Below are 254044 nucleotides of genomic sequence, written 5' to 3' on the forward strand. Positions count from 1 at the left end.
CGGGATTACACTGGCTGTTGCGTAGGTGGGACGATTTCGTCCCGCCTAGCCCAGAGAGGTTAATGACATCACAAAACAACAACTGATTTGACATTATTATTGTTTGGAGCCCCACCAACCATTTCCCATATTCTTTATGTTAGAAATATTGTTTCAATGTCCAATCTTTTGATATCAAAGTACTGCAAAGTCTCTTTCTGTTGTAACACTCATTCCATTCTCAATACTGCAAATGCAAGAGAGAGAAAGTTTATCGACCGGTTGTTAAGTCATACAACCAGCCCAACTTCCCCCACCCCCCTTCCTCTCTGGTGGGAGGGGGGGGCTCTCTTTGTTCCTCACCCAGGAGGGAAAGTCATAACAATGGGAATGATGATGTCTGCTCTGTAACAATATAAATGCACCATCTTGAGTTCATATGCATGACATATGGAAAAATAATATGCATATTATGAATAAAATGGACACACATTTTATCATTTGTTTGGGGTATTGTGGCCATTAACCTGTTGAGGACAGACGTTCCGCTAGCGGAACCCCGTTCCGCCTGCGGAACCCCTAGCAAACAGCCAATGGCATCGCACGGCGCGATATACAAAACCAACTAAAATACCACAATTCAATTTTCTCAAACAATCAACTATTTTACACCATTTTAAAGATAAGACTCTCATTAATCTAACCACATTGTCCGATTTCAAAAAGGCTTTACAGCGAAAGCAAAACATTAGATTATGTTAGGAGAGTACATAGACACAAATAATCACACAGCCATTTTCCAAGCAAGCATATATGTCACATAAACCCAAACCACAGCTAAATGCAGCACTAACCTTTGATGATCTTCATCAGATGACACTCCTAGGACATTATGTTATACAATACATGCATGTTTTGTTCAATCAAGTTCATATTTATATCAAAAACCAGCTTTTTACATTAGCATGTGATGTTCAGAACTAGCATACCCACCGAAAACTTCCGGTGAATTTACTAAATTACTCATGATAAACGTTGACAAAATACATAACAATTATTTTAAGAATTATAGATACAGAACTCCTTTATGCAATCGCTATGTCCGATTTTAAAATAGCTTTTCGGCGAAAGCACATTTTGCAATATTCTGAGTACATAGCTCGGCCATCACAGGCTAGCTAATTTGACACCCACCAAGTTTGGGGCTCACTAAACTCAGAATTACTATTATAAAAATTTGATTACCTTTGCTGTTCTTCGTCAGAATGCACTCCCAGGACTTCTACTTCAACAACAAATGTTGTTTTGGTTCCAAATAATCCATAGTTATATCCAAATACCTCCATTTTGTTTGTGCGTTCAGGTCACTATCCGAAGGGTAACGCGCGAGCGTATTTCGTGACAAAAAAAATCAAAATATTCCATTACCGTACTTAGAAGCATGTCAAACGCTGTTTAAAATCAATTTTTATGCTATTTTTCTCGTAAAATAGCGATAATATTCCAACCGGGCAACGTTGTATTCATTCAAAGGCTGAAAGAATAAAAATGGAGAAGTCTCGTGAATGCGCATCTCAGTCTCACTGTCCCCAGGCTGACCACTTACAAACTCTGCTGTTGTACTTTGCCCAGAGACTGCAGAGACTGCAGACACCCCATTCCACTTTCTGGCAGCTTTAGAGAGCCAATGGAAGCCTTAGAAAGTGTCACGTTACAGCACAGATGCTGTAATGTTGATAGAGATGCAACAGAAGGACAACAAATTGTCAGACAGGGCACTTCCTGTATGGAATCTTCTCAGGTTTTGGCCTGCCATATGAGTTCTGTTATACTCACAGACACCATTCAAACAGTTTTAGAAATTTTTGAGTGTTTTCTATCCAAATCTACTAATTATATGTATATTCTAGTTTCTGGTTAGGGTTCGTTTTTTATCCGGCCGTGAAAATACTGCCCCCTATCCCAAAGAAGTTAACTCAACCTTCCCCAAGGCAAACATTTGGACTATATTATCCCACACAACTACAAGGATGCACTTTCCTGCTAGGTGTAGGACCTCATATTGTAGCTTATAGATGAAATCAAATTGTATTTGTCACATGCGTCGAATACAACAGGTGCAGACCTGGAGGGAGAGGGGGGAGTGGGCTCTCTTTGATCCTCACCCAGGAGGGAAAGTCATGACAGTCCCCCTGTGGTGGGTTCAATCATGTGATTATCCTGCACGTTGCAACCCAACATAAAAATGACCACGGGATGTCCTGGTTGTGGATCACATTGCGGCCCCCTCTGGTGGTTTACTCTGGTAGGCTTTCTGAAAGCTGAAACACACCACAAGAATGGCCAGGGGATGTCCTGGTTCGTGATCACCATTGCAGCCCCCCTCTGGTGGTTTATCCTGGTAGGCTTTCTGCCAACAGAGCAGTCCACCACAAGAATGGGCAGCTGTAAGGCACCAGCTTAGGGCAGTCTACAGGGATGACTTATGGACCTCTGTGGAGAAACCTGTGAGTACTGTAGCTGTAGAGTAAAAAGGCCTTAGAGTAATTTGACTAAGGCTTGTATTTTGCTCGAAACCTTAAGTGATCCTAGCATAAATCTTCATTTGCCAAGAAAAAGAAAACCAAGTATCCTGGTAGGCTGCAACCTGTTCAGAATGAGTCTGACGTCATCAGATAATTTCCAGGTCAATGCCTGGAGGTCAGTAAGAATTGATGTCGACCTCAAGACATATGTGAACCACATGTTTTCACATGTGAAATGTCACGTGTGAAGTGTTCCAAAAACCATATGTTTTCATCATGTGAATTTCCTCATGTGAAATCATGTGGTTTTTCTGTAAGGGCTAAGAGTTTCCCTCCATAGGTCATTTAGAATCGCAACTGTACATTTCTCATTGTGAACAGTTACAACATAAATATGCTGTGAATGCTTCTTTGGAAAAGTCATGACCCTTTGACTGAAGCTGTTGGTGAACCAATGTAGCCTTTCAACTTAACCTTGTCAGGCTAGTAGCAGTTAGACCAGTGCATCCACAGCTTGTTGACGGTGAAAGCTTTCAGTTTCAAATTATTTGGTTCAGAGAATGCTATACAAACCCTGCAGCCCTACTGCAGATAACTGACAGTAACTATACGGGAGTAAACTTAAAGGGAGAAGTAGAAAGAATTAAAAGAGGGATAAATAATCAATAATGAAATGGAATCTTGTCTTGCATTTGAATATAACATAAAAAGAGATGCTGAATCTCAGAAGGCAGAACTCCATTTGATGTGCATTCTCGCTCTCGTGCTTGCTCTCCCTCTTTCTCTCTCTCTCTCTCTCTCTCTCTCTCTCTCTCTCTCCCTCTATCCCTCCCTTCCTCTCTTGTGATGAGATGGTGGATGGTGATGAGTGTGTGTGCGAGAGAATGAGAGAAAGAGAGAGATAATGTGTTTTGAATGCATGAGGAATTTAGTCAACAGCTTAGGCCGACTGAGGGCCGATCGTAGCTGTGCAGTGCACGGATCGTGCGTGTGAGTGAGAGACCGTGCTCACAGGCACTCCATCATCAGCTATACCCTGCAGCCTCTCTCACTCTCCTTATCCTCCTCCTGAAAAGAGAGAGAGATCACGCAACACGCCAGGGAAAAGACGACAAGAAGTGTAGGAGAGAAAAAGATCTGCAGAGGCAAAGACTCTCTCCTCTCTACATTGCTCTTTTTCTGAGTGTGAGAGGGAAGGGAAGAGGGAGAGACAGGAAGGCAGTGAGCCGCAGAAATAAAAAAGTGCTTCTTGTCATTCGTGCTGCTTTCCCTGCCGTGGCTCCAACCCACAGAGCTCTGGTTGTCAGCCAGCAAAGAGCAGAGTGCTAGAGCAGTAGCAGTGTCTCTCTCTCCACAGAAAGCAGCCTGAGGAAGAGAGGATGCTAAACAACTTGACAGACACCGAGGAGGGAGAGGGGGGACCCAACTGCCAGGGTGAGTGATGAAATCTATCACGGTGATGTGAGGGGCTGTGAGGGGGTGTGTGGGGGTGACTGTGTTTGTGTTGGAAGGTGGAAGGGGAGGGAGGTTAATAAGTGTGTTTGTGAGGGGGAGTATAAGGTGTTTATGGCAACAGTATTTTGGGGGGGGTGTATGTGTGTGCATGTGCTCATGAATGTGTGCTTGTGAGTACAGTGTGTGTCTTTGCAAGTTACAGTATACAGTTTGTGGGAGTGAGTGTGTGTCTGTTTTCAGGGATATGTGAGGGTGTGCAAACACTCGTGTATGTCACTCCACGACAGAGACAGACAGAGAGAGAGAGAGACAGAGAGAGAGAGAGAGAGAAAGGGATGGACAGAGGAATGTATCTGTATCTCTGCACTCCTCTTCTTCCACTGGCATTTACAGTGTTCAGCTGTAGCTGTTACTGCAAGGCTGCTGTGACAGGAATAATAATGGTGTTTCAGTGGGAAGAAGAGGAAAGGAGAGGAGCAGCAGATCTATTGTAGTCCTGTAGCCAGAGGACCAGTCTGCTTCATGACACTGTCACTGTCACTTGGCTCCCAGGCAGTCATGTTTTGGTAAAGGGACTGCCTGGGGATGCATATGTCAACCACAGTCCGTTTGCCAAGCATTCAGACCATTTCTTTTTTTTCTTGACTATAATCCCTCAGTTTTTTCTGAAGTTGAGAAAATACAGTGGCAGGACGGATGTCCCTCGACCCCTGCATCTTTGAGCCAGAGCAGTGCAGTAACGTTTCTGTGTACCTGCAGAGAAACTTCTTTCCTTCAGATGTGGCTTGCTGTGCTTTCAGCCTCTGCTTGTAGATTCTTGTATTCTTGTCATAGACATTTTCTCTGTTCTATGATAAGGCATAGAGTGAGTAGAGCAGAAAGTCAGCCTCTACAGAGCGTCTGGGGAATCCTGTCTTTAGATTCAACTCCAGGGATTTACAGAACTCATTCATGCTGATGGCTCACGCCATCAAGGATATTGTCCCAAGGGGGCATGATGAGCCATTCACAATGGTGTGAATTACGATAGCCTGATAGCCCCTGTTAGTGTGTGTCTGTGTGTGTGTGTCTGTGTGTGTGTGTGTGTGTGTGTGTGTGTGTGTGTGTGTGTGTGTGTGTGTGTGTGTGTGTGTGTGTGTGTGTGTGTGTGTGTGTGTGTGTGTGTTTGTGCATTGTGTGTTCACACATTGTGTGTTCACATTGAGCTCACGCTTCAGTCATCTTGGATCATGTTGAAAAGCCTTTTGATGGAGGTTGACAGTATGCATATGTGGGCAAAAACAGATTTTCCATGACAGGCTTGTTTGTGCTCCATCTGTGCATGCATGTACATGCATGCGCGTGCGTGTGTTTTTGCATGTGCATGCATACGTATTCATGTGTGCTCTACAACTCACCACTGCTGTAAGGCAGGATTAATTATGTGCTGATAAGACAAATTAATTATGAATCACAGGGATTTCCCAAAATGTATTAAGCTGATGTTATTTCTGAACACTTCAATTATGCTTTTGAACTACTTACATTTAAACATGTGAAGCAACACTTTCAAAGCCACTGCAGTCTTACTTCCATGGTGCAAGCATTAATCTTGGTATTCACACAGTCGCTGTCCGTGGTTCTGAATACTGTTGTTCTCTGGAACTATGCAATGCTGTTCCAGTCTACTGCATTTGTTAATACAGTGGACTGCACACATTGCTGGGATTAGACTCTGTCCATGGTGCTGAAATGAGGCTGTGCGGTAATCTCTCTCTCTCTCTACTCCTGCCCCCAGTCTGCTACAAATGCTCAAACTGCTTCATGTTCAATACCCAGCTGTGTGGGATTTTAGGATCTCACGTTACCAAGAAATAGTGAAATTCTTGCTAAACTATCTTTCCTAGAGTGTGTGCATTTGTGTGCACATTCTTGCATCCATGTGTTTTTTTGTGTGTGTGTGTGTAGGAGTGTGGGCATGTTTTTTTTTGTGTGTGTGTGTAGGAGTGTGTGCACATTTTAAACTCATTCTGAATTCTGCTGGGTTTCTCATTGGACTCTTGTGGTACAGTGGTCCTGGCTGGTTTTTGGCTTGTAATTGGTCATTGTCTGAAGTTAAATTATGACCCGGTGTTGCCTGGAATGGGCAGAGAACCCGAATGTGTGCTGCACAGGGAATAAAACATTAGGCAATTAAAACTACTGCAGCAACATGCATATATCAGCATATGAGCTTTCTGCATTATAAACGTTGATGTATTTCTAAAGGATTTTTTTGTTTTATAATGCATAATGCTATGTGATGCATTATGAATGCAGAGCCTAAAGGCTGTTAAAATACGTTGTGACCTTTTATGAATGCTTATAGCAAGTCTTATAATGCACCATGTGTGATAGAGGGAACTATAAATGAATTCATAATGCATTATACAGGTGGGTAATAAAAAGTGTTGCCGTAATCCCTGTCCAACTCATGTCTTTGTCAATGAAGGGTTGATCTGGTCTGTAATATTTTGGATTGACTGCCTGACTTGGCATTTGTCACAAGGTCTGCAGTTTGCAAATAGTCTGGGTAGCTATTTGACTAGATGTCTAGGAGTCTTATGGCTTGGGGGTAGAAGCTGTTTAGAAGCCTCTTGGACCTAGACTTTGCGCTCTGGTACCGCTTGCCGTGTGGTAGCAGAGGGAACAGTCTATGACTAGGGTGGCTGGAGTCTTTGACAATTTTTAGGGCCTTCCTCTGACACCACCTGGTATAGAGGTGCTAGATGGCAGGAAGCTTGGCCTCGGTGATGTACTGGGCCGTACGCACTACCCTTTGTAGTACCTCGCGGTTGGAGGCCGAGCAGTTGCCATACAAGGCAGTGATGCAACCCGTCAGGATGATCTCGATGTGCCAGTGGATGAGAGGGCACATGAGACATGGCTTAAGTTCATGTCAGGAGAAAGTTGACGCTGGTAGTAGGAATCAGGGAACAGGAGGGGACTACAAATAGCAGAAACATTCCATTACAGTGGCGTCATCATAGGTTTGGACAAATTTCTCCATGAGGTTGAACTCAGACATCTCAGAATTCACAAAGTCAAACAGGCTGTGCATCTCACCAACTCGACATGTCAAAGTAGCCCAAGAAATGGTCCTGAATAAAGCCCTGATCATCCACATACCTGACGATAACTGACAACTGCAAACAGACTGGTGGCACCACAGGTCCCAGAGTGGTGGGGCAATTTCTTTGCCCTGGGTTCTGCAGTTTTTGCTTATCTGGTAAACTAACCAGGTAAAACTCTGGACCCTATAGGATATGACAGTGATTCATCAGTTGAAAAAAGGTTTTATAACGGCTATGATGGGACCAGTTTTTCCTAATCAGGTCACATGGTTTTAAAAAAAACTCCTGGCCCTGGGCAGGATGAAAACCCTGTCAAACTGCACCTACCTTGTAATTATATTTAGACTAGACTAAAAGGGTTTCCTCTACACAGACACAGAGACAACAATTGATCGACAATAGAAATTACAGGCCTGAGCTTGCTTTATGCATGTTTGCGTCATGTAGACCTATGCAACTGTAGGCCTAATAAAGAATTTACTTTCGTTCCAGTGAATCATTTTTTATTGAAAATGTCTAGGCAGCATAGCCAGCCCAATTTGGAATATAAACAAAATTTGATCACATTCGCATTTTCTCCTGAAACAAACAAATGGACTACAGTATAAATAAGTAATGTTACCAATTAGTTTACCCTGACCAGATGGACAGGGTGCATAGGCTGAATGCAGCTGCTGTTGTTAGTATCATACAGTTGATCCAAATGTTGTTTTCATCCCATACAGCATGTCAGATCGCTAATGTTTAGTTGTAGCCTAGACTGCTGCAACATTTATATATTTCAAATTTACATTTTAACCTTTATTTAACTAGGCAAGTCAGTTAAGAACAAATTCTTATTTAAAATGACGGCCTATTGGGGAATAGTTTGTTAACTGTCTTGTTCAGGGGCAGAACGGCAGATTTTTACCTTGTCAGCTCGGGGATTCAATCAAGCAACCTTTTGGTTACTGGCTCAATGCTCTAACCTCTAGGCTACCTGCCGCCCCCCTAAAATGTTTGCTTGTGTCGGTCATGTTATCAGGTTTGCTAAATAAATACCGGAGGAAAGTGGAAAGTGCACTTGAGCACGTGTTGTGCCAAAAAACATGCTGCATCAACCTCTCTTGTAATCTCACTTTTAATGGACGATGCGAGGGAAACTATCAAATCATTCAGAATTGATTTCTACATCCCAGAGAAGACAGTAGAAACGGCCATATGCTCAGCAAGTAAAGCATTGTAACATGCAATTACCACTGCAAGCTCTTTGTAGTTGGCCTTGTTAGCAAAACTTTCCCTCTCATTGTGCCCCTAAGTAAAAGCCAACTCTTGCATACCCAAAAATGCAGTAGTGTCGATAAGCTGCTTGAGAACATCCCAATTCCTTCTTAAATTCTCGTTGTGTTGCGCAGTTTGAATACACAGACCTTTGTCCATTACATGAACTATACAGCTTTTTCCCCAGAAGCTGGAATCTGAGGTGGTCAATGAAAGGGCTTCTTCAACATAAAATCCACTACATTGTCATTAGAGTTAGCCATTCTGGCAGAGAAAATGGCACTCTGGTAGCTATCTATCTATTTGCTACTGAAGTTAGCAAAGCATATTGAAATAAATTACACTAACACAACACAAAAATAAAAACAAGCAAGCAATATATAATCCATCTCCTGTAGATTGAAGAACCAAATTTGAAGGTAATAATATCCTAAAAATTCTCAACTGTCATTATTCACGATCTCAATTTCAATCTTAATCAATCCAACAATGTCATCAAATCACCAAGTTTCTAAATCATAAATGTGTAGTACTAGGCTCATTTGCTGATCCTTTGATTGGATGGACAACATGTTAGTTCATAATGCAAAATCTTTGATTTGTAGGAGGACTTCCTCCAGAACTCATCATAATTACCATGTACAGTAGGTCTATGGAAAGGGGTGAGGAGCACGACCTCTTAGGTTTTGAAATCAATGTAGCCAGAGGAGGACGGAAAATAGCTGTCCACTGGCTACACCATGGTGCTACCCTAGAAGGTGATGCTGAGGCTACTGTGGACCTTTATTGCATAACAGTTTGTTTTAATCAGGTATTTAGTGATGTGAATATATTTAGTATAGTTTTATCTAAAAAGGATTTTAAAAATGTATGATTTATTATTTATGGTTCTCCGCATGGTCCTCTGCTTCCTCCTCTGAGGAGTTGCCACTGGCTGTAATGCTGAACTTCCACGATACGGATGGAAAAGAGCCCAAAGATTGAAATTGGATTAACAGCGAAGATGTGCTGTCTGTTTATTGACTTGAAACTCAGTGAGCATTGACCCTGCTGCGGTCTCCTGGAGTTGCTGAGAACACTGACACATTCACACACGTGCACTCACACACTCACACACACACTGGTCCCTCTGATGAGTTAAGAGGTTATGGTTAATAGTCTGAGTTATGGGACTGACACAGCATAAGATTAATGTTCCAAGAGAAGGTGCTAATTTGCACCGCTGTGACACAAAGACAGGACGACAACTCAAACTGTTAATAGCCAGCATATATACTAAACCCCCACCTCAGTAGAGCAAGCATCATTCAAACATTTAAACTTCAAATAGAGCTTCATGGCAAATTTGGCCCATTAACTTTACTGCCATAGGTGTCATGCAATATTATCACCTGTTTGCATGCAGTGTTGTTGGAAAGGCTTATTCACAATTAAATGTTGGCACCTGCTATTTTCAGAAAGGAACAATAACAGGCATCACAATAATAGAAACTGTGAAAAGAGCAGGTGCAAACTTTGCACTGACGCAAATGTTTAATTCAATCTCCCCATAGTATATTGCCAATAAAGGTAGAATATGGAGGGAAAATATATATATATAGAAAAACATCTTAATTATACAGCAGGCTCTGCCATCTACTTCATTGTAATTGCTTGGTGACTGTTTAAATATATAACTAGTCATTACTTCGGTTCCAACCTGTACTTATTCTATTTGACGGAAACGGCTGATGCGAGTCCCTCCCTGGTGAAAGAGTGAAATTTAGTTTTTTTATTTAGCAGTGTTTAAAAATGTTTTTGTAGCTCTGAGCTTAATATTAATGGAAGGTGAGGGACTGTGACTAGAGAGGTCCAGATCCTTATTTCTGAGTTTTATTTCTCCCAATCAGATCTGAAATATGTTTCAGAGACACAAAGAGAGAGATAGAGAGAGAGGCAAAATCTGATGACACGGGTTTAATTTGAAACATGTTTGTTAAAATGACTAGGGAGTAAGTGGACAGCCACAGAGGAATGTAATGGTGTAACGGCGTTGGTAGTCGTGATTAGGAATGAGGCGCAGGAAGCAACGAGCACAGGGAGTGTTGTTCTTTTAATAACACTTTGAGAAAGAAAATCAAAGTTCCCAAACACAGGGAAATAAATAAAGTGTGACAATGCCAAGCCGAACATGAACAAGACAGTCGGAAACAACAATTAATCCCGCACGAAAAGGAGCAGGCCAGCTAACCTAAATAGCCCTTCTAATGGCTAATTTACCACAGGTGTGTAAAATAAAAAAAAGGGAAAAGCAAAGGGAATCGGTGGCAGCTAATAGACCGGTGACGACGACCGCCGAGCGCCACCCGAGCAGGAGGGGGCGCCACCGTCGGTGGGAATCGTGACAGTACCCCCCTCCTGACGCGCGGCTCCTGCAGCGCGCCGACACCGGCCTCGAGGTCGACCCGGAGGGCGAGGGGCAGGGCGATGCGGACGGAGGTGGTGGAAATCCCTCAACATAGATGGGTCCAGGACGTCCTCCGCCGGCACCCAGCACCTCTCCTCCGGGCCGTACCCCGCCCAGTCCACGAGGTAATGCAGGCCCCTCGCCCGGCGTCTCGAGTCCAGAATGGCCCGTATGCTGTACGCCGGGGACCCCCCGATGTCCAGAGGGGACGAAGGGACCTCCGGCACCTCATCTTCGTGAAGGGGACCAGCTACCACCGGCCTGAGGAGAGACACATGAAACGAGGGGTTAATACGGTAATAGGAAGGGAGTTGCAACCGATAACACACCTCGTTTATCCTCCTCAGGACTTTGAAGGGCCCCACACACTGCGGCCCCAGCTTCCGGCAGGGCACGCGGAGGGGCAGGTTCCGGGTCGAGAGCCAGACCCTGTCTCCCGGTGCGAACACGGGCGCCTCACTGCGGTGGCGGTCAGCACTCCTCTTCTGCCGCGCACTGGCCTCCTTTAGTGAGTTCTGGACGGCTCTCCAGGTCTCCTTGGAGTGCTGGACCCAGTCCTCCACCGCAGGAGCCTCGGTCTGGCTCTGGTGCCATGGTGCCAGGACCGGCTGGTAACCTAACACACACTGAAAGGGTGATATATTAGTTGAGGAGTGGCGAAGTGAGTTCTGGGCTAATTCAGCCCAGGGAATATACCTCGCCCACTCCCTGGCCGGTCCTGGCAATACGACCTCAGGAACCTGCCCACCTCCTGGTTCACCCTCTCCGCCTGCCCATTGCTCTCGGGGTGATAACCGGAGGTCAAACTGACCGAGACCCCCAGCCGCTCCATAAACGCTTTCCAGACCCTGGATGTGAACTGGGAACCTCGATCAGAGACAATGTCCTCCGGCACCCCGTAGTGCCGGAAGACGTGGGTAAATAGGGCCTCCGCAGTCTGCAGGGCCGTAGGGAGACCGGGCAATGGGAGGAGATGGCAGGACTTAGAGAACCGATCCACAACCACCAGAATCGCCGTGTTCCCCTGAGAGGGGGGAAGATCTGTCAAGAAGTCGATGGACAGGTGCGACCATGGTCGTTGTGGAACGGGGAGGGGCTGTAACTTCCCTCTCGGTAGATGCCTAGGAGCCTTACTCTGGGCACACACCGAACAGGAAGAGACATAGGACCTCACCTCCTTAGCCAAGGTGGGCCACCAGTACTTCCCCCTTAGACCCCGCACTGTCCTCGCCTCACCAGGATGACCCGCAGTAGGTAGCGTGTGTGCCCACCGAATCAAACGATCACGAACACCGAGCGGCACATACATGCGCCCTACGGGCACCTGCGCAGGCGCAGGTTCCAACACCAATGCCCGCTCGATGTCCGTGTCCACCTCCCATACCACTGGTGCCACCAGCCTAGATGCTGGAATGATCGGAGTTGGATCGATGGGCCGGTCCTCCGTGTCATATAGACGGGACAGCGCGTCGGCCTTAGTATTCAGGGAACCCGGTCTATAGGAGATGGTAAACCTAAACCGGGCGAAGAACATGGCCCACCTCGCCTGACGTGGATTCAGTCTCCTCGCTGCCCGGATGTACTCCAGGTTTCGGTGGTCGGTCCAGATGAGAAAGGGGTGTTTAGCCCCCTCAAGCCAGTGCCGCCACACCCTCAGAGTTTTAACCACCGCTAGCAACTCCCTGTCCCACACATCGTAGTTACGCTCCGCCGAACTGAGCTTCTAAGAAAAGAAAGCGCAGGGGCGGAGTTTCGATGGCGTACCCGAGCGCTGTGATAGCACGGCACCCACCCCAGCCTCGGATGCATCTACCTCCACTACGAACGCTAAAGACGGGTCCGGGTGCGCCAACACGGGTGCGTCGGTGAACAGCGCCTTCAACCTCTTGAAGGCTCTGTCCGCCTCCGTCGACCATCGCAAACGCACCGGCCCCCCCTTCAACAGTGAGGTAATGGGAGCCGCTACCTGGCCAAAACCCCGGATAAACCTCCGGTAGAAATTGGCAAAGCCTAAGAACCGCTGCACCTCCTTCACCGTGGTTGGAGTCGGCCAATTACGCACGGCCTTAACGCGGTCACACTCCATCACCACCCCCGTGGTGGAAATGCGATAACCCAGAAAGGAGACGGCTCGTTTGGAAAACTCACACTTCTCAGCCTTAACATATAGGTCATGCTCCAGCAGTCTACCAAGCACCTTGCGTACCAGGGACACATGCGCGGAGCGGGTGGCGGAATATATCAGAATGTCATCGATATAGACAATCACGCCCTGCCCGTGCAGGTCCCTGAGAATTTCGTCAACAAAGGTTTGAAAGACGGCTGGAGCATTTTTCAACCCATACAGCATGACGAGGTACTCATAATGGCCTGATGTGGTACTAAAGGCGGTTTTCCACTCGTCTCCCTTCTTGATCCGCACCAGATTATACGCGCTCCTGAGATCCAACTTTGTGAAGAACTGTGCTCCGTGAAATGATTCCACCGCCGTAGCGATGAGAGGTAGTGGGTAACTAAATCCCACCGTGATAGCGTTTAGACCTCGGTAATCAATGCACGGACGCAGACCTCCCTCCTTTTTCTTCACAAAAAAGAAACTTGAGGAAGCGGGTGAGATGGAGGGCCGAATGTACCCCTGTCCCAGGGATTCCGTGACATATGTCTCCATAGCCGCCGTCTCCTCCTGTGACAAGGGGTACACGTGACTCCTGGGAAGCGCAGCGTTTACCTGGAGATCTATCGCACAATCCCCCTGTCGATGAGCTGGTAATTTAGTCGCCCTCTTTTTACAAAAAGCGATCGCCAAATCGGCGTATTCAGGGGGAATGCGCACGGTGGACACCTGTTCTGGACTCTCCACCGACGTGGCACCTATGGAAACTCCTAGACACCTTCCTGAACACTCCTCTGACCACCCCTGGAGAACCCCCTGTCTCCACGAAATACGGGGATTGTGACCAGCCAGCCAGGGGACCCCCAGCACCACCGGAAACGCAGGCGAATCAATAAGGAAAAAACGAATGCGTTCCATATGATTCCCCTGCGTTACCATGTCCAGTGGCACCGTAGACTCCCTGACTAGCCCTGACCCTAATGGTCGGCTATCTAGGGAGTGCACGGGGAAAGGGGAATCTATCGGCACGCGCGGAATGCCCAGCACAATGGCAAGTCCACGGTCCATAAAATTCCCAGCTGCGCCTGAATCGACTAGCGCCCTATGCTGGGAAGAGGGGAAAAATTTAGTAAAAAAAACAGGTAAAAACACGTGACCAACAGGGGGTTCTGGGTGAATCTGGTGCTGACTCACCTGAGGTGACCGAGAAGTGTTCTGCCTGCCATCTCGACTCCCAGACTGGCTCCTCCAGCACCGGTCGGCCGTGTGTCCTCTCCGACCACAGCTGGTGCAGGAGGAGCCACCTCCTCCGGTGCTCCCACCTCCATAGGGGTAGGAGCGGGGGTGCACGGGGGTGGAACGGGCAGGACCCTCTCCGAACGCCCGCGGACAGCCAGCAAATTGTCCAGACGTATGGACATATCAATCAGCTCGTCCAGGCACAGAGCTGTGTCCCGACAGGCCAGCTCCCTGCGGACGTCCGCCCGGAGACAGCAGCGGTAGTGGTTTATGAGGGCCCTGTCGTTCCACCCCGCCCCAGCAGCCAAGGTCCTGAACTCCAGCGCGAAGTCCTGAGCACTCCTCGTCTCCTGCCTGAGGTGGAACAGCCGTTCCACCTGAACTCTGGGTAGTGGTCCCTCGCCGAGTCTGGACCGTTCCAGACCGCATTAGCCCACTCCAGAGCTCGGCCCGTCAGGCAGGAAACGAGGGCACTCACGCTCTCCTCCCCCGTGGGAGCAGGTCTGACGGTGGCCAGGTACAGCTCAAGCTGGAGCAAAAACCCCTGGCACCCAGCCGCCGCCCCATCGTACTCCCTCGGGAGCGCCAAATGAAGCGCGCCAGAGCCAGACGTCATGGGAGGCGCAGATGGCTGTATCGGGGGAGGTGGAGGTGGAGAGAGGATACCACTTCTCTCCCATTGGTCCATCCTCTCCATCATCTGGTCCATGGCCGATCCGATGCGATGTAGGACTGTCGTGTGATGGAGCACGCGTTCCTCCATCGAGGGCAGAGGAGTGCTCGCTGCTTCCGCTGATTCCATACCTTTATGGTGGTGCTGGATTCTGTAACAGCGTTGGTAGTCGTGATTAGGAATGAGGCGCAGGAAGCAACGAGCACAGGGAGTGTTGTTCTTTTAATAACACTTTGAGAAAGAAAAAATCAAAGTTCCCAAACACAGGGAAATAAATAAAGTGTGACAATGCCAAGCCGAACATGAACATACAGTCGGAAACAGCAATTAATCCCGCACGAAAAGGAGCGGGCCAGCTAACCTAAATAGCCCTTCTAATGGCTAATTTACCACAGGTGTGTAAAATAAAAAAAAGGGAAAAGCAAAGGGAATCGGTGGCAGCTAATAGACCGGTGACGACGACCGCCGAGCGCCACCCGAGCAGGAGGGGGCGCCACCGTCGGTGGGAATCGTGACAAATGGCAACACAAATGGAAAATTATACCCTTGATAAATAAGCCTTGGCCTGCTGTCAGACCAGCAGACAGATTGTTATCTCCGGGGGTAAAGGATTGTTCAGCTGCGTCTCACCAGCATTCAGGCTCCTGTGGAGAAATACACATGAATCTCATATCAGGAGCGATTTGTGCCACTGTTTAAAATGGTAATGTACTTGAGGCTATTGAAGAACATACAGACATACCTCCGATTGTTCAGTTAGTATTTTTCATCTTCTCATAGAGATGAAGAGAGAAACAGGGGTATAGAATAAGAGAAAGACAGACAGGCAGATGAAAGGAACACAGAAACAGAAATGGGATGGGAGGGAGAGAGAGAGTAACCTGAGTCACTCCTTTCTTCACCTACCTTCTCCTCCTGTACTCTGATCTATGCTTTGGTTATGTCACAGTCTGACAGCATGTGGCTCCATTTGTCCCCTGCGTGTGATCCCAGATAATTACCTCTCTATTATTATTCTGTACATTGAGCCAGACATCAGCACAAACAGGCCTGGGAAAGACACAGCTAGCTGGCTGATTCACAATCTAGAAGGGCAACTGTGAAATTGAAAGTTGAAAAACCCCTCACACTTGAGGATAGGTCTTCAAGTTTGTGTCTCAACACACATCTCAACATTTAGAGTGCAGAATATGCATTTGAATGTACAGTGCAGAAGATATATGTGTGTCACATACTGCACCCACAACATACAGTGAAACAAAGTCAGTACAGGACATAGTCCTTGAATCCACATGCTTTTCACTGCCCACCCACACCAGAATTGTCCATTGTTTCCTGTGTAGATACGAGACTGGGAAATGCACCAAACTCTAATTGTTTGGGTGTCAGACACGGCTCACAGGTGGAGCGTGACCTTTTGTTTTCAATCCAACATTTGAGATACGTCATTATGCCAAACAGTGGGATAATGAGGCAGTCTGCAGTCTTAACATATAAAACACACATGCAGACACGCACATGCGCACATGCGCACACACACACACACACACACACACACACACACACACACACACACACACACACACACACACACACACACACACACACACACACACACACACACACACACACACACATAGGAGAGTGATCATCGGCCCCATAGAGGCAGACAGAACGGGAACATAATAATGAAATAGGCCTTGGAACATACTCTGATCGTCTTCAAAGACAAACTACGTAAAACAAAAGTCAGAATGTGAAAAATGGCCCATTCCAAGAGAAACTGAGGCTACAGAGTCCCCAGAGCCTCAGCTCACTGCCTGCCAAGCAGCAATACAAATTGACGCGTTGGGGGCTAATCAATAGTCTATCAATGGGACTGGCGTTAAGGTGAGGAGAGAGGACAGGAGGCTCTCTTCTGGAATGTGCTTGCACATCAGAAACACTTTAATTCACTCCATTTCTGTATCGACTGCTCTAGTACATGATCTTCCCTCTCCCATCCCACGCAACGGAGTTCTGATCAGCTAGCTGATACGTGCATAATGCAGCAACACTCGTCATTGGCTAATTAAACAGCATTGTGTTACATGTTTGCAGCTTTGAATTTATGAGAGTATGCATTACTAAAGAACTCAATAGATTATCTTATACTGGCGCAGTGAACCACATAGCAAAACATCCAATCAGGTTTTTAAGGACCCTATTGCCTATCTCTACAGAATTAATTATGTAAACTCATAAATCCAAGCTATGTGCATCCATCTGAAGGCCAAGTGTATTTTTTGTTTGTTTATCTATCTCACTTCTCGTAACCTCTGAGATTTAATTCCCTTAAACATCTTTCGGTCTTGATACACATTGATTTTCACCAATTACAGTCAGATGGAAAGGCTATTATCCTCTCCCTCTTTTTCAAAATGTTTCTCCCTTTTACTCTGATTCAGGATACGGAATGTGAACTACATGTTCTTCACAGTATACATCACCTTTCTATCTGCAGTGATCTAAATATTACACACCATTGCATATGCCCCAGGATACTGTATTCTACCTGGTTAACCACACCCGCAAACACACACACATGCACGCACGCACGCACGCACGCACGCACGCACGCACACACACACACACACACAGGTGGATGTGACTTGGAGGCCCAAGGCAGAGCCCAGTCTGAGGCCCCCATGTCTATTTAAAGAGTGACTTCCCCTAAAAAGCAACTTTTAATTTCTAAAATGGCCTATGTGGCGTCAATACGGGTCAGATACATTTATTAAATTGACGACAATGTGTAAAAAGGATCATTTCGCCATAAAGTCAGAGATGGTAGGAAAAAAGGGTATGTGGGTTGGCAGCACCCAGGCAATCATCAATTCGGAGCTCAGCTGCATGTGACACAATCGTCATGCCCATGGTCAATTTAGTTTGACATTCGATATCCCTATGGGGCTAGATGAAGACCATCAATAAATTCTACAATGTATATGGGCAATATTTTAAAATATCAATATCTCCAAATGTCAATGACTTAAAAACCCCAAACCAACTATAAATTGTAGAAATCCAGATACAAATATTTAAAGCTTTTAATTAGACAACAAAAAAATGTGCAGCATGAAAAATATTGTCCGATTTACATTGTGTAATTTATTGAGGGTTCCTAACTATCCCCAGAGATAACCAAAGTCAAACCAACTTTGCCACGGTCGCACACCGGCTGGCTGAAGCTAATTGATGAAATGATTTGGTTAAAAGGGCAGTTATTTTAAAATATAAGTTATAGGTCTGTCATGACTGTCCTGTGAGGATCAAAACGTGTCAGATCAGCTTGGCAATGGCTGACAATAACCAGACCCTCTCCAACACGCAAAGGGAGGGAGGAGGGAACTCTGGGGGTTTTGAAACCTCCAAACCCGGTCGTAAATTTAAGCAGGAGAGAACTCTCTCTCTACACTTTAGTATTTGCATTTGTATTTGCCAAAGCAGCAGCTACTTTTCATGAGGTCCAGCAAAATTAAGGCAAATTATACAATTTTAAAAACATTACAATACATTCACATATTTTACAACACACTGTGTGCCCTCAGTCCCCTACTCCACCACTACCACATATCTACAGAACTAAATCCATGAGTATGTATACTGCGTGTGTTATTGTGTGTGTGTGTGTGTGTGTGTGTGTGTGTGTGTGTGTGTGTGTGTGTGTGTGTGTGTGTGTGTGTGTGTGTGTGTGTGTGTGTGTGTGTGTGTGTGTGTGTGTGTGTGTGTGTGTGTGTGTGTGTGTGTGCATATGTTTGTGCCAATGTTTGTGTTGCTTCACAGTCCCCGCTGTTCCATAAGGTGTTTTTTTATCTGTGTTTTAAATAAAATGTTACTGCTTGATGTGGAAATAGAGTTCCATGTAGTCATGGCTCTATGTAGTACTGTATGCCTCCCATAGTCTGTTCTAGACTTGGGGACTGTGAAGAGAACTCTTGTGGCATGTCTTGTGGGGTATGCATGGGTGTCCGAGCTGTGTGCCAGTAGTTTAGACAGCAGCCGGTGTGTTCAACATGTCAATACCTCTCATAAATAAAAGTAGTGAGGAAGTCAATCTTTCCTCCATTTTCAGCCAAGAGAGATTGACATGCATATTATTAATATTAGCTCTCTGTGTACATTCAAGGGTCAGCCGTGCTGCCCTGTTCTGAGACAATTGTAATTTTCCTAAGTCCTTTTTTGTGGCACCTGACTACACAACTGAACAGTAGTCAAGATGCGACAAAACTAGGGCCTGTAGGACTTGCCTTGTTGATAGTGTTGTTAAGAAGGCAGAGCATCACTTTATTATAGACAGACTTCTCCCGATCTTAGCTACTACTGCATCCATGTTTTGACCATAACAGTTTACAATCCATGGTTACTCCAAGCAGTTTAGTCATCTCAACTTGCTCAATTTCCACATTATTTATTACAAGATTTGGTTGAGGTTTAGGGTTTAGTGAGTGTTTTGTTCCAAATACAATGCTTTTAGTTTTAGACATATTTAGGGCTAACTTATTCCTTGCCACCCACTCTGAAACTAACTGCAGCTCTTTGTTGAGTGTTGCAGTCATTTCAGTCGCTGTAGTAGCTGACGTGTATTGTGTTGAGTCATCCGCATACATAGACACTCTGGCTTTACTCAGTCAGTGGTATGTCGTTAGTAATAATTGAAAAAGCAAGGGGCCTAAACAGCTACCCTGGGGAATTCCTGACTCTAACTGGATTATATTTGAGAGGCTTCCATTAAAGAACACCCTCTGTGTTCTGTTAGACAAGTAACTCTTTATCCACATTATGGCAGGGCGTGTAAAGCCATAACACATCGATTTTTCCAGCAGCAGACTATGATCGATAATGTAAAAAGCTGCACTGAAGTCTAACAAGACAGCCCCCACAATCATTTTGCAATCAATTTCTCTCAGCCAATCATCAGTCATTTCTGTAAGTGCTGTGCTTGTTGAGTGTCCTTCCCTATAAGCATGCTGAAATTCTGTTGTTAATTTATTTACTGTGAAATAGCATTGTATCTGGTCAAACACAATTTTTTCCCGAAGTTTACTAAGGGTTGGTAACAGGCTGATTGATTGGCTATTTGAGCCAGTAAAGGGGGCTTTACTAATCATGGGTAGCAGAATGCCTTTAGCTTCCTTCCAGGCCTGAGGGCACAAGCTTGGCAATGAAAAGACATTCAAGTAGTTTGCAATATCAGTGGGCTTTGTGATGAATGAGCCATCTGATTCAATGAATGAAGGAGCCAAGTTGGCTTTTTTCTCCAAAATTTCATTTAAGGTGCCCCAAAGCTTTTTGCTGTCATTCTTTATATTATTTATCTTTGTTTCGTAGTGTAGTTTATTTATATTTTTATTTAGCTTAGTCACATGATTTCTTAATATGCAGTACGTTTGCCAATCAGTTGGGCTGTCAGACTTAACTGCCATACCTTTTGCCTCATCCCTCTCAGCCATACAATTTTTCAATTTCTCATCAATCCAAGGGATTTAATCGTTTTTACAGTCATTTTCTCAATGCGTGCTTATTAGTAACTGGAATAAGTAGTTTCATAAATGCATCGAGTGCAGCGTCTGGTTGCCCCTCATTACACACCACAGACCAGCAAATATTCTTTACATTATCAACATCACTACAAAACTTCTTGTATGACCTCTTATACACTATATTAGGCCCAGCCTTTGGAACTTTGGTTTTCCTAGATATGGCTATTATATTGTGATCACTACATCCTATGGATTTGGAAAGTGCTTTAAAGAAAATATCTGCAGCATTAGTAAAGATGTGATCAATACATGTTAATGATTTAATTCATGTGCTGTTTTTAACTACCCTGGTAGGTTGACTGACAACCGGATCCAGGTTGAAAGCACTGGTTATAGTTTGAAGTTATTTCCTGAGTGGGCAGCTTGATGATAGCCCATCAATATTTAACCTCCAGATGAAAAGCATGCCCAAAGTAAACTGCCTGCTACTCAGGCCCAGAAGCTAGGATATGTATATAATTAGGAGATTTGGATAGAAAACACTCTAAAGTTATTATTTTGAAATAGCTGTTTTTCCAATGAAAGCCTATCCACCATTTAAAGGGATAGGACCCAGATTCCGTTCCCTATGGCTTCCACTAGTTGTGAACAGTCTTTAGACATTGTTTCAGGCTTTTATTCTGAAAAATTAGGGAGAATGACAACTTTGAGTGAGTGAATAGTGGGATGACCCCAGAGCTCTTTTCTCCGTGCGACCGAGAGCGCACCTTTCTTGTTTTTCTTTTATATTGACAACGCTATTGTCCGGTTGTAATATTATCGATTATTTAGGCTAAAAACTACCTGAGGATTGATTATAAACATCGTTTGACATGTTTCTACGAACTTTACCAGTACTATTTGGAATTTCCGTCTGCCTGTTGTGACCGCATTTGAGCCATTGGATTACTGAACAAAACGCGCCAACAAAATGGAGGTTTTTGGATATAAAGAGGGACTTCATCAAACAAAACAAACATTTATTGTGTACCTGGGAGTCTTGTGAGTGCAACCATACAAAGATCTTCAAAGGTAAGTGATGAGTTTTATTGCTATTTCTGAGTTTCGGGACTAATCTACTTGGCTGGTAACTGTATGTAATGTTTTGTGTGCTGAGCGCTGTCCTCAGATAATTGCATGGTTTGCTTTCGCCGTAAAGCCTTTTTGAAATCTGACACGGCGGCTGGATTAACAACAAGTTAAGCTTTATTTTGATGTATTACACTTGTGATTTCATGAAAGTTAAATATTTATAGTAATTTAATTTGAATTTGGCGCACTGCATTTCACCAGATATTGGCCAGGTGGGACGATACCGTCCCAGGTACCCATAAGAAGTTTTTAAATCACCCAGAAAATATATACTGCTCAAAAAAATAAAGGGAACACTTAAACAACACAATGTAACTCCAAGTCAATCACACTTCTGTGAAATCAAACTGTCCACTTAGGAAGCAACACTGATTGACAATACATTTCACATGCTGTTGTGCAAATGGAATAGACAACAGGTGGAAATTATAGGCAATTAGCAAGACACCCCCAATAAAGGAGTGGTTCTGCAGGTGGTAACCACAGACCACTTCTCAGTTCCTATGCTGTCTGGCTGATGTTTTGGTCACTTTTGAATGCTGGCGGTGCTTTCACTCTAGTGGTAGCATGAGACGGAGTCTACAACCCACACAAGTGGCTCAGGTAGTACAGCTCATCCAGGATGGCACATCAATGCGAGCTGTGGCAAGAAGGTTTGCTGTGTCTGTCAGCGTAGTGTCCAGAGCATGGAGGCGCTACCAGGAGACAGGCCAGTACATCAGGAGACGTGGAGGAGGCCGTAGGAGGGCAACAACCCAGCAGCAGGACCGCTACCTCCGCCTTTGTGCAAGGACGAGCAGGAGGAGCACTGCCAGAGCCCTGCAAAATTACCTCCAGCAGGCCACAAATGTGCATGTGTCTGCTCAAACGGTCAGAAACAGACTCCATGAGGGTGGTATGAGGGCCCGACGTCCACAGGTGGGGGTTGTGCTTACAGCCCAACACCGTGCAGGACGTTTGGCATTTGCCAGAGAACACCAAGATTGGCAAATTCGCCACTGGCACCCTGTGCTCTTCACAGATGAAAGCAGGTTCACACTGAGCACATGTGACAGACGTGACATTCTGGAGACACCGTGGAGAACGTTCTGCTGCCTGCAACATCCTCCAGCATGACCGGTTTGGCGGTGGGTCAGTCATGGTGTGGGGTGGCATTTCTTTGGGGGGCCGCACAGCCCTCCATGTGCTCGCCAGAGGTAGCCTGACTGCCATTAGGTACCGAGATGAGATCCTCAGACCCCTTGTGAGACCATATCCTGGTGCGGTTGACCCTGGGTTCCTCCTAATGCAAGACAATGCTAGACCTCATGTGGCTGGAGTGTGTCAGCAGTTCCTGCAAGAGGAAGGCATTGATGCTATGGACTGGCCCGCCCGTTCCCCAGACCTGAATCCAATTGAGCACATCTGGGACATCATGTCTCGCTCCATCCACCAACGCCACGTTGCACCAAAGACTGTCCAGGAGTTGGCGGATGCTTTACTCCAAGTCTGGGAGGAGATCCCTCAGGAGACCATCCGCCACCTCATCAGGAGCATGCCCAGGCGTGGTAGGGAGTTCATACAGGCACGTGGAGGCCACACACACTACTGAGCCTCATTTTGACTTGTTTTAAGGACATTACATCAAAGTTGGATCAGCCTGTAGTGTGGTTTTCCACTTTAATTTTGAGTGTGACTCCAAATCCAGACCTCCATGGGTTGATAAATTGGATTTCCATTGATTATTTTTGTGTGATTTTGTTGTCAGCACATTCAACTATGTAAAGAAAAAAGTATTTAATAAGATTATTTCATTCATTCAGATCTAGGATGTGTTATTTTAGTGTTCCCTTTATTTTTTGAGCAGTGTACTTCTCTGTCGATATCACATATATTATCAAGCATTTCACATATTATACAGATACTGACTGTTAGCATTTGGTGGTCTATATCAGCTTCCCACAATAATGCACTTTAGGTGAGGCAGAATAACCGGTAGCCGTGTTACTTCAACAGCATTTAACATTAGATCATCTCTAAGCTTTACGGGAATGTGGTTCTGAATATAGACCGCAACACTGCCTCCGTTGGCATTTCTGTCTTTTCGGTAAATGTTATAACCATGTATTGCTACCACTGTATCATCAAAGGTATTATCTAGGTGAGTTTCATAGATAGTCAGAAAATGAATGTCATCTGTTCCAAGCAAGTTATTGACTTCATGGACCTTGTTTCTTAGGCTACATATGTTAATATGTCCTATCTTTAGCACTTTTCTGGGTTGCTTGATTGTTTTTAATTCTTTACTGGGAAGCTTATCAGAGGTAGACTGTTATATTATACAGAATGTTATTTACATTGGCGCAGATAGTGCAGGGTGAGCTGCATGAAGAGGGTGGTATGCACAGGAAAAGGAAAAATGTATGAAATGTATGCATTTCACTACTGTAAGTCGCTCTGGATAAGAGCATCTGCTAAATGACTAAAATGTAAATGTAAATGTAAGAGGTCTTCCCACTATTGCTCACTGCCTTTTTTTCACCTTTATTGAACCAGGTAGGCCAGTTGAGAACAAATTCTCATTTACATCTGCGACCTGGCCAAGATAAAGCAAAGCAGTGCGGCAAAAACAACAACACAGAGTTACACATGGGATAAACAAAGGTACAGTCAATAACACAATAGAAAATCTGTATACAGTGTGTGCAAATGAAGTAAGGAGGTGAGGCAATAAATAGGCCACAGTGGCGAAGTAATTACAATTTAGCAATTAACACTGGAGTGATAGATGTGCAGATGAGGATGTGCAAGTAGAAATACTGGTGTGCAAAAGAGCAGAAAAAAAACAAATATGGTGATGAGGTAGGTAGATTGGATGGGCTATTTACAGATGTGCTGTGTACAGCTGCAGCAATCGGGAAGCTGCAATGACAGCCGATGCTTGAAGTTAGTGAGGGAGATATAAGTCTCCAACTTCAGTGATTGTTGCAATTAATTCCAGTCATTGGCAGCAGAGTACTGGAAGGAAAGGCGGCAAAAGGAGGTGTTGGCTTTGGAGATGACCAGTGAAAGAAACCTGCTGGAGCGCGTGCTACGGGTGGGTGTTGCTATGGTGACCAGTGAGCTGAGATAAGACGGAGCTTGACCTAGCAAAGACTTATACATGACCTGGAGCCAGTGGGTTTGGCGACGAATATTTAGCGAGGACCAGCCAACGAGAGCATACAGGTCGCAATGATGGGTAGTATATGGGGCTTTAGTGACGAAACGGATGGCACTGTGATAGACTGCATCCAATTTGCTGAGTAGAGTGTTGGAGGCTATTTTGTAAATGGCATCACCGATGTCAAGGATCGGTAGGATAGTCAGTTTTACGAGGGTATGTTTGGCAGCATGAGTGAAGGAGGCTTTGTTGTGAAATAAGAATCCGATTCTAGATTTCATTTTGGATTGGAGATGCTTAATATGAGTCTGGAAGGAGAGTTTACAGTCTAACCAGACACCTAGGTATTTATAGTTGTCCACATTTTCTAGGTCAGAACCGTCCAGAGTTGTGATGCTAGTTGGGCGTGCGGGTGCAGGCAGGCGATCGGTTGAAGAGCTTGCATTAAGTTTTACTAGCGTTTAAGAGCAGTTGGAGGCCACGGAAAGAGAGTTGTATGGCTTTGAAGCTCATTTTGTGGTTTGTTAACACAGTGTCCAAAGAAGGGCCAGATGTATACAGAATGGTGTCGTCTGCGTAGAGGTGGATCAAAGAGTCACCCGCAGCAAAAGCGACATCATTGATATGTACAGAGAAAAGAGTCGGCCCGAGAATTGAACCCTGTGGCACCCCAATAGAGACTGCCAGAGGTCCAGATAACAGGCCCTCCGATTTGACACACTGAACTTTGTCTGAGAAGTAGTTAGTGAACCAGGCGAGGCTGTAATTAGAGAAACCAAGGCTGTTGAGTCTGCCGATAAGAATTCGGTGATTGACAGAGTCGAATGCCTTGGCCAGGTCGATGAAGACGGCTGCACAGTACTGTTTTTTATCAATGGTGGTTATGATATCTTTTAGGACCTTGAGCATGGCTGAGATGCACCCGTGACCAGCTCGGAAACCAGACTGCATCGCGGAGAAGGTACGGTGGGATTCGAGATGGTTGGTGATCTGTTTGTTCACTTGGCTTTCGAAGACTTTAGAAAGGCAGGGCAAGATGGATATAGGTCTGCAACAGTTTGGGTCTGTCTCCCCCTTTTAACCGTGGCCGCTTTCCAGTCTTTAGGAATCTCAGACAATACGAAAGAGAGGTTGAACAGGGTAGCAATATGGGTTGCGACAATGGCGCCGGAAAATTTTAGGAAGAGAGGGTCCAGATTGTCTAGCCCAGCTGATTTGTCGGGATCCAGATTCTGCAGCTCTTTCAGGACATGAGCTGTCTGGATTTGTCAGAACTGTCTCTGGATTGTAGGAGGGGTGAAGTCAGGCGCAGGAGACAAAACTACGTGAAAACACACGTTTCATGAATGAGTCCAAATATGCCACAACCCAAGGCAGGGTACAAACTCAAAAGGACAGGAAAAATCCTAACTGAGTTGGGGCGCAGCCCGGCAGACTCTCATGCCTAAGTAGAGCATAGCGGAGTAAAAAATAAAATACCCAACCTACTAAGGATGACACACTAACAATCCCACACAACCCCAAACAAAAAACAGACAGATTAAATAACCCCACTAATGACTTAACCCAAAACAAGTGCTAACCTACACAGACATAACCAAACGAAACAGAGAAGGAAATCAGTGGCAGCTAGTAGGCCGGCGACGACGACCGCCGAGCGGCGCCCGAACGGGGAGAGGCGCCACCTTCTGTGTACGTTGTGACAGGATTTGGGTGAAGGAGAAATGGGGGGGCTTGGGCCAGTTGCTGCAGGGGGTGCAGAGCTGTTTGCCGGGGTTGGGGTAGCCAGGTGGAACGCGTGGCCAGCCATAGAGAAATGCTTATTGAAATTCTCGATTATCGTGGATTTATCAGTGGTGACAGTGTTTCCTAGCCACAGTGCAGTAGGCAGCTGAGCGGAGGTGCTCTTATTCTCCATGGACTTTGCAGTGTCCCAAAACATTTTGGAATTCGTGCTGCAGGATGCAAATTTTGATTGAAAAAGCTAGCCTTTGCTTTCCTAACTGACTGTGTATATTGGTTCCTGACTTCCCTGAAAGGTTGCATATCGTGGGGACTATTCGAAGCTAGTGCAGTGCGCCACAGGATGTTTTTGTGCTGGTCAAGGGCAGTCAAGTCTGGAGTGAACCAAGGGCTATATCTGTTATATCTTAGTTAAAAAAAAATTGAAAGGGGCATGCTTATTTAAGATGGTGAGGAAGGCACTTTTGAAGAACAACCAGGCATCCTCTACTGATGGGATGAGGTCATTATCCTTCCAGGATACCCGGTCAGGTCGATTAGAAAGGCCTGCTCGCAGAAGTGATTTAGGAAGCGTTTGACAGTGATGAGGGGTGGTACTTTGACCGCGGACCCATAACGGACGCAGGCAATGAGGCAATGATCGCTGAGATCCTGGTTGAAAACAGCAGAGGTGTATTTAGAGGGCAAGTTGGTCAGGATGATATCTATGAGCGTGCCCATGTTTACGGATTTGAGGTTGTACCTGGTAGGTTCCTTGATCATTTGTGTGAGATTGAGGGCATCTATCTTAGATTGTAGGATGGCCGGGATATTAAGCATATCCCAGTTTAGGTCACCTAACAGTACGACCTCTGATGATAGATGTGGGTAATCAATTCACATATGGTGTCCAGGGCACAACTGGGAGCTGAGGGGGGTCTATAACAAGCGGCAACAGTGAGAGACTTATTTCTGGAGAGATGGATTGTTAAAAGTTGTAGCTCGAACTGTTTGGGCATAGACCTGGATAGTATGACAGAACTCTGCAGGCTATATCTACAGTAGATTGCAACTCCACCCCCTTTAGCAGTTCTATCTTGATGGAAAATGTTGTAATTGGGGAAGGAGAATTCAGGGTTTTTGGTGGCCTTCCTAAACCAGGATTCAAACACAACTAGGACATCAGGGTTGGCGGAGTGTGCTAAAGCAGTAAATAAAGCAAACTTAGAGAGGAGGCTTCTGATGTTAACATGCATGAACCCAAGGCTTTTCCAATTACACAAGTCAACAAATGAGAGCGCCTGGGGAAACACAGGGCCTGGGTTAACCTCTACATCACCAGAGGAACAGAGGAGGAGTCAGATGAGGGTACGGTTAAAGGCTATAAGAACTGGTCGTATAGTGCGTTCAGAACAGAGAGAAAAGGAGTAGACTTCTGGGCATTTTAGGATAGATTCAGGGCATAATGCACAGACAAGGGCATGGTAGGGAGCGAGTACAGTGGAGGTAAACCTAGGCATTGAGTGACGATGAGAGAGGCTGCATCTCTGGAAGCACCAGTTAAGCTAGGTGCGGTCTCCGCATGTGTGGGGGGTGGGGCAAGGGAGCTAACCGAGGCATGTAAAGCGGGACTAAGGGCTCCGCAGTAAAACAAAACAATGAGAGCTACCCTAAACAACAGTACACAAGGCATATTGACATTTGAGCAATTACGGGTGTTGATTGGGAGGGCTCAGACAACAACGGGTAAACAGCTAAGACAACAACAACGGGCAAATGGCGATGAATGGGCAGAGAGGGTCAGTTAGCTACACACAGGGCCTGAGTTCGAGGCTGGGGCCGACAGATAAACAAAATTAAGTACCGTGTTAATGAACAGTCCAGTAGGCATCAGCTGTGTAGCCGATCATAGGGTCCAATAAGCTGCAATGGATGAAACAGGGAGACACTCGGCAGTCGTCACTACGCTAGGCGAGCGGGAGACACGGTGCTCAGAGAGTTAGCGGGCCGAGGCTAGTAGCTGGGTCCTCACCGACATCAACGGTGCAGAGGCCGGTTGAGAGCACATGTCTGTGCTAAAGGTAAAGACTGATAGCAGTGGCTAACAAAGACTAAATAGCAAGTAGCTAATTAGCTCGCTAGCTTCTGAAGGCTAGCTTCTGATGGAGATTCCTGTTATAATGGCAAAAAAAATGGCAGATCCGTACCACGTTGGGTGAGGCAGGTTGCAGGAAGGTATATTTAATTTGAAAATGGAAAAAGAGATTGAAATGTATACAGAAAAATAAAAAAAGCTGAATATTTACAAGAGGCAAAACACAGGACAAAAACAAACACGTCTTGCTGCTACGCCATCTTGGATCATGCCTCATTGCAACTCTGGTTTATAGGCTCATGATTACTGCTTACAATACCTGTAGGATTAACAGATGTATTCGGTGCAATTAGGGGTACATAAATTAAATTACTTACATTGTGTTTGCCAATGCCCCTAAGATAATGTATATTTGATGATGCATTATGATGACTCATTGTCACATTAGTATCAACTAAAGGAATGCCTTTGTCTAGAGAGACTTTTGCCTGCCCAAAAAGTTAATGATGGGACAATATTTCTAACTTAACGATGTGGGAATTGGTCAGTGGGGAGATGTAGAAAACTAATGTCATATTGTTTTTCATTTTGTAATGTTATTAAAAACAGTATGAACCAAATACTGTAACTTGGAAAGGATACCCCCTTTATCTGTCAAAGTTTCATCCAATATGTTGTGAATACAATATGAAAAATAATGAAAGTGTTTTTGTTAAGATAATAATGTGATTTTAGGAGGGATAAGACAATCATATCCTTTGCACATTAAGTAGCCACGCCCCGAGTGAGGTCAGAGAGCTTGTCAGCATGACGGAATGCCCCTTTTGACCAAGAGTGCATAAAAAGCCTTGCCGACGAATTTAACATTAGACCAGGAAATGTGAGGCGAGAGCTACATGTTTTAAATGGTTTAAACTCTGAACCTCAACACGAGGTGTAGAAATAAAATCACCTTCCTTTAGACCAGAGAGACGAAGAGCTGCAGCTCATGTCCATCGTGGTCCGAATCCTGAATACCAACACGAGGAGGAAGAGGCGAGAAGCTCATATCAGACAATCACTGGTACAGCTGATTAGCTGTCTTAAGTCAGATATCGAGAAAATCAAATCTTAGTGAGACTATCCTACTACTCTCATCACCAATGGGAACCGTCGACATGGCTGGTTATCTTCCAGAGTGAACAACAGCTGAAGAGGGGAAAGAGAAGACCCCTTTCGGACAATCAAAGCCATATAGCTGGAAGGCCAACAACCTTCCAAAGGAGGGCTGTTCCGACAGAGATAAAACTCACACGTAAATACATTTATGATTTCTTATTCCAAACGGGCAGTGGTTCGTGTGAAAACTATATGATTAACGTAACTGTGAGAACAACTCTGAAATGTCTCAACGATAAGTGTGCCTTTTTCTCTCTCTCTTCCCCCCTCTCCATCTATGTTGTAACAAGTTGTCATATCTTGTGAGTCGACTAGGGACCTTAGTCTCATGTAAGTGTGTGTGTGTGTGTGTGTGTGTATTCTGTGTTATTATTTAGTTAGCTAGTAAGTAAATGATTAAACCAATTTGTGTAGTTCGGAATAATGCACAAGGCTGGGGGTTTTTGCAGATCCAAGAAGGTTCTGATCGTTCAGAATGAGTATTTGATAATGATAATTGATGTTATAGGTAAAGACCTTATAGACCTTAATTCGGGAGATGATAATTCTCTAAACAACTTATTCCATGGTGCCCCAAATCCTAATGAGTTAATTGTTGCATGATTAATTTAATTGTTAGTGGATTACATAAATAACAGTCAGTAGATTAATGAAAGTAAAGTCACGACAGGTCCATTATAACTTCTATCTGGTTTTAGTTAGTTATGGATGCACTGGGCCAATACCTACAGTATATCTGATATAAGAGATAAATGCTGATGTTGGTACGCAGACCTGCGAAAATCTGTGGTCCCTCATGCTGACTTCAGTTTTTTTGTGGCCCCCACCCCCATCAAAGTTGTCCATCCCTGTTCTAATCAATCCTGAAGAACATCTAAAAGGCTTTACGTTTGAAAGCTGGGTCACATGGCATGGCACAGAAACATTTGGGCACTGCTTACGTAACAACAGCATGTGGAGACAGCATGTTGACATGTCTGAGCACGACATAGGTCAGAGGTTAGGATATTATTATGATGGATAGACAGAAGCCTGCTAAAAATAAAACACAAGCACAGCACTGCCAAATCAACTAAATATGCCCTTAAATTGCTTTAAGCATGCTGAATACTACATTACTTCAAACGATGTGTAATGAATTTTTGTTGTTGATAAAGACTAAATATTATTATCCAAAGATTACACAGGAAAGACAAGTTGTCTTGGAAATGTAGATGTGATTTTCAAGTTCTGAGTTCAAGGCTGCATCATTCTTCTCTGCAGAAACAGCAAGTAGTTACAAAACATACAGTTGATGCCAGAAGTTTACATACACTTAGTTTGGAGTCATCAAAACTCATTTTTCAACCACTCCACTAATTTCTTGTTAACAAACTATAGTTTTGGCAAGTCAGCATGCCACAGTCATTTTTCCAACAATTGTTTACAGACAGATTATTTCACTTATAATTCACTGTATCACAATTCCAGTGGGTCAGAAGTTTACATGCACAGTCAACTTAGTGTCTTTAAACAGCTTTGAAAATTCCAAAAAATGACATCATGGCTTTAGAAGCTTCTGATAGGTTAATTGACATCATTTGAGTCAATTGGAGGTGTACCTGTGGATGTATTTCAAGGCCTACCTTCAAACTCAGTGCCTCTGCTTGACATCATGGGAAAATCTAAAGAAATCAGCCAAGACCTCAGAAAAAAAATTGTAGACCTCCACAAGTCTGGTTCATCCTTGGGAGCAATTTCCAAATGCCTGAAGGGACCACATTCATCTGTACAAATAATAGTACACAAGTATAAACACCATGGGACCATGCAGCCGTCATACCACTCAGGAAGGAGACACGTTCTGTCTCCTAAAGGTGAACGTACTTTGGTGCGAAAAGTGCAAATCAATCCCAGAACAACAGCAAAGGACCTTGTGAAGATGCTGGAGGAAACAGGTACAAAAGTATCTATAGCCACAGTAAAACGAGTCCTATATCGACATAACCTAAAAGGCCGCTCCGCAAGAAGGAAGCCACTGCCATAAAAAAATCCAGACTACGGTTTGCAACTGCACATGGGGACAAAGATCGTACTTTTTGGAGAAATGTCCTCTCTGGTCTGATGAAACAGAAATAGAACTGTTTGGTCATAATGACCATCATTTTGTTTGGAGGAAAAAGGGGGAGGCTTGCAAGCCGAAGGACACCATCCCAACCGTGAAGCACGGGGGTGGCAGCATCATGTTTTGGGGGTGCTTTGCTGCAGGAGGGACTGGTGCACTTCACAAAATAGATGGCATCATGAGAAGGAAAATTATGTGTATATATTGAAGCAACATCTCAAGACATCAGTCAGGAAGTTAAAGCTTGGTCGCAAATGTGTCTTCCAAATGGACAATGACCCAAAGCATACTTCCAAAGTTGTGGCAAAATGGCTTAAGGACAACACAGTCAAGGTATTGGAGTGGCCATCACAAAGCCCTGATCTCAATCCTATAGTAAATGTATGGGTAGAACTGAAAAAGCGTATGAAAGGAAGGAGACTTACAAACCTGACTCAGTTACACCAGCTCTATCAGGAGGAATGGGTCAAAATTCACCCAACTTATTGTGGGGAGCTTATGGAAGGCTACTCGAAATGTTTGACCCAAGTTACACAATTTAAAGGCAATGCTACCAAAAACGAATTGAGTGTATGTAAACTTCTGACCCACTGGGAATGTGATGAAAGAAATAAAAGCTGAAATAAATCATTCTCTCCACTATTATTCTGACATTTCACATTCTTAAAATAAAGTGGTCATCCTAACTGACCTAAGACAGGGAATTTTTACTAGGATTAAATGTCAGGAATTGTTTAAGACTCAGTTGAAATGTTTTTGGCTAAGGTGTATGTAAACTTCCGACTTCAACTGTTGGTTCATCTAAGTTTATCAACATGTATAATAGATGACATTAAGCCTCGCTACCTTATGGTGTACTTATGGTCTTTACAACATGTATTTGTAGGTCTACATGTTTATGCATAGTTTAAATGCAAACGTTCATATATTTGCAGTTATGGATACCCTCAAAATTGTATTTTGGGAGCTGGTGACAGACAGATGGTATCACAGTTGTGTTGCAGGTGTCGCTAGTCTCCTGTCTGCCTGTCCTTGTCTAAGTGGAGTGGGTCAGAATGATCACCAGGCAGATGGTACACACCTGTTGTTGGGTCTGTTGGAACTGACAGATTAAACAGGGTTTGGAACCATGGAACCATGTCACATGGAATGTAGATAAGAACACGCTATGGGCTAGCATTCATTCACCCCCCTAATGTTGAGTCTCCTTCGTAAGCAACGTGGCAGTGCGACCATGGCATCAGTGTGGTCAATCTGTGACACTCCATTTAGTATGATATGTTACGTTATGTTACATTATGGAGTAGCGGGCGTACAATATCATGCGAATTTTAGTATAGTATCATACATCTTACCCGGTTGTGCAATAGCATGCGAATTGGATTGTCATTTATAGTACTGTATTTTACTATATTTTGGAGGACTGGGAACAAACTGGTTGAATCAACGTTGTTTAGACGTAATTTGTTAACCTATTGTGACGTAGAATCAACTGTTGTTCGAGGGTGAAATTTCAATCACAGGATTATGTCACCATGGTAACCAAATGTCAACATAGACAAACCTTGTATAAAGTATGTTAAATTTAAAACAACGTCAGATCTTCAACGTTAAATCCACTATCTGAAAAAAAACTATAGGCTGGGCAGTACCTCCTACTGGAGAGTTGATATATCTACAGCTATCCATTTGGTCTACCATCCAGGGTTTAATCAAGCCCAGCCCTGCGTACAGTAGCTATGATATGTCACTGTGCTATCATGAGAATGATTGTTGAGAGAACCACACCTAAAAATGAAATAGATTCACTGTTGCAATCAAAGTCATTCCAAATGGTAGGTTTAACAGAGTAAAAAAATAATTAATCTACAATCAATTCTGCTATTTAGGCCTATATAGCATTTGCAAAGTCATAAACAGCCATTGTTTCAATTCAACCCAGAGATCAACAATTAAATATACAATAGGCCTAGGGTTTCAAGCTCTGGTTGATTTCAAATCATATTTTGTGATATTTAACTGTGTTTGGTGGTCAACACAACCAAATATCAACATTTGAAGGAGAGGTATCTTCTGCTTGGATAGTTCCATCTGTGCCACTAACTTAGCATGGGTTTAATTCCAGTTTGTTTACAAATGAGTAAATAATATGTTGGATTTACGTCTCCAACTCAACCAAAAATCTAAGTTTGAGAATAGGACTAAATCAAATCAAACTTATTTAAAATGGGGAGTGCAGGAAACATTCAACCTTAAAATGATTAGCACATCCAAGGACACATTTTGAGGTTACTGTAACTATACATTTCTTATTATGTAATCATACTGTATAAAGCATGCGTGTTCAAGATAGCATGCGCAGGTTGTCGCAGGTCTGTGGAGATCTTCAAATTTTTAATTGCTGTAAGAATCTGTGCAGAATCTCGAATGGCATTGATCACTTTCACCATTTACTTTGAATGTAATCTCAACTGCAATCCAGGTCATTTGGTTCTGCTATTAGATGAAGCACAGTGATAACACAGTAACCTGTTGTATAAATAAACAAAATCTGACATTTGAACTTTGCTGTACTTTTAAAATTGTTTTTTTCTTACATTGGATTTTTTTTTCTCCATCTAATTTTCTTTTAGATCATAGTGATAGCACATTGGAAATTCAACACACGTACATTACGAGGAAAAAAGAGCTCCGAAGAGGAGTGTGTCAAAAACAAACAATACCTCACAAAGATGGGGTGCAAAGACCTGAACTAAATAGTGTGATAATGACAGGTGATCAGAATTTGGGTGATTGGGATCTGGAGAGTGAGCTGCGTTCAGGGGATCTATGTGTTTATTTATTTCACCTTTATTTAACCAGGTAGGCCAGTTGAGAACAAGTTCTCATTTACAACTGCAACCTGGCCAAGATAAAGCAAAGCAGTGCAACAAAAACAACAACAGAGTTACACATAAACAAACTTACAGTCAATAACACAAAAGAAAAGAAAAATAGAAAAATCTATGCACAGTGTGTGCAAATGTAGAAAAGTATGGAGGAAGTCAATAAATAGGCCCTAGAGGTGAAAATAATTACAATTTAGCATTAATACTGGAGTGATAGATGTGCAGATGATGAATATGCAAGTAGAGATACTGGGGTGAAAAAGAGCAAGAGGGTAAGTAATGATATGGGGATGAGGTAGTTGGTTGGGCTATTTACAGATTGGCTGTGAACAGGTACAGTGATCGGTAAGCTGCTCAGACAGCTGATGCTTAAAGTTAGGGAGGGAGATATGAGTCTCCAGCTTCAGAGATTTTTTCCATTCGTTCCAGTTATTGGCAGCAGAGAACTGGAAGGAAAGGCGGCCAAAGGAAGTGTAGGCTTTGTGGATGACCAGTGCAATATACCTGCTGTAGCGCGTGCTACGGGTGGGTGTTGCTATGGTGACCAGTGAGCTGAGATAAGGCGGGGTTTTTACCTAGCAAAGACTTAAAGATGACCTGGAGCCAGTGGGTTTGGCGACGGATATGTAGTGACGGCCAGCCAACGAGAGCATACAGGTCGCAGTGGTGGGTAGTATATTGGGCTTTGATTATAAAACGGATGGCAACGGCTGTCAACTGTAAGTGCTGTTATTGTGAAGTGGAAACATCTAGGCGCAACAACGGCTCAGCCGCTAAGTGGTAGTTCACACAAGCTCACAGAATGGGACCGCTGAGTGCTGAAGCACGTAGAGCGTAAAAATCACCTGGCCTCGGTTGGAACACTCACTACCGAGTTCCAAACTGCCTCTGGAAGCAACATCAGCACAAGAACTGTTCGTCGGGAGCTTCATGAAATGGGTTTCCATGGCCGAGCAGCCGCACACAAGTCTAAGATCACCATGCGCAATGCCAAGCATTGGCTGGAGGGGTGTAAAGCTTGCTGCCTTTAGACTCTGGAGCAGTGGAAACGTGTTCTTTGGAGTGATGAATCACGCTTCACCATCTGGGAGTCCGACGGACGAATCTGGGTTTAGCAGATACCAGGAAAATGCTACCTGCTGCATTACATAGTGACAACTGTTAAGTTTGGTGGAGGATGAATAATGGTCTGTGGTTGTTTTTTATGGTTCAGGCTAGGTCCCTTAGTAGCAGTGAAGGGAAATCTTAATGCTACAGCATACAATTACATTCTAGATGATTCTGTGCTTCCAATTTTGTGGCAACAGTTTGGGGAAGGCCCTTTCCTGTTTCAGCATGACATTGGCCCCGTGCACAAAGCGAGGTCCATACAGAAATGGTTTGTTGAGATCGGTGTGGAAGAACTTGACTGACCTGCACAGAGACCTGACCTCAACTCCATCGAACACCTTTGGGATGAATTGGACTGCTAGCCATGCTTAATCGCCCAACATCAGTGCCCGACCTCATTAATGCTCTTGTGACTGAGTGGAAGAAAGCCTCCGCAGCAATGTTCCAACATCTAGTGGAAAGCCTTCCCAGAAGAATGGAGGCTGTTACAGCAGCAAAGGGAGGACCACCACCATATTAAACCTCCATTTTAATGCCCATGATTTTGGAATGAGATGTTCGACGAGCATGTGTCCACATACTTTTAGTTGACATCTAGTGGACAAATTAGGAACTTCTATTGACAGACAATGGGTGACTGAAAAGGTAGAAGGTAATGGCAAAGAATTTCTGTCCATAGCCATCTAGGTTTTTAATGTAAGTTATGTAGTGTATATATCAAGGTGACATCTAGATGGTTATCACTGTTAGTATTTTCTTGTGTAGGCTGCTATCCTACTTGAATAAAAAGTCTGTGAGATAAAAAAGAAATCCACATTCGCGCTACCGCTGGTGACACGACCGTGACACCCAGTAAGAAGCAAGTCGACAGGTCGGTCGATACACCAGTGCACTTATCGTCTCGTCGTGCAGACCAATTAGCCATGCAAAACGGTCTTGAGTGGCAACAAATCTGCCCAATTATCTAATTCGCTTTCCATACGCCCACTCACCTTCGACACACCCACTTGCCCATACTCCAGTGGCCGTATTGGGCTGCAGCTACCCATACTTGAAATTGCTCCCCAACACGTCATCTCTGCACACTCCAAGGTAAATGATGAATGGTGGCATCATTAGGTATTAGAGTATTAGGTTGAATAATGAAAATTAATGAAACATTTCCATCCCAAGGTTAGTGGGCCTGACCAGAGGCATCTGCCTGTCCTTCTCTGTCTCTCAGACTCTGTCCCTGACTCTTTATCTCTGTCCCTGTCTGTCTATCTGTGTCTGTGTCTTTGTTTGTGTCTTTGTCTTTGCCTTTGTCTTAGTCTCTCTCTCTCTCTCTCTCTCTCGCGCTCTCTCTCTCTCTCTCTCTCTCTCCCTCTTTCCCTCATCGCTCTCTCTCTCTGAATTGGCGTAATCTGCTTGCCAGATGTCACCAGCCCATCACAGTGTTTTGGATCTGAATCAATGTGCGTGATTGCCCATACACTAATGCAGAATGACCCCACTGTAATTATAATAATAGAGTGAGAGAGAGAGAGATGGCCGGTTGTCTTCAGACTCATCTGATCCTGATGTCTTTGCTGTCAGTCTTTTCTGTCTTTCGACCTGTCTGGTCTTTGGGAAGCAGCAAAAGTGCAGCACACTCTGTCATTCCACTGCAATGTAGGCAGAATTCCATTGTCTATCGTAGTATCTCATTGGCCAACCTGGCAGAGGTCAACTGTGGTCAGGTGCTCTCCCACAGTCTACAGTCAGTTTACCCCATCCCAATCCTCACCTCAACCAGCAGGGAGGCAGAAATTAAACAGATTTCAGGTCTGTGCTTCATGGTGCTGCTTCAACCAATATCATAATGTACAGTGGGTTCCATTACCCACCAGATTCTTCAGGTTCTCACAGTCTGTTCCTTGCCTATTGTTTCCAAGGTGAATATTGTCCGGAAATATTGTGTTGGAAAACAAGTCATGAAGAGTGGTGTGATGTGGTTTGCTTGCAAAAACAGGTTCACAGTAGATATGGGAGAACATTATATTTATTCAGTGGACCAAAATTGCTGCAAGAAGCAGAAAAGGGAACACAGTGCATGCAGTGCAGTAATGTTTGTGAATGTCCTGTCTTCCTTCTTTACAATGTCTATTCATTTAACTATCTATTCAATAGTGTGTTCATTCATTCACTAATTTGTGTATTTATCGGCAGGTTTTAGTGAGAGAGCTGAGCAGTCATTATATAATTGTGGAGTGTGTTGGGTATTATGTCATTGCAATAGAGTGATGCATTATGTAAGGCATTCCTCCTCGTATTACCATATACAGGGTTTTAATATCGCTGCTGCTTCCTGGTAATTCCACTGGTGTCTCAGTTGATTTACGGCTTTTGGAAATTGCCAGCTGTTTCTGGCTGGTTTGGATGATAGGATACTAGCCAACTATCTGTGTCATAACGATGGTGGTGGTGGTTAAATATCTCAGACCTGCTCCTACATCCCAGCAGGTGAAGGACGGCCAACTGATCTGATCTTGGAAGAACTGGAATATCAATAGGGAGGTTGAGGGTTGTTTAAAATCATGTGCTATGCTTGCTTAGTTTAGCAGTGCCTGTGCCCACTCTCATACTTGGGTGTCAGAAGCTGTCATTAATCTATAGCAAGTGAAAAGGTCATAATATCTTGTTCAGATAAAAAAAATGCTTCAACATCTTGTACGCATTAATGTAGATGCAGTGATAAGATAAAAAAAATGGTGATTGATGTAGCTCCACTCCAAAACAAACATGGCCTTGCCGTCTCCTCTATTTCTAGTGTTATACTGCATTTAGTATCATTCATTAGTATATTGCAGCATTGTATTACACATAAGTATCATCAAATAGCACCAGCATTTCAAACTATCACACATATTGATAGAAAAGTCACACTTATCTATTGATGCAATCAGGAGGCTTGTTGCCTCTCCTGCTGCTGATTGGAGCTGTATTAAGTCCCTGTTCTTTAACTTTGATCACAGGGATCATCGGGATGCCAGAAGTGCAGTGCTGGAGCTTTAAATCAGCTTCTGTTTTCTTTGGTAAGAGAAACCTCTAACAGATCTTTCACAACTAGGGCTTGCCTGCCTAAATAATGGGTAGTAATGCTCTGCCACTTGTCTCGGGTAGAAAGACCTATGGGTGCCATACTCGCAAAGTTTTTTAGAACCAAGGTTTATACCTGTGTGTATTCTAGATGGAGCCTGTTTATTCCTCTCTCTCTCCTTCTCCCTAGTTACTGTGCATGCCTAAAGAATTTCATCTCAGTATCCTCTTTCCCATCGCAAGGATCTAGAAATGCTAAAATATACAGAATATGCTGAATAACTACAACTAGATAAATTGTTCAGCTAATTCCTGTGGAGAGAGAGCGTTGTCAATAAGCAGATTAAAATGTGTGTGATGGAGTTGGTAAGCAGCTAATGTGGTGTGACACTGGAACAGAGTGAGCTGGTCACGAGAGAAGAAATGACGAGGAAGACAAACAGGAGGAGAAGGGGATTAGATGAGAACTATATTTCATAATCTCCAATCTAAAAAGACAGGGTGGGAGAGAAAGTTTCAGATGTATTATCTTAGCTTGAGGATTAGTGTTGTGTCTCTCTCCCTCTCTCTCCCCCTCCCCGCTTTTGTTCTCTCCCTCCTTTCTCTATTTCTCTGAGCTGTGCAAAGTGCTGTCAAAACAAAATAAAACAGAGGAGTAAACACTAAAGACTAAGAGGCCAAACTTGCAAACCTTTGGTCGTCCTCAGCATCATGGCTAATAGTGCCAGGTTGGCCTATGAGAAAAGCTAGCAGCTAGCCATTAAATAAACAGGCTCCATGGAATACAGAGGAATTATCTGAACATGACTCACTATTTCATGTTCATTGGAAGGCAGCCCTCCCCATAGCCGACCACACTGTTGTATACAATTGGAATAAATTGTAACTTTGACTGTCGTTGTCATGCCATTGATTGAGTAGTTGGCTAAAGTACATAGAGATCTGGTACCAGGCTAAACACACCAGTGTAGATACACCAATCTGAATATACCATACTTAAGGTAGCTGGCTAAATATTTACCTGATTGCTGTTACTATTGGCATGTGCCTATATGTGAGTAAACATGTCAGTCTCACAGCTAGCCCTTAAAGCGGTCCCGGTGAGAAGTGGAACATTAAATAAGTGTAACAATGCTTCAGTCCTGCTGCAGCGTACCGTGGCATTGCCTTGCTGTGGCGTACCGTACCGTATCGGAGCCTCCTCGCTGATTAGCTGTGCCTGTCAGCAGCGCAGGTTGATGATACGCAGGCAAGGTGTGATCACAGCGGCTGGTTAAATGTTTCCAGTGGGTAATGAAGTTCAAGAGCTGGCTTAGGTTTGATCATCAACATGGAGGGAAGGGAGGGTGACACCAGGCAGCTGTGTCCAGGGGAGACAGTGGGCCCATGTGTAGCAGCCCATGTGAAGTCCGGGTACTGGGAGCATACACAGGAGGGCATCTGTCTCCTCCATACATACAATAACATTATGATTTCTAGTAGGATAAATCCACTACTCAAGCAACACAAATGTGCGAAGGAGTCGTGCTTAGAAATTGGATCCATTTCAAAACAGCTAATAGAAGATTAGATGACAACAGTCTTTTTGAGTAATGAAAATAGTAGTGGATGTTGTCCTTAGTTGGATGGATGTGAGTGTACTTCCCTGGGGGATCGGTCAGGACCAACCCAGGTTGAGTTATTACGTGACTGCACTGAGGCTGGTGTTCTGATTGAGACTAGAGGCCTACTCATTCTCATCTCACTTGTTGTATCTCTCTCTGTTGGTTTCTTTCTTTCGCTCTCATTCTCCCTCTCTCTGCATCTCTCTCACTCTCACTATTCTCAACCACAGCATTGAAGCAAACACCAGAGGTAAATAGCTCAGAAGTGTTCGGTAGAAGCTAACGTTCTCTTAAGGGAAGTTGCACAACAGAATGCATTCAACAAATAAATGGTTTTAACACAACCACTCTGAATCCCAGAGGTGTGTGTGTGGGGGGAGCAGTTGTTGTGAGTTGACTGCCTTGCTCAAGGGCAGTACAACAGATTTTTCCACCTTGCCAGCTCAGGGATTCGAACCAACAACCTTTCAGTTACTGACCCAATGCTAGGCTACCTGCATCCTAATACCCACCGTAGAGGCTATGTCACACAACATTGAAGATCTCAAGCAATGGATGCACCTGAGAAAAGGTTGATGGGCTTTGGAGGGCTGTTTGCATGATGGCGCATCTGGCCTTGGGGTGCAACTTGTTTTCTTCCAAAAAGCCCATCTGACTCATCATCACACAGCCTCGGCTGGTGCTGGGTAGAGGTAACTTTTTCACTATTTGTGCAAAACGAATAAAGGCACAGTTATTGTTAGCAGGTTGAATTAAGCATATCTGAGGTCTGCTTGCCATTGTAGACATGTTTCCTCTACAGTGTCTCGCTAGCTAGCTCATCTCCCCCTACTCTCTGTTACTTTACACTCAGAAAAAAGGGTTCCAAAAGGGTTCTTCGGGCTGTCCCCGTAGAATCCTCTGTGGAAAGGGTTCTACATGGGACTCAAAAAGGTTTTACCTGGAACCAAAAGGGTACTTCTCCTATGGGGACCGCCGAAGAGCAATTTTATGTTCTATATGGCATCTTTTTTTTCTAAGAGTGTACTGCTCTGGAACACTCTGTAACAGTCAATAAATGGTTTAAGGTTCGGTGTTGAGATTCAATTTTGAAGGCGTATAGTGGCATCCAAATTTGGAAGCAGCCCTCAGGCCTGTAAACAAATACTGAATAACCACTTTTATCTTGAGCTTCAGCAAAAAAATGATAATTAAATACACTATTGTCCTCAATTAGGGGTAAACCATATAGTCAATTTGGTTTGTGCTGAACGCTGCCTCTGCTTGCAAACAGGCAAGATACTCTAAGTCTCTAGCACTAGGCTAGGCTTCCAGTTATTTGATTTTGGAAAAAGCATTTGAAAGCGTTACAAAACTGTCTTTATTGTTAACTGGAAGCAAGAACCGGCATATTTTGAATCCATTATTAGAGTTAACTGGGATTTTTAAGAGGTGTGGTTTGGCAAATGATTGCATTGATGAAAATCACTCTCAGTTTAACTTTACCTTTACCTTGTGCAGAAGCCAAAGCTTTGTCTCCCCTCCTCCCCTACTTTTCCTGCTAACGATCATCTCTCTTATGCAGGCAGGAACTGGCCTTAGACCCTCATGGGATCCAATCAGTCATTTAAGTCCTGTTGGTGGTTGGTGGCCAATTCCCCCTAGTGGTTCTGTCTCATTCCTCCCTAGTGGAAAATGAAAACTGCCTCTCTCTGCAGAACAGTCTTGTTTTACAGAATGAACAGGCTGCCTCCAAAGTGTTTTTGTTCATTCACAGACAGTGAAAATTCTCATCCCTGCTTCATGACATAGAGCTGAGGTTACATTTCTGTTCAATTTCAGTTGAATTACATTTCCAGGAAAACAGGTGGACATTAATATTCTGAAATGGAACTGACCCCCAACCCTGCTTATGGAAATGAAGCTGGGATGCAGAGATGTTACACAATACTATAAAGCGAAGTGCCATGCCAAGTACAATATCTCTGCATTTTTACTTGGTCAGAATGGTTCTCCTTGTCTCCAGTGTGAGCAGTACCTGCTAACTGCCCAGTAACATGGCTCTGAACCACTGTCATGCTGTCTCACCGTCCTGCCTTCCTGCTGTCCTGCTGTGCTCTTGTTGTTAGGCCTGACTAAGCCCAAACAGGAAGGACACTAATCTTTTTTTAACATAGTGCTCTGGGGACTAGAGGGCCAGGATTAGGACTAGCAAACAGAGGATTACTATCAGCACAGCAAAAAAGGTAGCTAGCCTCTCTTTTCAGGGGAATAGGCCCTTGACATTTTGTTGCACAACAAAAGGATGTTCTTTTGAACATCTCCAACCACAGTCACAGGGCCAATTGTCCTAGCAGGGATTGGAGGAGCCCTGTGTAATTTGGCTGCCGTGAACACGTCCCATAGGGTGAGTTCCGGAATGGCAGTAGGGTTCTGAATGACATCACCGTTGCATGGTCGCTTGTGTAAAGAGCAGGCCCATGTGGCTGCATTGCGGTTGACTGAGCAATAGCAGAAGAACTGGACAGCAGTCTAAGACATATGCCAGCCTCAGATCAGGCCTTTCTGTCTCACACAGCTGGGGATGGCACGTGTCACGGTCTGAAGCCCACTATAAGCCAAGTGTCTAGAGGACTCCTCTTAGCCTCAGCCCCGGGCACTACTTTAGCATGTGTGTGTGTGTGTGTGTGTGTGTGTGTGTGTGTGTGTGTGTGTGTGTGTGTGTGTGTGTACAACTGTCAACTGTATTGACCTGTATCTGTACACTGTATTCTCCTGCAGTGTGAGCTCATTCCGTTGCACAGAGACACAATCTGTAGCAGGGCTGACTGTGCAGCTGCCTGAACCATCGGACTCTCTCTGTCTCTGTCTACACTCAACTACTGTATATAGGTCAAACTGCAGACAGGCAGAGGGAGAGAGATGAAGAGAGAGAAAGAACGAGAGATACAGAGAGAGAGAGAGACAGAGAGCGAGTGAGGGTGACAATGAGAGGCAGAGAAAGAGAGAGGGACTGCCTCCACAGGTCCATGACTGTCATGGTCCCTTCATTCCCTCACCCTCTCCATCGGCTGCTAACGTGTCAACAAACAGCGGAACAGAGTGCGCTCATTATCGCCTGTGCGCCACAGAAAATCCATCTCCCCAGAGTATTGTCACCAGGAGCTCAGCGGCTCACTGCCACCCTCAGGGGACAGTCATGTTGCAAGCTGCAGCACCACAAGCTTATGGAGGTGTTGGGCTTTTTTTGTAAGGGGATTTCATGGATGTAAGAGATGATACTGAAAGAATGCCTCGGTGGTGAGAACATTGTTTTAGATGTGAGAAAAGCTGGGATCTGTATTCCTTATTAGTTGGTTCTTATACTATACAGCTCTGGACATATACTTTGTACTGCTACTAGAGATAATATGTACTGTGCTCTTATATAAGGTATTGTATGTGCTTCTGAGATCTCAGTTGTTCTTTTCCGTCACAAGCTTGGTTAGGGGAAGAGCTGGTTAATGAGAATCTCTGACTGGTAGCTATGCCCTAGGTGTAATCATTGACATGCTGGTGATGTGGATTCACCTGTAGACAGTAGGCAGTGATTTTGAACAGTCTCTATCTAGGTCATTTCACGTCCCCCTCCGCACACACAATCATGGCAGCTTCTACCGAGGATCCATCTCCGTGCTCTATGTTCTCTTCTCACAGTCTCGTTTTGAAGACACTCTGCAGATTTATTTATAACCCCATCCACAGGCAGATACCTGGGCTGAGTGAGAATACAGAGAAAGTCACAGCAACCACAAGAATCACTGCTCTCTCAATTCAATTCAAGGGCTTTATTGGCATGGAAAACATGTTAACTTTGCCAAAGCAAGTAAAGTACATTATCTTTTTTTTTAAATGTAACCTTCATTTTCTCTCGTTCTCTCTCTCTCTCTCTGCCTCTCTCTCTTTCTCTCTCTACCTCTTTATGTCTTCCTCTTTCTCTCTCTATACATCCAGTCCATAACATCATCTCCTACAGTCAGGCTGTCCGAAGCCTGTGCATGATGGCACTGATATGTACCCATTGGCCAAGGTGCAGAGAGAGAGAGAGAGAGAGAGAGAGAGAGAGAGAGAGAGAGAGAGAGAGGTTGTGAAGTAGAGAGAGAGAGAGGTTGTGAAGTAGAGAGAGAGAGAGGTTGTGAAGTAGAGAGAGAGAAAGGTTGTGAAGTAGAGAGAGAGAAAGGTTGTGAAGTAGAGAGAAAGACAGGTAGAGAGAGAGAGAGAGAGAAAGGTTGTGAAGTAGAGAGAGAGAAAGGTTGTGAAGTAGAGAGAGAGAAAGGTTGTGAAGTAGAGAGAAAGACAGGTAGAGAGAGAAAGAAATAGAGAGGAAGGGGGAGTGGGGGAGAGAGAGAGAAAAATAGAGAGAGAGAGCATGTAATAAGAGAGAGAGGGAGAGAGAGGGAGAGAGAGAGATCCCGTGCCAGGCGGAGCATTAATCTAAATTAAAAGCAGGGCCTGGACAATGGATGACCCCTTTCAGCACACATCTCAGCCCTGTCAGCCGCAGCCAGCCTGCATACCAAACAGCCTTCTATTTCATTAATATCTGGAACCCTGTAAATAGCTGTAGATGGCAACAGGGACGTCATTTCATTTGGACAGATCGGGCCAACTCAACGCTCTGTAACCCTCTCTCTCTTATCTTATCATCCCCACGCCATCTTATCTCTCTAGCTCACAGCAGCCACCACTGCCTCGCCTAGGGTGACAGAGGAAAGAGAGGGAGGGGAGGAAAGAAATGTGAGGATTACTAAGGATCTGACTTGCCTATGTGTCTTAAGTGCAGTTAAATGGTGGTGTGGACACAGTTAAATAATCTCAGTCAACAATCTCACTCTACAATCTCCCTTAACATTCTCATGCTGGCTGTTTATGTGGAAGGAGGAGTGTGTTTAATGATGTTATCCACAATGTAGAGCAGCTCATTTGGCAGTTTTGACTGACAGGTTTACAAGGCACTATACCTGTCGGTAGAAACAATGCACAGCATTTTATTAGAATAACACTGCATGGGGCATCTTTAATCAGAAACCCAATGATGCATGCTATTTCTTTTTTTACTGATATTTTGCAATATTCACCTGTCTCCCTTTGTTACATGAACAATACAGAGAGTTAACTTAATAAAGGGCGTCAGGATTATGCAACAGAGTTTTCAGGAGTATGCAATAGTTAAGCATCATTGTTACAGAGTGCCAGGTGCCCCAGCTTCTATCAAGGACACAGAGCTATGGCTTGCCATCAGTTGGCACAATGGGCTGCCTGCCATAAGCAAGTAAGCAATATGATACCCTGTTTAGTTAATTCAACTTGATCATACTGTAATTCACCCCATATATACCCTGCCTGCCAAGGGCAAATCTCAACTGTGTGACATTGAGTTCCCACCATCACATAAAATGAAGTGTAATTCTTCCATTTGTTATTCCCTCCACACTGCCGCCAGTGTAGTCACTTTTTACACAGCAATAAATCTGTTTTGATGACAAGTGGCAATGAAATGCACATTTGACATTTAAAGTGGATGTGTTGTTGGCAGATTGAGCTACATTTCATAGTCATCTGGCTGGGGTTGGGGATGTGAGGAGCACTGCAGATGGACTGACAGGTAGGCAGGCAAGCAGGCAATGCTGTCACTCAGAGACAAAACACTATCCTAAAACAAAACAGAGATAGGTATCTTAAAAGCAGCAGACCTAGAGTAATGACCTTTACCTTCTCAGATAGATTTGTGCATGTGTGTGTGTCCTTGTGTCCGTATGTGCGTGTGCGTGTGTGTGATGTGTGTGTATGTGTGCCTGTGTCAGATGGACAGAGAGTGACAGAGTGAGATCTCTCTCTCACATGCAGCGGTTAATTTCTTCCCTCCACTGTGGCCTCCAGCAGCTGTTGGATAATCCCCTTGAGCCAGCCTTCTATTAAGCTTTTAAAAGCCGGTATAAACTGTCCATTTTGTAATATCCATGTCACATCAAAGATACAATATGCACCACCCGTAGCTTTTCAACTCCGCTGCAGCAGCGCCTGCGTTGGTCGCAGCCAGACAGAGGCTGCTGCTGTTTCTGTGGCAGAATCTTATGATATCAGCTTACAGACGTCTCTTACTCTTTATGAGTGTTTATTTATGTCTGATGATGACAAAACCATCATTATATCAGGCCTTTTTAATTCTCATAATTCTATGGGGATGATGTCTGTTGTGTTGTGGCTGAATGGTTGGGAAATACACATGGTCATCAGGAGATTACTAAACGGCATGGAACATGAATCACATCATTGTGATGAAAAAGCGTCTTTACTGTACGTCACTGTTAACCCATATCTAAGCTGTTCAAAAGAGTGTGTGTGTGTGTGTGTGTGTGTGAGAGAGAGAGAGAGAGAGAGAGAGAGAGAGAGCGAGAGTGATCTCTACAAAAAAGGAGGCACGATTCATTTTGCTAATTTTATTTTTTTGACAGATAATTATCTTGCCAAGGCAGCGTCACTGACACATGATAATGCTGTTGCCTCCAAATGTGCCACCAGCATGACAAGTACATTTTTTACATTTGTAAATGGGGCTGCTGTGGCAATTAGGCCTGGTAGAGAATGATCATCTTATCTGCTATGAAGCACCCCTCTCTCCTAAATGTCAAGGCTGGACTGGGCCACAGAGGCACAGGGATTTATCCTGTCAGCTAATGAACTCTGAGAGTCGTGCGCACACTACACTCCTGGGGGTTAACAGTGTGCTCTGACAGGCCATGTCCAATTTTAGATTCGGAGTTTAACAACCTTTGTCTGCATTTTTAAGCCCTTAACCTCCAGCACTGCATATCGAAATTCATAAGCCGAGTCATTGAGCCACTGGAGTGTGGTTTTTATTCTCCCTCTTTTTGACTGTGGGTGATATGCTAGTGCGGACAGAGGTATGTGGAGGCTCACTGTTTGGCGCTCTGTGCATGCATGCATGCAAGTGCGGGCATGTAGGTCTTTGTGTGTTTCTTCACTTAAGTCTGTGCTGTAAGCGATAGTGTTTGTATGTGTGTGTACTACACCCATCTTTGACCAGCGTTTCACCATGGGCAGGCCAAAATGGGTCAGATGAAGCTACTCTTCTTCCTCGTGATGTCTGACCTACAAAATGAGGGATAGCAGGGATTACGGTAGCTCTGTGCTCCTACACATGTCCACATTACCCCCACAAACACGGAAGGCTCAGTCAGCCAATGAAAGCTAATCCCCAGGTGAGACTGGTCCTTCTGCATTGGCTCTGCACTATAGACCTCCACCTTGGATGAGGACCATTAGTGAATATATTAGGTTGGTTTAGTGTTATGTTATTATTTAATAGATTGTAAGAATATACAGCAATTACATAATCTAGTGATTATATTACATTCTAGAGAAGGAAATATTTGGGGATTTTCCGAATCCTTTGTCACGATTCCCACCGACGGTGGCGCCCCCTCCTGCTCGGGTGGCGCTCGGCGGTCGTCATCACCGGCCTATTAGCTGCCACCGATTCCCTTTTGCTTTTCCCTTTTTTTATTTTAGACACCTGTGGTCAATTAGCCATTAGAGGGGCTATTTAGTTTAGCTGGCCCGCTCCTTGTCGTGCGGGATTAATTGTTGTATTCGACTGTCTAGTTTGGCATTGTCGTACCTTATATTTATTCCCCTGTGTTTGGGAACTTTGTTTTCTTCTCTCAAAGTGTTATTAAAAAACAACACTCCCTGTGCTTGTTGCTTCCTGCGCCTCATTCCTAACAACACGACTACCAACGCCGTTACAGAATCCCGCACCCCTATAAAGGCATGGAATCAGCGGAAGCAGCGGGCACTCCTCTGCCCTCGATGGAGGAACGCGTGCTCCACCACACGACAGTCCTACATCGCATCGGATCGGCAATGGACCAGATGATGGAGAGGATGGACCGATGGGAGAGAAGTGGTATCCTCTCTCCACCTCCACCTCCCCCGATACAGCCATCTTCGCCTCCCATGACGTCTGGCTCTGGCGCGCTTCGGTTGGCGCTCCCGAGGGAGTACGATGGTGCGGCGGCTGGGTGCCAGGGGTTTTTGCTCCAGCTTGAGCTGTACCTGGCCACCGTCAGACCTGCTCCCACGGGGGAGGAGAGCGTGAGTGCCCTCGTTTCCTGCCTGACGGGCCGAGCTCTGGAGTGGGCTAATGCGGTCTGGAACGGTCCAGACTCGGCGAGGGACCACTACCCAGAGTTCACCCGCCGCTTTCGGGCCGTGTTCGATCACCCTCCGGACGGAAGAGCGGCGGGTGAACGGCTGTTCCACCTCAGTCAGGAGACGAGGAGTGCTCAGGACTTCGCGCTGGAGTTCAGGACCTTGGCTGCTGGGGCGGGGTGGAACGACAGGGCCCTCATAGACCACTGCCGCTGCAGTCTCCAGGCGGACGTCCGCAGGGAGCTGGCCTGTCGGGACACAGCTCTGTCCCTGGATGAGCTGATAGATATGTCCATACGTCTGGACAATTTGCTGGCTGCCAGCGGGCGTTCGGAGAGGGTCCTGCCCGTTCCACCCCCGTGCACACCCGCCCCTACCCCTATGGAGGTGGGGGGGTCCGGGCCAAGGGGCACCGGAGGAGGTGGCTCCTCCTGCACCAGCTGTGGTCAGAGAGAACACACGGCCGACCGGTGCTGGAGGAGCCAGTCTGGGAGTCGAGATGGCAGGCAGAACACTTCTCGGTCACCTCAGGTGAGTCAGCACCAGATTCACCCAGAACCCCCTGTTGGTCACGTGTTTTTATCTGTTTTGTTTAACCTCTATGGGCTAGGTGGGACGCTTGCCTACATAACAGCCACTGCCAGCCTGTGGCGCGATTTTCAAAACCTTAAAAATCCTATTACTTCAATTTCTCAAACATATGACTATTTTACAGCCATTTAAAGACAAGACTCTCGTTAATCTAACCACACTGTCCGATTTCAAAAAGGCTTTACAACGAAAGCAAAACATTAGATTATGTCAGCAGAGTACCAAGCCAGAAATAATCAGACACCCATTTTTCAAGCCAGCATATAATGTCACCAAAACCCAGAAGACAGCTAAATGCAGCACTCACCTTTGATGATCTTCATCAGATGACAACCCTAGGACATTATGTTATACAATACATGCATGTTTTGTTCAATCAAGTTCATATTTATATCAAAAACCAGCTTTTTACATTAGCATGTGACGTTCAGAACTCGCAAACTTCCGGGGAATTCGCTAACATTTGACTAAATTACTCACGATAAACGTTCACAAAAAGCATAACAATTATTTAAAGAATTATAGATACAGACCTCCTCTATGCACTCGATATGTCCGATTTTAAAATAGCTTTTTGGTGAAAGCACATTTTGCAATATTCTAAGTACATAGCCCAGGCATCACGGGCTCGCTATTTAGACACCCGGCAAGTTTAGCACTCACCATAATCATATTTACTATTATAAAAGTTTGATTACCTTTTGTTGTCTTCGTCAGAATGCACACCCAGGTCTGCTACTTCAATAACAAATGTTGGTTTGGTCCAAAATAATCCATCGTTATATCCGAATAGCGGCGTTTTGTTCGTGCGTTCCAGACACTATCCGAAATAGTAAAGAAGTGTCGCGCGCATGGCGCAATTCGTGACAATAAAATTCTAAATATTCCATTACCGTACTTCGAAGCATGTCAACCACTGTTTAAAATCAATTTTTACGACATTTTTCTCGTAGAAAAGCGATAATATTCCGACAGGGAATCTCCTTTTCGGCAAACAGAGGAAAAAATCCCAAAGGCGGGGGCGGTCGGGGTCACGCGCATAAGCCCAGTGTCCCTTGATCGGCCACTTGAGAAAGGCGATAATGTGTTTCAGCCTGGGGCTGGAATGACGACATTCTGTTTTTTCCCGGGCTCTGAGCGCCTATGGACGACGTGGGAAGTGTCACGTTAGAGCAGAGATCCTTAGTAAATGATAGAGATGGAAAAGAAGTTCAAGAAATGGTCAGACAGGCCACTTCCTGTAAAGGAATCTCTCAGGTTTTGACCTGCCATTTGAGTTCTGTTATACTCACAGACACCATTCAAACAGTTTTAGAAAATTTAGGGTGTTTTCTATCCATATGTAATAAGTATATGCATATTCTAGTTACTGGGTAGGAGTGGTAACCAGATTAAATCGGGTATGTTTTTTATCCAGCCGTGTCAATACTGCCCCCTAGCCCTAACAGGTTAATACATTTTTTCCCTCTTCCCAGCATAGGGCGCTAGTCGATTCAGGCGCAGCTGGGAATTTTATGGACCGTGGACTTGCCATTAAGCTGGGCATTCCGCGGGTGCTGATAGATTCCCCTTTCCCCGTGCACTCCCTAGATAGCCGACCATTAGGGTCAGGGCTAGTCAGGGAGTCTACGGTGCCACTGGACATGGTAACGCAGGGGAATCATATGGAACGCATTAGTTTTTTCCTTATTGATTCGCCTGCGTTTCCGGTGGTGGTGGGGGTCCCATGGCTAGCTGGTCACAATCCCCGTATTTCATGGAAACAGGGGGTTCTCCAGGGGTGGTCAGAGGAGTGTTCAGGGAGGTGACTAGGAGTTTCCATAGGTGCCACGTCCGTGGAAAGTCCAGACCAGGCGTCCACCGTGCGCATTCCCCCTGAATACGCCGATTTGGCGATCGCTTTTTATAAAAAGAGGGCGACTAAATTACCACCTCAACGACAGGGGGATTGTGCGATAGATCTCCAGGTTAACGCTGCGCTTCCCAGGAGTCACGTGTACCCTTTGTCACAGGAGGAGACGGCGCCTATGGAGACATATGTCACGGAATCCCTGGGACAGGGGTACATTCAGCCCTCCATCTAACCCGCTTCCTCGAGTTTCTTTTTTGTGAAGAAAAAGGAGGGAGGTCTGCGTCCGTGCATTGATTACCGAGGTCTAAACGCTATCACAGTGGGGTTTAGTTACCCACTACCTCTCATCGCTACGGCGGTGGAATCATTTCACGGAGCACAGTTCTTCACAAAACTGGATCTCAGGAGCGCGTATAATCTGGTGCGTATCAAGAAGGGAGACGAGTGGAAAACCGCCTTTAGTACCACATCAGGCCATTATGAGTACCTCGTCATGCTGTATGTGTTGAAAAATGCTCCAGCTGTCTTTCAATCCTTTGTTGACGAAATTCTCAGGGACCTGCACGGGTAGGGCATGATTGTCTATATCGATGACATTCTGATATATTCCGCCACCCGCTCCGCGCATGTGTCCCTGGTGCGCAAGGTGCTTGGTAGACTGCTGCAGCATGACCTATACGTTAAGGCTGAGAAGTGTGAGTTTTCCAAACGAGCCGTCTCCTTTCTGGGTTATCGCATTTCCACCACGGGGGTGGTGATGGAGTGTGACCGCGTTAAGGCCGTGCGTAATTGGCCGACTCCAACCATGGTGAAGGAGGTGCAGCGGTTCTTAGACTTTGCCAATTACTACCGGAGGTTTATCCGGAGTTTTGGCCAGGTAGCGGCTCCCATTACCTCACTGCTGAAGGGGGGGCCGGTGCGTTTGCGATGGTCGATGGAGGCGGACGGAGCCTTCAAGAAGTTGAAGACGCTGTTCACCGACGCACCCGTGTTGGCGCACCCGGACCCGTCTTTAGCGTTCATAGTGGAGGTGGACGCATCCGAGGCTGGGGTGGGTGCCGTGCTATCACAGCGCTCGGGTACGCCATCGAAACTCCGCCCCTGCGCTTTCTTTTCGAAGAAGCTCAGTTCGGCGGAGCATAACTACGATGTGGGGGGCAGGGATTTGCTAGCGGTGGTCAAGGCTCTGAGGGTGTGGCAGGACTGGCTTGAGGGGGCTAAACACCCCTTTCTCATCTGGACCGACCACCGAAACCTGGAGTACAACCGGGCAGCGAGGAGACTGAATCCATGTCAGGCGAGGTGGGCCAAGTTCTTCGCCCGGTTTAGGTTTACCATCTCCTATAGACCGGGTTCCCTGAATACTAAGGCCGACGCGCTGTCCCGTCTCTATGACACGGAGGACCGGCCCATCGATCCAACTCCCATCATTCCAGCGTCTAGGCTGGTGGCACCAGTGGTATGGGAGGTGGACGCGGACATCGAGCGGGCATTGGTGTTGGAACCTGCGCCTGCGCAGGTGCCCGTGGAGCGCATGTATGTGCCGCCCGGTGTTTGTGATCGTTTGATTTGGTGGGCGCACACGCTACCTACTGCGGGTCATCCTGGTGAGGCGAGGACAGTGCGGAGTCTAAGGGGGAAGTACTGGTGGCCCACCTTGGCTAAGGACGTGAGGTCCTATGTCTCTTCCTGTTCGGTGTGTGCCCAGAGTAAGGCTCCTAGGCATCTACCGAGAGGGAAGTTACAGCCCCTCCCCGTTCCACAACGACCATGGTCGCACCTGTCCATCGACTTCTTGACAGATCTTCCCCCCTCTCAGGGGAACACGGCGATTCTGGTGGTTGTGGATCGGTTCTCTAAGTCCTGCCATCTCCTCCCATTGCCCGGTCTCCCTACGGCCCTGCAGACTGCGGAGGCTCTATTTACCCACGTCTTCCGGCACTACGGGGTGCCGGAGGACATTGTCTCTGATCGAGGTTCCCAGTTCACATCCAGGTTCTGGAGAGCGTTTACGGAGCGGCTGGGGGTCTCGGTCAGTTTGACCTCCGGTTATCACCCCGAGAGCAATGGGCAGGTGGAGAGGGTGAACCAGGAGGTGGGCAGGTTCCTGAGGTCGTATTTCCAGTACAGGCCAGGGGAGTGGGCGAGATATATTCCCTGGGCTGAATTAGCCCAGAACTCACTTCGCCACTCCTCTACTAACATATCACCCTTTCAGTGTGTGTTAGGTTACCAGCCGGTCCTGGTACCATGGCACCGGAGCCAGACCGAAGCTCCTGCGGTGGAGGACTGGGTCCAGCACTCCAAGGAAACCTGGAGAGCCGTCCAGGACTCACTAAAGGAGGCCAGTGCGCGGCAGAAGAGGAGTGCTGACCACCACCGCAGTGAGGCGCCCGTGTTTGCACCGGGAGACAGGGTCTGGCTCTCGACCCGGAACCTGCCCCTCCGCGTGCCCTGCCGGAAGCTGGGGCCGCAGTGTGTGGGGCCCTTCAAAGTCCTGAGGAGGATAAACGAGGTGTGTTATCGGTTGCAACTCCCTTCCTATTACCGTATTAACCCCTCATTTCATGTGTCTCTCCTCAGGCCGGTGGTAGCTGGTCCCCTTCACGAAGATGAGGTGCTGGAGGTCCCTCCGCCCCCTCTGGACATCGGGGGGTCCCCGGCGTACAGCATACGGGCCATTCTGGACTCGAGACGCCGGGCGAGGGGCCTGCAGTACCTCGTGGACTGGGAGGGGTACGGCCCGGAGGAGAGGTGCTGGGTGCCGGCGGAGGACGTCCTGGACCCATCCATGTTGAGGGATTTCCACCACCTCCGTCCGGATCGCCCTGCGCCTCGCCCTCCGGGTCGACCTCGAGGCCGGTGTCGGCGCGCTGCGGGAGCCGCGTGTCGGGAGGGGGTACTGTCACGATTCCCACCTACGGTGGCGCCCCCTCCTGCTCGGGTGGCGCTCGGCGGTCGTCGTCACCGGCCTATTAGCTGCCACCGATTCCCTTTTGCTTTTCCCTTTTTTTATTTTAGACACCTGTGGTCAATTAGCCATTAGAGGGGCTATTTAGTTTAGCTGGCCCGCTCCTTGTCGTGCGAGATTAATTGTTGTATTCGACTGTCTAGTTTGTGTCGGCTTGGCATTGTCGTACCTTATATTTATTCCCCTGTGTTTGGGAACTTTGTTTTCTTCTCTCAAAGTGTTATTAATAAACAACACTCCCTGTGCTCGTTGCTTCCTGCGCCTCATTCCTAACAACACGACTACCAACGCCGTTACATCCTTGATGATTAAAGCGGAAACTTTCCTCTGCCATGCCTATTTGTCTCGTTACTTTTTATGATTGGCAGTTTGTTTGCTACTTAATCATATGTAACTCTTACCCAGATATACATATTTTGACTTTAAGTGTTTGAGCTTTCGCAACACACCAGTTAAGATGCTCTTTCTGTGAATGTAACAGCCCAAGCATTGTTTTTACACTGATGTAACAAAGTCCATTTTCTGTGGGGTTTTTTACAATTCCTCTCATGATTTTTTCCTCAACCAGTAACAGGGCTAGTGCCCAGTGAGTGTGCACATCCAGCCATTGCTTGACATACAGTACCAGTTAACCTCTATGGGCTAGGTGGAACGCAAGCGTCCCACCCGTGGTGCACTCCATCAACAGCAGGTGCATTTCAAGAGCGGCAAATTTGAATCCAAATAAATGTCAAAATTCACATTTTTCAAACATACAACTATTTTACACCCTTTGAAAGATAAACATCTCCTTAATCTAACCACGTTTTACGATTTCAAAAAGGTTTTACGGCGAAAGCATAAATTTAGAGTATGTTAGGACAGTACATTTACAAGAGTTGTGTGTAATGTTTTGTCAATTCAAAGACAGGGTCACCAAAACCATAAAACCAGCTAAAATGATGCACTAACCTTTTACAATCTCCATCAGATGACACTCCTAGGACATTATGTTAGACAATGCATGCATTTTTAGTTCTATCAAGTTCATATTTATATCCAAAAACAGCGTTTTACTATGGCATTGATGTTGAGGAAATCGTTTCCCTCCAATAACCGGCAGTCAAGTCAGCACCACAAATTAAATAATTAAAATTAGAAAACATTGGTAAAATATTATATTGTCATTTAAAGAATTATAGATTTACATCTCTTGAACGCAATCAACTTGCCAGATTTAAAAATAACCTTACTGGGAAATCACACTTTGCAATAATCTGAGCACTGCGCCCAGAAAAATACGCGTTGCGATACAGACTAGCCGTCATGTTGGGGAGATCTAAAATCGAAAATACTATGTAAATAATCCATTACCTTTGATTCTCTTCATCAGATGTCACTTCCAGGTATCACAGGTCCATAACGAATGTAGTTTTGTTCAAAAAAGCTCATCATTTATGTCCAAAAATCTCCGTCTTGTTAGCACATGATCTAAGCCCGCCGGACTTCACTTCATGAACGAGGGGAAAAAATATATTTACGTTCGTTCAAACATGTCAAACGTTGTATAGCATAAATCATTAGGGCCTTTTTTAACCAGAACATGAATAATATTCAAGGTGGACGAATGCATTCTCTTTTATAACGTATTGGAACGAGGGTACCCAACATGAACTCGCGCGCCAGGTGTCTAATGGGCCATCATCGTTCCATGGCTCTTGTTCGGTCAGATCTCCCTCCAGAAGACTCAAAACACTTTGTAAAGGCTGGTGACATCTAGTGGAAGCAATAGGAAGTGCCAAAATATTCCTCAGCCCCTGTGTTTTTCAATGGCATAGGTTTAAAGGTAATACAACACATCAGGTATCCACTTCCTGTCAGAAAATGTCTCAGGGTTTTGCCTGCCAAATGAGTTCTGTTATACTCACAGACACCATTCAAACAGTTTTAGAAACTTTAGAGTGTTTTCTATCCATATATAATAAGTATATGCATATTCTAGTTACTGGGTAGGATTAGTAACCAGATTAAATCGGGTACATTTTTTTATCCAGCCGTGCAAATACTGCCCCCTAGCCCTAACAGGTTAAAACGCTTGGACCACCTACTCCTACTAAAGTGTTAAACAAATCAAAATATATATTATATTTGAGATTCTTCAAAGTAGCCACCCTTTGTGCATTGATGACAGCTTTGCACACTCTTGGCATTCTCTCAACCAGCTTCATGAGGAATCCATTTCAATTAACAGGTGTGCCTTGTTAAAAGTATATTTGTGGAATTTCTTTCCTTCTTAATGAGTTTGAGCCAATCAGTTGTGTTGTGACAAGGTAGGGGTGGTATACAGAAGATAGCCCTATTTGGTAAAAGACCAAGTCCATATTATGGCAAGAACTGCTCAAATAAGCAAAGAGAAATGACAGTCCATTATTACTTTAAGACATGAAGGTCAGTCAATACGGAAAATTTGAACTTTGAAAGTTTCTTCAATTGTAGTCGCAAAAATCATCAAGCGCTATGATGAAACTGGCTCTCCACAGGAAAGGAAGACCCAAAGCTACCTCTGCTGCAGAGGATAAGTTCATTAGAGTTGCTAGCCTCAGATTGCAGCCCAAATAAATGCTTCACGGAGTTCAAGTAACAGACAAATCAACTGTTCAGAGGAGACCGTGTGAATCCGGCCTTCATGGTCGAATTGCTGAAAAGAAACCACTACTAAAGGACACCAATAAGAGGAAGAGACTTGCTTGGGCCAAGAAACATGAGCAATGGACATTAGAACGGTGGAAATCTGTTGTTTGGTCTGATGAGTCCAAATTTGAGATTTTTGCTTCCAACTGCCGTGTCTTTTTGAGACGCAGAGTAGGTGAACGGATGACCTCCGCATGTGTGGTTCCCACCGTGAAGCTTGGGGGAGGAGGTGTGATGGTGTGGAGGTGCTTTGCAGGTGACACTGTCAGTGATTTATTTAGAATTCAAGGCACACTTAACCAGCATAGCTACCACAGCTTTCTGCAGCAATACGCCATCCCATATCATTTGCGCTTAGTGGGACTATCATTTGTTTTTCAACAGGACAATGACCCAATACACCTCCGGGCTGTGTATGGGCTATTTGACCAAGAAGGAGAGTGAATTGAGTGCTGCATCAGATGACCTAGCCTCTACAATCACCCGACCTCAAACCAAATGAGATGGTTTGGGATGAGGTGGAAAAGCAGCCAACAACTGCTCAGCATATGTGGGAACTCCTTCAAGACTGTTGGAAAAGCATTCCAGGTGAAGGTGGTTGAGAGAATGCCAAGAGTGTGCAAAACTGTCATCAAGGCAATGGGTGGCTACAAAATATATTTGGATTTGTTTAACCCTTTTTGGTTACAACATAACGTGTTATTTTATAGTTTTTATTTCTTGAATCAGTAGGGGTGACCAAACTGTTGACTGGTACTGTATGCCCATTCATTCAGACCCCCCCAAGCCACTGCACTGCTCAACCTTTCACAGCATAGCAGATACTGGATAATGAGAGGAGAAATGTTTTGAAAGAAAACAGAGGAAAACAGAGGAGTGATAAAGTTGACCAAACATTTCTTATCATTAATTATTCAACATTACTTGCACTATTTATTTACTTGCACTGTCTTGGCATAAGTTCAACCTTGAGGCTTGGATGCATATAATTAGTGTGTAAATGAATAATTCACAGTGTTAACCACACAGCCATAAGTAATCAATCAGTCACCATTTGTATTGGCATTGTTCACTCTATAACTAATGGCACCAGGTTAACACAGGAATATCAGATGGTTCTGATTTACACAGCATGTCAATGGTGAGATCAATACAGGGTCTGTTTGAACAGACCATCATTTGGCCCTAAGGGAGGAAAGGAATTCAACGAGTGTTACAGGGTAGGGAGAGAGAGTGAGAATGGCAGAGAAGAAGATGAAGGGTCAATTTAGAGATGTCAGTTGCAGGTGAGGGACTGAAGAGGAGAGTGCAACCCCAAAGCTTCTCACATCTGATCCTCTCCTCAAACGAGCAGCAGAGCAGCAGGTAGCCATAACCTCAGCCCTCTGGGCAGGTAAGCCCACTGAGAGAAAAAACACAGAACAAGTCTAATTGGGTGGAACTCACTGGGAGATAGACAAGTTTGATTAGAGCAGACTCCGAAGCTGACCTTGTGGCACTGAGCAGACTGTTACATTGCTTGTTCTCTCTCTGTTCCTTTATTGTTGTTTAGGGAGGCTTGCTGCTATTGCAGCATTTCACGTCATGGCCAGGGCAGTCTAAATGTGAGGCTATATTGTAGCTGTTTGATTTAAAGGTTGTGGGGAAGGAAGGGAATACACAAGGTAATGGCCCCAATAGCAATAACCCATCTACTGTAGGTATAGACGGGACTGGGCCTATTATAGCAGCTTGGCATGGAGCAAGGGAAATTGTTTGGATGCCTTGTACTTTAACAACAAGCTTTGACGGCTATGGTAGGATTTTACACTAGTATAAGCTGCACACTTCAGAATCCATGATAGGTGTCGAAAACATTTTACGTATTGTAAAAGTTCAGAGTTCAATAGAAAGTAGCGAGGGAGGAATTCAGAGTGATGTCAGAACAAGGTCAAAGGTGAGGGTTCATTGGTAAAGCTAATTTGGTAGATTGGAATGAAGGAGAGGTACAGTATTGAGGGATGTACATGCAGCTAAAACCCTATGGATTATGGTCAGGAAATACTTCATAATCGGTTATGATTCATGAATTCTTAGGCTCTTAGGCTTAATCTTTAACCTGTTGAGGGTAGGGGGCAGTATTTGCACGGCCGGATGAAAAACGTACCCGATTTAATCTGGTTATTACTACTGCCCAGAAACTAGAATATGCATATGATTATTGGCTTTGGATAGAAAACACCATAAAGTTTCTAAAACTGTTTGAATGGTGTCTGTGAGTATAACAGAACTCATATAGCAGGCAAAAACCTGAGAAGATTCTGTACAGGAAGTGCCCTCTGACCATTCCTTGGGCTTCTTGACTCTTTTTATTGAAAACTTAGGATCTTTGCTGTAACGTGACACTTCCTACGGCTCCCATAGGCTCTCAGAACCCGGGAAAAAGCTGAATGACGTCATTGCAGCCCCTGGCTGAAAAACATTAGCGCCTTTGGTAAGTGGTCTATCAGAGGATAATGGGACTGAGGCGCGTGCACGAGGTGACCCCATGTTTTTATTTTCTCTCTCTTTGTACCAAAACAGGGTTTCCCGGTTAGAATATTATCGCTTTTTTACGAGAAAAATGGCATAAAAATTGATTTTAAACAGCGGTTGACATGCTTCGAAGTACGGTAATGGAATATTTAGACATTTTTTGTCACGAAACGCGTCGGGCGCGTCACCCTTCTTTACACTTCGGATAGTGTCTTGAACGCACAAACAAAACAGAGGATATTTGAACATAACTATGGATTATTTTGAACCAAACCAACATTTGTTATTGAAGTAGAAGTCCTGGGAGTGCATTCTGATGAAGAACAGCAAAGGTAATAACATTTTTCTTATAGTAAATCTGACTTTGGTGAGGGCTAAACTTGGTGGGTGTCTAAATAGCTAGCCCTGTGATGCCGGGCTATCTACTCAGAATATTGCAAAATGTGCTTTCACCAAAAAGCTATTTTAAAATCGGACATAGCGAGTGCATACAGGAGTTCTGTATCTATAATTCTTAAAATAATTGTTATGTTTTTTGTGAACGTTTATCGTGAGTAATTTAGTAAATTCACCGGAAGTATGCTAGTTCTGAACGTCACATGCTAATGTAAAAAGCTGTTTTTTGATATAAATATGAACTTGATTGAACAAAACATGCATGTATTGTATAACATAATGTCCTAGGGTTGTCATCTGATGAAGATCATCAAAGGTTAGTGCTGCATTTAGCTGTGGTTTGGGTTTATGTGACATTATATGCTAGCTTGAAAAATGGGTGTCTGATTATTTCTGGCTGGGTACTCTGCTGACATAATCTAATGTTTTGCTTTCGTTGTAAAGCCTTTTTGAAATCGGACAGTGTGGTTAGATTAATGAGAGTCTTGTCTTTAAAATGGTGTAAAATAGTCATATGTTTGAGAAATTGAAGTAATAGCATTTCTAAGGTATTTGAATATCGCGCCACGGGATTACACTGTCTGTTGCGTAGGTGGGACGATTTCGTCCCACCTTCCCTAGAGAGGTTAATCTTTATGAAGGAGAAGAGGCTATGGATGGACCCATCTGCCAGTGGGGTTATTGATGACTATCTGATGTTATACTATGTATGAAACCAGTGTCATGACATGGCCCTTTTTGGGTGTAGGTCGTGCCCCCCCCCACTCTCTCACGCTCTCTCCTAACCCAGGTTTTATTATCTCAGGTCATATATACCTGGTCATGCAGAAAGAGAGGGAGAGAGCCTATGGAGAACAAAGAGTTTCTCTTTAGAAACTCCTAATCCCCAAAATGGGAGAATTAAACAATATTTCCACTTTTGGGAATGTGGGAATGGTCCACGGTCACTTAATTTGGTGATCTCATGAAGGACAGGAAACACATAACGGTAACTCTTAAAGTGTACATTTCCCAGCTGTCAGGTTTACATCTAAATATTGTGAAACGTATGTGATTAACCTGTTAGGGCTAGGGGGCAGTATTGACACGGCTGGATAAAAAACATACCCGATTTAATCTGGTTACCACTCCTACCCAGTAACTAGAATATGCATATACTTATTACATATGGATAGAAAACACCCTAAAGTTTCTAAAACTGTTTGAAGGGTGTCTGTGAGTATAACAGAACTCAAATGGCAGGTCAAAACCTGAGAGATTCCTTTACAGGAAGTGGCCTGTCTGACCATTTCTTGAACTTCTTTTCCATCTCTATCTTTTACTAAGGATCTCTGCTCTAACGTGACACTTCCCACGTCGTCCATAGGCGCTCAGAGCCCGGGAAAAAACAGAATGTCGTCATTCCAGCCCCAGGCTGAAACACATTATTGCCTTTCTCAAGTGGCCGATCAAGGGACTCTGGGCTTATGCGCGTGACCCGACCGCCCCCGCCTTTGTGATTTTTTCCTCTGTTTGCCGAAAAGGAGATTCCCTGTCGGAATATTATCGCTTTTCTACGAGAAAAATGGCGTAAAAATTGATTTTAAACAGCGGTTGACATGCTTCGAAGTACGGTAATGGAATATTTAGAATTTTATTGTCACGAATTGCGCCATGCGCGCGACACTTCTTTACCATTTCGGATAGTGTCTGGAACGCACTAACAAAACGCCGCTATTCGGATATAACGATGGATTATTTTGGACCAAACCAACATTTGTTATTGAAGTAGCAGTCCTGGGTGTGCATTCTGACGAAGACAACAAAAGGTAATCAAACTTTTATAATAGTAAATATGATTATGGTGAGTGCTAAACTTGCCGGGTGTCTAAATAGCGAGCCCGTGATGCCTGGGCTATGTACTTAGAATATTGCAAAATGTGCTTTCACCAAAAAGCTATTTTAAAATCGGACATATCGAGTGCATAGAGGAGGTCTGTATCTATAATTCTTAAAATAATTGTTATGCTTTTTGTGAACGTTTATCGTGAGTAATTTAGTAAAATGTTAGCGAATTCCCCGGAAGTTTGCGGGGGGTATGCTAGTTCTGAACGTCACATGCTAATGTAAAAAGCTGGTTTTTGATATAAATATGAACTTGATTGAACAAAACATGCATGTATTGTATAACATAATGTCCTAGGATTGTCATCTGATGAAGATCATCAAAGGTGAGTGCTGCATTTAGCTGTCTTCTGGGTTTTGGTGACATTATATGCTGGCTTGAAAAATGGGTGTCTGATTATTTCTGGCTTGGTACTCTGCTGACATAATCTAATGTTTTGCTTTCGTTGTAAAGCCTTTTTGAAATCGGACAGTGTGGTTAGATTAACGAGAGTCTTGTCTTTAAATAGCTGTAAAATAGTCATATGTTTGAGAAATTGAAGTAATAGGATTTTTAAGGTTTTGAAAATCGCGCCACAGGCTGCAAGTGGCTGTTACGCAAGTGACGCAAGCGTCCCACCTAGCCCATAGAGGTTAAACATGAAACAATTTGTGAAAAGATGTAATGTGATGTTAACCTTCTACATGAGAGTTTGGATTTTCATGTAAAGATTACCTAGTCAGTGGCCACGCCAACGTGAGCATAGACATTACGTCGGCGTCATGGAACCGCCCTTTTCTATTGAAATGTATAAAACCACCCTTGACGAAATGTACATTTCATGCCAAAGAGACCCTCCGTAAGCCGGAGGTCTCAAATGGTTAAGACCACGCAAACCACGGTGTAAGCTTAGGTTGCAAATGGTTAAAAAACTCGGAGACTATCGATCACTACAGAACAAGAGTAAATCTTAGACTATAATTACTAGTCTGCAACTAGAAATTACCTAAGTCTAGAACAAGAATACCGACAACAGCCGAAGAAATCTATCCTATGAGAACTTTTCCGAATGGTACTTTGAAGTATTCATTCTAACCACCTACAACCAGGAAAGACATCGTGACTTCTGGGAAAGTGAACCAGAGACTCTGATGAACCCTACAGGACGATCGAGGATTTCAACAGAGAAGACAACAACGGGCGTCAATATATAAATTGCAATTATTCTCGAATGAGTGGCCATTCATGTGCAAAGGATTAGCATTTCAATGAATATAGTTATAGACTGTGTAGTGAATCCATTTAGTCTTTCCCGCTCTTTCTCAGTCCCAACCCTTTTCCTTATGTCTACCAAGCCGTCATATTGGCTTAGCCCACTAGGGACTTTTCTATCATTGTTAGTAACCAATATCTACTGTTTGTTTGTTATGTATTTCTGTGATTATTTAGTTAGTAAATAAATAATTACGCCAATTTGTATATTGCGGATTCATTATGGAAACTAGGCTTCGTGCAGATAACCAAGAATTTTACGATGTTTGGAATGAGACTAATGAGGTAATGATTAATAATTAATTAATAGAAGAATAATTGATCAGATATTAAAATATCTGAAGAGTTATATTCTGAAAATTATAACTTTCTAATCAACATCTTCCATGGTGCACCTACTTCCTAGTTAATTCAAGTTTACATTATTATTTTAATCACGTAATAATAATTACACAGATAATTGATTTGATAAATTAACAGTCTGCACATTTATTGATAGTCCAGACATGACACCAATAATATTGCTAGGTAGTCTTTTTTAACATCACACCAATTGTTAGAGAAATAACAGGTGCAAACTTTGCACAGATGCAGGAAATATAGCAAATGTGGCCTCCAGATATCCCTGCCCATGAAATATGGCCCATTTTTTTCTGTGTTAACTTCATGTTCTGTAATGGAAGATATTTACAGCAGTCCCAGGGTAATACAGTATCTCAGGGACACAGCAAGGATACATCACTGTTCATTTATTGACGCTGACAGGCCACATCATTACGTAAGAAGTATCAGGTTTAAGATATGACCCAGATGCAGACAGTGTCGAAGAAACAAAAATGTATTTATAAAACAGGGGCTGGCATACGACAGGTCAAAGTCAGGCAGGGGTCCATAATCCAAAGAGGGTGCAAACGTACCAGAACAGCAGGCAGTCAGTCTCAGGGTCAGGGGAGGCAGGGGTCAATATTCCAGTAAGGTGGGGTAAAGTACAAAACGGCAGGCAGGCTCAGGGTCAGGGCTGGCGGAAGGTCAAACAGGAGACAACGGGCTGTGAGACATGGGTTTAACTCTGGACACATGAAAGGTAGGATATACTGTATACGAAGGGTGCGGGGCAACAGAAGACGAACAGCAGAGGGGCTAATGATTTTGGAGATGGGAAACGGGCCGATAAATCGGGGGGGGGTAGTTTGCGGGATTCCACCAAGAGGGGCAGATCCTGAGTGGACAGCCATACCTTTTGCCCGAGACGATATCGGGGAGCCGGGGTCCGGTGGCAATCTGCTTGTCGTCGATACCTGGAGGTGGTCTTGAGGAGGGCCGACCGGGCTCTCCTCCAGGTACGACAAAAGCGGCGGGCAAACGTGCAACAGAAGGTATGCCAACCTCTTCTTCCTGCTCAGGGAATAGCGGGGGCTGATACCCCAGGGAACACTCAAAATGTGATAGGCCCGTAGCAGAGCAAGGAAGGGTGTTGCGGGCGTATTCGACCCACGCTATTGGGAACTGGGAACAGCTGGGAACACCTCACGAACATGCTTCCCTATTCCCCGGATGAGTGCCAATGCCAGGCATGAGGTGGGTAGGATGGTCTCGGGTTCCAGGGTAGTAACCATGAGGCTATAGCAGCGTGACAGCGCATCCAGCTTGACATTCTTGGATCCTGGCCGCTATGAGAGGGAGAAGTTGAACCAGGTGAAAAGCAGGACCCACCTAGCTTGCCTGGAATTGAGGCGCTTGGCGGTGTTGAGATATTTGGCGTTAGGTAAGCCTCGGGTTCTCTCAGCAATGGAGCCGTCGGGGACTTCCAGGATACCTCGGCGACCTCGGTGGTCAAGGTGATGAGCAAGTCGAGATCCATCGGTAGTTCCCAGGCTGCAAGCTCGTCCTTAACTTCCTCTGATACTCTGTGTAGGAACGTGTCAAACAGCGCTTCCGGGTTCCAAGCACTCTCAGCTGCCAACATGTGGAAATCCACCTCATAGCCTGCCACTCTACAGGAGTCTTGGCATAGCTGGAGCAGCTTGCAAGCAGCCTCTCTCCCAGACAACGGAGAATAAAACACGTTCCGAACTTCCTCCATCAACTCCTCCAGACCGAGGCAGACAACGGATTGTTGCTCCCACACTGCCGTGGCCCAGGTGAGTCCCCTCCCGGACATCAGCGTAATGGCTTATGCTATCCTCGAGAGGTCCGAGGGGAACGAAGAAGGTTTGCGGCTCAAAAATGAGGGAGCACTGGGAGAGAAAAGTCTGGCAGGTCCCGGAATCGCCATCATAGTGCTCCGGAGGAGGTAAGCGGGGTTCTCGGAACACTGGGGTTACCAGGGAGGTGACACTGCTAATAGTTGAGTTACTCAGAGGCTGGGAAGTTGCCGTTGTGGTAGGCTGCCTGACAGACAAGCCTCAAAATTGCTCCAGCAATGCGTTTGGAACCCTTCCATAAGACCGCAAAACAACTTCTCGAGCTATCCAATGGTGGCTCCTTGGGAGGAGATGGCGTTGCGGAGCTGGTCCGAGTCTGTTACGTCAGTCATGGCCAGTTTTTACTGTCACGTTTAAGGTATGACCCAGATGCAGACAGTGTCGGGAAACAAAAGATTATTTCTAAAACAGGGACAAGCAAACGACAGTTTAAGACAGGCAGGGGTCAGAGAGGATGCAAAGGGACCAGAACGGCTTGCTGTCTCAGGGTCAGGGCAGGCAGGAGTCAATAATCCAGTAAAGTGGGGTAAGGTACAAAATGGCATAAAGGCTCAGGGCAGGCAGAAGGTCAAAACCGGGAAGGGCTAGATAACAGGAGCAAGAAACAGGCAGGAGCAGGGGAACAAACGTGGGTAGGTTTCACGAACAAAACGAACTGGCAACAGACAAACAGAGAACACAGGTATAAATACACAGGGGATAATGGGGAAGATGGGCGACACCTGGAGGGGGGTGGAGACAACCACAAAGACAGGTGAAACAGATCAGGGTGTGACAAGAAACAATCGTGTCGACATGGTTTAGAGGCCTGAGAGAGACACAGAGAGACAGAAAGAGACAGAAACAGAGAGAGAGAGACAGAAAGAGAGAGCACGAGAGAGAGAGAGAGAGAGAGATACAGCAGTTTTTAACTGTGTGTCCAGTGTTTGAAAAAGTATTGGTGGCGGTTAAACTCTCTGGTATCATTGGGATGCTTAGCATCCCACCTCGACAACAGCCAGTGAAATTGCAGGGCCCAAAATTCAAACAACAGAAATCCCATAATTAAAATTCCTCAAACATACAAGTATTATACATCATTTTAAAGATAAACTTCTTGTTAATCCAACCACATTGTCCGATTTCAAAAAGGCTTTACGATGAAAGCACACCATGTGATTATGTTAGGACAGCGCCTAGCCACAAGAAACCATACAGACATTTTCCAGCCAAGGAGAGGACTCACAAAAGTCAGAAATAGTGATTAAATTAATCACTTACCTTTGATGATCTTCATCTGGTGGCACTCCCATGACTCCATGTTACACAATAAATGTTTGTTTTGTTCGATAATGTCACCTCTTTAGGTCTAAAAACCTCAGTTTTGTTGGTGCGTTTAGTTCAGTAATCCAAAGGCACAAAGCACACTCTCAACATCCAGACAAAAAGTCAAAAAAGTACAGCATAAGTTCATTGAAACATGTCAAACGATGTTTAAAATCAATCCTCAGGTTGTTTTTGTCATAAATAATCAATAATATTTCAACTGGACAAAAGTTTCGTCAATAGAAAAGGAGAAACAAGAAAGGCACGCTCCCGATCACACGCTGGACTCATGTCTGGAAATTTCCACTGTCCACTCATTGAAAGTGCTGTATCTACCTCATTTTTCAGAGTAAAAGCCTGAAACAATGCCTAAAGACTGGTCACATGTAGAAGAAGCCATAGAGATCGTGAACTGGGTCCTAAGTCTTTGTATGGTGGATAGGCTTTCAATGGAAAAACAGCCTTTCAAAATAATAGTACTTCCTGGATGGACTTTCCTCAGGTTTTCACCTGCCATTTCAGTTCTGTTATACTCACAGACATTATTTTAACAGTTTCGGAAACTTTGGAGTGTTTTCTATGCAAATCTACCAATTATATGCATATCCTAGCTTCTGGGCCTGAGTAGCAGGCAGTTTAATTTGGGCACGCTTTTCATCCAAAATTCTGAATGCTGCCCCCTACCCTAGTGAAGTTAAATCAGCAGCCAGCATTTGGGTGTTGGCCTGCTTGACCTCAGTGTTGGGTAATCTTCATGCCTCTACCATCCTACCAAAGATTAGACATTTCAGATACATGGCTCTGATGTTGGGTGACTGGGACTCAAAGTGCACTGCTCAAAGTGTAGAGGGAAAGTAATGCACCAGAGAAGATGAAAAATATCCAAACACATACACATACATGCACACAAATAAACAAGTTTTAGAAAACCTGGAAAAAGTACAAAAAAATCTAAGCAGATTACATTCTAAACCAAAAGCAAAAAACATGGGCTTATGTGCAGATTTGAAAACTGCTGTGGATTATTGTATATTCAGGTGGTTGGCCATTGGTGTTATTTTACGAAGGAAATAAAAAGCTCAGAATACAATTCCACATGATGTAAAGTGATATGTTCATTCGAATATTGACATCTGCATAAAAGCAGTGATTTTGGGACATGTTTTTGGTCTCATTACATCGATGTAAAAGAGAGCACTGCTTTACATTCAGGTATAGCACTGAGATGAGGGACCATTGAGTTCAGGTATGGATAGGCTCAACAATGGAGCTAAATGCTGTAATCCTCTGTACAAGCTCAAACTACATAACATTAAATGTTTGCCAATCAAATTTGACAGCCAATGAGTCTTTAGGGTAATGTTCCAAGTTTCAAAGGATTACTGTGCTGTGTGAGAACAATTTGGCTGCTATTTGTCTTTTTGTCCTTGCTTTTAAGATTAGAGTATAATACCACTGGAGCCCCCGATACAAAAAACACAACTGACTGACTATGAGCTATTATGACCAGCCTATAGCTACCTCTACATGTTCATCATCAGAAATGCTTGTCTTGGCTCATATTATGAGAAAATTAGAGGAAGTGTCAGGCTCTGAAGAGGAAGTGCACATTGTCTCTGAATGTCCCTGCTAAGGGCGCTAACTTAGCCCACAGGAAAGGGTACAGCATGTTACTGTTCCAATAACGCTTATAAAATTGTGGTGTCTCTCAGTCCAAACTGTTTCAGAATGCATACAGCACCCTGCCTTAACCCAGCCCAACTGTAGCTCATGAATATGGATGAGAAACACTTAACCTCTATGGGTCATTCATTCAGCTCATCATAATATCTGAGAAAAAGCTGAAGAAAAGATGCTCCACTTCTGCTGCACATGAATAGTGATTTTGCAGCTGCCTGATCACGTCAGTGTTGAGCACAGGTTTGACTGTTAAACAGTGAGGCAGGCTTTGCATGTAAAGAAAGAAGGAAGCCGACTGGTACTGAGCAGGATTTGTAATGCCCCCATTCTAGGTCTATGGTTCTGTTCTAGCTATACAGTTCAAGTAAATTCCTTATGTAGCTAATTTAACTAAGAGTGTTGTAATGTGAATGGCTGGTCTTTTAGTTAGCTGAGGAGTTAACGTATCTCCCCACAGAGACCACCAGTGGAACTTATGAGAGAGACAGATGATTTACAGCAGGTTTCCCAGCCCTATCACAGCTCTATCCCCTAGCCACCTCTCTTCTCTCTCCATCCAATCAATTAAAGGGCTTTGTCTCTTCAATCGCCTGGCACTCTCCCCAAGTGTTTTGGCTCATCCACTCAGGTACTGTAGTGTATCAGTGTTTTAAAACGCCACAGGGATTAAGGCCTGTGTGTGGTTTTCTGCTTGTCTATATAGTGGTTTGATTATCTGCACCGGAGACATTACACAGATTACACAATCAGTGTTGATGTTTTGCATTATATTCATGTCAGACCTATGGCTCAAGCTGATGATGAAAGTCATGGATTTCCTGTTTATGTTATTTCAGTCAGTTTGTGTGTGCATAGTTAATGCCTTGAACGTCACTGATCTGCTTGGGAGAGAGGATTGGATAGTGTCAGCAAGCTAGTTGAGGACCCACAGCCACACATATACTACCGTTCAAAAGTTTGGGGTTGCTAAGAAAATAACATCAAATTGATCAGAAATACAACGTAGACATTGTTAATGTTGTAAATTACAATTGTAGCTGGAAACGGAATATCTACATAGGCGTACAGAGGCCCATTATCAGCAACCATCACTCCTGTGTTCCAATGGCACGTTGTGTTAGCTAACCCAAGTTTATCATTTTAAAAGGCTAATTGATCATTAGAAAACCCTTTTGCAGTTATGTTAGCACTTTGAAAACTGTTGTTCTGATTAAAGAAGCAATAAAACTGTCCTTTCAACTATACTGCTCAAAAAAATAAAGTGAACACTTAAACAACACATCCTAGATCTGAATGAAAGAAATAATCTTATTAAATACTTTTTTCTTTACATAGTTGAATGTGCTGACAAATAAATCACACAAAAATAATCAATGGAAATCCAATTTATCAACCCATGGAGGTCTGGATTTGGAGTCACACTCAAAATTAAAGTGGAAAACCACACTACAGGCTGATCCAACTTTGATGTAATGTCCTTAAAACAAGTCAAAATGAGACTCAGTAGTGTGTGTGGCCTCCATGTGCCTGTATGACCTCCCTACAACGCCTGGGCATGCTCCTGATGAGGTGGCGGATGGTCTCCTGAGGGATCTCCTCCCAGACCTGGACTAAAGCATCCGCCAACCCCTGGACAGTCTGTGGTGCAACGTGGCGTTGGTGGATGGAGCGAGACATGATGTCCCAGATGTGTTCAATTGGATTCAGGTCTGGGCCAGTCCATAGCATCCATGCCTTCCTCTTGCAGGAACTGCTGACACACTCCAGCCACATGAGGTCTAGCATTGTCTTGCATTAGGAGGAACCCAGGGCCAACCGCACCAGCATATGGTCTCACAAGGGGTCTGAGGATCTCATCTCGGTACCTAATGGCAGTCAGGCTACCTCTGGCGAGCACATGGAGGGCTGTGCGGCCCCCCAAAGAAATGCCACCCCACACCATGACTGACCCACCGCCAAACCGGTCATGCTGGAGGATGTTGCAGGCAGCAGAACATTCTCCACGGCGTCTCCAGACTCACGTCTGTCACGTGCTCAGTGTGAACCTGCTTTCATCTGTGAAGAGCACAGGGCGCCAGTGGCGAATTTGCCAATCTTGGTGTTCTCTGGCAAATGCCAAACGTCCTGCACGGTGTTGGGCTGTAAGCACAACCCCCATCTGTGGACGTCGGGCCCTCATACCACCCTCATGGAGTCTGTTTCTGACCGTTTGAGCAGACACATGCACATTTGTGGCCTGCTGGAGGTCATTTTGCAGGGCTCTGGCAGTGCTTCTCCTGCTCCTCCTTGCACAAAGGCGGAGGTAGCGGTCCTGCTGCTGGGTTGTTGCCCTCCTACGGCCTCCTCCACGTCTCCTGATGTACTGGCCTGTCTCCTGGTAGCGCCTCCATGCTCTGGACACTACGCTGACAGACACAGCAAACCTTCTTGCCGCAGCTCGCATTGATGTGCCATCCTGGATGAGCTGCACTACCTGAGCCACTTGTGTGGGTTGTAGACTCCGTCTCATGCTACCACTAGAGTGAAAGCACCGCCAGCATTCAAAAGTGACCAAAACATCAGCCAGGAAGCATAGGAACTGAGAAGTGGTCTGTGGTCCCCACCTGCAGAACCACTCCTTTATTGGGGGTGTCTTGCTAATTGCCAATAATTTCCACCTGTTGTCTATTCCATTTGCACAACAGCATGTGAAATGTATTGTCAATCAGTGTTGCTTCCTAAGTGGACAGTTTGATTTCACAGAAGTGTGATTGACTTGGAGTTACATTGTGTTGTTTAAGTGTTCCCTTTATTTTTTTGAGCAGTGTAGTTGAGTATCTGGAGCATCAGCATTTTTGCGTTCGATTACAGGCTCAAAAGGACTAGAAACAAAGACCTTTCTTCTGGAACTTATCAGTCTATTCTTGTTCTGAGAAATGAATGCTATTCCATGCGAGAAATTGCCAAGAAACAGAAGTTCTCGTATAGCGCTGTGTACTACTCCCTTCACAGAACTGCGAAAACTGGCTCTTACCAGAATAGAAAGAGGAGTGGGAGGCCCCGGTGCACAACTGAGCAAGAGGACAAGTGCATTAGAGTGTCTAGTTTGAGAAACAGATGCCTCACAAGTCCTCAACTGGCAGCTTGATTAAATAGTACCCGCAAAACACCGGTCTCAACGTCAACAGTGAAGAGGCGACTCCGGGATGCTGGCCTTCTAGGCAGTACATCGCAGCACTGTAAAAATAGCAACTTAACCAATTACTTAATCATAGTTATTCTGTGAGTTGGGTGGACTTCAGAAAGACAACAAATTGAGCTAAACAAACTTTGCACACAGTGAGCTGAATGTATAAAAATGTGTTGTGTTGAATTACAAATTCATGTTTGCCTTTGGAAGGCAACACTGTATGCTGGTTTAGCTATTTGCACAAATGTTGAGCTAACTCACAATCCTATTGTAGCTTGTTGCCTTACAATTGTATGTTGAATCAACAAACTCTGATCGAAATGAGCTGAATATGAACAAGCTTCTTGAGTAAAAACACAAACGTGTTTGCTCAAAACCATTCAATATCATATTTCCCAGCAAGCTTTTTTTTCAGAATTTTCAAAAATATTTGTTTCAGTAACTGTGTTTTTGCAATTACAGTACATTGATTGGTTGATTAATTTAAGGCTACAGAAACATAAATAACATACATCTTTCTGAACTAATCCAATCTGTTAGTAGTTGGTCTTTTGCACCCGTGACTGAAATGGCTGTTCAAGTTTATAGGATTTAAGTACTCTCAATAATCAATCTTCCCTACTCTGGCAGTTATTCTCAATGTAGGTTGCGGGTGATTAAAAGTTCCAGTTGTTGGATATCCTCACTCTGGCTGGATTCCAATAGGAATTACACTGCCCTTTGCAAGCCAGCATAATGTGACTTGCAGGCTTGCCGTGGCCTGAAAACCAGAATTTCAGATCACTGCGTTAGGGTGTAACTAGGCCCTCAAAGAAAGGCCTTAGGATATATGTAAAGTTTTGTCATAAAGAGTTACATTGTACGTTGAATCAACTTTTTAAAATATTTTTACAGTGAGGGACCTGTAGAGGCAGAGGAAAGGAGAGTGGTCTAAATAACATGGAGCCTTATCCTGAGGCATTAAGCAACCTTTTCTGTGGCACCAAGGACTCAGTGGGCACGCTGTATGAGGCGACCTTTATCATGAGCGCACTTACTGTGGTCTTAATTAAAGAGAATGTATATAGAGCATAGTCACACAATCACCCACACACAGACACACACATACACACACACACACACACACACACACACTGACACATACCACCACCTACCCTCACTAAATGGCCCCCTTCTCCACATGTCCAGAAATTCAATCAGTTCTGCCTTAACCTGCAATAACCGACAACTACATAGAAGTTTCATTGTTTTTATTTAGGCGTGTTGCAGGTATAACTGCGTTGGAGCTGTCAAATCAGCAAGCGGCTCCTGGCATTATACCTATTGCGGATATTGCCATTGGATGTGCCGAGTTGGATTAGTAATAATCCCATGCAGCCTTGTTACAAATTGGAACACTGGAATGTGTGTTGTAATCTACACCTCGATTAGGCTGATATTAATCACTATTATTTTGTTGAAAGATTTTAAATGTCAGTGCCATTACTTCTATATAGTCTACACTTTCTCGTTCTGAACTTCTTCTAATGCAAATGGGATGCGTGTGGCTTCGTGACAATGACCACACGAGCAGCCACTCTGATTTGACAGCTCTTAATGCAAAACACCAGCTGTGCGGGTCCAGCTACCACTGGTTAACGCGTGACATGATTGAATCTAGGCTTAGATCTGTATTTTCACTTTGTCCCTCTCAATGTTCTACCTATTTCCCTCCAACTGGTATCACTGTGGAGGTAGAGAGTGAGGTATGCAGGACCAAAGCAGTTAAGATGTGCAGGATAGCTGAGCGGGAGAATCAGTTCACAACTAAAGTATGTGGACGTCCTTACCTGGCACGATCAATATGGCAGGTAAAGGGCGAAGAGAGCTGTATGTAAATCTAACGGAGGTCAAATCGATCTACCGCACACACACAAACACAAAACACACTCACAGATGGCACAGGCATGCAGACGCTCCCTTACAAGATTCTCTCTTGTTCTCGATTTCTCAACTCGATAACAATCTATTTAGTTTACAATAATTATAATGAATAATCAATTACTACAGTAAGAATATGTTCAGTGAGCAATTTGAAATCCAAACAGAGCATGCAGATAGCTGAAATACATCTTAAAAGCGCTTTGAGACCTTGTGAGAAAAGTAAGCCCATTTCATGGCCCATTTCTATAAAGCATGCAGATAAGGACTAACTCAACGTTGAAGCACATGCACTTGGATAGGGCCATAGAAACGTATAAAGCAGAATACACTGCTGTGCACATTGCGAGGCCATGCCTGTTGATTAAAAGAGCCGGGCTATTGTTAATGATATGAGCCACTCCATCTGCTCCCTAGTGGGCATCTCTCAGGAATGAGATGAGGAGGATGTTCAGGTTTGTATACGGCATATTAAGCTGACATGTTATAGCTCCAGTAGCATGGTGCTATCCAGACCCATACAGTATAGGGGTTCTAACATGCAAGATCATAGTGTGCTGCAAATGCTTTGTTAGAGATTGCCTTCCAAGAGTTTGATCTGGTACCAGGTATAACCTTTTTAGGATCCATGTAAAACCCTTTCCACAGAGGGTTCTACATAGAACCCAAAAGAGTTCTACCTGGAATGAAAAAGGGTCAGCCGAAGAATCCTTATGGAACCCTTTTTTCTAAGAGTGTGTAGACTCTCAGTTTTGCTGTGCAGTGATGTGCTGGGTTGACTGTGCAGTGATGTGCTGCGTGTTTAAGTTTTGGTTGGTGTGGTTGGTTGTTCTGTGCTACCTGGCTGCCTGGTGCTAATGCACTGCAGTGGCTCTTTAGTATTCCTCTCCTGCCGTCTGAGAAGGGTCTCCTCTGGGACTGGCGTGGAGTGGCGGGGAAGAGATGCAGCCAGTGCCCATCTCGGCCACCGCTCCCTACCGCCCTCCATACATTCTATTAATAAGCCCTGCGCACAGAGTCTGTGGCAGGCAGCAGACAGGGCCATGCAGGGGACACAATCAGAGCGCCGGGCCAGGCTGGAGGGGGGACAGGGCATGTAATCCAAAAAGTATTGATTGGAGGACTGGGCCTCTCTGTGTGTCAGAAAGTGATAGGGGTTGCTGACTGTAGGACCCACAGAGGATGAATACAGAGCAAGGCCAAGAGACAGTTAACTATTCTGTTAGGTGTGTTGTCTAAGGTGTATGTGTGCGTCCGTCAGCATTCCTGCTTGCCTGCATGCATGCATGTCTACTGCCCCTCTGTATTCCCCTAAAGTGAAATAACACCTCCTAATATCGAAATCACACTGATTTGTTTTAATTTCTATGAGGTTCTCTGTGTGATATGATACATATTTATCAAGATAAAGAATACACACAATTTTGAATATTTGGTTCCATTTGTCATTGCCAGCACAGACCCTCTCCACACAAAGCCTGTATAGGTCCACCTAAACAGAGCGTTTTTCCTGGCTCTAGCAACTATGAGTACTAACGTAATTAAATCCTGTACAATGAATCATTTCTCCAAGCTAACATCATTTATTTACAAACAACACATTCATACTCATCGAAATCCAATCATTTCTCTCCTCCTGTTAAAACAAACTGTCTCTCTCATTTTGAAAGTAAATGAGAAAGTACATTTTCAGTGTGGCTAATGTCTGTGTTTTGCAAACATTTATATTCATAGAAAGAACAAATCTAAAACCCCTCGCCCCCATTTTAATCAACATCTCTCCTTTAATGATTCTATTTTGTATAATGTGTGTTTCTCTGTTAACTGTTGTTGTGCTGTCTGTTTGTTGCAGGTGATGGGAACCCCAAGGAGAGCAGTCCCTTCATCAACAGCAGCAGTGCCAGCGACGTGGAGAAGAGCCAGCAGTACAATGGCAAGAATATGGCCCTGTTTGAGGTCTGTAACACAGGGCTCCCTAACACTGCTTACCTATAATTACACAATAATTAAATACTGTAATGACTTTGTTCCATTCGTTTGGAACAACCACCTACAGTATATACGAAGCCTTGCTTGCTCAGGCACCAGGTGGTTTGAATTCTTTGAAATAAGTACTGGTTTCTCAGTTGTCAATACAGCTTAGAGGACTGTAAAATGAGGGCTGATATGATGTCTGTCCACCTGTCCCTGTGTACTGTAGGAGGAGATGGACAACAGTCCCATGGTGTCGTCCATACTCAGCAGTCTGGCCAACTACTCCAACCTGCCTCAGGGCAGCAAAGAGCACGAGGAGGCCGAGAACGAGGAGGGGGCGGCTCCATCCAAAAAAAAACCTGCTGTCAAGGTACTTCATCTAATCTAAACTAAAGTCTGGTCCTAAACATAAACATTAGCTGGAGTTTGAATTGATCTGATGCGGCAGAGTATGTCCCTTCCAGGCCACCATTGTCCACCTGACAAGGTGGAGGATTAAGCTGATTAAGAACGGACAGGAGGGTTACTGATGACGCTGTCAGCCATGTTTAGGCCTGGACAGGATGTCATTGATGGCTGTGCGTGCTGCCCTTTTCCTTCCCTGACGTTACACATCAGTTTGGTAATTTATAGGACCTGAGCAGGATCCACATTACCCCTGTTACCCAGCATGTGTGCAGTGGAGCATAATCCTGATACAAGAAGCTACTCTCTAGGCCTGTCTTGTTACACTGGTCTGAGTCAGGTTACTGTATCATTCACTTCCACTCCTTTTCTTGTAATCCACATCCTAATTTGACAGCTCCCTCCAGCCAAGAGGCCACAAGAGGCTGGTATTATGAGAGAATATTAGGATGCGGTATTATGAAATAACACATATGGAATCATGTAGTAACCAAAAAAGTGTTATATTATGTTTTATTTTATATTTGAGATTCTTCAAAGTAGACACCCCTGGCACGGATAACAGCTTTGTACACTCTTGGCATTCTCTCAACCAGCTTCATGAGGTAGTCTCCTGGAATGCATTTCAATTAACAGGTGTGCCTTGTTAAAAGTTAATTTGTGGAATTTATTTCCTTCTTAATGTGTATGAGCCAATCAGTTGTGTTATGACCAGGTAGGGGTGGTATACAGAAGAAAGCCCTATTTGGTAAAAGACCAAGTCCATATTATGGAAAGAACAGCTCAAATAAGCAAAGAGAAACAACAGTCCATCATTACTTTAAGACATGAAGGTAAGTCAATACGGAAAATTTCAAGAACTTTGAAAGTTTCTTCAATTGCAGTCGCTAAAACCATCAAGCACTAGGACTGCCACCCCTCAGTAAAAGGCACATGACAGCCTGCTTGGAGTTTTCCAAATGGCACCTAAAGGACTCTCAGACCATAAGAAACAAGATTCTCTGGTCTGATGAAAACAAGATTGAACTCTTTGGCCTGAATGCCAAGCGTCACGTCTGGAGGAAATCTGGCACCATCCCTATGGGGAAACATTGTGGTGGCAGTATCATATGGTGGGGATGTTTTTCAGTGGCAGGGACTGGGTGACTAGTCAGGATCAAGGGAAAGATGAACGGAGCAAAGTACAGAGAGATCCTTGATGAAAACCTGCTCCAGAGCACTCAGGACCTCAGACTAGGGCAAAGGTTCACCTTCCAACAGGACAATGACCCTGAGCACACAGCCAAGACAATGCAAGAGTGGCTTCGGGACAAGTCTCTGAATGCCCTTGAGTGGCCCAGCCAGAGCCCGGACTTGAACCCAATCGAACATCTCTGGAGAGACCTGAAAATAGCTGTGCAGCGTTGCTCCCCATCCAACCTGAGCTTGAGAGGATCTGTAGAGAAGAATGAGAGAAACTCCCAAAATACAGGTGTGCCAAGCTTGTAGCATCCTACCCAAAAACACTTGAGACTGTAATCACTGCCAAAGGTGCTTCAACAAAGTACTGAGTAAAGGGTCTGAATGCTTATGTAAATGTGATATTTCTGTTTTTTATTTTTAATAAAATTGCTTCAATTAAAAACAAAAATGTTACAAGGTCAGTAAAATGTCGACTAAGTGATGTCCTATGGGAGATCCAATCCCATATAACTCAATAGCTGAAAGCCATGTCTAATCAATTGAAGAGTTTGAGAAGTACATGTTCTCCTCTATACATATCTAGACAGACAGGCCCACATTAAGAAAATAATTAGATGGTCCTTCTCCCTGGTAACAGAACAATTGCTAGTCATTACCTAAATGAGCTGACAGAGATAGAGGATTTGTACAACCTCAGCCAGTATCCTAGAGCCACCTCCACTTGCGTGAATAGAAGATTGAAAGTAAGTGTCCACTAATATGATATCACACATCTGGATTATTTTAACTCCATGTAGTGAGACACCGAGGAATCTCTGTTGCCTGAATTTCAGCTTTATGCCTCAGAAGCAAAAAAGCCTTCAATCATGGAGCGCCACAAACGTATCTCCTGCCCAAAATAACGAGGAGAAGGAGGAGAAAGTGTTATCTTTCTGCTGCCATTGAAATAGGTTAATGTGGGAGGAAATGTCCCCATTTTGACTGAACAAAGAGCTTGTCATTCTCTCTTCATATGATTACTGTCTTTTTGTGATGGGATAGAGGAGGGCTTGTGAGTTTCGAATGAGTATGATGAGTATATGAGTATGATGAGTGCAGTATGAATCGGTACTGTATCCACTCAACCCAGATGCCGGAGCCGGTCACTAGAGGAATTTGTTTTGTTTCACTAAGGGTGTGGGGTACATTACTGTACTTGTATAAAGTTTGTACTGCCATACCACAGTTAAACATTTTCATATTTAATCAGTATTGATTTGTGTTTGTTCTCCAGGCACCATCGCTGGGCACTCTGATGGGGGTGTACCTGCCCTGCATCCAGAATATCTTTGGTGTGATCTTGTTCCTGCGGATGACCTGGATGGTGGGCATCGGAGGGGTCTTTGGCTCCTTCATCATCGTCTTCATGTGCTGCTCCACGGTGAGTCACAGCTCTGGACCATATTCTTTTCACTCTCTCTCTCCTGTTCTCCTCCTTCTTTTTTCTTCCCCTCAAACTCTCTCTCTCTTTCCTTGTTTCCCTTTCCCTGTGAAAGCTCTTTTTCTCTTTCGCCCTTCCATCCACTTTGCCTCTCCCCTGTCCTCTATCCTCTCTCCATCATTGTTAGAATGGGCACTGTGCCAGCCAGAGCAGAAAGAGAGGCACGTTCGCAGCACTGATAAGGATATACTCAACTCCACTTCCATTTGAATTATGTTTGATGTCCCAAAGCTCTCCTAGTTGAGTAAATCCTAGTTTAATCCTATTTTGACCTGAGGTAGCCCTGAAAGCTTTACAGAATACATTTACTATTCATCCCTTAACTTACTTACATAAATAGCTTCTTTTTTTAAGTGTTGTATACCCAAGTATATTTTCAGATTCCATCACATTTCGGTTCACAGTAATTTCATCATTTTCTACTGAAAATAATTATTTAACCCATAAGAACTGTAACTTAAATTTCATAATGCATTTAGAATGCATTTATCCAAACAGTGTTCCTTTTGGTTTGCGCCCCAAGAGACTGAAAGCTATAGCCTTAGTACTTAGTACTAGCCTTGAGAGCTATCTTCCCCATGAGCCAATCCCCAAACACTAGATGACTGCCCTTACCCACGTCTGTCACTGATCCAGTGACAAATGAAGGCTAGCTAGCGCTCTGAGCTGCTATCAGCTCAATGACTGCCGATTAGAATGTCAGCTGCAGCACTGACCCTGAAGGCAGATATAGCCTGTCCCGAACTGATCAAAGACAACATCAAACCCCAACAACTCTGATTCAGCAGTGAGCTCAGGACTATAAAGAACTGCTTCTTGGGGCAATACATAAAGGTGGTGACCAGTTGGACCTCTGTTCCAGTCCCACCCCAGGGATAGTAGAGGGCTGTGTGTGTAGCTGTGTGTAGCTGTGTGTAAAGCCTGCTCTTTGTTCTGCAGTCTGTGGAAATGTATGTTGAGATCCATCAGATGTGTTAGATAGAAAAGACAGCAGGATGGGAGAAGTGCCTGAGCTATCTTATTATAAGAGATGTGTGTGTTTCCCAACCCAACACTGATTTGCCACTTCATGTATTTCGTGTCTTGTTATGCTTTGTACATGGTGATCAGTTCACATCACCATCAATTTACACATATCATTTATCCTCACTTAATAAGGGGTCACTTGATCTCAGTTCTGTGCCAAAGAGCATGACTTAAATAGCAGAATAGATCAAAATGTCATACCCTCTAAATTGTTGTTACCCAAAATTACAACCAACTAATTGCAGCATTACCACAAAAATGGAAGAGGCAAGTGGAAGGGGGAAAAAGTAAGGAACTTCTGTAGTCCCTGCATTAAAGACCAAAAATGGTTAAAGAAATTTGTGATAAATAAAAATATATACCAGTTTCATTTAAGGACCAAAAAATTGACAGAGATGCCATCTAAATTGCAAAATATTTGGGAAGAGATGTACTGATTCCTTGGCACATGGTTTATGAATTGACACACAAAACGACACCGGATTCAAAACTTTTTCCATTTAAATCGTTATACAAAATTCTTGTTTATCTTTCATTTACAATCTGTAGAAACTATTAGAAAGGTTCAGTACTTTTGTGAAGCATCACAGCACAGTTTAAAAATATATGGCAAATAGAAATCCAAAATGGACGGTGTTAAGCAATAGATGGGAGTGGTTGAAAGGAGCTGAAGGGTGAGACTAATAACAACAAGATAACAAATGTAAAAAATACTGGGTCTGTAAAATGTGTATATGTTCAGAACTTTTGTGAAATAGCACAGTTACAAATAGAAATCAACTGGATGGACATCAGAAATAGAGGAAGGACAGGACTAACAACAAACAAAATATAATTATTGTAAAATAGATTGTGTCTGTAAAATGTGTATAGTATGTATAAACTGAAGGTAGAAGCCTAAGTGTTATTGTTATTTAGTTTACTCCGATTGGGGGAGGGGTGGTAGGGTTTGCGGGGAATAATAAAGGTATATTCTAAAAATAGTGTGTATGTGTATATATGTACGTGTATGTATGTGTATATACAGTTAAAGTTGGAAGTTTACATACACCTTAGCCAAATACATTTCAACTCAGTTTTTCACAATTCCTGACATTTATTCCTAGTAAATATTCCCTGTCTTAGGCCAGTTAGGATCACCACTTTATTTTAAGAATGTGAAATGTCAGAATAATAGTGGAGAGAATGATTTATATCACCTTTTATTTTTTTCATCATATTCCCAGTGGGTCAGAAGTCGACATACACTCAATTAGTATTTGGTAGAATTGCCTTTAAATTGTTGACTCATTTGCGAACAAGCTTTAACTTCCTGACTGATGTCTTGAGATATTGCTTCAATATATCCACATCATTTTCTTTCCTCGTGATGTAATCTATTTTGTGAAGTGCACCAGTCCCTCCTGCAGAAAAGTATGATCACAACATGATGCTACCACCCCCATGCTTCACGGTTGGGATGATGTTCTTTGGCTTGCAAGCCTCCCCTTTTTTCCTCCAAACATAACGATGGTCATTATGGCCAAACAGTTCTATCTTTGTTTCATCAGACCAGAGGACATTTCTCCAAAAAGTACGATCTTTGTCCCCATGTGCAGTTGCAATCCGTAGTCTGGCTTTTTTATGGCAGTTTTGGAGCAGTGGCTTCTTCCTTGCTGAGCGGCCTTTCAGGTTATGTCGATATAGGACTTGTTTTACTGTGGATATAGATATACTTTTGTACCTGTTTCCTCCAGCATCTTCACAATGTCCTTTGCTGTTGTTCTGGGATTGATTTGCACTTTTCGCAACAAAGTACGTTCATCTCTAGGAGACAGAACGCGTCTCCTTCCTGAGCGGTATGATGGCTGAGTGGTCCCAAGGTGTTTATACTTGCGTACTGTTGTTTGTACAGATGAACGTGGTACCTTCAGGCATTTGGAAATTGCTCCCAAGGATGAACCAGACTTGAGAAGGTTTTCTTCTGAGGTCTTGGCTGATTTCTCTTGATTTTCCCATGATGTCAAGCAAAGAGGCACTGAGTTTTTGATTGAGCTCAGTCATCTCTCTCTCTATCGCGTTTGTTATGTCACACTATTTTTGTCTCTCCGTGACTTCTTCTCTCTCCCTCTGTCCTGAGATCTGTTTTCTTCAGTGTCTCTCTGTATCCATCTCTTTCCCTTCCTCCTGATATCTTGTTCTCTCTCCGTTCGACTCTTCCCTGATCTGTTCAGTATTTGTCTCTATCTAGCCATCTCTTTCTCTCCCCATGACTAGCGCTATCTTTCTTTGGCTAACTACCCCCCCCCCCCCCCCCCTCTCTTAATGATTGCCTCTCTCTAATACCATCCCTCATGCTCTACCTCCTTTTTTTTTACTCTGTCCTTCTTGCCCTCTTCCTGACACAACTTTCTCTCTCTTCTGTCTTCTTTATTTACTGTCACCTTTCCCCTCTCACAGGCACCCTTCTACTCCTCTCATTCTCTATCTCTCATGATTCCATTCTTACGAGCCTAATTCTCCCTCCTTTTCCCACCTCTCTCCCTATCTGTCCCTTTCATTCTCTCTCCACTCTCCATTCTCACCTCCCTTCCTGCCCTCTCTGTCTTCCTGCCTCTCCCCCTCTCTCTCTCCTCATTGTCATTCTGCCTTGTGGTTTTGTGAAATGCCCTACCTGCACTGAGCTTTAGCGGAGATGGTTGGTCTGCCTGCTCAAACATATTAATTATTAATCCTTTATTTAGCTGATGCCCTTTTCTCCACTGGGGCTTTGGGACCCAGCAGAAAGGGCAGATTAAATAAGCAACACAGATTGGGTATACATAAACCACTGATCCAGAGTCAGCTATTTTTTCACCCATCGAACGGGTATGGTTATTTGGAGGTAGTGTCATCTGATCCTAGATCTGTGGTTAAGGGAAACTTTTATGTCAAGTCTGCAGATTATTCACCTTAGATATAAATACTGAAACTATTGATTGCTGTGATCTCTATATTTTTTTTTCATCAAGGATGTTGATGAGATTGATGAGGCGTCATTTTAGATCAAGGTTGCATTGTGTATGTTGTCATGATCGATCATCAGCCAAATAGCTAAGAAACTGTTTGGAACCATCCTCCCAAAGTTCATATTCATACGGAACTTTGGCATAAGGATGGAGCATCACAGACAATATATTATTAAGGTCAGGCACCACAGGCTAAAATTACAATTTTGAGATTTTGGGGTATTTTGGTCCATTAATATTAGTATTTTCAAAAAGTAGAAGTAAAAATGTCAAAAAGTTGATGAAAGTGTTTATTTTTGTTACTTTTTTATACTACTCTCATAAAAATGTATTGAAGTGTCACCACCTGTAAATGGACATACTTGCATAATTTCAAAGCTCACTACATTGAATCACACATCATTTCATAGAGAATGTTACAAACTCATTATGTAGTAACTTCGTTTGGAGAGATGGTGATTGGGTCTAAATAGGTGTTTGGCATTTGGTAGTCTAAATTCAGTGTACTTATCTTTTAACTGCCATTTTCCAAAAGGCAGACTCTTCCCACATGCCAACTCATTTTTCTCAGCCTCAGAACCATCTGCATTCATCAAATGTTGTGTATTTATCATTAGACATGTTCTCCAGACTTACACTTAGGGAATTGTTGATATGATGTCAAAGTTCTATTCTAGAATACATTTTCTTTAAAAAAAAAGCACCCAAAGTGCAATTTACATACCTTTCTTTTGTATTATACAGATAGAAAGATGAACAATGTAATTATCCACAACCTCCTATGTGTAAATCCTGGAGTGTCTTAACAAAATTAAACCAAAAGGCTGACATCATCCATGGTGCAGAAAAATGTATTTGCATGCTATGCAAATACTGTAGATGCATATTTCATGAGATGTAATTTCATATTTTAATACAATATTTCAGAAGAATTGTAATACAAAAAAGTATTATATTTGTGTCCACATTCAACTGGTTTAAAGGTGACTGTGATATGATTAAAGTGGTATAATTACCCTATTAGGGTGTGGTGCCTTGCCTTTAACTGTTTAACTAAGAATCAGCACTCTGCATCTGAGGGCTAAAATAGATGTAACTGCTCCATTTAAAATAGTGTTCTCTCCCCTCTGTCTCCTCTCAGACCATGCTGACAGCTATCTCCATGAGTGCCATCGCAACAAATGGAGTGGTGCCAGGTGAGTGTGTATCACAGGCACACCTTGGTGCGTGCATGAATGGAAGGTCTGGGTGACGCATAGCAATCTTGTTGTTTTTTTCCAACCGGTTAGGTTTTCACATCTGATATTGCTCTGGTCTGTGATAGGACAGTTAATGCTAGCATGGCTAAATCAGAACCACACTGTACTAGCACCCCTTCTATCATCTGTACAAAGTATGAAAGTGTTGAAGTGTGAAAGTGTGAAACAACAGAAACCTTTCTATTTCTATTTGGAAACTCAAACTATTCTGTGCCTATCCATAGAGTCATGATATTGTATAGAAAGGCTAAGGCTTTTTTCCTGATAAGCTCTATCTAACATGCCTAAGCAATGTCCATGCAGCACTATATTTCTGTTGACAAACTACTACTTCTGCATATTCAAGCCCGAAGTCTTTAGACTTATGTGCAGACCTGGGGTTTATCATTGAATACAATGTTGCAGAGATCGAGCCAAAGAGGAATGCCAATGGTTGTGTTTGTGTCTTTCAGCTGGAGGCTCCTACTACATGATCTCCCGTTCCCTTGGCCCTGAGTTTGGCGGAGCTGTCGGAATTTGCTTCTATCTGGGAACTACTTTTGCAGGTGCAATGTACATCCTTGGAGCCATCGAACTTCTGCTGGTAAGGAAAGATGATTGCTATTATTTTATCGTTTTGTTTGCTATCTGTTTTGTTTCCCCCTGTGCCTTGTGTCCGGCGTTTTATTTTGGGGGCGAGACCACATGCAACATTGATGAATGCAGGAGGAAGATGTTTGTTCTTCTTTCTACAGATTGTGGTGCAATAGATTATGCCAAAACATATCCATTAAATACAATCAATTTAGTTTATATCTTTTCATTTTAGACAAATATGAAAAGTTGTTACAATTCCTGATAACATTTCAATTATAATTGATTAATCCAGCAATCTGTCACACTCACAGCAAACTGTTAATTTGTTAGTGCCTTGTCTGTGCCATTATCATGATATAAAAGCAATCCATTATCCATTACATTTATATGATTTCTCCAATGTTTGAGATAATGTCTGATTTCTATTCCTACACCCTCTCACTCACTCCCTGCTTCCTTTTTTCTCCTCATCCTTTTCTGTCGCTCGCTCCCACTCTCCCTCCATCCTCGGCCCACCATCTGTCATTTTTAACACACCCTTTCTCTCCCTCCATCCTATTCTTACTCTCTTTTCTTTTCCTCTCTCCTTTTCCCTCCACTTCCCTTTCTCTCTCTCCCTCCATCTTTCCCTTCTCCAGATCTACATCCTCCCCCAGGCAGCCATTTTTAAGATGGAGGGTCTGGAGGGGGCTGATATGGAGGCAGCGATGCTGAACAACATGCGTGTATACGGCACCATTGTGCTCAGTTTCATGGCCACGGTGGTATTTGTGGGGGTCAAATATGTCAACAAGCTGGCTCTGGTCTTCCTGGCCTGCGTCATTCTGTCCATCCTGGCTGTCTATGCTGGGGTCATCAAGACGGCCTTTGAACCCCCTGTTTTCCCGTAAGTTTGACCTGACTGAGCCTTGTGGTGGTGCATGCTGGTGTCCTTTACATGCTCTCCCATACACATTGGTGCTTCCAAAACTTTTTCCTGCTGTTGCTCACTTACACCCAAACCAGACAATGACCCTCAACATGGGGGCCCCTCAGGGGTGCGTGCAAAGTCCCCTCCTGTACTCCCTGTTCACTCACGACTGCATGGCCGCACACGACTCCAACACCATCATTAAGTTTGCTGACGACACAACAGTGGTTGAGCTGATCGCCAACGACGATGAGACGGCCTAGACAGAGAAGGTTAGTGACCTGGCAGTGTGGTACCAGGACAACAACCTCACCATTAACATCAGCAAGACAAAGGAGCTGATCGTGGACTAAAGGAAACGGAGGGCCGAGCACACCCCCATCCACATTGATGGGCTGTAGTGGAGCATGTTGAGAGCTTCAAGTCCCTCAGAGTCCATATCACTAAGGTCCACACACACCAACGCAGTCGTGAAGAAGGCACGACAAAGCCTCTTCCCCTTCAGGAGGACTGAAAAGATTCAGCAAGTTATACAGCTGCACCATCAAAGAAAGGTCCTAAAAATTGTCTCCAGCTACCCAAGTCATAGTCTGTTCTTTCTGCTACTGCACGGCAAGCAGTACCAATGCACCAAGTCCGGAATCAACAGGACCCTCAACAGCTTCCAACCCCAAGCCATAAGACTGTCAAATCGTTAACAAATTATAGCTACCCAGACTATCTGCATTGACCCTTTTTGCACTAACTCTTTTAACTCATCACATATGCTGCTGCTACTAATGTTTATCATCTATCCTGTTGCCTAGTCGCCTTATTCCTACCTATGTGTACATATCTACCTCAAACACCTCGTACCCATGCACATCCACTCGTTACTCGAACGTGTGTTTATTTCCAAGTTATCTTTATTCATTGTGTATTTACATTACATTACATTTAAGTCATTTAGCAGACGCTCTTATCCAGAGCGACTTACAAATTGGTGCATTCACCTTATGATATCCAGTGGAACAACCACTTTACAATAGTGCATCTAAATCTTTTAAGGGGGGGGTTAGAAGGATTACTTTATCCTATCCTAGGTATTCCTTAAAGAGGTGGGGTTTCAGGTGTCTCCGGAAGGTGGTGATTGACTATTTATTCCTCATGTTATTATTTTTCTATTATTTAAACATTTTCTCTCTGTGTTGTTGGGAAGGGCCCGTAAGTAAGCATTTCACTGTTAGTCTACACCTGTTGTTTACGAAGCATGAGGCAAATAACATTTTATTTGTTTGGATTTCAACGACATGTTGCTTGTGCGAGCGTTCCAAAATAAATTGACTTGCTATTCAATCATTTCATCCACACTCCTTGCGCGCGTCTGCAGAGCCGGGCGCTAAAATGTGAATGAAGAGATAGCATAACTGTCAGATGTAGTTCAAGGAAGCAGGAGAGGTAGAGTCAAGCGCAGAAGACAGTAAATTCTTGAACAGGATCGGTAGGATGGTCAGTTTTACGAGGGTATGTTTGGCAGCATGAGTGAAGGATGCTTTGTTGCGAAATAGGAAGCCAAGTCTAGATTTAACTTTGGATTGGAGATGTTTGATGTGAGTCTGGAAGGTGAGTTTACAGTCTAACCAGACACCTAGGTATTTATAGTTACATAATACATATTACATAACATAATAAAACTATAATATTATGCTCTTTTGAAATAAAATGTATTAATTTTTTTATGCTTCTAAAGTTAATTTCTTTGTGATGTTGTATAAAACCTGAATAGTGGTGTTTTTTGTCTTTTACAGTAACATAAACTAAATCGTTTTTTTCGTATTCTAATATTCTAACCTTCATAATGTATGTATGACGTATTTATTTGACTGTTTTGACATTGGCTCAGAATGCATTGCTCGATGCCCAGCTTTTCTAGAGTTAATAGTCAGAATAGAGAAACACACAAGTTCTTCAAAGATCCAGAAAAAAAGGATCATATGCATTTCAAGTGAAATAACCCAAAGTTCATCTCCCAGGACAAATTAGCTAGCAATAGCAAGCTAGCAAAATGTCAATGAATGTTTCATGTGTGTTCGACATGCCCCCAAATTAATTAAATTGGTTTTGATATTTTAACCTGCGTGTTACCAACTTCGGGTCCTTCCACATCATGGTTTGCATTTTCAACATCATAATCAAATAGACTATGTTAATATCGACAAACAGAACATAAATCCATCCCTACCTTGTACCCGGTATCTAAGGTTTGGCTTGACAATCTTCGAATGTCATTACACTTTTTGGTGTTTTGTAATATATACCTTGATTGGTATATATTGTAAAAAAATATATACGTGTGTCGGTACACTGAAAAGAGCATAACCAGTAGAAAACATTGACTTAAAGCATCAACTCCAATTTAATCCTGCCATTATAGATAAACAAGCTCACTTCAGTTTATACTAAAAGACCGGAATCGCATGAATAACATGCCATCCTGTCAGTGCTGCTTAAATAAAAGAATCCACCAAAAAATATTTAGGTATTTGATAGTCAGTTGATTCAGCCTACATACATGTACAGCCTACATCAAATGGTGTGACCGGTGCACAGTTTGGATGCTGGAATTATATTTTGGACAAACGTGCACAGCTATCTTACAGGACTCATTTGAAGTAGCCTAATCAGATTAAAACATTGTGACTTAATATAAAGTTAATTGACAAATATGTAGGCTGTATTGAAGCGTTAGGTTCTAGGTGCGCGAGGAATAGCCACTCGGAATTGGAAAAGAGGCAGAGTGCGTGTTAAACTTTCCTGAATAACTGGGCCTGCTGGTATCATATGTGGCCACATTATTATAGGATGACTTGGAAGAATGGTGAACCGCAACAGACAGCTCATCTCAGTATCGTAATTAAAAATACAGCCAGACTGGCCTTCCACTGTGCATTTCTATACTGTATAAACTGTCGGGAGTAGACCCGCAACTGATCCAAATGTAAGGATTGGAATGAAACATTCAAATGACAGGGCTTTTGCGCCATTATTCAAATGACATTTTCATTGCCGTTTACAGCCTAGTGTCGAATTTTGTACTCACTTGAAAACAATAATGGAATTATTAATTGCGTTGTGGTGTTGTCTATATCATTTTATTGTCCCTAAACAAAATCAATAGGGAAGCTTTTTGAGCTGCCTGTCTCACTGTTCTTTCATGCATAATGACACACCTGGCCTCTTCCCTGCTTATCAACAATTCCTTCTAGTTCTTGTGGATTTACAGTATATATAAAATTGGTGCAGCTTAAATGATTTTATGTGTGGTATGATTGCTAGTTAGCCTATTGCAGATCTGGACAAACAATCCACCTACCACTATTGCCACTATGAATGGTGGATAGAGGACAAGATAGACTATATTGACATGTGGTATAGTTAGCATAGTGCATAAGGGAAGCAGATGAGGAAATTTGCCGAAGATGGAATCAATTATATAGTAAAGCCTCCAAAATAGTGAATGTAAACCAGGGGAAAAATGCACTACCCTCCCATGCCTAATAAAAAACACACTCAATTCTCCCAAAAGCTAAAAGAAAACCCACCTATTTTGGACCTCCCTCCACCCTAGTAACTGAGTGTAAAAAACATTAAGAACACATGCCTAATATTGAGTTGCACCCTTTTTTGGCCCATGTTGACTCCAATGTTTCCCACAGTTGTGTCAAGTTGGCTGGATGTCCTTTTGGTGGTGAACCATTCTTGATACTCATGGGAAAGTGAAAAACCCAGCAGCGTTGCAGTTCTTGATACAAACCGGTGCGTTTTGCACCTACTACGTACCATAACCCATTCAGAGGCCCTTAAATCTTTTGTCTTGCTCAATCACCCACTGAATGGCATACAGACACAATCAGTCTCTCAATTATCTCAAGGTTTAAACATCCTTCTTTATCATGTCTCCTCCCCTTCATCTGTGCTGATTGAAGTGAATTTAACAAGTGACATCAATAAGGGATAATAGCTTTCATCTGGATTCATCTGGTCAGTCTATGTGATGGAAAGAGCAGATTCATAATGTTTTGTACACTCAGTATAGATGACTGCGTTGTAGAGGACAGCACTCTTAACAAAGAAGGTTGGGATGGTCATCATGACAGGGCTGAAGTTGGTTCCTTGATTGGTAAAGATGTACCAGGCCACTGTGGCATAGGGCATCCAGCATGCCAAAAACGAGATGACCATGACGTTCACTTACTTCTCTGAACTCTGAGTGGTCTCTGACTCCCCCCTCCCACAGTAATTTTCAAACTGTCCCTTAAAGATCGAATCCGCATTAGGGGAAACAGTGCCACTTTTCACCCCAGTGTATTTGTTATTATTTTTGTTTTGTTTATGAAAACAGAAGAGAGGAGCATTCGGCAGCGTGGTAAAATAAATTGCTGTGCATATTCTGCTGTCCTAGTGCAATGATGTCTGAGGGGGGGGGAAACAATATTTGTTGTTTGCAGTAACTTCTTTGTTGTTGTAATATCCCAAACGGACATAGATATTTCACCAGTTAAGGATTCCAGCTTTAAAGCTTTCGGAGCTTTACAAACCAAAAACAAAACCATGATGACCTTGTTTCTAGCCATAAGCTCAAAGCAACCAGCAGATTTTGATTTGTTTATTTAATGTTTACTTCCTTCACTCAATCAAGCCATGTGCCTTGCATATTTATGTTGATTTATGTTGTGCTTTCCCCAACCTCTAAATAAATAAGGAGCTAATGATTATGTCATGTCTGTCCTCCCCCTACAGCGTGTGTATCCTGGGGAACCGCACTCTGATCTCCAAGGGATTTGACGTTTGTGCCAAGGTCATTGAGCAGGACAACGGCACAGTCACCACCAAACTGTGGAAGATTTTCTGTGACTCCGAGTTCCTCAATGCTACCTGTGACGAATACTTTGCAAACAACAATGTTTCTGAGATCCAGGGTATCCCAGGGGTCAGCAGTGGTATACTGGCTGGTAAGAGGTGCCCATTCAGAACGTATTGTAATCGAATGTAGTCTGAAGTAGAGCGATGTACTGGTACTCCACAAAAGGTATGTAATTGTTATAATGTGCATCTCTATCTCTCTACTCTCTCTGTCTCGCTCTCTCTCTTTCTCTATTCTCTCTCTCTATTGTCTCTCTCTCTCTACTCTCTCTCTCACACAGAGAATCTGTTTGGTTACTACCTGGAGAAGGGAGATTTCTTAGAGAAGCGGGGGATATCTGCCATGCAGGATCCTGAAGCTATCATCACCAACTCCAACCGTTACGTCCTGGCTGACATCACCAGCTTCTTCACCCTGCTGGTGGGGATCTACTTCCCCTCCGTCACAGGTTAGTCACTACTGGGTAACAGGTCAGTCACTGGGTCAAGGGTCAGGGGTCACTGCTGGGGACCGACTAGGTCAAGCTTATCCCAAAAGGACAGGATTTTGTTTCAGGCAAGCAGTAACCTGATTTTTCTAATAACCTATATTAAGTTATTATAATTACATTTAAAGATCTTACCTTATGAATTCAAAGTAAATACCAGATCAAAAGCACCACTCCTAGACCCAAGGAAACCAGCGAGAAACATTATTCCTGTTGTAATATCCACTTCATGGTGACAAATAGTGCCGTGAGAGTCTCTCTACAGGCCCAAATGCAGAGAGAGAGAGAGAGAGAGAGAGAGAGAGAGAAATACATTCCACAACCGATGACACAAGAGGAGCTGAATAGGGCGAAATGAGAGGAAGTAGAATTTCTGCCAAAAACCACATCAGCAGAAATTCTGGGGAATACATGAGTCACATTCCCACTATCATCCCAATGGCACAACAGCTGAATAAAATGCCCATTGTGTATGAACATTTGCTCTGTGACATACAGTATAGTATTATCAGTACTCATGTTTTGTGAGAGCTGCTCCTGGTTTGTTGAACACAGCACCAGTTTGCTGGATCATTTTTAAAAACACAGTTGCTACAAGTAAATAATAAGTTTTGTTAAGGTCTTTTATCAAAAATTCTATTAGTTTTTTTGTTGTGCCTCCACTTTTTCACTTGTGAAAATGTGCACCACATAATTCCAAAAAGCACTTCCTAGCACAGTATAATGAAAAAAGTAAAACGTGTGAAACAGAGGACAAGCCATTTCACATCAAGTGTGAAGGATGGGAATTGGTCCTGTTTAATCCTGTTTATATCTGTTCCTCTGCCTCCCAGGCATCATGGCTGGCTCCAACCGCTCTGGAGACCTGCGTGACGCCCAGAAATCCATCCCCATAGGCACCATAGCAGCCATCACCACTACTTCAATAGTGTGTATCCTTTACTTAAGCCATAAGGCGTGAGGGGGTGTGGTAGATGGCCACGCCTTTCAGCCAGTCAGCATTCAGGGCTCGAACCACCTGGTTTATAATTAAGCAATAAAGCCCGAGGGGGTGTAGTATATGGCCAACATACCACGGCTAAGGGCTGTTCTTATGCACGAGGCAACGCAGAGTGTCTGGACACAGCCCTTAGCCTATGGTATATTGGCCATATATCACAAACACCCAAGGTGCCGTATTGCTATTATAAACCGTTTACCAATGTAATTAGAGCAGTAAAAATAAGTGTTTTGTCATACCTGTGGTATACGGTCTGACATACCACGGCTGTCAGCATTCAGGGCTCGAACCACCCGTTTTATAATACAGTATATACAGTGCATTCGGAAAGTATTCACACACCTTGACTTTTTCCACATTTTGTTACCCGACATCCTTATTCTAAAATTGATTAAATACTTTTTTCACCTCATCAATCTACACACAATACCCAATAATGACGAAGCAAAAACAGGTTTTTAGACAATTTTGCAAGTTTATTACAAATAAAAACATAAATATTACATTTACATAAGTATTCAGACCCTTTACTCAGCACTTTGTTTGAAGAACTTTTGGCAGCGATTATAGCCTCGAGTCTTCTTGGGTATGAAGCTACAAGCTTGGCACACCTGTATTTGGGGAGTTTCTCCCATTCTTCTCTGAAGATCCTCTCAAAACCTGTCAGGTTGGTTGGGGAGCGTCGCTGCACAGTAATTTTCAGGTCTCTCCAGAGATGTTCGATCGGCTTCAAGTCCGGGCTCTGGCTGGGCCACTCAAGGACATTCAGAGACTTGTCCCGAAGCCACTCCTGTGTTGTCTTGACTGTGTGCTTAGGATCGTTATCCTATTGGAAGGTGAACCGTCGCCCCAGTCTGAGGTACTGAGCGCTCTGGAGCAGATTTTCATCAAGGATCTCTCTTTACTTTGCTCCATTCATCTTTCCCACGATCCTGCCTAGTCTCCCAGTCCCTACCGCTGAAAAATATCCAACAGCATGATACTGCCACCACCATGCTTCACCGTAGGGATGGTGCCAGGTTTCCTCCAGATGTGACGCTTGTCATTCAGGCCAAAGAGTTCAATCTTGGTTTCATCCGAACAGAGAATCTTGTTTCTCATAGTCTGAGAGTGCTTTAGGTGCCTTTTGGCAAATTCCAAGCAGACTGTAATGTGCCTTTTACTGAGGAGTGGCTTCCATCTGGCCACTCTACCATAAAGGCGTGATTGGTGGAGTGCTGCAGGTTGTCTTTCTGGAAGGTTATCCCATCTCCACAGAGGGACACTGTAGGTCTGTCAGAGTGACCATCAGGTTCTTGGTCACCTCCCTGACCAAGGCCCTTCTCCCCCGATTGCTCAGTTTGGCCGGGCGGACAGCTATTGGAGTCTTGGTGGTTCCAAACTTCTTCCATTAAAGAATGATGGAGGCCAATGTGTTCTTGGGGACCTTCAATGTTGCCTACATTTTTTTGGTACCCTTCCCCAGATCTGTGCCTCGAGACAATCCTGTCTCGGAGCTCTATGGACAATTCCTTCAATCTCATGGCCTGATTTTGGCTCTGACATGCACTGTCAACTTTGGGACCTTATATAGACAGGTGTGTGCCTTTCCAAATCATGTCCAATCAATTGAATTTACCACAGGTGGACTCCAATCAAGTTATAGAAACATAACATCTCAAGGATGATCAACGGAAACAGGATGCACTTGAGCTAAATTTTGGGTCTCATAGCAAAGAGTCTGAATATTATGTTAATTCTGTTTTTTATTTGTAATACATTTGCAAAAATTTCAAAAAACCTGTTTCCGCTTTGTCATTATGGGGCATTGTGTGTAGCTTGATGACGAAACATTTTTATATAATCCATTTTAGAATAAGGCGGTAACGTAACAAAATGTGGAAAAAGTCAAGGGGTCTGAACACTTTCTGAATGCACTGTACTACCCCTGGCAGTTCTACTGAAAGCGGAGCTGTCCATGGTTCTGAAACATGGTCCACTGCCAGTATTACTGAAGCGGTGCTGTCCATTGTGCTGAAATCTGATTTGTACTTTCTCAGGGACTGCTGACGATAATACGCTGGAATATTAACTATACTTTGTTTGAATGTTTGAATAAACAATATGAAGCATTTGATCCTTTATTTAGGTTTAGATTTCTTTGAGCTTTTGTAAATGCTCAGCTAACTTTGTTTGGGAGACAGTCTGCAGGTGTATTCCTTCACTGCTTCTCTCAGACATGTCTGCAGTGGTCCTGTTTGGGGCCTGTATTGAAGGGGTGGTCCTAAGGGACAAGTGAGTCATTAGTATTCTCCTAATCATCCACTGCCTTCATTATTACTATACAGTGCCTAGTGAAAGTCTACAACCTCTTGCACAGTCTTCCCATTTTTCTGCCTTAAATTAAAACTTAAAAGGGTATACATTTGATTTTTTTTATAGATCTACACAACCTACTCCACATTTTCAAAGCTTTCTCCAAATTATTAATAATAAAGATAATAATAAATGTCTTGATTGCATACGTTTTCACACCGTAGAGAAAATACTTGATAGAAGCAGCTTTGGCAGCCATTACAGATGTGAATCATTTTGAATAAGATTTTACCAACCTTGCACAACTCTAAGTGCAATGTATCCATTGTTTTTGTTTAAATTGATCATGCTCAGTAAATTTGGTTGTGAATCATTGATGGACAGCAATATTCAAACCTTGTCTCTGATTTTGATGTAGATTAAAGTGAGGACTGAGACTGGACCATTCAGGAAACCTCACCACCTCTTGGAAAGACATTCTGGTGTGACATTGGCATTAAAATGTGTATAATTGTCTTGCTAAAAAATAAAACTCTGTCCCAGGGTTAGGTAAGTTATTACCTGGGCTTTGCTCCATATTAACTCTGGGGCATGAAGACATACGCAATCAGTACATCAATCCCTTTTTAGATGTAATTTTAAGGCAGCAAAATGTGAAAACTGCGCAAGGAGTGTGTAAACTTTCACTAGCGACTGTAACTAGCACACTCCCACTAATTGTCTATGTAACCAGATACAAAACATAGAATAACAAATAACTTTCAAAACACTGAGAATCCAAAAAACAGTTGTGTACACTGAATGTATGATGCAATGGAAGAGGTCAGTTGTTATAGCAAAAACATTAATTGAAAAAGGCAACTTAGAAATCTATCACTGTGACCTCAGGTTTGGTGAGGGGGTGAACGGTAACCTTGTGATTGGTACGTTGGCTTGGCCATCACCATGGGTCATCGTGATTGGATCCTTCTTCTCCACCTGTGGGGCGGGGCTTCAGAGTTTGACTGGAGCGCCACGCCTCCTGCAGGCCATTTCTCGCGATAGCGTCATCCCTTTCCTTAAAGTGAGTACATACACACACACACACACACACACACACACACACACACACACACACACACACACACACACACACACACACACACACACACACACACACACACACACACACACACACACACACACACATTCGTATAAAGGCAAATAAAACACACTTTTACAACCACGTTAGCACAGCTATTTCTTGGAGTGGTCAATCAGCGAACACGCACACACAACATTGGTAATGATCTGTATAGTAAATTTACTGTATACTATTACCAGAACCACAGCTACTACTGTTTTAATACCACATAGAGAATGTATCTGTTTGTTCCCAGCAATGTAAGTCCACTCTTCAAATACCTCTCAAGTATGTAGGAGCTAGCAGTGATTACTTATGCATGGCCCTACTATAGTCCAGGCTCAGGTTGACTTGCTGTGATGGAAGCTGTCTTTACCCCCCTGCCAAACCCACCATCTGCAGCTTGTGGATAGATAGTGATTAATCACCCTGCAGCAGGGACCAGTGTGACCTGAATGAGAGAAAAGGAGACACTGGAACTCCTACAGTCCACTCAACTTTTTACTACAATGTGCTGTGATTTAGGTTCAGGTGTGTGTGTGTGCATGCTTTCATGCATGTGTGTTATTTTGACATTTTATTTAACCTTTATTTAACTAGGCAAGTCAGTTAAGAACAAATTCTTATTTACAATGACAGCATACCCCGGCCAAACCCTAACCCAATTGCGCACCGCCCTATGGGACTCCCAATCACCGCCTGTTGTGAAACAGCCTGGAATCAAACCAGGCTCTGTAGTGACACCTCTACCACTGAGATGCAGTGCCTTAGACCGCTGCGCCACTCGGGATAGTTAATAGTTCATTGTATCTCACTGTTGTGTGTTGTCTGTAGGTGTTTGGGCATGGCAAGGCCAACGGAGAGCCTACCTGGGCCCTGCTTCTCACAGCTAGTATCTGTGAGATTGGCATAATCATCGCCTCTCTGGACGCTGTTGCCCCCATCCTCTCCATGTAAGACAATCCCACATCTAATATTAATTTTGCTTTACCTTAAACACACTATGGAGATGGTTATGTCTTGGTAGCAAGTACAGCTGTTCTGACTGAGTTCTTATTTCTGTCTGTGTAGGTTCTTCTTGATGTGCTACATGTTTGTCAACCTGGCCTGTGCCCTGCAGACTCTACTGAGAACCCCCAACTGGAGGCCTCGCTTCAAGTTCTACCACTGGTGAGTTGAAAAACTCAACATAGCAGACATAGCTCTAGATCTTAGCTGTGGGATCATCACCAAAGAGTTCTAATATTCTTAGGTGTGAAACAGTCTACTATAGGATTTATGTCTGGCACCGGATATCTGGCCAGGCCAAGTAGGTTTCTGTTAGGAAGCTGTTATTTACCTGAGTAGTCTGCCAGAGACACTGTGGGAATCTGGAGCCTGTCTTAGCCTATATTAATCCTCTATTGGCCAGACCACAACAACAGCAGACAGAGAGACAAGATTTCCTGTCTCCAATCTCTGGCCATTATTATGATCAGTAAGTAGTGTGACTCTAGCAGCAACAAACAACAGACTGAGGATGTGACTTCCTGTTCTTCTGCCCCACAGGGCTCTCTCCTTCCTGGGCATGAGCTTGTGTCTGTCACTCATGTTCATCTGTTCCTGGTACTACGCCATTGTTGCCATGGTGATCGCTACCTGCATCTACAAATACATTGAGTTCGCTGGGTGAGTGAGCTTCCAGTCCTTGGACTACGAAGGAAAGAAAAATTGCAACTAAGAAATAATATATCCCTTCAAATGGGTTTTTCCCAGAGCCAAGACCCATAACAGACTTGGCGTCTAGAGAGAAAAGTTGTCTTTCTCCGTTTTCTTAGCAATTTATCCTGATTCTGTTCAGAGGGTTATAAAGTTGTATTAACTTAGTCACACTGATTAATGTGGCTGCTTTGAGAAAAACAGGGAGTCTATATTGATGTACCAGCACTTGTGTTATTCTCACACATGCGCTATCCAAAAATAAATTTGAATGAAATATAAATCAAACTGGAGATTTTCAAATAAAATGGTTAAACACTGTTGGGATATTCTTGTATTCATTAGTAACTCAGTGAACATTTCAGTTCATTAATGGTTGATTGAATCAAACTCTCTGCTCGGTGGTGTGTGACAGGGCGGAGAAGGAATGGGGAGATGGTATACGTGGCATCTCGCTCAGCGCCGCTCGCTTCGCCCTCATGAGGCTGGAGGAGGGACCGCCTCACACCAAGAACTGGAGGTCAGTGACTCACAAAGGAGGCTAAATGCCATCTACTCACATCTATAAAATAGACTTCTATTATTGCACAAGCTTTATTCATCATCTGTACCATACTGAACTCAATGGAAATGTACAGTTCCAGTCAAAAGTTTGGACACACCTACTCATTCAAGGGTTTTTATTTATTTTTACTATTTTTTACATTGTAAAATAATAGTGAAGACATCAAAACTATGAAATAACACATGGAAACATGTAGCAACCAAAAAAGTGTTAAACAAATCAAAATATATTTTATATTTGAGATTCTTCAAAGTAGCCACCCTTTGCCTTGATGACAGCTTTGCACACTCTTGGCATTCTCTCAACCAGCTTCACCTGGAACGCTTTTCCAACAGTCTTGCCGGAGTTCTCACATATGCTGAGCACTTGTTGGCTGCTTTTCCTTCACTCTGCCGTCCAACACATCCAAACCATCTCAATTGGGTTGAGGTTGGGTGATTTAAAGTGGCTAGTGATACATCTAATACATCAAGATGGCAAGATGCAGTAGATGGTATAGCGTACAGTATATACATATCCTGTAAACATTATCTAATATAAATAATATAAAGTGACAAGTGATAAATTGATTACATCAATTTTCCCATTATTAAAGTGGCTTGAGTTGAGTCAGTATGTTGGCAGCACCCACTCAATGTTAGTGATGGCTGTTTAACAGTCTGATGGCCTTGAGATAGAAGCTGTTTTTCAGTCTCTCGGTTCCAGCTTTGATGCACCTGTACTGACCTCACCTTCTGGATGTTAGCGGGGTGAACAGGCAGTGGCTCGGGTGGTTGCTGTCCTTGATGATCTTTTTGGCCTTCCTGTGACATCGGGTGGTGTAGGTGTCTTGGAGGGCAGGTAGTTTGCACCTGGTGATGCGTTGTGCAGACCTCACTACCCTCTGGAGAGCCTTCCGGTTATGGGCGGAGCAGCTGCCGTACCAGGCGGTGATACAGCCTGACAGGATGCTCTCGATTGTGCATCAGTAAAAGTTTGTGAGTGTTTTTGGTGACAAGCTGAATTTCTTCAGCTTCCTGAGGTTGAAGAGGCGCTACTGCACCTTCTTCACCACGCTGTCTGTGTGGGTGGACCATTATAGTTTGTCCGTGATGTGTACGCGAGGAATTTAAAACTCTCCACCCTCTCCACTACTGTCCCGTCAATGTAGATAGGGGGCTGCTCCCTCTGCTGTTTCCTGAAGTCCACGATCAACTCTTTTGTTTTGTTGACATCGAGTGCGAGGTTATTTTCCTGACACCACACTCCGAGGGCCCTTACCTCCTCCCTATAGGCTGTCTCGTCGTCGTTGGTAATCAAGCTGTAGTGTCGTCTGCAAACTTGATGATTGAGTTGGATGCGTGCATGGCCACGCAGTCATGGGTGAACAGGGAGTACAAGGAGAGGGCTGAGAACGCATCCTTGTGGGGACCCAGTGTTGAGGATCAGCGGGGTGGAGATGTTGTTACCTACCCTCACCACCTGGGGGCGGCCCGTCAGGAAGTCCAGGACCCAGTTGTACAGGGCACGGTCGAGACCCAGGGTCTCGAGCTTAATGACGAGTTTGGAGGGTACTATGGTGTTAAATGCTGAGCTGTAATCGATGAACAGCATTCTTACATAGGTGGAACGCGAAGCGAGGCGGCCATCTTTGTCGGCGCCGGAAGTAGTTGGGTAAATTTTGGCCCATTCCTCCTGACAAAGCTGATGTAACTGAGTCAGGTTTGTAGGCCTCCTTGCTCGCACACACTTTTTCAGTTCTGCTCACAAATGTTCTATAGGATTGAGGTCAGGACTTTGTGATGGCCACTCCAATACCTTGACTTTGTTGTCCTTAAGCCATTTTGCCACAACTTTGGAAGTATGCTTGGGGTCATTGTCCATTTGGAAGACCCATTTGCAATGTCTTCAGATGTTGCTTCAATATATCCACATAGTTTTCCTGCCTCATGATGCCATCTATTTTGTGAAGTGCACCTGTCCCTCCTGCAGAAAAGCATCCCCACAACATGGGGATGCTGCCACCCCCGTTCTTCACGGTTGGGATGGTGTTCTTCGGCTTGCTAGCCTCCCCCTTTTTCCTCCAAACATAACAATGGTCATTATGGCCAAACAGTTCTATTTTTGTTTCATCAGACCAGAGGAAATTTTTCCCAAAAGTATGATCTTTGTCCACACGTGCAGTTGCAAACCATAGTCTGGCTTTTTTATGGCGGTTTTGGAGCAGTGGCTTCTTTCTTGCTGAGCGGCCTTTCAGGTTATGTCGATATAGGACTCGTTTTACTGAGTATATAGATACTTTTGTACCTGTTTCCGCCAGCATCTTCACAAGGTCCTTTGCTTTTGTTCTGGGATTGATTTGCACTTTTTGCACCAAATTACGTTAATCTCTAAGAGACAGAACGCGTCTCCTTCCTGAACGGTATGACGGCTGCTTGGTCCCATGGTGTTAATACTTGCGTTCTATTGTTTGTACAGATGAACGTGGTACCTTCAGGCGTTTGGAAATTGCTCCCAAGGATGAACCAGACTTGTGGAGGTCTACAAATTTTTTTCTGAGGTCTTGGCTGATTTATTTAGATTTTCCCATGATGTCAAGCAAATCATGTCAATTAGCCTATCAGAAGCTTCTAAAGCCATCCACATTTTCTTGAATTTTACAAGCTGTTTAAAGGCACAGTCAACTTAGTGTATGTAAACTTCTCACCCACTGGAATTGTGATATTGTGAATTATAAATTAAATAATCTGCCTGTAAACAATTGTTGGAATAATTACTTCTGTCATGCACAAAGTAGATGTCCTAACCGACTTGCCAAAACTATAGTTTGTTAACAAGAAATTTGTGGAGTGGTTGAAAAACTAGTTTTAATGACTCCAACATAAGTGTATGTAAACTTCCAACTTTAACTGTATGAAACTGTGCACTTGTATCTGCCCGATTGAGGCATCGAAACTAAACAGTTTAAACGTAATTTGTTCTACTGTTCACCTTATTATTTATGAGAATACATTTCATAACATGCAAGTATTGTTTAATAATTACAGATCCAATAAAATACGATTCCCGATTAAACTGTACAACGTATTTGAGGGGTTCTTTTGCAAAAACAGATATCTCTGTTTGTATTTATTATCCTAAATCTTTTTATTTATTTTTTATTTTTGTGTGCACTCCAGGTAACTCTTCATATATAATATGTGAGAGGTAATATTTCCATTTATTTTACACAATGGTGTCAATTTCAAAGCGTTTCTCAAGTTTCATCCTTCTGCCATCGGAGTCGCAGTTTCTCATTTCTCCAGGTTATGTGCATATGTATGGGTCAAAGTGTCCATGGAGGACCGCACATTCTTCCTTCAAGTTAGTTTTTTTTATAAGTCCCAAAGTTTGCTTCTTCTTTTGTGCCTACGCAACATTTATAAATGAGGCCTCAGGTCATCTGATGCAACACTCCATCATTCTCCTTCTTGGTCAATGTTGGGTCATTGTCCCGTTGAAAAATAAATGATAGTCCCACTAAGCGCAAACCTGATGGGATGGCGTATCACTGTAGAATGCTGTGGTAGCCATGCTGGTTAAGTGTGCCTTGAATTCTAAATAAATCACTAAATGTGTCACCAGAAAAACACCCCCACACCATCACACCTCCTCCATGCTTCATGGTTGGAACAACACATGCGGAGATCATCCGTTCACCTACTCAGCATCTCACAAAGACACGATGGTTGGAACCAAAAATAAAACATTTGGATTCATCAGACCAAAGGACAGATTTCCACTGGTCTAATGTCCAATGCTCATGTTTCTTTGCCCAAGCAAGTATCTTCTTATTATTGGTGTCCTTTAGTAGTGGTTTCCTTGCAGCAATTTGCCCATGAAGGCCTGATTCACACAGTCTCCTCTGAACAGTTGATGTTGAGATGTGTCTGTTACTTGAACTCTGTGAAGCATTTATTTGGGCTGCAATCTGAGGCTGGTAAATCTAATGAACTTATCCTCTGCAGCAGAGGTAGCTTTGGGTCATCCTTTCCTGTGGCGGTTCTAATGAGAGACAGTTTCATCATAGCGCTTAATGGTTTTTGCGACTGTACTTGAAGAAACTTTAAAAGTTCTTCAAATTTTCCATAGTAACTGACCATGTTTTAATGGACTGTCGTTTCTATTTGCTTAATTGAGCTGTTCTTTGCCATAATATGGACTTGGTATTTTACCAAATAGGGCTGTCTTCTGTATACCACCCCTACCTTGTCACAACACAACTGATTGGCTCTAACGCATTAAGAAGGAAAGAAATGGCACATATTAACTTTTAACAAAGAACACCAGGTAATTACATCATGAAGCTGATTGAGAGCATGTCAAGAATGTGGAAAGCTGTCATCAAGGCAAAGGGTGGCTACTTTGAAGAATCTCAAATATAAAATATATTTTGATTTGTTCAACACTTTTTTGCTTACTACATGATTCCATATGTGTTATACCATACTTTTGATGTCTTCACTATTATTCTACATGGTAGAAAATAGTACAAATAAACAAAAACTCTTGAATGAGTAGGTGTCTAAACTTTCGATTGGTACTGTATTTGTTTGTAGGTAACACATGCATATTCAAGTATGTTCAAAAACAGACATTACATCAACAGGCCATGTCTATCCCATGTTTTCTGTTGGTTTCTAGCTTTAGTTACTTTCTCTGTAAGTCTAAATGTGACTGAATTTGATAATCCTGCTGGTTAGGCCTCAGATCATGGTCCTGGTGAGCATGGATGCAGAACATAATGTAGAGCAGCCCCGTCTGCTGTCCCTGACCAATCAGCTGAAAGCAGGAAAAGGCCTGACCATTGTGGGCACCTCGGTGGTGGGCACATACCTCAGCAACCATGCAGAGGCCCAGCAGGCAGACCAGGTCAGTACTGTCTGAGACACACACACAGACACAGACACATATACACACACACTGATGAATCATTGATTAATAATTTATAACACCCTGTTCTCTGCCCCTGCCCCTCTCCCACTGTGTGCTCCAGGTTCTGAGGAGGCTGATGGAGACCGAGAAGGTGAAGGGTTTCTCCCAGGTGGTGATCTCCTCCAACCTGAGGGACGGAACCTCCCACCTGATCCAGGTCGGGGGGCTGGGAGGCTTGAAGCACAACACTGTGCTGGTCAGCTGGCCACGCACCTGGAAACAGGCTGAGGACAACCTGCGCTTCAGGAACTTCATCGGTGAGTTAAAGAAGTGGTCAGAGAAGTGGTCAGAGAAGATTTTCCATACGCTAACTATGCTTTGGATGGTTTTGTATGTTATCATCATTATATGCAAACTCCTGTTCAATCTATTTGTAGAGGTGGTTAGGGAGACGACTGCAGCCAGCATGGCCCTGCTGGTCCCTAAGAACATTGCTGCTTACCCGTCCAACGGAGAGCGCTTCACTGAAGGCCACATTGATGTGTGGTGGATCGTCCATGATGGAGGCATGCTGATGCTGCTGCCCTTCCTTCTGCGCCAGCACAAGGTGGGAACCAATGGCCCTATTTGGATCCCATTTGGGGATTTGGAGAGATAGTACATGCCACTGGGCACAGATGTCAATTCAACGTCTATTCCACGTTGTTTCAACTGAATTTCATTGCAATAACGTGGAAACAATGTTGATTCAACCAGTGTGTGCCCATTGGGATGTTTTTCAGTGTTGGTTATTGAGATATCAGTCATAGACTTCCATGTGTTGACAGGTGTGGAGGAAGTGTAAGATGCGCATCTTCACCGTGGCCCAGATGGACGACAACAGCATCCAAATGAAGAAAGACCTGATCACCTTCCTGTATCACCTGCGTATCGATGCTGAGGTCGAGGTGGTGGAAATGGTGAGAGACAAAAATGAAAAACTATTATATGCTCTATAAATGGATTTATTGGTGAGAGTAATAGCAGTTCAGTCGAATACTGTGCATTGACATATGTATATATGTATACATGTATATATGATATATGTATATATGTATAGTGAGGGAAAAAAGTATTTGATCCCCTGCTGATTTTGTACGTTTGCCCACTGACAAAGAAATGATCAGTCTATAATTTTAATGGTAGGTTTATTTTAACAGTGAGAGACAGAATAACAACAAAAAATCCAGAAAAACGCATGTCAAAAATGTTATAAATTGATTTGCATTTTAATGAGGGAAATAAGTATTTGACCCCCGTCTCAATCAGAAAGATTTCTGGCTCCCAGGTGTCTTTTAAATAGGTAACGAGCTGAGATTAGGAGCACACTCTTAAAGGGAGTGCTCCTAATCTCAGCTTGTTACCTGTATAAAAGACACCTGTCCACAGAAGCAATCAATCAGATTCCAAACTCTCCACCATGGCAAAGACCAAAGAGCTCTCCAAGGATGTCAGGGACAAGATTGTAGACCTACACAAGGCTGGAATGGGCTACAAGACCCTCGTCAAGCAGCTTGGTGAGAAGGTGACAGCAGTTGGTGTGATTATTTCCAAATGGAAGAAACACAAAAGAACTGTCAATCTCCCTCGGCCTAGGGCTCCATGCAAGATCTCACCTCGTGGAGTTGCAATGATCATGAGAACGGTGAGGAATCAGCCAGAACTACACGGGAGGATCTTGTCAATGATCGCAAGGCAGCTGGGACCATAGTCACCAAGAAAACAATTGGTACCACACTACACCGTGAAGGACTGAAATCCTGCAGCGCACGCAAGGTCCCCCCTGCTCAAGAAAGCACATATACATGCCCGTCTGAAGTTTGCCAATGAACATCTGAATGATTCAGAGGACATCTGGGTGAAAGTGTTGTGGTCAGATGAGAGCAAAATGGAGCTCTTTGGCATCAACTCAACTCGCCGTGTTTGGAGGAGGAGGAATGCTGCCTATGACACCAAGAACACCATCCTCATCGTCAAACATGGAGGTGGAAACATTATGCTTTGGGGGAGTTTTTCTGCTAAGGGGACAGGACAACTTCACCGCATCAAAAAAACGGGCCATGTACCGTCAAATCTTGGGTGAGAACCTCCTTCCCTCAGCCAGGGCATTGAAAATGGGTCGTGGATGGGTATTCCAGCATGACAATGATCCAAAACACACGGCCAAGGCAACAAAGGAGTGGCTCAAGAAGAAGCACACTAAGGTCCTGGAGTGGCCTAGCCAGTCTCCAGACCTTAATCCCATAGAAAATCTGTGGAGGGAGCTGAAGGTTCGAGATGCCAAACGTCAGCCTCGAAACCTTAATGACTTGGAGAAGATCTGCAAAGAGGAGTGGGACAAAATCCCTCCTGAGATGTGTGCAAACCTGGTGGCCAACTACAAGAAATGTTTGACCTCTGTGATTGCCAACAAGGGTTTTGCCACCAAGTACTAAGTCATGTTTTGCAGAGGGGTCAAATACTTATTTCCCTCATTAAAATGCAAATCAGTTTATAACATTTTTGACATGCGTTTTTCTGGTTGTTTTTGTTGTTATTCTGTCTCTCACTGTTCAAATAAACCTACCATTAAAATTATAGACTGATCATTTCTTTGTCAGTGGGCAAATGTACAAAATCAGCAGGGGATCAAATACTTTTTTCCCTCACTGTATTCTGTATACTTCTGGCCCTTCTTTGGACACTGTGTTAACAACCCTCCAGACGAGCTTCAATGACATACAACTCTCCTTCCGTGGCCTCCATCTGCTCTTAAATACAAGTAAAACTAAATGCATGCTGTTCAACCAATCGCTGCCCGTACCTGCCCACCCGTCCAGCATCATTACTCTGGACGGTTCTTACTTAGAAAATGTGGACAACTACAAATACCTAGGTGTCTGTTTAGACTGTAAGCTCTCCTTCCAGACTCACATCAAACATCTCCAATCCAAAGTTAATTCTAGAATTGGCTTCCTATTTCGCAACAAAGCATCCTTCACTCATGCTGCCAAACATACTCTCGTAAAACTGACCATCCTACCGATCCTCGACTTTGGCGATGTAATTTACAAAATAGCCTCCAATACCCTACTCAATAAACTGGATGCAGTCTATCACAGTGCCATCCATTTTGTCACCAAAGCCCCATATACTACCCACCACTGCGACCTGTACGCTCTCGTTGGCTGGCCCTCGCTTTATACTCGTCACCATACCCACTGGCTCCAGGTCATCTACAAGACCCTGCTAGGTAAAGTCCCCCCTTATCTCAGCTCGTTGGTCACCATAGCAGCACCCACCTGTAGCACGCGCTCCAGCAGGTATATCTCTCTGGTCACCCCCAAAGCCAATTCCTCCTTTGGCCGTCTCGCCTTCCAGTTCTCTGCTGCCAATGACTGGAACGAACTACAAAAATCTCTGAAACTGGAAACACTTATCTCCCTCACTAGCTTTAAGCACCAGCTGTCAGAGCAGCTCACAGATCACTGCACCTGTACATAGCCCATCTATAATTTAGCCCAAACAACTACTGCTTCCCCTACTGTATTTATTCATTTATTTATTTTGCTCCTTTGCACCCCATTATTTCTATTTCTACTTTGCACTTTCTTCCACTACAAATCTACCATTCCAGTGTTTTACTTGCTATATTGTATTTACTTCACCACCATGGCCTTTTTTGCCTTTACCTCCCTTATCTCACCTCATTTGCTCACTTTGTATATAGACTTATTTTTATTCTGTATTATTGACTGTATGTTTGTTTTACTCCATGTGTAACTCTGTGTTGTTGTATGTGTCGATCTGCTTTGCTTTATCTTGGCCAGGTCGCAATTGTAAATGAGAACTTGTTCTCAACTTGCCTACCTGGTTAAATAAAGGTAAAATAAAATACAAAATAAAAAATATATGTTTTAACACCCATGTCCCTTTTTAGCATGACAGTGACATCTCAGCCTATACATATGAGAAGACTTTAGTGATGGAGCAGCGCTCACAGATCCTCAAACAGATGCACCTCACCAAAAACGAGATGGAGAGAGAGGTAAGCCCTGACACATCCCACGTAATATGTACAGTATACCTCATACATAGGTAACTGAATATGATTTTATATTATCAGTGTAGTAGTTAGCGATCACCAAACAAAGCCCATAGGGTCCAAAAAAAGCTCCTATGTAGTTTATCTAACACCTGTCATTACCAGCCATCATCACTCACTCAATTTTAAATGCCAGCAACAGGGCAAGGCAGCGTGTGAATGATTATAACTACTGAGCTGGTTTTAAAATATAATCTCTGTGTCTGCACTTGCCCAGTTTGATCTGTCTCATTAATCAAGAAAGCAGACTAAGCAACAATAACATATCAGGGAATCTAAGATACCCCGTGAGGATTTACAGAACAACCTGTGTGATCTTACAATGACTTCCCCACTTTCCCACAAAGAAGTCTTCATTCTATAATGTCATGCATTTCTAAAAAATCTACTTAAAAACACATGCTATAGATTTATATGCATCAAATCTGCTTTGTGTTGAGCAAATTATAATATTTCAAGTGTTGACATTTCTTTTATGTGATTTTCTTCAGTGTTGTAACAGACACCCTCATATCTCAACTCAAACTCTCATGTTTGAACTCATTTTATCTGTTAAAAGTTAAAATCCCTTGTTGCTTTGACTACCACAGATCCAGAGCATCACTGATTCATCCCGTGGTTCTATCCGTCGTAAGAACCCGCATAACCTGCGGTCTCAGCAGAGCAGTGAGGAGCCGGCTGGAGTCAGCGTGGAAGAGAAACCGGAGGAGGAGGTACAGCAGTGTCATCTTACCTAACTCACTGACAGTGGCGGTCGGTGCCGTTTAAGATTAGAGAAGAGCATGCCCTTGTTTCTATTGCAGCATATTGGATGACTGTCATTCATATTTCATTCTCCCAGTTCAATGTAACAGCGACAGGTTTAGGCTACTACATGATACTGAAATTTTCCCTATCATAATGTTGCTACAACCAAGCCTATGAATGAAAGTTTGCAACTTAGGTGCACACTGGCCAAGAGAAAAATGTGCCTGCATCTAGCTGATCCAGAGTGTAATCATTAGTCCAACAGTTGCAAACGAGAGTTTCTATTGGACAAATTCAGGCATGTTTATCCCCATTTCGTTCTGTTTGCTTCCGTTTAAGAAACGTTTTTTAACAGAATCGGTGGAATGAATACACGCGTAAACACGTTTCACTTTCATATTAGCCACATTGTGTTCCTTCTCGCATCTATGCACTCTCCTCCTCTCACCTTTTCCCTTTGCTTGTGGACTTCAATGCACAACACATCAGCTGTATGTGACCAGGTGAACAACCTTTCCAAGCCAAACCATATCCGCTACACACAGCCTAGATCGTTGTCACCATATTAGCTAATGTAACGTTATAGTCAACATAGCTAATAGAACTAATGAAACAATCATGAAGCAATGTTCCAGTTTACATTCAGTAAGAAGTTTAGCACTTACACCGGCGGGCCCCGGTGGCAATAAATTAGTAAAACCAAAAGCTTACCTTGGAAGAGTTCCAGTGTTGTGTTGGATAGTCATAGCCAGCTAGCTAACATAACAGCCCTCTCTTTGAGCAGAGTGTTTGAGTAGGCTAAACTAGCTAGTTGTATTTTGCTAGCTAGTTTAGACATAATTTTGGAATAAATCAATTAGTTCCTAACTGTTCAACTATATTCTTTCTCTATCTTTGAGTCAACTACTCACCACATTTTATGCACTGCACTGCTAGCTAGCTGTAGCTTATGCTTTCAGTTCTAGATTCATTCTCTGAGCCTTTGATTGGGTGGATTGGGTCAGTTCATGCTGCAAGAGCTCTGATAGGTTGGAGGACGTCCTACGGAAGTTGACATAATTGCTGTATAAGTCTATGGTAGGGGGTCAGAACCAATGTACCCAGAGGAGGAACTAGCTGACCTTCGTCTACACCATGGTGCTACCCTACAGAGTGCTGTTGAGGCTCATGTAGACATTCATTGCAAAACAGTGTGTTTTAATCAATTATTTGGTGATGTGAATATATTTAGTATAGTTTTATCTAAAAAGGAATTTAAAAAATAAAGTTTTCCAATTTTTATTTGTATTAAATTCACTGAGGAGGATGGCATTCCCCTTTCTCCTCTGAGGAGCCTCCACTGCTCTTTGATAACCCTTTGAAGTATAATAATATAATTTAATAATATATGCCATTTAGCAGACCCTTTTATCCAAATCGACTTACATCCATGCGTGGATACATTTTACATATGGGTGGTCCTGGGAATCAAACCTTCTATCCTGGTGTTGTAAGTGCCATTCTCAGCCAACTGAGCTGCAGAAGATTATTCTATCAGTCCTTCATACTGCTGTTTAAACTTCTTATTTCTCACCATCTTTCACATCCACTGCATTTTTCTTTATTCTACTGTCTATCCTCTTTCTCATCTTTAGGCCTACTGCATTACCTAATCCTCTGTCCTCTGTCCTCTGTCAAAATGCCAATTCTCTCACTTTGACATTGTCCTCCGGCGTGTAGCATTTTAAGGGGACCTTTTCCTCTGCAGCATAAAGAAGGGATATGACAGAGCAGCATCTTACATACTTGCTTAGCTAAAATGACCCAATTGTGCTTTCAACTTACTGCCTAGTGGTGGTCTGGTGTTTTTGATGTGTCACCCCAACCGACAGATGTCTCTTTCTTTCCTTCACCCTCTCACGTTGTCGTGCGGTGCCCTTCTCTTAGTCTGTGGCTGTCTCCCGCCCTAAACAGGTGCAGCTGATCCACAATAAGAACGCTACCCCCACCAGCCCCACGTCCCCCATCACGCCTGCAGGGGGAGTTGCCACCCCCGGGTCGGAGGTGCAGATGACCTGGACAGACAAGGCTGAGCACCAGGCCGCAGCAGCCCACCCAGAGCAGGGCGGGATCAAAGACATCTTCAACATGAAGCCGTAAGTCTGCTTTCACTTTCACTTTCAATCACATTGTGCCCAAAGGCTTATGTGGACATCAGCTACTTCTAAAGTAAACAGAAGATAAGGAGAAAGTATTTATAGGTTGTTGCTGTTGGGGAGTGGCAGTGGTTTAAAGCTAGTTTCAGAAGTAATGGGCCAAAAGTTTGAAAGGCTTTTAGTGTCATTCACACAGCACAACTTTTCAATGTATCTTCAGTATTGTAAAGAGTCATCTTTGCATTGTCATTCTCTTCTTACCATGCTGCAGGGAGTGGGAGAGCCTGTAAGTATTATATTGTCATGAGGTTTAAATTTCTTTCATGCAAAAATAGCAGTAATGACACAACATCCACCCTGTACTGTATTCCTTCCTCACCTGTCTGTCCCATTAGGAACCAGTCCAACGTGAGGCGCATGCACACAGCTCTGAGGCTCAACGAGGTCATCATGAAGAAGTCCAAGGATGCCAAACTGGTTCTGCTGAACATGCCCGGACCACCCAAGAACCGCATGGGAGAGGAAAACTGTATCCTATCACTTCTTTGGCACGATGTATCATATTATAGCCTACCGTATTATATGATATTATATTATAACATTATGTGGCTTATACTGTCATTTAAGTAAGTGAAACCAAAGGGCTATACAAGATAGCAAATAGCTAGCATGAAGAGGCTATGAACGCCAGTTGAGAAAACTTGCATATTCCTTAACTCTAATCATCTGTCAGATATGGAGTTCCTCGAGGTCCTCACCGAGGGTCTCAACCGGGTCCTCCTAGTACGTGGGGGTGGACGCGAGGTCATCACCATCTACTCCTGAGAAAACAACCTCAAATCATAACAACAACCCCCCACCACCCACTCACCTAGCACCTTAATGGTTTATGGCCCCTGCTTCCATTCTCCCTACACTTTTACTCCCATCACATCCCTCATATCCCACTAACACCCCTCCCCAGACACACACACATACACACTCATAACATATCAGCTCACTTTGCACCACGTAGATAGTATATATTCTGATTGGTAGACCCAATGTTTTTGTTCTGTTTGTCCTTGTGTTTTATTTTACCTGTCTGTCAATATTGTTGCTTTTCTTCTTCTTTTTGTAGGGATGTGGGTTACTTGCAAGAGAGGGGTTGATATCTTCTCATTGCTGGTCTATTTTATTTTTTGCTTTTATTTATTAATCTGTTCATGTATTTAGAGGATACACTTCATAACTTTTTCTCTTTTTGTTGTTATGCATTAGTTTTTTAAATGTAATTTACGATATGATGTGTTGAGGGAAGGGGATGGGATGGGTTGAGAATTCATCAATCATCATCAGCATGTCTTCCTATGAATTTTCACCTTGGGGACGAATCCTGAGCAGCAGCACAGTCTATATCAATTTGAAGGAAGGAAAGATAACTGCATGCATAGGCACAGCACACAGTGACGTGTGGAGGACACAGACAAACTGCTACTAGGATGTTGTTGTCAGGGTTGAGGTCAATGTCATACCAGTCAGTTCATAGATGGGAGTTGAAATGTAATCAATTAATTGAATGAATTACATTTGTCATTGAACTCACTGAATTCTGATGGTTGGTGTTGACCCAAAGTTGATTACTGTAAATAGTGTGCTTTGTCCTGTCATGTAATACATACTATTACCAGCTGATGCTCCTCCTGATCAGTGACTAGTGCTGACAAGACCTTTAGGTGGCATAAACTATTGTTATTACAGTTTAACAACTGTAAGGAGAAACCCTGAAAATGTATTGATATAAAGTAGATATGGATGTCAAGAAACTACTGTGTTATAATCTAAAACAAAAGTCCATGTGTTTGAAACTATCATACCAAATGGCAACAATTTCAATATATTACCATGTAGTCTACATTAGAAAATGTAAATTGCTAATTTAGAGACACTCATAAATATATAATGTTTGTGATACACTGATATATTTTAGTAAATACCTCTGTTTTTCTTTATCATCATTTGGTTTACACTAATTCCAGTCTAGAAATGTGAATTCTACAATTCTTGCCAAATACAAATATACAAATTGTGCCATAGGACAATAAATAACTTTTTGATACAAACTTATTTTTAGTACAAAGGCAAAACTGTGTAGTAAATGAACAAACTATGCTTTAGATGGAAATTAGCAGTGAAACTACAACTGGTTTGAGTGGATAGTTTTGAACCAATCGCAAATCTTCACAACCTTGGACTAGAATGGGAAGAAACCATTTATTTTCATTGTGGCACAGCTATTTATTTGCTAAATATATGACTGTGAACCCCTATGTTCTGCATATTTACAAGGGTATGTCTAAAGAATCAACCCTGGAATAATGCATGAATCATATTAATTATTTTTGTAAACAAATATTATACAGATATATGTACATACAGGTAGACCTCATATTTGCAAGTATTTAACATGCTAGTTTCTGTGCACTGGATGGCACTGTTGAACACGTGATAGAAACATAGGATATATGATATACATTTGTATGATATTGTTTTCAGAAGAAAATTATTTAATTAAATTTACTGAATAGTTTACGTAAAAACAATATATTTTGTGTGTGATGTACACTGTATTCTGTGAAGGATATTCTTTATCTAACATATTATGACATATTATAGATGTTCTAAAATTTTAAAAGCTGCTATTCTGGTTAATGTGTAAATATTGAACCAAAAACAAAAATGTTAAGAAATCTATAAATCAGACTGGGGACTAGGAAGAGTATACAGGGTTCGAGTTACTTGGGTAGCAAGGCAGGGATGTTTGACACTAGTCAGTGGTTTTCAACACTGTCCTTGAGGTTCAACAGTCAGCTCCAGTTTGCTCCATCAAATCACATAGTTCATGAAGTTATTGACCTGGACATGACACTGTTTTCTTTGTGAAAAAATATGAAAGAAATCATAGCTGACATTAGTCAATCAACATCTCCACTGAGCATTGTTTAGTTGAAGAAAATGTAGATTCATGCCACAAAACAATATTTTGAACTTGTTATTGAAGGGCAGGTCTAAGGGCAGATGAAAATATAAACTATCCTTCATGGAGTTTATTTGAGATATTATTAAATATTCAGTTGTTACCCAAATATTTTTTAAAGTATGCTGAAGTCAGTGAGGGGACAGACCTATTTAGGTGTTTGGCTGGTCCCATAGATACCAGTAAGACACTCCGGGTTTGTTGACAGCTCTAAGCTGAGGGAGAGGTGATGAGGTCTGGGGTTAGATAGTGGTAGATAGTTATCCTCAGTCAGCACACTTTTAAGTGGCACACAAATACTACAGAAAAACAAAATAATATCATCTTGGAAATATTTAACTATACAATCTATATAAGTATTGAAGTAAAATAAAAAATACTATAATGTATATACAGTAACTGGACATATGAATATGATATGACTTGTTTAAAAGTTGACGGTTGAAAACAATATCTATTTATATTCCTGTTGGCATGATATTTGTAACAGTAGTTTCATATGGTATCCTTTTAGACAGGAGTTGGTTAGTTGTCATGGAGGACAAGACACTTAGCACACAGTTGTCACTTTTCTTCTCACTCAACTGTTTTTTTTTTTTTATAAATGAATGCATGAAGAAAATTGTCCAAAGTTTATCTTTTGAGTTCAAAATAGGTAGTTGATATGTCTCAGATATCCCAGACCTAGAGCAAGAGCTGGAACATTGTTTATATTGTGGGAGGCAACCTGTCTGCCTAGGGAAACTAGTAATTGAGTCAATATGTTTGGCCTCAGTCATCATTTAACTACAGAAAACATGAAAAGATATGGAGATTTGGAACTGTGGAATATGATTTGAGTGTTAAAACTCTGGTATATATGCAATACAAACCTACTGTAAACCTAAAACACAAGACATTTCTTGGACATACACTGCCGTTCAAAAGTTTGGGGTCACTAAGAAATGTCCTTGTTTCTGAAAGAAATGCAATTTTTTTTGTTCATTAAAATAACATAAAATTGATCTAAATACAGTGTAGACATTGTTAATGTTGTAAATTACTATTGTAGCTGGAAATGGCTGATTTTTTATGGAATGTCTACATAGGCGTTCAGAGGCCCATTATCAGCAACCATCATTCCTGTGTTCCAATGGCACATTGTGTTAGCTAATCCAAGTTTATCGTTTTAAAAGGCTAATTGATCATTAAAAAACCCATTTGCAATTATGTTAGCACAGCTGAAAACTGTTGTTCTGATTAAGGGAGCAATAAAACTGGCCTTCTTTCGACAAGTTGAGTATCTGGAACATAAGCATTTGTGCGTTCGATTACAGGCTCAAAATGGCCAGAAACAAAGAACTTTCTTCTGAAACTCGTCAGTCTATTCTTATTCTGAGAAACGAATACTATTCCATGCGAGAAATTGCCAAGAACCTGAAGATCTCGTACAGCGCTGTGTACTACTCCCTTCACAGAACAGCGCAAACTGGCTCTAACCAGAATAGAAAGAGGAGTGGGAGGCCCCGGTGCACAACTGAGCAAGAGGACAAGTACATTAGAGTGTCTAGTTTGAGAAACAGACGCCTCACAAGTCCTCAACTGGCAGCTTCATTAAATAGTACCCACAAAACACTAGTCTCATCGTCAACAGTGAAGAGGCGACTCTGAGATGCTGGCCTTCTAGGCAGAGTTGCAAATAAAAAGCCATATCTCAGACTGGCCAATAAAAAGAAAATATTAAGATGGGCAAGAACACAGACACTGGACAGAGGAACTCTGCCTAGAAGGCCAGCATCCCGGAGTCACCTCTTCACTGTTGATGTTGAGACTGGTGTTTTGCGGGATTCTCCAGATTCTAAACTAGTCTAAAGAAGGCCAGTTTTATTGCTTCTTTAGTCAGGACAACAGTTTGAGCTGTGCTATCATAATTGCAAAAGGGATTTCTAATGATCAATTAGCCTTTTAAAATTATAAACTTTGATTAGCTAACACAATGTGCCATTGGAACACAGGAGTGATGGTTGCTGATAATGGGCCTCTGTACGCCAAAGTAGATAATTACATAAAATAATCTGCTGTTTCCAGCTACAATAGTCATTTACAACATTAACAATGTCTACACTGTATTTCTGATCAATTTTATGTTATTTTAATGGACAAACATTTTGCTTTTCTTTCAAAAACAAGGACATTTCTAAGTGACCCCAAATGTTTGAACGGTAGTGTATAGATTTATTGGAAAGTGATATTTTGTCAGAATAGGAGTTCAGCTGTGTCCATCCCCATATCAACAGTTTGACATGGATGAAAAATGTTGTCCGGCCTTGGGAGTACACTAATGAGCCTACTATTATTGCATGAGGACGATGTTTAAATTGCTGCATTCTTCTGAATCAAGTAGATCCATCCATTTTTGTGTGTGGGGTTATTGGGTACATGAGATGGCAAGCGCTGGAGCTGTAGAACTATAGAGCTTAAATATCTATGGTTGGAAAATGACTGTGTGTTGGCACACGGATGTATGTTGTGCAGATAATGTGTATGTTTGGCTACAGCATGGCACTTAGATATGTAGTTTCTAAAGACATAAGATTTCCCCTATAACCTACCAATCTACGGATCCACCAGCTTGACTGTGGTAGTTATTAATATTATCAAAGACAACAAAACCATGTCTTCCACCATTGGCAGCGGTCAGAGAGACCTTTACAGAATGGTTTCATATTCCCATGTTTGATGATTCTATCTCTAGAAGTGAGAGGGATGTCAGTGACAGAATTGTTGCAGAAAAGCTGCCATTCTTCAGGTGTTTCCAAAGTATCATGTCCCAATATACATTAGAATCCTTCCCTATAGCAAAAAAAGATGTCAGATAATTTACATCCATTTTTTAACAGGGTGTGAAAAGGGCTCTCGAATCCATGTATTCTTACCATGTTACATTGGACCTTGCCTTGCTGACTACATTGAAACTATGAGATATGTAAGTGTTAATCAGGAATGCACTTCTGTTTAGAACCCTGTAAAATAACTTGACCAATTTAATTAGACCACCGCTTAAATAATGTAGAATCCAACATGTTATATTGCTGCGAGGCTATTTGTGTCAGTCCAAAGCAGATACAGGCATTGCACTGTGATAGTTCTAGCGCATATTTGCACAAATGTGAATAATTGTGATTTGTTCAACGCATGCAAGTAATGTACACTGAGTGTACAAAACATGAAGAATATTCGGCATGGCGTCGAAAGTGTTCCACAAGGATGCTGGCCAACGTTGACACCAATGCTTCCCACAGTTATGTCAAGTTGGCTGGATGTCCTTTGGGTGGTGGACCATTTTTGAAACACACAGGAAACTGTTTAGCGTGATAAACCCAGCATCGTTGCAGTTCTTGACACAAAACGGTGTGCCTGGTACCTTCTACCATACCCTGTTCAAAGGCACTTAAATCTTTTGTCTTGGCCATTCACCCTCTGAATGGCACACATACACAATCCATGTCTCAATTGTCCTAAGGCTTAAAAATCATACTTTAGCCTGTGTCCTCTCCTTCATCTACACTGATTGAAGTGAAATCAATAAGGGATCATAGCTTTCACCTGGATTCACCTGGTCACACTATGTCATGGAAAGAGCAGGTGTTCTTAATGTTTTGTCCACTCAGTGCATACTACAGTTTGATTCTGCAATGTAATATTCATTTATTTATTTTACAATTTAGACAAAGAATTTGGCCACAAGTATTTCATTAACAGTGTGAAACTAATCACAGGGGTCATATAAATACAATGGTCCTACTGAGCATATTTTCTCAGTAGGCCTACCTGTTTATACATGTTGATTTAGATTGAAAATGTATTATTATGCAATTATTTAACTACAACACAGATTATTTGCCCCCCAAAACAATTATGTTAGGTTGCATATGCCAGCTGCTTCCAGTGTAGTGTGATCATTAAAGTCACAAGGGAAATAAAACTTAAATTAATCATAACCCTTGTGAAGGGCTATTCAGTCCAAGGAAATCTAGACACATAATTATTTTTGGAGAACCTTCCTCCATATCTGTATCTCAAATGACACCCTTTATTTGCAATTATGTGCATATTTGTACTTGTTCAAAATGTGTGCACTATATTTTTAATGGGGTGTTATTTGAAATATACCCCATGCTCCCATTTTATGTACTAATTCCAACTGCTGTACTTCACAACCACCCCATATTCTTCTAAAATAGCAATTGTTTTCCATACAGATCGATTCTTGATTAAGCAAGGAACGTTTTTGTTGTTTTCACTGAGGAAGATACATAGTGTGAGGGGGATTTTGTAGCTTTTACTGAGAATGTGTTCAGTATTCTGGTTCCCTCAGACTTTAGAACCTAGTATATGCATGTAGGTGTGTCGTTTTCATGACAGTAAAGTAAACCTCAACACATTGTATTAATGTTGAATAAGCCTCCTTTTTTTAGAAGGTAGAATTTTTGTGCAACCCTCATGATTCCTTCATCATCTCGAGAAGTGTGAGCACTTAATGTGAGCAAGAAAAAAAAAACAAGAGCTAGTGTTTCTAAATCTTCACTTATGATACTGTATTTATACTTGGTCCATAGGAGCATTGTAACGCATTTTTAAAGGTAGAAATTGATGTAGATCTAAAGATAGCTATATTGATTAGTAGGTGTTTTGTGTTTACAATTTTATGTTCACTCTCCTAGCAACAAAAGTAATGATGTAGAGTAAAAATGTAGTGGCGTGTTCAGGTGTGTGTGTGTGTGTGTGTGTGTGTGTGTGTGTGTGTGTGTGTGTGTGTGTGTGTGTGTGTGTGTGTGTGTGTGTATGCATGTGGATGTGCGTGTGCGTGTATGTGTGCGTGTGTGTGCATGTATTTGTGTTAGAGATGATGGTGTATGTACCTGTAAGGAAAGGATAAAGACATAACATCTGTAAATACATCAATAACAACCAAAGTAGAACTTAGATGTTTAATTTGTGTGTCAATGCAAGTTGAATATTTTACAGATATAGACATATGTATTATCTATTGTGTTCAATAAGGATATATAAACAGTTGTTTTACCATGTTGTTTTACCATGTCAAAGGCTTATACATCAACAATGGTTAATGTTTCCCTTAAAACCATTTTATAGATTTGTCTGTACAAAATGCAATAAACTAAAGTAATTTTATTACAACTTTGCTTGCAGGTATATTCTTTGTTTATTATCAAACTATTGAGGGTCTCACTAAACACAAAAAAATGCTCATCTTTAGTCCAGTGACATTTAGTAGACAGAGAAATACTTTGACTTGTGCTATGTGCAGTGATCTATATCTGTCTATATTAGTTACTATGCTGTTACTAAGCAGTAATGTATTACAAAAGTGTTATGCTACAACGCCTAATAGGAAGTGCACATGCGCACTATTGGGCTGGGGGCCGTATTTTCCTTTTTGATTCATTTATTAATCTTTTTTTTCAACATTTTTCTTTTGTTTAATTTGTTAAATTGTTTTAGTTTTTTTATAATACAAAATTATCAACAACTTACATTGCTACATCAAACATGTCTAACAAAACAAAACACAGGTATGAACAAAAAAAATACTAAATACATACAAAAAAATAAAATATATTAAAAAATAAAATAAAGAAAAAAGAACCACAATTCTAGTGCAATTGTATTCACTCTGAGAAAATCTCATTATAATGATTCAGGAAGATGTTATTATTTTTGTTATTCACTAGGGATAATGTCTTAACAAGATGATTAATTCAATCAAAAATATTTGTAATTTTGGTATAGAATTCTGAAATCTTTGTTTGTGTATAAAGTATTTAGCAACAAGAATAAAACAATTCACAATCCTTTCAATGGTCTTGTTATCATTGCAATAATAACATATTATATCCTTCATGTCAAAAACATGGGTAGTGTTCAAAATGGAAAATAAGTATTCTGCAAGGTTATCCCAAAATTCTATCACAGATCTACATTCATAGAACAAATGAGTCAGATTTTCACATTCTTTTTCACAGAAAACGCAGATATCATCAATAGCCACAAATTTGGACAACATGGATATATCTTATGTAGAATTTTAAAGTGCACTTCCTTAAATTTGTTTGGTATACAATATTTGTAAGGCATTTTTAAGGGCCGGGGGCTGTAGGACATGAGTGGTTCTTACTAAACTACACTAATTGTACTCCCGTCTCCTGCATGGTAATTTTCTCCACAACACACATATTACAGTGACGACGAGTTGATTAAGCTTCTTAAACGGACATTGCTTGAAGGGAAGAATGTTGCGTGAGTAATGAAACTCATTATCATTATGTAAATCGTCAGTTATTTGTTTCCCCCTAGTAGAAGACTGCTTATTCTAAGCGCTGCTAGCGGGCACAGTGTTCCAGGAGCTGCCAAGTAGCAAGCCTACTGGAGTCCAGAATAGCGACACTGCCCGCAGGTAGATAAAGTAAGAACTTTCATTGAACCTATTGAAAATAGGCGATCTCAGCGGAGAAATATTGTAAAAATAAAAAAGACGAAAAAGAGGAAACGTAACAATGTGTGTATATTATTACAAATGTGCAAAGAATGATAAATTGCAGAAACTTCTGAAATGGATAAAGTGAAGAATTAGATGAACATTCTGAAAATGAAGGAATACAAATCAAATCAAGTCATACTTTATTTGTCACATGCGCCGAATATAACATGTGTAGACCTTACCGTGAAATGCTAACTTACAAGCGCTTAACCAACACGACCTACATGGAATGAGGAAACAGAAAAATTAACTGTGACGATGGCAACCATTGGTCGAGTACCAGAGTTGTATATTTTTGCTGTTAATGTAAGTTTTTGTTATTAATTATTATTATTTATTTGTTATTATTATTAGACAGTAGTTACCATATTTGTATAGGTAGCCTTGTTTGTTTATTTTTCTTTTTTTCATTTGGATCCTCTTGAAAACGAGATGGTGCATCTGAAGAGATTTCATCCTGCAAAATCTCAAATAAATAAATAAAATGTAGGCTACACATTTGACATTTGAAATTAAATCGTGAAAGTGTTGTATTTTTGTTGCTGCCTTCTTGGCCAAGTCTCCCTTGAAAAAGAGACTCTGGGTCTCAATGGGCTTTTCCTGGTTAAATAAAGGTTAAGTAAAAAAATATACAAAATTCAACACAAGCTACATTTTTTACCAATTTCCTAGTTGTCTTGAACGCAAGGAAGATGGAGATTTCCGAGGTGTTTTGAACGTGATATGAATGGACAACGAGCAATGACAACATGCTTATGGAATTCTGCCAACAACACCAGCGACAAACACTTTACCAGCGGTCTGAAAAGAGGTAGCTGGGTCAGAAGTTCATTGACTCTTTCCCACGCTAAATACAAAATGTGTAGATAACATTAGCTAGCTCTGAAACGAGTAATTTGGAGACCTTATATTTTCTTTTGAGAACTTATCATTCAGTGAGTGTAAACTAGCTGCATACATTAGCTAGCTAGGAGCTATCTAGTAGCTAACTAGTTGAGCTAACGTTTGAGTGTTTCTACTGCATGCGCACAATACTATTCAGACAGAGAAGAAGCACTTAAGAAAATAAGCACTTTTTTTCTCAATGTGCCATCTCAGGTCTGTACTATGTATAAGCATATGTATATCTTTGTAATCTGAAGATGACATGTTCATCATACCCTCCCTTTGCAACTCTAATTATGACTTGGTGAAAACTTAGATGTTTTTCCTATTAAAAATGAATGGACAGTGAAATAGTATGTGATCTGTCATTTCTATTGCTTTTTCTGAGAGGTATTTAAAATACTTTCAAATATTATATTTTTTTCCCTGAGACCTGTATGCTATTAGCGGATCAACTAATCGAAATCAAGTAATCGACTAACTATAGATAGATAGATAGATAGATAGATAGATAGATAGATAGATAGATAGATAGATAGATAGATAGATTCTAAAATATATATTTTTTTATCTACACACAATCCCCATAATGACAAAGCGAAAAAAAAATGTTTTACATTTTTGCAAATGTATTAAAAATAGAAAACAGAAATACCTTATTTACATAAGTATTCAGACTATTTGCTATGAGACTCGAAATTGAGCGCAGGTGCATCCTGTTTCCATTGATCATCCTTGAGATGTTTCTAACTGTGGTAAATTCAATTGATTGGACATGATTTGGAAAGGATCACGTGTCCATCATTCTTAAATGGAAGAAGTTTGTATCTACAAAGACTCTTCCAAGAGCTGGCTACCTGGCCTAACTGAGCAATCAGGGGTGAAGGGTCTTGGTCAGGGAAGTGACCAAGAACCCAATGGTCACTCTGACAGAGCTCTGGAGTTCCTCTGTGGAGATGGGAGAAGCATGGTGGTGGCAGCATCATGGTGTGGGGATGTTTTTCAGTAGCAGGGATTTGGAGACTAGGCAGGATCGAGGGAAAGATGAACGGAGCAAAGTACAGAGAGATCCTTGATGAAAACCTGCTCCAGAGCGCTCAGGACCTCAGACTGGGGTGAAGGTTCACCTTCCAACAGGACACAGCCAAGACAACACAGGAGTGGCTTCGGGACAAGTCTCTGAAATTCCTTGAGTGACCCAGCCAGAGCCCTGACTTCAACCCGATCGAACATCTCTAGAGAGACCTGAAAATAGCTGGGCAGCAATGCTCCCCATCCAACCTGAAAGGGCTTGAGAGGATCTTCAGAGAAGAATGGGAGAAACTCCCCAAATACACGTGTGCCAAGCTTGTAGCGTCATACCCAAGAAGACTCGATGGTGTAATTGCTGCCAAAGGTGCTTCAACAATGTACTGAGTAAAGGGTCTGAATACTTATGTAAATGTGATATAATTTATTTGTATAAATTAGCAAAGATTTCAAAAAAACTGTTTTTTCTTTGTCATTGTGGGGTAGATTGATGAGGGAAAAAACAAACAATTTAATTAATTTTAGAATAAGGCTGTAACGTAACAAAATGTAGAAAAAGTCAAGTGGTCTGAATACTTTCTGAAGGCACTGTGTATATATATATATATATATATATATATATATATATATATATATATATCTCAGTGGTGGTCAGTGCCGTTTCAAATGAGGGAGGACAACAACAAAAAAATCTGGAGCATGGCCTTATTTCTATTACAGCATATTGGATAACTGTCATTCACATTCCATTCACCCAGATAAATGTAACAGCGATAGCTTTAGGCAACTATATGATACTCAAATTTTCCCTATACCCATCGTGAGGTTGCTACAACCTAGCCTATGAATGAAAGTTTTCAACGTAGGTGCACACAGGTCGAGAGACAAATTTGATGTGACACACAGTGACACATGGACAGACAGTGACATTCAATACCGCAGTCCAACAGTTGCAAAAGAGTTCTATTAAACAAATTCAGGTATGTTTATCCCCGTTTTGTTCCATTTGCTTCTGTTTTAGAAATGTTTTTCAACAGAATCGGAGGAATGAATCACGCATAAACACAGTTCACAGTTTCATAGCAGCCACGTTGTATTACTTCTCGCATCTACGTTATGCGCTCTCCTCCCTTCACCTCTTCCCTTCGAAACCCAACCATTGTCACCATATTAGCTAAAGTAATGTCAGAATCAGCATAGCTAATAGAACTGAGTAAACCAGCTACAATCATGCAGTAACGTTACAGTGTAGTCAGTAAGCAGTTACACAGGCGGCCCCGGTGGCAATAAATTAGTCAAACCAAAAGCTTACCTTGACTTGGAAGAAATCCAGTGTTGTATTGGATAGTAATAGCTAGCTAGCTAACATAGCATCCCTCTGTTTGAGCAGGGTGTTTCAGTAGGCTAAACTAGCTAGCTGCATTTGCTAGCTAAGTAAATGAAAGTGAAAGTGATTTTTTTTTAAGTGAAAGTGAAAAAAACTCTATTTCTCTCTTGCTTCTTCATTTAGGAAGAAATTAATTTGTTCAAAACTATTTAACTATTTTATTTCTCTCTCTTTGAGCCAACTACTCACTACATTTTATGCACTGCAGCGCTAGCTAGCTGTAGATAATGCTTTCAGTACTAGATGAATTCGCTGATCCTTTGATTGGGTGGACAACATGTCAGTTCATGCTCCAAGAGCCCTGACAGGTTGGAGGACGGAAGTTGTCATAATTACTTTGTAAGTCTATGGAAGGGGGTGAGAACCATGAGCCGTTGAAACGTTTGACCCAAGTTAAACAATTTAAAGGCAATGTGATGAAAGAAATAAAAGCTGTAAATCATTCTCTCTACTATTATTCTGACATTTCACATTCTTAAAATAAAGTGGTGATCCTAACTGACCTAAGACAGAGAATTTTTATAGGATTAAATGTCTTGAATTGTGAAAAACAGAGTTTAAATGTATTTGGCTAAAGTGTAAACTTCAGGACTTCAACTATATATACACTGCCGGTCAAAAGTTTTAGAATACCTACTTATTAACGGGTTTTTCTTTATTTTAAAATGTTTCTACATTGTAGAATAATATTGAAGAATTCAAAACTATGAAATAACACATATGGAATCATGTTGTAACCAAAAGCAAGGTGGTAAAAGGACTTAAAATTGCAATTGGCTCAGAACAGGGCAGCACAGCTGGCCCTTGGATGTACACAGAGAGCTAATATTAATAATATGCATGTCAGTCTCTCCTGGCTCAAAGTGGAGGAGAGATTGACTTCATCACTACTTGCATTTATGAGAGGTATTGACATGTTGAACACACCGAGCTGTCTGTCTAAACTACTGGCACACAGCTCGGACACCCATTTATACCTCACAAGACATGCCACAAGAGGTCTCTTCACAGTCCCCAAGTCCAGAACAGACTATGGGAGGCACACAGTACTACATAGAGCCACGACTACATGGAACTCGATTCCACATCAAGTAACTGACACAAGCAGTAAAATTTGATTTAAAAAAACAGATAAAAAAGCACCTTATGGAACAGCGGGGACTGTGAAACAACACAAACATTGGCACAGACATGCACGCACACACACACACACACACACACACACACAATAGACATACACATGGATTTAGTACTGTAGATATGTGGTAGTGCCTGAGGGCACATGGTGTGTTGTGAAATCTGTGAATATATTGTAATGTTTTAAAATTGTATAAACTGCCTTAATTTTGCTGGACCCCAGGAAGAGTAGCTGCTACTTTGGCAGCAGGTAATGGGGATCCATAATAAATGCAATCCTGTCTCGGAGCTCTACGGAAAAATCCTTCGACCTCATGGCTTGGTTTTTGCTCTGACATGCACTGTCAACTCTCGGACCTTATATAGACAGGTGTGTGCCTTTCCAAATCATGTCCAATCAATTGATTTTACCACAGGTGGACTCCAATCAAGTTGTAGAAACATCTCAAGGATGATCAATGGAAACAGGATGCACCTAAGATCAATTTCAAGTCTCATTGCAAAGGGTCTGAATACTTATGTAAATTAAGGTGTTTCTGTTTTTTATTTTCAATAAATTAGCAAGAATCTGTAAAAAAATGTTTTTGCTTTGTTATTATGTGGCATTGTGTGTAGCTGTAATGTAATAATATTGGGGAAAATCAAGGGATCTGAATACTTTTCAAATGCATTGTATATAGTGAAAACAATAGTGGTTCTAAAATGGAACCTTGGCGATCACCGAAGCATACAATTGATTTGTCAGAGGACAAACCATCCACAGAGACGAACTGATATCTTTTCAACAGATAAGCCCTGACTGTTTTCGTGTACGTTTTGAGAGATACAGGATTAAAAAACTTGAGTGTCTCCATTGATCTTAGGTCCTGGCAGTTCTGTGCAGATTCAGGACAACTGAGTTTTGGAGAAATACACAGATTCAAAGAGGAGTCCATAATTTGCTTTCTAATGATCATGATATTTTCGTCGAAGAAATTAATGAATTCATCACTGCTGAAGTGAAGGCCATCCTCTCTTGGGGAATGCTGCATTTTAGTTCGCTTTCTGAGAGTATCCAAAATAAATGTGGGATTGTTTTTATTCTCCTCAATCAGGTTGGAAAAGTAGGTTGATCGAGCAGCAGTGAGGGCTCTTCGATATTGCACGTTACTGTCTTTCCAAGCTAGTCGAAAGACTTCCAGTTTGGTGGAGCGCGAGAATTTATAGCACAGCTTTTGAGTTTCTATTGGACAAATTCAGGTATGTTTATCCCCATTTCGTTCCATTTGCTTCCATTTAACTTACATCTAGGCGTTCCGCTAGCGGAACCCCGTTCCGCCAGCGGAACCCCTAGCCAACAGCCAACGGGATCGCATGGCGCAAAATACAAATAGCTCAAAAATCCAATAATTTACATTTTTCAAACATACGACTATTTTACACCATTTGAAAGATAAACCTCTCCTGAATCCAACCAAGTTGTCCGATTTCAAAAAGGCTTTACAGCGAAAGCAAAACATTACATTATGTTAGGAGAGTACATAGACAAAAATAATCACACAGCCATTTTCCAAGCAAGCATATATGTCAATAAAACCCAAAACACAGCTAAATGAAGCACTAACCTTTGATGATCTTCATCAGATGACACTCCTAGGACATTATGTTATACAATACATGTATGTTTTGTTCAATCAACTTCATATTTATATCCAGAAGCAGCTTTTTACATTGGCGCGTGATGTTCAGAAAATGTATTCCCACCAAAAACTTCCGGTGAATTTACAAAAATACTCATCATAAACGTTGACAAAATACTTAACAATTATTTTAAGAATTATAGATACAGAACTCCTTTATGCAATCGCTGTGTCAGATTTTAAAATAGCTTTTCGGCGAAAGCACATTTTTCAATATTCTGAGTACATAGCTCGCCATCACGGCGACACCCGCCAAGTTCGGAGCAAACTAAACTCAGAATTAGTATTAGAAATATTGTATTTCCTTTGCTGATCTTCGTCAGAATGCACTCCCAGGACTGCTACTTCCACAAGAAATGTTGTTTTTGTTCGAAATAATACATAGTTATGTCCAAATACCTCCGTTTTGTTCATGCGTTCAGGTCACTATCCAAAGGGTAACGCGCGAGCGCATTTCGAGACACAAAAAGTCAAAATGTTCCATTACGTACTTAGAAGCATGTCAAACGCTGTTTAAAATCAATTTTTATGGTATTTTTAACGTAAAATTGCGATAATATACCAACCGGACAATAGTGTATTCATTCAAGGAGGAAAAGAAAAAACCGAGTGCTCGCGGGAATGCACATATCCAATCTCTTTATCCCCAGGCAGACCACTCAGAAACTGAGCTACTATACTCTGCCCAGTGACAGGGGAATGCTCAAAACACTTTCTGAAGGCTTTAGACAGCCAATGGAAGCCTTAGAAAGTGCAACGTGACAGCACAGATACTGTAGTTTCGAAAGGGACTAGAAAGAAGAACTACATTTCTCAGAACTTACACTTCCTGGTTGAATTTTTCTCAGGTTTTTGCCTGCCATATGAGTTCTGTTATACTCACAGACACCATTCGAACAGTTTTAGAAACTTCAGAGTGTTTTCTATCAAAATCTACTAATAATATGCATATTCTCATTTCTGGGCAAGAGTAGTAACCAGTTTAAATCAGGTACGTTTTTTCATCCGGCCGTGAAAATACTGCTCCCTATCCATATCAGGTTAAGAAAAGTTTTTCAACATAATCGGCGGAATGAATATACCCTTGATCACACACAAACAGTTCACTGTCATAGACACATACAAACAGCTTGTTGTATTTCTTCTCGCATCTATGCACTTTCCTCCTCTTACCTTTCTCCTTTGCTTGTGGACTTCAAATACACAACACATTAGCTGTCTGTGACCCGGCGAAAAAAGCTTTCCAAGCCAAACCTTCACATCATAACCTCTACACACAGCCTACATCGTTGTCACCATATTAGCTAAAGTAAAGTCATAGTCAACATAGCTAATCGAACTAACATGTCAGTAAACCCGCTACAATCATGCAGTACAGTGTACAGTCAGTAACAGTTACACCGGCGGACCCCAGTGGCAATAAATTAGTAAAACCAAAAGCTTACCTTGACTTCCAGAGAGAGTTCCAGAGTTGGATAGTCATAGCCAGCTAGCTAACATAGCATCCCTCTGTTTGAGCCAGTTGTTAAAGTAGGCCAAATTAGCTAGCCGCATTTGCTACCGAAGTAAGTGGAAGTAAAAAAGTTTTTATATAAAGCTTGCTCTTTCTTTCCCTCTCTCTTGCTCCTCCTTCATTTTTGAATACCTTTATTTATTCAATACTGTTCAACTACTGTCTTTCTCTCTCTTTGAGTCAACTACTTACCACATCTTATGCACTGCAGTGCTAACTAGCTGTAGCTTATGCTTCCAGTACTATATTTATTCTCTGATCCTTTGATTGGGTGGACAACATGTCAGTTTTTATTTATTTAACCTTTATTTAACTAGGCATGTCAGTTCATGTTGCAAGAGCTCTGATCGGTTGTAGGATGTCCTCCAGAAGTTGTCGTAATTAGTGTGTGAGTCTATAGAAGGGTGTGAGAACCATGATCCTCCTAGGTTTTATATTGAAGTCAATGTATCCAGAGGAAGCTAGTTGTCCTCCGGCTATGACATGGTGCCTCCCTACAGAGTGCTGTTATTAAGTCTACTGTAGACGTTCATTGCAAAACAGTGTGTTTTAATCAATAATCAGTGAATATATTTAGTATAGTTTTATCTAAAAAGGCTAACTTTTGAATGTTTCACTATTTTTATTTTTATGAAATTCACTGAGGAGGATTGGTCTCCCCTTCCTTCTCTGAGGAGCCTCCACTGGTGTTCTCCCCAAAGAATCCAATAGCAGCACTGCGCCACCATGTTCTCTTTGCTTTGCCACCATGTGAAATTTTAAAACTATCGCTCCTTTATCTCAACATCCAGTTTGGAGTCAATAATTAGCCTAGTTATTTCAGGATAAAACACTGTCAATTAGGCAACTAGTGACACAGCAAAAAAAGAAATGTCCTCTCACTGTCAACTGCGTTTATTTTCAGCAAACTTAACAAGTGTAAATATTTGTATGAATACAACAAGATTCAACAACGGAGCCATAAACTGAACAAGTTCCACACATGTGACTAACAGAAATGGAATAATGTGTCCCTGAACAAAGGGGGGGGGGTCAAAATCAAAAGTAACAGTCAGTATCTAGTGTGGCCACCAGCTGCATTAAGTACTGCAGTGCATCTCCTCCTCATAGACTGCACCAGATTTGCCATCATTACTGTGAGATGTTACCCCCCTCTTCCACCAAGGCACCTGCAAGTTCCCTTATATCTCTGGGGGGAATGGCCCTAGCCCTCACCCTCTGATCCAACAGGTCCCAGACGTGCTCAATGGGATTCCTGTCTTGCAGGAAATCACGCGCAGAACGAGCAGTATGGCTGGTGGCATTGTCATGCTGGAGGTCCATCTGCAGTCCTCATGCCTCCTTGCAGCATGCCTAAGGCACATTCACGCAGATGAGCAGGGACCCTGGGCATCTTACTTTTGGTGTTTTTCAGAGTCGGTAGAAAGGCCTCTTTAGTGTCCTAAGTTTTCATAACTGTGACCTTAATTGCCTACCGTCTGTAAGCTGTTAGTGTCTTAACGACCGTTCCACAGGTGCATGTTCATTAATTGTTTATGGTTCATTGAACAAGCATGGGAAACATGGGAAAAGTGTTTAAATGCTTTACAATGAAAATCTGTGAAGTTATTTGGATTTTTAGGAATTATCTTTGAAAGACAGGGTCCTGAAAAAGGGACGTTTATTTTTTTGCTGAGTTTATTTTAGCTACATTATTTTATATTGGGTGTGTTCATAAATTCAATTCTGGAGTGCTTGTGCGCTCAGAGTGTGCTCTGGGCAGTCGCAAATTTAGAGCGTAGTCAGATTGTCCCTTTGCAAATTCAGAGCGTTTTGCTCTTGGAGCGTTCAGAACGCACACTGGACCCTCTGGCAGAGGAGTAAGATAGATTTGAGCGTCTGACCTCACAATGGCAGTGAAGCACCCACGTTAACGGCTAAAGTTGGCTAGCTTACTAGTTACACCCAGACACAAATGAGAGAACACATCACTCTGATCATTTTACTGACCCTAGCAGAGCTGGTTAGGCTGTTTTCATGTTATCTAGAGCGTTGGTAACTGTAACTGTGCAGCTGGCAACAATTTAATACATTTTTTAGGTGACAGGTCATATATGGTGATGCATGTTCGTAAATTATTCTGCGCTCTGGCACACAGACGAGAGTGCTCTGAAATCGGAAAAGATAGCCAGAGTGAATTTACAAACGCACCCATAATTTGAGGCTCTAGATTTCAAGAAATGGCATTTACTCCAGCTTCCCCCCTCCCCATGCTTTACATCAGCACCACCTTGTCAGAAATTAATGGGGAGAACCCTGTATGTTCTGAAACACCTTGCCAGAGACTGGGAGCACTACTTGGAAAGGTTAAAACACTCTTATGGTCGTCTAATATAGTGCTACTCTCTAAAACAGTAGCCCTTACAAAACTTCAGCCCAGGGCTCAATGCTATCAACTAGTCATCCATTATTATGTCTATGTCAGGGTAATGTGTATTTTTGTGTTGGGACATTTGTGTTGTTCTAATTGAATCACAGTACATTAGCGTTAGATAACATGATTGAGTTGAACGTTCCGTTGGAATTTGTCTGTGATCCTTGTCTTGCATGTATGGTTTTCTGCAGAGACAGAGAAATAGCATACCAAGCAATGATGATAAACATGAAACACATAAATAACATAGATGAAGAACTACTTTATACATGTTAGCTCTGCTATAACTTGTGTAGCCTTAAACATTTTGATTGTAACAGCATACTGTCACAATGGGCCAGGCAACTGTAGTTGCCCAGTGACCAATGACCCTAACATATAGTGCCTCCTAGTGTATAAACAAGTTAATATATATAAATAATTAGTTTTTCCTCAAGCGCTTTGGCTAATTTTTTGAAACAGTCTTAACATTCTCTAAACTGTAAGTGCAATTGTCACAACTGTTTTATGGGACATCACAACTCTATTGCATGTCTGCAAAATGTAGTAACTCAACCAAAATATTTAATTTGTGCTTCAAAACCTAGTTATTGTGTCAGTAAATTGACCAACGGCACCAAAATAAAACGTTTTTTTTGTCATCGTGTGAGCCGTACTGGTCAAAATGTTTAGATGTTTTTTCACCATGGCAGTCTACCCTGGAAATGTTTGTTATATACACATTTCAGTTTTGTTCTACTTTTTTGTTGACACTGACTGCTTACTGTACTGTACCAGAACATCAGTTTTGTCTAGCTGAATGCTATTGTGTAGCACACTGAGCTTTTTAGATAGCAATTTCAACAGTAGGTAAAAGTTAACTGGGAAAAGTCAATACTGTGCAATACTGTAGTACACAGAAAAAGGATATGCACATTTGTATGTATACAGTACATTTAGTTTTATAGCAATGTGTTACATGTAAACAGAAAATTCACATTTGCATGTCCATTTTTACATATTTCTTACATGTAAAGTCATATATATTGAACAGAAAATTTGCCACAAGATGACATCCATGCAACAACAAAAAAAACACGCAACAATGAAAAACCTGCGGTAGTTCTGTAAAAAATAAGAATTGTACCTCCTCACACTACGTAACACTACGAGTTCCCATCTTCTTGGTGGACATCCTGTCTCTCTTGTTGGTCTGGCCAGAGATTTGTCAGAGTCACATCTGACGTTTCCCCTTGCGATGCACCGGGGGGAAAATCTCCTTGCGTGGCACAACCATCCCCTGCGGTGAACGCCTGTGATGTCCACACAAGCAGCATTCATGGCATCTAACAGAGACATCTGATCTTGTGCCCGATAGTCATACTTTCCAATGAGATTGCGGCCACGTCTCCTGCCTTTGGCCAGATTGAACCCAGCCTCGTCCACAAAAACAAGAATGTGGGTCACTTCATGTCCTTCCAACTCCATTATTCGCTATATAGTAACACAGAAACAAAATATAGAGTTAGATTTACAGCCTATTCTGGAATCAGACATTTTAGTAAAGTAGAAATGTTTTGTTTTTATGGGTACCTACAACTTCAAGAAGTATATACAGGCATCATTGAAGTACAGTAGAACTCCCTGTACAATATACCATGTGCACACCAATGGTTTACCTGGACATACTGGTACCGCAGCTCCTTCCCTCTGTCACTATTCCTCTCTAGTGGCACCTTGTAGAGTTGTTTCATAGTCATTTGATTTTTTTTTTCGAAACTTCGTCTATAGTGGAAATGCTGACAGAATTGATATTTGCAAAGATATTGTTGTCATTTATGATTGCACTTTGGATCTCTCTTAGCCTGATGGAATTGTTGGCTATGACCACATTGCAAATGTCTTGTGCTTGATGACATGGTCCACAATTGTGGCTCTGATTTCATCAGGGACTCTTATTCTTTGCCTTCTCCCTCCTCCTCCATTAAACACTCAAAACACCATCACTGTATAATGAAACCATGCAAAGTAATGTACTTAAGATGAGATCTGGTGTTTGAAGCTGTAAAGCCAATTTAAGTGTTCTGAAACACACAATGTGTTTTCAAACAGAATAGAAGTTCTCTGAAATATGTTGTTCTTCATTCTGCATATTGGTGTTTAAAACACTTTATCGGGTTTCAGTGCATGTAAAAGGTAACATCAAAGAACAGTGTCTCTCATACATTCAAATAAAAATGCAAAATGGTGTAGGAGCTGTTCTGGCATTCTTTTGTATGATTTTCTTGTGTTGTGTATGTTGCAGTTTCTCAATAGCTTTGGCTCAATTCTCGAATGATAATTCTTTTTTTCAAAACAGTAAGTTCAAATCTCTGAACAATTAGTTTCTTGTTCACACCAGATATATGTATTTCTTATTCATTTAAGCAAATTCAAATCCAATCAAATCAAAGTTTATTTGTCACATGCGCCAAATACAAAAGGTGTTGTAAGTAAGTGAAATGCTTACTTACAGGCTCTAACCAATAGTGCAAAAAAGGTATTAGGTGAACAATAGGTAAGTAAAGAAATAAAACAGTAAAAAGACAGGCTATATACAGTAGCGAGGCTATAAAAGTAGCGAGGCTACATACAGACACCGGTAACTCAGGCTGATTGAGGTAGTATGTACATGTAGATATGGTTAAAGTGACTATGCATATATGATGAACAGAGAGTAGCAGTCGCGTAAAAAAGGGTTGGCGGGTGGTTGGTGGCGGGACACAATGCAGATAGCCCGGTTAGCCAATGTGCGGGAGCACTGGTTGGTCGGCCCAATTGAGGTATTATGTACATGGATGAATAGTTAAAGTAACTATGCATATATGATAAACAGAGAGTAGCAGCAGCGTAAAAAGAAGAATGCAAATAGTCCGGGTAGCCACTTGATTACCTGTTCAGGAGTCTTATGACTTGGGGGTAAAAACTGTTGAGAAGCCTTTTTGTCCAAGACTTGGCACTCTGGTACCGCTTGCCATGAGGTAGTAGAGAGAACAGTCTATGACTGGGGTGGCTGGGGTCTTTGACAATTTTTAGGGCCTTCCTCTGACACCGCCTAGTGTAGAGGTCCTGGATGGCAGGCGGCTTAGCCCCAGTGATGTACTGGGACGTACGCACTACCCTCTGTAGTGCCTTGCGGTCGGATGCCAAGCAATTGCTGTACCAGGCAGAGATGCAACCAGTCAGGATGCTCTCGATGTTGCAGCTGTAGAACCTTTTGAGGATCTCAGGACCGATGCCAAATCTTTTTCGTTTCCTGAGTGGGAATAGGTTTTGTCGTGCCCTCTTCACGACTGTCTTGGTGTGTTTGGACCATTCTAGTTTGTTGTTCATGTGGACACCAAGGAACTTGAAGCTCTCAACCTGCTCCACTACAGCCCCATCAATGAGATTGGGGGCGTGCTCGGTCCTCCTTTTCCTGTAGTCCACAATCATCTCCTTAGTTTTGGTTACGTTGAGGGATAGGTTGTTATTCTGGCCCCACCCGGCCAGGGCTCTGACCTCCTCCCTATAGGCTGTCTCGTCGTTGTCGGTGATCAGGCCTACCACTGTTGTGCCGTCTGCGAACTTAATGATGGTGTTGGAGTCGTGCCTGGCCATGCAGTCGTGGGTGAACAGGGAGTACAGGAGGGGACTGAGCACACCTCTGGGAAGCTCCAGTGTTGAGGATCAGCGTGGCAGATGTGTTGCTACCGACCCTCACCACCTGGGGGCGGCACGTCAGGAAGTCCAGGATCCAGTTGCAGAGGGAGGTATTTAGTCCCAGGGAGGTATTTAGTCCCAGGATCCTTAGCTTAGTGATGAGCTTTGAGGGTACTATGGTGTTGAACGCTGAGCTGTAGTCAATGAATAGCATTCTCACATAAGTGTTCCTTTTGTCCAGGTGTGAAAAGCCAGTGTGGAGTGCAATAGAGATTGGATAATCTGTGGATCTGTTTGGGCGGTATGCAAATAAGAGTGGTTCTAGAGTTTCTGGGATAATGGTGTTGATGTGAGCCATTACCAATCTTTCAAAGCACTTGATGGCTACGGATGTGAGTGCTACGGGTCTGTAGTCATTTAGGCAGGTTGCACGTGTGCAAGAGTAACAAACACCAGATCTCATCTTTGTATGGTTTCATTACACAGTGATGATGTTTTCAGTGTTTTTTATTGTAACAGTGCATTGGATTGAAACCCCCCACCCACAACAAGAACCTCAAAATGAGTATATTTTAATCCAATGTTTTGTGTGACACACACAAATGTGTTCACAGTTTGTGTGTTGAGGAATGTTTATCTGTTTCATTTGAGCTATCTACTGTGGGTTATTATTGTGGTCCTCCATGTTTTACATTGACGTACATCTATACCTTGTGCTATCAGTAAAGGGAGACGTTCTGAGTGTTGCTACTGCATGAGCGCAGTAGGTGTGAGCGTGAGCATGAGCGCTTCAGACAGAGAACAAGCACTTAAGAAAAAATGTTTTTTCACTTTGTGTGATCTCAGGTCTGCACTGTGTATAAGCATACTGTATGTAAAGCAGGAAGTACCAGTGACTCGCTCAATACGGAAGTGGTCAGATGATGCAGATGCTAAACTACAGGACTGTTTTTCTAGCAAAGACTGGAATATGTTCTGGGATTCTTCCGATGGCATTAAGGAGTACACCACATCAGTCACTGGCTTCATCAATAAGTGCATCGATGACTTTGTCCCCACAGTGACCGTACGTACATAGCCCAACCAGAAGCCATGGATTACAGGCAACATCCACAATGAGCTAAATGGTAGACCAGGCACTTTCAGGGAGCGGGACTCTAACCCGGACACTTAAGAAATACCGCTATGACCTCCAACGAACCATCAAACAGGCAAAGCCTCAATTACAGGACTAAGATTGAATCGTACTTCACCGGCTCCAACGCTCGTCGGATGTGGCAGGACGTGCAAACTATTAAGGACTACAAAGGGAAGCACAGCCACGAGCTGCCCAATGATACGTGCCTACCAGACTTCTATGCTCGCTTCGAGACAAGCAACACTGAAGCTGTTCCGGGCGACTGTGTGATCACGCTCTCCATAGCCAATGTGAGTAAGACCTTTAAACAGGTCAACATTCACAAGGCTGCAGGACCAGATGGATTACCAGGACGTGTGCTCCAAGCATGCGCTGACCAACTGGCAAGTGTCTGCGCTGACCAACTGGCAAGTGTCTTCACTGACATTTTCAACCTGTCCCTGACCGAGTTTGTATTACAAACATGTTTAAAGCAGAACACCATAGTCCCTGTGCCCAAGAACACCAAGATAACCTGCCTAAATGACTACCAACCCGTAGCACTCTCGTCTGTAGCCATGAAGTGCTTTGAAAGCCTGGTCATCGCTCACATCAACACCGTTATCCCAGAAACACCAGACCCACTCCAATTTGCATACTGCCCCAACAGATCCACAGATGATGCAGTCTCTATTGCACTCCACACTGCCCTTTCCCACCTGGACAAAAGGAGCACCTACGTGAGAATGCTATTCATTGACTACAGCTCAGCATTCTACACCATAGTGCCCTCAAAGCTCATCACTAAGCTAAGGACCCTGGAACCAATCACCTCCCTCTGCAACTGGATCCTGGACTTCATGACAGGCCACCCCCAGGTAGTAAGAGTAGGTAACAACACATCTGCCATGCTGATCCTCAACACGGGGGCCCCTCAGGGGTGCATGCTCAGTCCCCTCCTGTACTCCCTGTTCACCCATGACTGCATGGCCAAGCACGACTCCAACACCATCATTAAGTTTGCCGACGACACAACAGTGGTAGGCCTGATCACTGACAACGATGAGTCAGCCTATAGGGAAAAGGTCTGGCAGTGTGGAGCCAGAATAACAACCTCTCCCTAAACATGATCAAGACAAAGGAGATGATTGTGGACTACAAGAAAAGGAGGACCGAGCACGCCCCCATTCTCATCGACAGGGCTGTAGTGGAGCAGGTTGAGAACTTCAAGTTCCTTGGTGTCCACATCACCAACAAACTATATTGGTCCAAACACACCAAGACAGCCGTGAAGCAGGCATGACAACGCTTATTCCCCTCAGGAAACTAAAAACATTTGGCATGGGTCCTGAGATCCTCAAAAGTTTCTACTGCTGCACCATCTAGAGCATCCTGACTGGTTGCATCACCGCCTGGTATGGGAAATGCTCGGCTTCCGACCGCAAGACACTACAGAGTGTACCGTGTACGGCTCAGTACATCCCTGGGGCCAAGCTTCCTGCCATCCAGGACCTCTATACAAGGCGGTGTCAGAGGAAGGTCCTAAAAATTGCCAAAGACTCCAGCCACCCTAGTCATAGACTGTTCTCTCTGCTACCGCATGGCAAGCGGTACCGGAGCTCCAAGACTAGGTCCAAAAGGCTTCTTTACAGCTTCTACCCACAAGCCACAAGACTCCTGAACAGCTAATCAAATGGACTCTCGGACTATTTGCATTGCCCCCTCCACCCATTTTTACGCTGTTGCTACTCTCTGTTTATTATCTATGCATAGTCGCTTTACCTCTACCTACATGTACATATTATCTCAACTACCTCAACTAACCTGTGCCCCCGCACATTGACTCTGTACCGGTACCCCCTGTATATAGACTCGCTACTGTTATTTTATTGTTACTCTTTAATTCTTAGTTATTTTTCTATTTTCTTTTCTTATATCTGCTTTATTCGGTGGATGTGACAAATACAATTTCATTCGATTTTTTTATTTGATTTGTATATCTTTGCAATATGAAGATGATATGTTCATCATACCCTCCCTTTGCAACTATAATTATGACTTGGTAAAAACGTTGAAATTTTTCCTATTAAAAGTGAATGGACAGTGAAATAGTATGTTATATGTTGTTTCTGCTGCTTTTTCTGAGAGGTATTTAAAATACTTTCAAATAAGATGATTTTTTTCAGCTAGATAGCTAGATAGCTAGATAGAAAATCAAAATGGCCAGAAACAAAGACGTTTCATCTGTAACTCATCAGTCTTTTCTTGTTCTGAGAAATGAAGGGTATTACATGGGAGAAATTGCCAAGAAACTGAAGATGTCATACAACGCCATCTACTACTCCCTTCACAGAACAGTGCAAACTGGCTCTAACCAGAATCGAAAGAGGAGTGGGAGGCCCCAGTGCACAACTGAGCAAGAGGACAAGTACATTAGAGTGTCTAGTTTGAGAAACAGGCACCTCACAAGTCCTCAACTGGCAGCTTCATTAAATAGTACCCGCAAAACACCAGTCTCAAAGTCAACAGTGAAGAGGCAACTCCGGGATGCTGGCCTTCTAGGCAGAGTTCATCTGTCCAGTGTCTGTTCTTTTGCCCATCTTAATCGTTTATTTTTATTGGCCAGTCTGAAATATGGCTTTTTCTTTGCAACTCTGCCTAGAATGCCTAACACTTACTTATACTCAGGCAGACCTACCCGGAATATACTTTTTCATTTCACTAGCTCCCTAAACTGCAGCTCCTTAAGTTCACTACAAAAATTCCCAACTGTTTCAAATGTTCAAACTCAGTCCTCCCCCATTCACTACATACATTCCCAACTGTTTAAAACTGTCAAACTCAGGCCTCTCCATTCACTACATAAGTTCCCAACTGTTTCAAATGTTCAAACACATTCAACAAGGTCACTACACATCAAACACCAGGACAATTGTATTGCAAACATTTGCTTTACTTCAAAGGATTAGCTGCACTATCATGTTACATAAGCACTCACTCAATAGCGTGAGAACATCCGGACAGGATGACCATAAAAGGGCATAAACACATGACAATAAAAATAGATCATCAATCACTTTTTGACACATGCCATCAACTGTGCATTCTTACTGTGCATGGGAGCATGGGGCGTCATGCACCCCAAAAAACTGAGGGGGCACAAAGTTGGCTGGTGGGTGGAAGTTGGACCATTTTGCATTTTCAAACACCTGGAAACAGCTTTTCCCTGCAATCTAGAGCTCTAATCATTATGCTTAATTCTATGTTATTTTTCTGCATATCTAAGCATACCTCTTTTGCTGTCTGTATCCTACTGACTGGTGGTTATTTTTTCAAGAAACAACATTTATGTGAATCTTATTTTGTACATTTAGCAATTGCTTGCTTTTCTAAAGTCTACCAACCTTCCCAGCAGGCATGCCAGCTACGATAGACAAGCTAGCTACACTAACTTGAATGGTATCTTGAAATTACGTTTTGGTAGCTAGTTGTGAGGTTAGGAGATTGGTAACACATCTGGGCTAGTTTAAGCCAACAGTCATAACATTGCTAGGTGGCTAGGCGTATTACAAAGAAACAATAATAAAAAATGAAACCCAGAAATATAGAGAGATTTTTTTTAAAACAGGACAAATCTGAGGGGGCACATTCCCTCTTATTGGAGCTAAAGGAAATTCTCAATATAAAAAAAGGCAGATAAAAAATATGATATAGGCTTTGATTACTGTTATTATAGTGCTACATTTGGGGCAGTGTGTGAAATAGTTAATTGCGAACATAAATTAAAATATTACAGAAATAGTAGGCCTATTGATTGAATCCTCCATCCATGAGTTTGAGAAAATAGGATTACTGCATTATAGCCTTGTGAAATGACGACCATTAACTGTTGACGGTGCAAGTGCCATATGAAAAACAATGTCTTCTAGTGTTCTTTGTCTATAACAAAAATAGGCCTACACTGTAACATTATCTTAAATAAGACATCTCAGTCTTATACCCCCCCAATAAAATGTGTATAAATACAGTACCTGTCAAAAGTTTGGACACACCTACTCATTCCAGGGTTTCTTTATTTTTACTGTTTTCTACATTGAAAAATAATAGTGAAGACATCAAAACTATGAAATAACACATATGGAATCATGTACTAATCAAAAAAAATGTTAAACAAATCAAAATGTGTTTTCTTGAAAGTAGCCCTCCTTTGATGACACTATTGGCATAGTGTCATGTAGATAATCATTGTACCATCTAAACTGCTGTGAAATATATTTTCCATAACCAAAAATATTGTATTTTCAGCTGTTTGAAGTTGGTGTACAATAACAAAAGTTAAAGACAAAAAAGGAAACTTAAGAATGGGAAGCATAGAAATTGCGCACATAGAACAGATCTACAGCTTCTTAGACTTCCCTTCAATGAGAATGACAGATCTATAACTCACATTTCTATGTGGTTTTGGTCAGGTCGCACATAAAGTTACATATTGCAGCTTTAAGGTAGCTTATTCCTCATTTGCGACCCAGCATTGCAAGTATTTGGTTATGTCATTTTTGAACTAGCAAAATCAGTCCACCAAGCCTAACTGTTGCCTTCTATCCACTGTCCACTTCTGGTCCACTGACATCACCTACTGTATATCAAAGCCCATTAGCCTTACCCTCTGTGTGCATGGTGTGGTTCTAGTTCACTTTAGAGACTGAGTTTGATTAACCTGAGGCTTGTTTATTCACATGAAATCCTACATCCACATTGTTCTCCTCCTTGCTGTTTATCCAACTATTTGCCCAAAATCCCGGCTCTCTTAATAAAGACGCATAACATTCAAGCATGATCACATATGGATTTTATCAACCTTATCCACATACTGTTAAAGCTCCCTAGCAGACTGTATGACAATGCTTCCAACATACAAGAAAGATACATGTTGATACTGATAGGATCAAAATAAATCCAGCGCTGCTCTCTGAACAGTTTTCTCCATTCAAATCTTACCTTAGCATTATAACTGACTGGTGGGCGGCTCCTGACTGGCGGGCGGCTCTGGTGGCTCCGGACTGGCGGGCGGCTCTGGCGGCTCCGGACTGGCGGGCGGCTCTGGCGGCTCCGGACTGGCGGGACCCACTGGAGGCCTAGTCCTGGGAGGTGGCACAGGACGGACCAGGATGGGGAGACCCACTGGAGGCCTAGTCCTGGGAGGTGACACAGGACGGACCAGGATGGGGAGACCCACTGGAGACCTGTTCCGTGGAGCAGGCACAGGACTGACCAGGATGGGGAGACCCACTGGAGGCCTGGTTCGAGAAGGAGGCACAGGATAAACCGGGCTGTGGGGGAGCACTGGAGTTCTGGTACAGACGCTCTTTACCCACACTCCAGGCTGAATGCCCACTTTGGCCCGGCACGGGCGGAGAGCAGGCATTGGGCGAACTGGACCCTCCCAGCGCTCTGGAGACACAGTGCGCAACGCCGGCGCAGGATAACCTGGACCGAGGAGGCGCACTGGAGACCAGACGCGCTGAGCTGGCACCATCTGCCCTGGCTCGATGCCTGCACGCACATGGCACTTGCGGGGGGCTGGTATGTAGCGCACCGGGCTTTGAACGCACACTGGGGACACCGTGCGCTCCACAGCATAACACGGTGTCTTACCAGTACCACGCTGCTTCCGGTAAGAACGGGGAGTTGGCTCAGGTCTACCGCCTGACTCCGCCAATCTCCCCGTGTGCCCCCCCCCCCCCAATTTGTTTTTGGGGGGGCTGCCTCTCGTGTCTGCTGCGCTCCCTTTCCTCATACCAGCGCCTCTCAGCTCTCGCCGCTGTGGGCGGCGATAATCCCCAGCTTGAGCCCATGGTCCACCTTCGTCCAGTAATTCCTCCCATCTCCAGGAATCCTGAACGATCCTCTCCATTTTCTCCAAAGTCCATGAGTCCTTCTCCTGGTGCCTCTCCTTCCTCCACTGCTTGGTCCGTTGTTGGTGGGTAATTCTGTAAGGGCTGTCGTCGGAAGAAGACCAAGGTGCAGCGGAGTTAGTGTTCATCATTGAATATTTAATAAAGAAAGAACACTATACAAACAAAACAAGAAAACCGATAGCCAAACAGTCCTGTCAGGTGCAAAACACTAACAGAAACAATTACCCACAAAACCCAAAGGAAAAACATGCTCCTTATGTGTGACTCCCAATCAGCAACAACGAGCTTCAGCTGTGCCTGATTGGGAGCCACACACGGCCCAAAACAAAGAAATACAAAAACATAGAAAAAGGAACATAGAACGCCCACCCAATGTAACACCCTGGCCTAACCAAAATAAAGAACAAAAACCCCTCTCTATGGCCAGGGCGTTACAAGTTGTCACTTCAACAGCATTTGTGACATGTGAAGTACGTAAATATAAGTTAACACAGTACATTTAATGTAAGGCCATATAAACAAACACATTTGAATTGCACTAAGAAATATGATGAGAGAATACAATACCTACTTTTCCTGATATAGCCAATATTCTGCCACTAATCCAACACTTTCCTCACCCAGAAAATCCACAATGAAGTACATTATGTTGATAAAAAGGAATAAAGAGTTAGTGAAATGAAAATGGCGCTGACAGAGATGGAAGCCTCGCTTCGCGTTCTTAGGAAACAATGCAGTATTTAGTTTTTTTATGTATTATTTCTTACATTGTTACCCCAGGAAATCTTAAGTCTTATTACATACAGCCGGGAAGAACTATTGGATATAAGAGCAACGTCAACTTACCAACATTACGACCAGGAATACGACTTTCCCGAAGCAGATCCTCTCTTCAGACCACCACCCAAGAAAATTGATCTAATCCCAGCAGCTGACCGAAAACAACGGCGACGCAGAAGGGGCAGACGGAGCGGTCTTCTGGTCAGGCTTCGTAAACGGGTACATCGCTCACCGCTCCAGAGTATACTTCTCGCGAATGTCCAGTCTCTTGACAACAATGTAGATGAAATTCAAGCAAGGGTTGCCTTCCAGAGAGACATCAGAGATTGTAACATTCTCTGTTTCACAGAAACATGGCTCTCTCGGGATATGTTGTCGGAATCGGCCCAGCCACTGGGCTTCTCCATGCATCACACCAACAGAGATAAACACCTCTCTGGGAAGAGCAAGGGCGGGGGTGTATGCTTTATAATTAACAACTCACAGTGTGATCATAACAACACACAGGAACTCAAGTCCTACCGAAAAACTGAAAGCACAATCCACCGCATTTAACTATGGAAAGAGGTCTGGTGATATGGCTGAATATTAAAGAGTAGTTATTCCCTCCGCAAGGCAATCAAACAAGAGAAATGCCGGTACAGGGACAAGGTGGAGTCGCAATTCAACGGCTCAGACATGAGAAGTATGTGGCAGGGTCTACAGGAAATCACGGACTACAAAAACAAAAACACAGACGTCACGCTTCCAAGCAAACGAAACACCTTCTTTCCCTGCTTTGAGGATAATACAGTGCCACTGTCGCAGCTCACTAACAAAGACTGTGCCCCCCCCCTCCTTCTCAGTGGCTGATGTGAGTAAAACATTTAAACATGTTAACCCTCGCAAGGCTGCTGGCCCTGATGGCATCCCTAGCCGCGTCCTCAGAGCATGCGCAGACCAGCTGGCTGGTGTGTTTACGGACATTTTAATCGCTCCCTATCCCAGTCTGTTGTCTCCATATGCTTCAAGATGGCTACCATTGTTCCTGTACCCAAGAAGGCAAAGATAACTGAACTAAATGACTACAGCCCCGCAGCACGCACTTCTGTCATCATGAAGTGCTTTGAGGCTAGTCAAGGATCATATCACCGCCACCTTACCGGCCACCCTAGACCCCCTTCAGTTTGCATACCGCCCCAATAGGTCCACATATGACGCAATCGCGATCGCACTATCCCATCCGGACTAAAAGAATACCTATGTAAGAATGCTGTTCATTGACTACATCTCAGCATTCAACACCATAGTACCCTCCAAGCTCATCATCAAGCTGCAAGCCATGGGTCTCGTCCCCTCCCTGTGCAACTGGGTCCTGGACTTTCTGACGGACCACCCCCAGGTGGTGAAGGTAGGAAACAACATCTCCACTTCACTGACCCACAACACTGGGGCCCCACAAGGGTGTGTGCTCAGCCCTCTCCTGTACTCCCTGTTCACCCACGATTGCGTGGCCATGCACGCCTACAACTCAATCATCAAGCTTGTAGATGACACAACAGTAGTGGGCTTGATCACCAACAACGACGAGACAGCCTACAGGGAGGAGGTGAGGGCACTCGGAGTGTGTTGTCAGGAAAACAACCTCCCACTCAACATCAACAAAACAAAGGAGATGATTGTGGACTTCAGGAAAAAGCAGAGGGAGCAACCCCTCTCCACATCGAAGGGTCAGCATTGGAGAAGGTGGAAAGTTTCAAGTTCCTGGGCGTACAATTCACAGGCAAACTGAAATGGTCCATCCATATAGACAGTGTGTGAAGGACCTCGGTGTTACTCTGGACCCTGATCTCTCTTTTGAAGAACATATCAAGACTGTTTTAAGGACAGCTTTTTTCCATCTACGTAACATTGCAAAAATCAGAAACTTTCTGTCCAAAAATTACGCTGAAAAATTAATCCATGCCTTTGTTACTTCTAGGTTGGACTACTGCAATGTTCTACTTTCTGGCTACCCGGATAAAGCACTAAATAAACTTCAGTTAGTGCTAAATACGGCTGCTAGAATCCTGACTAGAACCAAAGAATTTGATCATATTACTCCAGTGCTAGCCTCCCTACACTGGCTTCCTGTTAAGGCAAGGGCTGATTTCAAGGTTTTACTGCTAACCTACAAAGCATTACATGGGCTTGCTCCTACCTATCTTTCAGATTTGGTCCTGCCGTACATACCTACACGTACGCTACGGTCACAAGACGCGGGCCTCCTAATTGTCCCTAGAATTTCTAAGCAAACAGCTGGAGGCAGGGCTTTCTCCTATAGAGCTCCATTTTATGGAATAGTCTGCCTACCCATGTGAGAGACGCAGACTCAGTCTCAACCTTTAAGTCTTTACTGAAGACACATCTCTTCAGTAGGTCCTATGATTAAGTGTAGTCTGGCCCAGGGGTGTGAAGGTCAACGGAAAGGCTGGAGCAACGAACCGCTCTTGCTGTCTCTGCCTGGCCGGTTTCCCCTCTTTCCACTGGGATTCTCTGCCTCTACCCCTATTACGGGGGCTGAGTCACTGGCTTACTGGTGTTCTTCCATGCCATCCCTGGGAGGGGTGCGTCACTTGAGTGGGTTGAGTCACTGATGTGGTCTTCCTGTCTGGGTTCGGCGCCCCCCCTTGGGCTGTGCCGTGGCGGAGATCTTTGTGGGCTATACTCGGCCTTGTCCCGGGATGGTATGTTGGTGGTTGGAGATATCCCTCCAGTGGTGTGGAGGCTGTGCTTTGGCAAAGTGGGTGGGGTTATATCCTACCTGTTTGGCCCTGTCCGGGGGTTTCATCGGATGGGGCCACAGTGTCTCCTGACCACTCCTGTCTCAGCCTCCAGTATTTATTCTGCAGTAGTTTATGTGTCAGGGGGCTAGGGTCAGTCTGTCACATCTGGAGTATTTCTCTTGTCTTTTCTGGTGTCCTGTGTGAATTTAAATATGCTCTCTCTAATTCTCTCTTTCTCTCTGTCTTTCTTTCTCTCTCTCGGAGGACCTGAGCCCTAGGACCATGCCTCAGGACTACCTGGCTTGATGACTCCATGCTGTCCCCAGTTCACCTGGCCGTGCTGCTGCTCCAGTTCCAACTGTTCTGCCTGCAGCTATGGAACCCTGACCTGTTCACCGGACGTGCTACCTGTCCCAGACCTGCTGTACCAGACCTGCTGGAACCCTGACCTATTCACCGGACGTGCTACCTGTCCCAGACCTGCTGTTTTCAACTCTCTAGAGACAGCAGGAGCGGTAGAGATACTCTCAAAGATCGGCTATGAAAAGCCAACTGACACTTACTCTTGTGTTACTGATTTGTTGCACCCTCGACAACTACTATGATTATTATTATTTGACCATGCTGGTCATTTATGAACATTTGAACATCTAGGCCATGTGCTGTTATAATCTCCACCCGGCACAGCCAGAAGAGGACTGGCAACCCCTCATAGGCTGGTTCCTCTCTAGGTTTCTTCCTAGGTTTTGGCCTTTCTAGGGAGTTTTTCCTAGCCACCGTGCTTCTACACCTGCATTGCTTGCTGTTTAGGGTTTTAGGCTGGGTTTCTGTACAGCACTTTGAGATAACAGCTGATGTAAGAAGGGCTATATAAATAAATTTGATTTGGTTTGATTTGAAGAAGGCGCAACAACGCCTCTTCAACCTCAGGAGTCTGAAGAAATTTGGCTTGACACCCAAAACCCTGACAAACTTTTACAGATGCACAATCGAGAGCATCCTGTCAGGCTGTATCACAGCCTGGTATGGCAACTGCACCACCCTCAACCGCAAGGCTCTCCAGAGGGTGGTGCGGTCTGCACAATGCATCCCCGGGGGCAAACTACCTGCCCTTCATGACACGACACCTACAGCACCCGATGACACAGGAAGGCCAAAAAGATCATCAAGGACAACAACCACCCGAGCCACTGCCTGTTCACAACGCTATCATCCAGAAGGTGAGGTCAGTGCAAGGGCATCAAAGCTGGGACCGAGAGATGAAGAAACAAATTCTATCTCAAGGTCATCAGACTGCTAAACAGCAATCATTAACTCAGAGAGGCTGTTGCCCACATTGCGACCCAATCACTGGACACTTTAATAAATGGATCACTTTAAACAATGTCACTTTAAATAATGCAACTTCAATAATGTTTACATATCTTACATTACTCATATCACATGCACACTTCAAGTAGGCAGTTTACATAGACCTTTGCCAATACATTAAACTCAGTTTTTCACAATTCCTGACATTTAATCCTAGTAAACATTCCCTGTCTTAGGTCAGTTAGGATCACCACTTTATTTTAAGAATGTGAAATGTCAGAATGATAGTAGAGAATCATTTATTTCAGCTTTTATTTATTTCATCACATTCCCATTGGGTCAGAAGTTTACATACATTCAATTAGTATTTGGTAGCATTGCCTTTAAATTGTTTAACTTGGGTCAAATGTTTCGGGTAGCCTTCCACAAGCTTCCCACAATAAGTTGGGTGAATTTTGGCCCATTCCTCCTGACAGAGCTGGTGTAACTGAGTCAGGTTTGTAGGCCCCCTTGCTCGCACACGCTTTTTCAGTTCTGACCACAAACTTTCTATGTGACTGAGGTCAGGGCTCTGTGATGGCCACTCCAATACCTTGACTTTGTTGTCCTCAAGCCATTTTGCCACAACTTTGGAAGTATGCTTGGGGTCATTGTCCGTTTGGAAGACCCATTTGCCACCAAGCTTTAACTTCCTGACTGATGTCTTGAGATGTTGCTTCAATATATCCACATAATTCTCCTCCCTCATGATGCCATCTATTTTGTGAAGTGCACCAGTCCCTCCTGCAGCAAAGCACCCCCACAACATGATGCTGCCACAGCCATGCTTCACTATTGGGATGGTGTTTTTCGGCTTGCAAGCCTCCCTTTTTTCCTCCAAACATAACCTATGGTCACGATTGCCAAACAGTTCTATTTTTATTTCATCAGACCAGAGGACATTTCTCCAAAAAGTACGATCTTTGTCCCCATGTGCAGTTGCAAACCGTAATCAGATTTTTTTAATGCTGGTTTTGGAACAGTGGCTTCTTCCTTGCTGAGCGGCCTTTCAGGTTATATCAATAAAGGACTCGTTTTACTGTGGATATAGATACATTTGTACCTGTTTTCTCCAGCATCTTCACAAGGTCCTTTTCTGTTGTTCTGGGATTGATTTTCACTTTTCGCACCAAAGTATGTTCATCTCTAGGAGACAGAACGCGTCTCCTTCCTGAGCGGTATGACGGCTGTGTGGTCCCATGGTGTTAATACTTGCGTACTATTGTTAGTACAGATGAACATGGTACCTTCAGGCATTTGGAAATTGCTCCCAAGGATGAACCAGACATGTGGAGGCCTACCATTTTTTTCTGAGGTCTTGGCTGATTTCTTTTTATTTTCCCATGATGTCAAGCAAGAGGCACTGAGTTTGAAGGTAGGCCCTGAAATACATCCACAGGTACACCTCCAATTGACTCAAATGATGTAAATTAGCCTATCAGAAGCTTCTAAAGCCATGACATAATTTTCTGGAATTTTCCAAGCTTTTTAAAGGCACAGTCAACTTAGTGTATGTACACTTCTGACCCACTGGAATTGTGATACAGTGAATTATAAGTGAAATAATCTGTCTGTAAACAATTGTTGGAAAAATGACTTGTGTCATGCACAAAGTCGATGTCCTAACCGACTTGCCAAAACTATAGTTTGTTGACAAGAAATTTGTGGAGTGGTTGAAAAACGAGTTTTAATGACTCCAACCTAAGTGTATGTAAACTTCCGACTTCAACTGTATACTGTAATTTATACCACCTACTGCACCTTGCCTATGCCGCTCGGCCATCGTTCATCCATATACACTGCTCAAAAAAATAAAGGGAACACTTAAACAACACAATGTAACTCCAAGTCAATCACACTTCTGTGAAATCAAACTGTCCACTTAGGAAGCAACACTGATTGACAATACATTTCACATGCTGTTGTGCAAATGGAATAGACAACAGGTGGAAATTATAGGCAATTAGCAAGACACCCCCAATAAAGGAGTGGTTCTGCAGGTGGGGACCACAGACCACTTCTCAGTTCCTATGCTTCCTAGCTGATGTTTTGGTCACTTTTGAATGCTGGCGGTGCTTTCACTCTAGTGGTAGCATGAGACGGAGTCTACAACCCACACAAGTGGCTCAGGTAGTGCAGCTCATCCAGGATGGCACATCAATGCGAGCTGTGGCAAGAAGGTTTGCTGTGTCTGTCAGCGTAGTGTCCAGAGCATGGAGGCGCTACCAGGAGACAGGCCAGTACATCAGGAGACATGGAGGAGGCCGTAGGAGGGCAACAACCCAGCAGCAGGACCGCTACCTCCGCCTTTGTGCAAGGAGGAGCAGGAGAAGCACTGCCAGAGCCCTGCAAAATGACCTCCAGCAGGCCACAAATGTGCATGTGTCTGCTCAAACGGTCAGAAACAGACTCCATGAGGGTGGTATGAGGGCCCGACGTCCACAGGTGGGGGTTGTGCTTACAGCCCAACACCGTGCAGGACGTTTGGCATTTGCCAGAGAACACCAAGATTGGCAAATTCGCCACTGGCGCCCTGTGCTCTTCACAGATGAAAGCAGGTTCACACTGAGCACGTGACAGACGTGACAGAGTCTGGAGACGCCGTGGAGAACGTTCTGCTGCCTGCAACATCCTCCAGCATGACCGGTTTGGCAGTGGGTCAGTCATGGTGTGGGGTGGCATTTCTTTGGGGGGCTGCACAGCCCTCCATGTGCTCGCCAGAGGTAGCCTGACTGCTATTAGGTACCGAGATGAGATCCTCAGACCCCTTGTGAGACCATATGCTGGTGCGGTTGACCCTGGGTTCCTCCTAATGCAAGACAATGCTAGACCTCATGTGGCTGGAGTGTGTCAGCAGTTCCTGCAAGAGGAAGGCATTGATGCTATGGACTGGCCCGCCCGTTCCCAAGACCTGAATCCAATTGAGCACATCTGGGACATCATGTCTCGCTCCATCCACCAACGCCACGTTGCACCACAGACTGTTCAGGAGTTGGCGGATGCTTTAGTCCAGGTCTGGGAGGAGATCCCTCAGGAGACCATCCGCCACCTCATCAGGAGCATGCCCAGGCGTTGTAGGGAGGTCATACAGGCACGTGGAGGCCACACACACTACTGAGCCTCATTTTGACTTGTTTTAAGGACATTACATCAAAGTTGGATCAGCCTGTAGTGTGATTTTCCACTTTAATTTTGAGTGTGACTCCAAATCCAGACCTCCATGGGTTGATAAATTGGATTTCCATTGATTATTTTTGTGTGATTTTGTTGTCAGCACATTCAACTATGTAAAGAAAAAAGTATTTCATAAGATTATTTCATTCATTCAGATCTAGGATGTGTTATTTTAGTGTTCCCTTTATTTTTTTGAGCAGTATACTTATATGTACATATTCTCATTCACCCCTTTAGATTTGTGTGTAATAGGTAGTTGTTGGGAATTGTTAGATTACTTGTTAGATATTACTGCACGGTCTGAACTAGAAGCACAAGAATTTCGCTACACTCGCATTAACATCTGCGAACCATATGTATGTGACCAATAATATTTGATTTGATTTGATTTGAAAGATAACTTCGATCAATGACCACTACCATGGCACTGTGACATATGGTTTTTGTGTTCTCACCAAATGTTTGTGCCACTAGTGGCAGTGGAACACCTTCCATTTGTCAAGATCTCAGCTAGGTCAGCCACCATGTTTGTTTGTGTTTGTGTCAGTGTGTTAGTCTCCACAGCAGGCATCTTCAAATGTAGTACTGCAACAAAAATGGTCTTCTGTCCTCTCTCCACTCGTATGGCCCTCTGCCAGATCTCTGTGGTCAGTATTCATTTTACAAGTGTTTCTCCTGTGGTATTTGTACATACCAATCAGGGATGAGCTGCATGGCTCCAAGAACAGAGGTTCTGGTTGGTGGTACAGTTTGCAAAGCCCCTTTCCCTCTTTCCAAACGACCTACACAAGCTCACAGCTCTCTCCATCTTGCAACAGGTTTGGTCTGTTCCTTGCCCTTTTTTGTGGTTTGGCTTTTTGGCTGTTCAATTGGCCTGGTCAGACTCTCCTCCAGTCTGTTGACTATTTGAGCTCAGGGACTTTTCACAGATGTACCATCTTCTTGATTGTCTGCAGGTGGTTTTCAAACATGAAAATGCTCCCTTCAGCACCAGTTTCCCCATGTACAGGAGAAACTGACAGAACTCTCTTGCCTTTCATCTCTCAAGCTCATCAAGGCCTCTGGGGGTGTGAGGAAAGATGGAGGGGATCAACGACCTCAAATGTAGGAATCCGCTGCTCACCTCCTGCACCGGGCCGGCAGAAATTCTCATGCCTTTCTCCTCGCTACACCAGGCCATCAGGAGTTACTTGGTGACCCCAGGCAGACCTGGTGCATGTAATCGATGGGGAAACACAGCACCTTGTCACCCGGGAGGTCAGACAGTGGTGTGTTGCCGTGGTGGTCCTCTGGCTGTGTGTGAGCGCAGAATGACGCATCTGTGCACAAGATTAGGTTAGTTGTCTCCTGGTATGTCACTCAGTTGAACCAGTCCCCTCTTTGGGTACATCTTTCACACCCATAGTACCCAGAGTAACATTTGGTGTTTTACATTTACATTTTAGTCATTTAGCAGACGCTCTTATCCAGAGCGACTTACAGTAGTGAATGCATACATTTCATACAATATACTTTTTTTTTTTCTGTGCTGGCCCCCCGTGTTCTTGACCATGGATCTTGCTGGAGCATCACACACAAAGCATTGAACCGTTATTTGGATGTTCCTCCCTCCGTAGTCCAGGCTATTTGCCAAGATCTCAGCTAGGTCAACCACCGTGTCCTCTTGGAACGCAAGGTCCGTTGGCCTCTTCAATCCACAGATAAGTACTATCGTGAAACATTTGGAAGATTGATAGGAAAACCTTAACATGCAAAAGTTAGTTTCAAGTTTCAAGTTAATGTCACATGCACAGTACAGTGAAATGCCTTTCTTCCATGCTCTAAACCCAACAATGCAGTAATCAATAACAATGTAAAACAAAAAAACTATGTAGAACAAAATCAAATAGAAATAAGAAGAACACGATAAAGTAAGTAAGCATACTACACTGCTCAAAAAAATAAGGGGAATACTAAAATAACACATCCTAGATCTGAATGAATGAAATAATCTTATGATATACTTTTTTCTTTACATAGTTGAATGTGCTGACAACAAAATCACACAAAAATAATCAATGGAAATCCAATTTATCAACCCATGGAGGTCTGGATTTGGAGTCACACTCAAAATTAAAGTGGAAAACCACACTACAGGCTGATCCAACTTTGATGTAATGTCCTTAAAACAAGTCAAAATGAGGCTCAGTAGTGTGTGTGGCCTCCACGTGCCTGTATGACCTCCCTACAACGCCTGGGCATGCTCCTGATGAGGTGGCGGATGGTCTCCTGGGGGATCTCCTCCCAGACCTGGACTAAAGCATCCGCCAACTCCTGGACAGTCTGTGGTGCAACGTGGCGTTGGTGGATGGAGCGAAACATGATGTCCCAGATGTGCTCAATTGGATTCAGGTCTGGGGAACGGGCGGGCCAGTCCATAGCATCAATGCCTTCCTCTTGCAGGAACTGCTGACACACTCCAGCCACATGAGGTCTAGCATTGTCTTGCATTAGGAGGAACCCAGGGCCAACCGCACCAGCATATGGTCTCACAAGGGGTCTGAGGATCTCATCTCGGTACCTAATGGCAGTCAGGCTACCTCTGGCGAGCACATGGAGGGCTGTGCTGCCCCCCAAAGAAATGCCACCCCACACCATGACTGACCCACTGCCAAACCGGTCATGCTGGAGGATGTTGCAGGCAGCAGAACGTTCTCCACGGCGTCTGGAGACTCTGTCACGTCTGTCACGTGCTCAGTGTGAACCTACTTTCATCTGTGAAGAGCACAGGGCGCCAGTGGCGAATTTGCCAATCTTGGTGTTCTCTGGCAAATGCCAAACGTCCTGCACGGTGTTGGGCTGTAAGCACAACCCCCACCTGTGGACGTCGGGCCCTCATACCACCCTCATGGAGTCTGTTTCTGACCGTTTGAGCAGACACATGCACATTTGTGGCCTGCTGGAGGTCATTTTGCAGGGCTCTGGCAGTGCTTCTCCTGCTCCTCCTTGCACAAAGGCGGAGGTAGCGGTCCTGCTGCTGGGTTGTTGCCCTCCTACGGGTCTCCTGGTGTACTGGCCTGTCTCCTGGTAGCGCCTCCATGCTCTGGACACTACGCTGACAGACACAGCAAACCTTTTTGCCACAGCTCGTATTGATGTGCCATCTTGGATGAGCTGCACTATCTGAGCCCCTTGTGTGGGTTGTAGACTCCGTCTCATGCTACCACTAGAGTGAAAGCACCGCCAGCATTCAAAAGTGACCAAAACATCAGCCAGGAAGCATAGGAACTGAGAAGTGGTCTGTGGTCCCCACCTGCAGAACCACTCCTTTATTGGGGGTGTCTTGCTAATTGCCTATAATTTCCACCTGTTGTCTATTCCATTTGCACAACAACATGTGAAATTTATTGTCAATCAGTGTTGCTTCCTAAGTGGACAGTTTGATTTCACAGAAGTGTGATTGACTTGGAGTTACATTGTGTTGTTTAAGTGTTCCCTTTATTTTTTTGAGCAGTGTATTATTATCGTAGTCTTTATTTTTATGTTACAGGTGAGACATACCCAGAAAGCTCAACGTCTTGTCAAGTGCTCAAATCTGTACAGCTTCCCCAGAAAAATCATGTAGAGTAGCTCCAACTTACAAGAATGGGTTTACAAGGCAGTGATGAAATGGTTTTATATGAGAACTAATTCAAACATACAATGATATATATTGGATACAGTTACCCATTCAAAACTGATGTTACAAAATCACTTCTCACTGTGTACATTTCAAGGTTTCACAAACATCAACCAACTATCTAGTTAATGTTTCCTCGGACTAACACACTGTTGAGTTTCCTATTTACTAAAGAACAACCATTAAGACAAAACACAAAAAAATTGTAATATAAACTGTGTACATGTCATTCTATACTGAGAACAGGTAAATTCTGAAAGATTTTGATAAGAATTTTTATTCATGGCTCAATTTAGGATACTGTTTATTTTTATTTCACTTAAATTGTATTATTTATGTTGTCTCATACCATGCTGATACACTACCAGCAATGCAAACAGATGTGCCTTTTTGGATCAAGAATACTAATAGGCATGATCAGATCCTCTTTCTTATTCAGGCATCATATAATGCACAGCCACATGCTAATCCATAAACTCCACCAATAACACATTGAAAAAACTTAACATGACTGACTACTGGCAATGAATCAATAAATCAAATGTATTTATAAAGCCCTTTTTACATCAGACGATGTCACAAAGTGCTGTACAGAAACCCAGCCTAAAACCCCAAACAGCAAGCAATGCAGATGTAGAAGCACGGTGGCTAGGAAAAACTCCCTAGAAAGGCCAGAACCTAGGAACAAACCGAGAGGAACCAGGCTCTGAGGGGTGGCCAGTCCTCTTCTGGCTGTGCCGGGTGGAGATTATAACAGAACATGGCCAAGATGTTCAAACGTTCATAAATGACCAGCAGGGTCAGATAATAATCACAGTGGTTGTAGAGGGTGCAACAGGACAGCACCTCAGGATTAAATGTCAGTTGGCTTTTCATAGCCGATCATTCAGAGTTAGAGACACCAGGTGCGGTAGAGAGAGAGTCCAAAACAGCAGGTCCGGGACAAGGTTGCACGTCCAGTGAACAGGTCAGTGTTCCATAGCCGCAGGCAAAACAGCTGAAACTGGAGCAGCAGCATGACCAGGTGGACTGGGGATAGCAAGGAGTCATCAGGCCAAGTAGTCCTGAGGCATGGTCCTAGGGCTTAGGTCCTCCGAGAGGAGAGAGAAAGAAAAGAGAGAATTAGAGGGAGCATACTTAAATTCACACAGGACACCGGATGAGACAGATAACAGACTGACCCTAGCCCCCCGACACAAACTCTGCTTGTAACCCTGATTGTAACCTGACAACACCCATGCAACCAGGCGTCACACACACCCCAAGGGGGTAGAGAGACAGATTACATTCATTGAAGGTAAATCACAATGCACCTAGAATTGGTCTAGGAGACATGTTTTCTGTAGATTTGTCATAGGACAAGTCTTACACTTATATTCAGGCAGACCTTCACTACAAAAATTCCCTACTGTTTCAAATTTTCAAACTCAGGCCTCCCCATTCACAATATAAATTCCCAACTGTTTCAGATGTTCAAACACATTCAACAAAGTCACTACACATCAATCACCATGACATTTTTATTGCAAACATTTGCTTTACCTCAAAGGAACAGCTGCATTATCATGTTACATAAGCGCTCACGCGATAGCTTTAGAACAGCCGGACAGGATGACCATAAAAGGGCATAAACACATGACACTAAAAATATATCAATCACTTTGACACATGCCGTCTACTATATTCTCTCTCACACATACACTGAGATCCAACAACTAGACCCGTCCTCTCTGGAGTTTAACGATCATGCTGAAGTCAGGTGTATACACTGTTCTCATGATATATCATTTTATTGGAGCTTGTGTTGTAAATTTGCAACAAAGATGCTGATTGTGAGGAGTAGTTCCACTCCATGTAATTCAACGAGTAATTAAACTACAGTGCCTTCAGAAAGTATTTATACTCCTTGACTTATTGCACATTGTTGTTACAGCCTGAATTCAAAATGGATTACAGTTTCTCAATTGCTTAGAAACAACTCACCATTTTCTCAAATCTTCACACACAATTTTAAAAGCTCACACCTGGTACAAACATCTAACTTTGCGCTCAGACAACACACACAAGCTGTCAAAAACACAGACTACATGACTGTTTGCTACACTGCTATCAAAATGTTTAGAATAGGTTTTCAGATAAATAATTTGGAACTTCGTAAAATCACAGCACTGACTATCCAGATAACCCTTTCAGGAACAACCTGGCGAGAGAAATTCAAAAGAGTACTGTAATAAATACCTCTTACATTAGTGGATAAGGGAATTCTACTGTATATGCTGTTTTGGTCAAAAACCTGACCTTTGAAATGTTACATTGACAAAACATACAAGGAAGAGTCCATGCACAGTAAAATACCCAATTTCCAAAAGCTTCATTTCCAAATGCAGGAAATGTACAGGTTACTCAGCATCAGCGTTCTCATCACCTTGCCTCAGGTCAGGCCATCAACGTCACACATTATGTTTGCTCTTACCAGACAGCGTGGGAAAAATGCCTTAGAAAACTCTGGATAGACTCCACTGGCACATCACCACAGGCATCCACCATTACCTCCAGGAGGTTTTGCTGTGCATAGGGGTTGCAGTCATACACTCTCCACCGCCATGCTGAGAAAACATTCCTCAATCAGATTCAGAAATGGGGAATGTGCTGGCAAAAAAAGAACGGTGAAGCTGGGGTGGTCAGTGAACCAGTCGCGAACCAGAGCAGCCCGATGTAAACTCACGTTATCCCAAATGACAACATATTGGGCTTGCTCTGGTTGCCCTGGCTCCCCTTCCTGTTGAAGAATGTTATTGTGTAGCGGATCTAGAAATTGAAGGAGTTGTGCCGTGTTGTATGGACTCACTTTGACATGGCGGTGGAGGACGTCACGATTGCTGATGGCTGCACATAGGGTGACGTTGCCTCCCCTCTGGCCAGGAACTTGTATGATGGCACTGTGACCAATGATGTTGCGCCCCCTTTCGTTAGGTTGAACCCTGCCTCGTCGATGATGTACTCCTGTGGGTCAGCCATGGCATCCAGTTCAAATAGTGTCTACAGAAGTAAAGAAAACACACATTTTACTCTACCACAAATACTACTGTACTGGAATGAAAGATTGTATAGTAATGTGTTACAGTAACTGCAGTACACAGTACTGTATTGATATGCTGGAGAGATGGGCCATACTCCATACTGTAAAAATGCTGTGCATTATAGCAATTACCTGCACATATTGGAGTCGTTGCGCCTTAACTCTGATTGAATTCCTTTCAAAAGGCACAGCTGCTTTGTCCTTATGTGGTTCTTCTGAACGATCCGGTCAATGGTGGAAATGTTGATGCTGTCAGTTCCTTGGAAGACTACCTGGTCTGCAACTATATGGGTTTGAATTTCCCTCAAACGGATGGAATTACTGGCAATCACCATATTCACCAGGGCAGTCACCTGTGAGAAGTCTCCACCTAACCTCCATATTCACCAGGGCAGTCTCCTGTTCAGCTGTGAGAAATCTCCACCTAACCTCCATATTCACCAGAGCAGTCTCCTGTTCAGCTGTGAGAAATCTCCGCTTAACCTCCATAATCACCAGGGCAGTCACCTGTTCAGCTGTGAGAAGTCTCCGCCCACCTCCAATAGATGGCCTCCAATTACTGACCTATGGTCATCCATTACTGTGTTAAAAACTACACTGAGAACAAAGTGGAGATTCAGTCTATATGCACTACAACATTACATGTATCACAGTAACAACAAGGAAAATGACCTGTTTTCCCTTCTGAAAGTACGGACAATGGATGCAACCATGTAACGGCTTAGGTTGGGTTGCACTAGCTGTCCAGCTTCTCTCATAGTCCTCCCATGTATGAGCACATGATGAACTAGGGTGGCACAGATTTCATCTGAGATTACTTGTCTTTGTTGTTGTCTTTGTTGTTGTTGTCGTCGTCCTCATCCTCTCCATTGTCTTGCAACTTCAGCATTGTAAGGATCCATTGTTCCAAAGCACATGGACATGCCTCTAAGCCCTATTTATTGATCCTGCAATTCTGATTGGTGTATTAACAATTTTGCGGCTTAGTGTTTGCACTTGGAGAAAGGTGTGCTCTTTGAAGTTTAGGTTGTGATGACTTGAGTTAATTATATTGAGAGCATGTGTTTGCTGAATGAATATATAGTACAATAAATTATTCAAGCTCTGTCAAGTTGGTTGTTGATCATTGCTAAAATATGAAGAGTGATGTGTATTCAGCTTGGTATTAATTGACACATTTTTTTGTTTTGCAGTTTTACTTTATTGCAAACAGGATGCATGTTTTGGAATATTTTTATTCTGTACAAGCTTCCTTATTTTCACTCTGTCAATTAAGTTAGTATTGTGGAGTAACTACAATGTTGTTGATCCATCCTCAGTTCTCATCTCACAGCCATTCAACTCTGTAACTGTTTTAAAGTCACCATTGGCCTCATGCTGAAATCCCTGAGCTGTTTCCTTCCTCTCCGACAACTGAGTTAGGAAGCATGCCTGTATCTTTGTAGTGACTGGGTATATTGATACACCATGCAAAGTGTAATTAATAGCTTTGCTATGCTCAAAGGGATATTCATTCACATTTACGTCATTTAGCAGACCCTCTTATCCAGAGCGACTTACAAATTGGTGCATTCACCTTATGATATCCAGTGGAACAACCACTTTACAATAGTACATCTATATCTTTTTTGGGGGGGAGGGTAGAAGGATTACTTAATCCTATCCCAGGTATTCATTAAAGAGGTGGGCTTTCAGGTGTCTCCGGAAGGTGGTGATTGACTCCGCTGTCCTGGCGTCGTGAGGGAGCTTGTTCCACCATTGGGGTGCCAGAGCAGCGAACAGTTTTGACTGGGCTGAGCGGGAACTGTGCTTCCGCAGAGGTAGGGAGGCGAGCAGGCCAGAGGTGGATGAACGCAGTGCCCTTCTTTGGGTGTAGGGACTGATCAGAGCCTGAAGGTACGGAGGTGCCGTTCCCCTCACAGCTCCGTACGCAAGCACCATGGTCTTGTAGCAGATGCGAGCTTCAACTGGAAGCCAGTGGAGTGTGCGGAGGAGCGGGGTGACGTGAGAGAACTTGGGAAGGTTGAACACAGGACAGAGCCAAGTGACTTGGTGTATAGCGAGAATAGGAGAGGGCCTAGAACTGAGAGCACGTGGTGCGGAGACGGATTCTCGCCATGCCACCTGGTAGGAGCGACCTGTCAGGTAGGATGCAATCCAAGAGTGAGCCGCGCCAGAGATGTCCAACTCGGAGAGGGTGGAGAGGAGGATCTGACGGTTCACAGTATCAAAGGCAGCAGATAGGTCTAGAAGGATGAGAGCAGAGGAGAGAGAGTTAGGTTTAGCAGTGCGGAGAGCCTCCGTGACACAGAGAAGAGCAGTCTCAGTTGAATGACCAGTCTTGAAACCTGACTGATTTGGATCAAGAAGGTCATTCTGAGAGAGATAGCAAGAGAGCTGGCCAAGGACGGCACGCTCAAGAGTTTTGGAGAGGAAAGAAAGAAGGGATACTGGTCTGTAGTTGTTGACATCGGAGGGATCGAGTGTAGGTTTTTTCAGAAGGGGTGCAACTCTCGCTCTCTTGAAGACGGAAGGGACGTAGCCAGCGGTCAAGGATGAGTTGATGAGCGAGGTGAGGTAAGGGAGAAGGTCGCAAGATTTCATCTGGAGAGAGAGGGGAGAAAGAGGTCAAAGCATAGGGTAGGGCAATGTGAGCAGGACCAGCGGTGTCGTTTGACTTAACAAACGAGGATCGGATGTCGTCAACCTTCTTTTCAAAATGGTTGACAAAGTCGTCCGCAGAGAGGGAGGAGGGGGGAGGGGGAGGAGGATTCAGGAGGGAGGAGAAGGTGGCAAAGAGCTTCCTAGGGTAAGAGGCCGAGTGTTTGGAATTTAGAGTGGTAGAAAGTGGCTTTAGCAGCAGAAACAGAGGAAGAAAATGTGGAGAGGAGGGAGTGAAAAGATGCCAGGTCCGCAGGGAGGCTAGTTTTCCTCCATTTCCACTCGGCTGCCCGGAGCCCTGTTCTGTGAGCTCGCAATGAGTCGTCAAGCCACGGAGCAGGAGGGGAGGACCGAGCCAGCCGGGAGGATAGGGGACATAGAGTCAAAGGATGCAGAAAGGGAGGAGAGGAGAGGAGAGTTGAGGCAGAATCAGTAGATTGGTTGGAGAAGGATTGAGCAGAGGGAAGAGATGATAGGATGGAAGAGGAGAGAGTAGCAGGAGAGAGAGAGAGCGAAGGTTGCGACGGCGCAGTACCATCTGAGTAGGGGCAGAGTGAGTAGTGTTGGAGGAGAGCGAGAGGGAAAAGGATACAAGGTAGTGGTCAGAGAGACTTGGAGGGGAGTTGCAGTGAGATTGGTAGAAGAACAGCATCTAGTAAAGATGAGGTCAAGCGTATTGCCTGTCTTGTGAGTAGGGGGGACGGTGAGAGGGTGAGGCCAAAAGAGGAGAGGAGCGGAAAGAATGAGGCAGAGAGAAATGAGTCAATGGTAGATGTGGCGAGGTTAAAGTCACCCAGAATTGTGAGGGGTGAGCCATCCTCAGGAAAGGAACCTATCAAGGAGTCAAGCTCATTGATTAACTCTCCAAGGGAACCTGGAGGGCGATTAATGATAAGGATGTTAAGCTTGAATGGGCTAGTGACTGTGACAGCATGGAATTCAAAGGAGGAGATCGACAGATGGGTCAGGGGAGAAAGAGAGAATGTCCACTTGGGAGAGATGAGGATTCCAGTCCCGCCACCCCGCTGACCAGATGCTCTCGGGGTATGCGAGAACACGTGGTCAGACGAGGAGAGAGCAGTAGGAGTAGCAGTGTTTTCTGTGGTAATCCATGTTTCCGTCAGCGCCAAGAAGTCGAGGGACTGGAGGGTAGCATAGGCTGAGATGAACTCTGCCTTGTTGGCTGCAGACCGGCAGTTCCAGAGGCTGCCGGAGACCTGGAACTCCACATGGGTCTTGCGCGCTGGGACCACCAGGTTAGAGTGGCAGCGGCCATGCGGTGTGAAGCGTTTGTGTGGCCTGTGCAGAGAGGAGAGAACAGGGATAGACAGACACATAGTTGACAGGCTACAGGAGAGGCTACGCTAATGCAAAGGAGATTGGAAAGAAAATTAACTAAACAACTGGGGAAGCGAGAGAGCAGGGCCTCCCTCACTAACCATTCGCTGAAACACTCAAATATAACTATTCCAACTTCCACTTAGAAATTATAATTGATGTAAACTACAGTGGTTCAATGTTTCCAGGAATAGGCTCAAACGTAGTTTTTTCAGCTAGATAACTTGGTACAGTATTCTTCCGTGAAACCCACCCAGTGCACCGTGTCTTATGACGCCGTAGCTAACTAGCATCCAATAACACACGGTTAGCACCAATACTTGGTTACAACAAACCATCAATGGATCATTCGTGTCCGTGTCTAGTTCCTTTCATAACACAGAAGTAATTAAACGTTGGCTAGCCAACACAAAGTCAGTCCTGCTAACTACACAAGTGGACTACACAACTCGAAAGCTTACATTGCATATTCAATGCCTGCATTATAGATAGATAGATAAAATCAAATCTAATTTGATTTGTCACATGTGCCAAATACAACAGAATACCATACAGTGAAATTCCTACTTATGCAGTTAAGAAAAATAAGTGTTAAGTATTTAAAAAAAAAAAAAGTAACAAATAATTAAAGAGCAGCAGTAAAATAATAATAGCGAGGCTATATACAGGGTGTACCGGTACAGAGTCAATGTGCGGTGGCACCAGTTAGTAGAGGTAATTGAGGTAATATGTACATGTGGGTAGAGTTAAAGTGACTATGCATAGATAATAACAGAGTAGCAGCAGCGTAAAGGGGGGGGGGGGGGGGGGGGGACGACAATGCAAATAGTCTGAGTAGCCACTTGATAAGCTGTTCAGAAGTCTTATGGCTTGGAGGTAATCAATTCAAATTTTATTTGTCACATGCGCCGAATACAACAGGTGTAGACCTTACAGTGAAATGATTACTTACAAGCCCTTAACCAACAATGCAGTTAAGAAAATCCATTAAAAAAAAGTAAGAGATAAGAACAAATAATTAAAGAGCAGCAGTAAATAACAATAGCGGGGCTATATACAGGGAGTACCAGTACAGAGTCAATGTGTCAATATGCGGGGGGCACCGGTGTCGAGGTTATTGACATAATTATTTACATGTAGATAGAGTTATTAAAGTGGCTATGCATAGATAATAACAGAAAGTAGCAGCAGCGTAGGGGGGTGCAAAAGTCCGGGTAGCCATTTGATTAGATGTTCAGGAGTCTTATGGCTTGGGGGTAGAAGCTGTTTCAGAAGCCTCTTGGATGTAGACTGGCGCTCCAGTACCGCTTGTCGTGCGGTAGCAGAGAGAACAGTCTATGAATAGGGTGGCTGGAGTCTTTGGCAATTTTTAGGGCCTTACTCTGACACCGCCTGATAAGAGGTCCTGGATGGCAGGAAGCTTGGCCCCAGTGATGTACTGGGCCTTATGCACTACCCGCTTTAGTGCCTTGTGGTCAGAGGCCGAGCAGTTGCCATACCAGGGAGTGATGCAACCTGTCAGGATGCCCTCGATGGTGCAGCTGTAAAACCTTTTCAGGATCTCAGGACCCATGCCAAATATTTTCAGTCTCCTGAGGGGGTGTTTAGTTCTAGGGTCCTTAGCATAGTGATGAGCTTTGAGGGCACTATGGTGTTGAATGCTGAGCTGTAGTCAATGAATAGCATTCTCACATAGGTTTTCCTTTTGTCCAGGTGGGAAAGGGCAGTGTGGAGTGCAATAGAGATTGCATAATCTATGAATCTATTGGGGCGGTATGATTGGAGTGGGTCTAGGATTTCTGGGATGGTGGTGTTGATGTGAGCCATGACCAGCCTTTCAAAGCACTTCATGGCTACAGACGTGAGTGCTACAGGTCGGTAGTCATTTATGAAGGTTACCTTAGTGTTCTTGGGCACAGGGACTATGGTGGTCTGCTTGAAATATGTTGGTATTACAGAGGGGACAGGTTGAAAATGTCAGTGAAGACACTTGCCAGTTGGTCAGCGCATGCTCTGAGTACACGTCCTGGTAATCCGTCTGGCCCTGCGACCTTGTGAATGTTGACCTGTTTAAAAGGTCTTACTCACATTGGCTACGGAGAGCGTGATCACACAATTGTCTGGAACAGCTGATGCTCTCATGCATGTTTCAGTGTTACCTGCCTCGAAGCGATCATAGAAGTAATTTAGCTCGTGGTAGGCTCGTGTCTGGGCAGCTCTCGGCTGTGCTTCCCTTTGTAGTCTGTAATAGTTTGCAAGCCCTGCCACATCCAACAAGCGTCGTAGCCAATGTACAGTAGAATGATTCAATCTTAGTCCTGTATTAACGCTTTGCCTGTTTGATGGTTCATCGGAGGGTATAGTAGGATTTCTTATAAGCCTCCTGGTCCCGCTCCTTGAAAGCGGCAGCTCTACCCTGTAGCTCAGTGCGGATGTTGCTTGTAATCCATGGCTTCTGGTGGGGTATGTACCTACAGTCACTGTAGGGACGACGTCATCGATGCACTTATTGATGAAGCCAGTGACTGATGTGGTGTACTCCTCCTCAATGCCATCGGAAGAATCTCGGAACATATTCCATTCTGTGCTAGCAAAACAGTCCTGTAGCTTAGCATCCGCTTCATCTGACCACTTTTTTTATTGATAGATAGATAAAAAAGAATAAACGCAACAAGTGTTGGTCCCATGTTTCATGAGCTGAAAAAAAATATCCCCAAAAACACATTGAAATAGGTGGGTCAACATTGGCAAAATATTCATTTTCACAGTATTTACGCATCCAGATAGTGAAAGGGGGAGAAGAGACCAACTCAACTCGCTCAAAGTCAAATTTAATATGTTGTAGTAGCTTTGTAAAGTTTGCCTTTAGGAAGTCTTTCAACTGGCGGGTAACTGAAACACCTGGATATGTGAATTTGCTTGTGACCTTTTGAATGGAAGTGTAGCCAAACTGGTGGATCCGTCTTGCGGGAGAATAGGAAACATTTCCCATTTATGCAGATTTAGTTTATACCCAGATATTTCCCCAAAGGTTTCAAGAGTATTCAAAACGATTGTTGCAGATAACATTGGATCAGAGATAAATAAAAGTATATAAAATCAGCATAAAGTGAGGTTGTGTGTTTGAGACCTCTTATCACCCCTTTCACTACCTCACTGCTACGTAGAGCGATGGCAAGTGTCTCTTTGGCTAAAGAAAAAGTAATGGAGACATTGAACAGCCCTGCCTAGTGGAACATTGTAAAGGAAAGTATTCAGAAAGGATGGCATTACTTCGAACTGAAGCCAGTGGAAATGTGTATATTATTTTACCCCATTTAATAAATGCATCTCCAAAACCAAAGCCCTTTAATGAATAAATAATCCCATTCTATATGTTTTTCCTGCATCCATCAAAATAACTATTTCTGAGTTTGCAGAGGGTGGAGTATATATATAATATTAAACAGGCATCTCAAATAAAATAAAAATGAGTGTCTGTTTTTAAATAAACCCTGTCTGATCGGGGTTGATTAAAGAAGATAAGGCAGTCTCAAGGAGAAGTGATAGGGTTTTATACAATATGTTATAGCTTAATAGGACTATAGGAGGCACACTCAAGGGGATCCTTATCTTTATTTAGAATTATTGATATAGTGACTTGGTAAAAAGTCTGGGGTAGAGATTTGGTATCAAACGGGTGGGAGAAGGCTGAGGCTAAAAGCGGTACGAGTTGTTTAGCAAACGTCTTAAAAAAAAATTCAGCTGAGAACCTGTCTGGTCCCGGTGCTTTGCCATTCTTAAAGGACTTTATAGCTTGTAAAATTTCTGAAGAGGTAAGTGGTTTATTAAGATCCATTCTCACTTTGTTGTTTAGCTTCGGTATTGGTAAACTTGAGAGGAAAGTGTCTATCAACTGGGAATCTCCAGAGGCTTCAGTGTTATATAAAATTAAAGTAAAAGTTTTAAACTGATTATTGAGCACATGGCTATCATTTGAATTCAGACCTTATTTTTTACCAATCTACCAATTAGTGCCCTTCTTTGCGAGGAATTGGAAAACCTCCCTGGTCTTTGTGGTTGAGTCTGTTTGAAATTTTGACTGAGAGACCTTACAGATAATTGTAGGTGTGGGGTACAGAGATGCGGTAGTCACAGTGGCAAATCGTGATTATAGGACCTAGGCCTTCAGAGGGACCAAAAATCTTCCAATACGTTGTATCAAACTAAAAAAAATCTAGAAAATCTCCTCCATAGGAGGAGGCAGATAGCTGGGTCCAGGGGCAGGCAGAAGGTCATATGCGGTAGGTCCAAAAATGGCAACAGTACAGGCAGGGAATAGGCAAAAGGTGTCGTGAGTGAGGCAGGCAGCCAAAAACTATCATACATGGGAGGAGAGACAGATGGTGAAAACCCAGAGCTCCCAAAAAGTGTGTCTCAAAACAAACAATACCTCACAGTGATGGGGTGCAAGGAACTGAACTAAATAGTGTGGGATGATAACATGCAGGTCTGTGAACAGGTGATTAGAATTCCTGTGATTGGGATCTGGAGCATGAGCTGGAAAGTGGGCTGCCACACGTTACACTGAGTACAAAAGAAAAAGGATATACATCATCAATGCAAGCACATAAAGTTTGCGCCTTTTGTAGCGGCTAGAACTGTTCACTTGTTTGTCAGTGACAAGTAACGTGACCAGATGGACCAATACAATTCAATTTCACACATCGCACCAAAATGGACAAATCATAGCTGTGTATGCAAACCAAATGATGATCGGTAACAGGATTTTCTAACAGTACAAAATAAGGTAGCTACATGCCATGAAAAAAACAGTTTCCTAATCAACTTGAAAAATAAATGGAGCCTAACGACTTTAAGCAGGTTCAGGAGACAATACAGACACAGAGCCAGTGGACAGATCTTCTGAAGACCATGAGGAAGGAAATCCCTGGCCGCATCTCAAAGAACACTTCAGCTTCAAGCAGAGCAGAGGAATCAGTGTAATTATGGAATGTAAGCTCTGCTTACCAAAGATGGTGGAGGTGGCTACCTAGAAAAAGTCTGCGTCAAACTTGAGGAAACATGTAGTGGTACAAAAATTAAAGTTACAAATATATTTTATCGCCATGAATGGCATTTGTTGTGTAGGCTATGTAGCTAACAAAGTGTTGCTACTAGCCAGTTGCATTCAATCTGTAGCATAATGCTAACGTTAGCTAGCTAATCCGGTTGCTAGCTAGTTAAAAGCTAACCCTGACCAACGTCTTTATACAGCTGAAGGAAGTATAAGCTGTGGTGCGGGCTATTACTGCATTGACATTATGGTGGCTAGTAGCTAGCCATCCCCATAATGTATGTTGTTGGGGATAGCTAAAAGTGAAATGAATGAACTTGTGAAGATAAAATAAATAATTTTGAGACCTGGGATTTTTAGGTTTGAACATTATCTTTTTTTGCTTGCTTATTACCTAGCTATATCTGTTTGGATCATTGAGTTTCAAATAATAGCCAAAAATCATGTTCGGTAAAACTATAGTTCTTATGACTGGGAAAAGAAAGAACAATATTCCCCAATATTCGTATGTATTTGGACAGTGACAATATTCAAAACATGCTGTAATTTCTAAATGGTTCATTTGATATGAATAAAAACACCTTATAGCTGACAGTTTGCATTTAACCCCATTGGATTTTAAAAGATACAATGACAATGTGCTGGACTACAGAGCAAAAACAAAAATGTTGTCATTGCCCAAATACTTACAGATTGCACTTTGTGCTGGTTTAAGTTAATTTGTATAAAACCAAACTGGTCAGGCTATATACATTTTGCCCAGATTGATGCAATAATTTTGTCCACAGAGGAAACATCCATTAAAGATGACAAACTACAATATTCTCACCTCTGCAACCACAAACAAATGAACCAAGGAACTATCAAACACCTCAACTTGCAAGCAAACGAAGATGTCTGAAATAATGGCAGTGGGAGGAGCCAGGTGCGTCACACAGGCAACCGTTGACAAGCTTGTCAATAATTAGATCTGTGAGTGCCATCAACCACTCTGTGGTCGAACAACCAGCTTTTAAATAGTTGGTAACCACCCTGCATTCTCAATGCAAAGTGATCTCCAGATCTACTGTTCATTCAAGAATACATGAAGCTGCCAGTCACATGAAGAAGAGAGTTAGGCCACACCTTGGCAGGGTAAATTATGCTGCCACCACCACTGATTGTTCGACAGCTCATCAAAGGAGTTACATGGATAGATGAAGAAACTCTGGTGAGACGTTCTGCTGCACTCGCATGCAAGAGATTGAGAGGTTCCCACACATTTGATGTGCTTGCAGGTGCCCTCGATGACATCCATTGTGCATACAGGATCAAGGGGAAAGTGGTAAGAACCACACAGAGTGGATCAAACTTCATCAAAGCATTCAATGTTTTTGGTGAACAGAGCCAGGCAGTAGAGTCAACAGACCGAGACTCAGATGCTGAAGAGCCAGCAGAGCAGGTTGAATACCAAGACACCTATTCCATCCTGGAAAATTACAGTGGCCTAGAATATCAACTCCCTCAGCATCAACGGTGTTCGTGTCACCTGCTGAACCTCATTGCAAGAACAGATTCTGCGTTGGCAGAAACAAATAGTGATGGCTACAAAAGGTTGTCCAGGTCGTCTTTTGCCAAATGCCAAGCCATGTGGAATAAAACGGGGCGGTCAACATTAGCTGCTGAAGTTGTAGCGAATGAGTGCAAACTGCAGTTGATCTGTCCAAATCAAACACGTTGGAACTCAACGTACCTGGCTGTGGAGAGGATCACACGTATCATACAAGAGAAGGGGGAGGATGCCATAAGAAGTGTGTGTGAAGAATTACAAGTGAAAATGTGACTAGCAAATCTTTGAATCAATGTAATGTTTTCCTATTACAATAATATTTATTGTTCATGAGATGTTAACATCTTGCCAAATGTGCCTATCACTTATCAGAGCCATTCAGAATGGTCTGCAAAAGTTATTTGGAAAAAATGGAGGAGTTACAGCTTTTTGCTGCTGCAATCCTTCTGCCAAAGTTAAGACATCTTGGACTGACAAAGCTAATGTCACAGCCGGTATGATTTCTTTACTCGAAAAGGTTTTAACCTCATTGTCCATATGATGATATCTTTTGGTCTTTGAGCCTTTTCTTTAATTGTTTTGTTTCTTTTTTTCGTTATTTAAGTTTCATTACAGGTGCTGGACAATAACCTTTGCATATAAGTATGTTTGGGTACAGCCAGACATGGACTCAACTCAGAGAATTTTAGGTCTGAATGCATTTCAACAACTCAAATCAATCTCAGTATCTGAGAATAACAAGTGTGGAAGTCTGTGTTAGAGCTATTGCAATGCCAATAATATGATTGTGTTGCCAGCCACATACAACAGTTTTCTGAAGCACTGAATATGTGAATGTTGTGTTGCAGGATAAACTCAATTAAGTTAGAAAATCAGCTCCTACTGAAACTGAAGGGCAAATTCAGAGAGAAGTGAAGTGAGTTAAGTGTTCGATAGGTAGTTCCACAAAGAAAATATGCCTTTTGAACATTTGTATACATGAAAGTTGAAGATTTAATATTAAAATCAGCTGTGCTGGATTATCTTGTTGGTTATTTTCAGGTGTTTTATGGAACATTTAGCCTGTCAAGCATTACATGTAAACAATATTACAATATTACCGTCTTCTGGGCTCCGGGTCTTGCTGTATCCTGTGGAGATCAAAAACTGAACTCCCTCCCGTTACCTCTGGTACCGTCCGCCAACTATACAGGAGTCCTTTCCTTTCCTTTCCTCCCCCAGTCTCTCCCCCGTGTGCTGCCCTTCTGGCAGCTTTATGGGACTTGTACAGCTGGTGAGCAATCAGCCCTTGATTACTCACCAATCCCCAATCAGCCCCAATTAGTCCTGGCCAGAGAGCCCGTCGAGACCTGGCACGTCCAGCAGATGGAGCCATCGTCTCGTGATGTATACTCCGTCTGTCACCAGGCCTCAACGAGTCTCCCCCTGGTGGCTGACCTGCTGTACACCACAATATACAGTAGTATATAGAAAAGTGTTTTTGATATTCATTTGTGAAGCTTGCATTCCAACTTCCATTATTGTAAAAGGAGAATAAAAATAACCATCAATTTAAATAGCAAATTTTAGAAGTAACAGTAGTCAGAGTAAAAGTAACTTTTTTAAATGTGCTACTTTTTACTTGAGTAGTTTTTTTACACCAGTACATTTAATTGATTACAATTTAATTAAAAGTAACAGTACTTCTACTTGAATAGGATTTTACAGTACTCTTTCCACCCCTGAAAATAACAATAGCGAGACTATACAGGGGGGTACTAGTACAGAGTCAACGTGCGGGAGCACTGGTTAGCTGCAAAAAGAAATTTAAAAAATAAGTGCCACTCACCAAAGTCTAGTCCAGGGCTCGCCAACTCTGTTCCTGGAGCACTACCCTCCTGTAGGTTTTCACTACAGCCCCAGTTGTAACTAACCTGATTTATCTTACCAGCTCATTTTTATGGTTGGAGCGAAAACCTAAACAAACTACGCTGAACCGAACTACACCGTAATTAGCAATGTGTCCAACCGGCCTCACAACCGCAGACCACGTGTATGATGTCAACGTTGTGATAGAGTGCCCCATTTTGGCAGGGGAGGTTATGGTATGGGTAGGCATAAGCTACAGACAACGAGCACAATTGCATTTTATCAATGGCAATTTAAATGCACAGCGATACCGTGACGAGATCCTGAGGACCATTGTCGTGCCAGTCATACATCGCCATCACCTCATGTTTCAGTCTGATAATGCATGGCCCCATGTCACCAGGATCTGTACACAATTCCTGAAAGCTGAAAATATCCCAGTTCTTTCATGGCCTGCATACCAGATGTCACCCCTTGAGCTCATCTGGGATGCTCTGGATCAACGTGTATGACTGCATGTTTCAGTTCCCGCCAATATCCAGCAACTTTGCAAAGCTATTGAAGAGGAGTGGGACAACATTCCACAGGCCACAACCTGATCAATTCTAGGAGGAAGGAGATCTGCATGAGGCAAATGGTGGTCACACCAGATACCGACTGGTTTTCTGACCCACACCCCTACCATTTTTTAAGGTATCTGACCAACAGATGCATATCTGTTGTCCCAGTCCTGTGAAATTCATAGATTAGGGCCTAATGAATTTATTTAAAAAATAAAAAAGTTGTTGCATTTATATTTTGGTTCAGTATATATTTATTTTCAGGGTAGCTTTACTGTATCTCAACTTCTTCCAATGTGAAGTAATTGGTAGCTATATTTTATAGAGTAGCTTCTCCAACACTGACCCTGAGATGGCTTATTGTAAAGTACAAGTAGCAGTGTTTCTATGATTTTCTTATCTAGGGAGAGATAATATAATGGCAAGAAAAAGTAATGCTGGTCATATTTGTGAAACAGCTGTCAGCGTGAAGAAGCATTCCACCAATCTGAGGGTGAGAATGCCTGTCCTGGAGGTGCTCTTCCTAGCCCTCTATGCTGCCTTTGTCAGCTGTGACGATGATGCTAAATTGCAGAACAATGAGACCAAACCCCTGGACAACGCACTTTACAGATATTACCCATTCTTTGCTGACATTCAGGTGATGATATTAAATGGGTTTTGGGTGCCTTCTGGCCTTCTTTTGCCTCTACGGCTTCAGTGGGACGGTCTTCAACTTTCTGATGGCCACCCTCACCATCCAGTGGGCCATCCTGGTACAGGGCTACTTCCAGTTCAGCCATGATGGGAATATCCACCTGGGGGTCATCAACCTGATCAATGCAGTTTGCCTGTGCCGTGGTGCTAATCTCCTTCGGGGCCGTCCTGGGTAAGACCAGCCTAGTGCACCTCCTAGTCAAAGCCCTGCTAGAGATCTCAGTGTTTTCAGTCAATGAATGGGCTGTGCTCAAGTACCTGAAGATCAACGATGCAGGGGGATCCATCCTCATCCACCTGTTAGCCTGCTATTTCGGCCTGGGTGTAACGTTTGTCCTGTAAAGGCCACATCTGAATGAGGGCCACGGCAAGGAGAACACCATTTACCAGTCAGACATCCTGTCAGTTATGGACATCTTATTCCTCTGGGTGTTCTGGCCCTCCCTGAACTTTGCTCTAACCCTGAAGGGAGATGATCAGCACAGGGCCATCCTGCACACCTTCATAGGCTTCAGCTTCTCCATCCTCACGTCGTTTGCCCTCTCCACCATGCTCAACAAGAACGGCAAGATCACCATGGCCGACATCCAGAACGTGACACTGGCAGGCGAGGTGGCGGTGGGGTTGTCGGTGGACATGATCACTACTGCAGCAGCATACGTGCTAGGTGTGATGAGCTGCACCACTTGGGATATAAGTATCTCAGCCCCTTTCTGGCCCGCCACTTCCGGATCCAGGACCATTGTGGTGTCCATAACCTGCATAGCCTCACAGGACTCATATTTTATTTATTTAACCAGGAAGGGCTCATTGAGATTTGAAGTCTCTTTTTCAAGAGCATCCTTGCCAAGATAGGCAGCACCAAGTCATTACACAATTACAACAGGTAACCTAGGAAAAAAAACATAATTCATAGGAGTATTTCAAAATCATTAAACATCAAATTAAAATCATTGACATGTTAGGGAATCAGTCTCAAAATCCTTCATCAATGATTTAAAAACACCAATTGGGACAAGTTCTTCCAATTTAAAAGTATTTTGTAAAGGCGTTCCAAGCAGATGGCGCAGAGTACATAAAAGCCCTTTTACCAAACTCAGTTCGGACATTTGGAACAGTTAGCAGGATAAAGTCCTGCTAACGAAGAGAGTACCCACCACATTTGTGAACAATGAAAATTCCCAAATAAAATGGTAGTAAACCCAAAATGGCTTTGTAAATAGAAGTATACCAGTGACTACGATTGACGAGAGAAGGCCAGCCAACCCTTGTATATAAAGTGCATTGGACGTAAGGGTTTTGCAGTTTAAAATAAATCTCAATGCTCCGTGTGGAAGCATTCATATATAACATACCCCTATAGTCTAGTAAAGGCATAAATGTAGCTGATACTAGCCTCCTCCTGGCTTCAAAAGAACAGGCCTTATTCCTAAAATAAAATCCCAACATAAGTTCAAATTGTTTTGTAAGTTGTTGAATATGCAATTTAAGAGGCCATCATCAATTCAATTCCAATATATTTATATGAGGTTACAGTCTCAATCTCATTGCCCTGACATTTCTTCTATTTCTTGCCTTAGGAAACACCATTAGTTTAGGTGTCAGTATTGAGGATAAGCTTCAATTGACACAAGGTATGTTGAACAGTATAAAAAGCAGTTTGCAAGTTCTGGAAAGCTTTTGTGAGAGACGAGGCACAACAATAAATAACTATTATCATAAAAGTGAAGTTGCGCATTTTTGACTAAATTATTTATATAAATAGTGAATAAGAGGGGACCAAGTACAGAGCCCTGGGGCACACCATTAGACAGACAATTTAACAGACATGAGTCCATCAAATTGAGTTCTTTTATCAGACACATAGTTAGCAAACCATGCAACTGCATGCGCCGAAAGACCTACGCTCGACAATCTCTGCCTCAGTATAGCATGATCAACTGTATCAAAAGCCTTAGAGATCAATAAAAAGAGAGACAGTGCTGTTTTTTGTCAAGGGCTTCAGTGATAGCATTTAAAACCTTCATGGCTGCTTTAATTGTGGTATGCTTCTTTCTGAAGCCCGATTGGTACGTTGATAAAATAGAGTTAGTGAACAGATAAAAATAGTTTTTATAGACTAACAAGTTTTTCAAGTACTTTCGCCAGGGGTGACATCTTTGAGATTGGGTTATAATTATTTAAAAGAGTTGGATCTCCCCCTTTTAAAAGTGGATAGAACAAATGCTGATTTCCAGATCTTTGGAATTTCATTAAATTCCAGGGTTAGATTGAACAGATAGGTAAGTGGTTCAGCTATAAAAATCAGCTGCCAGTTTTAAAAAGCAGGGATCAAGAAGCTCAGGACCTGCAGGCTTTCTCTGATCTAAGGATTTCAGGGTTTTATGTACCTCCTGCACTGAGAATGGCAAAAAGCGCTGTGGGGATATGTGCCATCGTGACAGCCACTGAGGAGGTGTATGAACCCAGTATTTATGAGCTCTTTAGCCACAGGGCACTTATGGAAGGAGACCCTAAGCTTCTGGTACTCTAGGAGTTGATCCCTAGTCTTCAGCCAGGTCCGGGGTAGAGTGCCAGGGGACAGGGCCTCTACTACCTGGCAGCTGTGTTCTCCACTATCAGAGTGGCAGCACTAGGGGGCGTATTGAGAGGCTTTGTGTTGAAGCTGCCGTATCTTGCATCACCCTCAGATGACCTCTGCTTTGATGAGCTGTTTTTCATTGTCCGATGGGTCTAAACGGTCAAATCAGAACTGATTCGACAGCACAAGAGTGCTAGCTATGCATTTAATTGTATAAATATGTTTAATGCTAACTGACTGTAAAAATGTAAATTGATTAGAAAATAATTGTATATTTGTAGAGTTTAATAGAAGAAATCCTCAGTCATGGATAATGTACTCTGTGGTCCATTTCTCTTTCTTGCACTTCTGCATTTTCAATCACACACACAATAAAAGTTTGTTACACACAAACGTTTTTGTAACCATTCTAATTTGCTTTTGTACTTCTTTTCATATGTTATAGTGTGCAAGTCTGTCTCACTGGCTGATGAAATCCATGTCAATTTTTAGTTGTTTATAAACGTAAACTTATGTGCAGGGGTAATGCAGTCCTATGGGGCATTTGTTTTTCACATTGATTTTGTGTGAATTTATCTAATCTTCCAGTAGACGCGGCAAAGTACTGTAATGAGCAGAGAGTGAGGCGGTGGAGTACCCTTTTTAACCAGATCTTTGCTATCCGGATTCTTGGGACGTCCCTACCCCATTGAAGTTGACATGTAAAAATGGTAGAGGTTAAGGGAGGAAGATGGCGGAAATGGTTGATGTGTTCAAATGGATCAGCGTGTTGAGTAAATTTGGTGAAGGCAAATGTTCTGAATGGACAACAGTAATATTGAAAACTGGAACAAAAAGGAAATTGTCTAAAATTGGAGTGAAGAATACATGTGTAAATGATAATGAAGCGCTTCTTGTTGGGATGCATATGTGGGAAACCAGTTTCAGCTGTCAAATATACACTTGGAAGAGTCTGTCAGAGTGACCAGGAGAGGTCTTATTTTAATTAATTGTATTTCTGAAGAGCAGAGGAAGATTGCTGTGGGCCTCAAAAGGATCCAGACAACAGAAGTTTTGTGTTTTGAACTTTGGAGTAGAGCACCGGTCAAAGGAGTCATCTCAGGGGTGCCGACGGATGTTCAGGTTGAATACTTGAAGAGAATTCCTGGTGTGGTTGGTGCCCGGCGTCTGACCCGCTGTGTGAATGGAGAAAAAGACAAGTCTGTCAGGCCTGTTGTTTTTTTAAATAAAGAGCAAATACCTATGCATGTGAAGCTTGGTTGTGTAAGATACGACGGAAGAGCTTTCGTCCCCAAACCACCGCAGTGTAAGAATTGTATAGAATTTGGCCATGTTTCAAGTGCGTGCAGACGAAGAGTATACTGAAGAAAGGTATGTAGAAGGATGACGGTGTTGCAATTGTGGTGGGTATCATGATCCTGAAGTGCCCTGTAAGGGTGAAGGAAATTGAGATGGCAAAATTTAGAGCGGTCAATCAAATCTCCTATGCAGAGGCAATTAAAAGGTTTGAGAAAACAAGTAATGCTAGTGAAGAGATGGTAGTGGATACCCCGCAGCCTGTTGTAAATGTTTGCTGACAGACAAAAGACAACCTGTGCTCAAAAAAAAAGGGGGGGGGGGGGTGTTCATTGCCACAGTTAACTGTACAGCAGAATTCAAAGAAACTAGACATTATTGTGGCTGCAGCAGAAAAGTTTCGGGACTCAACAACTTAACATTGGAAGACTTGCAATGGGTACTGGAAGACCCACCCTCCCAGGTTCCCCTTGAGCCTGTGTAGGGATCAGATATGTTTTATTTATTTTTTGGTAGTTTAGTTTGAGGGAATCCTGTTTCCATCCCGCAAAGTAGGTGGCGGGATGCATATTACATTGTGTGATCGCCAATATACCATAGAATAAGTAGTAGGGAGTTAAGGTAGGGACGTCGAAAGGATCCCAGATTGCACAAATCCGTTTTTAGATAGGACCAGTGTTGCCAACTTAGCAACTTTGTCACTATATTTAGCGAGTATTCAGACCCCTCTAGCGACACATTTACAAAAAAGCGACTAGCGACAAATCTAGTGACTTTTTCTGGAGTTATTGGAGACTCTGATGTGAAAGCACGTATTGTTCTTACACTTCTCAACGAGCAGCGGGTGCTGCCGTGGGCCACACCCCCGTCCTAAAGCACTCACAGGCGGCCCAGTCCTCGCTCAGCAGTCCCTCCCAGCTGCAGTCAGAGCAGGAGATGTTCACCCCTCCGCGTCCAGACAGCAAATGAATCACTCATGCGGGAAGCCGTTGCTGACTGATCCCGCCCTAGCTTATATTAAAAAAAAATACAAAATATTAACCTGAATTAGGGCCAGACTAGTTACCATAATTCTCACATTGCCATTGACAGTTTTTTTTCTATTGTCTCTTTTTGGTCCATTTAGATAATTTTTGTATACAATCTACATTAACAATGTTATGGTGAAAAATGTTAATGTTTTACTGTGACTTGTTGTAGGCTCCTAAGTGGACCATAAGGTTAAAAACCAAACCAAATTAAGAAAACTAAACTAAAAATTAAATAAACAACTAAGTAACTCCACCAGAGTGTCTCTTTTGGGTCACTTTTGCCGGTCCCAAGCCCAGATAAAGGGGGAGGGTTGGAATTGTGACCTTAAAAAAAACAAGAACCGACAGAAGAAAGTTCATTTGTAGTTCGAAACATATTTAGGGTGTTTTGTTACTCACTTTTTGTCTCTCCCACGACGTACTCTCTCCAACAACGTCCATCACAATTAAAAGTACATGGCCACTTATGCAAAATAGGTGATGACGTCATTTAGAGACTTCTAGGACAGCCAATAGCTGCTTTCCTTACTGAAGAGTTGGCAACACTGGATAGGACCACGCTCATCACGTGTTGATAAAACGAGAGAACGCCATTTTAGAGACGCTAACGAAGTTGTTTTGTGAAACAACTTCAAACGCAAAAAAAAAAAGTTATACGCGTTATAGCTAGCTAATATAAGGCTGAATTCATTACTGGCTGCTGTTAATAATTTCGTTTGCTAACTACTGTACAGTAAGTAGCGCGGAACGAGAGCATTTCTTTTTAAGCTGTTGTGTGTTGTTGGGAAGAACAGCAGCAGGCGAATCCGAGGTCAAATTGGGCCAATTTTATCCTGAAGGCGTAGTTGGCTAACGTTTGTTCACTGGCTGATTTGATAAGTTTGCAAGCTAACTTAATTGTTTCTGGTCACAGAAGAAGCAGACGTTGGGACAAATCCCTGCGGTAAGTTAGCTAACGTTACCATTACAAATCGCCACATCTTCCTCACAGATTTTGGCAAACGTTGTCTAGCTAGTGTTACTAGAAAACATATTGGTAGTAAGCTAGTTAAGTTCCATATGGTTCTTGCTCTAGCTAGTTGGAAGCTGCAGGAGAGTTGGTCTAAAAAAGGGACAGTAATGCGCTAGCTAGCAGATTGTAAAGGGCTAATGTAATGTGAGGCTCCGTACTGTCAGAGTTTCTAAACCTAGAGGCGAGACTTCCGGGAACGCTTGCGACACAGACCGGGGTTTGAGAAGGCAATGAGATTCTTCCTTAGTTCTTGTCGAAATCTTAAAATGCACAACCTAGATTTGAGCCAATGTCTTAAGTAGTTTTACGTGTTATTACTCCAACGTCGTGAAAGTGACATACTGACACGTTTTAATTTGTCAAACTATTTTCTATCGAAAGACTGACAGTTAACGGCTTGCATATGACGACTGTTAGACCCGGTGACGTGTTACTAAATATGAGTAGCTTCGCTATGGATTCGCCTACAAGTGTGATCGGGGATTTCTATTGGAGAAGCAGTTTTGGCCTATCTTCATACTGTACTGTTTTTGGTAGTGTTCGGTATAATTTTTAACCAGAAAAGATTCTGACCCTATGCTTGTTTATAGCTGCACTGGGGTCGGCCAGGCTTCCTAGGGTGTTGGGGGACAAAATTAAACTTTGGTTCTGGTGTTATACTTTATATTCCATGTTGTGGTAACACAGAACAGTTTATTTCATGAGAATAGGATTTACCATCCATCTTATTTTCAAATTATCAGAAAAGGTCATAAAGGTTGCGGACAGGTCAATGTTAATTCCTAGTCAATAATGGCACCAAATCACTTGTCTGGGTTCAAAAATTCAACACGTTTTGTCCAATATCTCAAGATAGGGTGGTCATATTGTTTTGCCATTTTCAGAGCTGATGTAGAATACAGATGATTCAAATAAAGTAAAATGCTATATTATACAAATTAGGTAGTATGGAATACACAATTACAGTAATTTAAGGTAGGGTGGTCATATTAACAAATCAAAATGCTTTATGCAAAACTGAGTTTGTAACAATTTATGAAATTAGAATACAACTTTTTATACTACTTTATGAAAATCAGATACTTTGTGGCAATTTGTCTACGGAATAAAAAATTACAGCATGTTACGCCCATTCATATAAAGCAAGGTGGCCATATTGTTTACATATTTATGCAGAACTGGGAGTTTACACTGAGGAGTAAGGTGCCACTCATTATACTAGTCGAATAAGACATGGGAGAGATTACGAATTTTGGCCAAGATGTATTTATAGACTCATAAACTTTAAACAAATGGCCAAACCGAAAACTGTAGACATTACTAGTGCCTCCCCCGCGATCAAACCGCCATAAAAAAATAAAATGAAAGGCAGCCTAACGTTATCATTGACAGCTGCCTTGAAGGACACAAATAAAAAATGCTTTCTGCTACTAAGATCAGTGAAATGTAGTGTGTGCGCGTTCACGCGAAGGGTGGGGGGGATTTTCGGCACAACACTGGCTGTCCAACTCGGTGCAGCTGTAAGCAAGCAGGGTCGGAATCTATTCTGGCTAGTATATTATTCAAATTAGGCCATCAAGCTAGGCAAGCTATCTGCTTGGCTAACGTTAAGTAGCTAGTGCTAGCTTACTAGGTATATAGATGGGTTGGGTGTTTAGCAACAAAACCGACGCGTGCACAACTATGGCGCAAAACAGGGTTGGCTTAGATTGGAGACAAAATATTGAAAACATAAATACATTTTCACAATGAGCACTTGTCTCTCATACATCGTTAGTTGGTTAGCTAGCTAACGAATTTTAGCAATATTAACGTAGACGTGACACCAGTCAAAACAAGACATGGTATCAAGAACAAGCTGAAACGAGCCACCTATGATTCCCCACATGGCAGGTTCTTGTCATTGTTGCTAGCTATCTGGCCATCCAGAATCACAACACAGACTTCTTCCCCAATGAAGTGTGCACATCGTTTTCGTGACGTTGTCAGCTAACCCCTATATTCTGTGCCAGTTGTAGTATCTAGATAGACATATTTCTGCTTTTATCTCATGACTGATGTTCTGACTTGATTGTATCAGGTTCTCTCTTTCAGGAGACCATGGCAGACGACTTTGATGTTGAGGCTATGCTAGAGGCTCCATACAGAAAGGTGGGTAGCTAGAATTGCCAGGCTTGTAGCTATGTTTTTTTTTTTTTTGCGCATTCACTATTTGCTGGTCTTGTATCATCTTGCTGCTCAGAGATATGTTGCTATTATTAATGGTTAAATGGTTGTTTGTGCCTCTCAATGTTTGAATGAGGTGTGTGATGCATTGACATAATCCAAAATTCTGAATAAATGCCCATCTCTCTCTCTCTTTGTAGGCTTGCCTAACGATCTCTCCCCTCTTCTCTCACCTTTTGATTCGATCTCTCCCCTCTTCTCTCACCTTTTGATTCGATCTCTCCCCTCTTCTCTCACCTTTTGATTCGAGTGTGAACTGTTGGGGGGGGGGGGGGTGTAAGGTAGTAATTGCGCAATGTATTGATGTACTGTGATCCCCCTAGGACAAAAAGAGCTTCATCTTAGAACATCCTATCACCTGTTTGGTTGCAACAAGGTGAATGCAAATGGATGATAATCAGCACATTTTACCCCACATGCAAAGGAGACAATATTCACATTTTCTGTTGAAATGGTAGCTAAAGGCATTTTCACAATGTTTACATCTAATGTTACAGTTGGATTGACTCATAGAAATATAATTACTGTGGTACCAGTAGTTCTGGCACATTCTATTTATATACGTGACCTTTTGTTATGCATCGGTGTCAATCAAGTAAGTCTGACCTAAAGATAGGCCTTACATGTATTAGTACCTATTTTACACTTACATTTGGCTTTAGTAGATTAGTCTTCTCTATAGTATACTTTAACAAATAAGGCTTAAATGTGTAGTCATGATTTTGCGAACGTCAACAAAACAAGCTATTGATTATTTTAAAATATGAATACTGTCTCCCTGCCCAAGTCTATTGTGATGGTTTCTGATTTTGTAAATCAGCATCTTGACTTTGCATGCCTTTTAACACCAGTAATATTTTACGTTTTCTTTCTTACTACAATTTATTTGTAAGATTTATTTCAAGATTTCATTTCTATAATGCATTTAGTTAATGATTTCACCAGTATGAGTATTTTTCCCCTCATAAAATTCAAACCATTCAAATACAAATCTCCATTCAGCTGGCACCAAAAAAATATATAGGACATTTAACATGAGGCTAAACTAGTAGACTTTTTTTTTTTTTTTTTAGTTTTACTTGGGAGTCCATATTACTAAGCAGTGTGAATCCCTGTTTGCTTCAGGGCGAGATGTGTGACAGAGGTGGCATCGAACTCTTACAGTCCAAGAAGGAAAATGGGTGAAGATCACTGGACTGACATCAACCACAGGATCTCTTTTAGCGGCTGTGGGCCAAGCATGGTCTCAGTGGGCTTAGGAACAGATAGTGGTACTGGTACGACAAAGGAGGGGTGGGGTTGAGATGACCAAACTGTTCCCATAACTTACTGTATCATGCCAAAATAGTATATATTTTTCCCATAGACTTTGACTTTTGGCTGGATTGAGTACTGTATAATATGTAGTTATAACAGCAGGGGAAGTAATTGGAGTGGAACTCTACAGGGGCTGTAGAAGGACCCCCTTACATACTTGTCCAAACATATTAATGTTAACAGTATTTTTACCTAATGGTTATGTTCTGTATTTTCTTGTTCCCTCCCTCACTCCTGACGACTTGCAATGTTTCCTCTACATCCTCATGATGTTCTTCTATCAACCCTGCTTAGGATGAGATAAAGTCCTCTAGTGCTAATGGACAGGAAGAGCGCAGTAATAAGAAGTAAGTACTGATTTTTAAACTCTTTGCTAAACCATCTCAACACAGACTGTTCTCTCTGCTACCGCACAGCAAGCGGTACGGGAGCGCTTAGTCTAGGTCAAAGGGGCTTCTAAACTTCTACCCACAAGCCAGAAGACTTCTGAACATCAACTCAAATGGCTACCCAGACTATTTGCATTCCCCCCCCCCCCCCCCCCCACCCCACTCTCTGTTATTATCTATGCATAGTCACTTTAATAACTATACCTACATGTACATATTACCTTGACCGTTGCCCCCGCACATTGACTCCGTACCGGTACCACATGTATATAGCCTCGCTATTGTTATATTACTGATGCTCTTTTAATTATTTATTTTTATTTTATTTTTTTGGTTTATTTTTCTTAACTGCATTGTTGGTTAGGGGCTTGTAAGTATCTCACTGTAGGGTCTACACCTGTTGTATTTGGCGCATGTGACAAATGCAATTTTATTTGATTTATCTTGTCAGTTGCTACTAGTCATGTTTCAATCATGTAACCTTTTGGAAACTGCATCAGTGATGGATAGATGTCTGAAGTATCCGTTTACAATTGTATTCTGTGACTGCACCCTGATAATGTCATCCTGTGTTCCAGGAAAAAGAGGAGCCACAGTAGGAGTAGTCGGAGCCTGAGCTCTGACAAACGCAGAAGCAAGAGCAAAGATGGGAAGAAGAGCCGGGATCGGAAAAGGAGAAAGAGTCCGGAGAAGAAACAGAGCCGCAGTAAAGAGCGCCGGCGCAGTGGTTCCCATAGCAGGGAATATGCTGAACGCTACAGAGGAAACCGGAGCCCCTTGTACGTATAGCAGGGTTTTCCAAACTCTGTGCAAGTTACATTTTTTGCCCAAACACTACACAGCTGATTAAAATAATCAACTGATCATCAAGCTTTGATCATTTTAGTCAGCTGTTAAGGGTAAAAATCAAAACGGGCACCGCTTTGGTTCCTGAGGACTGAGTTTGGGAAACGCTTATGTTTTTTTTGTTTTTTTCCTTTCACAATTTTTGGGCTTCCTTATATCTTGTGTTGTCTACAGACAACAATGGGTTGGAATAATCTGCTGTATCTCCTTGAACATAATTTGTGTTTTCCACTGTGAAAGCTGTTGTCTATAGAAACTTTCTGTTGATGATGAGATGAAATCTGGTTTTGTATTTAAAAGTGGTGTAGTTTGTTGACTTTGTAATCAAATTGTATTGGTCACATACGTGATTAGCAGATGTTATTGCGGGTGTAGCAAAATGCTTGTGCTTCTAGCTCTGACAGTGCAGTAACATCTAACAAATTGCACAACATATACCCAATACACACATCTAAGTAGGAATAAATTAAGACTATATACATATGGACAAGCGATGTCAGAGCGGAACGGACTAAGATACAGTAGAATTTTATTTGTGTTTTATTTTACCAGGTAAGCTAGTTGAGAACAAGTTCTCATTTACAACTGCAACCGGGCCAAGATAAGCAAAGCAGAGAAAAAAACAAAAAAAAACAAGAGTTGACCATAAACAAACATAGTCAGTAACACAATATATATTTTTTTTAAATCTATGTACATTGTATGCAAATGTAGAAGAGTATGGAGGTAGGCAATAAATAGGCCATAGAGGTGAAATAATTACAATTTAGCATTAACACTGGAGTGATAGATGTGCAAGTAGAGATACTGGGATGTAGAAGAGCAAGAGGGTAAGTAATAATATGGGGATGAGGTAGTTGGGTGTGCTATTTATAGATTGGCTGTGTATGATCGGTAAGCTGCTCTGACAGCGGATGCTTAAAGTTAGAGGGAGATGTAAGACTCCAGCTTCAGTGATTTATTTTTATGCAATTTGTTCCAGTCGTAGGCAGCAGAGAACAGGAAGGAAAAGCGGCCAACGGAAGTGTTGGCTTTGGGGATAACCAGTGAAATATGAATTATACCTGCTGGAACGCGTGCTATGGGTGGGTGTTGCTATGGTGACCAGTGAGCTGAGATAAGGCGGGGCTTTACCTAGCGAAGACTTATAGATGACCTGGAGCCAGTGGGTTTGGTGACGAATATGTAGTTAGGGCCAGCCAGCGAGAGCATGCAGGTCGCAGTGGTGGGTAGTATATGGGGCTTTGGTGACACCAGATGGTGCTGTGATAGACTACATCCAGTTTGCCGAGTAGCGTGTCGGGGGGGCTATTTTGTAAATGACATCGCCGAAGTCAAGGATCGGTAGGATAGTCAGTTTTACGAGGGTATGTTTGGCAGCATGAGTGAAGGAGGCTTTGTTGCAAAATAGGAAGCCGTTTCTAGATTTAATTTTGGATTGGAGATGCTTAATGTGAGTTTGGAAGGAGAGTTTAGTCTAACCAGACACCTAGGTATTTGTAGTTGTCCACATATTCTATGTCAGAACAGTCAAGTTTAGTGATGCTTGTCGGGCGGGAGGGTGCGGGCAGCAATCGGTTGAAGAGCATAGTTAGTTTTACTAGCATTTAAGAGCAGTTGGAGGCCACGGAAGGAATGTATGGCGTTGAAGCTCGTTTTCTGAGGTTTGTTAGCACAGTGTCCAAAGAGGGGCCAGATGTATATAGAATGGTGTCGTCTGCGTAGGGGTCAGAGAATCACCAGCAGCGAGAGCGACATCATTGATATATACAGAGAAAAGAGTCGGCCCGAGAATTGAACCCTGTGGCACCCCCATAGAGACTGCCAGAGGTCCGGACAACAGTCCCTCCGATTTGACACACTGAACTCTGTCTGAGAAGTAGTTGGTGAACCAGGCGAGGCAGTCATTTGAGAAGCCAAGGCTATTGAGTCTGCCGATAAGAATTTGACTGTCGAAAGCCTTGGCCAGGTCGAAAAAGACGGCTGCACAGTATTGTCTCTTATCGGCGGCGGTTATATCATTTAGGACCTTGAGCGTGGCTGCACCCATGACCAGCTCGGAAACCAGATTGCATAGCGGAGAAGGTACGGTGGGATTCAAAATGGTCGATGATCTGTTTGTTTACTTGGCTTTCGAAGATTTTCGAAAGGCAGGGCAGGATGGATATAAGTCTAACAGTTTGGGTCTAGAGTGTCTCCCCCTTTGAAGAGGGGGATAACTGCGGCAGCTTTCCAATCTTTGGGGATCTCAGACGATACGGAAGAGAGGTTGAATAGGCTAGTAATAGGGGTTGCAACAATTTCGCTGGATAATTTTAGAGAGGGTCCAGATTGTCTTGCCCAGCTGATTTGTAGGGATCCAGATTTTGCAGCTCTTTCAGAACATCAACTGTCTGGATTTGGGTGAAGGAGAAGCGGGGGGGGCTTGGGCAAGTTTCTGCAGGGGGTGCTGAGATGTTGGTAGGGGTAGCCAGGTGGAAAGCATGGCCAGCTGTAGAAAAATGCTTAATGAAATTATCGTAGATTTATCGGTGGTGACAGTTTTTCCTATCCTCAGTGCAGTGGGCAGCTGGGGGGAGGTGCTCTTATTCTTCATGGACTTTAGTGTCCCAGGAAGCAAATTTATGTTTGAAAAAGCTAGCCTTAGCTTTCCTAACTGACTGAGTATATTGGGTCCTGACTTCCCTGAAAGTTGCATATCGCGGGAGCTATTTGATTCTAAAGGAATGCAGAATGCCACAGGATGTTTTTTAGTGCTGGTCAAGGGCAGTCAGATCTGGGGTGAACCAAGGGCTATATCTGTTCTTAGTTGTACATTTTTTTGAATGGGGCATGCTTATTTAAGATGGTGAGGAAAGCACTTTTGAAGAGCAACCAGGCATCTTCTACTGACGGGATGAGGTCAATATCCTTCTAGGATACCCGGGCCAGGTCGATTAGAAAGGCCTGCTTGCTGAAGTGTTTTAAGGAGCGTTTGACCGTGATGAGGGGTGGTCGTTTGACCGCGGACCCATTACACACGCAGGCAATGAGGCAGTGATCGCTGAGATCCTGGTTGAAGACAGCAGAGGTGTATTTAGAGGGAAAGTTGGTCAGGATGATATCTAAGAGGGTGCCCATGGTTACGGATTTAGGGTTGTACCTGGTAGGTTCCTTGATCATTTGTGTGAGATTGAGGGCATCTATCTTAGATTGTAGGACGGCCGGGGTGTTGTCCCAGTTTAGGTCACCTAACACTACGAACTCTGAAGATAGATTGGGGGGGGGGGGGGGGTCAATTCACATATGGTGTCCAGGGCACAGCTGAGGGCTGAAGAGGGTCTATAACAAGCAGCAACGGTGAGAGACTTGTTTCTGGTAAAGATAGTATAGAATACAGTATATACATATGAGCTGAGTAATGCCAGATATGTAAACATTATTAAAGTCACTAGTGTTCCATTCCTTAAAGTGGCCGGTGATTTCTAGTCTATGCCTATAGGCAGCAGCCTCTAATGTGCTAGTGATGGCTGTTTAACAGTCTGATGGCCTTGAGGTAGGTGTTTTTCAGTCTTTCGCTCCCAGCTTTGATGCACCTGTACTGACCTCGCGTTCTGGATGATAGTGGGGTGAACAGGCATTGTGGGTCATTGATGTCATTGATGATCTTTTTGGCCTTCCTGTGACATTGGGTGCTGTAGGTGTCCTGCAGGGCGGGTAGTTTCCCCCCTGTAGTGAGTTGGGCAGACCGCACCACCCTCTGGAGATCCTTGCAGTTGCGGGCGGTGTAGTTGCCGTAGCAGGCAGTGATACAGCCCGACAGGATGCTTTCAATTGTGCATCTGTAAAAGCTTGAGGTTTTTAGGTGCCAAGCCAAATTTCTTTAGCCTCCTGAGGTTGAAGAGGCTCTGTTGTGCCTTCTTCACCATACTGTCTGTGTGGGTGGTCCATTTCAGTTTGTCAGTGATGTGTACGACAAGGAACTTGAAGTTTTCCACTGCGGTCCTGTCGATGTAGATAGGGGGGTGCACCCTCTTCTGTTTCCTGAAGTCCATGATCATCTCCTTTTGTTTTGTTGACGTTGTTTTCCAGGCACCTCCCCTCCTCCCTGTAGGCTGTCTAGTCATCGTTGGTACTCAAGCCTACTACTGTTGTCGTCTGAACTTGATTGAGTTGGAAGCGTGCTTGGCCTATGTTCTATGTTGAAATTCACACATGAGACGGATAACTGAAGCCATAGCCCTGGTTTTGTGTCCTCAGGTCAATCCCCTCCTTGTTTGTGACCGGGCTGATGTGTTTCAAGAGAAGTAGAGTACACAAAGTAGGCCCAAATGAGGGGAGGAAACTAAGTTGAATAGAATAATACTTATGTATTAAAAACCTATAGTTTGGCATAGGTGTACATACTGAGCTGAACCTTGTTTTACACCCTAGTTTGGGGCTGAAATTCTGTGGTGTTCCGGGAGGGAAGGTTGGTCCACCACATGCCAACAAACTACGTTTTTTTTATAATTCTTTGTGATGTGACATGTTGGTGTTTGCCTGTTGGATGTCTTGTCAATTAAGTATGTATGTAAAGTCTGGGTAAGAACTAAACCTTGTGATTGTTCCTTTTTTTCAGTTGGAAATGCTCAAGAAGTCGTAGCCCCTTCAAGAAAGACAAGAGTCCAGTAAGGTGAGATACACAGCCGGATTGTCTCAGCCACAGTGGGGTGGGTCAAAGGCTTCAAGTTCCTTAGATGACATGACATGACAGAGGATCTGAAATGGTCCCTACACACCGACAGCGGGGTGAAAAAGGTGCAATAGCGCCGCTTCAACCTCTGGAGGCTGAAGAAATTTGGCTTTGCCCCCAAGACCATCACGAACTTCAACAGATACACCATCGAGAGCATTCTGTCGGGCTGTCTCAACGACTGGTACGGCAACTTCACCGGCCGCAACCATAGGGCTCTCCATAGGGTGGCGCGGTCAGCCAGTGCATTATCTGGGGCACACTGCCTGTCCTCCAGGACATCTACAGCACCCGGTGTCACAGGAAGGCAAGAAAGATCATTAAGAAGGTGGAGACAGTACAGGTGCATCAAAGCTGGGACTGAGAGACTGATAAACAGCCTTCACTAGCCAGCTGGTACCCTGCCCTGAACCTTAGACTACTGCCTTATGTACGTAGTCATTGAACACTGGTCACTTTTTAATAATGTTTACATACTGTTTTAACCCACTTTATATACAAGTTTTTATTTAACTAGGCAAGTCAGTTAAGAACATTCTTATTTACAATGATGGCCTAGGAAGAGTGGGTTAACTGCCTTGTTCAGGGGCAGAATGACAATTCTTTACCTTGTCAGCTCAGTAATTTGATCTAGCAACCTTTCGGTTACTGGCCCAACGCTCTAACCATTAGGCTACCTGCTGCCCTGAAGTGTGTGTGTGTGAAATGAAAGTTTATTTGTCACGTGCGCCTAATACACCAGGTGTAGACCTTACAGTGTAATGCTTACTTACAGGCTCTAACCAATAGTGCAAAAAAGGTATTAGGTGAACAATGGGTAGGTAAAGAAATAAAAAGAAAGGCTATATACAGTAGTGAGGCTACATACAGACACCAGTTAGTCAGGCTGATTGAGGTAGTATGTAGATATGGTTAGTGACTATGCATATATGATGAACAGAGTAGCAGTAGCGTAAAAGAGGGGTTGGTGGGTGGGACACAATGCAGATACCCCGGTTAGCCAATGTGCGGGAGCACTGGTTGGTCGGCCCAATTTAGGTAGTATGTACATGAATGTATAGTTAAAGTGACTATGCATATATGATAAACAGAGAGTAGAGGCAGCGTAAAAAGAGGGGTTTGGGGGGGGCTCACAATGCAAATAGTCTGGGTAGCCATTTGATTACCTGTTCAGGAGTCTTATGGCTTGGGGGTAAAAACTGTGGAGAAGCCTTTTTGTGGGACTCTGGTACCACTTGCCATGCGGTAGTAGAGAGAACAGTCTATGGGGTGGCTGGGGTCTTTGACAGTTTTTAGGGCCTTCCTCTCACACCGCCTGGTGTATAGGTCCTGGATGGCAGGCAGCTTAGCCCCAGTGATGTATTGGGCCGTACGCACTACCCTTTAGTGCCTTGCGGTCAGAGGCTGAGCAATTGCCGTACCATGCAGTGATGCAACCAGTCAGGATGCTCTCGATGTTGCAGCTGTAGAACCTTTTGAGGATCTCGGAACCCATGGCAAATCTTTTTAGTTTCCCAAGGGGGAATAGGCTTTGTCGTGCCCTCTTCACGACTGTCTTGGTGTTTTTGAACCATTCTAGTTTGTTGTTGATGTGGCCACCAAGGAACTTGACGGTCTCAACCTGCTCCACTACAGCCCCGTCGATGAGAATGGGGGCGTGCTCTGTCCTCCTTTTCCTGTAGTCCACAATCATCTCCTTAGTGTTGGTTACGTTGAGGGATAGGTTGTTGTTCTGGCACCACCCGGCCAGGTGTGTGTGTTTGTTTATTTATTTATATATATATACTGCTCAAAAAAATAAAGGGAACACTTAAACAACACATCCTAGATCTGAATGAATTAAAGAAATAATCTTATTAAATACTTTTTTTCTTTACATAGTTGAATGGGCTGACAACAAAATCACAAAAATAATCAATGGAAATCCAATTTATCAACCCATGGAGGTCTGGATTTGGAGTCACACTCAAAATTGAAGTGGAAAACCCCACCTGTGGACGTCGGGCCCTCATACCACCCTCATGGAGTCTGTTTCTGACCGTTTGAGCAGACCCATGCACATTTGTGGCCTGCTGGAGGTCATTTTGCAGGGCTCTGGCAGTGCTCCTCCTTGCACAAAAGCGGAGGTAGCGGTCCTGCTGCTGGGTTGTTGCCCTCGTACGGCCTCCTCCACGTCTCCTGATGTACTGGCCTGTCTCCTGGTAGCGCCTCCATGCTCTGGACACTACGCTGACAGACACAGCAAAATTCTTGCCACAGCTCGCATTGATGTGCCATCCTGGATGAGTTGCACTACCTGAGCCACTTGTGTGGGTTGTAGACTCCGTCTCATGCTACCACTAGAGTGAAAGCACCGCCAGCATTCAAAAGTGACCAAAACATCAGCCAGGAAGCATAGGAACTGAGAAGTGGTCTGTGGTCACCACCTGCAGAACCACTGCTTTATTGGGGGTGTCTTGCTTATTGCCTATAATTTCCACCTGTTGTCTATTCCATTTGCACAACAGCATGTGAAATTTGTCAATCAGTGTTGCTTCCTAAGTGAACAGTTTGATTTCACAGAAGTGTGATTGACTTGGAGTTACATTGGTGTTTAAGTGTTCCCTTTATTTTTTTGAGGTGTGTATATATATATATATATGTGTGTGTGTGTATATATCTCTATATATACACACACACACACACAGTCGAGGTCAAAAGTTTTTAATGACAAATATACATTTTTACAGTCTGCTACCTCAGTGTCTTTAGATATTTTTGTCAGATGTTACTATGGAATATTGAATTATAATTACACGTGTCAAAGGCTTTTATTGACAATTACATGAAGTTGATGCAAAGAGTCAATATTTGCAGTGTTGACCCTTTTTCAAGACCTCTACAATATGCCCTGGCATGCTGTCAATTAACTTCTGGGCCACATCCTGAATGATGGCAGCCCATTCTTGCATAATCAATGCTTGGAGTTTGTCAGAATTTGTGGGGTTTTGTTTGTCCAGCTGCCTCTTGAGGATTGACCACAAGTTCTCAATGGGATTAAGGTCTGGGGGGTTTCCTGGCCATGGACCAAACATATTGATGTTTTGTTCCCCGAGCCACTTGGTTATAACTTTTGCCTTATGGCAAGGTGCTCCATCATGCTGGAAAAGGCATTGTTCGTCACCAAACTGTTCCTGGATGGTTGGGAGAAGTTGCTCTCGGAGGATGTGTTGGTACCATTCTTTATTCATGGCTGTGTTCTTAGGCAAAATTGTGAGTGAGCCCACTCCCTTGGCTGAGAAGCAACCCCACACATGAATGGTCTCGGGATGCTTTACTGTTGGCATGACACAGGACTGATGGTAGCTTTTTTCCGGATGCCCCAAACAATCGGAAAGGGGATTCATCAGAGAAAATGACTACCCCAGTCCTCAGCAGTCCAATCCCTGTACCTTTTGCAGAATATTAGTCTGTCCCTGATGTTTTTCCTGTAGAAAAGTGGCTTCTTTGCAGCCCTTCTTGACACCAGGCCATCCTCCAAAAGTCTTCGCCTCACTGTGCGTGCAGATGCACTCACACCTGCCTGCTGCCATTCCTGAGCAAGCTCTGTACTGGTGGTGCCCCGATCCCGCAGCTGAATCAACTTTAGGAGACGGTCCTGGCGCTTGCTGGACTTTCTTGGGCGCCCTGAAGCCTTCTTCACAACAATTGAACCGCTCTCCTTGAAGTTCTTGATGATCCGATAAATGGTTGATTTAGGTGCAATCTTACTGGCAGCAATATCCTTACCTGTGAAGCCCTTTTTGTGCAAAGCAATGATGATGCCATGTGTTTCATTACAGGTAACCATGATTGACAGAGGAAGAACTGATTCCATGCACCACCCTCCTTTTGAAGCTTCCAGTCTGTTATGCGAACTCAATCAGCATGACAGAGTGATCTCCAGCCTTGTCCTCGTCAACACTCACACCTGTGTTAATGAGAGAATCACTGACATGTCAGCTGGTCCTTTTGTGGCAGTGCTGAAATGCAGTGGAAATGTTTTTTGGGGATTCAGTTAATTTGCATGGCAAAGAGACTTTGCAATTAATTGCAATTCATCTGATCACTCTTCATAACATTCTGGAGTATATGCAAATTGCCATCATACAAACTGAGGCAGCATACTTTGAAAATTATTTGTGTCATTCTCAACTTTTGGCCACGTGTGTGTGTGTGTGTGTGTGTGTGTGTGTGTGTGTGTGTGTGTGTATATTCTAGTCATGGCTTATCCTATATAACTGCTGTACACCTTTTCTATTCATATACTGTATATACATATTTTTATTCTGGACATTGATTGTTCTGATACGGCTCGTTGTTATTTTTACTTGTGTGTTGTATTGCTAGATATTGCTGCATTGTTGGAGCTGGACATAAGCATTTTGCTGCACCTACGATAACTTCTGCAAATCTGTGTATGCGACCAATAAACTTTGATGTGATTTATAAGCTCTATCATGGTTTCAATTTTGTGAACTGGACTCTTTGCTCACCATCCATGAAAATGATATGTGTTTAACTCTGTTTGTGCTTTTTTTCAAGGAAACCAATTGACAACCTGACCCCAGAGGAGAGGGATGCCCGCACTGTTTTTTGTATGCAGCTGGCAGCCAGAATCAAACCACGAGACCTAGAGGACTTCTTCTCAGCTGTGGGGAAAGTCAGTATTCACAGTTTACAAACTTAAAAGTAGATTGCGTTGTCGTCTGAAATATTTCAACATAGAGACTGTATTTTGACAGAATTTAGCTAATGGTCATTTAAGAAGGTGCTCACTCTTGACACACTATTGCTATTTTATCACCTGTAGGTGAGAGACGTGAGAATGATCTCTGACAGAAACTCCAGGAGGTCAAAGGGCATTGCCTACATTGAGTTTCTGGAAGTGAATTCAGTCCCGCTGGCTATTGGCTTGACTGGTCAGAGACTTCTAGGAGTGCCCATCATCGTACAGGCCCCTCAGGTAGTTGATTTAACTCTAATATTTAGCATTGATGGAATTAGTAAATGTTATGTCACCTTTTACTGCTTACTTGGCAGATGGCATAGACTCACCATTTTGCGTGTGTGTGTGCAGGCTGAGAAGAACAGAGCTGCAGCAATGGCCAACAACCTTCAGAAGGGTAATGCTGGCCCTATGCGGCTGTATGTGGGCTCTCTGCACTTCAACATCACAGAGGACATGCTGCGAGGTGTCTTCGAGCCTTTCGGAAGGGTAAGGAGGAAACACCATTACTTATCAATTACATTTTAACCTCCATTTACACTAACTGTTTTCCTTAACAGATTGAGAGCATACAACTGATGAATGACAGTGAAACTGGACGATCCAAAGGATATGGTTTCATCTCAGTAAGTTCCTGATTTTAGACTTACAATAGATTAAGGTGTGTGCCATTTTAGGTAGCTGATTCACACTGTATTATTGTAGTTTGCAGATGCAGAGTGCGCTAAGAAGGCCCTGGAGCAGCTGAATGGCTTTGAGCTGGCCGGACGGCCCATGAAGGTTGGTCATGTGACGGAACGCACCGACCCCTCCACCGCCAGCTCCTTCCTGGACAACGACGAGCTGGAGAGGACAGGCATCGACCTGGGCACCACCGGGCGCCTGCAGCTCATGGCCCGGCTGGCAGAGGGTGAGATATTAGCTGCTGTTTTTGAGTGAATGTAGTTTGGTCTTTTTGGTGCTCAGAATTGCCATTTAGGTTTATTTGTCAGCAGTAAGTGAAAGTTGAGCTTAGTATTCGATATGTCTACTTTTGTGCTGAAATCTAAAACTGAATTGGTCAACCAAGGTGTTGTTACCCCAGTTGACTTCTAGAATCACTCCAGTGTGTGCTCAAGTTGTTTTGAATAGCTTTGAACAGACTTGATGCTAATGAATAGTTTGTTTCCCTCAGGTACTGGTCTTCAGATCCCCCCGGCTGCACAGCAGGCTCTACAGATGAGTGGTTCCATCCACTCGACTCCAATCCACTTCGTCAACATGGCAGCTGGTACAGGTAGGCTCATTATCCATGTGTAACGTATCATACTACATATTGTGGAATGAACTACTCACTGGCCTCATCTAAGAACACTGCAGACTCCTCAAAGGAGAGGCATTTGAAGTTTGAGCTATTTGATACCTCATGCAAATGTGAAATTCACCACTAAGTTTGCTTTGGCTATTAATCATGAAACTCATTCTAAAGGTAGGTAGCAAAGGAAAGCTGTCATATCTGCTTTGGCAGGATGATTTCCAGTTACCTTTTTGCTCCTCCCTTAATTTGATCTGTGATGTGTCAGAAAACAGTGCAAAGAGGGCTAATATTATCTGGAGATGAAATGTGTTAACATTATCTGCATCCATGACCACCAGTATATGATAATCTCAAATGAACTGCCGTAAGACTTCTCCTCTTTTCTCACTATCATTTCTCCTTTTAATGATCTCTTCCACATTTATCCAATAGATCCACATGTAAACACTAAAGGCCAATCTGGCATTGCCACCAACACTCATTATGAGGTATGTTAATCACTTCAACAACCTGCCAGTCTCTGATGAGTCGGTCTCTGAGATGTCTATGTGAAGGCTGTTTTTTCACTCACTATCGCCCTGCTTGAAAATAGCACATTGAATATCATGGGCAACTGCTGGGAAACCCAGAAATGAGTTAACATCATTCAAGTCAACCTGTGTGTTTTTGACTTGCCAAAACCAGCAGTTTGTCTTGCTAAGTGAAGGGACTCTTCAAACTTATGTAACACACTACAATATCACAGTACCATGTTAGATGTGAATGCTGATATTGAACTCGCATGCAGATAGATAACCATTGCTTCTCTCACATTGTTTGCCTTATGCTATGGCTGTCCCCCTCTAGCAACTAGGCTTAATGTGCACTGCAGTAGTAAGTCAGTCAATGGTAGTAAGTCAATGGTCTTCATCCATTGTTCGTCGTTCCATCCTCACAACCTTTTCTAACTGAAGTGCGTCTTTCATTTCTCTTCTTCTAATCTTTTAGACATACAAGCCAGCCTGAACCCACCCCCTGAAGGTGAATGTGAAAGAAAGTGTACAGCTTCTCAAATCTGCACATGATTTAATGCTCATCTAAAATAAATCATTTTGTTTCAAACCGGAGAGAGCTCTCCAATGGTCCTTTTTTCTTGTATTGGTTTGAAATCATTGCTGTCATGCATACCCACATTTTCTTTTTGGTTAAGCCAAATGATAAGATTCTCAAGCTGTCCGTTTTCATCTTCTCTGGTTTTCTTGTGTGTAACTACATTGTGGCCAAATGTGCATTGAAACAACACAGGAAAAAACCAGTCCTGTACTTTGAGATGTATTCATTGGTTGTCTTGGTAAAGGGGGAGGGAATGGAAAGGATTGTTAATTTGATATTCTCAGTTGGAAGCAGGGTTGGGGTCAATTAATGCCATTGATATTCCAGTCAGTTCAGGAACTGATGTTCAATTCAACAGACAGGAATTAATCTGCACTTGACAGCAGCTCTGGTGAGAAGGACCTCTGTTAATGATACTGTAATTTCCTTTTACAGCTCCTGCCACCCCTTCACTGAACCTGGCTCCAAGCAGGAACCAGGCCATGAACCTCTCAACGCAGCCACTGGCTACTCACTGCCTACAGCTGTCCAACATGTTCAACCCACAGTTGTGAGGCACTACTTTTAACCTTTTCATTCCATGATGAAAGGAAGCATTGTTTTAGATATTTAATTTAATTCACTGAACTAAATTCATAAATGCATTCCCAACTATAAGATTTGGATAGAAATGGGAAAATACTGAATGATTGTAAACTAATATGGCAAGTTTCTGGGAGCCCAAAAGTATTTACTTTAATGTAAATGTAACTGATCATTTCCTGAAGCTGGGTTAGGTCAGATGAGTTTTTGATGAATGGCTTGAAATTACCTGCCTCTTTTCCAGGGAAAATGAACCCGGCTGGGATGTCGAGATTCAAGATGACATCATTGAGGAGTGCAACAAACACGGTGGAATTGTCCACATATACCTCGACAAGAACTCCCCTCAGGTAAACCACTTTTGAAATGCACTTTGTCGTGTCTCTGACTGATTAAATTATATCACAGGCTACTTTATCAAAACGATTACCTAACGTTTCATTGAATTAAACCATGCAACAATTAACTCGTTAATAACCTTGTGCACCACATAAGTGTTTATAGAGCTGCTGTCTTCCCGAATAAACTGTTAAACATCTGAGTATCTTTTATATCAATAGCAGTCAATTATTAATCGTTACCTTATTCAGTCTCATCTGAACGTTGTAAAATCCTTGGTTATCGAACCCTGGCTAACAAGTTGAATCAGCATTACAAAAATTGGCTTATTTACTAAATACCTAAATGATCACACAGAATTACATTTTCACAGGATGGATCATACATTGATTACAAATCATGTCATAAAAGAAAGTCCCTAGCAGACGAAACCGATCTGACAGCTGATTACACAAAGGGGGTTGGGTTTGAATGAAAGAGCGGGAAGACTGAGGAACAAAAGGATTGGGTCTCTATCGGTCCTTGAGAAGCTATGCTGCCATAAATACATAATCTTATGAATTCTAAGAACAGAGAGAGAGAGAGAGAGAGAGAGAGAGAGAGAGAGAGAGAGAGAGAGAGAGAGAGAGAGAGAGAGAGAGAGAGAGAGAGAGAGAGAGAGAGAGAGAGAGAGAGAGAGAGAGAGAGAGAGAGAGAGAGAGAGAGAGAGAGAGAGAGAGAGAGAGAGAGAGAGAGAGAGAGAGAGAGAGAGAGAGAGAGAGAGAGAGAGAGAGAGAGAGAGAGAGAGAGAGAGAGAGAGAGAGAGAGAGAGAGAGAGAGAGAGAGAGAGAGAGAGAGAGAGAGAGAGAGAGAGAGAGAGAGAGAGAGAGAGAGAGAGAGAGAGAGAGAGAGAGAGAGAGAGAGAGAGAGAGAGAGAGAGAGAGAGAGAGAGAGAGAGAGATCAAGTCAAGTCAATCACATCACACTTCTGTGAAATCAAACTGTCCACTTAGGAAGCAACACTGATTGACAATACATTTCACATGCTGTTGTGCAAATGGAATAGACAACAGGTGGAAATTATAGGCAATTAGCAAGACACCCCCAATAAAGGAGTGGTTCTGCAGGTGGGGACCACAGACCACTTCTCAGTTCCTATGCTTCCTGGCTGATGTTTTGGTCACTTTTGAATGCTGGCGGTGCTTTCACTCTAGTGGTAGCATGAGACGGAGTCTACAACCCACACAAGTGGCTCAGGTAGTGCAGCTCATTCCAGGATGGCACATCAATGCGAACTGTGGCAAAAAGGTTTGCTGTGTCTGTTAGCATAGTGTCCAGAGCATGGAGGCGCTACCAGGAGACAGGCCAGTACATCAGGAGACGTGGAGGAGGCCGTAGGAGGGAAACAACCCAGCAGCAGGACCGCTACCTCCGCCTTTGTGTAAGGAGAAGCACTGCCAGAGCACTGCAAAATGACCTCCAGCAGGCCACAAATGTGCATGTCTACTCAAACGGTCAGAAACAGACTCCATGAGGGTGGTATGAGGGCCCGATGTCCACAGGTGGGGGTTGTGCTTACAGCCCAACACCGTGCAGGACGTTTGGCATTTGCCAGAGAACACCAAGATTGGCAAATTCGCCACTGGCGCCCTGTGCTCTTCACAGATTAAATCTGGTTCACACTGAGCACGTGACAGAGTCTGGAGACGCCGTGGAGAACGTTCTGCTGCCTGCAACATCCTCCAGCATGACCGGTTTGGCGGTGGGTCAGTCATGGTGTGGGTGGCATTTCTTTGGGGGGCCGCACAGCCCTCCATGTGCTCGCCAGAGGTAACCTGACTGCCATTAGGTACCGAGATGAGATCCTCAGACCCCTTGTGAGACCATATGCTGGTGCGGTTGGCCCTGGGTTCCTCCTAATGCTAGACCTCATGTGGCTGGAGTGTGTCAGCAGTTCCTGCAAGAGGAAGGCATTGATGCTATGGACTGGCCCACCCGTTCCCCAGACCTGAATCCAATTGAGCACATCTGGGACATCATGTCTCGCTCCATCCACCAACGCCACGTTGCACCATAGACTGTCCAGGAGTTGGCGGATGCTTTAGTCCAGGTCTGGGAGGAGATCCCTCAGGAGACCATCCGCCACCTCATCAGGAGCATGCCCAGGTGTTGTAGGGAGGTCATACAGGCACGTGGAGGCCACACACACTACTGAGCCTCATTTTGACTTGTTTTAAGGACATTACATCAAAGTTGGATCAGCCTGTAGTGTGGTTTTCCACTTTAATTTTGAGTGTGACTCCAAATCCAGACCTCCATGGGTTGATAAATTGGATTTCCATTGATTATTTGTGTGATTTTGTTGTCAGCACATTCAACTATGTAAAGAAAAAAGTATTTAATAAGATTATTTCTTTCATTCAGATCTAGGATGTGTTGTTTAAGTGTTCCCTTTATTTTTTTGAGGGGTGTGTGTGTGTGTGTGTGTGTGTGTGTGTGTATATATATATATACACACACACACACACACACACACACACACACACACACACCACACACACACTGAGCTGCGCTTCGATATATGGAAAACTGGTTTGCCCAGCAGAGATCGCCCTTGTCCTTTGAAGAATATTTCTGGTTGAAGGGTGGATACGTTGTACCCTGTCGTTCTTATTAGGAGATTCTGTCCACGTACGTTTACAGCTGCAACTGATACATCCTAGAAGCCGAGTTATCACTTCTTTAGTGAATAAGAGTTCAAAGTTCATTTTGCCATAATCAGCTCGCGCTGAATTGTCTAGTCTAGTAGAAATTCATCCTTCCAGCGTGGTGATCGTCACCTCCACGTTGAAATTAGCCGTTTTAAACGTATGAACACCAGTCCTCACATCGTCAAGAACCTAAGTTGACTTCCGTCAACGGGCTTTTGTATTGGGGGAGAGAAGGGGGTGTGTTTCATAGTTCTCAACCAATGTCTGTTCACTTGGGCGTGGCCACTGAGTGAGCGTACTTTACATATGAAAACAATTCCCTCATTTAGAATCTTAAAAATTACATTTAATCTTTTCACAAATAGTTTCATATTTAAACATGTTAAATTGCACAACAATTCCATGTGAATCTGTTAACTAGAATGTGTAGACTTTCCAAGATACAATTTGTCGTCCTATCATCAGTAATAATGTCTCATACACCAACTGATCTGACATCATATTCTTTAAGTACCAACGGACACTTTCAACTGGTTGGATTACAGAAATATTGTACCTTTCCCCAACCTTTTGATGTTACCATACTCTGTTAATTAACAAAGGGCTTTCCAAGAGTCCATTCTGTAGGGTGGAGAGAAAAGGGAGAAATGTATTTATGGGGGTCATAAACCTCCTACAACAGGGCAACTTCATAGAAGTGGATAGGTCTAAGGTGGTCCAGCAAATTGTGCACTTTGCAAATAAATTATAAATGCAGTTACCATTTCTTTGTTTTCTATTATGGTTTAATGTAGAAATGTATATTTCTACCTTTTTACCCATCAAATGATCTGTTGCAGATTGATAGTGTATTGCTTCTTCGTTTCCTTTATAGGGCAACGTGTACATAAAATGCCCCACAATCCCAACAGCAATGGCTGCAGTGAATGCGCTACATGGGCGGTGGTTTGCAGGTGTGTATCCTTGTACCAATGGATTATGTATGGTCATTATTTGATATTTATATACCTTGCATTTAAATCAGTTATGTTTGGCTAGGGATGGTGGGAATTAACCAAAATGAAATAGTACCATGTTTAGGGAATTTGTTACTGATTTATAATCTGTAGCTAGATTGTGTTCTTTAGAACTCTCAGGTTTCTACATTTAATACATGACTAATGCATATGTATTTGACAAGTATTGATGGATTTTTTTTTTCTCTCTCTCTGTAGGTAAAATGATCACTGCAATGTACGTACCTTTCCCGACCTACCATAACCTTTTCCCTGATTCGTTAACGGCAGCCCAGTTATTGATGCCTGTGCGGCAATGATTCTGCCACGCATGGAGTAGATGTCACAATGCCTGTTGGCTTCAATAATGTAAACTTTTGCCAATATGTTGGGATCTTATTGAACGCAGTAGAAAATTACTGTACCAGTTCCACCCTATCTTCATCACACAATGTTTTCTTGTTCAGTCTGACAGCTATTAGAGGCTAAGCTTGAGTTCTTCTGTAGCCACACATTTCTGTAGCTGCACTTGAGCAAATTGTTGTTTTAACCTGCATTGTGAAAAGACTACCTTTTGGGGTTTTGGTGGGGGGAGGGGCACGTAGGGTTCGGAGTTGTTTTACAGTGGGAAGTCTGCGTATATTTCTGTTGAAACTGACCCCAGAAGAACAACCCATTTTTGGACAGCCCAACCAAATTAACCTGTGACTCGAATTGCAGTTTGCCCTATGCTGTCATCCCATTAGGGCATTTATATTGTAATTTAGTAATTCAGCTGTGCTTTAGAAATTTTCATTTGCCATGTACGTTTTTGTCAGTTAATGTGTTAAATTAAAAAACGATGCCTACAAATTTTTTTGTTTTTACAACTCCAAGATATTCATTGTTTTGAGACTACTTTACGTTAACATTTTGTAATCAACTTGATTCGGGTGGGTCAATGTGATGCATTTTGTCATCTTAATGACTTTGCCCTCCATTCCCGATGAACAATCCAAAGTCATATGTATTTGTCATAACCTGGTTTACAACAGCTGGTCTTATTCGCTGAGTTGGTGTTTACGCAACCCCATGTCCTGCTTTATAATTATACTGTTTAAATATACAGTAAACCTGCATCTGTAGAAATTGTATTCCTACACAGTTACACCATGGGCATGGTACTGATTTGATAAATCAATACATTTAGCAGTACAGAACTGGTCAATAGATTTAGAAGTTTTGTGCTTCAAATAGTCTTGACTTTTCTTGAACTCACAATTCAATCCCTTAGGACGGCACTAACTCCCATGAATGCCAATTATGGAAACCCGCATCAAATCATTCCTAACTTTTGTCAACAGCATCTTATGGGAATTGCTTGACAGTGATGCATTCTGGTAATAACCTTTTTAGGAGTCGTTTGAGCTTGACTCTGAGGAGAATGTGAAATGTCACCTGGTCCCCTAAGCCCCCATTATAAGATGTTTATCTGTAGAACTCTACAGGTCCCAAGTCAGCAGTGATCTGTTGAGAGCCTGCAGACTTCACCAATAAACATGAACGCATACCCAAACGCTGGTCCCTTTACTGTACCTTGGTTCTTGACATTAGGCTGGGACCCTTGAGTACATCATCCTATGTATGCATCTTATGTTCTATCACCAGTGGGTGACTTGTTTTCCACACCAGTGACTATAAGAAACCCTTCTAGCCCCCTTCAAAGAGGGGTAAGACATCTCATCCATTCAACAGAACAGATAGTCAGTACTGTATGTATCCATTTTCAAGGAGCCGCAATGGTAAACAGTAGCCATGTCTTCTCTATCATGATCTTTTTCTTGATTCATTTCATAGCACATCTGTACTTAATGCATCTTCCTTTATCGGGTTTTGAAGACAAAGGTACTATAGTGTCTGCTCTTCACACACCTTAGAGGCAGCAGTGAGACATAGGTAACAGGTTCATTGTTTGATTCTGCACCAGAGGCCATAGGGATGACTAGCAACTTCTCCTCCCCCAGCGGGCGAAGAGACTTCTTTGAAGAGGCTTTGTTCAAGAACCTCACAGTGGTTCTGTTTGGCCTTGTTATTAACTATATCAATGGGACCCTGTTGTACACCTTCTTCACCAATGTGACCTTCCACAGCGACTCCAGGTACATCTTGTACATGCAGCTGATCATCAATGACAGCATCATGGTATCTTTCATTGTGCTCTTGCTTGTCATGTCCTATGTCTGCCCTTTCCTAAATGTGTCCGTGTGTATAATTCTGATTCTAATAGGAAGCAACACTCATAAGAACACTCCTCTGAACTTGGCAATCATGTCTATTGAACGCTTTGTAGCCATCTGTCATCCTTTACAGCACCCTCTGATCTGCACAGTGAGTAGGACCTATGTGCTCATCGCCTGTATTTGGGTTGTAGGGGCCATCCCTGGGTTCATAGATGTCATTATCACCTTTGTCTTTAAGCCTTTGTCATTTTTCTCTACGGGTAGGATGTGCTATCATCAGAATGTCTTTGACTCAGTTCACAATTATAACAACAACTATGCCACCAATATCCTTTACATGTGCTTTGTGTGGATCACATTGATCTACACTTACTTTAGAGTGATGCTTTCAGCCAAAGCTGCAACCTCAGATCCAGTTTCAGGCAGGAAAGCCCAGATTACTATACTACTGCATGGGGTGCAGCTGCTACTCTGTATGCTGTCCTACATCGCTCCTGTCATGGACACTACCCTCATCATCCTCTTCCCCAAGTTCCGCTCCATCATACTGTTCTGCACTCACATCATAACTAACATGTTACCCCAGCTGCTCAGCCCTCTCATCTACGGTCTGAGAGATCAGAAGTTTAAGAAGCACATGAAGCGTTCCCTTTGTATGAAAACCAATCCGGTAGTGAAACCTAACTGAAACCTAAAGCACTGGGGGCTTATTCAATGGGGTAAACCAGTGCAACATTGTTGAACATTGCTACTAGAAATTTCTACTGCACTTACATGAATGTTGTCAGGTGCAGTGCTACACTTGTTGCATGATACCTGCAGTTGAAAGAGCCAATGGTGAAATAATGTAGTCTGAGCTTAAACGTGTACAATAACAGCAATTGTTGCTATACTGCACACCTAAGTAATAAGCCATCTGCTCTGCAATCTGGTATTGCCCTTTATCAAGCACATCAGGTAATGCTTATTGCTTACATACAGAACATTTGATTAAATTGTGTTACTGACCATGAATGTACTATGTATTACTTTTAAATTCAGCATGAGCCAAGATGTTTCAATTGATACCTGTACATTTCGGTTAGTTTGAATGTCTCCATCATGATAATATGTTGTTAATATTGGAACATTCAGAAACTATTTCCATCTCAATATGATCCCCTCTTGCCTCTAGTTTGTTTTCACGTTTGAAAGATCCCATTGGGGTATTAGGCTATTATCAATATGAACTACTTCTCCAAGGAATTACAGTTACATCACAATCCTTACCAAAAGTTCACACTTCATTTTCTATTGTTTTTAACTAATCATTGATCTATAACAGAAAAATTGAAGGGGATTTCATTCCACAGATCCACAACAAATGAGATGTGATACACAGGTTTAAGGCACAAAAATAAGACTTTGTTTTCCTTTGAATGTTTTAACACTGGTAGAATAAACATAACCCACTGCAAACAGCATGATTTTATTTTCACAGATCTGCACTACCGTTCAACAGTTTGGGGTCACTTAGAAATGTCCTTGTTTTTGAAAGAAAATGTATGAGTTTTTTTTGTCCATTAAAATAACAAAATTGATCATAAATACAGTGTACACATTGTTAATGTTATAAATGACTATTGTAGCTGGAAATGGCTGATTTTTGAATGGAATATCTACATAGGCATACAGAGGCCCATTATCAGCAACCATCACTCCTGTGTTCCAATGGCATGTTGTGTTAGCTAATCCAAGTTTTTAATTTTAAAAGGCTAATTGATAATTAGAAAACCCTTTTGCAATTATGTTAGCATAGCTGATAACTGTTGTTCTAATTAAAGAAGCAATATAACTGGCCTTCTTTAGACTAGTTGAGTATCTGGAGCCTCAGCATTTGTGGGTTCGATTACAGGGTCAAAATGGCTAGAAACAAAGCACTTTCTTCTGAAACTCGTCAGTCTATTCTTGTTCTGAGAAATGAAGGCTATTCCATGTGAGAAATTGCCAAAAAACGGAATAACTCCTACAACGCGGTGTACTACTCCCTTCACAGAACAGTGCAAACTGGCTTTAACCAGAATAGAAAGAGGAGTGGGAGGCCCCGGTGCACAACTGAGCAAGAGGACAAGTACATTAGTGTCTAGTTTGAGAAATAGATGCCTCACAAGTCCTCAACTGGCAGCTTCATTAAATAGTACCCACAAAACACCAGTCTCATCGTCAACAGTGAAGAGGCGACTCCGAGATGCTGGCCTTCTAGGCAGAGTTCCTCTGTCCAATGTCTGTGTTCTTTTGCCCATCTTAATCTTTTTTTTTTATTATTGGACGTCTGAGATATGGCTTTTTCTTTGCAACTCTGCCGCGAAGGCCAGCATCCCGGAGTCGCCTCTTCCGGGCCAGCCCTAAGATAAAAGACTAAAGTTAACAGACAAAATTAGCAAGCCTGTGAGCTATCTAGTGATTACCTCCTCCCTCCAACTGTACTACAGACCTGAGGCACAGCAGACATGCAGTAGCCTGCCTGCTGGTAGGAGTCGATAACTGGGCTGGGCATGGTCCCGACGGTGCCCAGCCTCTTCATGTACTTGTTGGTGAGGATGGCATTACTCCCCTCCTTGCACTGGGCTAGAGCCACGTACAGCGGCTTGGTGGCCATGATGGGGCCATTCATATCAGTCACCGTTCATCTCGTTCACCTTTGTGATACATCATTGGATGGCTACTTATGAAAAAGTATGGGTATATTACTACCTTGGCACTTGTGATGGTAACGTAAGGGGCAAACTCCTTCCTGAGTTTCTCATCTTCTAACCTATCATCCAAGTTCTTCACGTACAAATTGACCCACTGAATCAACACAAAATACTTCTTCCAATTAATTTACGTTAAAAGACATTTTTCTTCATGACACAGGTGTGTGCATTTCCTCATAGAACCTGATAGCGGTCGATGCGTTCCTGTTTCATCAGTTTAAACTTCCATTTCAGCTCCCCCTGTCGCGCAATCCTCTTCTGAGCACGGCTCACATACAAAACTCGACCAGGAATGAGTTCTTTCCCATTAATCTCCTCAACTGCCTAAAAGCAGTCAAAGTCAACTCAAAAAGCCCAATTTTAAATGTCATGTTCCCAATTTTCACATAATGACATCATGCTGGTTGATGAGGAGATGACACATAAGGGAGCAACTTCAGAGTAGTAGTGGTTTCCATAGTTTACAAAGCCAAATCCAAGAGACCGGCCCCTTTCGTACATTATCAACCGCACACTGAGGGTCCTACCTGGGATACCAAGAACAGACAAGAAGCCTATATAGTGTCTTTGAAAATTGTTCAGACCCCTTGACTTTTTCCACATTTTGTTATGTTACAGCCTTATTCTAAAATTGCTTAAATAAACGAAATCATCAGCAATCTACACACAATATCCAATAATGTCAAAGCGAAAACAGGTTGACATTTGCAAATGTATTAAAAATAAAAACAGATACCTTATTTACATAAGTATTCAGACCCATTGCAATGAGATTCGAAATTGAGCTCAGGTGCATCCTATCCCAAGATGGCGTAGCAGTTCAGACGTCCTTTGTCTTCCTCTGGTCGTGTCCCGTATATATATATATATATATATATATATATATATATATATATATATATATATTTATTTATTTATTTACATATTTTCTTCGCATATCTTTTTACATATATATTTTTTTTCTTCTAAAAACTCAACCTCAAAACACTCTCCTGCAACCCGCCTCACCAATTAAAAAAAATAAAAGTATTATTTACCTCAAATCTGAAATCCACAACAGAAGCTAGCCAGAGGTTAGCCTGGATAACGTTGGAGTTCAGCTAGCCACGGTTAGTGGTCCTCAGCTATCCATTAGCTCGTAAAGCTATCGCCTGTTTTTGTACAGCGCGACTCAGACCAGAGCTTACCGGACCTATTCTCTCTCCATATCCCCGGATTTCTACCGCAGGCTCTGGACATTTACACCTGGATCTTGCAGCTAGCTAGCTGCTACCTGAGTGACTATTGGCAACGTAGGTCCCGGAGTTAACATACTCCAGAGCTAGCCAGCTGAAGAGTTCCATCAGCCTCTCCTGGGCTACAATCACCTATCCGGACCCGTTTTACTGCCGATGAGGAGCCCCATCGGGCCTTCACGACTGGACCACCGACGTTATCTGCCCGAGGGAGTTATCCAACTGGCCCCTCCGTCGCGACGTAACCCGAATGCCCATCTGCGGCCCGTTAATCGTTAGCTGTCTCATCGGCTGCTATCTGAATAGGTCTATTGGACAATTTTCTTGGGCCACTATAACTAACTATTTTGCCAATTGGACTGGTCCCCGCTACCACACGGAACCCCACTAATCTACAGACGGAATCGCACAAAGTGGCTAAAAACAGACCTCCCTCCATCTTCTACCAGCTTGCTACCTATGGCTCGGCTAGCTATCTAACTCTCACTGGACCCTTTGATCACTCGGCTAAGCATGCCTCTCCTTAATGTCAATATGCCTTGTCCATTGCTGTTCTGGTTAGTGTTTATTGGCTTATTTCACTGTAGAGCCTCTAGCCCTGCTCATTATACCTTATCCAACCTCCCAGTTCCTCCACCCACACATGCTATGACATCTTCTGGTTTCAATGATGTTTCTAGAGACAATATCTCTCTCATCATCACTAAATGCCTAGGTTTACCTCCACTGTACTCATATCCTACCATACCTTTGTCTGTACATTATACCATGAAGCTCTTTTATCGTCCCCAGAAACCTGCTCCTTTTTCTCTCTATTCCGGATGTCACAGACGACCAATTCTTATAGCTTTTAGCCGTACCCTTATCCTCATACTTCTCTGTACCTCTGGTGATGTAGAGGTGAATCCAGGCCCTGCAGTGCCTAGCTCCACTCCTACTCCCCAGGCGCTCTCTTTTGATGACTTCTGTAACCGTAATAGCCTGGGTTTCATGCATGTTAACATTAGAAGCCTCCTCCCTAAGTTTGTTTTATTCACTGCTTTAGCACACTCTGCCAACCCGGATGTCCTAGCCGTGTCTGAATCCTGGCTTAGGAAGACCACCAAAAACTCTGAAATCTCCATCCCTAACTACAACGTTTTCAGACAAAATAGAACGGCCAAAGGGGGTGGTGTTGCAATCTACTGCAGAGATAGCCTGCAGAGTTCTGTCCTACTATCCAGGTCTGTACCCAAACAATTTGAACTTCTACTTTTAAAAATCCATCTCTCTAAAAACAAGTCTCTCACCGTTGCCGCCTGCTATAGACCACCCTCGGCCCCCAGCTGTGCTCTGGACACCATATGTGTACTGATTGCCCCCCATCTATCTTCAGAGCTCGTGCTACTAAGTGACCTAAACTGGGACATGCTTAACACCCCAGCCATCCTACAATCCAAGCTTGATTGACGCCCTCAATCTCACACAAATGATTAATGAACCCACCAGGTACCACCCCAAAGCCGTAAACACTGGCACCCTCATAGATATCATCCTAACCAATTTGCCCTCTAAATACACCTCTGCTGTTTTCAACCAAGATCTCAGCGATCACTGCCTCATTGCCTGCATCCGTAATGGGTCAGCGGTCAAACGACCTCCACTCATCACTGTCAAACGCTTCCTGAAACATTTCAGCAAGCAAGCCTTTCTAATCGACCTGGCCCTGGTATCCTGGAAGGATATTGACCTCATCCCGTCAGTAGAGGATGCCTGGTTATTTTTTTTAAATGCCTTCCTCATCATCTTAAATAAGCATGCCCCATTCAAGAAATTTAGAACCAGGAACAGATATAGCCCTTGGTTCTCCCCAGACCTGACTGCCCTTAACCAACACAAAAACATCCTATGGCGTTCTGCATTAGCATTAAACAGCCCCCGTGATATGCAACTTTTCAGGGAAGTTAGAAACCAACATACACAGGCAGTTAGAAAAGCTAAGGCTAGCATTTTCAAGCATAAATTTGCTTCCTGCAACACAAATTCAAAAAAGTTCTGGGACATTGTAAAGTCCATGGAGAATAAGAACACCTCCTCCCAACTGCCCACTGCACTGAGGATAGGAAACTCTGTCACCACCGATAAACCCACTATAATTGAGAATTTCAATAAGCATTTTTCTACGGCTGGCCATGCTTTCCACCTGGCTACCCCTACTGCAGTCAACAGCACAGCACCCCCCACAGCTACTCGCCCAAGCCTTCCCCATTTCTCCTTCTCCCAAATCCATTCAGCTGATGTTCTGAAAGAGCTGCAAAATCTGGACCCCTACAAATCAGCCGGGCTAGACAATCTGGACACTTTCTTTCAAAAATTATCTGCCAATATTATTGCAACCCCTATTACTAGCCTGTTCAACCTCTCTTTCGTGTCGTCTGAGATTCTCATAGATTGGAAAGCAGCTGCTGTCATCCCCCTCTTCAAAGGAGGGGACACTCTTGACCCAAATTGCTATAGACCTATATCCATCCTACCCTGCCTTTCTAAGGTCTTCGAAAGCCAAGTCAACAAACAGATTACCGACCATTTCGAATCCCACCGCACCTTCTCCGCTATGCAATCGGGTTTCAGAGCTGGTCATGGGTGCACCTCAGCCACTCTCAAGGTCCTAAATGATATCGTAACCGCCATCGATAAGAAACAATACTGTGCTGCCGTTTTCATTGACCTGGCCAAAGCTTTCGACTCTGTCAATCACCACATCCTCATCAGCAGACTCAATAGCCTTGGTTTCTCCTAATGATTGCAACGCCTGGTTCACCAACTACTTCTCTGATAGAGTTCAGTGTGTCAAATCGGAGGGCCTGTTATCTGGACCTCTGGCAGTCTCTATGGGGGTGCCACAGGGTTCAATTCTTGGGCCAACTCTTTTCTCTGTATACATCAATGATGTCGCTCTTGCTGCTGGTGAGTCTCTGATCCACCTCTACGCAGACGACACCATTCTGTATACTTCTGGCCCTTCTTTGGACACTGTGTTAACAACCCTCCAGATGAGCTTCAATGCCATACAACTCTCCTTCTGTGGCCTCCAACTGCTCCTAAATACAAGTAAAATTAAATGCATGCTCTTCAACCGATCGCTGCCTGCATCACTACTCTGGACGGTTCTGACTTAGAATATGTGGACAACTACAAATACCTAGGTGTCTGGTTGGACTGTAAACTCTCCTTCCAGACTCACATCAAACATCTCCAATCCAAAGTTAAATCAAGAATTGGCTTCCTATTTCGCAACAAAGCATCCTTCACTCATGCTGCCAAATATACCCTAGTAAAACTGACCATCCTACCGGTCCTCGACTTCGGCGATGTCATTTACAAAATAGCCTCCAATACCCTACTCAACAAACTGGATGCAGTCTATCACAGTGCCATGCGTTTTGTCACCAAAGCCCCATATACTACCCACCACTGCGACCTGTACGCTCTCGTTGGCTGGCCTTCGCTTCATAATCGTCGCCAAACCCACTGGCTCCAGGTCATCTACAAGACCCTGCTAGGTAAAGTCCCCCCTTATCTCCGCTCACTGGTCACCATAGCAGCACCCACCTGTAGCACGCGGTCCAGCAGACCCCCAAAGCCAATTCCTCCTTTGGCCGTCTCTCTTTCCAGTTCTCTGCTGCCAATGACTGGAACGAACTACAAAAATCTCTGAAACTGGAAACACTTATCTCCCTCACTAGCTTTAAGCACAAGCTGTCAGAGCAGCTCACAGATCACTGCACCTGTCCATAGCCCATCTATAATTTAGCCCAAACAACAACTGCTTCCCCTACTGTATTTATTTATTTTATTTTGCTCCTTTGCACCCCATTATCTCTATTTCTACTTTGCACTTTCTTCTACTACAAATCTACCATTCCAGTGTTTTACTTGCTATATTGTATTTACTTTGCCACCATGGACTTTTGCTTTTACCTCCCTTATCTCACCTCATTTGCTCACATCGTACATAGACTTATTTTTCTACTGTATTATTGACTGTATATTTGTTTTACTCCATGTGTAACTCTGTGTTGTTGTATGTTGTCGAACTGCTTTGCTTTATCTTGGCCAGGTCGCAATTGTAAATGAGAACTTGTTCTCAACTTGCCTACCTGGTTAAATAAAGGTGAAATAAAAATAAAAAACAGATACCTTATTTACATAAGTATTCAGACCCATTGCAATGAGATTTGAAATTGAGCTCAGGTGCATCCTGTTTCCATTGATCATCCTTGAGATGTTGCTACAACTTGATTGGAGTCCACCTGTGGTAAATTCAATTCATTGGATGTGATTGGTAAGGCACACACCTGTCTATATAAGGTCCAAGAGTTGACAGTGCATGTCAGCGCAAAAACCAAGCCATGAGGTCTAAGGAATTGTCCGTAGAGCTCAGAGACAGGATTGTGTCGAGGCACAGCTCTGGGGAAGGGTACCAAAAAAGGTTAATCTTCCAACAGGACAACGACCCTAAGCACACAGCCAAGACAACGCAGGAGTGGCTTTGGGACAAGTCTCTGAATGTCCTAGAGTGGCCCAGCCAGAACCAGGACTTGAACCCGATCGAACATCTCTGGAGAGAACTGAAAATAGCTGTGCAGTAACGCTCCCCATCCAACCTGACAGAGCTTGAGAGGATCTGCAGAGAAGAATGGGAGAAACTCCCCAAATACAGGTGTGGCAAGCTTGTAGTGTCATACCTAAGAAGAATCGATGCTGTAATCGCTGCCAAAGGTGCTTCAACAAAGTACTGAGTAAAGGGTCTGAGAGAGAATACAGTAGACGGCACACGTCAAACGTGTGATTTATGACCCTATGTCATGGGTCACGTGTGTATGCCCATATATGGGCATCCTGGCGAGAAGTTATCACGTGCTCTAGGGAGTGCCCATATATGGGCATCCTGTTCCTGTTCTCACGCTTTAGAGTGAGTGTTAATTTATGCCTATATTGCATCGGTTCCTTTGAAGCTGTCATGATGATTGATGCGTAGGGACCTCGTTGAACCGGGGGATGTGTTTGAACATTTCAAAGAGTATGGCCCCCACCGTGTTTTAGTGACCTTAGGGCTGTTGTCTATGAAACAGGAATGTCCGGGGGTATTGGGGGGGCAGACACATTATAAATAAGCCCAAGAACACAACAAGCGCCCACGATAAACCACTAAAGAAATTAAACATGGTTTTTGTGATCAGTGACACACCCGTGATGACTGTAACAACGGAAGCAGGACCTTGGTTGAAACATAGAGAAAGGTCCGAGTATAAAGCAACAATATACGATGCGCCAAAAAAGCGGTTTCTAAATATGTATAGAACCCAAATACCGCCCGCAACTGCGCTGAAAGATCAAGTGATGATGTCTAATGGACAGCAATGGGGTTTTCTGTTTGATTACCCTGCCTGTAGAGTGAAACTCTATACTGTAGCCGAAGGAGGAGAATATACAGACCAGACTTTAACCAGCCTTTGACTCTATCTTGAAGGAAGGAGGAGCCCCCAAGAAAGTGCAGACCGACGGCGGAAAATAATTTTTTAATAATACTTTTCAGAAACTCATGAAGAAGCACAATATTGTACATTTTGCTACAGGTTCGGATTTGAAAGCTTCAGTTGTTGAACACTTTGACAGAACTTTGAAGGAGAGGATGTGGAAATATTTTACAGCTCACAACACACATAGATATATTGATATAGTTCAAGATTTAGTAAAGGGTTACAACTACAGCTACCATAAGTGTATACGGATGAAGCCCTCCGAGGTCTCTTCTGAAAACTCTTTTCGTCTTTAAAAATCTGTATGGTTTGTTCCCCCTTTGTCGTAAGAAAAAAATTGATTTTAAATTCACGGTGGGGGACTTGGTACGTATATCCAAGTTGAGGGGTGTTTTCAACAAAAAATATGAGCAAGGTTACAACGGTGAGTTGTTCACAGTTACCGAATGTCTACCACGTATACCCCCTGTCTACAAGTTAAAAGATTATGACAGGGAGCTTATAGAGGGTTCCTTTTATAAGAAGGAACTACAGAAGGTACAGATGGGTAAAGACAAAGTCTTTCACGTGGAGGAGATTCTGGATCAAAAGAGAGAAAAGGGTAAAAAATGGGTGTTGTTCCGTTGGAAAAACTGGCCCCAAAAGTTCAACAGTTGGGTATTAGAGCACGATGTGGTGGAGGCAACAAGGGTTAACTTAAACCCTCATGCATGATAAATACAACATCATTCGAGTGTACACAGGAGTGCATCATGGAACACAAAGGCTTCTACCTGACTCTCCCCAGTAATGCGTCTGCACATATATATATGAATAACCAAAGTTCGAGTTATACAACCAATTTTCCAAAGCCTATAGAGTTAGAGGCCTGGGAAGTAGGTCTCAGCGAGATTACATACCCCCATAGTTGGTATAATATCAAGGATAAGGACCGTGATTTTTATTGCAAAAGGATATCGGAACCCCCGAAACTTATAAAGTTTAAAAAGGGTCGACAGGATTGTCTCAGAGTTGAACGAACTCCTAACCCTGAACAATATGGAAATATTCTTGAACTACAACCCTACTCATAAACGTGTACAAACCTCAGGGGCTGCTGATGGGGGTATAAAGTAGAGGTTGGCCGATTTAGGATTTTTCAACGCCGATACCGATTATTGGGGGACCCCAAAAAACCTGATACCGATTCTTCGGCCGATTTGTTTTATTTATTTGTAATAATGACAATTACAACAATACTGAATGAACACTTATTTTAACTTAATATAATGCATCAATAAAATCAATTTAGCGTCAAATAAATAATGAAACATGTTCAATTTGGTTTAAATAATGCAAAAACAAAGTGTTGGAGAAGAAAGTAAAAGTGCAATATGTGCCATGTAAGAAAGCTAACGTTTAAGTGCCTTGCTCAGAACATGAGAACATATGAAAGCTGGTGGTTCCTTTTAACATGAGTCTTCAATATTCCCAGGTAAGAAGTTTTAGGTTGTAGTTATTATAGGAATTATAGGACTATTTCTCTCTATACGATTTGTATTTCATACACCTTTGACTATTGGATGTTCTTATAGGCACTTTAGTATTGCCAGTGTAACAGTATAGCTTCTGTCCCTCTCCTCGCTCCTACCTGGGCTCGAACCAGGAACACATCGACAACAGCCACCCTCGAAGCAGCGTTACCCATGCAGAGCAAGGGGAACAACTACTCCAAGTCTCAGAGCGAGTGACGTTTGAAACGCTATTAGCGCGCACCCCGCTAACTAGCTAGCCATTTCACATCGGTTACACCAGCCTAATCTTGGGAGTTGATAGGCTTGAAGTCATAAACAGCGCAATGCTTGAAGCATTGCGAAGAGCTGCTGGCAAAACGCACGAAAGTGCTGTTTGAATGAATGCTTACGAGCCTGCTGGTGCCTACCACCGCTCAGTCAGACTGCTCTATCAAATCATAGACTTAATTATAATATAATAAACACACAGAAATATGAGCCTTAGGTCATTGATATGGTCGAATCCGGAAACTATCATCTCGAAATCAAAACGTTTTTTCTTTCAGTGAAATACGGAACCGTTCCGTATTTTATCTAACGGGTGGCATCCCTAAGTCTAACTATTCCTGTAACATTGCACAACCTTCAATGTTATGTCATAATTACGTAAAATTCGGGTAAATTAGTTCGCACCGAGCCAGGCGGCCCAAACTGTTGCATATACCCTGACTCTGCGTGCAATGAATGCAAGAGAAGTGACAATTTCACCTAGTTAATATTGCTTGCTAACCTGGATTTCTTTTAGCTAAATATGCAGGTTTAAAAATATATACTTGTGTATTGATTTTAAGAAAGACATTGATGTTTATGGTTAGGTACACATTGGAGCAACGACAGTCCTTTTTCGCGAATGCGCACCGCATCGATTATATGCAACGCAGGACAGGCTAGATAAACTAGTAATATCATCAACCATGTGTAGTTAACTAATGATTATGATTGATTGATTGATTGATTGATTGTTTTTTATAAGATAAGTTTAATGCTAGCTAGAAACGTACCTTGGCTTCTTACTGCATTCGCGTAACAGGCAGGCTCTTCGTGGAGTGCAATGTAAAGCAGGTGGTTAGAGCGTTGGACTAGTTAACCGTAAGGTTGCAAGATTGAATCCCCGAGCTGACAAGGTAAAAATCTGTCATTCTGCCCCTGAACAAGGCAGTTAACCCACCGTTCCTAGGCCGTCATTGAAAATAAGAATGTGTTCTTAACTGACTTGCCTAGTTAACCTCTCTGGGAAATGTGGGACGCTAGCGTCTCACCCGCGGGACACACTATTCAACAGCCAGTGAAATAGCAGGGCGCCAAATTCAAAACAACAAAAATCTCATAATTCAAATTTCTCAAACATACAACTATTTTACACCATTTTAAAGATGAACTTCTCGTTCATCCAACCACATTGTCCGATTTCAAAAAGGCTTTACGGCGAAAGCATAGCATTAGATTATGTTAGGACAGCGCCGAGGCGTCACAAAAACCAGAAATACAGCTAAAATTAATCACTAACCTTTGATGATCTTCATCAGATGGCACTCATAGGACTTCATGTTACACAATACATGTATGTTTTGGTCGATAAAGTTCATATTTATATCCAAAAACCCCATCTTACATTGGCGTGTAATGTTCAGAAATGTTTTGCCTCCCAAAACTTCCGATGAATGAGCACATCAATTTACAGAAATACTCATAAACGTTGATAAAATATGAAACTGTTATTCAAAGAATTATAGATACACTTCTCCTTAACCTCTTGGGGCTAGGTGGGACGCTAGCGTGCCACCCGTGGTGCACTCCATCAACAGCAGGTGCATTTCAAGAGCGGCAAATTTGAATCCAAATAAATGTCAAAATTCAAATTTTTCAAAAATACAACTATGTTACACCATTTGAAAGATAAACATCTCCTTAATCTAACCACGTTTTACGATTTCAAAAAGGTTTTACGGCGAAAGCATAAATTTAGAGTATGTTAGGACAGTACATTTACAAGAGTTGTGTGTAATGTTTTGTCAAGTCAAAGACAGGGTCACCAAAACCATAAAACCAGCTAAAATGATACACTAACCTTTTACAATCTCCATCAGATGACACTCCTAGGACATTATGTTAGACAATGCATGCATTTTTAGTTCTATCAAGTTGATATTTATATCCAAAAACAGCGTTTTACTATGGCATTGATGTTGAGGAAATCGTTTCCCTCCAATAACCGGCAGTCAAGTCAGCGTCACAAATTAAATAATTAAAATTAGAAAACATTGGTAAAATATTATATTGTCATTTAAAGAATTATAGATTTACATCTTTTGAACGCAATCAACTTGCCAGATTTAAAAATAACCTTACTGGGAAATCACACTTTGCAATAATCTGAGCACTGTGCCCAGAAAAATACGCGTTGCGATACAGACTAGACGTCATGTTGGGGAGATCTAAAATCGAAAATACTATGTAAATAATCCATTACCTTTGATTCTCTTCATCAGATGTCACTTCCAGGTATCACAGGTCCATAACGAATGTAGTTTTGTTCAAAAAAGCTCATCATTTATGTCCAAAAATCTCCGTCTCGTTAGCACATGATGTAAGCCAGCCGGACTTCTCGTCATGAACGAGGGGAAAAAATATATTTCCGTTCGTTCAAACATGTCAAACGTTGTATAGCATAAATCATTAGGGCCTTTTTTAACCAGAACATGAATAATATTCAAGGTGGACGAATGCATAGTCTTTTATAACGTATTGGAACGAGGGTACCCAACATGAAGTAGCGCGCCAGGTGTCTAATGGGACATCACCGTTCCATGGCTCTTGTTCGGTCAGATCTCCCTCCAGAAGACTCAAAACACTTTGTAAAGGCTGGTGACATCTAGTGGAAGCAATAGGAAGTGCCAAAATATTCCTAAACCCCTGTGTTTTTCAATGGGATAGGTTTAAAGTCAATACAACACATCAGGTATCCACTTCCTGTCAGAAAATGTCTCAGGGTTTTGCCTGCCAAATGAGTTCTGTTATACTCACAGACACCATTCAAACAGTTTTGGAAACTTTAGAGTGTTTTCTATCCATATATAATAAGTATATGCATATTCTAGTTACTGGGTAGGATTAGTAACCAGATTAAATCGGGTACATTTTTTTTATCCAGACGTGCAAATGCTGCCCCCTAGACCCAACAGGTTAATGCAACCGCTGTGTCAGATTTCAAAAAAACTTTACAGCGAACGCACACTTTGCAATAATCTGAGTACAGCGCTCAGAGACGAAACCAAGCCCGCCATTTTGTGGAGTCAACAAAACTCAGAAATAACATTATAAATATTCCCTTACCTTTGATGATCTTCGTCGGACTGCACTCCCAGTTCCCCAATAAATGTTCATTTGTTTCAATAAAGTCCATATATATGTCAAAATACCTCCTTTTTGTTTGCGTGTTCGGTAGAGTACTCCAAATGCACTGTGCTCGCGCAGTTAAGTCAAAAAAAGTTATATTACAGACGATGTATAGAATGTCAAACGATGTATAGAATCAATCTTTAGGATGTTTTTATCATAAATCTTCCATAATATTCCAACCGGACGATTCCTTTGTCTTCAAAAAAGAAAAGGAACACAGCTAACTCTCACGGGAGTGCGCGCCACTGAGCTCATGTCATTTTCTCACTCATCTACTTCCAGGAGCTCTTGTTCTCTCCCTATTCACAGTAGAAGCATGAAACAACGTTCTAAAGACTGTTGACATCTAGTGGAAGCCTTAGGAAGTGCAAAATGTACCCTAAGTCACTGTATACTGGATAGGGAATCACTTGAAAAACTACAAACCTCAGATTTCCACACTTCCTGGTTGGATTTTTCTCAGGTTTTTGCCTGCCATATGAGTTCTGTTATACTGACAGACATCATTCAAACAGTTTTAGAAACATCAGAGTGTTTTCTATACAAATCTACTAATAATATGCATATCCTACCTTCTGGGCCCGAGTAGCAGGCAGTTTAATTTGGGCACGTCATTCATTTGAATTTCCAAATACTGCCCCGTCACTAAAAAGTTAAATAAAGGTGTAAAAATAAAAAATAAAAAAAATGGGAAATCGGTGTCCAAAAATACCGATTACCGATTGTTATGAAAACTTGAAATCAGCCCTAATTAATCGGCCATTCCGATTAATCGATCGACCTCTAGTATAAAGACCAGCGGTAATTTAGCCTACATGTTGGGGATGAGTTCAAATAAATGGATGTATGTGAGAGATTAATTATTCACATTCCCTGCGGATATACATGCAGGGTTTTACAACATATTTTTGTATACCGACATCATATCCTATCAAAGGGTAGGAGACAGTTATGTGCCCCTCCTGAGAACAGTTCATATAGATGGAAAGGATGGTGATGTAGTCATTGTTAACTATGACAAGCCACATTATGTACCTGTAAGCAAGAAATATATTGAAAACATTCTGGTTGAGCTTAAAACGGATCAGAACGAAAACATTGAATTTACTTATGGTAAAACGATTGTAAAACTCCACTTTAGACCCACCAAAACCTCTCTACATATCTAATATATTATTAGTATTTTATATATATATATAATTTCTTTTTTTATAAACATAATACAAATAAATTAAAATGGTTATGAAACACAACCACCATCTCGACCCTAACCGCTATGTCTCATACTATGGTGATCAAGTTGGTAATGGATTACCCGGCTATCACGGATCCCCAACCATGTACGGTTCGAGGATAGGCGGCATATTTCGTAACCTCTTTAGGATGGTTTTACCGTTCATGAAGAGGCCTCAGCATAGCCAAACCACATTTAAAATCAGCGGCTAAAAATATTGTGAGGTTGTAGCCAATGCTATGACCAGAAGGGCATCATCAGATGCCGAGCATCAAGAAGGCTCGGGGCTGTTGTCTCGAAGACCAAAAAAGAGACCTCCGGGTATAAGGCGCAGGCCAGCCCCTAAAAAGCGGAGGTTAACCGTTAAAAGAAACTCAGTAAGTCAAAGACGGGGTAAAGTGAGGAGGTCTGGACCAAAAACGGCAAAAAGAATACTCGGAAGTATTTTCTAAAAGAACAAGCAACATGGCTCTTTTACACCGCATGTCCTCTGAAGCTATAAAGACAGAGCTCGATCTTTTCACGTGCCCCTTAACCCAATTTTCAATTGTGGAGATAGCCCCACTCTCTGCCATTACAGACAACGGTTCTATAGAATTTTTCATACCAGGCCACGGTGACAACGATCTGGACCTCAACAACACCTTATTGCATTTACGTCTCAAAGTGACCAAAAGAGATGATACTAATATTGCAAACGATGCCAAAGTGAGTCTCATTAATTACCCCTTGGCGACCATCTTCTCCCAAGTGGATGTGACTTTGGGTGAATGCCTAATCAGTCAAAGCAATGCCACCTACCCTTATAGGGCAATCCTGGAATGTTTACTAAACTACTCCGAAGACACAATTCAGCACCGGGCTGTTTAGCAAGGATACTGCAGGAGACTCTATGGAATCGATAGACCCTTCCACCGGTGCAAACAAAGGACTGGCTGCACGTGCTCGCTAGTGTGCCGAATCTCGAGTTTCATCTGCTAGGGCCTATACACTCTGACATTTTCTTTCAAGAATGTTTACTCTTAAATTCGGTTGATTTAAGACTAAAATTAACCAGGGCCAAGGATGAGTTTTGTCTGATGTCTGCCCAAGACGGTGACTTTAGTTTAAAAGTGTTGGGGGCAACGCTTTTTATTAAAAAAGTGTCTGTATCTCCGGCCATTCGTCTGGGTCATTCACAGGCTTTGATGAAAGGAAATGCCCTTTACCCTCTCCAATGAATTACCATGAAAACCTTTAGCATACCGGTGGGAAGTAGTCAAGAAAATATTTTTCTAGGCTCTTTACCCTGCTACATGGTTATAGGTTTGGTTGATCACGCCTCTGATGATACAGGCAGCTTACATAAAAAAAACTTAAATTTTCAACACTTCAATGCAGAGTATGTAGCTCTCTGTCAGGACGGACGTCAGGACCCTGCTAAGGCTTTCCAACCACAATTTAATAACAACATATCTGTGCGAGGATTTTACAATCTATTCCTGGCTACCGGGAGGCATCTAAAATATCTCTCTTTACCTATTGACTGAAATGATTTTGCAGAGGGTTACACATTGTATGCTTTCAATTTATCACTTGATGATGACACCTCAGGAAATCTGTCTGTGGTGTCCCAAGATAACCTCAGGTTGGAAATGCGTTTCCGTACACCTTTAGCCTGTACAGTTAGCATGATTGATTATGCATGCTCTGATTCAATCTTGGAAGTGAATGCCCGGAGCGACCGGCCATGTTTATTGTCAATTCACATCCTAAACACATGCCGGGTGAACATCGGCTAGCTGTGACATTAGACGACAAAGGAGGAAGAAAAATCTCAACTTTTTTTGATTCCTATGGCTTTCCCCCCGGATTTTCACAACTCCCCAAATCTATTAAACAGTTTTTGACCAAAAATGGATCAAAGACCTACTACAGCATCAAACAAGTACAAGATAACCTTTCCACTACATGTGGTCAACACTGTGTATTCTACATATGCCAAAGAGCCCGTGGAGTTTCTTTTGAAGATGTTATGTCTCTTTATAATGATGACTTAAGAAGTAATGATAGCGTTGTAGATTGTTTTGTTAGAAAATATCAAAAGGGTTCAAGTATGTGTCCTTTAAGACCCTGTAATCAAGGCGTATGCTCACGTCAAATGTTTCAAGAATGTCACAAATGTTAAATTGTATCATTTTTGAAATAACATTTATTGAATTTAATCATAGTCATTCAAAAGTCTAACCACCCTGAGAGATCAGGATTAGAAAAAGGTCCGGAGACATTCAGGGGTGTAAATTAGTTATCATCATCCCTTTCAAAGGGGGAGGGGTTGTTAGAACATCTTTAGGGGTGCTGAAGCTCGTTGAAGATTTTTGTTTTAAAGTTTGAATCTGTTGACAAAGCTTATAGTTGGGTACACCCGAGAGGGGAATGTTGAGGATTGCCAGGGCCTTACAAAACTGACACCACCCGTGAGGTCTTCTGTCACCAGCAACCTTATGGGCTGCTGTGGTACTTTTAAGCAAGTCCATCATATGTGAACCCTTGACAACCGCGCCCTGAAAGATAAACTCTCCTTTGTCATTCCAAGTAGCGGCCCCCTTTTGAGTCTTTTATCTTGTTCAAAATGTATCTAACATTTTTCCTGTTACGTGCCGGAACATGTGTCAACATGTCATGCATAACAGTATCTTCAACAGGCATTTGATCTTCAACCGGTAAGATCGCAGGTGCAGGCTAGGGAAAGCTTTAACCTGTTAGGGACAGACGTTCCGCTAGCGGAACGCCTCACCAATATCCAATGGCATAGCGTGGCGCGAAATACAAATACCTCAAAAATGCTATAACTTCAATTTCTCAAACATATGACTATTTTACACCATTTTAAAGATAAGACTCGTTAATCTAACCACACTGTCCGATTTTAAAAAGGCTTTACAGCGAAAGCAAAACATTAGATTATGTCAGGAGAGTACCCTCCCAAAAATAATCACACAGCCATTTTCAAAGCAAGCATATATGTCACAAAAACCAAATCCACAGCTAAATGCAGCACTAACCTTTGATGATCTTCATCAGATGACACTCCTAGGACATTGTTATACAGTACATGCATGTTTTGTTCAATCAAGTACATATTGAAGTGTTGAAGTGTACCTATGATAAAAATTACAGACCTCTATATGCTTTGTAAGTGGGAAACACTGCAGATTTTGCAGGTTATCATATACTTGTTCTCCCCACTGTATATTAGTTTATTCATGCACATTGTGTTGAGCTGATGTCTGATGCAGTGGATGTCTTTACTCTTAATTTTTTTTTCTGCGGAATGTAGATACGATGAACTATGAGATCCTCAAGGGTCGACCTACCAGGGCTACGGAAGTCTGGAGCTGGACATTTTTTTATCAAGAACATGGACGAGTCCATTGACAAGAAGGCCATGTATGACACATTCTCAGCCTTCGGGAATATTCTCTTGCAAGGTAAGGTAGACAGACATTCTATTCTTGTCTGAGTGTCAGGGTATAATTTTTCTGCACCTAATTTCCAACATTAACTTTTCAATTTCAGGTTGTGTGTGATGAGAATGGCTCCAAAGGCTACAGCTTTGTTCACTTTGAGACTTAATAGGCAGCCAATCGAGCCATCGATACCATGAATGGAATGCTGTTGAATGACTGGAAAGTGTGAGTGAACAAATTCCTACCAAGAGCTATTTTATTCTATCCATATGGTACTTCTATTTAATTTTTTATATTTATTTCAACCGGTCTATAAACCACCTGGATTTTGAGATGAAAGTGCAAAGAAAATCTGTAATGGTTAGGGAGGAGGAGGGAATATTGATTTGTTCAACGTTGTATCATATTCAGACCGTGATAAACGTTTTTGCAGATACTATTTTCATGTTCTTTGCTCAGGCTAGAGACAGGCAGTGACTAGCGATGCAGACCCAAAGGCCCATTTCCTGTCGGAAAAAAGTCAGTTGTCCACGATTAGGTGAAGGAAATGGTAGACAGTTGTTCCTGTCCTTTTTTTTCTTTAAATAAGGTTTGGTCTGATGGCCACTGTAATGATTTCGTTTGGAGAAGTAGCGGAGTCAGGCGCAGGACACAGGGATGAGTGCAAACAAAACGTGTTTACTCAAAACCATAATAAAACTTCTCCCACAGCAATAATACATGGTTGGGAGAAACACCAACAACCACAAAACAGGAAACAATCACGGACAAGACAAACAGGAAAGTCAGAGGGTTAAATAATGAACATAATCAGGGAATCATAAACAGGTGTGTACAATTTAGACAAAACCAAACGAACAGGGAAACATAGATCGGTGGTGACTAGTAAGCCGGTGACGTCGACCGCCGAACGAACAAGGAGAGGGGCCGACTTCGGCGGAAGTCGTGACAGTACACCCCCCGACGCGCGGCTCCAGCAGCGCGCCGACACCGGCCTCGGGGACGACCCGGAGGACAGGGAGCAGGGCGATCCGGACGGAAGCGGCCCAACAGCGGCCCAACAGGTCAAACGATCGCGAACATCAAACGGAACGTACACGCGCCCAACGGGACACTGGGGGGGAGTGGGTTCTGCACGTGACGCCCGTTCGATGTCCGCGTCCACCTCCCATACCACCGGTGCCACCAGGCAAGAAGCTGGAATTATGGGAGTGGGCTCCGTGGACCGCTCCTCTGTATCATACAGCCGGGACAGTGCGTCTGCCTTCACGTTCTGGGAACCTGGTTTGTTGGAAAGGGTGAAAACAAAGCATGTGAAAAACATGGCCCACCTTGCCTGGCGAGGGTTCAGTCTCCTCGCTGCCCGAATGTACTCCAGATTTTGGTGGTCATTCCACATGAGGAAAGGGTGTCCATTTCTCCACGCCTTCAGAGCCCCGACAGCCAACAACTCCCTATCCCCCACATCATAGTTTCGCTCCGCCGGGCTGAGCTTCTTCAACAAGAAAGCACAGGGGCGGAGTTTTGGTGGCTTACCCGAGCGCTGAGATAGCACAGCCCCTATTCCAGCCCCTATTCCAGCCTCGGACGCGTCCACCTCAACTATGAACGCTAAGGAGGGATCAGGATGCGCCAGCACTGGAGCCGTGGTAAACAGAGCCTTCAGGTTACCAAAAGCCCTGTTTGCCTCAGCCGACCACCGCAGTCACACCGGTCCCCCCTTCAGCAAGAGACTGAGACTGAATCTAAAACAAAAATCCAGAAAATTACATTGTATGATTTAAGTAATTACTTTGCATTTTATTGCATGACATAAGTATTTGATACATCAGAAAAGCAGAACTTAATATTTGGTACAGAGAACTTTGTTTGCAATTACAGAGATCATGTTTCCTGTAGTTCTTGACCAGGTTTGCACACACTGCAGCAGGGATTTTGGCCCACTCCTCCATACAGACCTTCTCCAGATCCTTCAGGTTTCGGGGCTGTTGCTGGGCAATACGGACTTTCAGCTCCCTCCAAATATTTTCTATTGGGTTCAGGTCTGGAGACTGGCTAGGCCACTCCAGGACCTTGAGATGCTTCTTACGGAGCCACTCCTTAGTTGCCCTGGCTGTGTGTTTCAGGTCGTTGTCATGCTGGAAGACCCAGCCACGACCCATCTTCAATGCTCTTACTGAGGGAAGGAGGTTGTTGGCCAAGATCTCGCGATACATGGCCCCATCCATCCTCCCCTCAATATGGTGCAGTCGTCCTGTCCCCTTTGCAGAAAAGCATCCCCAAAGAATGATGTTTCCACCTCCATGCTTCACAGTTGGGATGGCGTTCTTGGGGTTGTACTCATCCTTCTTCCTCCAAACACAGCGAGTGTAGTTTAGACCAAGAAGCTCTATTTTTGTCTCACATGACCTTCTCCCATTCCTCCTCTGGATCATCCAGACGGTCATTGGCAAACTTCAGACGGGCCTGGACATGCGCTGGCTTGAGCAGGGGGACCTTGTGTGCGCTGCAGGATTTTAATCCATGACGGCGTAGTGTGTTACTAATGGTTTTCTTTGAGACTGTGGTCCCAGCTCTCTTCAGGTCATTGACCAGGTCCTGCCGTGTAGTTCTGGGCTGATCCCTCACCTTCCTCATGATCGTTGATGCCCCACGAGGTGAGATCTTGCATGGAGCCCCAGACCGAGGGTGATTGACCGGCATCTTGAACTTATTCCATTTTCTAATAATTGCGCCAACAGTTGTTGCCTTCTCACCAAGCTGCTTGCCTATTGTCCTGTAGCCCATCCCAGCCATGTGCAGATCTACAATTTTATCCCTGATGTCCTTACACAGCTCTCTGGTCTTGGCCATTGTGGAGAGGTTGGAGTCTGTTTGATTGAGGGTGTGGACATGTGTCTTTTATACAGGTAACGAGTTCAAACAGGTGCAGTTAATACAGGTAATGAGTGGAGAACAGGAGGGCTTCTTAAAGAAAAACTAACAGGTCTATGAGAGCCGGAATTCTTACTGGTTGGTAGGTGATCAAATACTTATGTCATGCAATAAAATGCAAATTAATTACTTAAAAATCATACAATGTGATTTTCTGGATTTTTGTTTTAGATTCTGTCTCTCACAGTTGAAGTGTACCTATGATAAAAATTACAGACCTCTACATGCTTTGTAAGTAGGAAACACTGCCGATTTTGCAGGTTATCAAATACTTGTTCTCCCCACTGTATATTTAATTGGTTTAATCATTGGAATATTAATCAATTAGCAGGATTAATCTTGCCATCCAGTTGATCAAAGCAAATAGCAAAGTCTACTTCAATGTAGTTGACCTTTGGAGTGGCTCTAGTTAACCTCTCTAGGGTAGGTGGCACCAAATCGTCCCACCTACGTAACAGCCAGTGTAATCCCGTGGCGCGTTATTCAAAAATACAAAATACAAAAACGTCCATTTTTCAAACACATGACTATTTTACACCATTTTTAAAGACAAGACTCTAGTTAATCTAACCACACTGTGCGATTTCAAAAAGGCTTTACAACGAAAGCAAAACATTAGAATATGTCAGCAGAGTACCCAGCCAGAAATAATCAAGCTAGCATATAATGTCACAAAAACCAAAACCACAGCTAAATGCAGCACTAACCTTTGATCTTCATCAGATGACACTCCTAGGACATTGTTATACAGTACGTGCATGTTTTGTTCAATCAAGTACATATTTATATCAAAAAACACCTTTTACATTAGCATGTGACGTTCAGAACTAGCATTCCCACCGAACACTTCCGGTGAATTTACTAAATTACTCACGATAAACGTTCACAAAAAACATAAAATAATTGTTAAGAATTATAGATACAGAACTCCTTTTTGCAATCGCGGTGTCTGATTTTAAAATAGCTTTTCGGTGAAAGCACATTTTGCAATATTCTGAGTAGATGGCTCGCCATCACAAGCTAGCTAATTTGACACCCACCAAGTTTGGTACTCACCAAACTCAGATTTACTATAAGAAAAATTTGATTACCTTTGCTGTTCTTCGTCAGAATGCACTCCCAGGACTTCTACTTCAACAACAAATGTTGGTTTGGTTCCAAATAATCCATAGTTATATCCAAATAGCGGCGTTTTGTTCGTGCGTTCAAGACACTATCCGAAGGGTAACGAAGGGTGACGACAAATTTCAAAATATTCCATTACCGTACTTCGAAGCATGTCAAACGCTGTTTAAAATACATTTTTATGCGATTTTTCTCGTAAAATAGCGATAATATTCCGACCGGGAGTCGTTGTTTTCGTTCAAAGACTGAAAAAGGAAAATGGACTCTTCACGTGCACGCGCGCACCCGTCTCATTGTTCTTAGATCGACCACTTGATCGACTACTGTTTTTCAGCCAGTAACTGCAGAGTCATCATTCAACGTTCTGGCGCATTCTGAGAGCCTATGGGAGCCTTAGAAAGTGTCACGTTACAGCAGAGATCCTCTGTTTTGGATAGAGATGACAAAGAAGGCCAAGAAATGGTCAGATAGGGTACTTCCTGTACAGAATCTTCTCAGGTTTTGGCCTGCCATTTGAGTTCTGTTATACACACAATGCACACAATGCAAATAGTCCGGGTAGCCATTTGAATACCTGTTCAGGAGTCTTATGGCTTGGCTTACCACTGTACTTGAAGAAACTTTCAAAGACTTGGTCTTTTACCAGATAGGGCTATCTTCTGTATACCACCTCTACATTGTTACAATACAACTGATTGGCTCAAATGCATTAAGGATAGAAATTCCACAAATTTAACTTTTAACAAGGCACACCTGTTAATTGAAATGCATTCCAGGTGACTACCTCATGAAGCTGGTTGAGAGAATGTCAAGAGTGTGAAAAGCTGTCATCAAGGCAAAGGGTGGCTACTTTGAAGAATCTCAAATATAAAGTATATTTTGATTTGTTTAATACTTTTTTTGGTTATTACATGATTCCATGTGTTATTTCAGTGTGTTGATGTCTTCACTATTATTCTTTAATAGTAGAAATAAAGAAAAACCCTGGAATGAGTAGGTGTGTCCAAACTATTGACTGGTACTGTATATTTTTATCCATAATTTGAGAGCCCCGTTGCCAAGATCATTTTAACATGTCAGACTTGAAGAATCGTTCATCCATTTAGGCACAGTAACCAGGTTTCCATCTAACCTTTTTATGCAAGTAAAGTAACTTACATGCTGGATTGAAAAAAAAGTGATGACAGGCCTATAAACGCCGATAAACTTTCCAAATGTCTACAAAACTAAATACGGTAGACAAGGGGAGCTCATTTTCTGTCTGTAAATATAATAACCATTATATCGAAGTAAACTTGGAGTAAACCTGAGGCCCGTTTCCATTATCACTTTAAAGTCAAACCAGGTTTGGCAGGCCTTGGGTGGGATAGCTCAAATTGCGTTTCCGCTGCCTCCAGAAATGACAAATTATGTAATGTTGCTAAGTAGCCATTATGTGACTGCAGTCGGCTTCTCTAATGATGCTAGCTAGCATGTTGAAGAATTTTATTCACCCTCACCATGCTGTAACTAACATTACAGCAGGGTGCCCGCCTGAGCCATGTATTTAGCTTGCTGACGTTAGCTATCTAGCTAAATGGTTAGCGTCTTCACTAGCATTACAAGCTAGCTATCTTAATTCCTACCTTGCTTTCCATGGAGTTGATTATCAGCTAGCAAGCTAACCAAGCAAACCAGACGACAGGTTTGATATGATGTACCTAGCTAGCTTTCAATATGACCTTGACAGCTAAAATTCCTGCTAGCTAATGTTAGGTAGCTAGCATTTGAGGGCTGACTGTTCTCACAAAAAAATTTGTGTAGTGCAAAAATGAACCAACAGCTATGGTAGTAATTTGTGTAATGTGGGATTACCGCAGTACTGCTTGTCCATGTGCTAGCTAATGTTGTGTCAGCATCCAGCCGTGATCAACATGGTGGTTGCATAGTAACAGCGGTTTTTATTTTTTATTTAACTAGGCAAAAGGCCTCCTGCGGGGATGGGGGCTGGGATTAAAAATAAAAACATATTAAATAAAATATAGGACAAAAGAGACATCACGACAAGAGAGACAACACTACATATAGAGAGACCTAAGACAACAACATAGCGTTTGGTAGCAACACAACATGACAACAACACAACATGGCAGCAGCACACCATGGTAGCAGCACAAAACAGGGTTCAAACATTATTGGACACAGACAACAGCACAAGTGGCAAGAAGGTAGAGACAGCAATACATCATGCAAAGCAGCAACAGCATTGGTGGCAAATCTGATGGCCGAATGGTAAAGCACATCTAGCTGCTCGAGATCACCCTTACCTGCCGATTGATAAATTACGTCTCCATAATCTAGCATGGGTAGGATGGTCATCTGAATCAGGGATAGTTTGGCAATTGGGGTGAAAGAGGAGCGATTACGATAGAGGACACAAAGTCTAGATTTAACTTTAGCCTGCAGCTTTGATATGTGCTGAGAGGACAGTGTACTGTCTAGCCATACTCCCAAGTACTTGTATGAGGTGACTGACTACCTCAAGCTCTAAACCCTCAGAAGAAGTAAACACATCTGTGGGGAGAGGGGCATTCTTCTTACCAAACCACATTACCTTTATTTTGGAGGTGTTCAGAACAAGGTTAACGGCAGAGAAAGCTTGTTGGACACTAAGAAAGCTTTGTTGTAGAGAGTTTAACACAAAATCCGGAGAGGGGCCAACTGAGTATAACACTGTATCATCTGCATATAAATAGATGAGAGCTTCCTACTGCCTGAGCTATGTTGTTGATGTAAATTGAGAAGAGAGTGGGGCCTAGGATTGAGCCTTGGGGTACACCCTTGGTGACAGGCAGTGGCTGAGACAGCAGATGTTCTGACTTTATACACTGCACTCTTTCAGAGAGGTAGTTAGCAAACCAGGCCAAAGACCCTTCAGAGACACCAATACTCCTTAGCCAGCCCACAAGTATGGAATGGTCTACCGTATCAAAAGCTTTGGCCAAGTCAATAAAAAGAGCAGGACAACATTGCTTAGAATCAAGGGCAATGGTGACATCATTGAGGACCTTTAAGGTTGCAGTGACACATCCATAACCTGAGCGGAAACTAGATTGCATACCAGAGAGAAAACTATAGACATCAAGAAAGCCAGTCAGTTGATTATTGACAACTTTTTCCAACACGTTTGATAAACAGGGCAAAATAGAAATAGGCCTATAACAGTTAGGATCAGCTTGATCTCCCCCTTTAATAAATAAAGGACTAACCGTGGCTGCCTTCCAAGCAATGGGAATCTCCCCACAGGTTAGAAAGGTCAGGGATAGGCTTGGCGATGATAGGGACAGCAACCTTAAAGAAGAAAGGGTCTAAACCATCTGACCCAGATGGTTTTTTGGGGTCAAGTTTAAGGAGCTCCTTTAGCACCTTGGACTCAGTGACCGCCTGCAGGGAGAAACTTTGTAGCGGGGCAGGGGGAAAAGAGGGAGCGCCACCTTTGGCACCAGTTGTGAAACTGGGCTGCACTGGTCCGGGTTTCCATCAACCCAGCTCGAATTTCAGAATTCCATTTGAGCCAGCTCAAACTTGGCCCTAATTTTAAATGCCAATGGAAACAAGGCTTTGGAGTTACACTATGACATGTTGTGTGGTCTTCCCACTACAACTCTTCAGGAAAGCGTGCTGTTTACAGATTAATAAGGGCTAATAAATTATGAACTTCCCAGGGTGCTGAAAGTGCAAGGTGATTTGCTTGATGCTCCTTTCCAATAAAAATCAAAGATCTTATTCTGGTGACACGATCATTGATGCTTGGTACACAGTGAGTTAAATTAACTACTGTAGCTAACTAGCAAATTGGTATTGCTTACTAGTTCGTCGTTGAAACAGATTGCAGATTTCTTGCAGGTAGCATTCAAACGGTTCGGTCATTTGTTTGAAATGCAACTTGTTTGCTTAGCTACATGGCTTGCTAGCTAGCTATTTAGCTACGTACATAGATAGCTAGTTATCTAACGTTAGGCTGTCAGCTAGCTAGGTACGGTCACTAGCCAAGTTGGCGGACTCGTGATTGCCTATCAATTCCAGCATCACTAATGAAATCAAAATAAATTCCAGAAAATAGCATTTATAAATCTATATTATTGGAGAATGACTGACCTTATTCAAATGCCCAAGGTGGAAACAGAGCTCAGTCAGATTACTTAATTTACAAAGTGCTGGCCTATAAAACTTTCTTTTTTTGTCATTAAAGTACAGTATGGAACGCCGTTTGGGTCTTTGCGTGTCAAAAAAGATATGTCAAATAACACCATTTGACGCTTCAAATAAGCTTTTAATTTGACACGTCAAATAACACAATTCTATTATAGAATGTTGTGTGTGCTGAATTTGCACGTGCAAGCCAAGTGCCACCACTACTACCAGTAGCACTGTCAAAGCTGTACTAAAAAGTCTACAAACAAGCACCCACCGTCCAAGAACGAAGCTAGCTGGCTGCTTATCATTTTAGCTATGGGCAACAGGATTAAGTCGATGGCTAGCTAGTAGTTTCAATAGGCGAACAACAAGTGGCTACCTAGCTAATATTTACAACGATTCCTACATCATTACTAAGAATATTGAAAATGACTGCAGTTTCAGGCTGGTTGCATTGACGCTAGCTAGGTACCAAGCTAAAGCTAGCTAGCTACTACAGATGTTGCTAATAACATCTGTATCAAATATATTTCCTTTTTTTTATCCTGATCTTATTCCAAATGCTCACACATACGTTTTCCATTTGGTCGAAAGCTTTGACAGTGCTACTGATAGTAGTGGTGGCGCTTGGCTTGCACGTGCAAATTCAGCACACACAACATTCTATAATAGAATTGTGTTATTTGACGTGTCAAATTAAAAGCTTATTGACTCCTCAAATAGTGTTCTTTAACGTGTATCTTTTTTGACACTCAAAGACCCCAACGGCGTTCCCTTATGAAACACCAACCTTGTCACTCCGTGGCCATGAATATTATAAACTATGTCGACGCGGCCCGACTAAATCTTCTGCGTTAAAAAGTAGTTCACGTACATTCTGGGATTCGAAAAAACAGAAAACTGGGTCCCCGACACTTGTTTTTGCAAACAGTTAAAGGATAAGGAAATGTACAATGGAACATTGTTAATCATATGCACTTAGTAAAAGTCCAACATTTGTTAAAACAAATGTGACAGGTGCAGGGGTGGAAATCCCGGGGGGGACACGACCCCCCCATCCTTAGAAAAATATGATTTGTCCCCCCCAATATATCACTGAAACATAACTATGTAATTTAAATAATATTAATAATACGCAATGAAAGCAATTGTGCTGATTATAGACACTTAATAGCGTGTTTTTAAGTTTCAAAAGATTGCGACCCCCCCCACCCTTTGCCTCACAATGTTTTGATCCACTGCCAGTTCCTTAGTTGGCAAGGTAACAGAGGGGTCGTAGCTACTGTCTGAAAGGCACTCAATGAACGTAACTGAAGTGAGGTTAATCCAGTCAATCGCGCACACACACTAGCTGAATATGCAGAGCTAGCACGCAAATATTAACTATTAAGCTAGCTAGTACCTATTCCATTTATGTGGCCTCGTCAAAGATGGAATCTTTGCTATAGTCAATTTATTCCAAGATCAGCATGCAGATGATGTAAGTTTGTGCTTCAAAGTCCCTGCGATAAGGTTAAAGATAAACTGAGGTCCAAACTGAACAGAACTACACTCTCTTCTACCATTGTCTTAAATATATTTAATGGTCTCATTGCAAAAGCTAAATTGTCGCAAGGGAACTTTTATTTATTTATTTTATTTCACCTTTATTTAACCCGGGTAGCAAAGATTATAGCAAACACCACTGAAACGGAATTGGTGCTCGCTAGCTTTGCAAATTCTGCTATTGTTGGAAGCCATGGCACACAGACAGCAGAGTTGGAGACAGATATGCAGGGACAGACTGGCAGAGACAGGGAGTCTCAGGTAAGTTTGTTGAGTCTTTGTTTGGCAACATTATGAAAGGTTCTCCATTTTTTTAACTTGTAAAATAGGAACATAATTGGAAAATGCCATGGATACCCCCCCTCTCAACTTACTGGTGACTGAACTAAGATTTGTTAAAGGCAATGGTATTGCTGTTGTGATTAGTTGTGTAGTTTTGGGTACCGGTAGTTAGGAGTACGGCAAACACCTTATTTCTTTGGTTCCTCAATATACATTTACCATATTACAATGTAGGCTATGTGTTACAGCACTACTTTTGGTGTCCCCCTCAGGAATTGCTCTTGAGAAAATGTTATGTAATTGTCCCCTCCAAAGTTGATATCAGATTTTCGCCCCTGGACAGGTGCATACATCACTGCAGCCTCGTCTCATATACTAGACGTAGCGTAAACGTAAATTCGTTATACTAAATTAGAATATGTTATGTTTGGTACTGTATGGTTACATAAGACAGATGGTTACTTTAGGCAAAAAAACAAAAGTAGGGTGGTTGGGTGGGTGTATAAAAGGTTGAGAGTTTGAATCTCATAATTTTCGCTAATTAGCAACTTTTCAACTACACTGAACAAAAATATAAATGCAACATGTAAAGTGTTGGTCCCATGTTTCATCAGCTGAAATAAAAGATCCCAGACATTTTCAAAAAAGCGTATTTATCTTTCTTTACATCCCTGTTAGTGAGCATTTCTCCTTTGCCAAGATAGTCCATCCAGTTGACATGTGTGGCATTTCAAGAAGCTGATTAAACAGCATGGTCATTACACAGGTGCACCTTGTGCTGGGGACAATAAAAGGCCACTCTAAAATGTGGTTTTGTCACACAACACAATGCCACAGATGTCTCAAGTTTTGAGGGAGCATGCAATTGGCATGCTGACTGCAGGAATGTCCACCAGAGCTGTTGCCAGAAAATGTGTTAATTTTTCTACCATAAGCCACCTCCAATATCGCTTTAGAGAACTTGGCAGTATGTCCAACTGGCCTCAACTGCAGACCATGTGTATTGTGTCGTGTGGGCGAGCGGTTTGCTGAAGTCAACGTTATGAATTTGGTGTCCCATGGCGGCGGTGGGGTTATGGAATGGACAGGCATAAGCTACAGACAATGAACATAATTGCATTTTATCAATGTCAATTTGAATGCACAGAGAAACCGTGACGAGATCCTGAGGCCCATTGTCGTGCCATTCATTTGACGCCATCACCTCATGTTTCAGCATGATAATGTGTGGCCGGCCCCGTGTCGCAAGGATCTATGCACAATTCCTGGAAGCTGAAAATGTCCCAATTCTTCCATTGCCTGCATACTCACCAGACGTCACCCATTGAGCATGTTTGGGATGCTCTAGATTGATGTGTACTACAGCGTGTTCCAGTTCCCGCCAATATCCAGCAACTTTGCACAGCCATTGAAGAAGAGTGGGACAACATTCCACAGGCCACAATTAACAGCCTCATCAACTCTATGCGAAGGAGATTTGTAGAGCTGCATGGGGCAATTGGTGGTCACACCAGATACTGAATTTATCTAACCCTTGCCCTTATTAATGTAACTCCTAAACTTAACCCTAACCCCTAGCCTAGCTAACGCTAGCAAGCTTGCTAGAATTCATAACATATCAAAAGAAATGGGAGATGGACATCCACAAATTAATACATGCCATATGAAAGTCTATTTTCTATATGTTATCTCAGATTTACATACAGAATAATACAAAATGCTCAGAGACCAGGTTGATAATTGGCAAAAACCAATGATTGTACATAATGTACTTTGTAAATACTGTTGAAAAATAAAGATGAAGACATTCTGCCTTCCAAAAAAATCTTAAACACAACCTTATTTCACTTGGACTTTGACCGTTTACAAATTATTACTTAAGTGAAACTGGGATGTTTTTTGGAAGACAAACATTTAATCTATAACCTGTTTTCCCAATTTCATTAATAGCTACTTTTAGCTATTCTAACTTTTAACAACCATGTGCGCACTGTGCAAATAGACTGTCTCAAGCTAGGTTTCCATCCAATTGGCAACAGATTTTCATGACAATATTATAAAAACAGCATAAATACAATGTGCATTTTCCCCAGATGTTTCCATCAAATTGACGTGCGTGATGACATTGTACACATAACAACTTTGCTGTTAAATTCCCATGTACCAAATAAAGACTAAAAGTTAAATGGGTTTCCATTGAATGATTAACTTTACTGATGATTTTGTCACAAAACATTTTCAGCTATATTGTGTTCTTGGCACGTGTGCTCTGAACAAAAGCTCGCAGATACAGTGCAAGTAGGACAGCCTATACTACATGAAATTTGCAGCCAAGCATCAACCATCATGTCTTTCCCGAGTCAGTGGGAGTAGCACACAACATATCGTGAGACCGCAAGTTTACTCCGATATAATGCTTATGTCGATATTTATGTATAAAAGCATTTCCATCCACATTTCTCATATAATACATTTTACCGACAAAAAGAGCCCTCCTTGTCTAGCATATTTTGTTTAGTCGACATTTGGAAAGTTTACCGACAAATCAGCTGTTTCCATCAGGCCTGTCATTAAAACCAATTCTCCAACATGTATTTTAATCACATGAAAAGGTTTGATAGAAACCTGGTTATAGGAGCACATTTTTGGCCAGAAAGAATACTGGTCAGTAAAAACAAAGCAAGATAGCCTGTTCCACATTTTATTTATTCAGATAATGAGAATTGACTCTAAGAAAGCAGACTGGCCGCTATATGTAGATGGGTGTCTTACTCTGTGGGATGTAATGGTGGTGTTGATATTATGAATTTGTGACACTGCTTCTTACTTGGGTTGTGGTATGGGTTGGGTCTCCAATCTGCTGCTTCACAATAAATTGTACAGCAATGGCTTGAGGCTTGTTCAAAGCAGTGGAGTTTAGGGGCATGAGAGCAAATTATGACATCATACCTTACAAACCATAGAACAAACATAACAAATATGTTGAGATTCTAAGAGAGAATAGAAGACGGTCTAAGCTCAATTTCAACTTCTTGGCAGTCAAACAAGAGACATGAACCGTCTTCCATTTTGAAGTGTCTAATAGAAAACCAGGCACAGAATCATTGGAGAAAACAACCGCTTTAAGAGGAATATTTTGCAAGCAGGGTTGATACAGTGTGATAAGACATTTTCGAAAAAAGGTTCAGTTACTTTAGGTTTCACAGAAAGATAGTCAATCTTGCAAAATACATAGAACAACATTTAAGCACATACAATTTTCATTGTATTGAGTTCAAGCAGCGCTTGATCTTGAACAGTGAGTTATACCATTAGGACAGTAATCCACTTTGTTCAAAAAGAGTTCTGCCTTTCATAAAAGCCTAATACAATTCTGGTGGAATGTCTTATAATGGAGGAAATCTAACATGGCGAAGTAAGGGGTCCCTTAATCAAACCTTGAAATTGTGAAAGTGATTATAGAGCAAAACGCCCAGATGCCAGTGTCACAATACAGCCTGCCTCCTTTCTGTATAAGCCCACAGCAGAATTGCACTGTTAGTTAAATACAGGATTGTACTGTGTCTGAATTTCAGAAGCAAGCAATAGTGACGTGGGGAAGAAAATATAACACTTAGCATCAGTGTTGGTGAAAATTAACTGCCAGTTTAATAACCATACGTTAAACCTGCAATACCATGACAAATCACACACAAAAAATGACCGTAACAAAAATGATGAAATATGCACAACCAGCTAGGTGGGACAAAGGAATTAAGGACGATTAGAATTAACAACCCCCGCCCCCAGCACAGTCAGTCATTCACACCCCCAATTTAGCACACACACACAAAAAAAAACAACCCAAAATAACAGCAACATGGACTCGCTACTCAATACAACCACATTATTTTCACAAACAAAATGACAACCTGCTAACAACTGGACATTACCCTGTCGCCTCAGTGACCTGAGAGGGATAAACTAGTTGGTCAGGAACAATTCCGGCTGCTTGTCATACAGAGGGGGGAGGGGTTGATGGAGTGGAGGGGGATGTTTATAAGCTGTTTGTGTTTAAGAGTGTAGGTAGATTAACAGTGCAATTCCATTAGTTTTCCCCTTCTCCGGTCTCTCCCTCATCTCCCTGGTTTTCCGATGTCCACAGCTGCAAAAAAAGAGAAAGTTTGTTACATTATACTCCCCAAACTGAATTTGGTACCTTCTACACCATGCCATTGAAATGAACAAAACATATGCATGTAACTGGAAGCATCAATGGGTCGACTTGAAGAAATTACAATAAGAGGAATTGGTGTCAAGTCATTTAATAATTACACAAACAGAAAAAAGAAGGTTAAGACTTACAGTCAGGTTGTCCCTTAGTAGTTGCATGATCAAGGTGCTGTCTTTGTAGGAATCCTCATTTAAGGTGTCGAGTTCAGCGATGGCTTCATCAAATGCCTGTAAAGAGGAAATTACACTAAGAATAGAATGCTAAATTGCCACCAGTTATTCCAGTACACAGCTAACCCTTTGCTCCACAAATGCATGCAGTTATTGTCACGCCAGTCACTTGTTAAAATAGTGGTATGCTGAGCCAAAGTGCCTTCTTACAAATGCAGAAACTGGCAAGATAAGACATGTCACAATGGCTCTGCATTCTTTGAGTGAAGCACTTTTTGATTGTCTTGGGGGTGAAAGCTGAGGCGGCATGATTTGGCACTTGAAGTCGCTTGCTCACCGTCTTGGCCAAGGTGCAGGCCTTCTCAGGGTTGTTGAGGATTTCATAGTAAAAGACAGAGAAGTTGAGGGCCAGGCCGAGCCTGATGGGGTGTGTTGGCTGCATCTCCTTCTTGCTGATGTCGAAAGCATCCTGGTATGCCTGCTGGGAATTATCCACTGTGGCTTTAAAGGCAACAAGAAGGGAAAGGATGAATTTGAGCACTTAGTGTTTAGCAGTACAATTCATCACATCTTTATGGAATATTTTAACATTTTCCTCTATCCAGACATCTGATCCATTAGCAGTCATGATGTGATTTGGTGTATTTCATATAACTAAATAAACTCTTGTCTTGTTTACTTACTCTTTTTTGCATCACCAGCTGCTACCTCAGACAGGTATCTATAATAATCGCCTTTCATTTTCAGGTAGAACACCTTGCTCTCAGCTGCAGTTGCATTGGCAATCAGGTACTTGTCAAGAAGTCCCTGAAAGAGAAGACAAAAATGATTGAAATCAGCATACCTACCTAGAGAGAAATTTTAAGTTATATTTCAGAGGGTGGACCACAACAGTTCTTACCAGCACATCGTTGCAGATGTCCTGCAGCTCGGTTTCAATCTTCTCCCGGTACTCCTTGGCCATGGCTTGCTTCTTCTCGTTGCCCTCTGTCTTTTGCTCGATGCTGGAGATGACCCGCCAGGATGAGCGGCGTGCCCCCACAACGTTCTTGTAGGCCACTGACAGCAGGTTGCGCTCCTCATTGGAGAGCTCCCCACCCTGCTCCGTCACAGACTTCATGGCCCCAGCCATATCGTCATAGCGCTCAGCCTGCTCAGCGAGCTTGGCCTTTTGTACCAGGTCGTTCTTGTCCATTTTTCAGTCTGTGAGAAGAAAAGAGAGTAGAATGTCAGGAGTGTATCGAAATAGTCTGGTGGGCCTTTTTATAGTGCAGATGAAGGAAAGGACTATTTATATTAGATATACCTATAGCACCCTACATATGACTAGTCAATTACCGAATTTATTCAAACTGCTGAGAGGTGACACAGGGCAGTAGGTTAATCTAACTGATTAATGTTCATGTTCCTTCTTTTGGTTTTTAGATAGATTGGTTAGATTAGGCCATTCTTATGAATTAATGTCTAGGGGACTCTGATATTAACTACTTTCATACTACCAGAACTAAGGCCATTTCAAATATAGCTAAATAAGTGACTTCAGTGATTTGCGCCATGATTATGCAATTTTCTATGAATATGATTGCAATTGAATGTTAGCTAAAACAGGAAGCTATGTAGAACTACACTTAGCCTTAATGTTTTACTGGTGCATGGCCGCCATTGTAAGAGTTCCATACAACTAGGCATGGTGGTGTGTTCATGTCCTGAATGTGTTCTTGCACGCAAGCTTGTACTAGATAGTAGTGGCAGTAATGCGTAGTGGGGCCGTAGGGCGGCACCACTCACTACATAACTTGTAATACTACATGCATAAAATTGCTAACCAGAGATGTATATTAATGGGTCGATAATGTCATCAATTTAGCAAGCTACCTTTACATATCGTTAAGTTAACCACTGCTATCCAATTCTGACAGAACAATCAATCGACATTAATAACCTTTCGATGCGTCTTCACCCGCCCCTAGCTAGCTACCCCGTTTGAAATCAATATATTGTAGCTAATTTCAATAAATAAATATATAGAAAGGTTAATGTCGATATATAAGCTGCCTAACCTCTTTAGTGGGGCATATGTTATGTATATTGTTTTGCAATCTAACGTTAACGTGTTGGTTATTACTAGCTAACGTTAGCCAATTTAATGCGATATTAAACAACGGTGGTTGAATGGCGGGGCATTTGCTAGCTAGTTAACGTTGCGGAAAGAGGCTTGATGTAACTAACTTTAACTCGCAAACGGTAACGTTGGTTACCATCCTTGTCAAACGATATAATTTAAAGTAGTTAACTAGCTGGCGTAGACATGTGTTCTTGTTGAATCAAAATAATTATCCGGCTAACGTTGCGGGTCAGCTTGTGACATTACATTAGCCGCAAAGGCCTGTGTTCTGCCTGTTAGAAGCTAGCTATAGATGCTAGTCGACGGCTAGCTGCAGCACACCACCTCAGAATAGTGGAGGGTCGGTCAAATGGCTAGGAGTAGCTAGCTATCTGTAAAATACGATGTTTGCGGTTATCGACTTTTCGCATGTCCATTTCAGTAGGAATAAGTCAATGGTTATTTTCTACTACGATTTAGCTAATGTTGCCCGCTTTATCAGTTATAGCTGATAAATTTCAGTTATAGCTAACCATTTTCAATTCGCGTACATGGCCTAACTAGCTAGTTTGGCATGAGCTCAGCTAGCTTACTAGCCACCTAGAAAACAAGTCCTTGTTCAGCACACTTCACCGAGGAGCGTTGTATAATTTAAGTTAGCGAGCTAGCATGATGGCTAACGAATATAATTACACCGAAACGGATATACTGCGTAATATTGAACACACGAAATAAAAGCATAATACATAAATGAACTTTTCTCGGGTCCCCGAGTATGCAAACTCACAATTTTTACGGTTCTAATTCCTGCTTTTTCTCTGGACGATGCAGCCTCCGTCCTCCGTCTCTCTCCTCGAATCGTTCAGGGCAGTACCACTTCCGCTACATTGACACTTCTGTTTCCTTTAGCTAGCTAAAGTTAGCTTCATGTCAACAAAATACTTAACGCTATAACAGACATGACATCGATTGGGTTTAATCATTTTTATTCAGCTACCTACTATGTTTTATTCTCAAAACACTCAATGGGAGACACTCAACCCCTTATTTAAACCAGGACAATGCAGTGTGTTTTGGCTAGTAAGAGGAACAGCTATACACATACAGTATCTTCAAATTAGCACTGAATGCAATGCATGTTGGATGCATTGTTGGATGCATGTTGGACTAATATAGTTGGAGGACAAATCTCATCACAGCGTTAAAATATTGTTGAAGATAGCGTGAAAAACAAATGCACTTGGGCAGTGTTTTAAGATATGCAAAGTTCAGGTGTGTACTTGCACTATAGATGGGCTTTGCTTTCAAAATCCTAGCTACTGGAATACTTTTTCTATACTCAATGCAACGTGCCGTTGACGATCAGGACATTTTACAGTGAGTATGTTGAGCCAACATGACTCAAAGCTAAATAGACATGCTTTGGAATGAAGATGAGCAGAGAGTAGTGTTCAGTATCTTACAATGACTTCCTTTCAAACAATACAGTTGACTCATGCATATGTACATTGCATTAATGCAGTGCAGTTCATCAGTTTTTTGTTTTGTGCATGCATTCACATGCCCCAAGTCATTGCATGTATCAGGGGTCCATAAAGCCCAACTTCCATTCATATACATTATGAAGAAAGTCATTAATCACCCTTCCCCTTCCTTACCCCCCAAAAACACACATCTAGTCATTGAAAATGCATTGGATTTATTACACATTAAGTGGGTCATTCCACGAAATGGGTTCCTTTTCCGTCCCTTTGATATTTTAAGTAGAAATCGTGCACCAATATTGCATTTTAAAAGCCTGTTATATTATATGAAGTGCTCTTTAATTTAGACAACATGGAGAATTCAATAAATCTCATTTTTAATATGAATAAAGACTTTTTGAAGTGCCAAAATATAGCATTTTGATATGTCGCTCCATCAACTCTGTGTCACCTCTTAACCCCAAAATGTCTCCAAGTGTCACACCTACTCCCTCTCCAATGCTCGACGTCAGCGGTGTACTAACCACCGGTCTTGGCACCATCATTACGCACACCTGCTCCCCATCACTACACACACCTGGACCTCATTATCACCTTGATTACTCTCCCTTTATTTAGCCCTCAGTAAGTATTGGTCTTGTACTTTATTTTAAGGTCAACCCTGTTACGTGAACTGAATGCTTGCTTCAATATGGTGAAACAATTCCTTTTTAAAAGATTTTTTTTTTTAAGAAACATTGGACATCTAATAGTGAAATGCTTGTAAGCTTTTTGCTACACCTGTAATAACATCTGCTAAATATGTGTATGTGACCAATAAAATTAGATTTCTTTTTTTTAATAGTGAAATCATAGCAGGAGACCTGGTTCTACTATATTTGGCCATTTTCTGGTGTTTTGTGGAGGGAAAACTGAGCAGGTCAAGCATACCATGTCAACCATGTTACCCAATTTCATTTTTTGTGAAGCTTGCATTTAATTTCCACTCCCTGTTGCACACAAGCTTCCTGTCACAAGGGGATTTATGGCTGATTTTAAGATTAAATTGTCAACCCTGTTACTTTATTTGACACTTAATAGGCACTTTTATTTATTTAACTTATTAAAATGGGAAGACTAGTTTTTTTAACATGTGCTCTTTATGACAATATTATAATTAGGTGAATTTGACATTTTTTGTTGTTGTTGCCAACTTACACTTCTCAAAAGGCACCAAATTGGTGGAACGACTTAAGTATTTACACATAACAGTTCTACAGAATGTTTATGTGAGATAATGGACCAGTTTTCCTAACACCTGTCCCATGTTGATTTTGTGCTGTCGATCATGAAGCCTGACCTAAAAGGAGTCATTATCAGTGATGGAAAAACTGCTTGAAATTATTGATCACAGTAAAAAAATAAAAAATAAAAAAACATACTAAACTAAATATCAATGGGTGAAATACTTAGCTAAATATGAGCGGATGAAATGGGGGGTAGATTAAAGAAACAGGAATAATGTGAATAATTCTGAAGTGAGGAGTATACCGGTAGTCAATCAAAAGTGCAGCGTTGCCACCAGAGGGATCAAAAGCATTGGATGAAGTTGTCTTATTTTGGTCTCACCACCTGTGTCTCTTCATGTAAAAGACCAATAGTACCAAGACTGCAGACTCCATGAATAGCTGTAGAGAAGAGAAAGAGCAAAAGTACCGTCATTGGCATCCATACATTTACATTTAAGTCATTTAGCAGACGCTCTTATCCAGAGCGACTTACAAATTGGTGCATTCACCTTATAATATCCAGTGGAACGACCACTTTACAAAAGTGCATCTAAATATTTTAAGGGGGGGGGGTTAGAAGGATTACTTTATCCTATCCCAGGTATTCCTTGAAGAGGTGGGGTTTCAGGTGTCTCCGGAAGGTGGTGATTGACTCCGCTGTCCTGGCGTCGTGAGGGAGCTTGTTCCACCATTGGGGTGCCAGAGCAGCGAACAGTTTTGACTGGGCTGAGCGGGAACTGTGCTTCCTCAGAGGTAGGGAGGCGAGCAGGCCAGAGGTGGATGAACGGAGTGCCCTTGTTTGGGTGTAGGGCCGGAGGAGCGGGGTGATACTTCCATCAGAAGTATCAACGACATTAGATAAAAGGTTTTATTACTTAGATGCCCAAAAAAGTAGGCAGCTTGAGGAGTATAATTGAGATCCACACACCTTCAATCCCATTTGCTTCCTCTGATCGTGCTTAGGTTCCGCTGCCCATCACCTGGCTCATAGTGGCTGGGGTGCCTGTGGAGAGATGTCGTTAGGAAAAAGAGTTGAACATGCGCACATCTATTAGTTTTGTACCGGTGTGTGATATCCTAGTATGACAAGGAGAAGAGTCTAATCTACACACAATGTAGGTAACTCCCCATCCTAAAACTCTAGAACCTCATTGTAGATAGGCAGAGCCATGCTAATGGCTTGGCCAGGAAAATAAGGCTTGTAGGAGAGCCCTTCTCTCACTGTGACCCCAGTAGGGGGCTCACAGTACCCTGTCAATAAGGAGAACATGTAGTCTTCTCCTCCCATGTTTGCAAGGACAGCCAGAGGCAGATTATAAACAGTGCCAACACACATAAAACACATCTTTCTTCAGGTTTTGTTGAATGTGCTCCAATCCGGCGTCCTTTTTCTATCCCCCACGGTCTGCATTGCATTCATCTCTTTAACTCATCTATTCCCCTTTTCTATGTCGTTGTCAGGGTTTTGTTTGAGTTTGTTTTATATATTACAAAAAGGTCAATTTGTGTTTGTCATTAGTAGTTGTTAAAAAAGCTGATTACTCAATTTTGGAATGTATGCTTTAGAAACAAGTTAGTTGCTCACACCTCTTCAGCAAGCACCTTGACTTCAGTCTCTGTGTGGGAGACTCCTACAAGATTTCAGAAGGCCATGCATTCCATACTGACAGGCAGAACACACCTGCTTTTACACCTGATATCCACGTCAAATACTATAAAACAAAACAAACCCAACATGTTTTAACATCCTCTCACGTGATAATAACATAAAGCAGGTGAAGAAACCTGGCATGATCAAGAGATGAAAGCATGCCACTGTAAGTCCATGGATAAGATGGTGGACGAAGCACCCGATCTGAAGCTTTCACAGGATGGTGAAGCATCAGAGCAATACTGGCCCCTCATGCGGTCAACACACCCAATGATGATAGGGCCACCTTCTTTCCTCTGGACAAACTGGCAAATGACATGTTGCTTGCCTGTGGAAAAGGTGAACAAAAATTAAGGTGCATCAAAGCTGGGACCGAGAGACTGGAAAACAGCTTCTATCTCAAGGCCATCAGACTGTTAAATAGCCATCACCAGCACCTTAGAGGCTGCTGCCCTTTCTACTTAGACTTGAAATCACGGGGCACTTTCATAATAGATCACTAGTCACTTTAATAATGTTTACATATTTTGCATTACTCATCTCATATGTATATACTGTATTCTATTCTATTCTACTGTATTTTAGTCTATGCCGCTCCGACATTCCTTGTCCAAATATTTATACTACCGTTCAAAAGTTTGGGGTCACTTAGAAATGTCCATGTTTTAAAAGAAAAGCACATTTTTTGTCCATTAAAATAACATAAAATTGATCAGAAATACAGTGTGGACACTGTTACTGTTGTAAATGACTATTGTAGCTGGAAACGGCTGATTTTTAATGGAATATCTACAGTGGGGTAGAGGCCGATTATCAGCAACCATCACTCCTGTGTTCCAATTAGCCCATTGTGTTAGCTAATCCAAGTTTATCATTTTAAAAGGCTAATTGATCATTAGAAAACCCTTTTGCAATCATGTTAGCACAGCTGAAAACTGTTGTCCTGATTTAAAGAAGCAATGAAACTGGTCTTCTTTAGACTAGTTGAGTATCTGGAGCATCAGCATTTATGGGTTCGATTACAGGCTCAAAATGGCTAAAAACAAATAGATTTCTTCTGAAATTCATCAGTCTATTCTTGTTCTGAGAAATGAAGGCTATTCCATGTGAGAAATTGCCAAGAAACTGAAGATCTCGTACAACGCTGTGTACTACTCCCTTCACAGAACAGTGCAAACTGGCTCTAACCAGAATAGAAAGAAGAGTGGGAGGCCCCGGTGCACAACTGAGCAAGAGGACAAGTACATTAGAGTGTCTAGTTTGAGAAACAGACACCTCACAAGTCCTCAACTGGCAGCTTAATTAAATAGTACCCACAAAACACCAGTCTCAATGTCAACAGTGAAGAGGCGACTCCGAGATGCTGGCCTTCTAGGAAGAGTTCCTCTGTCCAGTGTGTGTTCTTTTGCCCATCTTAATCTTTTATTTTTATTGGCCAGTCTGAGATATGGCTTTTTCTTTGCAACTCTGCTGCGAAGGCCAGCAATGACGGCCTACACTGGCCAACACTGGGCCAATTGTGCGCCACCCTATGGGACTCCCAATCACAGCCGGATGTGATGCAGCCTGGATTCGAACCAGGTACTGTAGTGACGCCTCTTGCACTGAGATGCAGTGCCTTAGACCGCTGCGCCACTCGGGAGCCAAATGTCCCTAATGTTTGATAGTCCAGTTTTCAGTTAGTTAGGGGAAGATTCTATCAATGTTAGCAAAAACTTTCTCAGAACCTTTTTAGCATGTTGAGGTGTGAAAGTTATTAGAACATTCCCTTAATGTCAAGCAGTACTTTAATGTTCTAGACATGTTTTCATTGCAAGAACATTTATGTTTCCAGGTTTCTGAAGGGTTAGGAGAATATTCCATCAACGTTCCATCAAACATAAACAGAATATGATTGCCATGTTCTCCGAATATACAGTATAATATTAATGTTCTAAACACGTTTCATGGGACGTTGAAAGAACATTTATGTGTCCAGTTTTCGGAGTGTTAGGAGAATATTTCATCAACGTCCCACCAAACATACACAGGACATGGTTTCCATGTTCTCACAATATTAGATATTAATGTTGTAGACACGTTTCATGAGAACGTTGCAAGAACATTCCTGTGTCCAGTTTTTTGAGGGTTAGGAGAACATTCCATCAACATCCCACCAAACGTCCCACCAAACACGGTTGCCATTTTCTCAGAATGTAAGATATTGTTATAGACATGTTTCACTGGAAAGTTGCAACAATTCTGTGTTCCAGTTGTCAAGACGTTGCCTGATGTTCATGATAATGGTTTCATTACACATTACGGCTTGTTACAGTTGCCAGGCCCATCAAGGCCCTAAATTGTGAATCACTGATCCATTCACAGCTCTTTTTGTCTTTTGGCAAGGGATTCTCACACACACACAGCTTTTAACATACAGTGTTTTCAACTTACAGTGCCTTCAGAAAGTATTCATGACTTATTCCACATTTTGTTGTGTTACAGCCTGAAATTCAAAATTGATTAAATATGTTTTTCTCTCTCACCCATTTACACACAATACCCCATAATGACAAAGTGAAAACATGTTTTAGACATTTTAGCACATTTCTTGAAAATGAAATACAGAAATATGAATTTACGTATGTATTCACACCCCTGCCAGTGATTTATGTATGTATCCACACCTTTGCCAGTGATTACATCTGTGAGTCTTTTTGGGTAAGTCTATAAGAGCTTTGCACACCTGGATTGTACAATATTTGCACATTATTAGATGAAAAAATTCTTCAACCTCTGTCAAGTTGGTTGTTGATCATTGCAAGACAGCCAATTCTTGCAATATATTTTCAAGCCGATTTATACTTAACAAAAATATGAATGGAACATTAACTCAGCAAAAAAAGAAAAGTCCTCTTACTGTCAACTGCGTTTATTTTCAGCAAACTTAACATGTGTAAATATTTGTATGAACATAACAAGATTCAACAACTGAGACATAAACTGAACAAGTTCCACAGACATGTGACTAACATAAATGGAATAATGTGTCCCTGAACAAAGGGGGGGTCAAAATCAAAAGTAACAGTCAGTATCTGGTGTGGCCACCAGCTGCATTAAGTAATGCAATGCATCTCCTCCTCATGGACTGCACCAGATTTGCCAGTTCTTGCTGTGAGATGTTACCCCATTCTTCCACCAAGGCACCTGCAAGTTCCCGGACATTTCTGGGGGTAATGGCCCTAGCCCTCACCCTCCGATTCAACAGGTCCCAGACGTGCTCAATGGGATTGAGATCCGGGCTCTTTGCTGGCCATGGCAGAACACTGACATTCCTGTCTTGCAGGAAATCACACACAGAACGAGCAGTATGGCTGGTGGCATTGTCATTCTGGAGGGTCATGTCAGGATTAGCCTGCAGAAAGGGTACCACATGAGAGAGGACGATGTCTTCCCTGTAATGCAGAGCGTTGAGATTGCCTGCAATGACAACAAGCTTAGTCCGATGATGCTGTGACACACCGCCCCAGACCATGACGGACCCTCCACCTCCAAATCGATCCTGCGCCAGAGTACAGGCCTCGGTGTAACGCTCATTCCTTTGACGATAAACGCAAATCCAACCATCACCCCTGGTGAGACAAAACCATGACTTTTCAGTAAAAAGCACTTTTTGCCAGTCCTGTCTGGTCCAGCGATGGTGGGGTTGTGCCCATAGGCGACGTTGTTGCCAGTGATGTCTGGTGAGGACCTGCCTTACAACAGGCCTATAAAGCCCTCAGTCCAGACTATCTCAGCCTATTGCGGAAAGTCTGAGCACTGATGGAGGGATTGTGCGTTCCTGGTGTAACTCGGGCAGTTGTTGTTGCCATCCTGTACCTGTCCCACAGGTGTGATGCTCGGATGTACCGATCCTGTGCAGGTGTTGTTACACGTGGTCTGCCACTGCGAGGACAATCAGCTGTCCGTCCTGTCTCCCTGTAGCGCTGCCTTAGGCATCTCACAGTACGGACATTGTAATTTATTGCCCTGGCCACATCTGCAGTCCTCACTGCAGATGAGCAGGGACCCTGGGCATTTTTCTTTTGGTGTTTTTCAGAGTCAGTAGAAAGGCCTCTTTAGTGTCCTAAGTTTTCATAACTGTGACCTTAATTGCCTACTGTCTACTGTCTGTAAGCTGTTAGTGTCTTAACGACTGTTACACTGGATACTGACTGATTTTCTGATGCAGGTCCCTACCTTTTTTTAAGGTATCTGTGACCAACAGATGCAAATCTGTATTCCCAGTCTTGTGAAATCCATAGATTAGGGGCTAATGAATTCATTTCAATTGACTGATTTCCTTATATGAACTGTAACTCAGTAAAATCTGTGAAATTGATGCACGTTGCGTTTATATTTTTGTTCTGTGTAAATCAAAACTGTAACTAGGCCGCTCAGGAACGTTCACTGTCTTCTTGATAAGAAGTGTAGATTTGCCTTGTTTTAGTTTAATGTCCTGATGAAATGTGAGAGCCCCACCTGTTTTGAGCCCCACATTTTTAGCAAAAAATCTAAATCAAAAAAGATATGTATATGCATTTTTTTAGGGGGGCTTGCCTGTTTTGCATGTTATTTTGGCATTGATACGTGTCACATATCAGTTTGCAAACAATGGAGAAAAAAAGATATAACTGAGTTAATAAAGCCGCATACAAACATGGTCTATTTTTTGTTTTCTTGAGTAAGGTAGCTCCAAAATGCAGGTGTTTCAGCTTAGTTCAGTGCTTTCTATGGTGGTGGGGCGAGCCAGCACAAAATAGGAGCATTGCACCGTGATTGTCTCAGTGTTCTGTCACTCATGGGGACACTACGTCATCGCCAAATTTAAATCCTTAGTAAAGGTAGACATCCAAAATTTCAGCCCTTTGGGTCTTGCCATAGAGTTAAATTACAAGTGCCCTTCAAGAAGGCTCAAGGTCATTGGCCACAGATAAAATGACGTCAAATCACGTTATATGTAAAGTAGCTTTGATTGGACTGATCATGTCAACATCTTACTTTCAAAGTCTTAGCTAGCAGTCATCATCATGAATCAAGTCAACAATCTACTGGCAAATCCTTGTCATATGAAGATAAATAATGTAGAGAAATTATAGATAAAACGTATCGGTGCTCATCGGCCATTGGACATAAAGATTACACAACAAGTTGGAAAGATGGCGTCGAAGAACATGGCTGACGTTTTACCAACCAATTGTGCTATTTTGTTAGTTTTTTAGCGTTTTGTGTTACTTATTTTGTACATAATGATGCTGCTAGCGTCTCTTATGACCGAAAATAACTTCTGGACATCAGAACAGCGATTACTCACCGCGGACTGGAAGAAACTTTTTCCTTTAACGAGTCCGACGAGAAGGATATACTGCTTTCACTGGAACAGGCCCAGATCCCCGTCATTTGCTTGAAGAAAAGACGCAGGAAAAGGGGCCGCAGATCGGGCAGCCTTCTGAGAATCCGTAGGCAAGCAAATAAACTCCTACTGCCATCTGTTCTTCTTGCTAACGTGCAATCCTTGGAAAATAAAATTGATGACCTACAATTAAGATTATCCTACCAACGGGACATTAAAAACTGTAATATCTTATGTTTCACCGAGACATGGCTGAACGATGATACACATAATATCAAATCAAATCAAATTTATTTATATAGCCCTTCGTACATCAGCTGATATCTCAAAGTGCTGTACAGAAACCCAGCCTAAAACCCCAAACAGCAAGCAATGCATGTGAAAGAAGCACGGTGGCTAGGAAAAACTCCCTAGGAAAAACTCCCTAGAAAGGCCAAAAACCTAGGAAGAAACCTAGAGAGGAACCAGGCTATGAGGGGTGGCCAGTCCTCTTCTGGCTGTGCAGGGTGGATATTATAACAGAACATGGTCAAGATGTTAAAATGTTCATGAATGACCAGCATGGTCAAATAATAATAATCATAGTAGTTGTTGAGGGTGCAACAAGCACGTCCGGTGAACAGGTAAGGGTTCCATAGCCGCAGGCAGAACAGTTGAAACTGGAGCAGCAGCACGGCCAGGTGGACTGGGGACAGCAAGGAGTCATCATGCCAGGTAGTCCTGAGGCATGGTCCTAGGGCTAAGGTCCTCCGAGAGAAAGAAAGAAAGAGAGAAAGAGAGAATTAGAGAGAGCATATTTAAATTCACACAGGACACCGGATAAGACAAGAGAAATACTCCAGATGTAACAGACTGACCCTAGCCCCCCGACACATAAACTACTGCAGCATAAATACTGGAGGCTGAGACAGGAGGGATCAGGAGACACTGTGGCCCCATCCGATGAAACCCCCGGACAGGGCCAATATAACCCCACCCACTTTGCCAAAGCACAGCCCCCACACCACTAGAGGGATGTCTCCAACCACCAACTTACCGTCCTAAGACAAGGCCGAGTATAGCCCACAAAGATCTCCGCCACGGCACAACCCAAGGGGGGGCGCCAACCCAGACAGGAAGACCACGTCAGTGACTCAGCCCACTCAAGTGACACACCCCTCCCATGGACGGCATGGAAGAACACCAGTACGCCAGTGACTCAGCCCCTGTAATAGGGTTAGAGGCAGAGAATCCCAGTGGAGAGAGGGGAACCGGCAAGGCAGAGACAGCAAGGGCGGTTCGTTGCTCCAGCCTTTCCGTTCACCTTCACACTCCTGGGCCAGACTATACTTAATCATAGGACCTACTGAAGAGATAAGTCTTCAGTAAAGACTTAAAGGTTGAGACCGAGTCTGCGTCTCTCACATGGGTAGGCAGACCATTCCATAAAAATGGAGCTCTATAGGAGAAAGCCCTACCTCCAGCCATTTGCTTAGAAATTCTAGGGACAATTAGGAGGCCTGCGACTTGTGACCGTAGCGTACGTGTAGGTATGTACGGCAGGACCAAATCGGAAAGATAGGTAGGAGCAAGCCCATGTAATGCTTTGTAGGTTAGCAGTAAAACCTTGAAATCAGCCCTTGCCTTAACAGGAAGCCAGTGTAGGGAGGCTAGCACTGGAGTAATATGATCAAATGTTTTGGTTCTAGTCAGGATTCTAGCAGCCGTATTTAGCACTAACTGAAGTTTGTTTAGTGCTTTATCCTGGTAGCCGGAAAGTAGAGCATTGCAGTAGTCCAGCCTAGAAGTAACAAAAGCATGGATTAATTTTTCTGCGTGTTCCGGAAGATTAATATAGAGCTGGCGGGATTTTCCATGCACTGGCAGAACAGAGAAGCTACGTCTGGTAAGATGAGGGGTGGGGGTGTGTCTATTTGTCAATAACAGCTGGTGCGCAATATCTCGAAGTTTCGAGGTATTGATCGCCTGAGGTAGAGTACCTTAACGATAAGCTGTAGACCACACTATCTACCAAGAGAGTTCTCATCTATATTATTCGTAGCCATCTATTTACCACCACAGAATGAAGGTGGCACTAAGACTGCTCTCAACCAACTCTATAAGGCCATAAGCAAACAAGAAAATGCTCACCCAGAAGTGGCGCTCCTAGTGGCCAGGGACTTTAATGCAGGCAAACTTAAATCAGTTTTACCAAATTTTTACCAGCATGTCAAATGTGCAACCAGAGGAAAATCCTAGACCACATTTACTTCACACACAGAGATGCATACAAAGCTCTCCTCTGCCCTCCATTTGGCAAATCTGACCACAATTCTATCCTCCTGATTTCTGCTTACAAGCAAAAAACTAAAGCAGGAAGTACCAGTGACTCGCTCAATATGGAAGTGGTCAGATGACGTGGATGCTACACTACAGGACTGTTTTGCTAGCACAGACTGGAATATGTTCCGGGATTCATCCAATGGCATTGAGGAGTACACCACCTCAGTCATCGACTTCATCAATAAGTGCATCAACGACGTCGTTCCCCACAGTGACCGTACGTACATATCCCAACCAGAAGCCATGGATTACAGGCAACATCAGCATTGAGCTAAAGGCTAGAGCTGCCGCTTTCAAGTAGCGGGAGATGGACGCTTACATGAAATCCCACTATGCCGTCAGACGAACCATCAAACAAGCAAAGCGTCAATACAGGATTACGATAGAATCCTACTACACCGGCTCTGACGCTCGTCGGATGTGGCAGAGCTTGAAAACTATTACGGACTACAAAGGGAAACCCAGATGCGAGCTGCTCAGTGACTCGAGCCTACCAGACGAGCTAAATGCCTTTTATGCTCGCTTCGAGACAAGCATCACTGAAGCATGCACAAGAGTACCAGCTGTTCTGGATGACTGTGTGATAATGCTCATGGTATCCGATGTGAACAAAACCTTTAAACAGGTCAACATTTACAAAGCTGCAGGGCCAGATGGATTACCAGGACATGTACTCAAAGCATGTGCGGACCAACTGTCAAGTGTCTTCACTGACATTTTTAACTTCTCCCTGACCGAGCCTGTAATACCTACATGTTTCAAGCAGACCACCATAGTCCCTGTGCCCAAGGAAGCGAAGGTAACCTGCCTAAATGATCCCCCCCTAAATGATCCCCCCCCCCCCCCCCCCCCCCATAGAACTCACGCTGGTAGCCATGAAGTGCTTTGAAAGGCTGGTCATGGCTCACATCAACAGCATCCTCCCCGACACCCGAGTCCCACTCCAATTCGCATATTGCCCCAACAGATCCACAGATGACGCAATCTCAATCGCACTCCACACTGCCCTTACCCACTTGGACAAAAGGAACATCTATGTGAGAATGCTGTTCATTGACTACAACTCAGCGTTCAACACCATAGTGCCCACAAAGCTCATCACTAAGCTAAGGATTCTGGGACTAAACACTTCCTTCTGCAACTGGATCCTGGACTTCCTGACGGACCGCCTCAAAGAGGTAAGAGTTTACATACACTTAGGTTGGAGTCATTAACCTCTCTTGGGTAGGGGGCAGTATTTTCACGTCCGGATGAAAAGTGTGCCCAAAGTAAAGCGCCTGTTACTCAGGCCCAGAAGCTAGGATATGCATATAATTGGTTGGTAGATTTGGATAAAAAACACTCTAAAGTTTCTAAAACTGTTAAAATAATGTCTTTGAGTATAACAGAACTGATATGGCAGGCGAAACCCCGAGGACAAACCATCCCCCCCCAAAAAAATTCAGCCTACCACTATTTTCAATAGCTGTCACTTTTATTATAAGGCGAAGTCCTCCCAGATTGCAGTTCCTAGGGCTTCCACTAGATGTCAACAGTCTTTAGAAAGAGTTTCAGGCTGTTTTTTGGAAAAATTAGCCAGAAATTGTAGTTTTTCTAGGTGGCTCCCATTTTGGCTGTAGTGTTTCTAAGCGCGTTAATGAGAGCGCGTTCTTTGGTATTTTTCTCCGGTAAAGACAGTAACGATTCTCCATCTTAAATTGTATTGTTTATTTACGTATTAGGGTACCTAAGGTTTGATTATAAATGTTCTTTGACTTGTTTGGAAAAGTTTATTAGTAACGTTTGGGATTCATTTTGTATGCATTTTGATGGAGGGAAACTGGGTGGATTATTGACTGAAGCGCGCCAGCTAAACTGAGTTTTTATGGATATAAAGAAGGACATTATCGAACAAAAGGACCATTTGTGATGTAACTGGGATCTTTTGGAGTGCCAACAGAAGAAGATCATCAAAGGTAAGGCATTTATTATATTGCTTTTTCTGACTTTCGTGTCGCACCTGCCTGGTTGAATTATGTTTTTCATGGTTTTGTGTGCGGGGCGCTGTCCTCAGATAATCGCATGGTGTGCTTTTGCTGTAAAGCCTTTTTGAAATCTGACACAGCAGCTGGATTAACAAGAAGTTAAGCTTTATTTTGATGTATTACACTTGTGATTTTATGGAAGTTAAATATTTACAATTCTGTAGTTTGAATTTCGCGCTCTGCAATTTCACCGGATGTTGGCCAGGTGGGACGGTAACTTTTTAAGAAGTTAAAAATCGTTTTTTACCACTCCATACATTTCTTGTTAACAAACTCTAGTTTTGGCAAGTCATTTAGGACATGTATTTTGTGCATGACACAAGTAACAATTCCAACAATTGTTTACAGACAGATTATTTCACTTATAATTCACCGTATCACATTTCGAGTGGGTCAGAAGTTTACATTCACGAAGTTGACTGTGCCTTCAGCTTGGAAAATTCCAGAAAATGATGTCATGGCTTTAGAAGCTTCTGATAGGCTAATTGACATAATTTGAGTCAATTGGAGGTGTACCTGTGGATGTATTTCAAGGCCTACCTTCAAACTCAGTGTCTCTTTGCTTGACATCATGGGAAAAACAAAAGAAATCAGCCAAGACCTAAAAAAAAAAAATATGGTTAATCTTTGGGAGCAATTTCCAAACGCCTGAAGGTACCACGTTCATCTGTACAAACAATAGTACGCAAGTAATAACACCATGGGACCATGCAGCCGTCATACCGCTCAGGAAAGAGATGCGTTCTGTCTCTTAGAGATGAACGTACTTTGGTGCGAAAAGTGCAAATCAATCCCAGAACAACAGCAAAGGACCTTGGGAAGATGCTGGAGGAAACAGGTACAAATGTATCTATATCCACAGTAAAACAATTCCTATATCGACATAACCTGAAAGGCCGCTCAGCAAGGAAGAAGCCACTGCTCCAAAACTGCCATAAAAAAGCCAGACTACGGTTTGCAACTGCACATGGGGACAAAGATCGTACTTTTTGGAGAAATGTCCTCTGGTCTGATGAAACAAAAATAAAACTTTGGCCATAATGACCATCGTTATGTTTGGAGGAAAAAGGGGGAGGCTTGCAAGCCGAAGAACACCATCCCAACCGTGAAGCAACATCTCAAGACATCAGTCAGGAAGTTAAAGCTTGGTCGCAAATGGGTCTTCCAAATGGACAATGACCCCAAGCATACTTTCAAAGTTGTGGCAAAATGGCTTAAAGATAACAAAGTCAAGGTATTGGAGTGGCCATCACAAAGCCCTGACCTCAATCCTACAGAAAATGTATGGGTAGAACTGAAAAGCGTGTGAAAGGAATGAGGCCTACAAACCTGACTCAGTTACACCAGCTCTGTCAGGAGGAATGGGCCAAAATTCACCCAACTTATTGTGGGAAGCTTGTGGAAGGCTACCTGAAACGTTTGACCCAAGTTAAACAATTTAAAGGCAATGCTACCAAATACTAATTGAGTGCATGTAAACTTCTGACCCACTGGGAATGTGATGAAAGAAATAAAAGCTAAAATGAAATTAATCATTCTCTCCACTATTATTCTGACATTTCACATTCTTAAAATAAAGTGGTGATCCTAACTGACCTAAGACAGGGAATTTGTACTAGGATTAAATGTCAGGAATTGTGAAAAACTGAGTTGAAATGTATTTGGTTAAGGTGTATGTAAACTTCCGACTTCAACTGTATGAGAAAGAAACTTCCAAATATCTTAACAGTCACAATACATATCCTTATAGTGACAGCTCATGAACGACACTAGGTCTATATCATTATTAGTTATTGCTGCTAGTGTGTCCAACTGGATTTGAACCCATGTCTCCTGTGTGTCACAAGACTATGTAAGCCTCTCTAGGCTTTAGATCATAGAGTTAACGGAAGTCTTTAGGTTCCAGGCAAAGTTACTTCTGTAATACTTTTTTCCATGTTATGACTTACGAGTATAATGATCTATTATTTAAAGTAAAGACAGTTATCTAGAAGGGTCAAAATGCTTTATTTTCCAATTTTGAAAGGTAATTTCCAACACACAATGACCAAAACATGTTAACATCATTTTTTTTTTTTTAAAGAATATCTTTACCAATATAAATTATAAAAAAAGTAATTAAAAAAGAGATATAAATTAAGCTACATTGAAAATGACATGTATGCGACAGGATGTCAATTTCTGCCTCTTCACATACCTAAAAGTGCCTCAGAGACATTTTGTTCAGAGAAGAATGTGTGATTTAGAATATGTAACGGATAACACATAACCTTTTCAGTTGGAAACGCAATTACAACTGCAAATTAAAAGAGTGCAACTGAGAAGCACCAAAAATATATTGGGCACATGAAAATCAAAGCAAGTAAATATAACTCAATTCAGAAAAAGCTTTATTCTGTATTTGATTGAAAATAGAAAGATAAGCACAGATATAAACGGTGATCCTAATGAGAGTATACTTTACATTTTGGGGGGGATGGTTGGATACTTGAATAAAATAAATCAACTGGCATACTTCCTCTAATTACAAAAACAAACATCAAGGCCTAAATACACTACATGACCAAAAGTATGTGGACACCTGCTCGTCGAACATCTCATTCCAAAATCATGGGCATTAATATGGAGATGGTCCCCCCTTTGCTGCTATTTGTAATGAATTTTTATTTAACTTTTATTTAACTAGGCATGTCAGTTCAGAACAAATTCTTATTTTACAATGACGGCCTACCCCGGCCTAACCCTCCCCTAACCCGGACGACGCTGGGCCAATTGTGTGCCGCCCTATGGGACTCCCGATACTGGCCGGTTATGATGCAGCCTGGGATCGAACTAGGGGCTGTAGTGACACCTCTAGCACTGAGATGCAGCGCCTTAGACCACTGCTACCACATAGCCAACAAGAGCATTTGTGAGGTTGGACACTGATGTTGGGCGATTAGGCCTGGCTCAAAGGTGTTCGATGGGGTTGAGGTCAGGGCTATGTGCAGGCCAGTCAAGTTCTTCCACACCGATCTCGACAAAACATTTCTGAATGGCCCTCGCTTTGTGCACCGGGGCATTGTCATGCTGAAACAGGAAAGGGTCTTCCTCAAACTGTTGCAAGAAAGTTAGCAGCACAAAATTGTCTAGAATGTCATTGTATGCTGTAGCATCAAATCAAATACCAACATTAGAGGATTAGAAAACCAAGGCTTAAAAGAAAAGGTGTCCATGTATGCCGATGACTCAAGTATATATATAAAGTATACACACTGCTCAAAAAAAAGGAAACACTAAAATAACACATCCTAGATCTGAATGAATGAAATAATCTTATTAAATACTTTTTTGTTTACATAGTTGAATGTGCTGACAACAAAATCACACAAAAATAATCAATAGAAATCCAATTTATCAACCCATGGAGGTCTGGATTTGGAGTCACACTCAAAATTAAAGTGGAAAACCACACTACAGGCTGATCCAACTTTGATGTAATGTCCTTAAAACAAGTCAAAATGAGGCTCAGTAGTGTGTGTGGCCTCCACGTGCCTGTATGACCTCCCTACAACGCCTGGGCATGCTCCTGATGAGGTGGCGGATGGTCTCCTGAGGGATCTCCTCCCAGACCTGGACTAAAGCATCCGCCAACTCCTGGACAGTCTGTGGTGGAATGTGGCGTTGGTGGATGGAGCGAGACATGATGTCCCAGATGTGCTCAATTGGATTCAGGTCTGGGGAACGGGCGGGCCAGTCCATAGCATCAATGCCTTTCTCTTGCAGGAACTGCTGACACACTCCAGCCACATGAGGTCTAGCATTGTCTTGCATTAGGAGGAACCCAGGGCCAACCGCACCAGCATATGGTCTCACAAGGGGTCTGAGGATCTCATCTCGGTACCTAATGGCTACCTCTGGCGAGCACACGGAGGGCTGTGCGGCCCCCCAAAGAAATGCCACCCCACACCATGACTGACCCACCGCCAAACCGGTCATGCTGGAGGATGTTGCAGGCAGCAGAATGTTCTCCACGGCGTCTCCAGACTCTGTCACGTCTGTCACATGTGCTCAATGTGAACCTGCTTTCATCTGTGAAGAGCACAGGGCGCCAGTGGCAAATTTGCCAAACTTGGGGTTCTCTGGCAAATGCCAAACGTCCTGCACGGTGTTGGGCTGTAAGCACAACACCCACCTGTGGATGTCGGGCCCTCATACCACCCTCATGGAGTCTGTTTCTGACCGTTTGAGCAGACACATGCACATTTGTGGCCTGCTGGAGGTCATTTTGCAGGGCTCTGGCAGTGCTCCTCCTGCTCCTCCTTGCACAAAGGCGGAGGTAGCGTTCCTGCTGCTGGGTTGTTGCCCTCCTTCGGCTTCCTCTAAGTCTCCTGATGTACTGGCCTGTCTCCTGGTAGCGCCTCCATGCTCTGGACACTACGCTGACAGACACAGCAAACCTTCTTGCCACAGCTCGCATTGATGTGCCATCCTGGATGAGTTGCACTACCTAAGCCACTTGTGTGGGTTGTAGACTCCGTCTCATGCTACCACTAGAGTGAAAGCACCGCCAGCATTCAAAAGTGACCAAAACATCAGCCAGGAAGCATAGGAACTGAGAAGTGGTCTGTGGTTACCACCTGCAGAACCACTCCTTTATTGGGGGTGTCTTGCTAATTGCCAATAATTTCCACCTGTTGTCTATTCCATTTGCACAACAGCATGTGAAATTTGTCAATCAGTGTTGCTTCCTAAGTGGACAGTTTGATTTCACAGAAGTGTGATTGACTTGGCATTACATTGTGTTGTTTAAGTGTTCCCTTTATTTTTTTGAGCAGTGAATATATTAAGTCTGTAAGCTAGATACCTGCAATATCTCATAGAAGATAACTTTTCTGGAATCTCTGGACTAAAACCTAATTATGATAAGTGTACAATATTACGTTGGGATGTGGAATTGGAGACAAGTGGGAGTGGAGTTGCTGTGCGGGGATAGAATGACGGTTGAGGGCAGCTCTTGGGGAACTGTGGGAGGGATCTTGGAGGGCTGGAGGCCTCGCTGCTCCAGAGTCCAATGGCGGCGAGCTGTACACCACTCCAGTCAACGCTTGGCATTGCACATGGTGATCTTTGGCATGTGTGCGGCTGCTTGACCATGGAAACTCATTTCAAGAAGCTCCCGACGAACAGTTCTGTGGTGACGTTGCCCCCAGAGGCAGTTTGGAACTCGGTAGTGAGTATTGCAACTGAGGACAGATGATTTGTACACACTACGCGCCTCAGCACTCTGCGGTTCCGTTCTGTGAGCTTGTGTGGCCTACTACTTTGCGGCTGAGCCGCTGTTGCTCCTAGACGTTTCCACTTCACAATAACAGCACTTACAGTTGACCAGGGCAGAAATTTGACGAACTGACTTGTTGGAAAGGGGGCATCCTATGACGGTGCCACGTTAATAAAAGTCACTGAGATCTTCAGTAAGGCCTTTCTACTGACAATGTTTGTCTATTGAGATTGCATGGCTGTTTGCTCGATTTTATTCACCTGTCAGCAACAGGTGTGACTAAAATAGCCGAATCCACTAATTTGAAGGGGTGTCGACATACTTTTGTATACATAGTGTAAATATAAATTTCAAAGTTAGAAAATATTTTACGAATAGTTCTAAATGTCAGATAATACAATATAGGCTAGAGCATTCTCTCTCCAGAGGCTTTCAAAACAACACTGAAAACTCATAAATAAGGACATTTAAGTTTGTTCAAAAAACGTTATACAGATAAATCGAATCAGATTCTTGCATGGCTACCCATCCACATCGCTCCGGCCAAATTACGTTTATTCTCGCGATCGAACTTTGTAAAAATGTAAAAAAATGTTAAAGGGTGTATATGAAACAAGGGATCATGGAGAAGGAAACCCTTCACCCGGTACCATAGTATTATTTTGACCACTATTAACATTTCATCCCCAAAAATAAACTACAACAAGTTTAAACCAACAGTTTGCAAAGTAGTTTGAACGTTCTGGATGTTTGGTGTTCTGAAACAATGGACTTTGACGTCACTCGGGGAATCACTCAATCAACTGCAGTATATTATTATAGCAGGGGTTGGCATAGGCTGTTGACAATATGTAAACAATGTTTTGTTTCCAAATGTTTATTGACAAAACAAAAATATTTGCACAATGAGCCCTTGTTGTCTCTCAAATACATTGTTACAGTTGTTGGTTAGCTAGCTAGCAAATTTGATCCATATTAGCATAGACATGACATCAGTCAAAACACCTGAAAACAAGACATGGTATCAATTTTGTCTACATTTTTAAAATCACCTTTATTTAACCAGGTACGCAAGTTGAGAACAAGTTCTCATTTGCAACTGTGACCTGGCCAAGATAAAGCAAAGCAGTTCGAAACATACAACAGAGTTACACATGGAATAAACAAACATACAATCAATAATACAGTAGAAAAATCTATATACAGTGTGTGCAAATGAGGTAGGATAAGAGAGGTAAGGCAATAAATAGGCCATGGTGGCGAAGTAATTACAATATAGCAATTAAACACTGGAATGGTAGAATGTGCAGAAGATGACTGCAAGTAGAAATACTGGGGTGCAAAGGAGCAAGATAAATAAATACAGTATGGGGATGACGTAGATTGGATGGGCTATTTACAGATAACAATAACATATAACAAGCTGAAACAAGACACCTACGATTCCCCACATGGCAGCTTCTTGTCATTGTTGCTAGCTATCTGACCGTTCATAATCATAACAGTGCATGCCATCTGGCCACATCAATGTGCCAGTGCATCATTTTCGTGATGTTGTCAGCCAACCAGTCTATAAGCCATGCCCCAAGGATATCCCTTGTTGGGACAGTGGTTATGGCATTCATAATTGGTGCTGGTGGCCTGAGTTCGAGACCCGCTAGGGGAATCACACTACTCTCACATTCTTAGCAATATCTTTGTCATTATTTGGCAACATTTACAAACACCTCTAACTGATCTAATTAAAATCAGTTTCTCAATGAAAGTTAGAAATCTGTAGGATTAACCCTTGAGCACAAATTATGACTACGTCCACTACCTCTCAAAAATGATCAGTATTAATTCATTCTATATAGCTGAACATCCCATCGTCTTCTTGAAATGCACTTTTAAATAAATCTCAGCTCTTAAAAGTACACTCAAGAAAGTATTTTATTGACCATAGTGATTCAGGAGTAACATTAAAACAGGGTTACAGTGCCTTCAGAAAGAATTCATACCCCGTTACTTATTCCACAGTGTGTTGTGTTACAGCCTGAATTCAAAATAGTTTAAGAACACTACAATCTACACAGAATACCCCATAATGACAAAGTGAAAACATTAGAAATGTTAGCAAATTTATTGAAAATGAAATATGTAA

General features: G+C 42.8%; 4 protein-coding genes, 1 long non-coding RNA gene and 1 pseudogene across 9 annotated transcripts; 4 read left to right on the forward strand and 2 right to left on the reverse strand.

The window, feature by feature from the left end:
• The first annotated feature begins 3363 nt into the window (after positions 1 to 3363).
• LOC106571859 (solute carrier family 12 member 5) lies at positions 3364 to 112690 on the forward strand. The gene is made up of 26 exons (XM_014145360.2): positions 3364 to 3938; positions 74769 to 74872; positions 75117 to 75260; positions 77751 to 77897; positions 83112 to 83166; positions 83682 to 83812; positions 84444 to 84691; positions 89495 to 89706; positions 89899 to 90066; positions 90939 to 91037; positions 93322 to 93379; positions 94289 to 94463; positions 95358 to 95476; positions 95595 to 95693; positions 96072 to 96191; positions 96637 to 96741; positions 101508 to 101676; positions 101801 to 101996; positions 102117 to 102286; positions 102507 to 102638; positions 105638 to 105745; positions 106393 to 106515; positions 108503 to 108684; positions 108956 to 108970; positions 109080 to 109213; positions 109418 to 112690. Exons 1-26 carry the CDS (start codon positions 3884 to 3886, stop codon positions 109507 to 109509), a joined length of 3360 nt encoding a protein of 1119 aa, XP_014000835.1. The 5' UTR covers positions 3364 to 3883; the 3' UTR covers positions 109510 to 112690.
• Positions 112691 to 167194: 54504 nt separating this feature from the next.
• Positions 167195 to 168293, forward strand: LOC106571882 (ammonium transporter Rh type B pseudogene; annotated as a pseudogene).
• A 2715-nt stretch (positions 168294 to 171008) lies between these two features.
• On the reverse strand, positions 171009 to 172964 carry LOC123727287 (uncharacterized). Its single transcript, XR_006759219.2, has 3 exons — positions 172780 to 172964; positions 172175 to 172360; positions 171009 to 171228 (listed from the first exon to the last, which is right to left on the reverse strand). It is a non-coding gene; the product is annotated as an uncharacterized LOC123727287 (long non-coding RNA).
• Positions 172965 to 172968: 4 nt separating this feature from the next.
• On the forward strand, positions 172969 to 195478 carry LOC106571860 (RNA-binding protein 39). 5 transcript variants are annotated; one of them, XM_014145362.3, is made up of 16 exons: positions 172969 to 173323; positions 175487 to 175543; positions 177230 to 177282; positions 177903 to 178103; positions 182771 to 182824; positions 187448 to 187565; positions 187716 to 187868; positions 187983 to 188120; positions 188192 to 188257; positions 188337 to 188541; positions 188806 to 188907; positions 189916 to 189948; positions 190456 to 190570; positions 190847 to 190952; positions 194506 to 194584; positions 194846 to 195478. In XM_014145362.3, exons 2-16 carry the CDS (start codon positions 175493 to 175495, stop codon positions 194944 to 194946), a joined length of 1575 nt encoding a protein of 524 aa, XP_014000837.1. In that variant the 5' UTR covers positions 172969 to 173323; positions 175487 to 175492; the 3' UTR covers positions 194947 to 195478. The 5 variants fall into 5 exon arrangements, with proteins under 5 accessions (XP_014000837.1, XP_014000839.1, XP_082818105.1 ...); XM_014145363.3 differs by having other exon boundaries at positions 172989 to 173323; positions 175473 to 175543; XM_014145364.3 differs by lacking the exon at positions 189916 to 189948.
• A 257-nt stretch (positions 195479 to 195735) lies between these two features.
• Positions 195736 to 198432, forward strand: LOC106571861 (odorant receptor 131-2). Its single transcript, XM_014145365.3, has one exon. The coding sequence runs from the start codon at positions 196604 to 196606 to the stop codon at positions 197531 to 197533; it is 930 nt and encodes a 309-aa protein (XP_014000840.1). The 5' UTR covers positions 195736 to 196603; the 3' UTR covers positions 197534 to 198432.
• Positions 198433 to 228721: 30289 nt separating this feature from the next.
• On the reverse strand, positions 228722 to 233639 carry 143b2 (14-3-3 protein beta/alpha-2). Its single transcript, NM_001140200.1, has 6 exons — positions 233309 to 233639; positions 231319 to 231620; positions 231101 to 231224; positions 230755 to 230918; positions 230379 to 230474; positions 228722 to 230178 (listed from the first exon to the last, which is right to left on the reverse strand). Exons 2-6 carry the CDS (start codon positions 231610 to 231612, stop codon positions 230122 to 230124), a joined length of 735 nt encoding a protein of 244 aa, NP_001133672.1. The 5' UTR covers positions 231613 to 231620; positions 233309 to 233639; the 3' UTR covers positions 228722 to 230121.
• Between the last annotated feature and the right edge of the window lie 20405 nt (positions 233640 to 254044).

The sequence above is a fragment of the Salmo salar genome, chromosome 15, assembly GCF_965601325.2.
Source record: "Salmo salar chromosome 15, fSalSal1, whole genome shotgun sequence".
In the NCBI taxonomy this organism is placed as follows: domain Eukaryota; kingdom Metazoa; phylum Chordata; class Actinopteri; order Salmoniformes; family Salmonidae; genus Salmo; species Salmo salar.

What these genes read in the sequence shown, in the direction of transcription:
- LOC106571860 (XM_014145362.3), top strand. Translation starts at nt 175,493, where the DNA reads ATGGCAGACGACTTTGATGTTGAGGCTATGCTAGAGGCTCCATACAGA. An exon ending in TCTTCTCAGCTGTGGGGAAA is followed by an intron (nt 187,566 to 187,715) that starts GTCAGTATTCAC and finishes TATCACCTGTAG; the next exon opens with GTGAGAGACGTGAGAATGAT. An exon ending in TCTTCGAGCCTTTCGGAAGG is followed by an intron (nt 188,121 to 188,191) that starts GTAAGGAGGAAA and finishes TTTCCTTAACAG; the next exon opens with ATTGAGAGCATACAACTGAT.
- 143b2 (NM_001140200.1), bottom strand. Translation starts at nt 231,612, where the DNA reads ATGGACAAGAACGACCTGGTACAAAAGGCCAAGCTCGCTGAGCAGGCT. An exon ending in ACATCTGCAACGATGTGCTG is followed by an intron (nt 231,225 to 231,318) that starts GTAAGAACTGTT and finishes CTTCTCTTTCAG; the next exon opens with GGACTTCTTGACAAGTACCT. An exon ending in TACTAAGGGACAACCTGACT is followed by an intron (nt 230,179 to 230,378) that starts GTAAGTCTTAAC and finishes CTTTTTTTGCAG; the next exon opens with CTGTGGACATCGGAAAACCA.
- LOC106571859 (XM_014145360.2), top strand. Translation starts at nt 3,884, where the DNA reads ATGCTAAACAACTTGACAGACACCGAGGAGGGAGAGGGGGGACCCAAC. An exon ending in CAGCAGTGGTATACTGGCTG is followed by an intron (nt 89,707 to 89,898) that starts GTAAGAGGTGCC and finishes TCTCTCACACAG; the next exon opens with AGAATCTGTTTGGTTACTAC. An exon ending in CCGCATGGGAGAGGAAAACT is followed by an intron (nt 109,214 to 109,417) that starts GTATCCTATCAC and finishes ATCATCTGTCAG; the next exon opens with ATATGGAGTTCCTCGAGGTC.
- LOC106571861 (XM_014145365.3), top strand. Translation starts at nt 196,604, where the DNA reads ATGACTAGCAACTTCTCCTCCCCCAGCGGGCGAAGAGACTTCTTTGAA.